This window comes from Xenopus laevis, chromosome 1S (genome assembly GCF_017654675.1).
Source record: "Xenopus laevis strain J_2021 chromosome 1S, Xenopus_laevis_v10.1, whole genome shotgun sequence".
Taxonomy (NCBI): Eukaryota; Metazoa; Chordata; class Amphibia; order Anura; family Pipidae; genus Xenopus; species Xenopus laevis.
The window spans coordinates 109,279,392-109,518,064 of NC_054372.1; the positions used below are offsets into that span (position 1 = coordinate 109,279,392).

Genomic DNA, 238,673 nt, shown 5'->3' on the forward strand with positions numbered 1-238,673 from the left:
ACTATAGCATGTATTCTAGCTTAGACTAAGCTATTGTACAGTATGACTGGAAAAACAGGTCAAATCAATGGGCAGAGCTACTAAATCAATGGGGAGATTGACTCAATATATAACAGCCATATAACAGCCTTTATGATTAGTGATATACAAACAATAAAACCTACCTTAAATAAAAAAAGCAACAAGGACAAGACTAGAAAAAACCTGGGGAGCTCTTGCCCATGTTGGCCCGACCAACATAGGTACATTCCCTGCTCTTTGGGTAATTCTTACCCCCGTGCACAGGGGGGATCGACGATGAGGGTTGAAGGCTGGTAGCGGGTAGGAGGAGTGGAGGGAAAAGTTTGCAACTGGGGTGGGGGCTAGTGATGTGTGGTCCAGCCCGATACCCGCGGGAACCCCGGGTTTACCCGTGGGTTCAGCCGACCTTGCACGTTCCTTTCCGGGTCGCAGGTCTCTTCTTACTGCTCTTCCTGCCCGCAACTTTCCAAATGCCGGCTTCTGGGTTGAGCTTATAGACGCCTATCGCCCAGGTGCCAGTGGTTGGAGGGTGTTTGGTGGGTGCGGGTTGGGAAAAGCCCAACCCTCTCATCACTAGTGGGGGCCCCTGAGGTGGCAGCCCTGGTGAGCCCTGGACACTCCAGTCCAACACTGACCAGGCAGCAGCTGTTGGAAGGACCCACAATGTTATCAGGAAAGAGGCACAGAATCAGAAATGGCTGTGATACTTTAGCAATTTTAAACACCATTATGCGACTCTTGATACTTGCATCAAAACTATTTTTCAGGTCATGTATAAAAGGGGTAATTCAGATAAAAAGATATTTAGGAAAATAAAAACATTCAAGGGATATACAGTAATATTCTAATTATGGTGGATTGATTCTACAGAACACAACAGAGATACTCAACAGGATTCCCTCTACAGCAATTGATAAATTCCAGATACACAATTTTACAGTGGGTTTCACTTGTTGTACGACTCTGATCAAAAAGGAAAAAAAAAACATGCTTAGGCACCCTGGTGTGGAAAACTTGTAAGGCGGTTGGCCTTTGGCATCCTTTTTTAATCCCTTTTCTTATTTGTTTTTATTCTTAAATGCTAAATAAAAAAAAATACCTTTCCTTCTACGTATCAGAATATAACATATGTAATCACGCACAACTATATAGAACAAATAGTACCTATTCTGATAGCAGATCAGTGGATTAGGAACAAATGTATTACCATTGAGAAAATATTGGCAAAAAAAAGGCACATAGGACATATTTGTGTTTCAAATTTTAACTTTTAGGATGTAAAACCGAGAAAGGCCATTGCTGCATCTTTACATCCGTCAGCAAGGCAAATATTAGCATATAATATGCTTTGTCTGTAATTATTTGCCAATATCACATCGTGGTGAGGAAAAGCTCATTACTTATTGGGTGCTTATTGGCTTGGCAGTTTTCTTATGATTTCCTGACCAGCTTTTAACAAAACCGTTAGCCCGTTAAACCAGTGGGGTTTGGTATATTAGACTGAGCTGAAAATGTACTTATGTTGGACACTTGCCAAAGTCATTACAAAGGTAGTAATTCTTAAGGCTGTAATTTTGTGGAATTGTGATGAGAAGAGTTTATGGAGTTCAGATTATCAAAAGGCCGCAGGAAAAATAAGAGCCACGGTCTCTAGACTGAAAATTTGTAATAAAGAAAAAGCTGCCAAGAGATTTGATTGAAGCCTCCCAGCTTTGGATATGACATGTTTTGTGAATGGCTTTTGTGAACTGTAAATAGCAAAAGTGCAGCCTGTTGTGGTTACAACTATCTATGGGGTTTATAAAGATTTTTAACTGGAAGCTAGTATCTGCCTTCAGAAGCTTTTAACCATGTGCATTTGACCCTTTGTCTACAAAAACACATTTAGCCAAAATAATTGTTTGCAATTCCATGCACAGGAACACAACCAATGTTGGCAAATACATGTCAATAGACAGTTATTCTGTATAGAGATGTATGCAATTAATACAGTGGATATTTCATGTAGTTTTGCCTGTGTCACTTGGCAATGCCCATCAGTATACATTTAGTAAATATTATACAAGCCAGAGCCTTATAAAGCTTGAATTATTGGTAATGAAGAAAAGCAGACAACACAACTTTTTTAAAAAGGGGACCCAGTACCCTATAAAACAATTTCTAATCTGATTTAAAATCAAAGCTTGTTTCCTTCATTATTTTGGAACCCACAATAACAGCAAGCAGGCAGGCATCATTATGTGGAAGTCCTCATCAAGGCAAGCTTTGCATTATCCATACATTTTGTGTATGCAAGTGGTACACATGACCAAACACTGTGAGTAGGGAGGAGGAATGAAAGGAATGAAAGGGAAGTGGGCAATGCCAGTCGGCTTCAACTGCACAAGTCGTCGATAAGACCCAAAGACAATACGAAGTGATGAAAGATGGTGACTGGGAGCTGCGTTTCTCTACATTAAGGGGCAGATTTTTGTAAACGCTTTTTTTTTTTACTAATGCACAGTACTTGGAGGGAGAGGGGAAGGGGGGGACAATGCCAGGAAGTTTATGGGGGCTTTTTGTACAGGGGGGTTTAGTTCTCCTTTAAGAAGAGATACATTTGCCCAGGCTATGTCTATTTAAAAATAAAGTGTTGTTTATAATTCTGCTCATGCTTATAATCTTAAAATGTGTGCCTAACAATTGTTTTTACATAATTTATGCTTATATTATACAACTTAAATGAGCCATGCACACTGGCTTGTGGGGTGGTGGTGACAGGCCTGGGTTAATTTTTCATATATATATATAGTAAATAAAAAGTAATCTTATTTATTAATAAGTCCTGAGAGTGTGGATCCTTTTGGAGGTATATATATATATATATATATATCTGTGTTCGTCTGGGTGGCACACCGTATCACATCGATTACCTGGGTGCACGGTAAAAAATCCATACAATGTTCAAATGACCAGCAACTCCAGGGATTTCTGAGAAAAATTCTTTATGTGGTTATATATGTGCAGTACAGCCAACGTGACGTTTCGGTCCCCTCTGGGACCTTTCTCAAGGCAACTCCACCCTATACCCATAGGGGTATAAGTAGCCAATAGTGATGAATCAATTAAGGAAGTTACATCATCAAAAAGTGACATGTGCTAAAAGGTAATAATATTATCATTTAAATATCTAAAAATGGATAAAAAATTACATTAATATGCCAAGGTGCTCACTGTGATAAATAGAACAGTGTTAAAATACAATAACAGATACTTTAAAAAAGTTAAAATTCATGATGGTGCTCGAAATTGATAATAATATCGTGCTATATAATATGCAGTATCATGAGAGATATATATAGAAAACCCAAAAGTATCCATCCCACTGTAAATCTATATGTTTATCGGAGGCCATGTTATTAATCATTACACATTATTTAAATTAAATTAAATATTCCCAAACAGCAATAATATTCTAAGACCAAGCAAAACAGAATCTAATACAATATGAGAGTAGATATATGAAGCTTAGCAAAAAAGATCCAAAGATACCCAAGGGTCCTCAAAAAGTTCCAATGTCGCCTTCAAGCCAGATAAAGGAACTTCATATATGCAAGAGTACAACAGTCATCTTTCGTTTAAAAAACAGTTTAGTTGCAACGCCTTGTTCAGGCCCCTAGGGGCCACACAGTCCAACTCGAAAGTCCAGAATGCCTCCCTCTGGAGAAGCCTCTTGTCAGTATTGCCCCCTCTAACTGAATCCACAATGCAGTCTATTGGCATACATTTAAATGCTGATGCTGGATGTTTTGCATGTAGCCAATGTTGTGCTACTGGTTGTTTCGAAATATCCTGTTTAACATTCTGTTTCGGCTTGGGGTCTAAGGCAGCTCGTATTGTGGATCGATGCATACTTATGCATTCCCTCAATTGTCTATTTGTCTTCCCACAATACAAGAGCCCGCAAGGGCATTTAATAATATAAATTACATTACGAGACGTACAAGTAAGTCTATGCCTGATTTGGTAGGGTTTGCCTGTATGTGGATGAAAAAATTTATCTCCAGTTATGAGAGTGTTACACATAATGCAATTGCCACACTTAAAAGATCCCAGTTTTTGAAACCCACATTGTACAGTCATGTATTTGCCTACCGGATCTGTGGATGATAGCAGTTCCTTCAAATTCTTGTTTCTCTTATATCCAAAACACACCCGATCATCATGTATTGCAGTAAGTTCCCTGTCCGTTTTAACAATAGGCCAATGCTGTAAGACATAATCTTTCATTAGTGGGGCACGGGCATCATAAGTAGTAGTGTAATATAATGCATTTTGTTTCGATCGGGTCACTTGTCCCTGGTTAGTGTTACCCTTTAACACTTCCATCCAGTCAAGATTCAAGGCCCATTTTTTGGTTTCATGTATCAATCTTTCCGGGTAACCGCGCTCCAAGAATTGCAGTGCCATATTATTTAGAGCCACCTCCCTCTCTTGTTGATCACTGGTTATCCTTATTGCCCTTAGCATCTGTGATCTCGGGAGAGAATTAAGAAGATGTCTTGGATGACTACTGTTATAGTGAAGTAGTGTGTTTCTGTCTGTGGGTTTCTGATAAATTTTTGTGTGCAGTTTGCGAAGTTTATGATCTTTATATATCATCACATCCAGAAATTGTATGGAATGAGAGTCATAATGTAGAGTAAATCTAACCGGTGTGGTTAGTTTGTTAAGATCATCCACAAAGCACAATAGCTCCTGTTCAGGCCCAAACCACAAAAAAAACAGGTCATCGATATATCGTCTGTAGTATCCCCCATACTTACGAAACGATTGATCAAGATATTATGTGTCTCATATTTATGCATGAACGCATTGGCGTAAGAGGGGACTACATTTGAACCCATGGCCGTTCCAGAGAGTTGCAGAAAATATTGGGTTTCAAATTTAAAATAATTCTTTCTTAATATAAACTCCAAAAGTGTGAGTACAAACTCCACCGGTGGTCCCTTATACAAAGCATTATCGGACATTAAGTCTCTAACAGCCTCTAAGCCCTCTTCATGGGGTATGCATGTATAGAGGCTACTGACATCCATAGTAACCATAATGAATGACAAATCCTTAGACACAATGCTATCAATCACATGAAGGAAATCTGTGGTGTCCTGTACATATGATCCAATGCCCCTCACTAGAGGCTGTATTAAGGAGTTACATATTTGGCTATTTTTTCTGTTAAAGAACCCACTGCCGCTATTATCGGTCTCCCTGGCGGGTGTGTAAGGTGTTTATGGATCTTAGGCAAGGAATATAATACGGGTCATACCGGGTGTTCCACATACAGTGCATATAGTTTCTCAGAAATCCAGCCGCTTTTACTGGCATCCTCCAAAATTCTTAGCAATTGTGCCTGAAATTTAAGAGTGGGGTCAAAAGTTAGAGGCTGATAACAATTCGTATCTGATAGCTGACACATTAATTCATTCCTGTAATACTGATAGTCCAGGACCACCACCGCTCCACCTTTATCAGCCGGCTTAATGATGATGTCTGTCCTGTCTCTTAGCGTTTTTAATACAGCCCTTTCCTTTTTGGATAGATTCCCCCGATGTCCCAATGTTCCGGGCATATGCTTGGTAGATTCATCAAGCATCCTAGAAAATGTTCTTAGAGATATATTGGCAGTACCCGGGTCAAAGTCACTCTTAACTCCCAGCATCATGAGAGTACTCTCATCTCCTGTGGGGCTTTGTTTAGTGTGCTTGTAATATTCCTTCAAATTAAGACCGCGAGTAAATTTATAATTATTCACAATATTGTTGAATTTATGTGTAGTCACTGAGGGCACAAAGGATAACCCCCGTGCGAGAATGCTCACCTCGTCCGACGTGAGTTGGTGGCTGGAAAGATTTATTACTTTCCCTGCATCAGTCGCGTTCCCCTTCTCGGCGGTCTCCCCCGCACTTTGCCCCTTGTGGTGCTTCCGGCCTCCACGTCTGCACCCTGCACGCCTCCTCCTTCCGGTGTTGCATCGGCGTCTGGAAAATCCCGTTGTGGTACGCGGGTATGCGCACTTGCGTCCTCCTCTGAGTCACCGCTGCTGGAGACGTATCCAAAGGGACGCTGGACCTTGCGCGTCATCACTCTGCGCCTCGGTCCACCTACTCTTCCGCCATGACGCCACCGGTATACCATATATATATATGTAGTCTGAAGGTGCACACCGTTTACAAATGAAAGTACCTGGGTGCCTGCCAATTTGGAGTAAATGCAAAAGTAGAAAGTAGCGACACTCACAGGTTTTTTAAAGTTGCAAAAACAAAAAAGATGTTTATTGTGGCTCAACGTTTCGATCCCCCACAGGGATCTTCGTCAGGAGTGTACAAACAAACATTCAGACAACCCATAATTCCCCCTGAATTTAAACCCACATCCCAGGAAATGGCGCCAAGAGCTGTTGCTAGGCAACCGTGGTAGCTGTCAGTCAGCTATTGTGTGTAATACACAAACTCGTGAGGTGCATAGAAAGGAGAGGGAGGGAGGACAGCCAGTGCGCAAAGGTGCGTAAGAAGAATAAAATGCATAATAGCAGGTGAGTATTTGGTCAGAGCAAACTACCGCTGTGCCAGAAAAAAACACACTCCTGTGCCTATACGTCCTTAGCCAATCAGAAGCACTTTGAGGCCCTTCCCGGCCAATCGGGACCGGTCCAATCAAAAGCCATTGTCTGGCCTCCTATCGCATCGTCTAGTGGAGGTGGGTGTGCGCGCTAGAGCAGTGAACCTCAGTATAGCCGCCCGTTGCCTAGGACCTGTCATCTGGCAACCCGAGTTAAAGTATTAACGGCGGCCACAGGCGACACAGCTCCCTGTGTCTCCTGATCCACCGTCGCAAGTTGGAGCAAGGTGCCCTGTAGCGACAGCAGCGCACAGTAGGAACTAACCGCCTGCAGCTGGTAGCGACCAATGCAGGGCACAAAACGCACCAAGATAGACTGGGTCACATCTGGGGGGATACGAGAGCGCCCAAATCATGGGATTAGCTCATGGCAGGCGGGTATATTTCGGTCCGTGCCCACATACTAGACATTCTAAAATAAAGACATCCATGTCAGCGGGTATCGGATTGAGCGGGCACGGTGGTAAGTGGCATGTTCAGCAGATAGTGCAAAAGTTAGATAAAAACAACGAAGGAAGAGCAGAGGGGAGTAGGAGGAGGAATACAAGAAAACACAGTAGTAAGAAGATCATCATGTAGCAACTAAAAAGGCTGATTCTCGTGGGATAAACAATAATGAAACAGTATAGTCACAGTGATGTATCGAAAAACAATACACAAAAATAAGGCAATTATGTAATAAATGTTCACATAAAACATTCTAGTGGAAGTGTCTCATTAAGCCCTCGCGGGGTAACAGAATCCAAACGGTATATCCATTTCGATTCTTTCCTCAGGAGGGCCAGGTCACGGTCTCCCCCTCTCGAGAGAGAGGGGGTTGATGGTCAATAGCCATACAGCGGAATGTGGGAAGTCCATGGCCCATTTGTAGAAAGTGTCTGGCTACTGGTTGTTTGGCTGTTTTCTCTTTTAGCGCTTTGCTAATTGCAGATCTATGGTTGGCAATCCTTTCTTTTAGTTGGGTTGTCGTTTTTCCCACATAATACAGTCCACATGGGCATGTGACAATATAAACAATAAAGGTTGAAGTGCAGGTAAGTCTGTGTTGGATCTTAAATCGTTTACCCGTATGTGGGTGGGGAAAGTCCTTACCAGTCAACATGGAACGACATGTGGTACAGTCTGGACAACGATAGCAACCTAGTTTCCTTTGTTTACTAAGCCAATTCGTTTCTTTCAGGGTTTTACTACTAAAGTCAGTTTGTACCAGAATGTCCCTGAGATTCTGATTGCCAACCATAGATCTGCAATTAGCAAAGCGCTAAAAGAGAAAACAGCCAAACAACCAGTAGCCAGACACTTTCTACAAATGGGCCATGGACTTCCCACATTCCGCTGTATGGCTATTGACCATCAACCCCCTCTCTCGAGAGGGGGAGACCGTGACCTGGCCCTCCTGAGGAAAGAATCGAAATGGATATACCGTTTGGATTCTGTTACCCCGCGAGGGCTTAATGAGACACTTCCACTAGGATGTTTTATGTGAACATTTATTACATAATTGCCTTATTTTTGTGTATTGTTTTTCGATACATCACTGTGACTATACTGTTTCATTATTGTTTATCCCACGAGAATCAGCCTTTTTAGTTGCTACATGATGATCTTCTTACTACTGTGTTTTCTTGTATTCCTCCTCCTACTCCCCTCTGCTCTTCCTTCGTTGTTTTTATCTAACTTTTGCACTATCTGCTGAACATGCCACTTACCACCGTGCCCGCTCAATCCGATACCCGCTGACATGGATGTCTTTATTTTAGAATGTCTAGTATGTGGGCACGGACCGAAATATACCCGCCTGCCATGAGCTAATCCCATGATTTGGGCGCTCTCGTATCCCCCAGATGTGACCCAGTCTATCTTGGTGCGTTTTGTGCCCTGCATTGGTCGCTACCAGCTGCAGGCGGTTAATTCCTACTGTGCGCTGCTGTCGCTACAGGGCACCTTGCTCCAACTTGCGACGGTGGATCAGGAGACACAGGGAGCTGTGTTGCCTGTGGCCGCCGTTAATACTTTAACTCGGGTTGCCAGATGACGGGTCCTAGGCAACGGGCGGCTATACTGAGGTTCACTGCTCTAGCGCGCACACCCACCTCCACTAGACGATGCGATAGGAGGCCAGACAATGGCTTTTGATTGGACCGGTCCCGATTGGCCGGGAAGGGCCTCAAAGTGCCTCTGATTGGCTAAGGACGTATAGGCACAGGAGTGTGATTTTTTCTGGCACAGCGGTAGTTTGCTCTGACCAAATACTCACCTGCTATTATGCATTTTATTCTTTTTACGCACCTTTGCGCACTGGCTGTCCTTCCTCCCTCTCCTTTCTATGCACCTCACGAGTTTGTGTATTACACACAATAGCTGACTGACAGCTACCACGGTTGCCTAGCAACAGCTCTTGGCGCCATTTCCTGGGATGTGGGTTTAAATTCAGAGGAATTATGGGTTGTCTGAATGTTTGTTTGTACACTCCTGACGAAGATCCCTGTGGGGGATCGAAACGTTGAGCCACAATAAACATCTTTTTTGTTTTTGCAACTTTAAAAAACCTGTGAGTGTCGCTACTTTCTACTTTTAGGGTTTACCTTGACGTGGTATGGTGGCTTATCAATTTTATGATCATAACTTTGTAACAAAATAACCCGTTTTGGGTACATATGCAATAGCATTTATTATACTTATATATATATACTTTAAAGCCTTTAGAGTGCTCCCACAACCCCCCTGTTTTGATATTATATATATATATATATATATATATATATATATATATATATATATATATATATATATACAATCCAAACGGTTCAGCACACCACTGGAGCAATTGACCCAGGTGCTACCAATTGCGGCTGCATACAAAATCCAAAAAGGTAAGGTGCACACTGGGATCCTTTGTAGCTTTTTTTAAAAAAGATACATTTTATTCAATACATGTTAAAAGGAGGTCAACGTTTCGGTCTGTTCCTAAGACCTTTATCAAGACCAATGATCTTGGCTGTGAATGGTCAGCTGAAAGTGAGGCAGGTGTAACATTATCAATTTGTATGATGGACTGTATACGCAGCACTTGGTAGAATAGATTCGTAACATGTTGTATAATCCAAATGCTAAAACAAATAACACAACAGAGCTGGTCCCACTACCCAGGTAGAATACAAAGTTGTACTGCAAGAAATGCAAGCAGCAAAACCATATTTCAACTGCAGTGATTTTACTTTTTTTTTTTTTTTTTTTTTTTTTAAGTAGCATGCCCCAAAATTGGGTACTGAAATGGCTCATACACCTATAAGTATTCAGCATTTTCTAAAGCAGGAGTGCCCATACTTTACTAATGTGAGGTCTACTTTTAGTGATGTTGTCCCATTATGATCCACATCCATAAAAGCATTGTTAGCATTCTGTTCCATGTAAAATATTTCTTAAATATATTGATTTATGAGAGAATTTATACTGCTATATTTTAACAAACAACTATTTCATATGTAACCGCAACATAATAAATATCTAAATGAAAAGCATAAAATAGGAGGGTGATTTAGACAAGCTGTTTGTTGACAATGTCTTGAGATCTACTGATCACCAGCTAAAGGTCTACTGCTAGATCCCGATATACTTTTTGGGCACCCCTGTTATAAAAAATGAATCTGCCATACTGTCTATTTGGTTTATCCTGATGTTCCACTACACACAGAACTGCACCATTGGTTTATTATGTCCAACCGTCAGCCCTCAGACTGAACCATAGACATTAGTGCAATGTCACAATAGATGCAGATCATAAACAAATAAACTCTCAAAAATAGAAATATTTAATTTAGAATAAAAGAGAGCCTTTCATGTTCCTTCTAACTCATTCGACGACAAAATGTATCCTGGACACCCAGTCTCGCCCAGAACAAATCTGCAGCTAAAGTAATTAGTCATTGGTTTCTTCAAAATATTAGCCATGCAAGTCTCCTGACATACCCACCAAATGAAGCTATCAAATATATAATCAGGCATTTCTTCTCTCCGAGGCCACCCACTGAGCCATATATAAAACACATGTTTTTGAAGAATGCCCAGGCTGCTCTGAAAAACTGGCTCAGCATTACACCCTGTGTAATAGTCCTTTTGTGGACTTAGCATCTTGTTATTGTTTTTCCATTTCAACTTTCCTAATCAGAAAGACAGGGGAAATGATTTGTTGAAAGCATCTGAGAACTGATGTTTATCTTAAAAGTAAGTAATGTTACTGGTGCTGACTAAAAGAACATTTTCATAATAACAACCCTCTGCTTTATAAGAATTTGTAAACACAAAAACCAAAAGGATTCCAAAATGTTTGTAAATGTACACTTTCTTGTAGTCTGCATTAGGTTTTGGTCCAGAAAATCACATAAATGGTTGATTATATATAGATTCATATGTGTTAAACTGACACACTTTTAAATTAATGAAATATACATTTGAACACTATCAATAGAAATTTTAAAATTTAAAGAATTTTAATTTTAAAGAATAAAGCAGAGGCTAGCAGTATGGAAGTCCTTGCACATGGGTCTAACCACACATGTTCCATATGCACAGTAGACAAATAAGCAATACTCAACGGAACAGCAGACATCGGTGTGATTAAAACATCTTTAACGTGTTAAGAGGATTGTCCAGTGAATAAAAATGTTTTAACCACACCGCTGTCTGCTGTTCCGTTGAGTGTGCGCTGCAAGGGAATTGTGTTCACTGTGAAGTTTCCCCAAGCTGTGGGTTTGGGGCACGGCACCCGGACCAGAGACATGGAGCGGTGGGTGACCTGTTAACATCAAATACTTACTGAACAGTGAAGTTGAATTTTAAGTGATAGGTCCGGGGCAGCTGCACCTGGACCCACTCACTCACATAGGTGAGCGTCACATCATTTATGGCTGTTTATCTTAAAGGGCTTGGAATGTATTAGGGATGGAGCGTTTAAGAATTGGTATATTGGATATTTTAGTTGTAAAAAGGCAATTCTAACAATTTTGCCTGACTTCCTCCCTCCCAGGGTATATTTGTTTACTGAAAAAAAAAAAAAAAGGATAGAATGAATGCCTTCAACTTATTTTATTCAAGTATTCAATGTTGTCTCCTCCTGGATGTCACAGCACCACCTGAAACTTTCAAAAACTGATTATATTTCTGCCAAGATCTTCCCCTGTCCCTCAGATCTCACTGACAGTAAACACCAACTTTCATTCCACCACACAGGCACGCTACCTAGGAGTTATCCTAGACTTGCATCTGTCTTTTTCACCACACATCCAAACACATCCAAATCTTGTCTTATTCAGCTGCGCAACATTGCCCAAATATGACCATATCTCAGTTCTGACTCAACCAAAACACTTTTTCAGTCTCTTATCATCTCCCATCTTGATTACTGCAACCTAGTCCTCGCAGGTTTTCCAACAAGTCACCTTTCTGTTCTAAATGCTGCTGCTAGACTCATTCATCTATTTCACCACTCAACTGCAGCTGCTCCCATATGCATGTCCCTTCACTGGTTTCCAATCTCCTCTAGAATCAAATTCAAACTACTCACACTTACATTCAAGGCCATTAACTGTGAAGCCCATCCCTATATTTCATATCTGATCTCCAAAAACACTACTTTACGCAACCTTCACTCTGCTTCTGACCTTCGCCTCACCTCTCCTCTCATCACTTCTGCCCATTATTGTCTACAAACTTTTCTGCTTTTCTCTGGAACCCTCTGCCTCGAGCTGTCAGACTTTCTCCTTCTTTCCGAACTTTCAAATGCTCACCCACCTGTTTAAAGAAGCTTATTTAGACTTCCGGGGGGCGGTCCCAAGTGATGGCCGCGTTTTAATGCAGAGCTCCTGTAAACTGCAGACAAAAAAGCAGCATCGCACCCTATTCCACCGAACCCACAGTGGGTGCCTCAGGATAAACAGAGGGGAGAAGTCCTCCTAGGAGTTGCAGCTCCCCCTCACCTCTTTTGCGTCCCCGAAGTCCGCCCGTTGGGGTGTCAGCCTCGTGGACCCGGACCGGCCGCAACGCAGCGCTGGTGTGTAGGAGGAAGGCGGCTTACCTTTCTGAAGTTGGCTGCAGTCACCGAACGCTTCACATTCATCACACAGTGAGTCCGGTCGAGGGAAGGCGAGCACAGCGGGAGGGGCACGTGATTCCCCTATAGGCCTCCAAGTGTGACAGGGCCTCAGGCGCGCACACTACCTCTTGCGCAGTTACAAATAAGGAGCACGGATTCTCTTTCCTGCGCTCTCTCCCTACTTTCAGTGGTTGAGCACCGAATCTCCCCCTATAAATAAAACAGTGATTGAGTGGGGCTGCGCCGCTGTGGTGGACTGGAATCCCCTGATATGCGACTTAAGCGGGTTTGGCCATATGTTCCTAGCAGGTAGCCACTTTCCACATTCAAGTGCTGGGCCTTTCTCATGGAACTACCGCGCCACAGGCCTTCTCAGGCAGGTATCACTGCCCTGTAGTGTGGTGTTAAAGGCCAAGTTGAACCCCCTGCTATAGCCTATTACTTTGCTGGAGATTGCAGAGGAAGCTAAGCCGGCCGCAACAGGAGTAAATACATTATTGTTTTGATGATGGTCTTTGGTACACTGGCTTGGAATTTGGGATTCCGCCATACTATGCACTCTCACTCTCTAACTGATCAGCTTTTGGTTGCGTAAGAGAAATTATGTGGTAAAACGACACTCACGCCCAGGCTCTCACTCCAGGCAATGTCTTGGGCCACACTTTAGAACCCTACCAGGTGCTCCAAATTCTACTCAGTATTAATACGGCGACACGTTTTGGTACCTGTGTCATAGTTATGGATAAATATCTGGACAGTAATGCAAACATGCCACCAAAACCAACTAAATCCACTAGACCAAAAGATGCGAAAAAATCGACAGGAAACTTTCAACAGGAGTCTGAATCTGATTTACAACATCCATCCTCTGGACTACAAATATCATCAGCAGAAGACCTGGTACAGATCCTTGGTCCTTTATTGGATAAAAAATTGGCTTCCATAAAAGATTCCATTTCCGAGGTTCTTCAGGAAGTTACCAGCCATTCCCAAAGATTATCGGAAGCAGAAGACCGTATATCGACTTTGGAAGATGAGGTGGGCAAAGCGCAAAGTGTCATTGATACACAACAGAAAGAAATCACCATCTTGGCGGAGAAACTTGAAGACCTTGAAAACCGTAGCAGACGGAATAATTTGAGAATTGTTGGAATTCCAGAATCGGTTAAAGGTAAAGATCTGGAGAATCTACTATTGATTTGGCTCCCTGGAGCTCTCCACCTACCAGCATCACCTCCGCCTTTTCAGATTGAACGTTTCCATCGGATTGGCCCCCCTCAAAAAGACAATACAACCCGACCAAGACAAGTGATCTTCAGAATACTAAACTTCGCTGACAAAATTGGACTCTTGGACGCATATCGGAAAACAAAAGACTTGCTATATGATGGTCACCGCCTCGCTATTTTTCAGGACTACTCTGCTTCTGTTTCCGCAAAACGACGGGAATTTTCACCTATCTGTAAAGTTCTCTACACAGCGGGTTATAAATTCTCTCTATTGTACCCGGCAAAGTTGAAAATTCTTAGCAAAACTAACGATAAACCGCAATTCTTTGAGAATCCAACTGAAGCACGTGTATATGTTGACACCTTACAAAATGCACAGGAGGGTTGACTATGTTTCCTCTGAAGACCTTTTACTGAGTATCGACGCCGCTGGCGACTTTAGTTTCCTGCTGAGTTGCATTTTTGTTCTTGGTGTTTGTTTCGGAGAGGAGCTGTACTACTCGGTGAACTTTGTTTCCGGTCCGGCATCATTTTACATCACAGTTTTGTTTATACTACACTTTCTAGGAATAGAACTATAATCTTGATATCCTTGGACAATGATGCTACTTGGGATGATAGAGGGCTATATATTGGGCCTTATGGCCTGGACGGAAAACGCCTTTTTGAGACTGTTCTACGAACTTTAATCCCGATCCGGTATCATTTTACATCGTAGCTTTATTCATTCTACCCTTTTTTGGAATAGGACTATGGTCTTAGTATCCTTTGGAAAACGACGCCACTATTCTCTATTTGTTCTTGGGACGATAGCTGGCTATATATTGGGCCTTATGGACTGGACGGACAACGTTTTGTAGGACGTTTTCTCCTTTTCTCCATCAGCAGGACCGAACCTCTTCTGGTGTTCCGAGGATTTTTTCTTCTGATTTGGCCAATTTTTCTTTTTCGGTTGGATTTTTCTGATCCGGATATTTCCTTCTCGAAATACTGTTTGTATAAACAAAAAAATTTTCCTTACTATATAACCTTATGCTTGCATGTTGGTCCTCCCTGTTTTATATCTGCTTTAATATCTATCTGGAGTGACCTAGGGCGTGTTGTGACCGCACGGCCATGAGGCCGCCATATTATTTCAGGTTAAATATTTTGTTTAATTGTTATTGTTATGTTTTTTGTGTTTGCTTTTGGAATTTGGAGACCATTGTGTTTTTCGGAGCAGGATACTTTCCAACACCTCTGCCTTACCCCGGATCCTGGTCTGCTCGCTGGGACAGCCAGACCGGACCTCTTTCTATCTATAGGATTCATGTTTTCCAAAAACAAGGCATAGGTTAAGTTAATATGCCCTTTAATCAAGAAGCTACTAACTCTAGGCGAGATGATGTCCTTGAGACTATTAAGGTAATTTTATGGAATGCTGGGGGTTTAAATACCCCTATAAAAAGACGTAAAGTATTAGACCATCTTAGACGTGACAAAGTCCATATAGCTTTTTTACAGGAAACACACTGGCGCAGACGTGACACAATCTCTTTAAAAGATAGATGGATTGGCTCTGTCACTACTGCCTCATACACTTCCAAATCTAGGGGTGTGGCGATTGTCCTACATTCTGCTCTGAATGGCACAGTGGGAAAAATCTTCAAAGACAAACTGGGCAGATATCTCATTATGGATGTGAATATATATGGGAATAATTATACTCTGGTTAATGTGTATGCTCCTAACACTGAAAATCGATCCTTTTTCGCAGATCTACTTCAACGGTTAGACTCCTGGGGGGCCTCAAATTTGATCATTGGTGGTGACATGAATACAGTGTGTGATCCCTACTTGGATAAGTCAGGTACCTCATCCGCACATCCTTTAAATAGAATCAAACCACTGAGTTCCCTATGCGAACATCTCCAAATACAAGATGTTTATAGATATCTATATCCAGACACTAGAGATTATACTTTCTTTTCTGCAGTTCATAATTCACACTCAAGGATAGATTACATTTTTGTGTCTGCCCATCTTTTAGCCTCTATTGAAGATGTTGGTATTGGTAACATTGATACCTCAGATCATGCCCCCGTGCGACTTACCTTACGTCTGTCGGTACCCCAACCTTACTCGCACAATTGGAGATTCCCGACTTACTTGTACCATAATGAAGACTTTAGGAATTATTTAAAGCAACATTGGGCCAATTATATTGATGACAATTTAGCTCATTGGGATGATAAAAACTTGTTGTGGGCGACAGCCAAACCAGTGTTGCGAGGTCACGTTATATCTTATTTGATTAAGCGGAAGAGGTCCTTTAATGAAAGGTATCGGTTGCTACAGCGGGAACTTACACAGGCTTATAAAACCTTTAAGTCTACAAATTCGACGACGGCAAAGAAAAAATACATTGAGTCGAAAACTTTATTTAATACTTTATTGGCTGAACAGTTACAATACAAATTAAGTCACACGGCTAATAGATACTATCGATGGGGAAACAAATCGGTGAAATTGTTAGCGAATTTGGTCAAACGGCAACAGTCCAATACCTTTATTCAGAAACTCCGTACCCCTACGGGTTGGGCTCGCACTACGCAAGACATTACCAAGATGATGACGTCCCATTTTAGAGAGCTTTATCAGCGGACTCTTGATTCCCCGGAGATTGGCCTTAAGTTTCTCCAAGACGCTCATTTGCATAAGCTTTCAGTTCAGGATAGGGAAATTCTAGATGCACCTGTAACGGAATCAGAGGTCGCAATGACTATTACTAAATTTAAAAACGGCAAATCTCCGGGTCCAGATGGCTTGGGTGTGGAATTCTATAAATTGCTCTTACCAGAAACGTCCCCTTTACTAACATCTCTATATAATGAAGTCTTACAAGGAAATAAGTTGTGGGATAGAGCAGCGGAGGCTAGAATTATCTTATTACATAAGGAAGGAAAAGACCGTACAGAACCATCCTCTTATAGACCGATTTCCCTCCTTAATCAGGATCTAAAGATTCTGACGAAAATAATGGCTAATAGACTACAGCGCATTCTTCCCACTTTACTTACCTAACCAATTGGGCTTTCTCCAACATAGATGTCCAGTCCAAGCCATTAGGAAAGCAATCGCTGCTATCTTCCACTGTAATCTAGAAAAAAGACATCAAGGACTGCTAATTAATCTGGATGCGGATAAGGCATTTGATAGGATCGCTCACATGCATATTAGGAGACTTTTAAAGTTTCAACATTTCGGACTACATATGTTAAATTTATTCAAAGCATTATATGACTCCCCCCAAACTTTTCTCACAGTTAATGGCTATAATTCGGAATCATTTGAAATTCAACAGGGTACTAGACAAGGCTGTCCTTTATCCCCTCTGCTGTTTAATATCGCCTTAGATCCCCTGATAAAACATCTGCTGCGAAATGAGACATTCACGGGGATTCCACTAGGCCACACTAGATGTAAAATAGCAGCTTTTGCTGACGACATCTTACTATTTGTTAATGACCCCCGTGTGGAATTGCCTACAATTTTGGAAACAATTGAAACTTTCAGCACTTTTGCAGGGTTTAAGATTAATCTAAACAAATCGGAGGCGCTAGATCTTGGGAACCGTGGTATGGCAACTAGGACTCATAACTTCCCTTTTAAAATAGCGGACTCTCACATAACATATTTGGGAATTCGGCTACCAAAGAAGCATACTGAATTATATCCGATCAATATTCGATACACTATAGATTGCATTCAGCAAGAGTTAAAATCTTGGGATAACTTAAACATTAGCTTTCTAGGAAGAATTCACTTGATAAAAATGATTCTATTCCCAAAAATTCTCTATAAGATACAGATGTTGCCCTATAGTATAAAACCGTCAGATCATAAAAGGTTGCTTAAAATGTTTCGCTCCTTTATTTGGCGGAAAAAGAGGCCCAGGATAAGTATGTTTAAACTACAACAAACCAAAGACAAGGGTGGAGTTAATTTTCCGAACATAAAAGAATATAATGAGGCATCATTACTTAGGTTTGCAGGTGATTGGATACATAACAGGAATATTTATACTTCAACGGAAGTGGATCAACTTTTGTCAGGCGGAGTGTCTCTTAATGTGCTTCTTCACTCTCCTCTAAAGGCTGTTCCCCAGGATATGATTGAACACCCCCTCTTTTTTGATACTTATAAAACCTGGACTGCAGTAAGACGCAGACATAACCTAGCTCCTCATCACTCCGTATACCTGACATGGCTTGGTAATCCGACTTTCCCAGCAGGGGAACATAATAGAACTATTTTTGACTGGCAAAATCAAAATTTAAGATTGGTAAAGGATGTCATTGGTGAGACCTTTACTATCCTGCCACGTGACATACTTATTCGAAAATTCCCCTTTCTCTCCGACGATTATTTGCTTTCCATTCAAATTATCCATTTCGCTACTACAGTTCTTAAACATCTATCTCAGGCGGATAGAGAGAACCCATTAAATTCCTTATGGCCAAAGACTGACTCACTCAAAACTACATCCCAGATATATCGGATGATTCGCACCTCTATACCTGTGGAATCGACTGATACCTTTTTATCTAAATGGGCCTCAGCGCTTCCGCAACTACATACAGCTCAAATACTCCAATATCATGCTAAAACTATGCGGGTATTGTCCGCGAGTAAATACCAAGAAATGTCATTACAGCTTTTACATCATTCCTATCTTACTCCGCTAAGACGCTTTCGCATGGGTGTTCTAGACAATGACAAATGCCTCAGATGCCGTCAGTCTCGAGCTGATCTAATCCACTGCATTTGGCTCTGTCCTGTCATACAGGAATTTTGGAAGAATGTACAGGGGTACTGGAGGTCTCTGACGCATCACTTAACTCCCTTTAATTTGTTATGGGTACTTTTTGGGATTCCCCCTCCACAGTTAAAGCTGTCACGGTCAGAGAGACGTTTAGCAGAAAGGCTAATGGCAGCTTCTAGGAAAACTATCCTTCACCATTGGCTTTCCCCTTCAGTACCTCCACTTTCGCTAGTTAAACAAAATTTTCACTACATCTTCCACATGGACTGGTTAGAGGCCACCACAAATAAAGAGAAATACACAGAAGCCTTTTTTTCCACTTGGATGACATACATATCCTCCCTCCCCACCCATATTAAACATTTGACGATCTACACGTTTCGGAGTACCACGTGGTTTGATACTGAACTGTTATGCAGCAATACTGTGGTACAAGAAACGGATCAATATATACGGAATCTCCATAGCTCACAGACACAGAACCACCAATCACCCCCCAGGAGTCACCACATCAACAGACTGCTATCTATAAATAATGTGTAAGCGATATGGAAGGCATTTTGGGTATGGGCTTGCATATCTTATGTCTGTTGTTTGCTGATTATGATAGAGATGTGTGAATGTCTTGCTCACAGTCTATATCCTGTAATTTTCTGTGCTTCTCCAAATTCCTCTCAGATTATTTTCTTGCTCTATTTGATTTTGTTTTGTTCTCTGAAAAATAAATAAAAACAGTTGTTAAAAAAAAAAAGAATCTTATTTAATGTTCCTTAATTAATCAATCATTGCTGTATCATAAATCACAAAGTTGTTTCTATAATCCTAATGTCTCAATTGTCTTAATTTATTCCCCGTTTCTTATAAACCAAGGTAAAGCACTGCGTTACTTGTCGGCGATATATAAATGATGATGATGATTTATGTGAAAAAATTATCTTTATGATTAACAAATAGAGATGAAATGGTTTCATGCATGTCTTAATCTCCATGAAATCTCAATCTAAATCTATTGCAACTCTTATCTCTATGCACTTGTAATCTCTCCTATTCATTCACTATTTATTTTTATGGTAAACTGACAACATCTCCTACATCTTACATAGCAGCATTATGGTGGGTTCATTTATTGCACTGCAATGGTCAGTTTCATTTATAATACACCCTCGAACACATAGAGGGATAAATACCAAATGCCATATATATTAAGTCCAAAAAGTGCATGGCAGTATAAATGCAGTGCCAATTTACATGTTTAATACCACTGTTTTTATTGGAAATATGTATGGGTTGGTTTGGGGAGACTTAGCCTCTCCATGTATTAATTAAAATCCACCTATGACCACAATCTTGCTATTTCACTGCCTTCTTTTGTTTTTTTCAAAATTTAACCCACATCTTTCTCAGACTTTGAACAATATACAACAGCCAAACACTTGATTTGTAATATGCTTATACTGTAGGTACAGTAGATAATATTGTCCTCTTGACTAATAAGTAAATCAATAATATAAGGACATTTTCTCACCCTTTTAGGGGCAACCTGAAAAAAACTTTCTCCATTTCTTTCCACCCTGTAGACCAGCCAGTTTTTGTATCTGAGCCTGCTGGTGGAGACCTTACTGCTTATCTATAAACACAGGGTAATGGCAAAGGGATTGCTGTAGCTGTGACCTATTATGTTTACCATCCATGTTTCTATAATTGAGCCATGTCAGGTGTACAAAGCTTTTCAACCAACTGGCATGCTTTACCTAGAGAGTCCCTCAGATGTTGCCAAGCTGCAGATAGGCTGGTATACTGCAGTCCCTGATGTTACTGTTCCTCCAGGTTGCACAAATTCATTGGGACTGATTGTTCCATAAGAATCAAAAGGGCATTACTGGAAGGAATGCCTCTCTCATTAGTGAAATATAGTTCCTTTTCTCTAGAGTGGTCTAAAATTCCAATAATAATTTTTTTTGTCCCAGTTGCTTTCTAGTCCTCTCTCTGCTAACCACCCCCTCTTAGAACAGATGCCCTAACTTATTCAATGTATTTCCACATTCCTCCCTTAAATGTATCCTGTCATCGGAAAACATGTTTTTTTTCAAAACACATCAGTTAATAGTGCTACTCCAGCAGAATTATGCACTGAAATCCATTTCTCAAAAGAGCAAAGAGATTTTTTTATATTCAATTTTGAAATCTGACATGGGGCTAGACATTTTTTCCATTTCCCAGCTGCCCCTGGTCATGTGACTTGTGCCTGCACTTTAGGAGAGAAATGCTTTCTGGCAGGCTGCTGTTTTTCCTTCTCAATGTAACTGAATGTGTCTCAGTGAGACATGGGTTTTTACTATTGAGTGTTGTTCTTAGATCTACCAGGCAGCTGTTTTCTTGTGTTAGGGAGCTGTTATCTGGTTACCTTCCCATTGTTCTTTTGTTTGGCTGCTGGGGGGAAAAAGGGAGGGGGTGATATCACTCCAACTTGCAGTACAGCAGTAAAGAGTGATTGAAGTTTATCAGAGCACAAGTCATATGACTGGGGGCATCTGGGAAATTGGCAATATGTCTAGCCCCATGTCAGATTTCAAAATTGAATATAAAAAATCTGTTTGCTCTTTTGAAAAATGGATTTCAGTGCAGAATTCTGCTGGAGCAGCACTATTAACTGATTCATTTTGAAAAAAACTTTTTTTTCCCATGACAGTATCCATTTAATAGAATACTGTTCTAAATCCTATTCTGGGTTCTATGAGTGAAGCGACAGACAAGGTATGGGGTAGGAAATACTCGTAGTAGGGAATGGAGCTCCCAAATTAAAAGGTGTACGTTTCAGCAGACTGAATGGCATCTAAGGGTTGTAGAAAACTTACCATCCAAACCGCATAGCTTTGAATAAAAGATATTCATTAGTATACAAGCCCATGACACTCCTAAAAGAATTACATTTATTATAAATTCATAATGTCATATTTATATTTAAACGTAGAGTTTTCTTTTGCCATGGCTAATGTTAGTTTCTGGGATTGAATGAGCAGAAACGGCTTGTTTCACTGACATATGAATTGTGGTTTATTATATCCATGACATCAGTTGTGAAAGTTCAAGAGAGTCTTGATGTGGCAAGGTGTTGATTATAGAACAACAGCTCCATTGTCTAGTAGAGGTTGCTGAGGGGACTGAGTACTGAATATCATGCACAATGGCAGAAGTAATACTATTTTAATATTATTATATTATTTTAATATTAAGTATTTATATTATTTAATATTGTAGTGTTGGCAGGAGTCTGTTGTATGCCCTCCGCCTGTGCTGGAGATGGGAAATGGTTCCTGTGCTTAGAAGCTGTTTTATGACGTTTTTGTAACTTTGGCCCTCACTTTGCTGTGTTTGTCTGGCATATCTCGTCATCAGGGGGAGCCGTGTGTGTGTAAGCATACATTATACCTAGTATTAACATATGAGCAGGTAACACTGGGGACAGGAAAAGCCTGTGTGGTCGTGTAGCTGATGCACATCTTCTTTAAACCTGCCTTCAGAGAGGGATACTGTATTTAATGGGATACTGTCATGGGGAAAAAATTTTTTTTTCAAAATGAATCCGTTAATAGCGCTGCTCCAGCAGAATTCTGCACTGTAATCCATTTCTCAAAAGAGCAAACAGATTTTTTTATATTCAATTTTGAAATCTGACATGGGGCTAGACATTTTGTCAATTTCCCAGCTGCCCCTGGTCATGTGACTTGTGCCTGCACTTTAGGAGAGAAATGCTTTCTGGCAGGCTGCTGTTTTTCCTTTTCAATGTAACTGAATGTGTCTCAGTGGGACATGGGATTTTACTATTGAGTGTTGTTCTTAGATCTACCAGGCAGCTGTTATCTTGTGTTAGGGAGCTGCTATCTGGTTACCTTCCCATTGTTCTGTTGTTTGGCTGCTGGGGGGGGAAAAGGGAGGGGGGGTGATATCACTCCAACTTGCAGTACAGCAGTAAAGAGTGATTTAAATATACCAGAGCACAAATCACATGACTTGGGGCAGCTGGGAAATTGACAATATGTCTAGCCCCATGTCAGATTTCAAAATTGAATATAAAACAATCTGTTTGCTCTTTTGAGAAATGGATTTCAGCGCAGAATTCTGCTGGAGCAGCACTATTAACTGATTCATTTTGAAAAAAATGTTTTTTCCCATGACAGTATCCCTTTAAACCTAGCCATCCTGTATAATGATATGATGGCATTGAACGAAATACTACATGCATCCATTTTGGTACTAATTTTGAATAGACCATTGGTATTGTCCTGTACTTAATATGGATATACCTGGCACTAGATTGAGCTGGTACTTCTAGCCACCTGATCAGGTGGGGTGATGGGTAAAAAGAGCTTATAAACACTTTTTTGTATACTTCCCTAAAGGAAGGATCCAAGTTATTCCGAAACATGTAGTGCATTGCAACCCTTAGGCCAAGTTGTATCCATTATTATAAACAGTGTTATCATGTATCCAATTTTTTTTAATATATTTCATTTTTGTACTGCTTCTATAGATTTATTGAAGTAAGGGAATAATAATTTTGTACTGCTTCTATAGATTTATTGAAGTAAGGGAATAATAAAATCAGGGCCTGGACAGGGTGGTTGGGCACAACAGGTAACGTGGTCAGCTTCGTCGCTCCAAACCCTCACGCAGGTCCACACGCAATTAAGCACATACAGATGCATTCTTGTGCAAAAGCAAACAGGCGCAGGTGCACTTGCTGGACTAACTTGTATCTAGCATGTATGTGACATCATTATTAATAATATACATCCCTGATGATATGAGACAGCAGCTTTCAGATTCTCCAAACAATATGTTATTGATAACCCCCAGCTGTGCCCAAGTACTTGGTACACTGCTGAATTGCTACAAATGAATACGTCAGTATAGGTTATTGGTTTCGATTTTCATCAGACTGATTGCATCTGTTATATCTAGCACAACTCCTCAGACACCAAATATAGAGTGGCAACTTTAGGTAGAAGAGATCTGCATAATCTGTGTACATCATTATGTATAATTAGCAGAACTGTGTAAGAGATATACATGCCTTCATCATGTGTCAGCGTAATGTAAGCATAACCAAGCATTTTATATCATATACAACGTACAGGGCATCTAAAGTCTAGCAAAAATGATTTACCATCCTGTCTCTGTTATATAACGTGTTAACATAGTAAGTTAGGTTGAAAAAAGACACACGTCCATCAAGTTCAACCTTTTATAACTATATATAACCTGCCTTACTGCTAGTTGATCCAGAGGATGGCAATTGGACCAGTCCCTGGATCGACTTGTACTATGTTCTATCTTCCATAACCCTGTATTCCCTCACTTGCTAAAAAGCCATCCAACCCCTACTTAAGGGTAAGGCCACACTGGGCATTTTAGGGAGATTTGGTTGCCTGGTGAGTAATCGCCTCATCTTTGCGGCAAACAATCTCCCCAAACGCCTTCCCTCACTCTGCGCCGGCTAAAATGAAAAAACGTCGGCGCTAATCACACATGGCAAATTAATTTTCCGAAGTCGCTCGAAGTTTCCTCGTGAAGCTACTTCGGAAAACAAACCGCTGTGTGTAATTAATGCCAGCGTTTTATCATTTTAGCCAGCGCAGAGTGAGGGAAGGCGTTTGGGGAGATTGGTCGCCGCAAAGATGAGGCGATTAGTCGCCAGGCGACCAAATCTCCCTAAAATGCCCAGTGCGGCCTTACCCTAAAGCTATCTAACGTATCAGCCTGTACAACTGATTCTGGGAGAGAATTTCACATCTTCACAGCTCTCACTGTAAAAAAAAACCTTCCAAACATTCAGGCAGAACCTCCTTTCTTCTAAATGGAATGGGTGACCTCGCATCAGCTGGAAAGAGCTACTGGTAAATAAAGCATTAGAGAGATTTTTATATGATCCCCTTATATATTTATACATATTTATCATTTCACCCCTTAAGCACCTCTTCTCCAGCAAAAACATCCCCAATTTGGCCAGTCTTTCCTCATAGCTAAGATTTTCCATACCATTTATCATGCCCTTCTCTGTACCCTCTCTAATTAAATAATATTGTATTTGAGCACTGGAGACCAAAACTGTACGGCATATTCTAGATGGGGCCTTCCTTACAAGTACAGTGGAAGAATAATCCCCTCCACCCGTGAATCCCTTTAATACAGCTCAATTAGAATGTTCAAGGAAAATGAATTTAATTTCCAAGTAGAAAAAAAAGTTTACATTAGTGAACCATAAACAAATATATAACATACAGAGAAAAAAAAATACTAACTTTGAATGCCACTTAAATGTCCATAGTAACAATAATTAACAACCGCCATCAACAGACAGCGGAAACTTGTAATAAATAGTTCCAAATAAAGAAATTTCTACACCATTTCTTTAGACAAGAATGACAGGGGGGAGGGGCCAGGGTGCTTTTCAACAAAGAAACTGTTGGCTGCTGTTACTCTTTATATATATATATATATATATATATATATATATATATATATATATATATATATATATATATATATATATATATATAAAGACACAAACATACTGATTAGACAAACAATGTTGGATCCAGATCAGCTCAACACTTTTTGCCAAGACATCCTACTTACAGTATTTTTCTAGTAAGGCTACGAGTCACATAATGCTATTTGGTGCATTTGTTTGTTGCTGTTTTTGAAAGACTGTTCATTTGATGATTTAATTGAGACAAATACCCTGAATTAGGCTAACAGTAAAACTGAGCTTGGTCCGCTTTTTTTTTTTCCTGTGTCTATATTTCCTAAAAACAAACCAGTGAAAACAGTAAGTAAGTGTTTGCTGCTTGGCTGGAAAAACTTTCCTGCAAATACAGTCACTTGAATTCTGGCGATGGGTTGCGCTCAAAAAATGGAGCATATAGTGGCTTGAAGCATATGGTAGTGTCATTCCACAATGACTTTTGGAATACATGTATGCAGTAATAAATAAAGCAGTCACGTAGTAAGGCAGTGCGTGAATAACATGCATACGTCTTGTGGAAGCCACGAAACGTCACATGATACCGAACACATTAATTTAGGAAATAACATTGTATGTCTTTTTTAATTTCAAGGTTTTCCAGGTTTAATCTCAAAAACATAGTGAGGAAGGATAACTTTCCGTGTGTCATGTTTTATTCTTTCTTCATCTGTGATCTCAGGAAACAACAAAAAAAGGAAAAAAAGTAGGCAGAGGTTTTCTTTATCCATTTTTTCTTGAGAACCTGGATCTATTTATGTTATCCTGAACAGTTCAGTATTTCTTCCTGTCCTTAAATTGTCCACACAAGGCAGGCTCAAGAAGCCCCGGTTGTTTCCAGGTAGCTCTGTAGTTTACGGACTGTGGTTTTGTCAAGGGAACAAAGGTCAAAGTCAAATGTTGTATTTGTAATATGGAAGTGTCCTGTTTCTTCTATTAGATTCACTATCTGAAATGAAGTAAAAAAAACAAAAAAACAAAGAACTTAGATTGACCTTCAAAACAGAAAATGCAAAAATAAGATTCAAGAAACTTTATTTTCAATACAGCTATACACCTGTTACAGCATATTGAAATCACATTTCACTTAGATACTAACCCTTAACTGTAATGAATGCTGAATACTAATTAACATTTGTTAGATCTAATTTTCTTTGATCATATGCAAACAAATATGTTATGAGATGATGATTAGTACTGTGAAGCAGCCAAATACATTAAACGCTTATATAAAAAAGTATATGATCTTAAGGACAGATATTGACATTTATATACTGTACAAGCCATGTATGTAAATACTGTTACTGTTAATAATTGAAAGAAATCAGTTTGCACAGTTCAAATACTGCTAACACAACAAAGATGTGAGCTCTAGACTCTCCTTTCACTGGACTTGTTTAAATTACAATGGAAAACTTTTATGGGCAAAAGCTATTTTTAACCAAGGTAACATGAAGTGAAGATGAAAGGGAAAGAGCAGGATAATTATCTGGCAGCATACATTGCTTTTATACTATACTTTGTTTACTTAAACAGCAATAAAATCAACATTCGAACAGCAGATTTCTAACAGATGGGAAGTGACGCTATCAGTTTGATGAAGTTCCTTCTAGATTTCAGAAGAGGGTATTTTTGAGTTATCTGTATTGCTGTCATCGCTTGTCATTATTGTGATGTAGCAATAATGAATTATGTGCCATAATAAATCAGTCATTTTCTATGAAATTTTAGTGCAACTGACAGTTGTGGTCCAGAAACTGCAACAATGCTTTCACAAAAGTAAAATAATTGTTTACTGTTGGTATTATATCTGTTGGTCACATGTTCTATGCTGCACTCATGAAGCCAAATAAAAGTTAACGAGTAATAATAAAAATATTGTATTCACATTTGGAGCACAATCTAAACATACTTAAGTCCACCTAAAAGCTATAAAGTGCATTGTGCAAATGTGGGTTCTATACAGGGTTGCCACCTGGCCGGTATTTTACCAGCCTGGCCGGTAAAAATTACGGTTCATCCCAATGTTATTAATAGGGAAAAATGATAAATATATAGGAAGGCCAGTATTTTTTTCCACAAAAGGTGGTTACCCTAGCTGTATACTGAACTTATAATGGCACCAGAAACAGGACTGTATCGATGAGCTGATGTGGCCCTCACCCGTCAGGAAAATTAAACCTGTCCAACTGATTTCTGGCCGAATTTTGTGTATGGCCACCTTTACTATTGTAGTTGTTTGTATAAAGAGATAAAGAGAAGGAGGTAGATAGATGTAGAATGACACAAGTAATGCTGCCCATACACAGGCCAAAATAAGCTGCCGATTCTCCCCCTCCAGACCAAATTAGCATCTTACTGGCCGATGAATGGGGCTTCCCGATTGAAATCAGTCAGGTAGGTTAGACAATTCAGTCAGGCAAGGATTGCAAGGGCTGAAACATTGCATAACTATGCCCAGAATATTCTACAAATAAATCCCCTAGACAAGGGAAGTTTTTTGCTGTGATCAATTTCAGTATGTATTTTGCTCCTGAAGTGGTTAGTATCACTAACACTATCACAGGGTTTGAAAAGGAGTACAGTGCTGCATGTTAAAAAAAAAAATCCACTTTTCTCCAATTTACTTTTTGAGTAACACAGAAAATTATTTATAGGGAAATATAAGACTATATTAACTTGCTTTGTATTATTTTTGCTCAAAATTTGACTTTACTTTGTTTCTACATGAAATACTTTACACTGTATAAAATATTATACACAGTATCTGTGCTTGCGCTCATGTCTGTGCTTCTTAATACTGCCTAGGGTAGTAGTGTGTTATGAAAAGACTGCGGGTTAATAGAGGTTAAGTGTAGTCTAAAGGTGGCCATACACGGGCAGATAAAAGCTGCCGACAGACCGTGTCGGCAGCTTATTGGCCCGTGTATGGGGGCCCCCGACGGGCTTCCCCGATCGAGATCTGGCCGAAAGTCGGCCAGATCTCGATCGGATGGGATTAAAAATCCCGTCGGATCGCGGCCGCATCTGTTCGTTGATGCGGTCCCGCGATCCGACCGCCCGTTTGGCGAACGCTAGGATCCGATCGTTGGGCCCTAGGGCCCATGATCGGATCAGCCCGATATTGCCCACCTCAAGGTGGGCATATCGGAGGGAGATCCGCTCGTTTGGCGACATCGCCAAACGAGCGGATCTATCTGTGTATGGCCACCTTTAATCGCAGACTTTTCACTGTTATGTCTTTGGCGTATGCAATACAGAAACAAAACAAAAAAGAATTTTTGCACAATTTGGACTATTATTGTTCTAAAATAATCAAATACCTCAAAACACTTAATTACATTTCCATTGTGAATGTCCACAGTTCTACAAATATATCACTGATTCCAGTGACGTTTTGATATTGTGTAAAAAAAACCCATAGTCTAGTTCTCTGTGACATGATATTGCATAAGTTTCCATAATGCTAAAGTGTGCTATTCATCTGAGACGAAGTGTGACCTTGTTTTACACTACACTGCTTGGTTTCATACACGTGAGACTCATTCAAGCAGAAAAATTGGAACCGTTCATAAATATAGGGTATAGTGACTAACAGTGAATTCTTGTTTACAGCTTTATTACCTGACATTCAACACGGAGTACTGAGGATTTAATGGTGATCCCCAGGGATCTCATTATTGTATTACATAGACAGTTTTAAATTACAGCAGAGAATTAACATTCAAGCATGGCTGTCACTTAAAGAAAAAGAGCAGAATGCCCATAGAAGTATTTCCTGCTGGGAGTGGAAATGTTTATGGTGTGTGTGTATATAGAAAGTGAGTCAGGCATAAAGCTGTTATCATTATGATCTTTATTCATTGTGTGTCCTTTTCTAAATACAATTTGGGTTTGGTATCTGTATTTCAGAATGATCACATTTGTTCGCTTTGAGAATCTGGTGAAGCTGTATAGTTCAAACCAAAAATAGCTAACTGCATTGGCTAAATGAATTTGTTCAGTATAGTCCTTCGAGATAAGACTGCATAATGATCTACAAATATTATTTAGACACTCCCTTTTCCTTTCCTTGGAACATTTAAAGACAGTAAACTGGCACTGAAATTGGTGTAGTTGGTTGAATTGTGTTAGAAACCTGAGTATAATGACTTCACTGCCTACACAGCTTTATAAAAATGTTGCTTTTTACTGAAAAATTGTAAGTCTTTCCTGCTTTTCACACTGCCTTTATAAAGATATATCCCTATAAGCCAGTTATTCAATGTGTGATTTAATGAAAACAATTCTTTGTGAAAATCACTGCTGCCACTCAGTTGGTTTAAGGGTAGCCTCCAAAAGAAACTAATGAACCCCTGAGAAGATAGATATACGAGTAGCACTTACTAACAGACAATAATTAACTTCCACGCACCTCTCCAAACAAATATTGGAAAACAGACTTCTGTAGTCAGAAAGTACACATTCTATATCTCAACATAATGTTAGGTTGCTTGGGGATTATGCCTTAAAGTATGAAATACATGTATGCTCCCCTACAGTCTCACCCCTATTTGTCCTGATGTGTGCAATACAGCTTTCTGGGTAATAAATCCCATACCTGAACTACAGGGAAGTTTTATGGTCAATATAAAAGGGTCTCAAAAGATTTTTAATGCAGTATGACATCATTATCTTATTATAGTCTGGCCCACAATCATGTGTTATATTGGATAATAAGTCCTATTTATGGAAAAAGTAAGGTACGGGTCTATTTGGCAAATTACTTTTTTTATTCTGGAAAATGTGGTATTTATTTCATCAACCCTATTAGGAGTATTTTATGGTGTTAAATCTGAGCCTGTGTGCGAGTTCAAATGTAAATGACTAAAACTGAGGATATGATGAAAGCACAAAGCAACATTTGAAAATGTGGTTATTAGTAGATCTGCCTTAATGGGGAAAATATGTTAAATTAAAGATACACAAAATGTTCCTGAGAGCGGTGGGTCTGGTGAACGGAACTGAAGCTGATACTGCAGCTGTAATGAAAGGCACTGAATGTTTCTGTTTGAGGCTAAGCACAGATGTACTGTGTAAACTCTGACAGCATGACAGCTGAGAAAAAAAATATTATCAGTACAAAAGCAGCTAGTTTTGTCTTAGGTGCCCTTTCCTCATAGTGTTCAGTGAGGACCCCATTAACCATTCCACAGTGGCCAGTGCATTGATCTCAGTTATTCCTAGTAGTTAGCACCATTGTTAATACCTGCTGAAGTACATGTCTTTCTCTTAGAGTCATTAATCTTCGGTGAAGCTCAACTAATTCATCTAGGTATGCCTGAAAAAGAAACAAGTATTTTATTATCCTAAGGCTGAGAGCACACAGGTGTAAAGACCCTAAAGAGACTAAAATTAAAGGAACAGTAATGAACCCAACCATAGTTTGTACTTCATTTTACAATAGTAATATAAACTAACTAGAAAATGAGTCATACAAAATAAAATTGCTTCCCCCTGCCAGCTGTGGATGAGAACAAGCAATAAAAATAATAACAATTAATGGGATAATAAAACTGATGGAATGTTACACGTGTATGCATGCTGAAACATACTGTTTTATAGGAGAGCTATATGTATCTTTCCTTTTACATCTGTTAAACTAGGGATGCCTCCATCTGTTTTTGTTTGTGGATTGTGTGAATTGTAAAGTTGGTTCTACAGCTGAGCATATTCACATACAACCACTTGGTTATTAAGGTTATTGGACCCCAGGGCCAACCATCAACCCATAATAGTTGCCTATGGAAGCCCATTAGATTTCAGCATACACTGGCCTAACCTGGCAAATCCCTGGTCAGATTAAGGAAGGCAAGTGAAACACCCCCATACATAAGTAAGCAGATAACAGTGTGGCCATGATCAGAATGTATTACTCTAATCAATCCAGATAAATAATATTATTATTCAGTGTGTACTCTTTAACATTTCCAGTCAATGCATTTTAATTTATGTTGTATATCTTGTGTTTCTCACTTTCCCAGACAGAAAAAAATAATATGTATTATAAACACATCAAAGTAATGACCTACAAACACTTGTTTCTGTCATCCTTAGCAGGCCACAACATTCATTGATATTTTAATATCATTAATATATTTTTGCAAATCAAATTACAATACAGTTACATGTCTAAAATGGCTACATGGAAAGTATCTATTACAGATCAATGCAACATAACACAAAATAGTACTGAATGTTTCTCCTAATGCACCTTAAAATTTGCTCATACTGGTCCAGTCCTGTTAGTCATAACCCTGTGAATACCCAGGTGGTATAGAAACTAGTAGCCACAATCAGAAGAGCTCTGAGCCCATTTCCCACTTTCATTCTTATGGCCTCCCCTGTAGCCAGTATACAGTGAATAGTGGAAGAGAGGCCAGAAGGGCCTTAAAGTATTTGGGACGACTATGATCACTGTTTTCTTTCCAATACCTTTTCACCTGAAGGCCAATATATTGTGTTTTCAGAAAAGAAACACGTAAAGTACAGCATTACAGTCTCCTGTAATCACAATAGGCATTTCTTGGAATCCATAAAGTTAGAACTGCATGAGAAATGTTAACCCACCTAACAAATGATAAATAACAATAAATGACCAAATGTTGGTAACTAAATGGAATAGATACAGAATGATTGGAATTTTGTGTAATTTATACTCTAAATTCCTGCAAAATGTGGTTGGACTTAAAGGGATACTGTCATGGAAAAACATGTTTTTTCCAAAATACATATGTTAATAGTGCTGCTCCAGCAGAATTCTGCACTGAAATCCATTTCTCAAAAAAGATTTTTTTATATTCAATTTTGAAATCTGACATGGGGCTAGACATTTTATCAGTTTCTCAGCTGCCCCAGTCATGTGACTTGTGCCTGCACTTTAGGATGGAATTACTTTCTGGCAGGCTGTTATTTCTCCTACTTAATGTAACTGAATGTGTCTCAGTGGGACATCGGTTTTTACTATTGAGTGTTGTTCTTAGATCTACCAGGCAGCTGTTATCTTGTGTTAGGGAACTGTTATCTGGTTACCTTCCCATTGTTCTGTTGTTTGGCTGCTGGGGGGGAAAGGGAGGGGGTGATATCACTCCAACTTGCAGTACAGCAGTAAAGAGTGATTGAAGTTTATCAGAGCACAAGTCACATGACTTGGGGCAGCTGGGAAATTGACAATATGTCTAGCCCCATGTCAGATTTCAAAATTGAATATAAAAAAATCTGTTTGCTCTTTTGAGAAAGGATTTCAGTGCAGAATTCTGCTGGACAAGCACTATTAACTGATTAATTTTGATATAAAAATTTTTTCCCATGACAGTATCCCTTTAAGGACGGTCATTCCTAAGAGCTAACAAATGTAATGTAATGGTATATGAATATTTATGCAAAATCCGAACATTTTAATACACACAATAAGCTAGACCCGCACACAATATCACTCTGCTTATTTATTACAATTTAATAACCCTGTGATTATTCCAAAATAGTAATAATTCATAAAAACAACATGTTATAACTATACATTTCTGTAATCATGTTGCTCCAAAACAATTTACCTTGTCACAGTCCCCATTTTTGATCTGTTTTTCAGACTTGCTCTGCTTGATGGGGCTTTTCACTTCTAGGATCTGCAGCCCAGGCAATCATATGAAACAAAAAAGAAGAAAAACAGGTTTAGAACAAACAAATGATCTAACCTACACACTTTTATGTTGGAAAAAGAACACCATGTAGCGTCAAACACTTTTTTGGCTGACTGCATTTGGATTTAATGCAAGGCATCGCAAATGTAACCTTTTAATGAAAGTACTGTATGTAGAACTGACCCTATGGCTAATGCCAGACTGCTTTTGCTACGAAGCGAGATACATTTGTGCCAATTATGTCACTGCTAATGAACATGTCTGCAAATATAGTACTGATGCTGACTGCTGATAGGATTGTGCGTTTTAATTAACAAAAGTACACGAGACTCCACTGCAGATTCAGTTTAACAGTTGGTGAAATAATAGATAAATTAGTACAAACAGGCAGTACCTAAAATATACCTTAACCGTTGCCACATGTATATTGTGGTTATTATTATATCCCAGAAATAGTGAGTTTAGATAAAGGGACACGTTGAACGTATAAATGAGATGGCTCACTAGCTATAACATATGGAAGAAGGAAAGTTGTTAAAATGACAATAATAATAATAATAATAATAATAATAATAATAAAATGTCAAAGGATGGTAAGAGGGATAATTTCTACTACCCCTGCCAGGCCTAAGAATCAGTCAGTGAATGAATGAATGAGTTTTCATTCCTTTGAATTTAGTTAGAGGGACTACAGCTAGATATTCAAAACTACCATAACTGTGTGTTGCACATTTCCAGTCTAGCCTCTGGTGGGACTGATAAAGGCTCTTGACCTCTGGTCTCTTACTTTATGGTTTCTGCCAACTAAGCTGGAATTTATAGCCACATTATAAAGTTACAACTGACATCTTGACAAATCAGGTCACCAGTCCTAGGGGAAGCAGCCATTATTCATATTTGGGGCAGCACACACGCACACTAATTATCCTGATGTGTCGATGGGGTTCCAGTTCCAGTTAAAGATAATATAAAATTCAATAAACTCTATGTAAACAATACATATAAAAATCTATATGCCATCTGGGAGTCACACTATACAATGAAATCAAGACCTCACACAGTCTGCACAAGATTTCATTATTGGCATTTATGTAAATGTCATTAATGCTTTAATGGTTGTATTTCTAATATTTTTTTAGATGTATAGATAGATATGTTTGGTAAATTATTTGCAACCGTCGCTTCTTTATTTATTACAAATACCTTTTTTTAATATTATTTCTATTACTGCAAGACATCAGATTATTTAACAACAATTTCCAAATGATAACAAACCCCCAGAATAGACCCTACCAGGCTCACATGCCACAAGGTACAGAGTAGGACAGGCAGAGTATGGCACACACAGGGAGCATAGGGAAGTCAGACTATGGCACACACAGGGGGCACAGGGCATGCAGAGTATGGCACACACAGGGAGCATAGGACAGGCAGAGTATGGCACATACAGGGAGCATAGGGCAGGCAGAGTATGGCACCCATAGGGAGCATAGGGCAGGCAGAGTATGGCACACACAGGCGACATAGGGCAGGTGGAATATGGCACACACAGGGAGCATAGGGAAGGCAGAGTATGGCGCACACAGGGAGCATAGGGCGGGCAGAATAGAGCAGGAGAAAGGGAAACCTGTCTTCATACAGCAGTTTGTCTGAAGTGTGAACAGGTGAACAATATGGGCATTTTCAGTCTGGGTCTGAAGTGTGAACAATATAGGACTTTAGGGGTGTAAACAATAGAGGTTTTACATGTGTGAACAGTGCAGGGGGGATTACAGGTATGAACAATGCAGGAGTTTACTGTCTGTATTTGAGGTATAAACAATGAAGGGGACAGTTAATCTCAGGATTGATACCTTTTAAATCTTACACAAGGTAAGGAATCACAGCTGGCAAATTTACATGTGGGGGCCACACAAGGGGGGTCGTAGGCCAGATGTGGCCTGCGGGCTGCCACTTGGACAGCCCTGCCCTAGAACATAATGAAACCACAGCCATACTTCACTGTAGGCAAAGAGCTCTGCACAACACAGGGCCCCTATGGAGGGTGGCACAAAAGACGCCTATGTTAAAAAAAGAAGCACAGCGTGGAAACACATTTAGGCTTGTGTAGAAAAAAGATGAAGCATTTTAACCAAAGTTCAAAGCACTTAAACTGCCCATACCTTAAAATATTATAAACAAACAAGGGGTTATTTATTAAAGACCATTTTTTGTGGTCAGACTTTTAGAGAAAAAAAAACAACTCTTTTTTTTGTGATTTATTAAAATCTCAATAAAAAAGTACCTGCCAAGATAATGTTGAAGTCAATGGTAGATGTCCCGTTGACATTTTGAAGATATCCTGATATGTGTTGGGTTTTGTATAATAAAAGATTTCATAGTTTTCAGGCGTCAAACCCGAAAATCTTGTATGATACGGATTTTATTGAGTCTTTTCCCACAAGAAAGTATCGTAACCATTTATTGATAAAAAGGGGGGGGGAGTCTGTGCAGATTTGGTCGGAGTGGTTTTCAGAAAATAGTGAGAACATTTTGGATTTTGATAAATAACCCCCACAATGTCTGGGATGGATGTAGTCCAAAGACCAAAAAAAGGTGCATCATTTTGAATTGCGCATTATGGCGGGTACAGAGTTACTATGTAAAATGTGAACAATTAACTTATTTCACTGCTGAGCTATTTCACTTGGGCCTTTAAAGGGGCTCATTCAGTTGGTCTTATGTAAAATGTTGTACAAACACTTCAGTAAAACTGAACTTCAGTAAAAACATCTCGGATTCTACAAACTGAAAGTAAACCATGATAGTCTGTCTGGGGGAGGGGAAGATATGGACTCCTGAAGTATTTGCAAAGGCCAATTAAATAACTGCACTTTGATAAAAATTTCAAGGGAAGATGCGTTAAGAAGTGATGAAACCATTGCACTGCTCTACAAATATGCTCCATAGCATTTTCTGTTGTTTAACCAAAAAATAAATATATTTCTATAAGATGGCTTGCTGACCCTTGCTAAGACCTTTAGACCAAGGTTTAAAAATAAGACCAAAAAAATAGATGTAGAAAATGACCTAAATAAACCATTGACAGTAAGAATAGAAGCTTTTTTAATGTATATTGCATAGATGTTGCTGTCTTGGTTTTAGCTTGTCAAACACTCTCTCACATGGACGTTACATGTTATAGTCATCAAGAACGATGGAAGACCCAGCTTACTGTACAGTTATGTAATTAATTTATATGCTCTTCGTGTTTGGCATGACTTGTCAGAGCATCAAATCAACCAAAGCAGAGCTGGTGAAGTTCTTTATGAACAAAGGAAGGATCTGAACAATATGCACAAATAGTTCAAAAGATCTTAAATGGAGCTCACATAAGCTTATTTTAAAGCAAACAAAAAAAAACCCAACATATAAGTATAATAGCTTTAATGAAATAATAACCTACAGAGATCATGGCATTATTTCCCTTCCATTGTAGAATTGTTTCTCATAGCATGCCAACTATTAACTGATAACATATAAATGTATTTTGCTTTTGTTATGAGTCTGTGGATTAATACAATGTACTTCAGTAAATTAGACCTCTATGTAGAAACATAATAATGTTACAGTATATACCAGAGCACTTTGCTTTAATTCAGCTGGAAGAAGAACCCTTCGGAAACTACTGACCTTTTTGTGAGAGACCATAATAAAGGAAATGCAGGGTTCTATTCATTTATACAGCAAGATAATTTGCCATTTAAGTGCCCACCAGCATACGGGTGGAGAACACATACGGGTGAAGCCCAGTAATGTTGTTTTAGTATATATTAAGTCCTGTTCTGAGCTGCCTCTACTAACAACTACCATTTTGTATATTCCCATGACTAGATAATCTTAGAATCATCAGACTGCAGCTGCTCAAAGTTTCAGTCATGGTACTTGCTGAAAACAGACAGGCTGCGTCTAAAATGCCATCTCTGAACTTTGGCTGCTACCCGTTACATCACAAAGTTAAGAGCATCATTTAAAAAGTTGCTATATTGTTTCACAGAGAGATTATGATAAATTAGGTGATCTAAAAGACACCAGGTTTAATACAGTATTCGGTATTTGCTTAAGTTATGTCAAATATTTTTTAAAAAAAAGCAAATTGCAGATCTTAATAGGAAGCTGTCATAAGGGTGTGACATTAAGGCTACAGTACAACATAGCAGATCATTGCATTGGAAGATTAGGTTGAGGGTACATGTCGTTTGCTACACTTCTCGCCACATAATGAATTGTAATGAGGTGGAGGATGCTCTGAAATCAGCGCTACATTTAAAACAATGGCTTCCGCTTGTGTGCGGACACACAGAGCCTAGTGGAGCGGAGATCAGGTCGATCTCCGCTCGGCCTATCCACACACAGGTGGATAATGTTATTTTAAATGCAGGAAGCGCTGATTTCAGAGCAAGCTCTCCTCTTAGATAGAAAATAATTCTTAATAAAATGTTGTACAGTGTACATGCATTTTCTTTTTCACTTCTTTTAAATGCCTTACTATTCTGAATCCCTCAAACCTGCACTATGAAATTTTAGCTGGTTTCTGAGGTCAGAAATCCTGTCAAAAAAAAAAAAACTCAAAAGGTTTAGACTTTTGGCACACTGGCCACGTTCTTCTCTAAGGAAAACCTACGGTGGTCAAAATGCACTGACTTGGTCTCCTTTACATACAGAGTAAAAGACAAAATATTGTCTTCAGAAGGGGTTTTTACAGTGAGAGCTGTGAAGATGTGGAATTCTCTCCCTGAATCAGTTGTACAGGCTGATACATTAGATAGCTTTCAGAAGGGGTTGGGTGACTTTTTAGCAAGTGACGGATCACAGGGTTATGGAAGATAGCTCATAGTACAAGTTGATCCAGGGACTAGTCCGATTGCCATCTTGGAGTAAGTAAGGAGTTTTTTTCCCCTCTGAGGCAATTGGATCAGCTTCAGGTGGGGTTTTTTGTCTTCCTCTGGATCAATTAGCAGTTAGGCAGGTTAAAATAGAGTAAAAAAGGTTAAGAGATGTGTCTTTTTTTCAACCTAACTTAATATGTTACATCATATTAAAATTGATTTTAATGTAGAATCCTCTAGATTCTGCAAAGACATACAATATAACCATCTTACTAATAACAATCATATACACTTAGTTACAAAATAGATTTAACCAAGCATTCTGAGTGCTATACTATGAAAAAAAAACTTGTGTGGGCAGCCAACTTGTTTCCATTTCTATTGTACAGTTAATAGATTTGTGGCTGTATCAAGACCTTGATGTGGAAAAAATGAGGCAAATGGTTGGTACTGTGACATTGTGTAATAGAAAACACATGGTTTACTGTATGTAGAGTGGTAATGGTTTGTTCATGTGGAAGAATGCATCTTAACACAGAACAGAGCAAAGATCTACATAATTCACAAGTAACTTTTGGTTTTGTAAGCACAATGCCTGTAAAACACATTTAACACAAAAACAACTTACCTGATTATTTGTTTTTAACAAAGTGGGAGGCTCATTTCGCAAAGGAGAAGAAACAGAACTACTTTCGCTGTTGCTCCCATCGCTGAGGCTAATCCTGAAAACACAAGTACATATTAGATGTTCTATTATTCCTATCATCAGCTCACATCTTGTATGACTTGCACTACCACCACTGACATAATTCCAGCTGGGTACTATATAGGTCGCTATAAAAATATATTGCATAAAACAGCTCATATGTAAAACTCTGCTTCATGTAAATAAACAACATACTTTTTAGTAGTATGTGCCATTGTGTAATCATAAATAGAAAAGCCATTTTAAAAAATAAGGGCCGCCCCCCTGGGATCCTACGATTCACACTGCACACAAACAAACTATACATATTTGGTTACATGAGCCAATTAATGGACAAAGTTATGTCTTTTGCTTCCACACTTCTTCCTGTTACAGTTAGAGCTGTAGTATTTCTGGTCAGGTGATCTCTGAGGCGGCACAGTGGCTATAACAAAATGGTGGTTTAAGGCAAGAGATGTAAATGGGCAATATTTACTTATATATACCAGTAAGATTCTTTTAATATGCCACTTAATTTGATATATACTATCTGTTGCTTAAGTATTCATTTTGGGGGTATAGTTTTCTTTAAGGAATTATGGACAGAGACAGGCATTTTTCTCGTGTCCCTATGGCCAACTATGCACCCATAACTGCTAGTTTAATAGCACAGATACAGCCTTACGGACAAAATAACAACAAAAGAATTAACTAAAATATAATGTATTGTTGCCCTGCACATGTAAAATTGATCTAGAGTCTACTACTAGAGTCTATATAAACAAGATGTTGTGTAGCAAGGAAGACAATTAAAATAGGGCTTAAAGGAGCAGTAATACCAAAAATATAAGTGTTTTAAAGAAATGAGCATGTAGTGTAATGTTGTTCAGCACTGGTATAACTGGCGTATTTGCTTTTGAGACTGTACTATAGTTTATATAAAGCTGCTGTGTAGCAATGAGGCAGCCATTCAACCTGAAAAAATAGAAAAAGCACAGCAGATAACAGATAAGCTCTGTAGTACACAATGGGATTCTTCAGAACGTATCTGTGTATCCTGTGCTTGAATGGCTGCCCCCATGGCTACACAGCAACTTGTTATACAAACTATATTAGTGTTTCTGAAGCAAACACACCAGTTTTACCAGTGCAGCAGGGTAACAGTAAATTATATTGTCATTGCTTTAAAATGACTTTAATTTTTTGGTGTTACTGTTCCTTTAATGGCACACATTACACAGAGGGTTAACAGATAAGCCCCGTAGAACACCTTTATATTCTACAGAGCTTATCTGCTAATTAAACTAAGCTTTTGCTCCTTTGAATGGCTGCCCCCTTGGCTACACAACAGATTATTTATAGAACTATAGTTGTGTTTCTGAAGCAAATATACCAGTTCTACCAGTGAAAGGCAACAGTGCATAAGTTTAATTACAGTATAACACTTTCATTTTTTGGTTTTAATGTCCCTTTAAGATTAAGAACGCTTCGCACTTACAGAAAGCCTGGTTTAATTTCATTAAGTCCAAAATTTATGAACATGGCATCCGAGGAGGTGCTTTATTACCCATTTCATTTGTTGGAATTGTCACACATATTACACGCAGTATCTACCAGTGGATAATCTTAAACAGAAAGCTGAATCATTAAATTCACTTTGCTCACACACACACATATGCTAGGCCCATGCTCGGCAGACACTTCTTCCTGCTACAGCTAGATCTGCATTATTTCCTGTCAGGTGATCTATTAAGGAGCATAAAAACCATCCCTTATAGGAAACAAACCTTCAATCCTCTTCAAATTATTATTTTGAAAGTAAAGACATTTTATAATTTCTAGCATGAGAGACCCATTATGTTTTCTGTTTCTACATTACTCTCTTGCCATGTAACATCTGTTAAAGACAGAAAATAATTTTTCTATCATTTTCTATATACCTGCGAATTCGGCTCCCTCCATGCATGCGGATCGGCCTCTCGTTCTCTGAGTCATTGTCCTCAGCATCATCCGATTCATCTTCATTGTCATCTGAATGTAAGTCTTTCACAATTGACCGCAGGGATCCTGGGCAGGACACAAAGAAACCTAGGCAAATTAACACACTGGACAGCAAAAATATGGCTGCCCTACTGCTCTTTTTATTAGTAATTAGGAAACTACTCTATATATTGTCTTTCTATCTAGGTCTCTGGGAATTACCTTTTTTAGCAGCAATCAGCGCACCCTATCCCATAATACTCACATTGAACAAAGTGGACAGGTGGATCCACACAAAAACCAGTGTCTGCGCAAACCTCAACCCTACTTAGCACTATTAATTAGGAAACATTGTCTTCCTTTTAAATGGAAGTGGTTAGTTAAAATTAGTGGTTATGATGGACTTTTCTCATCTGGCAAATCAAACAAAGCGGCATTATTATTTCCTCGTTTATCTTACCAACTTGGTCAATTATGGCTCCTGAAGAGTTCTGGATATTTATTTCCTGTAAATTTAAGCACTGTGCCTAAAACTGAAGTACCAGTGGAAAGCCTTACATGCATGGTAATAATATGAAAAACTCCTTGCAAAGAGTAACCCAACTGGACCTGAACTCAGGACTCAAGTGCTGCAAGGAAGACAAGCTACCCAACAAGTCTTTCCCACCTCTTCCCTACTACTTCTACACAGACATTAGAGGCAGATGTAAAACGCACAATGCTGCAGTCACAACCAATAAAGAAACAAGTGGTGTGTAAGAATATTTCTGTACAGGCACAAAGATCCTTGAAGATGTAAGGGAAAAAAATTAACAGTGACATACAGCAAAGCAGCACAGCACACTTTGTTATGGTTAAGTCTGATGCTGCAGATAAAAAAAAGGCTCCAGACAACAAATCAAATTGATTGCAGGCTTTTCTGTAGCAGGGAGCTTTTGTTTGCCTGTTTTTGATCTATTTAGGTTTTAAAGTTCCCCCTTGAGTTTAAGGTCAAATTTTGGTCAAACGTGAAATGTACAGCAACGTCATATCACAACCAATAGCCTCTACTCTCTAATACTAAAACTAATGATGGCAATGACAAAAACACCATGACTTCTTTGCATAACAAAGATCATTCAGCCATGGTGTATTTTTAAAGTGGAACTGTACAAAATTAATTGTTTGCCCACATAAATATATCATCATGCGCGTACTGGGTTTATTCCATTTTATTCTGTGTTTAATGGAAAATTTCAGTATATTTACAAAATGAAATATCCGCATATTGGGTTTATTCCATTTTATTCTGTGTTTAATGGAAAATTTCAGTATATTTACAAAATGAAATATGCGCATATTGGGTTTATTCCATTTTATTCTGTGTTTAATGGAAAATTTCAGTATATTTCCAAAATGAAATAAACAATTACAATATATTATCCGAAATTCTTGAAACTTGTGGGTTTTTTTGTGTTATGAACGAATCTTTCTATAATATGGAGCGCAACGTACAATATATATACAATAAATAAGTAAAACAAGATCATTACTGCAAGCCACATTAAGAAATCAGCGTTTTATTCAGTGCTATAATGGTGACCAATAAAATGTGAAAAGCTTAAATAATGGCTTGAAGTGCCTGGGCTTTAGTTATAATACAACTTTGTGGTCTATAGCCAGAGAATGAACAATGTACCGCAGTAGTTCTAGAACCTTGTGTTGAGGTTTTTAGGGCAGCAGTTTGGCTCAATGCAAAATAATTGATAGAATTCCAGCTTCCAACATAGGACATATTTAAAACAGCATTCTTTAAAAAAGAAAAAAAAATCTGGGCTGCTCTAGGATGTTCAGGTGACAAGCAAAACAGCATTATACAAGCAATGATATTGTTTGATTGTTTGTGTTCTATTGTAGCCCAGGCCCTCCCCACTGCACAAAACCAGAGGTGACCAGCGACGTGTGCAAAATTTGCACCTACGATTTTGTGCATGTGACAGGTCACCTGCACTACAAATTCAAACTGGCACCACTAAAAAGGTACGGTAGCTTTTTTTGTCAATTTGACCAGGAGCAACTGGCAAATTGACAAAATGTCTAGCCCCATGTCAGATTTCAAAATTGAATATAAAAAAATCTGTTTGCTCTTTAGAGAAATTGATTTCAGTGCAGAATTCTGCTGGAGTAGCACTATTTACTGATGCATTTTGGAAAAAAACATGTTTTCCGATGACAGGATCCCTTTAATGTTCTGTATAAAATACAGCATTTCTAGCCATATTCTGTTTTAGGCCTTAGTTCTACTTTAAGGAACAGCCTTGCTTGATTGTCTTCACCAAATATGTCTACACAGGTATGGGACCTGTTATCTTCATACTTAAAGTTTACTAGAAAATACACACAATACACTAGTACAAGGTACTGTTTATTACTATAGAGAAAAAGGAAATGGAAATCATTATTAAAATTTTGGATTATTTGAATAAAATGGAGTCTATGGGGCAAATTTACTAAAGGGAGAAGTGACTAACGCAGGCGAAAATTCACCAGCGTGACATCATTTCGGTACTTTGCCGATTTACGGTCGCTGGCATAACTTCGCTAGCGAATGAGATAGACTCTAGCGGTACTTCGCTCCTTAACGCCTGGGGAGTTTGCGCTCTGGCGAATGGACATAACTACGCAATCCACTAAGATGCAGATTTTACTGAACATTACCTCTTGCTCCAGACTTGCCTTCGCCACCTCAAACTAGGCAAAGTGCAACAGAGTAGATAGGATTTCCTCAAAAAATCCCCAAAATTTTTTTTATCAAGGTTCCCTGGGCTTGTGTAGTGTAATGTATTTTTTGCAACTTTAACTTCCTGCCATATGCAAATTAGCCAACGCTAGCGCTTCGATTGGCGCAGTAACGCTAGCGCAACTTTGCCAGAGTTTAGCGCCCTGGACGCAACTTTGGATTTTAGTGAATTAGCGTTGTCCTGGCGAATCTACGCCTGGCGAAATGTTGTGCTGTGAGCGAAGCCGTCGCTGGCGAATTTTCAGGGTTTAGTAAATTTGCCCCTATGGGAGATGGCCTTTCAGTAATTCAGAGCTATCTGGATAAAGGGCTTCTGGATAATGGATCCCGTACCTGTAGTAATATATTGAACTGCACTCAAGGCTTGTAACAAAAGAAAAAGTAGAAAAATTAAAGATCTTTTATTTTGCAAACATTGAAGTGCTTTGTGCAACCTAATCTGGCCTCATCTAGCTCAGCCCACATTAATAATGTATTTATAAAAGCAGCAGCAATTTTTCATCGTCAGCAAAGGCTTGGGATAGGGCATGGAAGAGCTAATGGTTGTAAAATGGCCCATGCACCACTAGTATGTTCCTACTTGATAGCCTGATCTCAACTTTTTACATTGGCCAGTTAAGTAATATGGGCTATGCTGTGGAGCTGCTTTGCCTAATTTACTAACAGAAGGCATATTTGCACCTGGGCACTAACCCACTGCAAATAATCAAATTTTTGCTTTCGTTAATCTTCTTGCAACTGCTTGAACGAAGCTGAGAACCAACTGGCTGCAATTGTTAATTTAAATCAAAGACAATAGAGGGGACTCTCTGCTAAGAAAAACTTGCCCATATACAGTTGTTAATTTAGAATCAGGTGCTTAAATCTGTTAATCCTCCCAAATAAAAAATTTAGTGGTGTGACCATAGAAGAATCATACCCTGCAGTTGGGGGGGGGGGCTGTGGAAGAGAGGGGCCGTGGAGAAAGCTTCCTCTATAGCTGCTTTTTGCGCAGGAAGCTGACACTGAACTGGTTACTGTGCGTCTCTCCTCTATCCTGCTACATTTGCATTGTAGCAGGAGAGGGGAGGCGCGCAAAGTAACCATTTCAGTGTCAGCTTCCTGGAAAAGGAAGCATGCGCAAAGCCAATTCAGTTTTTGTTTGGCTGCCTTTCAAGTCCTGGTCTGGGAAATCCCCTACAGAGAGCTGAGAGCACAGAAGAGAGAACTTTAGCAGGGTCAGTGGCTTTTCAGGTATGTATCTTCAAAACAAGCAAAGATGATTTGCAGAAATGTTTTTTCTCACGGGGGCTATTCTAATATAGAGTATGGTCTGAGGTGAACATCCCCTTTAAATTTGCATCTCCCCTTTAACTTTGTATCTAGTGATTTTTTTCAGTGTGCAAGATTGCTACTGTTTATTGCCAAGGTGAAATGTGCTCCCTGCTATTAAATAAGGCTAGAAGTCTTGGTGTGTTGGTAAGCAGTATAACAACCAAATATGGGCAGACAACTTGAATATGCCCAAAGTAAACAGTTTGCAGCAAGCAATTTGTATACACAAACATATTAAAAAATATACTATTTTACCTTTTATGCGAGACAAGAATGAGGTGTAAATGCAATCTGTGAGTTGTACACCCTTCAGCAATTAGAAAACCTGAATGCATCATTTATAAATATCTTGCCTTTCAATATACACCCAGAGGCTGGGATTAAACAATATCCAGTTTAATGTAAGTGGTGTGTCTATATTGAGTCAAAATTGTCCAGTGCCCCTTCATTCAGAAATACAAAATGCAATAGGCTTTTGACAGCCTCATCTCTCTCTCTTTGGTTAAATACCTTGTCTGTGGTTATGAGGTGGAGCCACACTGGAACTGGAGCTGGAACTGGAACTTGCGGGGCTCGGTTGACCTGACTATAAAGAGAAAAAAAAAGTTAGTGTGCAAATACAGTATGTCTTTATTAAAGCATTCGACATTTCAAGAATGTTGTGCCTAAGAGTCAGTAAGAGTCATGGGCCGGAACTAGGGGAAGGCAGAAGAGGCAGCTGACTAGAGTGCAACGATTGGGGGGTGATAGGCAGCTACCTCTTCTGCCTACTCCTAGACAAGACCTGGCAATAAATGTGCGCCTGCATGCGCACTTGAGCCCTGCTGACATGCATGTGCACATGAAACAGTCCCGCCTCTGGAGACACTGTAAAACTAATATTCATAGCATTCAGTGGAGATGTGCCCAAGTCTTCCCAAGGGGCTTATAAGATGTAATGAGAACAATGACAAGCCCCCCTTTCAGGTTTGAGGTTTTCATTGCCAGCTGAATAATAGCAAATAAAGAAAATGGTGGTGTGCGGCTCTGATCCTAAAATTAAGCAAAAAAGTCTTAATAATAATATGGTCTCATCAAAAAGACCTCCATTCCAAGGGTGAACAAAAATTACAATATGAATTTGAAGAGACCCAATAATAATGCAGTAGCAAAAATAAGTAAAAAAATCTTTATTAGGACATGTATAACGTGTTTTGTGCCAAATGGGCGCTTACTCATAGGAATACTAGCACTCAAGATAATGTTGTAATGGGTTTCAAAAATATTAATGTGTTTCCCTGATCTACATTTCTGGTGTACAGTGCAAAGCAGCGATTTGCAAACAATAATGTGCCGCCTATGCACTGCATCTCCTCCGAGACACATCTGGGAAACTGAACACTGAGGCAGGCACCAGTAACAAGGTTATGTAAGCATATGAGTAACTGTAAGAACCTGGGATAAAATAGGACTATTGGGAGGGAAATTATACAGCTTATAAATAAGGCGTTTGGAAGAATAACAGCTGAATCGTTTAACAAAGTCCTTGTTTTCTCTTAAACTCAGTTCTTTCTTTAACAGATAATGACTGTTCAAAGGACCACTATCCTGGCTTATGTGAGCCATTTACCTAAAGGGTATTTGACCCTGTATTGTCCCATGGGACACAGACTCTGATCTTGAAAATATTTTTAAAATTCCTGTCATAAAGTAAGACGGGCTTCTGTTGTTTGTCAGAAAGGAAAGTAATAAAGTAAATCTGGCAACAGCATCCATATGTCTCTTCTTAGAGGGGCTGCATGTACTTATAGACACCTTTGTTCAACATCAGCACAATAGGAATAAATGTTATCCTTGGTTTTTGTATTGTAGAGCAGTTACAGGTAATCGTCTTTGCCCTTACTTTTACCCCTTGTATTAAGAATACTTTGCTTAAATGGAGATGAGATCTGTATAAACCAACGCATACCTTTTACCCTCTGCAGCCTTTGTGATAACAGCTATTTGATGAACTACCTTATCCTCCACCCCCAGCTGTTCTCAAAAACCAAAGGAAGCTGAAAGTGAAAACAGTGTTAGCCATCACTCTGTTCAGTGCAAAAAATATGTTGCCCAGCGCTGACGAGTCCCAATGATTTTTGAAAGAAATAAGCCTCTCCCTTGCCTCAGTTACGGTCTGTGTCTCAGTTTTATAGATAATTGAGAGCAAAGTGATTGACTACCTCTTGCCCCTTCCTAAAATACTCTCAAGGCCAAGGACTGAGAAGACATCTTGTGTGTATACATTGATCTGTGCATGCTTTTAAGATAAATATAACCGGTATACCTTGGAAACATCTCCATCTTATACATTTTGAGAACGAAATACAACTGGCCAAATACAAATCTGGAATATCAGCATGTGTGTGTTTGTGTGTGTGTGTGTGTGGGGGGGGGGGGTCATTAGCTGACCTGAAACTGGATTGGGCTGCATTTCTGTGTATATAGACTGTCTTGTTGGATCAGTGCAATAGAGCCATTGTCAGATGGACCAGATTTACCAGTGCCAAATAAGGCAGCTCTCACTTGACCAATTAAAAACAGCAGCTGGGTTTCACATATCTCAAGTCGTGCAAAGGCATGAAAACATTCATGCAAGATACTCTTTCACACAAGACAGGTGGCATCCCTAGAATAAAAAAAACTTCCTCAATGAATGACTAAATGGACAGGTTTTCAGTCATGGAGACTGCATTTCAATGCACCTCACTGGTGATTGTTACCCACCATTAACATTGTGAAAGGTTCTTTCAGTTATTGTGCAAAGTCCCAAACTTGAACAGACTAGGTAGATCGATATATTACGTTAACATCAGGCAAGTGCAGAAACAGTACAGTTGTTGCATGCATTAGAATACGAGAATTATAAGTATGTCTCATCATTGCAAGTTCAAGCACAGTCTTGGCAAAGGCAGTAAAAACATCGCCAAGGATAAATAAAATCCACAAATGACTATAATTTATTTACAAAGTGCCAGCAAACTTGTGCCATGACAAATGTAAACACAAGATTACAATAGACTGTGCACATCTAGAAGCGGCTGCTGGTCTCTGCTTTATTAGCCCGTCTCGGGGATATTTTCATCAGGATTACTGTGCCAGTAAATCAGGCAGGAAAGAGAAAGAGAGAGAAAGGCTGCAAGCAATGTGGAAGCAGTGCAAATCTTTGTGCTTAGCTGCATCTTTCTGCAGATAGCTTCCATAAGCCTAACAGTTGCTTCTCCCTGTAAATCAATCTATCGTTGGTGTTCATAATGAGCAGGCAGATTTATAGCCTTCCACCAACTTTTCTCACAATCAGCATACTTTCTCTTTATTTCACGAGGGCATTAATAAAATGTCACAAGCATTTTTATTCTACACAAAAAATGGGCTAATATGAGAAATGATACTTAATATTAAAGGAAACCGAGAAACCTATATTTAAAATGCTATACTGTAACCACTGTGAAATCTCAGGTTTCCCACAGCAAATACTTTTTATGGTTTCACCAATATCCCATCCATTTAAACATTGTTTTGATAATCTGTTTTCCTTTTTTTTTATCTCTACCAAGTCCATATGATTTCCTTTTCAAACTGATGTTTGTAACGGCAATTTCATAAATTGGTTTACTCTGAACCACTTTTTATCTGATGCCCCCTTGGCATCTATCATTAACCATTTCTGATTGGCCATCCAGTAAAATGCAGCCAGTACCAGATGTAGTTCCTCCCACCAGTTGTGTTAATGTTGGCAGTGTGACTAAACAACCGTGTGTGGCCATCTGGTTCAGGAACAAGTGTCTTTCTCTGGAAGATTAAAATGCTTGCAATTTAAGAACAGCTCATTGCAGTTGTTTCTTACCATAGTACCATATTGACCTTACTATGAGGTAAAATGACAAAACTTGTCAAGCAGACAAAGTTAGAAGAAAGGATAGCTGATTTATTAATGTAGAGATTTACAATATGATTCAACAGTTGCTATGCCCAACCTTCAGCCCTACAGCACTTACTAAACTGCAACTCACAGACAGCTGAAGGCTGTCATAGGCTGCTAAAAGATGCAGTTAAATAAAACAACCTGAACATCCCAGATTTATGTAATTTTCTCCCTTCAAGTGGTTGTCCCACACTTCTAGTATTTCCATGGGGCTCCCTCTTCTCTTACATTTGCTAAGTCGCCTAAATAATATGGTAAGTATTAAGAGACAGTGGGGACATAGCATTAACAAACCACTTTAAATAAATAGCACCTGTTTTCAATTAAGAGTATAAGAAAAAAAAATATTCGCCATATTTATTTTCTCAGTATTTACTTGAGGCTCTGCAGAACTTAATGTACTTGAGGAAAACCTCCAACCTTTTTTTCCTAAAAACAGGCTATTACCAGCCGAGCCATGTTATTTGAGGATAACCAATGCTGCCGAGAGAAAAATTATTTAATTGTGAACGTATATTTAAGGTAGCCAGCGTTGGTTACTCTCTGGCACAAAACCATAACCACAGGTAGTTAATAAAATAAATAATCTTGTAACGTTACATTGCTCTTATTGGCATTTTAAATCATCTCAGTTTGAAGAGACCTTCCTTTAGTTAACATAGGCAAATATGAACAATACATCAACATTTAAGAAGAGTGCATAAGCTGCCAAATTTATCGGGAATAACCTACGCACTGCAATAAAGTCTTAAAACTAGCTATGAGATATAGTTGAATTGCATACCTTCCATACCTGCGAACATTTGAAACCTAAAAATTTAAAAACCTTCAATTCATGCCCAGGTCAATTTCCGACCATTTTGGCGCATGCGCAGTTTTCACAGACTGGTAAATTGCTCCAAATGCGCATGCACAGCTTCGCCAGTCTCCCACTCAGATTACCGAAGACCTGAAAGATGGCTGCGGTGAACTCCAATGTGTCAGGGTCCAAATTAACCTAACAACCATGCATTGATTGGAATAAGAGACTGGAATATGAATAGGAGAGGGCCTGAATAGAAAGAGTAATAAAAAAGTAATAATGGAGTAATAAAAAGCAGCAATATCAATAAATATAGTCTTACAGGGCATTTGTTTTTGAGATGGGGTCAGTGACCCCCATTTGAAAGTGGGAAAGAGTCGGCAGAAGATGGCAAAGAATTCAAAAACTATAAAAATTAAATAATGAAGACCAAATGAAAATTTGCTTAGAATTGGCCATTCTATAAGATACTAAACATTAGCCTAAAAGTGAACTACCCCTTTAACTTAAAGGTGACCCCCCTTAACCACGAGAAACAAATAAAATTAATTAAGGGTAAGCATCACACTAGCATCACTTTCTCATGAATACATTTCAATCTACACATGTACAACATAATGCACTGACAACGCTACACAAACATAAATGTGAGTGTAAACATAGTGGCACATCAGTGAAAAGAGAGACAAAACAACATGAGACAAGGAAGCAATATATAAAGGCCAGCAGATGGTAGTGGAGTGTGAGCCTTAATAGACAGAAGAAGCATGCCATAGCACAGGAGGTGGGCAGCGTTTTAAACAGAAAGGGCTTTGAAGTAGAAACTGATTATGGCAGGAGCCTCAGACTCCTTATTTTTGCCATGGTGTCTCCTGTGGAATTAGCTATACTAATGGTTGTGCCGGGAATGTAGACATTTGGGAAATAATCCATGAATTTACATGGTGTCTCTTTCTGCAGCAAATAAGCAGTTAAGTGAAGCAGACAAGCTCTAAATGAGAGCACTTACAGGAAGCCCAGGATTCAAAACACAAATTCTCCAAATGATTAAATAAGCTCACTGGGATCACGGGTATAGGTCATATTGTATTTCCCAGGTTTTTCTTTTTCCACTTATAATTTTTATTGAGCAATTTCATTTGAAGAACACAGAAAAAGCAAAACAACACATCCTTTATATCTTAATGGTTACAGAGCACATTATAAGTATATTGAAAATATGAAAGTGAAATGTAGATTGTGACTTTGCATATATAAAATAGAGCCTAGATTTGGGAATTAGGGGGAGTAAAGGTAGGGGCAGGGGAGGTGGGGCTTTCCAGTATTTCTTTTACGGTTCTAATCCATATCTATTAGAATTAAGTCAAAGACAACTGGACATTTAGCATTTGTCACCACTCAGCCGAATGGCTTCTTCAGTTCAACTGAACTGGTAGGGAATTCCCCGGCATTTAAACCCTTGGGGGTAGTAAATTCACAGACATCCGATCACAATGGTTCCATTGAACTTCAGTAAGGTGTTGGCTGAAACTCACAGATGTGTGATCCAGTCGCAATAGTACCATTATTCTTATTGAAGCAGGTGTGTGAAAATCATGGTAATTGGGGGGTGTGGCCAAAACAGGCATAGTCAAAAATTTAGTTTCAAGGCAGATCTTTTTGTCCCTCTTTCTATTTTTCAAATGTTGGGAGGTATGACATGCCTATTAATATACAATAATAATAAATCAACATATAAAGTGCATTTAACAAGCACGTAAAAATAGAATGCCAGTGCTTGGTGGCATTCTGGACCAGAGAAAGCTCTCTGGACTACACATTGTGAACATTGGCTACAATGGCTGCAATCTAAGGACACACACCATGTTATGCTATAGCAGGGCTTGGCACAAGTAAGCATTCTCTATTTTACAAAACCAGCGTATGTCAAATGCAATGTATTTTCCATTCAAATGAATGGGAAACAGCTGCAGGCCGGCAAGGACATTTAGACAGCTGTGGTTCTACATGAGAGGAGCGTGGGTCTCACAACAGTGTGTTTTAAGAACATCTATGGATCAAATCTGCTCCAAGTTATTGTATTTAGAGTGAAACGTGCACTGAGAGCCAGAACCAGATTGGCTACTAATGTACATGCTCCTTCTTGGTGATGGCAGAGATGCAGCAGGAAGGAATAGGTAAATAACACTTCAAAATAGAGGGAGTTTAATTCTCCTTATGGCAAAAGCACACAGGACATTCTGTCACCGGCGCTTAACCGACGTTGATCCAACGCGACACGACTGTCGGATGCAGACGCTTCACCATGTTGCGTTGGATCAACGATGTGACTTCATCTGACATTTCTATCTCGTACCTTATTTCCGTCGCATGTGATTTGTTGCATGCGTTTTGTCGTAGCGTGTTGGATCGCGCCAAAATGGTCCATGTAGTCCTACCCTCAAGCTTGCTGACACTGGCATTTTGCACTTAAATAAATTAAGATCTTATACAAAAAAGTTATTATAAAAAAAAAATTATTTGCTTTAAATGGAGTAGAATACCAGTTGCAAATGGCACTGCCATATTTTAGAGCTATATTTTGCAGTATTTTATGGATAATGGGTCCAATAGCTGTATTCTTTGCCCCCAAATAGCAGGTGATCTTTTCTAAAGGGTTTCTTTTATATATTATGTAAAGGTTATCATGACTTGGGTAATGCTGCCATTTCTAGCCGTGCTGTCAGCAAAAGCATTAATCTTACATGCAGCCATTGTCTAAAACATCCAGGAAACTTTGCTTTGTAGCTGCATTTCTAAAGAGGCTTTGTTTGAATTTCACCATTTAGACAAGAATGTCTCCTCTTTAAACACATGCTTTAACTCAGCATTTTTTTTTATCACAGAGCAAAGGTTTATATGAACATAGTAACGCCCGGCTTGGGCTGTGATGGATTTTGTTTTGCTTCTGAAGGATTTTGAAGGAGACTTATAGTCAAATAGATAACTACCATATGGCCACTTGGAATTCCTGGCTGCTTCATTATTCACCAAACACGTAAGCCTAGCTTATCCCAAGCAAACAAAATGATAGGCCTGTAGGAACATGGGCAATTCTTTGCTGTACAAGTTCTCAATAGGTGTGACAAACTGGATGGTTGATTCAACAAGGCATAGGTCAGACTGTTTATATAAGTGTCAAGTGCCTTGACCTTTTTTGTTACTCAGGGCCGTCTGCTGAAGATGAACTTAATCCACCTCCCTCCAAGGGTCTTGCTGCTACCCTAGTGGCCAGCATTTCTCATTTCCATTTAGTACTGTACAGGAGTGTAAAATATTTCAGTAGTGCTGTCATTTCAGTGACAATTTAAAGGGACACTATACTGTCCGATTACTAGCAAGAGTCATCAATGAAATTTGTGCAATGCATACTTGTAATTTATATAGAAAGAAGTAATTTTCTGTCCCTTTCTATTCTCTAAACTGCTGGTTTTGACTTTAAAAAAATGAAGCAGGAGGGATATAAGAGTCTTGGCTTTAAATTTCATTTCAATCAAATACTGTATGGCTTTCAATTGCAATTACATATACACATAACTTTAAAACCAATTACATTTTTTTAATGATGTACAGTTTTTACCACCACAAGTGATGTGGACTAAGGGCAATTTCCTGGACAATCAGTATATTTTGATTTGGTTTTTTTACACACAATACAGCATTTTTCCCCATAACAGTGCCATTGTTATTGCCAGGGGGACTAAAAAATAGCACAATTGTATCAAAATTGATGTACTTGCTGCATATTGGGTGCTGAAAAGCATGGTTGGCACATGCTACTGTAGGAAACATGAAGCTACCCCTGATTAGGAGATAACTTAATAGCTCCTATCAGTAGGCATGCACAAAGGACCAAACAGAAGGCAGGAAGGACCAAGCAGTGTTCAGTGCAATTTTACATTAGTACGAGGTAAACATGTTTTACACAAGTACATTAAAGAATGGAATTTTTTGTGAAACTGACCACTGCCAATTTTGCGTCCCCCTGCTTCTCTTGCAGTCATAAATGAACCCTCAATTTCAGCAGCAAAAGTTTAACCTTCCAGTTCTCAATTTCAGGCCCTTACAGACATCTGACTCAACACTAAAGGTGGCCATAGACTAAACTATTACGACCTGTGACCATTGGTTGCAGGAAAGATTGTTTGCTTTCAATACAGACGTGCTTGAGCTGAATCATCAGATATACAGGTAGAAGCAATATGCTTATATAATAAATAACTACCTGTATCTGAAGTAACAGAAGTAACAGTGGCTATGGTTCACAAGCTTTTTTTGGGCTCCCCAATCTACCGATATCCAGTCTTCTGTTGATGTTGGTCGGCTCGTCTTGTATGATATTATCGCTACGTCTATCGCACATGTAGTGGATTTCGGTGTGGAAACACTTAAATATGCATGTTCAATTCGAAAATCCATTCCATGTGTCTGTACCCAGGCGTACCATTGCCTGAGTGCAAACGCAGGAGCCAGCAGAAGCCAGTGAATAAAAGCAGCCCAAGAATCAGCCATGTGTGGCAGTAGCCTCAAGCTGTTCATTCGGTATAATCATCTGGGCAAGAGAGATTAAGCATTTATTTGCCAGGAAAAATCTATGCAGTGCACACTGTGCAATAGAAAGTGGCACTTTTACAAATATATTCTGACCTAACAAACCCAACTACAAATCACAGATTAAGTAATAAAATGCGTTCAGAATCGGGTTTATAGTTTCATGGAAAGTGCAGTGATATGTCTTTATTATCTAAAAGGTTTATTTAAATTTGCAAAACTGCTGGATGGAGAGGCTTCATATACTTAAAAACAAACTGGGAACTTTTGTAAGGGTTTTCCATGTTATAGCCACTTGGGAATGAGAACTGTCACATTGCTAAGTGACAATTGGCTGAAGAGCATTAGCATAAGGGATTTCAGCATATTGGTATACCAAGCAATAAGGGGATATTTCAGGTGGTTTGTTCCCCTATCTCCTGAAAAATGTAGGCCCCAAAGCAACTCTGTGTGCCATAGTCCTACACTGTAAGTCTGAAACCTGTCTTTTTTTCTAGTGTCTGGAGCTGAAAAGTCTCCATAACATTTTACTGGCACCAAATTCGATCTGTTGTCTAGCCACTGAAACACTTGTTTTTGTGCACACGAGGGAGGAATAAAAACAGATGCCAAAAGAAATGGCTTTCCAAGCTGTGCTTTTATCAACTCTTCCACATAGCTGTTTTTTCAATTTGTCAAGTAACCTGAAGAGGAAGACCTGCTGTGTACCTTCAGGAAAAAAGGAGGCTAATTCACATCACACAAGCATAAATGCACCAAACTGAAATGCATATCTTTCCCACAGCTAATGTAAAGCAGCCCAATGCACAACATGTACATGAAATATTGCTTTCTGTCATGTAACTAAACCAGGCTTTCCTTTAAATTTTCTTTTGACTTGATCCATATATGCTTCATTGCCTCATCATAGGGTTGCCACCTGGCTGGTATTTTACCTGTAAGGCTGCTAAAATGATGATGGACACCAATGTTATTAATAGAGAAACATATAAAAATATATGCTTCCTACAGAAAAGGTGGCAAGCATAAGTATGAGACTCAAAGCATTTGTATCGGACTCATATAGTAAAGAGATGAAAAAGAAATGATCCTCAAATTTAACCTATTCCAGACTGAGCAATTCTAAAACAACTTACACATGCACGCATGCCTGCATATAAGGGACATAACGAATGCCTCTTCAGTTGCAAAGAGGTCTAGGAAGCATATCTATGGACCAATATACATAAAAAATATTTATTTTATATTTTACATGGTTTGTACTGCCTAGGCCCCAGGGTAACCGAGACTCCACAAATTGGGGTATAACTACTCTGAGCACCTCTATCAATATTTCTTACTGCAACAGTGAGACAGCGTAGTGCATTACTAGGTCAGTCTGGATAAAATATATGTTTTTAGATCTGCAATATAGGCTGCCAGTGAACAAATAGCTGGATGAATCAGGCTAAACTGACCTGGGCCTGAGTGTTATCAAAAGCTGCACCAGGTAGTACCTTCTGGGGGCAAAGAACCCACTCATGCAGTCTGAAATGTCTTTTCTTCTCTCTGTCCCCAGAGCTGCCAATATCTGAAAATAATTTTAACAGACCCTTTGACTATTCAGTAAGCCACACCTATAATCTATGTATAGCTGACATGGGTTTAGCAATTCAATTCAGTTTTCATGGACCTTTTTCAATAAACAATAGGCCCACATTAAATGCAAGTATGGTAATTTACACAATCATTGAAATTTGTTTGCCTGTTTGTTGTTTTAAAGTAATTTGTAGTTTTAAAGCCTAGGCCTTGTGATTTTTTTTTTACTCAAAATTTTTTATTGAGTTTTAAAATGAAATAAATAAAAATAAAATAAGGCACAATCACAAAGATTACATTGCTCCATACAAAGCCTCATATATACTGTATGAAATACAATATAATTGGCATAGGCAATCTTACCGTATATACTCGAGTATAAGCCGAGTTTTTCAGCCCCCAAAATATGCTGAAAAACTCTACCTCGGCTTATACTCGGGTCAAGAGAAAACCGGTCGCTGGCGTCTAAGAATAGTTGCCGGTGCCTAAGAATAGTCGCCAGCATCCAAGAATAGTCGCCGGCGTCCAAGAATAGTCTCCAAGAATATTCGCCGGTGTCCAAGAATGGTCGCGGTGTCCAAGAATGGTCGCCGGCATCCAAAAACGAGATGCCGGCACCTCCAATGGGAGCAGAAACCCTCAATTTTTTGATTGAAACTTACCAGAAGCTGCTGCATTTCTCACCCTCGGCTTATAGATTATACTCGTGTATATACGGTATATTGGACATAAATTTAAGCAATGTAGCAATAATCTCCAATTAGAAGGGAAATGCAGAAATAGAACAGGTAAGAAAAGGAAAAATAAGAAGGAGAGAAAAGGATCAGAAAGTAGGGTCCCCCACATATGCTGTCGGATAATACTACTATACCCATTGAACACCCAACACAAACCAATTTAGCATACAATTCTATAAAACAAGCTGCTTGTTTGCCAAATAACTGATCCACGGAGCCCAAGTTTCAGTAAATTTGTCCAAAGTTCCCTGGACTCAAGCTGATAACTGCTCCATTGTATAGATAACCTGTATTTTGTTCAAAGTCCGTTGCCATGTTGTGTCTGGTGACAACCAACTAATGGCCAGACTCCATAGAATGACACAGAAAATATCTCTTGCAGCAACGAATGTACTTTAGTCCAGTGAGCTTGTGCAGTAGGGCAATCCCACCAAACGTGTACTAAAGTACCTATTTCTTGGCAACCCCTGAAACACAGAGGTGAATGCACAGCAGAAATTTTATGTTTCCTTTGTGGGGTCATATACCATCTAGTAAGAGGTTTGTAAGATAGTTCCTTAGTTGCCACATTTTCAGAGACTCCTTTAGTGGATGCCCAAATCTTACCCCAGCCATTTCCCTGTAATGGAATCGACAAATCCCGTTCCCATGCTGCGCAATATGCAGGTTGTGAATGAAGCGTAACCTCCAGCAATTGGGTATAAAGTAAAGAGATGATCCCTTTGGCTAGCTGCCAATTATTACAAATGGTTTCGAATACTGTTAAATCTTTAGAAGCCATATTCTGTATTATTGACTGCACAAAATAGGCCTTGTGATTTTACATATCATGACTTTTTCAGTGTTTTTAAGATAGCTGGACAATGGGTAGTGCTGTGAAAATTTTTTGATAGTGCCAATTATATGGCCAGTCCCCCTAATTACAATGTCAATTTTGGCGTAAGAGTCTGAACACATTTCTGGAAGTTTTAGGGCCATATTTTATGTGTTATAACAGTTTTGCTAATGAAGGTGAAATTGTCCTTTAAGCTGCAAGTTTTCCCAATAGACTTGCTTAGCTTAAATAGTTACAAATGTATCTAAGTGCATGTGCTCAGTATTCTGGGCTCGGCATCAGTGCAGGAGATCAAAACGAAGTTTGGGACTTTTTAATGCGGGACTGTGGATTGAGCTATGGCTGTCGTTTTCTGTGGCTGTCCCACAGAAAATGGGACAGTTGGAAGGTATGAAGTATGGTACTAACGGGGGAATGTAATAAAAGTCGCAAAGAGCAAAACAGTTTGCACAAATAAGAATTTCACAATGTAATACTCTCCCTTAAGCTGTTTTTGCATTGTGAATTTTCATTGCGCATTGCGAATTTTTATTGCACATTGCCCACTTTTAAGAAGTCAAATACTGGCCAGGTGGCAGCACTACATGCAGACAAGGAAAATTAATGTGTTTCCAAAAAATACACTGGTTTGAGCCATTATACAGCTCAATACACACTTTACTCTTACCATGAACTTTATATAAAGTGTATTTTTAATGCTAAAGATGATGTGCCCATTTATATAATATATTAACAGCCCGTCAATCTAACATTTTGCTAAAATTCAGCATAGGTATTGCTTATGGTAACATTTTTCCAAAAGGAACTATGTCCTTGCAAAAGAACAACTGAGAGGGAGGAAAACAGTATGTCCCAGAGACAAGGATTGTAATGCTTCTGAAGAAGCAATTTCCCACCCAGGGACACTTAATAAGACAGCCAAGTGCATCAGGGAAGGGGGTTACGGAAGAAAAGACAGGATGATGTATGGAAAAGAAATATCATCCACATTGTATTTAATTATTGAGCACTTGCATAAAATGAAAAAAAAAATCAGATGGCAAGCTTCTTACAGTACTATTGGCTACATGGCATAATGATGACAGGACTGCTGAATAGTTCCAGATATTTCACCTATTTGCAACACTGCTGTCCTCACACATAAAAATCACAATGCAAATGCACTGCACTTCCAAGTTTCCTGTCATGTATTCCCCAGCCTGGTGTCATTACTTTGCAGAAGGAGCAGCAGAAAAGTCTAGGAATCACTCTGCCTATGACAAGGGCCTTACTGTCTCATTCACTGGGACATTAATGAGAGCACTGGATGAAAAAAAAACCACTTATTATTCAAGTTATGGTCTCTACATATTTTTTTAAACTTTAATTTGGCTTCAAGAAATATGCATAAACACTTTATAAATGGGGGGAAGAGATACAGGACACTTGTGCTGATAGTAACTCCAACTATTGTTTATTATTAGAGGGGTCTCCTTTGTATGTTTTTTAAAACATTTTCACCATCTATCATCAGGGGAAAAGCCTTGGGTTTGACAGCTATAAATCAAGTCCTGCCATCCCTTATACGACTGTTCTCATTGGCTGTGAACGTTCTGTTTTACTTGCAGAGCCAGCATCTACTCTAAGAGACCACTGCCAAATTTAGCTCACTAAGACAAATGAAAATATAGGCTTCCTTTTCAACTCCCAAGAACCATGCAAATGTAAAAAAAAAAATTAAACAAAGTTATTAGCTTAAACTGTAGTCACACAAAAAGAACATAATAATATTTGTATTTACTGAAAGGCATTTATAATATACTACTAACACAATGACATGCATGGGGTTGTTTTAGTTTAGAGGGAAGAAATGTTGCCACCTTAAAGATTATCTGAACTCACATTATACAAACAAAATGTATGTTTCTGATGTTTTCCATTCAACCCATGTCAGAGAGCTTATTGCATTAATCTATAGCATATTGAGAGATGTCACATCGATTAAGAGTCACACTGTGTTCTGATTATAGTTTTAAACACACAATGTTATCTGATAGCATCTTATCTTGGCTTGCTGCCCTGGCAAAGCAGTGGGATTTTAGGCTTAAATGTTCCTGGAAGTTTTACAGGACCACTGAGAGTTTCAGAAGGTTTCTGCACATTCATCCTAAGCCAAATTTATAGGTCTTGTTTGCCAGATGTAAAGTGGCATTTTATAGGTAACTTTAAAAAGGTACTAATAGGCCACCTTAAAAAGTGACTTTAATGCTTGTGCCTATTAATTCATTGGAACAATCCCATTCCATAGACACTATAATGCTGTTTCTCTATAACACACTGTTTGTGGTGTAGATCAACTTAAGACCAAAGCAGTGGTGAAAGATTTAATAGGCTAAACCTTGGTCATATACACATAATCAGACAAATATGTTACACGTGTTCCGAGACATTCAATGAGAAATGTATGGGATGCAGAAAAAGTATAAGAAATCAACTTGTATATAACATCAAAACAGTGATAAAATTAAATCATGTATACAAATAAGAACAATATAAAGAAATACCAGTTACACACAATTTGTTTTAATGTTATATGTTTAAAGGAAAACTATACCTCTCAAAAAATGTAGGTCTCTTTAAAAATATATTGCATAAAAAGGTCATATGCAAAACCCTGGTTCATGTAAATAAACCACTTTCATAATAATACAGTGTTTTAGTATTATGTGTCATTGGGTAATCCTAACTCAAAAACTGCCATTTTAAAAAAATAAGGGCCACCCCCTGGGATCCTAGGATTCATGGTGCACACAAACAAACCAAACACACCATACATGTTAGGTCATATGAGCCAATTAACAGACAAAGTTCTGGCTTCTGCTTCCACACTTGTTCCTGTTACAGTTGTTCCTGGAACAGCTGTAGTATTTCTGGTCAGGTGATCTCTGAGGTAGCACAGAGACCATCACAAAATGGTGGTTCAAGAGGTGCAATATTTACTTAAAATATATATACCAGTTTGCTAAGATTCTTCAATATGGCACTTCATTTGATATAAACTATCTGTTGCTTAAGTATTCATTTTAGGAGTATAGTTTTCCTTTAAGCTTATGCCGATTCAGTCTAACATGTCTGGTGAGTAGTCCTACAATGAGGACTACGAGGCCCAGAGAGCAAATCTGGCTATACTGTCAAATGCTGTAAGCGTTTCCATGGGGACTATTTAAAATGAAAGACTCCTGTCCCATACACATTTGAGAGATGAAATATATAATATATATATATATATATATATAATATAATATATATATAATATAATATATATAATATATATATATCTTATGAATGTATTCAGTGAAAAAATTGGTTTTGGGGTATATGTTATCTTAATAGCAAGAACTGTGCATGGGTCCACTACCACGTGTTATATATAAATTAGAAACACGTACAGTTTCTTACTTAAAGGAGAAGGAAAGGTTAAAACTAAGTAAGCCTTATCAGAAAGGTCCATCTAAATATACCAGTAATCCCCCAAAGTAGTGCTGCTCTGAGTCCCCTGTCAAAAGAAACAGCACATTTCTTTCCTTCTATTGTGTACACATGGGCTTCTGCATCAGACTTCCTGCCTTCAGCTTAAACCTCATTGCCCTGGGCAAGAGCATGCTCAGTTTGCACCTCTTCCCCCTCCCATCCCTTCTCTGCTGTAATCTGAGCCCAGAGCAGGGAGAGACTCAGGCAGGAAGTGATGTCACACCATGTTAATACTGCAGCTCCTATCCTAAACAAACAGAGAGTTTCTAGAGCTTTTTACTCAGGTATGGTAAAACATTCTACAGAATAAATATAGCATTCTAGCTTGCACTATTGCAGCTAATCTATTGGCAATAAAATGCCTCCGTAGCTTTCCTTCTCCTTTAAAACATTTATTTGTGCATTTCATCAACAGTAAAAAATCATATTAATACATCCAAACAAAGCTTTTAGCATAACACACCACAATGCAGTGTCTCCCCCCCCCCGGTCTGCCTACCTCATGCCAACCACTCCCTCCTGACGCTTCACATGCTACTGGTGCGCATGCACGTGCTAATGAAGCGCCCAATATCACGAAACGCGTCAGAAGGGAGTGGCTGACATGATGTAGGTAGACCGGGGGGGGGGGGGAGACACAACATTGTGGTGTGTTATGCTAAAAGTTCTGTTTGGATGTATTAATATGAATTTTTACTGTTAATAATATGCACAAATAAATGTTTTAAGTAAGAAACTGTGCATGTTTCTAATTTGAATGCATTCATTTGCTGGATTTTGTCCAAGCTTCTACAGTTGGTAACACAGCTCAAGAAAGCTAATATTTTCATTTGGGTGCAAAAAAAACTCTACGTTCATAGACAATTAGTGACTGCCTCCCTTAGGGTTCGTACTGAGGAGTGGTTTTGCCTGTGCTCCCCTGCATTCAGTTTTAAAGTGTTTAGCCGCAGGGGAGTGCAGGATGGAATGCAACATATGCTTTAATGGGACCCGCACTCACACAGGTGCATGTAAGTGCTGAACGCAGATGGAACGCAACTGCTGCACTTCACCTGTGTTTGGTGCTTATATCTGTATGAGTACAGCCGGTTTAATATAATTGACTGCGCAGACAAAACTGCTCATTTGTACGAGCCCTTAGAATCTTAGCCAGAGAAAATACTCATGTCAGACAGCTGGCAACAACACTAGTAAGCGTAATGTGATTAAACAGAAGAATTAGGGAGGCACCAAATTCACTATTTTAGGATTCGGACAAATCATTTCTGAAAGATTCAGCCGAATCCTAAATCATATGTAAATTAGGGAAATAAGGGGGGGATTTTCTTTTACTCATGATTTTTTTGGATTCATATTCGGCGAGGCACTTGGATTCAACAAATCCTGCTAAAAAGACTGAATCTTGGCCAAATCCTGGATTTGGTGAATTTGGTGCAAAGGATTAAAATTTACCCACATCTAGCAACTTGATTCCAGTCTTCAGTTGCTGCTTTGCAATAAATACTGTAGGGTTATAGCCCAACAAAAATTCTATGTGCCTTCTTCCCTGTGTTTGAAGTGGACATTGGCCTGGAACAGCCTGGGGTAAAGGAGCATGGGTGCAAATGAAGTGTGTATGAATGTTTTTATTATTATTTATAAAGAGCCAATCTTTTCTGCAGCACTAAACAATAGACGGATGTTAAATAAATTGCCTGAAAACAACAGCACTCACTTTTCAGCCAGAATTAATTCTTTGGTAGGCAACCAGGGGCAATTCTTGCCACTTTAATGCAGCACATAGAAAATAAATCTTATTTGACTAACCCTAAGGCAATAACACATAGGATGTTATGCCCCCAATAATAAATTGTGGATGTCAAGAAATGCGAGGTACCTTGCAATTGCCTCTAACGTAAATTGCCATGGGTAAATTACCTGTGAAAATTTATATTGCAGGCTTGTGAGTAAAGTGTTGAATGAAGTTTTGGCAGCATAAATAAATGCAAATCTCTTTTGTTTTTCTAAACAGTCAACAATGTTTTGAGTCAGGCAGCAAATTGCCCCCTGTATTGAAGTAATATAAGCACCATAATTTGAGTACAGTTTTCCATTAATCTTTGGTCTAACTCATTTTCCAAATTAAAGCTCTAAGACAGGGATACTTTACCTCGGCTTATCTGTTTAATTATGTGAAGTTAGTTCCTGCAGTAGAAAATAATACTTTAAATGAGACAAGTAATTGGTTCTAAAAAATTTTTGGGTCATAAAGCTAATTCATTGATTTCATTTGGATCCATTGATTAAAAGGTGTAAAAACACTGCACTAGATGCTGCAGGTTTACATTCATATTTCTATTCTTGAGTATAATTACAGAGTATAAATGTTTCTTTAAAAGTGTTAAAAAATTAAACATTCTCATCATATGGACTGCTTGGCATTTTGAATATAGTTATTTTTATGTTTTTGAGGGCTGTACATCTAATTATAAAGTAAATGATCTGTTCACAAAAACTGCACTGCCCTGGGATAGTTATGTAGGAGCAATACTTTGTGATCTTCTTCTGCATCTTCATTCTTCTCTTTGGCCCTGGGGCTGGGTGAGCATTTGGAGTAGATTTAAAAGTCTAGAAATCTTCTAGCACGAAGAAGGAGCACTGGCCTGGGGTCTCTGGGGTGTTACTCACCAGTAATTAATTATATATTTCCTTTAAACTACGTTAACTTTCAGTGGTTTACTGTTTTCTCCTATACAAGGTATTACAATATGCAGTACTATATCACTAGCAGACACAATTGAATGTTACCTGGTTCATTTAATAGCCTCCCATGCATTCTAATAAGAAGAGAAAGTGCTTTTCAGAAGCCACTTGAGTTAAAATCTTGTTATGAACCTGAATGGAAATCATCATACAAAACATAGAATACCAGTAATTAGTAAGTGGGAATGTGATGCAATTACCTTGCCCTTAGTGGCCCATGATTTACACAACATGGTTATCTCCAATTACTTACTGGGTTACAAGCACATCACTAGGGAACATCATGGAATAGTTTTTGTAACCACGTTCATTATATGCTTTAAACAGGCACCATATGCCATAGGAAACAATATTTAAATCACTTAAAGAATGGATTTTAACCTTACATAGTCATAACTTAAATAGGACTTGAATTGGTAGTTAAAATATTCTGTTTTTATACAGTAAGTATTAGCTTTATTGTTCTAATTTTATCATAGTGGAATAACACTTTGGGCAAAGTAGTGTCACATTATTTATAAGAATATTTGTCTAGGCCTTTTAAGCATTTTTAAGATGTTAGTGGAGAACTAATAATAATATGCCCCGTAATTGTTTGTTTTTAACCATACAGTAAGACGAAATTAAAAAAAAAAAAAACAACAAATGTAAGCATACATTACAACAGAATAAATTTAAGCAAAAAAAGCCTAAAAGCTGCCAAAGTTTTTCTTCATTCCAAGAGCCTGTTTTGGGTAAAATTACAAAAATTGCTAAGATTTTTTTGGCTCAAAATTCAGCATAAAATAGGAAACTCATACTGGGTTTCATCAAAGATTGTTCGTGCTTTTTGTCAATCTTAAATGGGCCTCTTTGTGCTTTCAAACAATTCACTTATTTATATATATATATATATATATATATATATATATATATATATATATATATTTATATTTTTTTTTCTATAGAAAAAATACACGCATAGCTTACTAAAATGCCTTTAATGTAAATAAATCCTAATATAAACAATACCCAGCACTTTGACACACTTGCCTATGTATTTCAAATATGTCTCATTGGATATCAGCCATGATACAAGTTCATAATACATGCAGCGATTTGTCACCCCATCGATTTGTTTCCCATGACACTAGACGACCTAAATGATATGGCCCAAAAAGAACGTTTAATTAATGTTCACTGAACATAACAATGGTGCTGTATACAAAGACAATATGCCACTGGATATCAAGTATAGCAGTTTGTTAAAGGAAAAGTTATAGATTTCACAAAAAATTCACTGAATTGACCTAATGTGGCAATTTAATTACTATAAAAATAACTGATTTCTAGAAATCAGATTCACTGCCAATACATTAGAAACCTTGAGTGAATCCAATCACTAAAGTTTCTCGCCCAAGCCAGAGCTCCTTTTTGGACATCCCTACTGCTTACTTACACAATTTTACTCTACTTTGACATGCAAGCCAAAGTCCAAGATAGTGATGACATTCATTTTGTCACTGGGCTGGCGCAATTTTTTTCTGAAAGTAGCAGCAGCCCAGGAAAAAAACTTTGGCACCCACTATTTTAGCACACTCCAGTGACTTTATCTTTAATAGCTCCAAAATTAACTGATTGCAACAGTAATTGCCTGGACATGCAGGTGCATTCACTGGTCAGGCAATTGTCTTTCAGAATTGTGGTATTGCACCACGTGCTTTAGCCCTCAAGTGTACAAAAAATAATGCTATAGAAGCCATGAACGCTATGAAACCTGTCATTTGCTAACAGAAGAAAAATGGCCATTTACGCAGTTGGCAAACTTTATACAATCTATAATTATAGGGTTATGTTTAGGCTTAGTAGGATATCGAAGTCTGGCTCGATAGAATGGAAAAGCATTATGAGCAATGGCACTAGCTGTTTAACAACACCAAATAACGATTGAGTCAGTAGGTAAACCTATAACCACGGCTTCCGTCCAGTGAAACAATATAATCAAACAATAAAGGTGGTGGTCCAATACGCAGAACTTTACTGCAAAACTCAAGTGCTTTAATATGTCACGACATGTTTCGAGCTGGGCTCTTTTCTCAAGCTATTTAACAACATACTATATATCTGAATTCTTTATAACAAGCTACAACACAGAACAGATATTTTAAAGCACAAATACACAAACTTTATTATAATCTTCTAACAAAAAGAAAAGTACCTCTGATTTGGATGACATGTTATCCTCCATGTCTGTGTCATTTGGATCTACAATGTCTTCAAATGGGGGTAGTGACAGCTTCTTCCTGTCCATTACTTCACTTTCAATCTTTACCTTCCCGATTTTATGCACAGATTTGTCCCTAAATGGCTTTTTGTCAGAGGATGACAATATAAGGAGTGAGGAATTAGAAAAACTTTTAATTGATGACTCAGAGTTGCTTTTTTTTCGTTTCCTGGCAAATAAATCCTCAGAGTCCAAATGTGGAGGCCTCTTGCTAGAAAGTTTCTTTTCTTGTTGATGTCCAGTGGATACAGTAAGGATATTATTGTTCTCACACCTTGGCTCTTTTGACATGGGTTTAGGTTCCTTAAAGGCCATTTTAGGGACTATTTTTTCTTCTTTCAGTGGTTTGTTTTCTTTGGGTTTTTTCGAGGATTCTTTGGAAGATTTATTATGTTCCCTGGACGGTTCTTTGAAGGCACTTCTATGCTCTTTTGAGTCCTTTGATGATTTTTCTTTGTGCTCCTTTGACGACTTGTGGGGTTTTGACAAGCTAATGCTGTTGTTTATACTAACAAGTTTATTTGGGTCCTGTTTAAGAGAGAAAAAAAACTGTCACTCTCTTATACCCAATAAAGCAATTTTCCCACTACGTGTTTGTGTTTTGTTTTTGTTGTTCTGTGATGTTAAGGTAATAATAAATGCTTTACTTAACCACAAACACTGCAAAAGTACAGTAGAAAATATTCCCACAGCAATAGTTGGCAAGGTAGAAAATAGCTTCCAATCAGGCTTTCATGATACAGTGTACAACTAGTTTGTCACAGTGGCATTGCGGTGTCCTGCTCTGATCACAGGCATGCAATTGGCTTTAGAACTGTAGTATTCGATTAACCACAAAAGACATATGTCATTTAGTGAAAGGCTTCTGCAGTGTTCCCCAACAAATATTTATTTTGCATTCAGTCTTCAGGCTGCAAACACTGTTAAAACCCCTCCCCTGGCCCAAGGAGTAACACAGACTTTAGCCCCTAGTCATCTAAAGGTGTTTTGTATGTGTTGGAGGCTATAGAGGAGCAAGGAGGATCTTATGTAGTTGCATAGACACTTGAAGAGGGGCATGTCCTACCTTACAATTTAACAGACAGTTAAGGTGGCCATAGCGGATCTTTCCCCGATATGCCATTAACGAGCATGGCTATATCGGGGGTAATCTGATTGTTCGGCCATATGGCCGAACAATCCAATTATGATGCGCAATGGGCTCCGCTGGATGAAAGCTGTCGGCACACTCCACACACAATCCAAAAATCAGACGAATCCTCGATTCGTACGATAGGATCTGTGTGTCTATGGCCAGCTTAAGTAATAAGTGGTAAACCAAAGGGTGTAGAGACCAATAAATAAAAAATGGCTTGGTTCATTGCTTACAATAAAAAAAAAAATCCCTCAAGTCCAATTACATTTATCAGGCCTCCTTTACAGATAAACCATTATTTCCCCACACTAAAAATATTAACACACATATTTATTTGGCACTTTATAGAGAAGTATGATTCACTGGACATTTTACATTTGGATATGAGCCCTCTTTATAAATAAGATATACTTTGTGAACACTTGCCTTGGATCCATGAGATGATTTGCTCTTTTTTACATCTGAAAATGACAATGAGTTACAAGGAAAGCTGGGAAGATGGAGGCTGGTTCCTGAAGAGAAAGAAGTTCCCTCTGACATGACCATGATCTGCAAGAAAGGAAAAGTTTAAAAATCCTTGGTCAGGATTAAAAGATTACTGACATTTATATTAAAAATAAAAAGCATCACTGTGTCATCCCAAAACCTGGTTTTCCAGGTTCAACTCACTCAAGCTGAAAGGGGAGATGTTGAACATATTCTACTATATAAACTCTCGGACTTCACATATTGAACTGTTCAGGTGGCTATATAAACAAATATATAGAAAAGCATAAGGACAAAACTAACATAATGCTTTACATGTCTGCATCATATTCCTAGCGTTCTGGACCTGCTGCATTGCTTTTGCTATTGCTCAGCCTGCCTCACCCACATCCAGTGTCGGACTGAGATGCCAGGGGCCGACCAGAAAACCTTAGACCATGGGCCCACTTTCCAAACTATTATTCCTCCTCTCCTCACTAAACATCTACTAGTCTTTTATATATACATACTATACTCTATTCTTCCATTATTAAGACCCTTAAGAAATAGGGAATGACCATGAAATAGGTTAAATGGTTAGAAGCAAGAGGGCCCACTGAACCCTGGGCCCACCGGTAGTTTTCCTGGTATCCGGGTAGGCCAGACTAACACTGCCCACATCTCAACACAGACTAATGGTGTAGCTCTAGAAGTCCCCATGTACATGTCTGAAAAATACAAAATTATTATAATGTGCAGACTTAACATAGCTCTTATACTGCTAATTAAAAGATAATTTACAATCACAGCTGCAAATCCAGTCACGCACAACTGATGTGTATATTGGTGGTGCTGTTCAATAAAGGTACTTGCATCTGTACAGTAAGTAATTTCTACAGAAATTGTGGCTGGCAAAGAACAATGTGTAGCTGCAGTAATGCTTGAACAGTGGGTGAAAATGATAGCAAACAATGTGAAATTGCACTATAGTCATGTGATGCTCGAGATGGGTCTGTTAAAATGAATTTATTTCACTGACCTGGTTCTTTCACAGATAATAATGTAGCATGTTTGCAGTGCTCCAAATGATTCCTTTTTTAACTCCTACATTATATGTAGCAGGAATTGCTCGGCATACTTTATGGCAGATAATCTTTACTCTTTTAGAGTGTTCAAGAGCCAATAAAATACATACTGGCTTCTTAATACGCAGCTGTGTTTTTATAATTTTTGGTGATATTTTAAAAAATAATAGCTTTCTAAAAAATGTTGCCTGTGCTGTTAAGATAATTTCAAAAAGAGAGTCGCACAAACACCAAATGTATTGCAGGTGGAGAGCTTACCCCTTTTATTGTGACCACCTGATGCACAGGTGGTCACAATAAAAGGGGTAAGCTCCACACCTGCAATACATTTGGTGTTTGTGCGACTCTCTTTTTGAAATCATCTACATTGTATCGACGTCTGCCGACTGTCTAGGGAGATCTGCACCACCTAAGCATGAACAGCATAGGAAAGGTGAGACGTGCGGTTCATCTACATACAGAGCCTGTGCTGTTAAGCCACATAATAACAATTTTAGAGGATACGTATAGAATGCACTGTATACTGGACTTTTCATGCAGACAATATTGTAAATTACCATATATCACATAGGATAATGTCAAGAGAATGCCCAAAACACCCATTTCTGCCTACAGTCAATACAAATGCCCTCTGTCTGTCACCTCTCACATGGGCAAAAATATGCTCTCAAGTTTTTTTATAAATATGCACATAGAGCTATTGTCTATATTAGAGGCATATTATACAGTGTTTCTGCAATAAGGTGAAAACCCAAACAAGCAACACAAGCCATACATGTCTATATTTGTTCAGACAGTTTGGTAGATTTCGCCCACACTGCCTGTTAATGTATGCTAGGCTGGGGGTCATTTCTGAAGGACCATCGTGTTGGCACCTTAAACAACAGTTGACGCAGATCTTAAACCTATGGTAGCAGAGGTCAATGGCTTGATGGCCACAGCAGTAGATTTTACACTTCAGAGATCTATGTAATGCCAAGTATTGTCTAACAACATATGGCAAAATCAATGCACCTGGTGGGGGAAATGGTTAAGGGCAAGCCAGAATACCAACACTCTTAATTTCTTCTATCTTTATTTGTTTAGACTATTTTCAAATTAGATCCTGGGTTGCAGGAAGAAATCCCACAAAGTATGCAGTTTTTATTGGGTTTACTGACTCATCCTTAATTAAAAAAATATTGATTCTCCAATTGCTAGCCGGTAATCACCACGACAATGCTATTAAATCCTTTGGAAAATATGACTCCGTGAGTTAGATGGTTTTTTGAATGTCAGCCACACAAAATTATTACTTTGATTACTTTGTAACCTTAAGAAAATAAACAGGGAATGAGAGCATTAACATTATTAAGATGTCTCTGCAGAAATGAAACCACAATGGAAATATTTTAGTGTATAAGAATACACTTTGTAAGGGAAATTACTTCTGCAAAGTTTGTTGTAAGTAAAAATAAAATTCAAATAGAAGTGAATGCAGTATGCGCTGGCATAACACATTATATGTGAAAGTGGTCACTAAACAGTTTCCGGGTTCGCAAAAGCAATATTAAATTTGCGCAAAGGCATAACTTTTCACATTGCAAATAGTTTTTCCGTTACCGACTTTTATTACACTCCCACACAAGTGTCAATGAGAATCCCCCAACTGGCTAGTGCATGTCAGAGAATCTGTCTCGAATCCAGACACCTATCCAATACAGGTCTTTGATGTGCTCCGGCTAGTGTGGGTGTTGGGAGCGCTGGTCGGGCTCAAAGAAAAGACATGTATGCTGGTCATCTGTGTTCAGATTAGAGCTGAATGTTGTGTCCGTGTGAGAGTAACCTCGCCACAGACTTGGTCTGGGGCTGTAGAGTGGGTGTTTGCTAGACATGAACGTCCTGTGCTGGACTGGAAGTGCACACTGAAGCGTTCTGACACAAAAATGTAGTTGTGAGAGACCTGGTAACACTAAGGCATACCTTTACTTGTGGTAGTCGGCAGCACTACAGCATGCCTTCACCTACAGAGGATACGAGACAGCACTGAAGCATGTCTGAAATTGACCCCTGCTTGTTTGTATGGTGGCCTTCGGTAGACTAAGTAGTGCTGTGGCATGCGGTTGTCTAACCAGGAAAAGACAGCGCCCTCTCATGTCATATAAACCGTCCTCTGAATCCAATACTGGTAAATAAAATATAACTAAGATCCTACCTCCTGGCAGCAGGATGACAAAGAACTGATAGGAGAGGGGTTAATGCAGGGATGGGGAGGATTAGTGGGACGGAAATTAACTGGTTAATTTCTTTGAAGCCATCCTGCCTTCTGAAGTGTGCATTAACCCATCTCTGCCTGTGGACTGTATATGTGGACAGAAACTGTATATTGTTATATTTAAACATCTATTTTTATGTCACTTTCACATTAAAAAATCTGAATGAAAAGCATGAAACAGAAGGATGATTTAGACAAGCTTGTGTCTTGAGATCTACTGATCACCAGCTAAAGGTATAATGATAGATCCTGATCTACCTTTTGGACACCCCTGGTTTACAATTATAATAACATATCAAGACAGTATCTACCCCTTGTTGATTTATTTGCAATTAATAATGTTACTCACTCCTCCAGCCTTCAGCAGTTTTCTACGGAACTCCTCAGTGGGGTTATTGAAGGTGAGTTTTTCACAGCGAAGATGGTTCACAGGTGGGTGTCCTTCAAGGTGCAGGAATAAGTCATAGTCAAAACGGACTTTCTTAGGCTCCTCCTACGATAAGAATAGGCAAGTAATCAACTTTCAGTTTCTTACAAGAGTAAATAAATACAGTCATATGAAAAAGTTTGGGAACCCCTCGTAATTCTTTGGAGTTTTGTTTATCATTGGCTGAGCTTTCAAAGTAGCAACTTCCTTTTAATCAGGGCCGGAACTAAGGGTAGGCAGAGTAGGCACGTGCCCGCCAGGCACCCTAGGCAACCTGGCGGGCCGGCGTCGGCTCAGTGTGCGCGAAACTGCGCATGCGCGAAACTACGCTGCAGCGTGCCGGAGCGTAGTTTCGCGCATGCATAGTTTTGCGCACACTGAGCCGGCGCCATGCCCGCCAGGTTGCCTAGGGTGCCTGGCGGGGTTGGCCCGGCTCTGCTTTTAATATATAACAACGAAACGGTGTTCGCGCATGTGCGAAATGGTGCTCGCGCATGCGCAGAGGCACATTTTCATGAAAGTTGCACTCGGCAGTCTGAGAGAGACCGGACACGGGGTAGGCGACAGAGCAGGTACGTGCCTGGCGCCCCCCCCCAGCTTTGCGCCCTAGGCAAGTGCCTACTCTGCCTACCCCTAGTTAATATATAACATGCCTTATGGAAACAGTAGTATTTCAGCAGTGACAAAGTTTATTGCATTAACAGAAAATATGCAATATGCATCATAACAAAATTAGACAGGTGCATAAATTTGGGCACCCCAAAAGAGATATTACATCAATAGTTAGTTCCTTTTGCAAATGTAACAGCCTCTGGACTCCTCCTATAGCCTTTGATGAGTGTCAGGATTCTGGATGGCAGTATTTTTGACCATTCATCCATCTCTCCAGTTTACTTAAATTTGATGGCTGCCGAGCATGGACAGCCTGCTTCAAATCATCCCATAGATTTTCGATGATATTCAAGTCGGGGGACTGTGACGGCCATTCCAGAATATCGTACTTCTCCCTCTGCATAAATGCCTTTGTAGATTTTGAAGTGTATCTAGGGTCATTGTCTTGTTGGAATATCCAACCCCTGCGTAACTTCAACTTTGTGACTGATGACTGAATGTTATCCTGAAGAATTTGTTGATATTAGGTTGAATTCATCCGACCCTCGACTTTAAAAAGGGCCCCAGTCCCTGAACTGGTCACACAGCCCCACAGCATGATGGAACCTCCACCAAATTTGACAGTAGGTAGCAGGTGTTTTTCTTGGAATGTGGTGTTCTTCTTCCACCATGCAAAATGCTTTTTGTTATGACCAAATAAATAAATTTGTCTCATCAGTCCAAAGCACTTTTTTACAAAATGACTGTGGCTTGTATAAATGAGCTTTTGCATACAAGCAACTCTTTTTTTGGCGGGTTCAGATGTTCTTTGTGCAAATTGCGCTAAATTGTAGAACGGTGTACAGTTACGACATATGCAGCAAGATGTTCTTGCAGGTCTTTGGAGGTGATCTTTGGGTCTGTAACCATTCTCACAATCCTCCGCATATGCCGCTCCTGTATTTTTCTTGGCCTGCCAGACCTGGGTATTACAGTAAATGTGCCTGTGGCCTTCCATTTCCTAAAATGTCCGTGTGGTATGGGCTATGTAGGCCAGACAAAAAGGGAGGTAAAAAAAGGGTTCAGGAAAAAAGAGGATATATACGAAATTTTAAAGAGAACACACCAACAAACACAGGTTTCCAGACACTTTAATGAATTCAAACATAATCCGATGCAATTGAGGTGTTGTGTACAGAAAGAACTCGTAACAGATAGAAGAGGTGGGGATAGACATAAGAAATTATTACAAGATGAAGTAAACGGATTAAACGACTTAATACACTAGTTCTGGAGGGACTGAACGACTTTTTTTATAAGCAACCTTATCTAATGATGTATAACATTTTTTTCTTTCTTTAACTTGCAGGACCTGAATACAGAATTCACCAGCGACATAGCCAAATATATGTATATGTTAAAATTGGCAAATAAACAATAGCCTGTTTCGGCCCATAGTAGGCACTCTTTCTATGTGCAGTACTAGATAAACCCTTTTGCTTGGGATTTAACTTGTGGTAATAAACTTTTGTTGTCTTGATACAAAAATAAAATAATTTCATTATCATGGATACATTGTTGCTTTGTTTTAAATGTATCTATAACTATGGGGATATGTCTCTAAGGCACTTATTGTTTCTATATACGTCTATGTAATTCTAAAATGTTTTTTAAATGTTTTTTCTAGTGAATGGACTTTTTGTATAACACAATGGGGGGAATTCACAAAAGTGTCGGTAAAAAAAGAAACCCAGAAGTGTCGGTCGACAAATTTGTAAAATGTCGTACGAACGGCAAATTCACAAAGGCAGATGTTACCATCTCTGAATGTCTCGTAAATCTGTCAATTTTCTAAAATGTTGTATATCTTTTCATCGTACAAATGGCATTTACCAAGACTTTTTAAAAGACAATTTAACTGACATTTTCATTTTGGAGAGCCTAAAATGTCTGAAAAATTGTCGGTAAAAAAAATGAGTTTACGAGCAATTCATAAAAATGTCGGGAAAAGTGGTGCCGGAAAAAACACGCCCACTTTTAACGACACTAATTCAAAAGTGTCGCACATGTCGGAAAATTGGAGGAGAAATGCTCTGTGAATTTGTCGGCTGTTGCCACGACACTTTCTACGACATTTTAAAGACATTTTTTCATTCCCGACACTTTTGTGAATTCCCCCCAATGACTTTGGAAAGGAATGGATCTTTGCCTAATGCAAAGACCTTGATACACCTGAGGACATTAATTACCCACCTGGTGGGGGGATGGGAAGGGTGTGTTTAAAAAGCTTTCACGTTCTGTCTGGGGTTACACTTGAGAAAGGGCATGCAAGGCTCGAAACATGTTGTGTAATATGTAGTCTTGGAATAAAGCTTGATCACAGCAGACCTGCTTCTGAGTGCTCTCCTCAAACAATTGCTTTATGCTTTCCATTTCCTGATTACATTCCTTACAGTTGAAACTGACAGTTTAAACCTCTGAGATAGCTTTCTGTCGCCTTCCCCTAAACCATGATACTGAACGATCTTTGTTTTCAGATCTTTTGAGAGTAGCTTTGAGGATCCCAAGCTGTCACTCTTCAGAGGAGAGTCAAATAGAAGCACAACTTGCAATTGGCCACCTTAAATACCTTTTCTCATGATTGGACACACCTGCCTATAAAGTTCAAGGCTTAATGAGCTAATCCAACCAATTTGGTATTGCCAGTAATCAGTATTGAGCAGTTACATGCATTCAAATTAGCAAAATTACAAGGGTACCCAAATTTTTGCACAGCCAGTTTTTCACATTTGATTTAATTTCATACAAGCGAATAATGCTTTACTAAAAATATTTATTCAGAAAACACCCCGGTACTCAGATATTCCTGGGAATAGAAAGACATACCACTGCTATCTTTTTTTTCCAAAGTGGAGTAAATGAATATGCAGGCTGAGAGGGGTTCCCAAACTTTTTCATATGACTGTATATTATGGTATCTGTAACTTCAAAGTGTACTTTATTATCAAGTGCATCCATTAAGTGAATTAACAAGCCAAGTATTTGAATATATTGATAAATAAGTTCACAAGTGACATCATCACATAATTGGCATACGCTTATGAAATGGCACACTCTGAGAGTTAAAGATTTGTGTAAAACTTTCCATATCATTCAGCATTTTTAAACTTGCATGATGGCCTTAACATGCAGGACCACATTTGCTTTTAATTTGGATGCACTAAAAATTAATTTTAGATGATGACTTGCCTCTACATATAAGCGGTTCATTTGCAAACTGAAACTAATTGCAATATCAACCTTACTGAAAAGGTGTTGAAGGTGCTACTGCACCAGGTTACTTAAGTGCAAAGTACACAGCCACATATCCCTGCCTGTTCCCAGGTATCCCCTGAGGAAATTCAATATGGACAGGTGCAGTACAGCAGGGATGCACTGTGCACGTTCCTGCCTATGGCTACATACCTGGGAATAAACAAGAAGATGCCAGCTGCACACTGTACCCTGGGGGAACACCAACCCAAAATTGGTTAGCAATTATAGTCACTGGTTAGTGATTAATAAAATGAATCTTCAAATAAATAAAAAAAAAAATCATTTTAAAAACAAAGATTGTGCACATCTACTGTACAGACCAGAATTAAATATATTCAGACAGTGAAAAGTACCTGAAGAATACCCCCTTTCACTTTCAAACTTTTGGTAGGGCCCCTCTTAGCTCATAACGAGCTATATAAATACTGTATAGTTATAATAGTTTATGTCGTATTCAAGACCATAAATAATGATTCAAATTCAAATTTGCCTAACTGGAATTAGAGCAGGTCCCCTTCTACTGCTCTGGGCCTACATTTGTTTTAACCATAAGAAAAGTAAATGTATATACTTGTTAGTTAGAATTGGGTCAAATAGGGTAAAACTACGTTACAAAATAAACCGAACTCGATATCAATTTGTGGTCCCTAAACCAGAACATCTTCTATTCTGTCTTGCTGAATCAAGTCTGAGTCAAAAGTGGCTGCCTCACAAAGCTAACTCTAGTATAGAGCCAATTTAGATTATTATTATGCCCATGCTTTCCCTGAATCCTTTCTCCAATCCAGAGAAAAGCTGTTTTGTAGTTTTTCTGGAAAGTGCTTGGGCAACAGAATGTAGAATAATTATATTACAGAAATGTATGCAAATTTAAAATGAGGTGTAAGGAAAGTTGGGTGACTAGTCACTGTTTATTACATGTAAATAAATTCTAAATGGCTTACCTTATTTTTAAAATAGACCTCTATTGGCAAAATAAAACCAGCATATCCAGATTCTTCTACTTTGTACGGTGGGTCTTTGCACACTGAAACCAAGATGCAAAATAACATTATAAAGAGGTCAACAGCAACAATACTCTAGCAGTGTCAATTTGTTTTTAATTTCCAACAATTTTTATTGATAAAGGACAAGTGTCATTTTCATATAACGTACATAGTGAGAGGTGGTACATTGTCCAAAATCAGTTATTATATGTATCCATTAACAACAGATTCATAACACATACCAGTTAAATATAATAAAGAAGAAAAGAAAAAAAAGGGAGAAAAAAAAAAGAAGAATTTTGAGTTTTAGAGATGGAGCTTTAAACGCCCGAGACCTAGTACCAGATATCAAGTATTAGATACCAAATATCAAATACCGACCTTAGATTTGCCAAAACAAACATACATAAAACACCAATTATTTAGCAAATATCTTTCCAACATTAAATAGCCTACAGATGAACCTCTGAAATAGCCTTTTGTAGCTTCTAAGTATGAGAATCAGAGCCATCTGAGTAAGTACTATTGTTCCAAGGTAGCCATTTATCGTAATACTTGGATATAGCTTGATTGTTCTTTGCGATATAATATTCCATCTTACTAGTATCATTTATTATATTGAGAAACTCCTTGGTATCCGGAGTTTGTGGTGATTTCCAGTTTCTCGCTATCACTAACCTGGCTACTGATAATATATGCGTAGTCAAAAGTTTATGTTTCCATGGGATAAGATCCATATCCATATTCAAAAGAGCTAGTTTAGGCGAAGGAGTTATCGAAACACTCAATACAAAGTACAGTATTTATGCATATATGAAATATGAATTGCCAAAATTGTACTATTTTCGAACATTCCCACCATATATGAGAGAAATAACCCACACAACCACATTGTCGCCAACATAAATTCATTGATGTAGAGGGATAAATTGTAAATATCTTAGTCGGAACCATATGCCATCTGTACATCAATTTAATACTGGTTTCCAGAATTCGGAGAGATTGTGTTGAGGAAGTGAGTAAGAGAAAGGCATTGTTCCAATCTATGGAATCAATTGGAGATTTCAGTTCTATCTCCCATTTTAATTGATGTGAATCTGAGGGTAGAGAATTAAAGTCTAACAGCGTCAAATAATATTGTGAGATCCTAGACTGTTGAATAATCAATTTGGTGAGTGTAGATTGAACTGGAGACATCTGTGTAATTTTATCAATCGCAAAAGATTTCAAGTAGCTATAAAACTGTAGATACATAAAAAACTAATGTTTAGGGATGTTATATTTTGTTTGCAGTTGGTTAAATGACAGAAAAGTTGTTTGCTGAAAAAAGTCTTCAAATTTCGTGAGACCTGCTCTAAGCCAGGGGTTAAAGTTGGAGTGCGGAAGGGCATACTGTAATGTTATTAAGAATGCAACGGAAACCTAGTTTTAAGTTATCTATAAATTGAAATGTATCCCATACTCTCAAAGTAGTATTGGTCGTTGGGAAAGATTTCAATTTTTTTGGCCTCAGTCTAGGATGGGACCAAAGTAGATCTCCTATTTGGCCAAAGGAACAATTAGAAATTTCTATCTCCTGTTTACCCCATTGAGGAGGGTTATTGGAGTCTAAAAATCTTTGCAGAAAGTTCAGATGCGTAGCTTGATAATATGCTTTAAGTTGTGGGAAACCGAGACCTCCTTTTGATTTATGTTTTGACAAAACCTTGACTGATGTCCGTGGTTTCGATTTTTTCCAAATAAATTTCAGTAACAGAGTTTGCATAGCAGAAAAAAAAGATACTAGGTGAGTGAATGGGAATTGTTCTAAATAGATAAAGGATTTTTGGGAATAAGTGATTCTTAATTGCTGCAATTCTGCCCAGCCAGGAAATATCCTTATACATCCAGTCTTCTATGATTTTGTGAAAGTTAGCAATTAGGGGTGCAAAATTCAGTTTATACAGATCGTTGACTGACATTGCCAACTTAATACCAAGATATTTTATTGAAGTTTGTTGCCAATCGAACGAATAACGTTGTTTTAGGTTAAAGGGATACTGCCATGGGAAAAAAAATTTTTTTCAAAATAAATAATAGTGCTGCTCCAGCAGAATTCTGCATTGAAATCCATTTCTCAAAAGAGCAAACAGATTTTTTTATATTCAATTTTGAAATCTGACATGGGGCAAGACATATTGTCAATTTCCCAGCTGTCCCAAGTCATGTGACTTGTGCTCAGATAAACTTCAATCACTCTTTTCTACTGTACTGCAAGTTGGACTGATATCACCGCCTCCCTTTTCCCCCCCAGCAGCAAAACAAAAAACAATGGGAAGGTAACCAGATAGCAGCTCCCTAACACAAGATAACAGCTGCCTGTTAGATCTAAGAACAGCACTCAATAGTAAAAACCCATGTCCCACTGAGACACATTCAGTTACATTGAGAAGGAAAAACAGCAGCCTGCCAGAAAGCATTTCTCTCCTAAAGTACAGGCACAAGTCACATGACTGGGGGCAGCTGGGAAATTGACAAAATGTCTAGCCCCATGTCACATTTCAAAATTGAATATAAAAAAATCTATTTGCTCTTTTGAGAAATGGATTTCAGTGCAGAGTTCTGCTGGAGTAGCACTATTAACTGTTGCGTTTTGAAAAAAACATGTTTTCCGATGACAGGATCACTTTAAAGATACATGATCTATCTATCCAGATAGGGAGGGCCTCCATTTTATTAGTATTGATTTTGTAATATGAAACTTGTGAGAACTTAGAGAGAGACTCAAATAGTGCTGGTAGTGAGTTATTAGGGTCTGAGAGAGATAAGATAACATCATCTGCAAACAAGGATAATTTATAATCCTGCTGACCTATTTTATATCCTGTAATTAGAGGGTTGGATCTAATCATTTCCGCCAAGGGTTCCATTAGAAGGGCAAAAATTGTCGGCGATAAGGGGCATCCCTGTCTGGTCCCATTAGTGAGTTAGGGAATAATATCCACTTGCACAGATCCTAGCTGTTGGGTTCCTATATAATGCTAAGATATTGTTTAGAGAATGGCCTGAAAATCCAAATTTCAAGAGGACATCTTTTAGAAAAGGCCAGGCAACCCTATCAAAAGCCTTTTCTGCGTCTAATGATAGTAACAGGCAAGGGCGTTTATACAAATTGACATGAAGGGCAATATTAATTAATTTTCTGGTGTTATCCGGATCTTCTCTACCGGCTATAAAGCCCACTTGATCATTCGTGACTAATTCTTTGATAATAGGATTGAGTCTAATTGCGAGAATCTTTGCATAGATGTTAATATCTGAATTCAATAACGATATGGGGCGGTAATTTGTCACTATACTCGGGTTCTTTCCTGGTTTTGGTATGGTGGTAATAGTGGCTTGAAACAATTCTTCTCTTTGGATATCATGGTTATTAAAGTTATTAAAAAGGGAACCTAAAATTGGAGTGATACTCTGGGCCATGGCTTTATAAAAATGATTGGAGAATCCATTCCGGACCCGGCGCTTTATTGAGTTTTAGGGTTTTTATTGTATCTAAGATCTCCTTGTCTGAAATAGGTTGGTTTAATAAGTTGAGGTGACCCTCAGATAATTTTGGTAGGGTGTCAATTTGTTTTTGCCAAAAATAAATCATATCAACAAAACCTTACCATATCAATAGCACTGTCTGGTTTAATTCAAGTTTAATTTAACGAAAATTCTAAAAATCTATTAGATTAGATTTACAAAATATGTTGTTAGGAAGAAAATAACCCAGAGAGAGAGAAAAATAAAATTAATCCTTTACCCAAACTTTAAGTGAAAGTTTAATTCTACTTCTATTCTACTTGCCTTCTGACAAGTAATGTTAAAAACAAAAAAAAAATGTACTAAATTTTACAATGTGGTAGAAAAAATTATTTGGAAATCTAATTTGTAACTTCCAGGGTTATTTAAACTTAAACCAGGATTTAGAGTTCAATTTATTTGTATTCGTACACAGACTGCACCAAAAAATTTAGTTATTTTGAATTCACAGGATAAAAATGCCAAGTGAAATCAATATAAATGGGATACAGTTCACATAAAATTTGAAAATCATATTTATTATATGAACGGTGTGTTGAGGTTTGTAATGCTAATACTTTCAAGTACTCCCAACAGATGTACTAATGGAAATAAACAGGCTTCTACAAGTGCAAGTCTGGTATACTCAAAGTTAATCAATGCTACACAACTGTGCATCAACCTAGGTAACATCAACATTAGAATTAACAAATATAAGGATTATAACATGTGCCTGATACTGCAGCATTGTGCCATCTCCCGCTCTATTGCCAGCATGAAATGTACAGTGGTTTGCATAGGGTTGCCAGTTATTCTTTCACATGTGCAAATAAGTACCAGGGAAAAGCTGGGTTGGGTTGAGTGCAACCACAGAATAATCTAAATGGAGCAGAAGGCTGCTAGCATGTCTATGCTAGAATAGGATAACACATTGATATTTTACTTCTTTAAACATTTTTGTATAGAAGGGAGGGAAAAAAGAGCATTCAGTATAGTATGCTCACTTGTATATATACACAATATTTTACTGCAAAACAGGAAATTGAAGATCTTCCTCTCCTTGCCAGGAGCCCCAATCTTTTGGCTTTTTGTGTGGGCAGGCTTAAATATGATCTCTCTCTGTAATAATAAAACACTACCTTGATTTTGATGGCATCTAAGCAGTTTGAATCTATATTGGGGCAAAAAAACTAATTTTTTAAAAAAGTTTTATTTAGTAGACTTAAGGTATCGTGGATCCAAATAATGGAAATACACTCATCCATAAAATGGCAGTGGTCAAGTATTCTGGATAAGGGCCGAATATTACACATTTAAGTTTTGATTTTGTAAATATTCCTGTGCCTCATATCTTAAAGACATTAACAGGTATGATTACACAGGACAGGCTATTGTCGTATTTTTATAGTATTTTATATACAAAAGGCTTATCTCACTAAGCCTTTGGTTTATTTAACAGACCTAAAGCTTGGCAAAATTCCCAAAATATAAAAATAATAATAATAATAAAATTGGCTTAAACAAAACCATATTCATGGGCTTTGTCAAGATTTTCTGTCATCTGTCAAGAGAGACTGTCAAGCGAGACTGTTTGGGGCAGGAATACAGAACTTAACTACCTAATGGCAATGGCACACTTTGCACTTTGTCACCTGTAAGAGATCATTTACAATTAGCAAACCCAATTATTTTTGATTAAAAGTTACTTTTGTATGCTCTCTCGCCAGCAGGAGAGTCAATCACCTACAAGTGACCAAGCACTATGAGTGCTGATGTCCTAACACAATCACAGGTCAGACAGTGCTTATCAAATAAATTGTAAGTCCCCGCAGCAACATGCATAACTTCCTTACATGAACATCTGACAATTACATTAAGCCAGGATCTCTGTAAAAGAAACCTTCTAGGTTTAAAACTCTATAAATACAAATCTAAAGATCTTCTAATGCATTAGAGAAGAAAACTTCAATGACAAAATAAATCAATGACCTAACCATGTAGAAGAACATAATCAAGGATATGGGTGTTTTTTACTATGCAGCCTTAAAACCTACTATGAGTTTCATTTTTATAATCACAGTAATGAAAAAGGTTTTTTTTAAAAGAAAATAAGTGCTACCAGGTTCATAAAAACTGCGGATTTTCTATTTGTTTCCATTGAATTAGCAAAGGGCAGAAGCCAACTTCAATCTTGTAAATTATTTTAGAATTATATTCCCAAAAACATCAAGGGATTTGTTAAATTAAACAGAGCTAAAACAATATAAAGATATATGGTCACTCAGTTTAACATGCCACATATTAGAGAAATCTGAAAGTACTGTGGTAAAACAACCAGGTCCTGTGTAATTTGAGATTATCTTGAATAACCAAATTACACACAATAGATCAATAAAAAGGTAGGCACCAATTCTTTCATCTTTTTATTCTTCTCTAATGGCTAGACAAAAAGTAGACAAAAGCTAAATATTTTTATTTATATGACATTATGTAACAGTAAAAATGAACATACAATCGGGCACAGAGTCATAAATAACACGGTTTTAATTAATTTTGCATACCAACTAATGGTATACTGAATCTTATAGTTGGCTGAATCTCAATTATTTTTCATGCTTTAGCTGAATCTTAGTGCCTTGCCAATCTCAACCCTTGACTTTGGATCACTGGACAAATGAAGGTGACAACTTTTTTCTTATGCAGCAATTTTTTAAAAATGCTAATTTGCAGCAATTTGGGATTACTTTGCCTTGGATTCATTATTTGTCCTAATACTAAAGCTCTTTACAGCATCATTAATAGTAAGAATCTTCCTATTTAAACCTCACCCATAGTCTGCAAATGAACAACAACCTCTGTGTTCTAAATTATTAAATTTTTGTGTGGGGGTGTTTAATAGATTTAAGAGTTCTTTTTGAAAGCAATTTTCAACAGCACACAACTCACATACTTTTGTATTACACAGCAAGCCAATCGGTACACAATGTTTTTTTATTGGTTTCATATTCTTTTATTGCCCTTACCTATATTACTGATTACCATCATATTTTAAACAAGGCATTTTTGCAGTAGTTAAACAGAAAGCCAATCCAAAAATGCTTTTAGTGAGGAAAATCCTACAGCCTCCAAATCCACTTTGACCTGGCGGAAGCAGCTCTAAACCGGCTTTATATGATGATAAAACTGCTTTATATAATGATGATCTGGACACTGTTGAGTGCTGGTACTATGTGGCTTCTTTTATAACCTCTTTTTTTTTTACTATTACTTTTATGGGCCTTTGGACTCACAAAGCATTTAGTATGGCTTCCTTTTTTAACTTCATTTAAAATGTACTTTCACTACAATTTTTTTTCAAATAAGGGAACTATGGTACAATAATTTTACAGGCACAAAAATAAGTTGAAACCAGGATAGTTTGGTCCTTGTTGAGATTGTGAAATATTAAATTATCACTAACAGCACCTTCTTTTTTTTTAGAAAGATTCCTTGAAGTGAGGATCAAGCAGCTGTACAGACCCTTCAATTCAGACACACACACGCCAGTTACAGATATTATATTAGTCTTTAAAAAACACCGCAAATGCTCTTTCCAGACACTGCAGAGTGTTTCTTTTAATTTTGCAGAGCCCCATATACATCACTGTACAAGAAGCTTCAAAATGTTTTGTCGCTGAATTAATGTTCTAAAGCACAAAGCCTTCTAAAAGGCTTGCATCCAACAAGGAATGGTCATATGTACTAAACTATAAATAACTCAAGTAAACACATTACAAGTACAATATGCAATACCTGTGGTGAAATCGCATACACTGTTTAATGAATGAGGTATTCTGCAAATTCGGAAGACTATTTAAACCATACACATGTGAGTAGTGTGTGCAATCTCTAGACGCCTAGGCTGCTGCAAATGCAATGCAGACACACATGGTAGATATTAAATCTCCTCTGGGAAAATAGAAGCTTATTGATATGAGGGGTGAGTGAAGGGGGTATAACTTAAAACAATATAATTCAAAAATGGCAAAGCTGTAAGTGGTTTATTAAAAGGTCTTTGACTGCAGTAACAGATGCGATCAAAATATCAAATTCTACCATGAGGGTCATGCTGGAACACACAATTACAAGCCAAGAATTTGTGCAGTGTTGAAGGAGGCCAGTCAGACATTTCTGTTTTCAGATATATCTTGTTATATCTTTTTTTTCCTGCTAAGCATTGTATGACAAGTTAAGCATATAAGGTCTATAAAAAAATTTCATTATTTCTACCTGAAATGGTTTTGATATTTGAAGCTGAATTCAAAAATTCTGTTTGTATGTAAGGGTAAGAGTATAAAACATTTTTAGATATAGATAGTAGCTAAATACTATAACTAAATAAAATACACTGTTATATATATATACATAAACCTAGTGCATATTTATTATTTGGCTGAAAACTCTAATATTATAGAAAATAAGGAAAATGGTATACGATATAAAAGTATATTGTACATCACTAATACAGGAATAAAGGTTAATAGTGATTTTACCTCTCTTTAGGTCATAAAATATTTTCACAAAAACAAGCTAAGAAAACACTACGAAAATATGTAATTGCATGAAAAACTATAGCATGTAGTAAAACATACAAAAGATTTACATTTAAAAAAACTGGGGAAAATACACTAGATTTTAATTTTTATCAAATAATTCAAATTTTTGAAAATAATTTACCAAAACTGTATAATACAATATAATTGTCAAAACAGTCCTTTTGGGTTTATTTAATGTTTAAAGACATTTTTAGTAGACAAAGTATGGAGATCCAAATTATGGAAACCCCCAGGTTGGTGCATTCTGGATAACAGGTCCCATACCTGTATATGGTTAAAAATATCAGGACTTGAACATTGTGGAATTTTTTACACACATGACTTTTCATATCTTCAAAAATATGGCTCTTAAAGGGCATCTATCACCTAAAAATACATTAGTAGTCTATCTAGTAGTCTAAAGGGCATCTATCACTTTACATACATTAGTAGTAGTCAGAGCTGTGGTTTCATGGGTCTATTAGGAGAGTGTGGACTAGGATCTAAATGGCTCCCATGAAGGGCGTTCATTTTTTTTAGTAGAGTAGTTGACTAAGCACACATGGTCGGTGTAATACAGTCCCCTATTACATTGTTAAAAGGATGGCCATGTTGGTGGTAACTGGTAGGTAAGGGGCAGGATTGAGGGTTCTATCTTATGTGGCATATGGCTGCCGCAGAAGCACAGCTTTCCTAAGCAATAATAAGAATTACTCACATGTCATTATTACACGTTAAAACTAGACACACGTGCATATTTACTGAGGGCACTAGTTTCTTTAGTTGGTTAAAGCATATATGATTCTTGATGTATTCCTGAATCCTCAATTTATTTTAATGTCAATGAACATTGTTTATTTTTAACTAGTCAAATTGGGCTATGATATTGTAACTGATGCCTATCTACTCTTTCATGCAAAAATATTCATTATATTCTCAAGCTAAAGTCACATGAAACTCTCTCTGCTGATGGAAAAAAGAGGTAGAAAGGGGAAGGTTTAAACTGTAATCACATTTTACAAAATAATATGGATTCGGTGCATCCCTATTAAAATTCCATTTTCTTCCTTGATGCAAAAACAACATTTTTTTGTAGGACATTCCCTTCAATATTAGATTTGCTTAGACAGACAGAGACAATGACATATGATCATATTATTACTAAATATTTGCATATTTAGCAAAGGCTGAAAAATTGTGTTCCAATTTTTAAAGGGATCATATATGCCACTGACTTCTACCTAATTTCGACAGGTTTAAGCTGGAGTATTTTCAGACAGTTTTTAGGAGCATAATAAAGCCCTTTAAAGCTCGATCAGAAAAATTTGAGGCTTGATAATTAGGCCCTATATTTTTAGGTCTATTTATTATGGTTTTTAGTTTAATGGAGTTTGCTACCAAGGACAAAAAATAACTTTGCTTGATGATGCTTGGCATATGGTAGACATATGGAGGAAGGAAGTATTGCTAGAAGCTGTATGAACGGAATACATTGCAATCAGCATCCACTAACTAGGAAGTTACCATGATTAATTTGAGATTTAATTACAAGCCTAAGTAATTTTTTTCAAGGTAAAATAATTAAAACTAATAGAAAACCACAATAAATAATTTATGTGAACTGATGAATGGCTTAATTTTTTATGTGTTTGAAGCATTTTGGTGCTACCTGAGTTTTATTTCAGTAGGCACAAGACAAAAATGTATTATTGGTTCTTGCTATGCAGCCAATTTGTAATCTGTTATGTCACATTTTTACAACCATGCCTGTCAACAAGCAACAATAAATAGAAAAATGTATAATATGCATTACATACATTTAAAATATTTGAAATAATATTTTAACTGATAATATCAAAATATCCGTTCAATGTGTTACTTAGAGGTGTCACTAATTAAAAGCGGTATTTATGTCACCTGACTTACCAAAAGTTTAATTCCATTTCAAAATGCTCTTTGAGCATTTATATGCATTATTTTAAATGCAACTATGTGAGTTTATAAACTCAGCATGTGCTTGTAAATGCATAAAAACACCCATGTGTAAGATCCCTTAGCATTACTTGTCTGTAACGATCAGGAACTTTGCACACTGTAAAATGACAAAAACTACACCGAATAATGGACGTTACAGTAGAAAGATGAAAAGCAAGAACAAATATGCTTAATTTAAGAATGACATGGGACTGAATGGAGACTGATTTTCCACTAAATTAGCACATATTAAAGAGGCAGCTGGAAAAATAAGAGCTATGCCAAATAGTTCTGAATTTATATTTAACCAAACTGTATCTTGTAAATCTAAACTGCTGTAAAATGTTATTAAATTTTCCAATAAACTGATCACAGGCATGAAACTGGGTCAACAATGAAGATATCTCTGCTAAATTCAGGCAACAGGAGATGCAGCTGCATTGACTGCAATTACGTGTTCAGTTGATATGCATCTCATTCTGTGGGTGACCATGTGAGCATTGCCGAGTATTTATATAAAAATGGGTACAAATTATGGTTTCAGTCCATTTAATTCACCATAAATTTTGTAATGCCTTCCCAAAGTAGGCAAAACAAGGGAATGCATCAGACAGGAAGGCACATTTTACAGATCCACAAATGGGGGCAATTTTATTCACACAAATGCAAAAATCTATTTAAAAAATGTTTGTCTGCAAGCAAAGCTTACAGAAAAATAGTCAGAACTACAAAATACTGGCAATTCATTCAAGAAGATTCACTTTCTCCAATACCAATACAATATGTTCTCCACAGACTCTTTCTGGGGACAAAAAAAACGTTAGGACAATAGCACAATCAGTGTTTCTTTGGGGGCTGGCATCAGGTCTGTTGGAGAGTCCTGCAATCTTGTGTGAGTAACAGCATTTAGATCACAACAAGTAACAATAAGCAAAATGTCACATGTGGAATGTTGGTCAATATCTTCGGAAAAGATGCACTGATGTACCCATATGTGATATTAGACTATAAAACTTCTTTGTAGTTTTGTACGGCATAAGCTAAAATAACAAATAAAAACTAAAAGGAAGAACAAAAAAGTGATACAGAAAAATAAGATATACATTGTGCTCGAAGTTGTGATGCCTATAGTAGCATTTGAAGAGCTAGGACTTTCACCTCAGGGAACATACAGGTATGTAGTGTCATCACAATACTGAAAGTTAGGAGGTGGGAAATTTTGAGTTATTTTTGTATGAATCCCAAGCTGACCATACATCATTGTAGGTGTTTAGATTCTTCTGGTGGTCATATACTTAATAGATTGTATGTGACTAATCCTGTGATGGATTTGGAGCAGTGACAGCTTTGGGCTAAACCAGTTGACAGCTATCATCCATCAGTAGGCATCCATCAGGTGTAGGCAGAATGGTGATATCAAGAATGTAAGCGGGTTTTTGATAGGCAAGTGTCCAAAAGCTATTGACTATTGCCACTGGCATTAAATCAGCCCACAGCTATTATCAGCCACTTATAAATATGCCTTTTGCTACAGTGGTCTGGGAGTAAACATAAATTAACAGTCTTGGGATAGGTGAGAACTATCATATGGAAACATGCAAAAGATCCAGTTATTTTTCTAGCACTTTGCAAGCTTGTAGGTATCAAATCCCACCCACCAAAGGGTTATTAAAAGAATAAAACAGTGTATTTTCATTGAAGTTTTACTAGTATCCACGCAAAAGGGTATTCAAGTCATTCTGGAAAAATGCTCACATGAATGAGCTGAATACACAATGATAAATAAATCAAACTACTGCCTCCTAACATGTATCAGAAATCAAAATATTATAGAGTTCTGCCAGCAAATTCAGTAGAATTACATTCTACTGAAAATTAACATTTATAGCTTTTTCACTAGCATTTTCCATAGGTTTTAATGAAACAGTGCCACAGACACAGCTCAAGCCTCTTATGTTTCCCTTGTTGTGACTGTTTTGTTAGTAGGAGTCCATGGAAAAGCAAGGACCACATTAAAGGAGAAGGAAAGTCTGTTAGCACTTGGGGTGCCAAATGTTAGGCACCCCCAAGTGATTGTATTGACTTACCTGAAACCCCGGGCGGGTGCTCCTATCGGCAGAAAACTGCACTGGCTCGGGGTTATACCAGTGAGCACCACGGAGAGATCGCCTTGCTTCCTCTTTTTTTGCGCGGTTGCGCATGCGCAGTAGAGCGAAAAGCTGAACTTTAACTAAAAAGTCGGCTATTTCGTTCTACTGCGCATACGTTTGCCCGGGAAAATTTGAAGAAAGAAGAAGATGGAAGAAGATCTCTCCAAGGTGCTCGCTAGAAAAACCCTGGGCCGGTGCAGCTTTCTGCCGAAAAAAGCCCCGGCCCGGGGTTTCAGGTAAGTCAATACAATCACTTGGGGTGCCTAACATTTGGCATCCCCAAGTGCAAACAGACTTTCCTTCTCCTTTAATAAGGAACATGCAGTAACTTCAGTTTCCCTTTAGCTCAAGAAATAACAAAACTCTTTTTCAATCATTAAAACAATAGGCAAAATAGATTCAGCAAAAGTCAGATTAACTGAATTTATCTTGACCAAGGGGGTTTATTGTGCCCTTCCAGTAAAGGTCCTGTTGAGACGGAACATAGTCTTACTGGCCTCACTGTGTTATCCTGCTGCTCACTGCTGATTAAGCATTGCAATTTATTACATGTTAAATCACCATAATCTTGACATTAGTTATTACATGCTTGCTAGGAAATGTCATTAATTGCCAATACATTAGCACATTTGTCCAAAAAAAACAAAACAAATGAAAGCAGGTTAGCATACCATTAATTATACAGTATATTATATATTATCATCCTTCTAATAATTTAAAAACCATAATCCTTAAGGAAAGGAAAAAAATGTTTGGGTGGTAGACGAAACCCCAGCTAAAATGATTCTGCAATGTGTTTTCCATTTCATTCTTCCCCAGGCAACCTTTTCCTACTCAGAGATTAAACAGTTGTCAAATGAAGAGAGAAAAAAAAAAGAATGGAAAAATGCCACAGCTCAACATAATAAAATCTTTACACAGAAAATGCTCTCTCTCAAGTTTAAAACTTCAACGAAGCTCATGTTTTCACTGTGAAACGATGATCTGCATTTTCAATGCACTACTTAGTATTCCTATGATAGAACGCCAACACTGACAAAATACTTTGTTGCTTCCAAAGAGGTCATACATGTGGGTAGGAAATTGGTTTTAGTAGATGCTTTTACAAAAAAAACCTTTATAAAATGCATTTAGAGATGTACCAAATCCCAAACCCCTACTGTGCCGTATATATGTGGTCAAGATTGTCTTGTATGCACAGTTCTCTGTTTGCAGTCTGATTTTCCTGCAGCCTGGCAACATCCATGTGCAAAGCACTACATGAGCATTTTGGATATTCAGAACAAACGTGCTCTCATTTTAATGGAACTTTGGGTTCTGTCAAATCCCTTTTAAAGGAATTAGTATGCAGCTGAATTGAAAAACCTTTTACTTTGGTTAGCCCCCTAAATACTTACATTTTCCCTGGTTCAGGAACCCAAGGCAACCAATAACAAGTTTGCTTGTAACTAAGCAAATTTGTTTGTTCGTTGTTTGTTCTTATTTACAGTATATGAGTGAAACATTTAAAAAATTTTGTTGTACCCTCATAAACTGAAGCTCCGCCTGGACAGTATTTTACTGGGTTATCCAGTAAATGACTGCTTAATGCCAGGTAATTATTAAATTGTAAGGAAAGAAAAGCACACCCAGTTATGACACTGGCTCACCCATTTATGTCCCCCTACCCACCTTCTTAAGGTGGCAACCCTAACAACATTTTTAATTACTCATAGATGCTTCATCAACGTGAATAAAGTAACACAAGAGGATTTACAAAATGACACTCTGAACGCAAATGTCAAAGACTGCATTTGGAACATAATGCAGTTTTGGATCAAATGACAATGATGCCATAGCATGTATTACTTTATCTAATGGCTAGATGGCAGTGTTTAGTGTATTTGTTAAATAAATTAATGCACTGCATATTTCAGATCCACAAACTCTTCCTCAGGTATCAGTACATTTCTCTAGGGATGGTAAAATATTTGCATCATGTACAGATCTTGTTAAAAGTGATTTCTGTTTGGTTTGTGTTTTTAAATACAATTCCTCCATTATCTAACAGTGGTAGTGGAATGTGGCAAACTCAGAACTTAAAGTGGTTGTTGACCTTTAAATGCTTTTTTCAGTTGAGTTGTTTTAACATTGTTTACCAGAAATAAAAACTTTTTTCAATTGTTTTCCATTTTTTATAGGTTTTCCAAAATTGAAATGTAAAGTTTAATGTCCCTGTCTCTGGTGTTTCAGACTGGCAGCCCAGTAAATCAGGTGCAGATTGTGAACTGTTGCAATTTAATATATTTAGTTGCTACATTAGTTGATAGAATACTCACCAGTATATTTGTATCAATTCTAACATCTGCCTTTAATGAAGCTCATGGATTTAGCAGGGACAAAGATGAAATGCTTCAATTTAAGAGTAGGAAACTTCCATTCTGCATTAGCAGGTGAAAAATGCAACTCTACACTTCAATATTAGCAGATATAGAAGGCAGTGAACAACATAGTGTGCCACTAGATGATATTTTGAGAAAAAAGACCTTTCCAGTCCCCCTTCTCCCAGTAAATTAATTGTTGAGTACTCCCTTAGCACATAATTAGATTCAATGTATATGAAAACATAGCCATAACATTCACTGAACTGCTATAATAAATAATAACAACCCGATAACACGTCTAAGTGATATTTTCCTTCTAAAGATTTTATTTTACTTAATTACATTACTTCTATTGGTTTCCCTCTGATCACAAAACAGACTCTCTCTATCTGACTTGTTCCCACAGAGCTAACTGTTCTTTGAAGTCAATGAATAGTGGGAGTGAGATAATAACAATGAACCAAATCAAAGAAGCAATAATAAAGTACAACAGTGAAAAAGTGCATAATTCCAGCACTTAATTTACTAACACCCGATAATATATAATTACATTTAAGCTCTATATATAGTTACATTAAAGATTTTTTACAGTACTAGAATTTAAGGTCAAGAAAAATCAAAAGCTGTAGCTAGATCATAATCATAGTGGTATAACTGTTTGCTACTGATCCAGTTCCTGCGGCTAATGCAGGGCCACTTTAGCGGAAGACCCCACAGTCACTTATGCAGAAACAACTTGCCAAACCTTCCGTTCTTATTTACTGTAGTGAGGCTATCCCTCCACAATGCAGACCCATAGAATAAAACCAATCTGATCACCATTACTGTAATATTAACATCTTTCCAATACTTTTCCTGCTACACTAGGATAGTATGAATATGCATGTAAAAGCTCAATATATATATATATATATACATATATAAATATATATATATATATATATATATATATATATATATATATATATATATATATATATATATATATATATTTCATAGCATATGGATTTCGGCTGGAAAGTGCAGTTTCATGTTTTCACTAAATATACACACTAGAAAATAAAACCATTTATTTAATGTGTAAGTGCTACACTCTTATTGTTTTAACAATCTTTTAACATTATTTCATCTTTCAATTACCACAAGTTATTATCAAAATACTAGTGAAGGAAAACCTGCTTTCAATAGTTAAAATAATTTTTAATTGTATCTTAATTTTACTAGACAAAATTAAATTGTAATTTGCAAACAGCGTACAAGAGAGACAGAAGAATCTACTTGTGTTTTTGAGAAATAATTCTTATACGACTTACTAAGATTTTGTTCAAATATCAAATTGTACGATGTTTCACATCAAACAGCCCTTTGGATGTAACAGTATCTGCATTACACATGCTTCCTATTTTAATGGGCTGCAAATCATTTGTGTGAAATACACACATAATAAAGCGTCCTTAGTCCCAATGTCATTGAGAACAAATACTTCTCTCTTTCTTCCCTAATTAGCTTGGGTTTATGAAATAATTTTTGCAAGACTGCAATATTTTCATTGACATGACTTCCTGTACTCCTTTTTTAACACAATAACATGTAAACACCATAAATAAATATATATATATATATATATACATATACATATATATATACATATATATATATACATATATATACATATATATATATATATATACATATATATATATATATATATACATATATATACATATATATACATATATACATATATATATATATATATATATATATATATATATATATATATAGATCTTGCAGACTAAAAATCATGATGAATATAGTTCCTAACTGTGATCTAATAGAATGTTTATTTCAAGTTTCTGAAATAGAATTCTGACCCATATATGCATGCATGTAATTTTAGAAACAAAAAAAAATACAGACTAATACACAGCAGTCTCATGCTGAATAATCACAGTGTTTATTGACACTAAAATGGACATTTTGACCCCTATTATAGCAATTATTTGACAGGATGATTGATAAATTACATGCACGTTCTACAGCAAGATGAAAAGATATTCAGTTAGGACTGGTGCATAAAGCAAACGCATACTTGCCCTTGCAGAAAACCTATCTTTATGGAATGTTTAACCACAACGGCTGCCAAGAGAATGCTGTGAATTTTAGTTAAGGAACAGCTGGAGAGCCACAGGTCAGGCATGGCTGACCTGAAATAACTTTATATTAAGGACCACATATGGAGAAAGAAAGGTTCATATAAATACATATTTTGTATTTACATAACAGGGTCGGCAGAGGTGGCTTACCTATATTAATATTTGAGGTAGTAAAGACAGTAGCAATCTAGGTAATGCTACAGCCACATGTAATTTTTATTTTTAGTCCTCTTAATCTCCAGCCTGGAATTTAAACTACTACCTGGATTTTAGGAATACACTAAGGGGCACATTTACAAAGCTCGAGTGAAGGATTCGAATGAAAAAAACTTCGAATTTCGAAGTGTTTTTTTGGCTACTTCGACCTTCGACTACGACTTCGAATCGAACGATTCGAACTAAAAATCGTTCGACTATTCGACCATTCGATAATCGAAGTACTGTCTCTTTAAGAAAAACTTCGACCCCCTAGTTCGGCAGCTAAAAGCTACGAACTCAATGTTAGCCTATGGGGAAGGTCCCCATAGGCTTGCCTGTGTTTTTTTGATCGAAGGATATTCCTTCAATCGTTGGATTAAAATCCTTCGAATCGTTCGATTCGAAGGATTTTATCGTTCGATCGAACGAATAATCCTTCGATCGTTCGATCGTAGGATTAGCGCTAAATCGTTCGACTTCGATATTCGAAGTCGAACGATTTTAGTTCCTAGTCGAATATCGAGGGTTAATTAACCCTCGATATTCGACCCTTAGTAAATCTGCCCCTAAATCTAAGCAAACGCTGGAGTAGGGTTAGCCAGTACAATGCCAGCCCCATTCTAGGGACAGTAATACAAATTTACTGGAATGTAGCTGTCTGTAAATTGGTAAGATTTCTTTTAATCCCCTTGCTTCCCTCCCCTGTGTATGCTCCCAAATCCAGCCAGCTCAAAAACGGGATCAGTTTGAAAAAAACTGTCTACTTCTATACCTTTGGTTAGTTAGAATGTCTCCTGTGCAGCCCTGTATGCACAAATAGCACTATAAAGTTTAAAATATACATATTGGGAACCACTCTTAATTCTTTGGATTTTTTTTTATCATTGGCTGAGCTTTCAAAGTAGCAACAAGTCAGGGGACTGTGACGGCCATATATTGTACTTCTCACTCTGCATAAATGCCTTTGTAGATTTCGAAGTGTGTTTAGGGTCATTGTGTTGTTGGGGTTGTCCTTTTTCAAGAAAGGTCCCAAGTGGGACCAAAACGTCAGTTATACATACCATGGAAACAATTTAATGTATATAATGCTTAAGCTCAGAGTGCAAACGTTTGATCATATATATATATATATATATATATATATATATATATATATATATATATATATATATATATATATGTACACATTAAATATATATATATTGCTTCTGCAGTCATTTATAAATGTAAATAAATCAATGTAGTAGAAAAGCAATTTCTCCTCTAGCCAAGATTCCATTTTGTACAATGCCTCCTACACCCCTTTAAAAGCCTTATAATCATCTGGCTTTTGCTACATGGTTTTAATAGTCAAAAACAGCAGTGCATATAATAACAGCTTTTCTTTAAAAATGATATTTTTTTTTGTTAGTCAACATTTAATTTTTGGGTTAACAAACCCTTTAATGAGCAGCAATAACTTTTTATTTCTATATTACTATTACAGAAACTGTAAGGGTATCTCTGTTTCACTGTTTTCACAATGAGCTGTGGCACAGCTATATGGGCCACAGTGGGTGTGAATGTACTGGGACCCACCCCAGATAGAGTCCATCGGGAGACATGTGGCACTGTGGAGGAAAGTCCACAGTGGCCCAAGTCCCTGTTGTAGGTTCATTGTTTTCTGGAAGAATTGTAACCAATAAAGATAAGGCTTATATAACATACAGCATTCTGGAAATCTGTACTGTACCATAGTTATATGCTCCATTCTGTAGTGTAATGCAGTTTGTGAGGCAGGATCATTAAGGTAGACATACACAGGCCAATCTGGTATACTCTTAGTCTGAATGGTCCACTGATGAAAAGCGTAGGAGAGGTCACACATAGCATGGCTGTTTTTCTATAGTTTTGAGGTGATATTGTGCAGGCACTCATTGTAACAATGGTCATCTTCATGATCTATTTATATAGAGCCAGCATGTTACGTGGCACTTCACATTCATTTATAACAAATAACGTCTTACTATATTCAATAACGTCAATAATTTAACAAACAGGGATAACAGAATATAAAATAAGATCAGAGTCCAGCCCACAAAAGCTTTCAAACTACAATTGTAAAAACAATAGCATAAAAAGTCTAAAGGCAGCTGAAGAGTTCTAATTAATACAGTTATACCAAGATTCTGTAAATGACATTCTGCCTAGACAGCTTATATAAGCTACTATTTCCTTGTTTTTCTCTAGTTTTTAATTATATTTCACATAAACCACTTGATAGCATAATTTTAATGCTCCGGGCAAAATAATATATATTTTGACAAGCAGACTGGGATTAAACCTATAATTGGAGGAAACCGCAGCTGTGAAAAATAATTGTGCTATTGGTTAAACTGTTAGTGCGAGGCTAGCCATGTTTGTGGCTCTTACTTGCCACAACTGTTGGACCATTATATTAATACAAATTCCTGGAGAGGTGTGCATTCTAGATATTATGGGATAAAAAAAACATTTTTTTCTCCACTATCAAAACAACTTTCAACTCAGCCTGCAAGTGACTTGATGAATGATATAAAAGTAGTAATTAGATTGTGATTTTATAAAAGTGCCTCTGTCTACTCAACTTCCTCATTTCTGCATGGCAGACAGAGAGACGTGGAATTTGAGTAAACATTTGACTGTGGTACATTAGGAATCCTGAGAGACGTGGTTATAAATTGGAAACCTGTAGTTCACCCATATCATATCTGTCCAATCTCAAAAGCGAGTTGTCATACCGGATGTTTAATATTCATATGAATAATAATATTAATAGATTTAGCCGTTACGTTTTTTTTCTTTTGGCACCTGCTGCACTAATATTTTTGCCAAATCCATATATATTTTTATTTATTGCTAAAATACCTAAATATTCTGCTGCAGTTCTAAAGTTTTGTGGTATTGTACATTTGTTATTGTAAGAAGCAGTTAAAAGAAATGTGGCCCATCTTGGCACGAATAGGCCGATGCTGTGTCTCAAATAAGCGAATATGCATTTTATTCCCCTGCGTAGATATACTGGTGGAGAAAATGTTTGGTTTGACATGGACCAAAGAGAATTTTATTTAGTTTTAAAGGAAAATGTATTTTAACCGTTTAATGTAAAGTGCTGTAAAATATTTCGCCACTATGTGTTAATAATAGTAATGAACTGTTAAATGCTATTGATAAAGAAATATGTGCTAAGTTTAGGACTAGGCATTGAACTCCTAAATACGGTTACTCAGAGCATATTTATATGGTTTGCTTTGCCAATAAACATACAAAAACACCTAATAAACACAAAATTCCATCAAGTTTCCCTAGTAATATGGCACTCCACAAGAGAACACATTTAGAGTGAAGACACACAGAGCAACTAGTAGCAGCTATAAAATAGACAACAGTGATAATTCTTTTGTGAAGACACTATGAGGGAAATTTACCATACCTCCCAACATTTTGGAAGTAAAAAGAGGGACAAAAAAATTTTTTCCGCATGTAGTGCAGCAATTTTTTGACCACACCCCTTTCTGTGGCCACACCCCCTAATTACCATGTTTGTTTTACAAAATTTGGCAGGTTATGAAAGTTTGAAAATATTTCTCCTTATCTAAACTGTGTTTTTGTGTCTCAAAATTGTTACAAAGTATCTTATTTGCACCTGTTAGCTGTTCTGGGCTCTCTGCTAAAAGCCAAATAAGTGAGAAACTTTTCTTTTTCTGGCTGTTCAGTGCAGAGAAAAGAGGGACTTTCCAGTACAAATGAGGGACTGCGGTTTGAGCTGTCAAAAGAGGGACTGTCCCTCCGAAAAAGGGACAGTTGGGAGGTATGAATTTACTAAAGGGCGAAGTGGCTAACGCCATTGTGACGTCATTTCAGCACTTTGCCAATTTACTGGGGTAATTTCACTGGCGTAATTTCACCACGGAGATAGAAAAAAGTTGAAAAATTTTCTGAATCCCTAAAAAAGCTGGCGTCTTTTCCTTTTCACAGGGTGATAGGCTGAAAAAGATCGAAATTTTTTTTGGGGTACCCTCCTTCCCATTTGATAACATATGGCACCTAAACTAAACTGTGGGCACATGTGTAGGGCATTATAACACCTCTATTTAATTTTATTAAGGTTAAGGTGAATTTACGCCTTCCGAAGTGTTGCGATGTGCACGAAGCCAGCGCTGGCGAATTTTCACCGGTTAGTGAATTTGCCCATATGTATATTTTAGTAGAGGCAATTCTCAGTATTACCTATGGCAGGGTAATTTTTGCCATTTTGTAGCCACAACAAATTAGCTGCTACTAGTAGCTATGTCTGCCTTTACTTTTAAACCAGTTTAACTTTCTGATAATCAAGATGCTTAGCTTTAGAAAATTCAAATTAGAAATGTTTTTGTTTCTTACAAAAGACATTATTGCACATACCCAGAACCTGAAGAACAGATGATGCATTTGCAGGTCCAAACCAAACCTGGAACCAAGTGTAGACCCTGAGGGTGCAGTATATTACTCAGGTCCTGATTTACCCAGGCAGCTATTGCCCTTTATCCTGGGTCCTATTGTAATCTGATCTGGTTCTTAGTTTGACCACTAGGCGGCAGTCTAATTTTGTATAAAAGGGAAAACACACATGCTCAGGAATCTCTTCCTGGATGCCACCTTGTTAGTAGGTGGGTACAGGATTGGGTCGGAGCAGGTGACAGGCCCTGCTTAGATACAGTTTTAGTTAGTGTCAGAAGTGTTTTGTTATAGTCGCTCTAGGAGCGAAAGTGAGTGACAGGTCAGCTAGTGAGCAGCTTTCTTGCTGGTACAAGGAGAGTAGTTGGGGTTAGCACCTTTGCGGTGATTAAGTTGCCAGACAGGGACACTAGGTGAGCTCAGGAGCAGTGAAAGTGCCAAGGAGCAGGTAGAGTTCCAAGGAAAAGACATCTCCCATGGGATCCCAAGTGCTGGAGAAAATCACCAAGACAGGCTGCACTAGCACTACCCCTATTCTATTTCATACCATCATCTCATCCCCATCCCTATGGTCAAAGTAAATTACAACTCACGCTCTCTTTCTGTAAATATTATTTAGCCCATCTCTTGAGATCAACCATTAATCTTTACTGATCATACAAGTTGGAACTATTCCTCTCTCAGCATCTGATTCTCTTCATGCTCTCTTCGTGCAGCAGTTGGGTGTCAGATGAATGATCCAATATATCTTATAGGGGGCTTCCTTTCCTAGCAGATGAATTACAGCTTATTGAAATAAATGATTCCAGCACAAACAAAATCTAACAAAATAACTGCCTTTTGTACATATTATGAATGTAGAGAGACAGGATTTCTGGTGACTTTAATAGAATGAGCTTTAATATACCTTCTAGGCAAAAGGAGTCCCCCTATAAGATATATTGGATCTAACTGTTAATGAATATCTGACACCCAACCGCTGCATGAAGACAGATGCTGAGAGAGGGATAGTGAAGATAAACTTGATTATTTCAGAAACAATGCAGAATATTTAATTGATTGTATTTAGAAAGTTTCTTATTTCAGTTTGCTGGAGTTTATATAAAATTTTCATTTTCAGGATAGTTCCCCTTTAACCATCACAGTGCTTAATCCAAGCAGGACTTTTCATCAAAATAAGTTGTGCCTATACCTGCATTCTCGATTGCTCTTTGCAGATGTAAATGGCACTGATGTGGTGTCAGAAGGAAAATGGCCTGATGAGTGAAAGGTTGTTTGTTTTAAAAAAAAATGTGATGGCGTTGGAAAACTGAGGGGATATATGCACTACAAATAATGCCATTTGGGTGGGGGAGAAGTGTCTAACATATATACATGGTAGGAGAATGTAGGGGTTGCATGTCCTTTAAGAAAGCGTTGGACACCTAAGCTGGACCAGTATAGTTACTGTACAAACTTGTCTCAAAAAAGGAATGTAGAATTTAAAAGTTAGTGCAATCACATAATTATCCCTGTTATTATACAATAATGCCATTGAAACTTGCTTTTTTATATTATGTTAACAGATAAAGTGGAAACTGATCCTGCTTTGTTTTGTGGGGGAGGCACCCTCTTACGAAATGTTTATCTAGAATCCCTGCCATAAAACAAGATAGTACTTATATTGTTTGAAGGAAATTAAGTAGTCAAATTATTTTCTATGTCGATGTACAGATATGGGGCCTGTTATCCAGAATGCTTGGGACCTGGGGTTTTCCGGATAACGGATCTTTCCATAATTTGGGTCTTCATACCTAATCTGCTAGAAAATCATGTAAACATTAAATAAACCCAATAGGCTGGGTTTGCTTCCAATAAGGATCCATTATAACTCAGTTTGGATCAAGTACAAGGTACTGTTTTATTATTACAGAGAAAAAGGAAATAATTTTTAAAAATTTGGATTATTTTATCATAATAGAGTCTATGGGAGACAGCCTTTCCATAATACAGCGCTTTCTGGATAATGGGTTTCCGGATAGCGGATCCTATACCTGTATAAAGCTAATGTCCCAAGTGGCACTTTACACAGCATTTTAAAAAACTTCCATGGCTGTGTAATTATGCCAATAATGCATTCACACTGAAATTCACTGGATCAGCCTAATGGTAAACACATGCATTCCCGGTGGGTGTAAAATTGACAATCAATGCAGGACAGTGCATTTTTTGGCACTGGCTAAGAATGACTGCAATGCAAATGCAATGGTAACTGCCGCAAGTGGCTGAAATATGCTGTGTTTTCAAGATGGCACCAGCAATTCTCCAAAGAGTGTGTCACTGCATGATTAAGTGGAACATGCTACCTCAACATGTGGTGCCCTGTGTCATTATGTTTACATAATTGCCCAACTTAATAATGCAATGCATCATGGGGAATAAGTTACTGATAATGTAGTATGGAAAAGTTAGAAAAACACATGTCTGTGATCAGCTTGAGTCTACTAGTATTTGTGTAATTACATCACTAGGACCAATGGTACACAGGTATTTTCTCTGCCAGTAAAAAGCAAATATACTGCCTTACACACACACACACAGTAAATTCTGGTACAAGAAAAATGCAGTATTCCATTAGCCTCAAATTTGGCTAAGGACAAAGTCAACACTTTTTTTTCTAAGAACAGTATGGGGGAGATTTATCAAAGTGTGAAATTAGAACTCACCACAATACAACTCATTTTCTATTCATTCCTATAAAACCATATTTATCAAACGGTGAACTGTAAATAATACGATTCTAAAAATCCCATGGAGTTGAATAGAACATGGTTGAGTTTATGTGCAGTGATCTCTCATCTCACATTTTAATATATCTGTCCATATGTGTCATCAGAATAAGAATTGTGGACATCAGTACTACAAGTCAGCAGTGCTAACTGAAACACGGGGGGGGGGGTGCATATTAATACTGTTAAGTCTGTTTTTCACTTACTGTAATTTAATTATAAAGGCTATAGGAAGCATTGACAATGGATATCTGCATTTTAGCAGTCCAAACACACAGGGTCACAATGGGCAAAATATCCTTCTACTGCCTTTTATGATAATCACTTAAAGCTTGATCAAGTACTTGTCAGGAAATTCTAAAATGCAACGGAAAACACACAGTAGATCTACTTGCAAGCCTTTGTTCGAAGACCAGAAAGCCCAAGAACTGCCACAGCATCAGAAATATAGCATGTAAAAATGGAGCCTAAAACACTTTGATGGAAGCTAAATCAAATGAACGCTTTTACACCATGTATTATCTAATTTTTAACAAATGTTATATTATGTTAGTGAACTGAAACTAATTAAATCAAATATTTCATTTTTTTTCTAACTCTAGAATCATTTCCCAAGTCGTCTGAATAGCAATATTCCACTTTTCTGGACACCCAAGACTTGCTCACAGCTGGTAGTGTTTATTTAGGCCCCTTTTGCCACACACACATTAAATCTGCTTGATGATCTTCTCAGCGCACTTTTCATTCCTATTAAGTTCATAAAGTCCTACTTCCTTTACAACACAGGGCTTTGTATTGCCTGGAAAAGAGAGGGTTACAGGGTTGCATGCACTAAGTAGACAGCAACCTTTAAGTGTGTCACAACAAAGCATGAGCAAGAAGATTATTTATGGAAGTATCTCTTTGTTAGGCCAAACTACAACTGCAATACTTTATTTTCCCAGCCAAATGTTACTTATGTTTTATTAGGATTTCAAAAGCATTGCAAAATGTTTTATTAGGATTTCAAAAGCAATACAAAATGTAATTATCATACAGAAAAAGAAATTACCAAATATAATGTATACAATATATGCTAAATGCACACTTCACAAATCACTTGACTAATAGAACAGATGGCAGGTCTACATGGAAGTAGTGCTAATACTAATACTAAATATGACAGTGGCAGCAACAGTTGTGAGGTCAAGTTTGGGAACAGTGGCAAAAAAAATGGTACATCCCTTCTGTTCACAGAGAACTATACATTTTAACCTCTATATGAATACATAGAATGTGGTTTTGACTGTGTGTTTGAATGTTTGAAAGCCAGCATATGTGAATATTGCTTGAAAGTTACACAGGAAAAAGAAATGCATGCTTTAATAAACACCCTCAACCCCATGCAGCATAGTAATAGTCTACCAGGTGTGCTAATCCTAACAGTTCTTGTATATATGTGCACAAAAGAAACAACAATCCTAATAGCACACTCTTAAGGTGAATAGCCTAGAGCACAAATATTCTGAAGAACCTTTGTGGAATGGATTCATGTCAAATGAAAGTAATTAAGGGGCACATTTACAAAGCTCGAGTGAAGGATTCGAATAAAAAAAACTTCGAATTTCGAAGTGTTTTTTGGGCTACTTCGACCATCGAATGGGCTACTTCGACCTTCGACTACTACTTCGACTTCGAATCGAACAATTCGAACTAAAAATCGTTCGACTATTCGACCATTCGATAGTCGAAGTACTGTCTCTTTAAGAAAAACTTCGACCCCCTACTTCGGCAGCTAAAAGCTACCGAAGTCAATGTTAGCCTATGGGGAAGGTCCCCATATGCTTGCCTGTGATTTTTTGATCTAAGGATATTCGTTCGATCGTTGGATTAAAATCCTTCGAATCGTTCGATTCGAAGGATTTAATCGTTCGATCGAACGAATAATCCTTCGATCGTTCGATCGCAGGATTTGCGCTAAATCGTTCGACTTCGATATTCGAAGTCAAACGATTTTAGTTCCGAGTCGAATATCGAGGGTTAATTAACCCTCGATATTCGACCCTTCATACATCTGCCCCTAAGTGTTGTCAATTTGTCTGGATTTGTTAATACAGTTTATAGTTCCATAGAGGACTGACAGATGGGTTATGATAAGTGCTGGTCAGTGCTAAATATATGTATTTAAGAGCAAGAAGCATTATCAATTGCCCATGTCATTTATTGGGAGACAGCCACAAGCAGAAAATTATTCTACCTTTAGCCAGTGTACATAGCGGCTTGCAGAAAACAGAGAAATATTAATATGCCAGGAGAAACCTAATAAATGCCAATGTGCTTGCTCACTACTATTTTCTTTCCCTTATGGACAAAAATAGTCAAAATAGGCACAAAAATATGAATGCCACTAGTATAAGGTCAATACCCAGGAGAGTGCATGGTCAGGGTTATACTCTACAGTCACAGATTCAGTCCAAGCTAATAAGGATGACTATTTTATACCCTGTAATAATTGCATTGATGTTTAGATAGAGCTGTTTATGAACACACTCTTACGCAGTAATAAACACCATTGGTCTCCTTTTCTGTACCTTTTCCACCTAACTGCAGAAATTCTTTCATTTTACAATTCATAAAACAGCAAAGTGTGGCTGGAGTTTTGTTTTAAACCTGGAATTACATTGGCATATTGCTAATGGTATTCTGGGGAAATATGAATAATATATGCTTGTTTATGAATGAAAGGCAAATTATGCTGATATCCACAAAGAATCTTTTGAGAACCCACAATCACTCACAACCGACACATTGATCTCAGAAATAAACCTGCAGCTTGCTTGTATATATAAAAAATATTTGCTACTTCAGGTCAATGCATCTCAAACACGCAAGCTCTTTAGTTAATGTATGGCCAGAACAGATTATTAGCTTTCACCATTAGCAAGGAAACATTTTCATAATGACAGACATAAAACAAATAAATTCCTTGTATTATACAGGTTCCAGTAAATAAAGCTTGGACTGCTGATTTATTGGTGTGCCAAGTTGGAGTGAATGTTTTAAATATAAAGTGCTGCAGTGCATATTAAAAGAGTAAGTGTGCATGCATACACATCTGTAAGCCAGTGTTCTGACTTACATTGTGAAAATGGAGTAAATGCACATGTGTGATCTGCAATGTCATTGGAAAGTTCCACTGAGTCCACTTATACAATAAAACAATTAAATACAGTCCAATGTTGATGGCAACAGGGCTGCCAAAAGTAATCATGGGGTCCCAATACTATTATGTTAGTAGGGCCTTGACTCCAGTGGGCACCAGTTATTAGCTCACTAATCACCTGGGATCTCTGGGTGTTAGGTCCTGTCAACAAGTTAAAAAGCCACTTGCATACATGTTGCTCCCCCTGATGTGTTTCAGCCCACTACACTGCAAGTTCATCCTCTTTTGAAACCAATCAACGTTTTCCATCTTGTATACCATCTCTGGCATAGGACCCTGACTGCAGTACCCCTCTGATGGTAACTGTTGGGTTGAATGTAAAGGGGAACTCCACAAAAATATAACTTAAGCTTTTTGAAAAGTAAACATAATTTCAAGCAACTTTGCAATATACATAATTTAACAAATATGCAGACGTTTCATGATTTTTAATGGTTTCTGACAATTCCCTAAGCCATGCAGGGGCACTTGTAGGTCCGGTGCCTAGGGCAGCATTGAACCTGAACACTCTATTGGGGCCAAATGATGGTGCTGATGTACATAGAATGTGCCCTGTGTGACAAGACACACATATAATATACTTTTTACTAAACACAGGGTTTATTGACTCTCTTGATTTTTTTTTTGTTTTTCACAATTAGATACAAATATAGTCAGTTTTAGAAGTGTACACAAATGCATGTACAAACACACAATTATATTTTCTTTTCCTCCCTCTATTTAACCATTATGTCTATTGTTTTCCTCAAAAAACTGTTTACATTGCAGCATGGCTATTGGATCAGGTATGTTGACCAATAGCCATGCCTTTTAATCAATTCTTCTTTTTCCCATAGATTTGCATAATTTGATTTTATTGCCTTTCTATCTCTTCATTATTGTTAGTAACTTGTGCTTTAACATTGCCTTATGGTAGAAAAACAAATTTGAATTATTAGAACGTGCATTTTATTCTATGGTCTTCAAACATTATATGCAAACAGTAAACTGTTCAGAAGACTGCCATTCATATTTAGGGTGTTTTCTCATTAGCAAAGCTTTGCAGTTATATAGCAGTTACATAGCAGATATACAGTTTATACCCATTTTGGATTCAGGAGAATGAGTATGTTCCAAAAATGACCTATACATCACCTATACATAAAAAAATAATAAAAGTTTTTTGCAAATTAAATATGGAACCCAAATTCTTTATTTCTTTATTAAAACATCCATACCTGTTAAAAAGGTGTTTAAATATCTGAGCTGTCAATCAAATATTATATTCCCTGCCGCTATGCATGAGGCATAGAGGTGGAGCAGTCAATTACTTTCACTTTCTATTCGGCACTTCCTAGTTGTCACTGCACTCACATTCCCCACTCCCTTGTGTAGGGCACTGTGTATAGGCATTAAGTCCCCCATTCTGGTGCATACACAAGATTTACACAACTTGTCTTACAAAATGTCCACAAAATGGCTCCTGTCTGCAACAATGTTGCCTTGTACGCCTATATCATGGACATTCTTCAGTCATGTATGAGAGAAGGGGGGCAGGCCCAGATTTGTGGGAAGACCGCAAAAGCCTGGGCCTAGGGCAGCATGAATTGAAGGGTAGCCTGCCACCTTACTGCAGAAGAATTGGTTCCAAAGCACTGAGGATATGCAGGAGATAGCTCTTTAAACCTCCTTTGCACTAATCCCAAGAGCTCTGGACCCCGAGTACATATCCTGTAGAGCTCACATTCTAATTGTATGTATCCTGAATAAAGAAGGCGAGTGTAGCGTGGATAATTAATTGTTTTCACAGTGGCCCTCCGGTCCAAATCTTCCTGGTGCGCCTGAAGTTTGAAATTATTTAGGAAGAAAAAGATTAAAGCTACGGTTAGTGAGAGAATTGAAAGATTGATTTCAATAAGTACTTTAGCCAGTTCTAGCTGAATAGTAAACGTAAGGGACAGTACTGAGGCTCTCTCTCAAACACAACACACACCAAGGAGAGACACTGCTTGTCAACTTTAAAGGAACAGTTCACTGGGTAAACAGGTAGGCTGTGTGACATAGTAAAATGTTAAATGTAGCTCAATATTAAGTAGCACTTACCTAATCAGTTTTACCTACATAATAAAATGTTCAATGTATCTCAATAATAAGAAGCACTTACCTAAACAGGGTTATATAAGTTTTACCAAAATTGGCTTTAAAAATGTACAGTAACCTACACCCGCAGTTAGTTTTAAGTGTTTTGTTCAAGGTGGTTCATTGTGCAGAATAATAAAAACACATTTTTGCCTTCAAAAGCAAAACCAAAGACATTAAAAAAAGAATAGAACCTTACCTTCTCTTTCATTTTTTCATTAGAATCATTAAAATAGAGGGAAATCACACTGTGTAATGTGTATCTTTCTTTCACTACAAGTAATTATTAGTCTCTGATTTTCAATACTATCACTACAAAGCAAATGAAAAGTTAGATGTAGTTTTTTTTCTTTTCTACTTTGATATATTCTTTGAAGTAATCTAACACCACATAAAATTTGATGAAAAGGAAAACGCTACACAATTAAAACTATAAATGTAATGACTGCCACATATTTTTGTGTAGTTTTTGTCTTAGTTTTTAAACAATACATCCATCACAAACCCATTTATTACACCACTGAGATTATGGTCTTTATATACCAGCGTGAAGTCGTTCACATTTACATACCAATGCTGCTTTAAGATGGCCATAGGCATTCAGTATCTGATGAACAATCTGGCGTTACAATCTTCCTGCTACTAATCATTCAGATTAAATAAAGCAGTAAAAGAACAAATCATACAATGTTCTTCCCATGACAGTAATTGTACAAAGTTATTTCCGACAAACAGCAGTGAAGTCACCCGCGTATATCGTCAGATAGGCAATACATGAGAAATTACCGTTAGCCAACAGAAATCTTCTAATCTGTCCAATCAACTAAACGACTGACCACCACGGTATAAAAAATATTGGGACAATCCATACACAGTTCAAAAATCGTACAAACCTTCCATTCATATGTCTTTATATTTGAGTCTATGGCCAGTTTTAGGGTGGTCACAGTAATAACTAATTAAAATTACATTTTGTTTATGTTTAATCCTGTTATGGGCACATAAATTCCATTCAGATGCTGTTCACTTCAGACCTTACAGCTTTTGCTGAATAGGGCAAAACACCTTTTTTTACAGCAACTCAAAAAATATCAAATGTTTTTATAACATCTGCATGACCATATCAAAATATATTTTACTGTACGGAAGAAGAATCTTGTAAACAGTGTAGGATAAACCTTTCATTCAGAACATGGGTCCAGGTGCCTATGATAAAATGCCAAAAGGTGGCCAGAGACATTAAGATTTTTTAAAGATCTTTCAGTTATTGTAAGATCAAGCTTATCCTGAAACGATCATTTAAATGTAAGATTTGACCATTTCAGACAATATTTTCTAGTTGAAGCCTGTTGCCCTGCTTGGCTCTTCAAACAATTGGACAATTGGATAAATTTCACTGTGAAGGATGAAAATTTTCTAACTGGACCGTTCAATGTTCTGACTGATGTCAGACAAAAAATTGTTATATGCACGATTGTTCGTGCCCACTAACCTGGTGATAATTTAAAGGATTTGTTGGATCGCACTAAAATTGGTCATTAGGGAGTGAAAAATCTATGGTCACATTTAGGCTTGTAACTTGGGGGTTTTTTTTCTTTAAATAAAGCAAAATTTTAACAACAGCATTTATATTGTGACAAAAGAATATAGAATATAAAAATAAAGTTGCCAGTCCAGTTTACAAACAAACCCTTCTGCAATTGAACAAATTCAGTACATAATTCTTTGACGTGGATAACAAAAAGTAAACTTGTTTCTGCAAATAATCTGTACATGGAGTATTGCCATTCCCTACTTTCTTTGTGCTAAAACGGTGGTTCAATGCTTAGCACTGGGGTCCCAGGTTCGCTTACAGCCAGGGCACTCATTGCAAGGAGATTTTTCTTTCTCCCCATGCTTACATTTCCTGGAGGTACTCCAGTTTCTAGTCTTTCTGAGCGATGCTGGAAAAGTGTTAAGGGCAACAACTGTGGGTCATTCATTCGTTTCTTTTAGATGATGCAATGGGAAGCACCAAGTGTTGTCAGAGCTGGGCCAAGTAGGACTGGCATCCAATGTGCAAGCCAGTCCTCCTGCTAAATTCGCTCAACCCCCCCCCACACACGCACACAAGACTGACTCAGGAGTCTGCTAGCTATACACACTGCTAAGTAGACTACCTAATGATGCTCTGTTCTCATGCAATCCTTGCCGACCGTGACCTCCTGCCATTGCACCCAAAGAAGGTGCCTGTGTCCTTGTGTTTTTGCTGGCAAATCATTTTATATCTAATTCCCTTATAGCAGGGGTGCCCAAAAGGTAGATCGGGATCTACCGGTAGACCTTAAGGGTGGTAGCACACGCGTAGATTCAGGGGAGATTAGTTGCCCAGCGACAAATCTCGTCTTCTTTGGGCGACTAATATCCCCCGAAACGCCTTCCTGTCAGCAAGAATGTGAATAGCCGGCGGGGTGGCATACGCATCACTTCGGTTTTCCGATGTTTCCTCGTGAGGCAACTTTGGGCAACTTCCATCCATATGTCATCCCGCTGGCAATTCACATTCTTCCCGGCAGGAAAGCATTTCGGGGAGATAAGTCGCCCGAAGAAGAGAAGATTTGTCGCTTGGCGACTAATCTCCCCGGAATCTGCACGTTTACCACCACCCTTAGTTGGTGATCAATAGATCTCAACACACTGTCAACAAACAGCTTGTATAAATTACCCATCTGTTCCATGCTTTTCATTCAGATATTTATTACGTTAAAGTTACAGAGGAAAAAGATGTTTGTTTAATATAACAATATACAATTTCCCATAAATCATGCTTTCATGGATGTAGATCATAATGTGACAACATCACTAGACTTTGTATTAGTAAAGTATGGGCACTCCTGCCTTATAGAGTATCTCATAATTATTAATGTCTATTGCTATTCAACTGGATAACAGCGTTTTCATCCGACAGTTGTGTCGCGTCTGATCAAAGCTGCTACACCATCCAACTTTCTATTACTTTACCTTGTTCCTGACGCATCAGCGTCGGATCGGCAGAAAACGCAGGTAAATCTGCCGTGTAGTTCTGCCCTTATCCTCCTCAGCAGCATCTCATAATTAAACATAGATTGTACTGAAGCTCTCACTATCTATAGAGAATGCTCTTGTAGGGGCTCCTACAGACAAGCGTTTTCTCCTGTGGTCAGTTTTAAAGGGGTGGTTCACCTTTAAGTTAACTTTTAGTATGTTGTAGAATAGACAGTTATACTCAACTTTTCTATTGGTGTTTGTTATCTATTTTTTATAGTTTTTTAATTATTTGCCCTTCTCTTTTAACTCTTTCCAGCTTTCAAATAGGGGTGACTGACCCCATGTAAATACACAAATGCTCTGTAAGGCTACACATCTATTGTTATTGCTACTTTTTATTACTCATCTTTCTATGTAGGTTTTTCCTATTTATAATACAGTCTCTTATTCAATTCAATGCATGGTTGCAAGGGTCATTTGTCCCTAGCAACCAAATTGCTGACATTGCAAAGTGGAGAACTGCTGAATAAAAAAAGCTAAATAACTCACTTGCAAAATATCTCTGAATATAACTTTTGCATCATATTAAAAATTAACTCAACGGTGAAACCTATTGTATTCATTAAAATGAGTCCATACTCACACAAGCACCAAACGAAGGTGGAACACAGCATGTTACATTCCACCTTCTTTTGTCATCATGAAGACGGCACCGTAGAGCAGAATTGCCTGCTCTGAAATCCCCTGCAGCTGAAGGGACTAAAACAGAACGCAGTGGAAGCACAGCACAGAGGTTCATGTGTAAGAGTCCTAAAGCTAAAAAAAATGTCAGCTATTAATAGAAATATGCATTCTAAGTACATGATCAGCAATACCTACCTAGCTTACAGGCAATTCAAGAAGAATAAAAAAAAAGTTTATATTTAAATCAGAAACATTCTAGACAGTTTAAGTTAGAAGACACCTTAATATAAAAGCCTCCATTTGTAAAGTATATTACAAGTAGTAATGCAGAATTTACTACAGTTGTGAAAAAGATTAACACAATTTAAACTCAGTTACAAAGCAGAAAAGGGGAGGGGAAAGTCTATAGCCAGGTCTATAGGTTTTATTACCCACATTAGACAACTGGGGCATAATAAAAGAGAATGACAAGATGAAAAAGGGTCCAATAATCCTAATGCAAATTCTGCTTTAAACTTTAGGGGGAAATGCAGGCATCCTTTTTTAACCTAAAATATCAACAAGAGGTTTTCAAAGCTGCCATTTACTGCTGTCTAACCCCCATCGTTTTTATCTCAGCATTAACTGGAGAGAAGTGAATGGGTTAAAGACTAGAAGGGCAATTTGCATTTATGGCCTAGTTCCTGTTTCCAAAATACAATTTAACTTTTTTTTTTCCTTCTGCCTTTTTCCTCACTCACTCTTTTATGGCAGCACATAAATATCACCAAATTGTCAAACCCTAGTTATTTTGTGTTCTACCTCTACAAATAGGTCTGATTTCTGGCAAGTAATAAAACACTTACAGCTGAATTCCTGCAGCCCTTTGATATCCAGAGCTGGCTCTTGGGAGCTTCAAAGGCCAACATCTATGCAATATCCTAGTGACATAGAATGAGAGCAAACAGCGCAAAACAAAAACAAAGCACCGTTTATTATGAAAGCACCAAACATACAAACATACACTGTATAAATAGCTGATGAACATGACAGAACCACAATCTCATCATATTGTGTGGCTTATTATAGGTTTTTCCGTATTCTAAATACAGTGTGCTTCAACAATCTTATGGGCTGTGCATACTTGGCTGCAACAAGTCAAATTGATTCTTGGAGCCGTGGATTTCACTAGTAGTGCTGCTGAGATGGGACATGCAAAACAAGGTAAACAGGAAGTACAAGAATGGGATCTGATTATCCATAATCTGGATCACCATAATTTAAAAGGGGTAGTTCACCCCTTATATGGTATATCAATTATTAATTTGATGCAGACAGTGGTTTTCTCAGACAAACTGCAATTGGTCTTCATTTTTATTTTTTTTGTAATTATTTAGCAATTTAGGGATTTCAGATGTTATGTGGTGGCTAAGCTCTAATTTTACCCTACCAGGTAGTTGTATGAAAGAGAGCCGAATATTAAAGTGACTGAACAGAAAGATAAACAATGTAAAGTAACAACAACAAAATTGTAGCTTTATAACTATAAAAAATTAAAAAATGTTGACTCAAAAGTTGCTAAGAAAAGAACATTGCATTCTATAACATACTATAGGTTACCCAAAAGGTGAACTTCCCCTTTAAGTCCACTTTAAAAAATATAAAAATTAAATGGCACCAAGATGAATTCACTTTACAAAAGTGTAAACATTAAATGCCACCTATTTGAATTCATGCAGTTCAAGCAAAAGGTAGTTTTATTATTACAGAGAAAAATGTACCGTAATAAAACATTTGCTTAAAATAGACTCTGTAGGAGATGCCCTTCCAGTAATTTCTGGATTTCATGTTTTGGTGCATAGGTTTCTAAGAGGCACAATTTGACCTTAGTGTTTCTCTCCTTGCATCTCTTTCTTTCTAAATGAGGCCTAAGATTTTAAATGGAAATAAGTCATCTTGCAACTTCATTAACTAAATCCTAAAAACTGGCGTTTTCCCCCATACCTGCTGGTCCATTGCTTGCACAATGGGGTTAGATTAGCTATTAATGCATACATAACTGTTGCCTCCAGGGCGCCGAACGCTGGTGAAGTTGCGCTAGCATTACTGCGCCAAGCGAAGGGAAGCTGCGCTAGCGTTGCCTAATTTTCATACGGCAGGAAGTTAAATTTCAATGGACATATATGTTGCAAATACATTACACAAGCCCAATAAACCTTAATAAAATAAAATAAAGTTGTTATATTGCCCTACACATGAGCCCAGTGTATAGTTTATGTGCCATATGTTAGGAAATGTAGGGGGGGAAGGCGGTTACCCAAAAAAATGTAGACTCTTTTTCATCCTATCACCCTGAAAAAAGTAAAGACGCTAGTGTTTTTTGGGAAAATTTCAACTACTTTTTTAGGAACTCCTATCTACTCTATTGCACTTCGCCTGGTCTGAGGTGGCGAAGGCAAGTTTGGCGCAAGAGGTAACGCTCAGTAAAATCTGCATCTTAGTGAATTTGCGTCGTTACGTCCATTCGCCAGAGTGCAAATTCGCCTGGCGTAAGGGAGCAAAGTACCGATATAGTCTATCTTGTTCACTAGCGAAGTTACGCCCGCGACCGTCAGTAATCGGTGAAGTTCCGAAATGACATCACACTGGCGAATTTTCACCAGCGTTAGTCACTTCGCCCTTAGTAAATTTTCCCCAAGGAGTCTTCCGCAGGGGTGATTTCGTGAGCTGCTGCTGCCTGAGCCAGCAGCCCAGAGGCCACCCTCTCCTCTCCCGCAACACGCTTAAAAAGCAGCGTCAGAGCGGGTCAAAGGGGGGCAGCATCGATAGTGCATTGAGCGCAATATCGCTATCTGCACTAGCAGAGCCGAATTTCTGGGCAGCCTCTTGTAACCAGCCGCTAGCTGCTGCCTGAGGCAAGGTTCTCATCTTGCCTCATGGCAGGAGCGGCCCTGGGCTTCCTGTATTTGGATCTCCATGACTTAAAGGGATGCTGTCATGATTTTTATGTAGTTTTTATTTCTAAATTATACTGTTTACACTGCAAATAATTCTCTCTGCAATATAAAATTTAATTCCTGAACCAGCAAGTGTATTTTCTTTAGTTGTAATATTGGTGTTCAGGCAGCCATCTTAGGTCATTTTGCCTGGTTATGTGCATTCAGAAAGAGCCAGCACTTGGATGTAACTGCTTTCTGGCAGGCTATTGTTTCTCCTACTTAAAGTAACTGAATGTGTTGCAGTGGGAACTGGATTTTACTATTGAGTGCTGTTCTTAAAACTACCTGGGAGCTGTTATCTTGTGTTAGGGAGCTGCTATCTGGTTACCTTCCCTTTCTTCTGTTATTAGGCTGCTGGGGGGGGGGGGAGGCGGTGAGATCACTCCAACTTGCAGTACAGCAGTAAAGAGTGACTGAAGTTTATCAGAGCACAAGTCACATGACTGGGGGCAGCTTGTAAACTGACAATATGTCTAGCCCCATGTCAGATTTCAAAATTAAATATAACAAAATCTGTTTGCTCTTTTGAGAAATGGATTTCAGTGTAGATGTCTGCTGGAGTAGTACTATTAACTGATACATTTTGAAAAAAACATGTTTTCCCATGACAGTATCCTTTTAAATCTACTATAAAATCATTTAATCATGAAATTAACCCAACAGGCTGGTTTTGCCTCCAATAAGGATTCATTATATTTGAGTTGGGATTTAGTACAAGGTACTATTTTATTATTACAGAGAAAAAATAAATAATTTGCATTATTTGGATAAAATGGAGGCTATGGGAGATGGCATACCCGTAATTTAGAGCATTCTGGATAATGGGTTCTGGATAACAGATCCCTATCTATACATATACTATACTACCTCAAATTTCCAAAAAAAAAATAAAGACTTTTTTCTGTGCAAACAAAAATATGTGTAACAGCATGCAGCTTGTATGGTTGGGTCAGTGAAAGTGCTACTTTTTACAATGAAATTTCTTCCATTCTAGACGATTTTTAGTATAACTGCTGTCATAAAAACACTTTACTATATTCAAATAGGCAACAGCAGATTGTTTTTGTCAAATGCAACTAGTTAAAACAATCTTTCCTCCAAAGAAGTTATTTTCCCCAAAAGCACTGAATACACAGACAGACTAATCTTTATCAGTGCTCATAAATGATTTAAATCTATTGAAGAGCATTTGAAGTCACTGTTCTATGGATTAGCCAAGGCTTTCAGATTCTTTTTTTATGAGGGCTTTTTGCTTTCTTGATTTGGTTTTGAAGAGAAAAGCTGTAATAAACTCACAGCTGCAAAGGGTTGAGCTGTTCCTGTTGGTGGCTTTACAGTGCAATAGCCTTTTTGTGTTCTTCCTTTCCTTGTACATGCTGAGTAATCAACCCTCTGATAACGGCATTACTAAACTCACTTCTGATTAATTGAAAAAAGGAAATACCACACACAATGGTTTTCTTTTTTGTATTGCTTTTACTTTATCTTTCTTAAGAATAAATTGGGTTTCTGTAGAAAGGAGTCAACATCAAAGTAGACAGAAGAGCTCAACTACACTAAACAAATCAGTCTTAACCTGGTCATACACACAGAGACCTGGGATAATATTGCAGGTCTTTTATCATCTGGTAGTTTGATGATCAGGAAGGTTTAATCATATTGAGTATGGCTCTTATACATGGTGCAGGTACAGTGTAAGTATGTGTAGTTTAAATCAGATACTTGCAGTTACACTAGCATCTTTTAGATTTTATTAAAAACAGAAATTCAGCTCTAAAAGTTACCAAAAGTGGCTTTCTGGTGCTCTTGTCAAGTGGTCACTCGCTGGGTGATCTGTATACGATAAGCTACCTGCTGAAGTTATATGCCATTTTTGCCTTTCTTGAGCTGAGCAAAAAAGGATATGCTAGAAAACCAAGAGAACAATAACAACACCACATACTAAAAATAAGACAACTGAGCCTAGAATACATTGTGATGATACTTGAAATAAGAAGTCCATCAATAATCTTAAAACTGTCTGGCCATACTGCAAAGATGAGGGAATGTTCCTGCAGGAATATGCACTGTAATTATTGTGTTTGAAGCCAACAAGAAATATTGCCACTTTATAGCATAATTTACACATTCTGAAGGCAATCTATTAAAGCAATTATAATACATTTTCAGATGTAAATTGTAAAATTATGAACTCAGGTGGAGTTCTAAGGTAACAAGCAGAAAAAAAGAAAAGACCATGCAATAAGAAACCTAAAACTGTTACAGAGCCATTTGTTGGTGAATTAATGAAATGCTGTAAAACTACTTTTCCTAGGAGAGCTAATATATTCTTTGATCAGAAATGTAATAATTTGTGACATCAAAAGAAAACCCATAAAAAGAGATTACTCTATAATGCAAAGTTAATGTTAGTGAGGTTAGATTTTCCTGATAGAGAAGATAATGCCTTATTGGTTGCTTTTTTGTATGTAATTGTAAATGTATAGCTTTGTTAGCACTTTATAAATGTGTTAATACGGTAATAACATTATCAATGCTTTGAGTAGAAAATTATCAATTTACTCATCCTGAATATGCTAAATGTTCAGAATGGAAGAAAAACAGCAACTTATTGTTGAATAGATCTTACATACACCTTTCTTCCTATTTTTTTTTTTTTTTTGTCTGCCACAGTTCCTTACTGTTAAATTTAAGCATATCTGCATAGACAGAACATAGTACTCAGAACCCAAAGCATATTAAAACTGGAGATGTAATTTTTCACTTTAAATAACTTTTCATTACTATTAAATCAGAATATATATGTCTACTAGATAGAATAGCAGATGAAATTAATGAAGGTCCTATAAAGGAATTTAGGAATTAGCTACTTGTTTCTCACCTTAACCTCAAAAGCCTCAAATAACCTCAGATCAATAATACTGTAGATATCTGCTAAACCTCAAATGACATGAAGAAGACAAGCAAGACCAAGAAATTATGAATCAAAAAATTTATTACAAATAAATTATTGCATTTTATCAATAAATCTACAATGCAATTAAAAATGGAACAAAGAAATCAAACCTCATATCTTTATACATACATCTGTGGTAATGATTGGAGTTGCAAGGTTAAATTTTAACATTTAACAGGGCAAAAATCCTGACCTGACTGAAATTAATAAAACAATGATTTATTATATTTATTAAAAAGCCCCATATACATCCATTGCCCACATAATATAAGGATCATTACCCAATTCATTACCCCATAGAGTAATCTGTTATATGTCTTGTGGGCCAACTGTTAGTACATAATACATGACAAATATGTTGCATAGGTGGGTAAGAAATGTAATTCAAGTGATAAATTAGGTAAAGTTGTTGTACCATACTTAAATGTTCTGAAAGCTTGCTATGATTATCTTAGTTAGCCAATAAAGGTAATATCTAGTTGACATTAAGCACGTGGCCTCTTTCACAATGGTCAGGTAATTTAGTAATTTCATTTAGTAATATCTTCACAAATATTTGCCAGTGGACACTAATATCCCACACAAAATCTGCACAAAATAGCGACAAGGATACATTTCTTAGTAAGTAAGAGCATCTATTTCATGAACAATTGTTTGTATTTTCGACTGTTCAAATACATACAAAATGTCCTACCAGTTCCAAATAATGTGGATGTATGTACAAAATGCCTGTGCGCTCCAGTTTTTATACACTGCTGTCAAACAATAGCTCAGTTTAAAAGGAACACTGAGTTCAACTTACATTTCAGTAAAAATCACCCACACATGCTGTACATGCCATGATACATGCCAGCTAACTTCACCACTATGCACTAGACTGTTATAAAATTTTACCCATAGTAGGCTGGGAATCAGTAGACAGGTAATCATATAGCAAAGGAACAAGTAACCAGGAAATATTTTTCATTGAAACACAGTTCCCATTTAACATTTGTCCATTAAGAAACCATCCATAAAAAGAAGAAAAAAAGAGAGAGCATTTACTTAAGTGAATTTTTTTCACAACTTTCCCTTTATGTGCCAAAACAAGTACAGCATTAAAGGACAGACTGTTACAGTTAATAATGCCAGTATAAAAGACATTGATCCTTCATCTACAAAATTAAAATGGCTCTTTCCTTGCCACATTTGGAACCATAACTTCCCCCCAGGAGATACAAAGAGAAATAAAAAATTATGAGGAAGGGAAAGAATCTTACAGTATCATGAACATAGAATAGAAAACCACACACCTCTGTGTAGCAGCTGTAAAATATTGCCTTTAACTCAAATTTTAAAAGCTAGAGGAAGTGATCTCATTGCAGCTCTGTGTTTCAGAAAACAGACTGTTCTCATTACAAATTAAAACTATGGCTAATGAAAAAAGTTTTATGACAGCTCTGTTCTTTATATTTATTATATGTATTTCTATACAGATACGGGATCAGTTATCTGGAAACCAGTTAACCAGAAGGCTCTGAATTACAGAAAGGCTGTCTCCCATAGACTCCATTATAATCAAATAATCCAAATGTTTAAAAATAATTTCCTTTTTCTCTTTAATAATAAAACAGTACCTTGTACTTGATCCAAACTGAGATAAAATTATCCTTACTGGAAGCAAAACCAGTTTATTGGGATTATGTAATGTTGAAATTGTTTTCTAATAGATTTAAGGTATGAAGATCCAAATTAGGGAATAATCCGTTATCTGGAAAACCCCAGGTCCCAAGCAGAATGGATAACAGTTTCCATACCTATATGCATTCTGGATAACAGTTTCCATACCTGTATGTGTTTCCGGATAATGGATCCCATACCTGTACCTGGAATACTTGGAACTTTCCAGATTAGTGATCATTTCCATAATCTGGAATAAAATTCCTTAAAGATACCACAAAACATTTTTTAAAAAAAAAAAATAAGATTATTTTTCTAGCAACAAAGATATGTGCCATATTTTTTTTGCTTAAATAGCCATTTGTGTATTTTAATCTTTATGGATAATGGATTGTACAGATATTCCTTTAATCTATGATGAATATTAAAATCAGGTAAAGGCTGCTACTGCACTCATGCAAAAAAATCAATGTTTCTTACTCAATATACACTATATTATATACAAACAACTACATTGACACACAATTGCAATTTATATGCAGGCATGGGATATATTACATGGAATGAGATATATTATCTCCACACACATATATATATGTTTTTTGTTACCCCTTGATTACAAAGAACTGCAGATCCTGATAATAACCACGATTGTTGAAAACAAAAGAAACTGAAACAAAACAGTGAGTAAAATGCAGTTTGCTTTCACCAGTGATTTCCATTTCAATGTATGCAGACTCCCACTGAGTAGGAAATGTTTACTTATCAGCATGAGTAGACCATTACTCCATGGGGAAAAGAGGGAATTCTGGTCAGAGCACATTTGAACAGGCATTACTGAGTGTGGTTGTAACAGTTACTTTATTAGAAGTTTACAATTTTGTAAAGCTAACCATTACATTTCCTAGGCTGCACCTGGCTGCAAGGTTAGATAATATTCATTGTATAGTTTTATGTAGTGATGTACTTTTTCCAGATGCACGAAAGCTGTATTTTCATGTGTTGTATTACACTGTATTGCCGAAACTTCAGAGATTAACACACACACACAAATCTAAATATTTGAGGTAATTCTACATGTTTGGGCTTTTTTGTCAGGTAAGTATATTCTTTTGTGAAATGACCGCAAGTATCCCCTACCCACACAGAGACAAAATTTCTCTGGAATAAATACAAACAGCAGATTTTGACAGCAGTTCAACCACCAGGCACAGTTTTTGTGTGCATTTCTAGCAAAATGACTGATGGCCTCTTACATATTTATTTAAAAACATGTATTAGCAAAAAATTCAAAACAAGCATTTAAAGACATGAATGCATATTGTAACTGGTGGGCAACATCTTTAAACACATTAGCATTACAAAAATGTCATCCCTGAAACATTCTGTGACAAAGACAATCAATATTCAGCTTAATAATGACAACTTAAATACAGTACCTCACAAATGGATTTATCTTGTGTCTCAAAAGGGCTCAAGTATCAGTATGTTTGCAACAAGCAATGTTATGTCCAGACTGACCTCTCTAAAAGACAGTTGTCGAAGGAACAAGACACAGATAACTGGCTGGACAAAAGTGACAAAAACTGCTTGTGAATCATGTGTTCTCCCTCCCTCCAGCACTGTTGCATTTGTGCTCTTTGATGTACTGTATGACAAGACAGATCAGGAGCACATTAATAATGCTCAATTTAAAAATCATTTCCAACTGCACTCAGAGGAATATAGAAGCTTTTACAGATAGACTGGGTTGACAGTTTGTGTGCTTACATCATCACCTTAAAGGATTGTTATGCTTTTGGAAATTAATTATGTTAATAAAAAGCTGTTAATTTAGCTAACCAATCTGCTAAAAGATATGAAATGCTAGAGTCAATGGTCATTTATCATTTGTAGCTGAGCGTGACAATGATGAAGTTAAAGATTTAGAACACACACAGTAAATAAAGTCTACATCTTTGGGATGGTCTGTTTTTGCTGACACAAAGACTATGTTAACATTGCCGTTTAAAATATGCAGAATTGAGCAGGGTTGCACCGCCTGTACATCTCCAGATTTTGCTATATAATATACATCTCCAGATTTTGCTATGATATATATATATATCATTTGCTCTATATTTACTATAATGCCCAGCAGCCTACATTCTGTACATTCTGAAAGATACAGTCTAATGCTAGCCATAGATGAAAAGATATAGGGGGGAATGTAATAAGTCGGTAACGGAAAAAATATTCGCAATGCAAAAAGTTATGCCTCTGTGCGAACAAATTTGCCATTGTGTGAATTTAATATAGCTTTTGCGAATCCGGAAACTGTTTAGCGACCACTTTCGCCAGTGGAAGAGGGTTTGCGAATTTTAAAGTTAGCACCAGTGCGCAGTGAATGTAATAAAACTTCTTACTGAAAAAGTGGTTACGTTTGCTCCAAAAGATTACGACACCTTCAAACACTTCTTAAAAGTGGGCAATGCGCAATTAAAATTCGCAATGCGCAATTAAAATTCACAATGTAATAACAGTTTAAGGAAGACTACATTGTGAAATTAGACTTTTTATTATTTGTGCTAATTGTTTCGCTCTTTGCGACTTTTATTACATTTCTCCAATAGTTGTAAGAATAGAAGTTTTGTAGAATTTTCAGACCGTGTGTGGATCGCCCAGTCATTTTTTTCGTACTATGGAGATCAGTCGTTTGGACAGTTTAAAAGATTTCTGGTGGCTAACAATAATTTCTCTGCATGTATTGCCTACAGTCATTAGTGGGCGACTTGTCACTAGAATTTGTCAGACACAACTTTAGTACGATTGCTGTCATGGGCAAAATATTGGCTGATTTGTTATTTAAATACTTTATTTAATCTGAACGGGTTAGTGGCAGGTCGGAATATTGTGACGTCCGAATTTGTAAAATTATATAAACACAACAATGAAAAGAGCAATTAATCTTGGATATTTAATGTGTTCTATTAAACAGTAGCATAGTAAGAAAATTGAAAGGTAAATCAATCAATTTTAAAGGGGTTGTTCACCTTTGTGGTAACTTTAAGTATGATATAGAGAGTGATATTCTGAGATAATTTGCAATTGGTTTTACTTTTTTATTATTTGTGTTTTTTTAGTTGTTTTTTTTTTTATTCAGCAGCTCTTTAGTTTGCAATTTCAGCAATCTGGTTGCTAGGGTCCAAATTATCCTGATTTGAATAAGAGTTATAAGAATATGAATAGGAGAGGGCCTGAATAGAAAGATGAGCAAGAAAAAGTAGCAATAACAATACAGTTTTAGCCTTACAGAGATTTGTTTTTTTAGAAGGGGTCAGTGACCCCATTTGAAAGCTGGAAAGAGTCAGCAGAAGGTAAATAATTCAAAAACAATAAAAATAAATGACTACCAATGGAAGAGTTGCTTAGAAGGTGAACCTAAAGGTAACCACCTCTTTAAACTATTTTACTTTTTAAGGTTTAAGGTTAAGGTAATTATTTAATTTTTCTCCGTAATATTAAAACAATACCTTGTACTTGATCCAAACGAAGATTAATAACTAATATTAATTAATCCTTATTGGAAATAAAACCAGCTTTTTGGGTTTATTTAATGTTTACATGATTTTCTAGTAGACTTGGTATAAAGGTATGAAGATCCAAATTACGGAAAGATTCGTTATCAGGAAAACCCCAGGTCCCAAGCAATCTGAATAACACGCCCCATATGTAATTACCAGGAAGAAAAAAAAAATTAAATATAAATCTATTGTATCAATATACAGCTGCTTACACAAGAAGTGTGTCACTCCATTTGCTTCTCTCACTCTGGACACATACCCAGGAATTTCTATAGGCAAAAAGATTGGTATAATTTTACAAAGAGTCATGTCGCACTGGCACTATAGATCACTTTGACACCTTATCAACTACTTGAGCTGACCACATATACCTGAATTTCTACAGACAAGATGGTGGTTTAATTGTTAGCAAAACGATTGTATAATTGTTGTACTGTTACTGTGCTTTGTAATGTCATACCTGTACAGCAAAAACACTGCATAGTATTTCCAAATATTAGCCTAACTGGAAGCTGGGCTTCCAGGAGGATCTACAAAAGCAAATGGCCATTTTTCCAAATACTCACCTAATGGCATTTAGTCTGAGCACCCCCCTTCCACTGCTCTGGAAGGCCAGACTTAAGAGTTGTGTGATTACCACAACCACTAAGAGGAAGTGGTCAAAGGGGACGGCGAAACGCATCGGATTTTGAAACGGTGTGATTAATTTACCAATCACAGACTCAACTGGAGAAGCCTTCCTGGTCCCAGAGAAGTCCGGACTTTTATTTTGCTGTGGGTACTACTTGCTTTACGATATGGATATCCTTGTGGATGACTGGAGGGAAATCATAAGGCAAAGGACTGACATTTTATGCACCAAAAGTCATAAGAAATCTTGTGAGTATATACCCAAAAGGGGAATCTTGAAGAGTATCACAGTGGTTGAACTTCTGCAATATAGCTCTCCAGGCACCATTTTTAAACACTTTGTGGTACTATGGGCTTTATTACTTATATCTATTAATTAAGACAATATTACTCTATTGGGCAGATTTATCAAAGGTCGAATTTCAAATTAATGTGAATTTTTTTACTCTAATAAATGCTAATGTACTAACAATTAGACTGGAAGGTTATTTATGAAAAAATTTGATTGTCTAAAATTCGATCGTATGGGAACGACCTGGAGATTCGATTCGTATTCGAATACTAACGAAATTCTAAACTAATTTTCCTCTGAAAAAAACTTGAATGTCAGGAAGCCTATTAACATCTTCAAATGGGTCAACTGACTTTTTCCATTGAATTCGGCAGGTTTTGGGTGGTGAATATTCAAATTAGAACGGTTTCCATGGTTAAGGTGTGATAAATCTCACATTTAAATTTACATTCAAATAGGGGGATTAAAATTCGAATGTGTGAATTTTGACACCAAAACAAAAATTCTAAAATTTTAATTCGAATTTACTATTCAACCCTTAATAAATCTGCCGCTATGTGTGAAATTCCTTTTGCATTCGATTTTAGAGGCCATCCTTACAGTTTGGGAACCACTACCTAAATGTATCTTAAAAGCCAAGCAGAAAACTGATTCTACACTTTATTTTGCCACAGTCTACAAAGCAGGTCAGTTTCTTTATGGCAATTAATTTACATAGTTACATAAATAAATTGGGTTGAAAAAAGACAAAGTCCATCAAGTTCAACCCCTCCAAATGAAACCCAGCATCCACACACACCCCTCCCTCCATACCTTCACATAAATTATATATACCCATATCTACAGTATACTAACTATAGAGTTTAATAACAAAATAGCCTTTGATATTATGTCTGTCTAAGAAATCATTCACGCCACCCTTAAAGGAATTAACTAAATCAGCCATCACAACATCACCTGGCAGTGCATTCCACAACCTCACTGTCCTCACTGTGAAAAACCACCTACATTGCTTCAAATGAAAGTCGGAACCTTCAGATTTGTAAAATTGTCTTAAGGGAATGGGTAAAGGTATACAAGATTATGTATGACATCTCTAGCATTCACTAAGCACACATAGGGGGAAATTTACTAAAGGGCGAAGTGGCTATCGCTGGCGTAATTTCGCCAAGGAGACAGACTCTGGAGCAACTTCACACTCTAATGCTAGGCGAATTTTCGCTCTGGCAAAAGAGCGTTACTACGCAAATTCACTAAGTTTTTGATTTTACCAAACGTTACCTCTATCGCCAGACTTGCCTTCGCCCCCTCAGATCAGGCAAAGTGCAATAGAGTAGATAGGAGTTCCTCAAAAAAAAGTTCCAAAAAATTGCGTCTTTTCCTTTTTACAGGGTGAAAAAGATCTAATTTTTTTTGGGGTACCCTCCTTCCCCCCTACATTTGATAGCATATGGCACCTAAACTAAACTGTGGGCACATGTGTAGGGCATTATAACACCTTAATATAATTTTATTAAGGTTCCCTTGCCTTGTGTAGTGTAATGTATTTGCTGCAGCATATACGGCCATTGTAATTTAACTGCACGCCGTATGCAAATTAGCCAACTGTACTTTGTAACTTTGAACTGCTGAGCGTATTTTCCCTAGCGCAACTTCGCCAGCGTTCGGTACCCTGTGTGCAACTTCAGATCTTCGCGAATTAGCGTTGTCCAGGCGAATTTATGCCTGGCGAAGTGTTGCAATGTGCGCAAAGCCAGCGCTGGCGAATTTTCGCGGTTAGTGTATTTGCCCCATAGTCTTTTTAACTCTGGAAGATCAGACAAAGGCATAGTGTCAGGAGAAGGAAATCTGAGCAGAAAATTATGATACCCCCATAATGTAGAATGACACATTGTGTGATCAGCAGTGCTTTATAGTTCTTGAAACAAATATGCCAGCACAAAAGCCTGGTTCCCAAATTTTGCATGGGTCTCGATTTATTTTAGTATTTTAAATTTGGGCTTACACAATTATGCTTCAAAACTGAGTACTGTGTATAAGCTTTGCATGCAATAAGCATAATTATATAGTTGAGTAATGACTTGAGTCATTATTTTGCCAAATAAGGCACTCCTAATTATATATCTGTTTTACCTCCAATGAAAGGAAGTCATTGCTATGAACAGTTAAAACAGTAAAGAGAAACATTTGAAAGTAGAACATAGTATCATAAACCTGTCACAGCATAGAAAAAGTTTGCTTGTCTTATGACCTATAAGCGCTGCACCCCATTAAATATGTATTCATTGCTAAATATATATATTTCCTATGGGATTCTGACTTAACAACCTCAAAATAAGTAGACTACGGGTCAGTTCTTGTGAGCAAAAAAACAATGTGTAATAGTCAATGCTGAGTAGCATTTTGATGCTCCAAAACATATGCTTTGGGGTTAAAATGAAAGTGGTTACTGCATACTGAACATAAACACAACAGCTCCAAAGACTTTTTAGTGCAAAATAAATTGCTTTGAAGATAACAATGACTTGAAGTGCTGAGGAAATAAAGTTCTCTTTGGTTAAAAATGCAATTGCACATTCAAAAAAAAACTGACATTACAAAAAAGACATTATGTGACATTAAGGCACTCTAACCCCCAAATACAAACATTAGGATATAAATGTAAAACAATATTATTGTAATAAGATTTTTCCTATCTTCTCTAAATATACTATTACTGCTGTGTGCAGATACTACCTTGTCCACAAGAGCTATTGTACTTTCTCTCTTCCAAACCCACCCCTAAAACCTACCAAACCAGTCTGTCTCTCTTTATTATGGTTGATAATGCTCTCAAAGTTAACCGTTGTAAAGACACAGTCTGACTAAATCCTGGTCGGATGTTATGTTGGTGATATTGCCAGGACCAAATGAGACAGTTAAAGGAAAAACTATACCCCAAAATGAATTAATTGGTATATTAAAGAATCTTACCAAACAGGAATATATTTATAAGTAAATATTGCCATTTTACATATATTTTAGGATATTTTCTGTGCCCCCTTCAGCAATCATCTGGCCAGAAATACTGCAACTCTAACAGGAAGAAGTGTGAAAGCAAAAGGCAGAAGTCCATTAATTGGCTCATGTGACTAACATGTATGGTTTGTGTGGTTTGCTAGTGTGCACTATGAATTGTTGGATCCAAGGGGGCTGGCCCTTAGTTCTCAAAATGGCAATTTTCTATTTAGGACTATCCAATGGCTACTAAAAAGTATATTATTATGAAAAAGGTTTATTTACACGAAAGGGTTTTACATAATCTGTTTTATGCAATATATTTTTAGACACCAACATTGGGAGTAGTTTTCTATTAAAGGAAAATGACAGTCAGACCAAAACTCCTATTAATAATCACAGACTATAAAGAAAGTGCTTATTATCTAGTACTACCCTGCTTTTTTAATAGTGGGTATTTCATTATAGATTAGATTAGTTGGCTGACAACCCCTATAGAAATAACAATTAGCTAGAATACTTTACAAGTAAACCTGTGTCAGTAAAAATTGTAATGTAACCACACTGCTCAATTAAAGTCAATCAAATTCTGAACACCTGTGACTTTATTTAAACCCTTGTTATATCTCACCAAAATTGATGAGCCAAAAGAAAGAAAGACAACAAAAATTACTCCATTCGGTGAACATGAGTGATCATCAGTCAGTTTTCTGCCAAGTGGTATGTCCTGATGGACATCCTGCCCTACGTGTAATCAGTTAGCAACTGAGCTAATCTAACATGTGCAAAGACCTTAAAGGAATTGTTCAGTATAAAAATAAAAACTGGTTAAATTGATAGGCTGTGCAAAATAAAAAATGTTGGAAAATAATGGAGAAGAACCTCCTACCGAGGTTGTATATAAGTCAATGGGTGAGGTCCCCATCCTATTTGGAAGTTTCTGTGGTCTGCGCTGGAATTAGTCTGAAGATTGCTTGATTCGGATTGTCGCTTGATTTTTCCATGTTTGTCCCAAATCCAATTAAATTGTGCTCTTTTAATAATAAATAAGGTCCAATCATGGATTCGACTTTTTTTTATTAAAATACGGATTCTGATAAATATGTCCTCCATTTTTACCTATTGGTGGGGGTAAAGGTGCAATTTTTAGTGTAGGTATTCCACATAAAAATAAGTGACACTGCACAAAACACGTATTTATATTTAATAGGTATCCTGTACAGGTATTGGGCCTTGGGTTTCAGGATAACTGGATCTTCATACATAAGTATACCAGAAAATCATGTAAACATTAAATAAGAATTCATTAAATCTTAGATTGGATCAAGTACAAGGTACTGTCTTATTATTACAGAGAGAAAAAATTATTTCCTTTAAAAATTTGGATTATTTCATTAAATGGAATCTATGGGAGACAGCCTTTCCATAATTCAGAGCTTTCTGTGTAATGGGTTTCCGGATAATGGATCCCATACCTGTAATTGCAAATAAATTTCACATGAAAGTGAAAGCCAGTGGTCTAAGGCTAATGGCATACATGCTTTGTGTCAAAACTGTGTTTTTAGACTGAAATTCTCTTTGTGTGCATAGTAGCAGGCAAATACAATTCATGGCAATAGCTGCAAACAGGGACAGAATAAGGTGATTTTGGAGCCAAATCTGAAGTTAGCTGTGCAAAATAAAAAATGTTTCTAATATTGTTAGTTAGCCAAAAATTTCATGTATAAAGACTAGAGTGACTGGATGTTTAAAATAATAGCCAGAACACAACTTCCTGCTTTTCAGCTCTCTAAAGCTGGCCATAGATGTTGAGATTTTTAAAAGATCAGATCCTGATCATGAGACCACGATCTTCTCAAAATGATCGTACGATCGTACGAATTTACCATCAACTAAAAAGACCAATTTGCCAGGAAAACAAAGGGGAGCTGCCTGGTTGGTCCTGCAAACATAGATAGATTGCACTGGGGCCGACAAAGATTTTTTGACCTGGCCGATCAATTTCCTGACAGATGTCGGCCGAAAAATCTTAAGATGTACGATCGTTCGAATCCCACTAACCGCACGATAATTTCGAAGGATTGGTTGGGCTTCCCTAAAATCGGTCGTTCGGCAAGAAGAATCGTCGCGTCTATGGGGAGCTTAACTCTGAGCTAGTCAGCGACTTGAAGTAAGGGGGGTCACATGGTACATATCTGTTTAGTGAGTTAGCAATTGATCCTCAGCATTCAGCTCAGATTCAAAAGCAACAGATATGACCCATGTGGCCCCCCTTCATGTCTCTGATTGGTTACTGCCTGGTAGCAGTAACCAGTCAGTGGAAACCAAGAGAGTTGAAAAGCAGGAAGTTGGCCTATGTTCTGTTATGTTACACACCCAGTCACTCCAGCCTTTATACATTACATTTTTGCCTAACTAACTATACAAGAAACATTTTTTATTTTGCCCAGCCTATCTATTTACCCAGTTTTTATTTTTACACTGAACAATTCCTTTAAAAAGCCTGTCAGAATTTGCCACCTTAAAATGATAGACTGACGCTATTTCAGGAGCAATTATTTGCTAAAATTGCTTGCTTATTCATAGAGCCTGCTTCTCTTAGAAGACTTAGAACAACTTAGCAATTAAAAAAAAAACTATCTTCAAGGCATCAATTAGCCACATGACATGAATCTGCTAAACTTTGACCTCTAAAGGTCTGAAATGATTAGAAGAATTCGGAGGTGTCTATCTTGTGCTCATTACTGTAATTTCACAAAGCTCTAGGAAGAGAAATGAATCAGAAGTGTGAGTGGCATGTTTAGTGTAGTCTGAAATGCAGTATGCAACAGCTCCCAGTGATTACAGAATGTTCTGAGTCATGTGTAATTATAATATGACAAGGTCTCTGCAGAGCCATGTAAGCTGGCAAGCTTCCCAGCACTTGTCACGTCGAAGAAACACACACAGACCAGGGAAAAAACTGCTCACAAAAACTGAGAATGATGAGAAATAGGCAGATCAATAATGCAGTTTCAAAAAAAGACAATTCCTCATGGAACTTTGTAAAAACTGCTTGTATAAAAAAAAACTAGCTTCACCCCACCTAGCAACAATTTCTAAGTCTGAATAGAAGCTTATTCCCAGAAGGCAGGAAAATATAAACACTTGGGAGAATGTAAGCAAGCTTACTGTGGCTGGTAGGTAATAAATCGTTTGTTTGCTATGATCTGAAAGTGGCATAACACACCTACAGTGTTTTTAGAAAAAAAGCTTTAAATGTAGCACTGTACAAACCTGAAAGGGAACAAAAAAAAAACAGGGATACAAATATTTTCATGGAAAAACTGTGAAGGAACTTAGTATTCCCCCTAAATCAATGCTCCCCTGTCTCACACAAGAGATTATAAGTGCTGTTATGTGCTGACATGCAACTCACTCCTTTATACCTTTTGATGCCGACAACCCTCAATTAAGAATATATATATCTTGTCCAGCCTTTGCTTTGTCCTACTGCTAGCTACCCAAATATACTCCTTTCCTGCTAAATTCTGCCATGGAATTTATTCATAGATGTAAATATCAGTAAAATCTTCACTTAAAGGGGACACGTCACCCAAAAAAAATATTCGGAATTTTATTTTATCATGTTAGTCAAGCAAAATGAACTTAACTTACACTGTAAAGTTATTTGAAACTTGTTTCCATCAGTGGGAACTCATAATTATAGAAAGCAGGCAGGATCCATTTTGTGGCCACTGTTATTAAGGCAAGCTTTGCCTCATCTCAAAATCTTGTTTGTGCACCTGAACGGGGGACCTGATGTCCATTCCCATGCCCTGGCTACACAATTAAATTGTTAAGAGAACTGGGGGAATGTGGGGACAGAAGTGACATCTAGGAAGTGTTGAATGGAAAGTGAAAGTAATTGTGTGCCCTGCCTCTATGCCTTAGAGGAGGGGCAGGCAATATTTGATTGACAGCTGAGATTTTGAAATGAGTTTACAGCTCTGAACACTCAAATAAAAATAATAATTTGGATTTCATGTTTAATTTGAAAAGGACTTTTGTTATACAGCTTTTTATGTCTGGTCCACTTTAAGCACCTACAAACATCCTGTAACTATGTGTACAATGAAACTTTCCTCGGGCTTACGTACTGTAATCAGGCTAGCAAGGAACCATTTTCACAGACCTCTAAAAACAGGTTTTGGCCTATATTTTACAATCAAAGTAAGAACACCAGTAATTTGAGTTCCAGGCACTTTGTCCCAGACAAGCTTGTGCCATTTTTTGAACACAGAAACACATCACAACACAGGGAGTGATTTATTAAGCCTCAAATTTTTCTGGTTGAGTTTTTAAGGGAAAAATTGTAAATCTTAGAGATCTTGGGCAACAAATCTAAAAAGTTGCACAATTTAAATTGTCGCATGGTTTTGTTGCAACTTTTCCCGCACATACAAGTTTGTTCAGATGTTTTTAATACGCCAAATCGTGGCTGTGGGTTAGGTAGATGATAAATGATAAACATTTGTGTTAAATACCACCCATCGGGCTATATATATATCATATAGTGAAGTTAGAGATCGCCACAGTCCGCTAATGTGAAATACCACCTCTCACTATTTATTTCTATGGAATTTTTAAAGGCATATTTATCAAATGGTGAACTTTCACCCTTTGATAAATATGCCTTTAAAAATCCCATAAAAATGAATGGAGAGAGACGGTATTTCACTCTATGGGACTGTGATGATCTCTAAATCTGGCCATAGACGCAAAGATCCGATCGTACGAATCAACGTACGATCGGACTTTCCCATCTTTCGACCCTCCACTAATCATAAAGATCAAAGTCTTACCATTCCGATCAAAAAAGTAGTAAAAGAACAGATCAGCCAATGTACTACCTGATAGCAATAGTACGATAGTTATGTCTGACAAAGCTAGTGACAGTCTCCCACTGAAAATCGTACGATCGGCAATACACGCAGAGATATTATTGTCAGGCGACAGAAATTTTCTAACCTAATCGGATCGTTGGGTCTATGGCCAGCTTAACTCTTTCATAAACATACCCCAGAGTGTGTGAACTATTAAATCACAGATGAACTGCAAATTTTCAAAGCAATGGTGCAATTCTACTCTGACATACTTTTCCAAACCGTGAACCGTCCTAAACAATTCAGATTAAATTGCATTAAAGTACATGCAAAAAATGTAAATTACTATTTTGCCAACTGGTAGAAAAGTTAAAAAAACACAGCAATTTGCCTTTTATATATCCAACGGGGCATTTTGCTCAATGCTATAAAAATAATATTAAAAAAATATTATGTAAGGCTACTTAGGGGGTGTTACGGCAATCATGGGAAGTTTTTTTATAGCTTATCTTCTGTAAGACTTAAAATATGCATACATTTTTACTGTCTATTTAAAAAGAAACAGATTCCACTTTTTTTATCTTTTTTTCTTTTGTATATTTTTTTATTTTACAGTGAGTTAAGTACAAGGGGACATACGAATACTGTGCATATATGAAGTGAAGATGTTATGTTACTTGCCTTAGTTGAAGAAGTCACTATAAGGTCTTATTTTAAAAATGGATATATCATACTATAAAAAAGTAATTAAAGTACATTATCAGAAAATCCTTAATAATAAAACACATTCCCTGAAAACAGTCACAATATATACAATAAAGCAACCCAAATTAAATGATTACTTTAATATAACAGTTTATTAAACTATTTGGTTTGTGGAAAAGCTGGTAAATACCCTGTTTGATTCTGACAGAATTGGTAAGAACCAAATGAGGACAACGCATCTCGTCTGCAGCATCTGTGGCCCAGGCAATTCTCTTTTTTATTCATCAGCAGATCACCAACATTCCCACAAAGCTCTGAACGGAATGGATTTATTACAATGTTTTTCTGGGAAACTGCAGGAGTTCAAGATGCCAATAAAGATTACCGATCAAAAGGGAGATAGCTACAACTCCATTGTATGTCTAACCAAGACAAATAAAGCATCTCTTCAACAACAGAATGTTTTGTATGAGCATGATTACCTGATCTAAAGCAGCCAAAAACATATCTTTTGCCATATCCAGTTAGGAATAAGTGCAGTACAAACAAGTGCTTAGATATATTGTATTTATACTACAACACAGGCAAACATTTGTTTCAATTATTAAACATTGCATCTGGGTTTGCAGAATCTGGGGAAAAGAGTCAAGGGAACATTATAGGTGCACCAAGCAGCACCTTTTTGAGTCCATGCCTTGTCTTGGTCTACCAATCCTCGTCTAATCAAAGCCTTACCTCACCTATTTAATCTTTTGCTCTTAACTGGACTGTTTCCTTCTCAACTAAAACATGCTCTTGTCAACCCCATTCTGAAAAACCCTCTCTTGATCCCTCCAATCTTCACAACCTCCGACCTATCTCTCTGCTACCTTTCATCCCTAAACTTGAGCGCCTAGTTTACAACAGACTAACCTCATTCCTCTCTGACAATAACCTTCTGGACCCCCTACAATCTGGTTTTAAGCCACAACACTCCACTGAAACTGCCCTGACTCGACTAACTAATGACCTTTTAACCTCCAAAGCCAAAAATCATTTCTCATTACTAATACTGCTTGATCTCTCAGCTGCATTTGACACTGTAGATCACCCTCTCCTCCTCCAGTCCCTCCAGTCGCTTGGCCTCCTTGACACAGCCCTGTCCTGGTTATCTTCTTACATCACCAATCATTCCTTCACTGTCTCCTACAACGGAGTAGCATATTCTCCCCTACCTCTTTCTGTTGGGGTTCCTCAAGGCTCTGGGACCATTACTATTCTCCCTCTATACTTCCTCCCTCTGCAAATTAATCAACTTGTATGGTTTCCACTACCACCTCTATGGGGTTCCTCAAGGCTCTGGGACCATTACTATTCTCCCTCTATACTTCCTCCCTCGGCAAATTAATCAACTCGTATGGTTTCCACTACCACCTCTATGCGGACTATACTCAGATCTATCTCTCATCTCCTGATCTCAACCCAGAACTCCTAACTCGCGTCTCCTCATGCCTGTCCGCTATCTCTAGCTGGATGTCGCAACGCTACCTTAAATTAAACCTCTCTAAAACTGAAATGGTTCTCTTTCCTCCAACTAACACCAGTAACATCCCGGAAGTACCCATCATAGCTAATAATTCCACTATCACCCCCTCTCCCCAGGCCTGGTGCCTGGGGGTTATCCTATTTTCTGTCCTGTCATTCACTCCTCATATCCAGTCACTTATTAAATCATGTCACTTCCAAGTAAGGAACATATCCAAAATACGATCATTTATCACCCAAGATGCTGCCAAAATTCTTATTCACTCTCTCGTCATATCACGTCTAGACTACTGTAACTCTCTTTTAATTGGCCTTCCCCTCCAGAGACTGTCACCTCTCCAGTCCATAATAAACACTGCTGCGAGGCTCATATACCTCAGCAACCGCTCCTCCTCTGCCATGCCATTCTGTCAATCCCTGCACTGGCTTCCGCTACCTTTCAGAATCAAATTCAAATTAATGACCCTGACATTCAAAGCACTTCATAACTCTGCCCCACCCTACATCTCTGAACTCATCTCATACTCACCCAACCGCTTACTACGCTCCTCTACTGACCTGCTACTCAACTCTTCTCTCATTACCTCCACACATGCTTGCATTCAAGACTTTGCAAGGGCTTTACCCCTCCTCTGGATCTCTCCCACGGTCTGTCATACTTTCTCCAACCTTTCTGCTTTCAAGAAATCTCTTAAAACGCACTTCTTTCGAGAAGCCTACCCTCACTCTGCTTAACTACCAAATACTACTACCATATTCGATCTTGCCCACTCCCACACCTTGTGTATTACTCCCTTCCCTTTAGAGTGTATGCCTATGCATAGGGCCTTCCTCACCTTTTGTACCTGTATTGATTGTGATGTATGTAACTCCATATGTTCTATGTATACAATTCATATGATTTAGTTGTATAATCACATTTACTTTACAGTGCTACACAATATGTTGGCGCTATATAAATACATGTTAATAATAATAATAATAATAATAACTGGTCTCTCCAAACATGCTCCTCTAGTTATGGTGTACCCTTCTGTGGGCCTATCTGATGCTGCTTATTTCAGGTAAAAAATTTTCCTGTTTTGTGCAAAAGCATTAGGCCTTTCCCCTGCAACTGGAAATATGTAAGTGCATTCCAAAATGTTTTGTGATAAAACTGTATCCTATGTCTTGGATTAACATTCCAGGACAGGTGTGCTGCTGATACAAATTCCATGATTAGAAATGTTTGGCTGCTAATATCATAAAAGCTAAGGAAATGATAATGTAAACTGCAACAAGCCATTTTATGAACTTGGAAAAAGTAATATATGTTCACTTTAAAAATTTATATAAATTATTTTAACACTAATTTACTAACATTTTACATCGCTTTCATTAAATTTTCTTTTATTCTGAGATATCAATATCCACGCTTTATCTTGTATGTAATAAAAGTTATAAAATTTGTCCAGGTGCATTAATCCATAGCAACAAATAGGAAGTCTGCATTTAAATTGATGACCTGTAAAATAATACCTGCTTATTTGTAGCTACAGGTGATTGGAAGACATACAGGTGATTTTGTTACATAAATCCATTTATGTTTGCACAATACATTGCACTTCCTTTATACAAGCTAATTATTTCCAGTCATGAACATTAACTCAATCTAAACTTAATGGACAGCCTACACCAAAGGCTCTACCACATTCCAATAAATGTGCTAACTAATCATTGTATTGTTTATACACTTTTACGTACTCTCTCTCTCCCCCACCTTAAATACTCTGCAGTCTATGTCACAGTGTATTAAAATAAATACTATATTTTTTTCATTAAAACAATGCATATAAGTAGTACATACAGTAAAAAGATGCAGAACAAGCCCTGTTCATGAAACTCATACTGCATAAGGGGGTATGTTGCCCCTCAAATGAACAATAGAAATTTACCTAAGAAATTAGTTTAGTAACTGCTAAGGGATCCGTTATCCAGAACACCATTATCCAAAAAGATCCGAATTACGGAAAGGTCATCTCCCATAGACTCCATTATATCTAAAGAATCCAAATTTTTAAAAATGATTTTTTTTTTCTCTGTAATAATAAAACAGTACCTTGTACTTTATAACAAATCTCTGTTAGAAGCAAAACCAGCCCATTGGGTTTATTTAATATTTACATGATATTCTAGTAAACTAGGTATGAATATCCAAATTATGGAAAGATCCATTATCTGGAAAGCCCCAGGTCCAAACATTCTGGATAACAAGCCCCATACATGTATTAGAAAATAATAACTGCTCAGAACTGGTATTCTTAACCCAGTGTTACAATAATTTTTTTCTACAGAAACAACAATATAATTTCAAAGCAGTGCGTATCTTGTCGGCGCTATATAAATAAATGACGATGATGATGATGATATAATTTGAGAGCTGTTTGAAGATGCTTGGGGGCATAAACACCAAAAAAAAAAATTTTTATTTTTAGTAATTAAAATATAATGTACTGTTGCCACGCACTGGTAAAACTGATCTGTTTGTTTCAGATACACTGCTATAGTATATAGAACAAGTTTCTGTGTAGCAATGGAGGCAAGTGAAAACAGGCTGTATAGTACAGGTTAAATATTATATTCTACAGAGCTTATCTGCTATGTAACCTGAACTTTTTATCCTTTATCCCATGACAAACAGCTTATTTATATACAGATATGGGATCAATTATCAGGAAACACGTTATCCAGCAAACTCCGCACACAATATTTTTGGAAAATACATACTCTGACGGATCAAACAAAGTAAAATATATCTTTATATACCAAACACCAAACAGCAAAACTATACTAAATATACATAGGCAAAACAGAACAGAATATTCAATAAAAAAATGACAGAAAATTACGCAGGTGTATACAAAGGTGTGTGTGTATATATGTGAGTATATGTGTGGGTATATGGGTGTAGAAATATACAAATATAGTGGTGGAAAGAAGTGAGAAATTGAAAAAAGCAAAAAAATTTTGTACCTGGGGATAGGCAAAGTCTCCCCCTCTCGAACACAACTGGAGGTCCCCAGCAGGAGGGCTCCCAGGCAGATCAGCACCAGCAGAGAGGAAGGGGGCGGTGCTGGGAGGCAGAACCCCAGAAGCAGCCACGTGTCAGCTGACGTTGGGGCTGCTTGGGGTCATGTGGGGGAGTGATCGGGACGACTAAGGACCTGGAGCTCGTTGCCTAGGGGGTTGCCAAGTGATCTGCGGCTTTTCCCGGCAGCGCAAGATCACAGAAGATATGAAAATTATCCTGAAACCCGAAACGGTAAGTGTGTGGGTAGTCGGCGCATCTTGGGGTCGGGGGACGATCGGTAGGGCCAGCAGGGGATCGAGGACCCGCTGCTCGTTGCCTAGGGGGTTGCCAAGTGATCTGCGGCTGTTTCCCTGCTTTGCGAGCCACAGATCACAGAAGAATCCAGGAAATGCCAAACAATGTACAAGGTACGTGTTTGGCTGTCTGAGACCGTGCCTGCCAGAACATACAGCGTACATGCTTGGCAGGCAAAGGGTTAAATGTTATTAGAGACAGTATTTCCATTATGCCAAGCCATTCTAATGGAATGCATAATATAAAATGGAAGGTCAAGGAAAGGATACAAAGCTGAATAGCAATAAGGACGTAGCAGAAGCTGTCACAAAAGTATATAAACCATCACAATATAAAGTTAGCTAGACAAGGGCTACAACTTAAGCAAAAGAGAAAGCATATCAATCAACAGTACAGATCACTAGCTATGAGGTTAGAATGGAGTATGAGAAACATATACAAACTATTGAGAGACTAATATACTTCCTGGAGAATCACACAAATGTGGACTGGGTGATAGCTATTTACACAAAAGCTCAAATCAAAGGGTGAAATATGTGCTGTATACATTGAATCAAGACGGGAGGTCTGTCCTTCTAAACTGTTTAAGGTAAACATTATACTACTCAAATATTCCATATGTGAACTGCAAATGCCTTCATCAGGCTCAATCTAGAAACCCAGCCATGCAATCTGCCATCTCATGCTAATGGTAACAATCAACAAGCAAGTAACAAGACAAGGATTGGGAAGATGCCAGTAAGTTTCCATGACGCTTTTAATTACTCATAAAAACCTAAAAACTTCCAACAGAGTAACCATTCTCCTAATTCCTTGTTAATTATTTTATTCCTGCTTTATAATTGTTTCTATTTCTAGAGCTAACCCCCTCTAGAAAACTTTTAATATTTAGCCAAATTTACTTAACTGCTAATGCAATGCTATTTCCTTTATTTACATAGTGCAAATATATTCAGCAGATTCGAATGTGGAGTTTACAATCCCATCCACACTATAGTTTATTTTTTGTCAGCAGCCAATTAACCTGTCTGTATGGTTTTGAAGTGTGGGAGCAAAGCAGAATACCCACACAAAAGGAGAAAATACAAACTCCTTGCAGCTTGTACCTTGCCTGGAACTGAACCTGCTGTCCCAGCACTGCAAAGCAGCAGTACAAAATATCAAGCTGCTGTAATGTCTTTCAAAACAAATTGAAATCTTTAGCTTTAAAATAAATAAATGTAATCTAAAATTTAAAATGCACTTAAAGGAGGGCAGAGACACACGGCCAGATTCGGGGAAATTTAATCTTCCGGTGATAAATCACCTCTTCTTTGAGGCGACTATTTTCCCAGAACTGCCGGCGGGATGGCACTTGGAGCACTTAGTTTTCCAAAGTCGTCCGAAGTTTCCTCGCAAGGCAACTGCGAACGACTTCGGAAAACGAATTGCACCGATTGCCACCATGCCGGTGATTTACATTCTAGCCGGCGGGAGGCAGTTTGGGTAGATAAATCGCCCCGCTGCGCGACTAATCTCCCCCAATCTGACCGTGTGTCTCTGCCCAAAAAATTAATATGGCTAAAAACACCATATTTTAGATACTGAACTTATTGCACCAGCCTAAAGTTTCAGCTTTTCAATAGCAGCAATGCTTCAAACTTTTCACAGGGGGTCACCATCTTAGAAATTTTTTGTGACACTCACTTACTCATGGTGATTTGAGCAGCTGTCGAGAAGCTAAGCTTACGGGTCGTCACAAAATATCAAGCAGAAAATAAGTTTGAACTGTAATATAAGATGATGCTACAGGGCTGATTATTAAACTCTGATGCTAATGGCACTGGTTTCTGTGCGGTCATGTAGTAATTATCTGTATTAATAACTAATCAGCCTTATATTGTGACATTTCTATGTGTACTGTATATTTGGAGTCAGTTTCTAAGCTCAGTAAGTGACATCAGCACAGAGCATGTGCAGTGAATCAGCAGAAAAGAAGATAGGGGTTACTGGGGCATGTTTGGAGGCATTGATCTTCCCTGCTAAAGGGTTGTAGTTGCCTTAGGCTGGTACAGAAGCCCAAAACAAAATGTACAATATTTCTAGTAACTTATTTACTTAAGATTTAGTTCTCCTTTAACTTCACTATGGACATGTTTTGAATGCTCTATTGGCATTACCAGCAAAAAGAAAACATACAAGCCTAGTCTATATAAGAGATTATGAAGCAATTTAACTAAGTGGTGTGATAAAATACATTGACATAAAATAAGTATAAGGATAAAAACATCTACAGTATGAAATTTAGATTACAAAGGAAGGGATCAGCTTATTAATAGAGCTTTCCCCACAAAGAAATACAAAGTTTATCTGGCCATCCAGTAGAATAAAACAATAAATATATGTATTACTACTTATTGTACAAAAAAAAGACAATTTTATGTAAAAGTTTATCAAAATAAAAATCCACTTGATAAGCAAAAACTGGGCGACTTAGAACAGCTTTCACTGCAAAGTGCACATAGTTCAAGCACGTGTTTTCTAAGAAACCGTCTAGGTCAGTAATGATAGGTGGAACAAGAAAAAGGTAGCCAGTATGGTTAAGTTGCCACTGGTACCCTCTTAGACCACCCCCTTAGACCACCCCCTCTCAGACACCTCCTTGCATAAGTCTGTCAATTCATTTGAATTGCTACTATGTTGATTACAGGGGTTATCTGAAGTAATGTAAGGAGGGCAAACACAGTTAAGCACTGCTCCCTATGAGAGTCCCACAGTCAAAATCAGCCCACATTCAGGCACAATAGGCAGTTCAAGTCTGAAAATCAGTAACTTATAGTACTTCAAGTTTGAGATCATTGACCAACAGGAAAATATCAGAATCCTGAGCCCCCTTCTATGGAATCAGTGGAGTATATTCATCCATAATGCCAACCGATTGGTAATATGTAAAACACACTGCGTAAGAGGGAAGTCCTCTTACAGTTTTGGTTATTTAAACATTTTAAAAGTTCAGCTTTTCAATCTACAGTGCATGCATGCACACCTGATGCAGACAAGGAAGAAGCTAATATTTGGACACTGCTCTAAAGAAGAACCCCACCAGTTCTGGATTCAGCTAACAGGAGCACTGGTTCAGGGTACCAGGCAAGTGATTATAACCACTGGGGGGGGGGGCTCTAACATTTGGCACCCCCAGTGATTTATTTGCAGAAAGGTTAATATATAGAAATCTTTCGAATATATACCAGTTTATGAATTCATACACTACTATCTGGTGATGATGATGATGATGTTCTTACCTCTTTTAGGTCTGTGAAAGCTCTCGTGTAAATGAAAGACAACTTTCTCCACAAAGTGCTGAATGTTGCTGTGGTCTGGTCCCCGGACAAATACCATCCAATCGTGAGTGAATCCTTCTAGTGTAGGTTTTTTCCTGACCTGGGCTCGATGGCCCAGCTCCAACTTCACTTGTACAGCACACTGCATGGCCAAAAAAAAAATTGTAATTAATCAGTACTTGTTATGCAGCTCTATTATTTGCACATTAGCTCACAACAGCATACTATTGTTTATTAGAAAGAATAATTTAAAATTCACTTTTGTAGCACCTGATGTACTGAATAATCAATCTATACATGAAACTTTTGGGTAAGTGTTCCCTGTTTGTGCTCTCTTGTTTGAGAGCAATCCTGACAACTACCAACGTATTAGTACACATATATGCAGCAGATTTCAGCACCAAAATGCGGGATTTTGCATTTTGCACCGAAATCTGCCGCGTCTGCCTGCACCCGAACAGAGGTAATGTTTCCGCAATCAGGCAGCACAGAAGAAGAGGAGCAGATTCTCTGCCTGCATTTCTCCCCAATTCATCCCATGTGGTTCAAGCATATCTAATCATTCTGCACATAAACAATTAAATGCTAAATAACATCCAAAGAATGCATTTGGTAAAGTCTTTTGAATGAAGTATGAAACATTGTGCACATAAGGTATATAAGCGGCTAATCAAAGGAATTACTACTTTAAGGTGCAAGCCAATCAGATGGCCTCATACAACTGCAAAATCAGGCAATTCTTTTTTTCAGACACAGTTTGGTTAGCCACCTTGCTACGCTGTGTTGCCTTCACATAAATAGTCAATCATACAATTTCAGCAGAAAATTATTGACCAGCACGTGATATTTGTATGCAGACACAAACGAAAGCAGATTGGAGTGAAGTGGCCTTTCTGCAGTGTGAATTTATCACTGATAACAGAAAGTGCCAAAAGGTACACTCAGCGTGAAGGCAGACATTTTTTTTTAGTTTTAATATTGGTGTGCAGACGGCCATCTCAGGTAATTTTGTTCATGTTTTAGTCATGTGCTTTCAGAAAGAGCCAGCACTTGAATGGAACTGCTTTCAGGCAGGCTATTGTTTCTCCTACTCAATGTAACTGAAGGTGTCGCAGTGGGACATGGATTCGCAGTGGGACATAGATTTTACTATTGAGTGTTGTTCTTATATCTACCAGGGAGCTGTTATCTGGTTACCTTCCCCTTGTTCTGCTGATGAGCTGCTGAACTTGCAGTGCAGCAGTAAAGAGTGACTGAAGTTTATCAGAGCACAAGTCACATGACTAGGGGCACCCTAGGAAATTGACAATATGTCTAGCTCCATGTCAAATTTCAAAATTTTCTTTAGAAAAATGGATTTTAATGCAGAAGTCTGCTGGAGCAGCACTATTAACGGATGCATTAAAAAAAAAACAACAACATGTTTTCAGATGACATTATTCCTTTAAGGATGCACTGAATCCACTATTTTGGAATCTGGTCAAATCCCAAATCTTTCATGCAGGATTCCTACTTTCATGAAGAATTTGGCCAAATCAAAATATACATATGCAAATTAGCAAGTGAGTGCATGAAAAAAGAATCACAATTTCCTTGTTAGTATGATGAAAAGTTATGATATGAAGTTATGTGATTATAAGGATTTCGATTTAGCCAGGCACTTTGATTTCCTGCTGAAAAAGGCAGAATACCAATTCATTGCATGCCTAGGAACAACTGTAACTAAAAGCAATTCAACTAAAAACAAAGGCCACAATGATGCAAAACATGAAGAATTCATTCCATTTCCATTCAATGCAAGCAAATATTTGCATGGGAAGATCCTGTAATATCCTAGACCTAGACAGCCAGAAACAATTAATGATCATTTAATTATCATTCTGTCATTAGTTTTATGAGACCATAAGCATATAATCCAGACTGAATGAGCGGATTAATCACTGAGAAAAGTCATCCTGAAGCTTTCATAGATCACTGCTGCATGGCAGGTATTTTGCCACAATACAGGCAACAATTCTTTCAATGCAACACATTATATTAATATAACTTACAAATAGTTACATGTTGTGTGGTTTTAGTACTTGATCAGAAAGATCTTTTCGCCATTAGAAAGATATATTTAGCTTTGTGATTTACTAATAATTATGGCTGAATAATTGCTTTGGGGTGCAAAGCTATTGCGTATTCAGTCTATTATCACCACGTTCTAGGATTTAGGACTTTGTACTTAAGACCTAACAAAACAAAGAAGGTATCAGTTACACCTTTAGAATGCAATCTAAACAGTGCTTGATAAGCAATAGAAAGGTTAAAGCAAACAATACATCAATAGGCAAACAAATAGTGAACATTGCTGGAAGGTACATAAGATCAGACTCTGGAATTTTACTAAAGGCCTTTTCAGTTCTTGTCTGAACACAGTCCAGTCAAATTGAAACAATGTAGTGAAGGTGATCACTGGTGCACCATGCAGGAGAAGTATAATACTCTCTTGTAACATATATAAAATCTGTATTTTACAGCAATATTACGATGACAATAATGCTGTACAAGAATATACAGATATACTTAGATTATGGGAGGGGGGATTTGATAGGTCCATCACATGGATGTGCAAAATATAAGGTTGTTGAATGAGTGTGCCACAAATTTGAGGTGCTAATAAGGTGAATGAATGTCTTAAAGTGGGGCTAAAGTGCAAGTCTTGATTTTACTAGGAGAGTTGCATGATTCATGATTGAGTCATTGATGTTAATCTGTTGTATATTTAAATTTGGGAAAGCATAGATTGCACAAAGAAAGAACATATAGTAACACAGCAGACTATATATTAGCTCAATAAATCAGAAAAAATGCAGTAGAACGCTCATTTTACGTTTTTCAGGAGACCAGAACAAAATAGTGTAAAATCCAGGAAAATGTAAAACCAGGGAAATATATTATGCATAATATATAGGTCGGACCACAAAACAACAATGTAAAATGAGGGTTCATCAGGGGATGTAAAATGGGGGTTCTACTGTATTACAATTAGTGGAAACTATTTGCTGGTTAGATGGCCCTGTAATTTTATTTCCAGGACTGAGGAATAGTTCTAAGGATTTCAAATGGATTTTTGAACAGAATACTTCATGATTCTAAACCTCAGGAATGAGTTCAGAAGACAATACCCAATTACAGCTTTGCAAAAACACACGTATACCTTTTAGTTTTAACATGCCGAACATGCATTCGCTGAGTGAAAAAGGTTCAAAATGAAGGCCAGTGTTTTAATCTATAAAAATGAAATGACATACTGCAAAAGTGTTCTTGAACTTAATTCGATTTTTACTTTAACACCATAAAATATGTGTTTCGTTCTGCCCTCATATATTAATGTATTAAAAGTGAATGTTAGGTAATGTTACTTTTATGCTTTGACCTAATTGTGCTTGGCTTGATATGTAGTAGACAAATACAAAAAAAAGTGCAGCCAGCCAGCAGAATAAAACCACTGCAGCTCTAATGTAAACCAAGCTCAAACCAAGAACAAATTGCTTTTGTTTCTTAAGGTGGCCATAGAGGTAGAGATCCGCTTGTTTGGCGACAAAGAGCGGATCTCTCCCCAATATGCCCACATCGAAGTGGGCGATATTGGGCTGATCCAATTGTGGGCCCTAGGGATCATCGGGCAGATATCAATTGGAGAAGCCTGTCGGATGGCCCCACACACGGGCCAATAAGCTGCCAACTTATTGGTCTGTTGGCAGCTTTTATCGGCTCGTGTATAGGGGCCTTTATGGTGCATAGTCTAGCCCATTACATACGGTAGTTACATAGTTAAATCGGGTTGAAAAAAGACAAAGTCCATCAAGTTCAACCCCTCCAAATGAAAACCAGTATCCACAAGCACCCCTTCATACTTTCACATAAATTCTATATACCCATACCTATACTAACTTTAGAGTTTAGTATCACAATAGCCTTTGATATTCTGTCTGTCCAACAAAATCATCCAAGCCATTCTTAAAGGCATTAACTGAATCAGCCATCACAACATCACCCGGCAGTGCATTCCACAAATCACTGTCCTGACTGTGAAGAACCCCCTACGTTGCTTTAAATGAAAGTTCTTTTCTTCTAGTCTAAAGGGGTGGCCTCTGGTACGGTGATCCACTTTATGGGTAAAAAGGTCCCCTGCTATTTGTCTATAATGTCCTCTAATGTACTTGTAAAGTGTAATCATGTCCCCTCGCAAGCGCCTTTTTTCCAGAGAAAACAAACCCCAACCTTGACAGTCTACCCTCATAATTTAAGTCTTCCATCCCTCTAACCAGTTTAGTTGCACTTCTCTGCACTCTCTCCAGCTCATTTATATCCCTCTTAAGACTCTTAATATATTAAAAAAAGATACAGGTTGAGTAGAATGCAGCCATGGTTCCTAAGGGTGATCTAGTACATACACAAAGCCATTGCAGCAAAATCATCAGATCCAAGCCACTGGAGGGATATCCTTTTATAGAAAGCAGTATTCTTCATTCAGCATTAACACAACTTCTTTAAAAACATTACAAACACAGTCTTTAAAAGCAAAACACCATATCCCTAAATGTGACACTTCCCTTTCTCCCTTGAGGAGCTCCTAACCCTGAACAGCCTCTCTGTCACCTTTTAGTTTAACCTTATGGGACTCAATGCTCAGTCTGCAGCACTTCAAATGTTGTTCCTTAAAAAAAGCGGTGTAAACCCAAACATGAAAATAACTTTCCAATGTTCATTCCGTAAAAATGCCCAATGATTTTTTTTCAGCAGAAGGTTAAAAAGGGGCAGCTGTATTTCGTGGACAAATAACTTTAACAACCACTGATATTTTTGAATGACTTTACATTGGAATGTTGCTGAGAATTTTTTAGTTATTATGCAAACAGTTATTTTTGGGGTTTGCATTGCTTTTATGAGGAAAACTGCTGACAGGCTTCAGAGCAGGCACCCTTTTGGTGATCTAAGTCCCAGCATACATTCCTAAGCTGTCTACCATGTCCTCTGTGGGAATCCCTGCTCATTGACAATGGGGTTTGCAAGTGGGAGACGAGAGGCTGTGACGGCAGGGTGCTGTGTGTGCATAGAACAGGTAGGTGCACACGGGAAGGGGAGGGGTGACAGAAATGAACACACCATGCTAGCGGCGCCTTCTGTAGCTACTGCAAAGTGCAGCTGCCGCCTGGGGGATTCAGGGGCTTCTTCGCCGGATCCACCTTTCCCTGCTTTTTATTCCTTAATGATCCAGATCTCGGTGCAGCCTGCCGCAGGTGCGTAATTGCGTGCAAGCTCCCCCGTCCTCTCGCCGCTTTCTAGATCCAGCTGTCGCTTTCGCCACCACGCAATCGCGTGAAATATCGTTCGATTTGACACAAACCAAATCCAGGTGAAGTGCTGCAGATCCACTTATTTGCTCGGTGTCACGTTAATCCAAATCCATGCTGTGACCCCCACCCACCTCCAGCCACGACGGTGTCCCCGGTTCTCACTCCTAATTCTCACACCATGTCAAATCCGCACACGTAAGGGTTCTGCACCAGAAAGGCCGACCAGCTGCTTTATTCCAGAGACCCTCTCATCCAGTTCCCGTTGCACCAACTGCTGCCCATCTACTTTCCCATGGCACCGCACTGCGCCTCCTCTCCCCAACAGCAGCAGCAGCGTAAAAAGGACGCGTCCCGGACGCCTGCACAGCCAGATCCGTGTCAGTAGCGCATAGATGGCAGTGCTGCTGCTGGGGCTGAGCCGGTGTGTACAGACAGAGCTCCTCACTGTGTGCGCTGGAGAGAAGGGTTTGTTCCACCCCCTGTACTCGCCGAGCTGACCATGCCTACGGGATCATGGGGCAGCCTCTTATTCCTTCTTCTTATGCGTTGCCCTCAGCGAGAGAAAGATAGGGTGGATCAAGAGGAGGTGGAGGATATTGCCTGTGAGATGGCAGCAATAGGCATTTCTCTTAGCTCACTCGCTAGTTCTTCTCCTATGTGCCTGCTTTGCACTCTCCCCTTGTCTCACACGAAACTGCAAGCAGAGAGGCGCATGCGCACTGAGCCTACACACCGACGCGCACACACACAACATTACCCGGTGCTAAGTGAAGGAAGGAGGGGTGAAAGTGAAAGAGAGAGAAAGAAACGAGAGGAGGGGAGAATTAAAAAAGGGAGAAGGGGAGGGGACACAGGGTGGTAGGGATAACTGGATTAGGAACATGTTGTGAGATGGAGTCAAATACAGGCATAAGGGGAAGACTACAGGAATGGAAAGATGTCTGAAAGTGAAAGTTACAAGGAATGGGAATATAAACTAAAGAATACCGATACAAGAAACGAAGGGCAAGTTATACATCTAATGGGATAATTAGCCGTGAGGTTGGTGAGTGAGAATGAAGGAGGAAACAGAACAAAGGACACTTACCTCCTACCTGGAAAATTGTATAAAAAAACTGTAGATGGTGAGTTATCACCTTGTGTTTTTTATGCTGTCAGAATGCTGGAATTGACGCTTATTTTACACCACTCTAGACCTCGAGTAATCCAGACATCATAAAATTCCAGTCAATGGGAAAATTCAATTATTAATGCGGAGTGCTCACCTCACAGATACACACTTTTTGTAGTGTCAGGTGCTGAACTGGAAGACCCACTCCTGTCGCTGGGTTATAACAATATGCAAAAAGGAAACCAGCAGCACACTGTGTTGAATTGCAAAAGTGCACCAACAATTTATTATGCCCACATCATACAAATAGGCAACGTTTCGGGCCTACCAGGCCCTTTATCAGCCCTTGATAAAGGGCCTGGTAGGCCCAAAATGTTGCCTATTTGTATGATGTGGGCTTAATAAATTGTTGGGGTACTTTTGCAATTCAACACAGTGTGCTGCTGGTTTCCTTTTTGCAATGGGAAAATTCAAGTGGCAAGTACATGTTGTTGGGGGAAAAACACACAGAAAATACCACAATGGATGAATGCTGTATTTTCCCATATCATTTTCAAATGACTGCTTCCACTTACACCGGATTTTTACACAGAAGTACACAATCGCTGAAAATCAATACACCACTTGATAACTTCACTATTTTACACTGAGATGTCAGATGATGTGTGGTGTATTTTGTCACCTTTCTTTTACACAACATGATAAATCAGCCCCCATCTGTGAGACCAAAACTATTAGCTATGTGAATTTCTACCAGAGAGAAGAATTGGGTTGAATTGAATTCCAAGCAGAAGATCCAGTACTTGTGGGTGTGATTCTTTATGCTGAGGCATGGCTTCATTGGCAGGGTTGTGGTTTCATAGGCAAACATACAGAGGGGTATCGGGCACTCCAATTCCACAAGGGCATCCAAAATCAAAGTTAAAATTGTAATATTCATTAAAAAAGGAACAATATCTCCATTGGCCCTACACATTTCATGCCCTTCAAGGCACTTAATCATGAGCTATCTTTACCTTCCAGGCAGTAGGCATTTATAGGAGAAAAAATCAATTGAAAACAAGATAGAAAACATATTCAAATCCAAAGCAAAAGAAGGGGGAATGTTCTGCTAGTGTCTCTTAAAGAGATAAAATCTTAAAAACATATATATACATACAAATGCAAAAACTGAATATAAAAACAATGCAAATACAGTAGAACCCCACGTTTTTACGTTTTTTAGGGGACCAGAAAAAATTGGTGTAAAATCCAGGAAAATGTAAAATCAGGGAAATATTATGTATAATATATAGGTGGGACCACAAAACAATAATGTAAAATGAGTGAAAACTTGAAATCAGGGGATGTAAAATTGAGGTTTCACTGTATCTATATACATCAAATATACAACCCAAAGGGGGAGTAATGAGGGAGAGTATTAGTTGAACAGATACTCCAAACTTGAAAAAAGAACCCTAGAAATGCAAATACATTCAGATAGATATGAAACCATTCTAGATTTGCACCTCATATATACTATATCTGTAGACATACTGTAATCACAGTTTAAGGGATTGAGTATTGAATTGAGTAAAACATTTATAAATCTCAGTGCAGAGAAATAGATCTATCATAAAGAGGCAGAACTATTAGTTCACATCATGTTTATGGTTTATACACATCAAATGAATATGTGTGTATAAACATATATATGTTGGGGGCCCCCGAGGTAACAGTCCCAGTGGGCCCAGGACCCCCAGTCCGACACTGTATAGTAGCATGAAACATCGAATTCTGAGTTCATCCTCTGTGGTAATCTTGTATCTAATGTCTAAATCCAGAAAACGTCATGTTTCCGTATTGTTTTAAATATATCCCCACCAAAACTATTCAAACTTAAGGTGGCCATACACGGATAGATCCGCTCGTTTGGCGATGTCGCCAAACGAGCGGATCTCCCTCCGATATGCCCACCTTGAGGTGGGCAATATCGGGCTGATCTGATCGTGGGCCCTAGGGCCCAACGATCGGATCCTTCACGTTCGCAAACGGGCGGTCGGATCGCGGGACCGCATCAACGAACAGATGCGGCCGATCCGACGGGATTTTTAACCCCATCCGATCGAGATCTGGCCGACTTTCGGCCAGATCTCGATCGGGGAAGCCCGTCGGGGGCCCCCATACACGGGCCAATAAGCTGCCGACTCGGTCTGTCGGCAGCTTTTATCGGCCCGTGTATGGCCACCTTTACTCTCTCAGTACCTTGTACCTTAAAGTAATCAGTATTTCCCATAGTGCACAACTGAAAATGTCTAGATTTGTCTCCTTACCAACATGAATATCCGATAAATGCTCCAGAATTTCTTTCTTTCAATTCAAAGTCTGGCCAACATATTGTGCTTTGTATTTGGAACAGGTAATTAGATACACAACATATTTGGTATTACAATTAATGTATTGTCTAATTCTATAGGGCTTAGCTGAGGTGGGTGTTGTAAAGCTGTCTCCCACGTGTACATAAGGGCAAATCACCCACCGTTTGTCATCGCATTTATGCATCCCCCTATAAGAAAGCCATGTGGGTTTAGTGACAGGATGACACATAATCATACTTGGGGATAACTTGTTCTTAAGAGTACACCCCTTCCGGTGTTACAAATTTGCAACCCTGGTACAAAATATAATTAAGCTTCTCATCAAGTGTTTCTTAATAATACGTTTGATGTGGGGAAACTGCGGACTATATAAGGGGATTTATACTTACGATAAATACTTTTCTAGTAGGCCCGAACTGTCAGTGCAGACGCTTGGGTTTATGTCTATCTTCACCTCTGGAGGCAGGACAGAAGATTAACCCCTGACCCCTCCCCTAGTATATAACGTCTGGCTCCACCTACCATCCCCAGTTCGGTTATAAAGCTAAATTAGGTGGAGTACCCCAAACAATAGGAGAAGTTTTGGTCAAGAGTATTAAAATTGTAGTGCTAGAAGCAAGTGTCCACTGACCCATACTAAAATCAGCCTGGGTGGGACTTACTGCACTGACAGTTCGGGCCTACTAGAAAAGTATTTATCGTAAGTATAAATCCCCTTTTCTCTAGTCGGCCCTCCTGTCAGTGCAGACGCTTGGGGACGTCCAAAAGCAGTCCCGTAATTTCAGGGTGGGCAAGACAAACTCAAAGTAAGGTAGAATGTTTTACTAAGAATCATCAACATGAACAGTAGTAGTAAAAATACGGATAGTGCGCTATCATAAAAGCATGAACACAGTTGCATACTATAGAAACAAAAACACAGGACTGTTAGTGAATCACAATGAACCTGCAGGAAGAAAAAAAACCCAGTGAAAACAATTTGCTGTCACATCCTTAAAGGAGAAGGAAAGGTTAAAACTAAGTAAACCTTATCAGAAAGGTCCATCTAAATATACCAGTAAACCCCCAAAGTAGTGCTGCTCTGACTACCCTGTCAAAAGAAACACTGCATTTCGTTCCTTCTATTGTGTACACATGGGCTTCTGTATCAGACTTCCTGCCTTCAGCTTAAACCTCATTGCCCTGGGCAAGAGCATGCTCAGTTTGCTCCTCTTCCCCGCCCCCTCCCTTCTCTGCTGTAATCTGAGCCCAGAGCAGGGAGAGACTCAGGCAGGAAGTGATGTCACACCACCTTAATACTGCAGCTCCTATCCTAAACAAACAGAGAGTTTCTAGAGCTTTTTACTCAGGTATGGTAAAACATTCTACAGAATAAATATAGCATTCTAGCTTGCACTATTGCAGCTAATCTATTGGCAATAAAATGCCTCCGTAGCTTTCCTTCTCCTTTAACGTATCAATAACGTGAACTGTACGAGTCTCAGAGACTGAAAAAGTTACATTGGGAAACATCACGTTACTGTGCTACCACGGCTTGTAAAACTTTTCGGCCAAACACAGCTGAATTTGAAGCAAAAACATGTAGCTTGTAGAACTTAATGAAAGTGTTGGGGGAAGCCCAAGTGGCTGCTCTACATATCTGTTCAGGTGTAGCCAAATTGTGAAGAGCCCAGGAGGTACTCTGTGCTCTAGTAGAGTGAGCTTTGACTTTGAAGGGTGTAGACTGCTGTTTCAAGTCGTAAGCCTTGTTAATTGTCTCTACTAGCCATCTGGCAATGGTTCGTTTGGATACCCCAAAACCCTTTCGAGCTGTGGAGTACGAAACCAACAGTGAATCCGCTCTGCGAAACGCAGCTGTTCTGTGCAAATAGGTTCGAACAGCCCTCACAACATCCAGTTTGTGTAGTTGTGCCTCCGTATCATGAGTTGGGTCAGGACAAAAAGATAGCAAAACAAGTTCTTGATTTATATGGAAACCTGAAACCACCTTGGGTAGGAACCCTGGCACAGTCCTGAGTACAACCTTGTCGGGGTGGAGAACCAGCCATGGTTCTTTGGAAGATAAAGCTGCCAATTCTGAGACCCGCTTTGCAGAAGTTATCGCTATAAGGAAAGTCACTTTCAAAGACAACCACTTAAGATCGCAACCACTTAAGCACCAACGGTAAATCCCAAGTGGGGGTAGGGTCCTTGAATGGTGGCCTAGCATGTAGTACTCCTTTTAGGAATTGTTGTATAGTGGCGTTCTCCGCCCACCTAGTATTTGACAGTGCAGAAATAGCAGAAACCTGCGACTTCAGCGTATTGAGTGCCAGTCCTTTAGTGAAACCATCCGTAAGGAATTCTGTGATGACTTGTGCGGTGCTGTCTCTCCAATTTATCTGTCTGGCTGAACACCAGCTTAGAAAAATATGCCATACCCTGTGATATGCCTTCTTTGTTGAAGATTTTCGTGCCTGAAGTAGAATCTCTATGGCCGGTGCAGAAAATCCTTCTTGGGACCACAACTGGGCCTCAAGTGCCAAGCCGTCAAACGTAGCATGGCTAGATTGTGGTGCCGGGCTGGCCCTTGAGTGAGCAGATCCGGCCGAAGAGGTAGTCGCCACGGCCTGGAATCTGACATATTGATGAGGTCTGTGTACCACAGTCTGTTCGGCCAATCCGGCGCAATTAGTATAGTCGGAACTCGTTCCTGCTTGATCTTGGCAATTTCTCTGGGAAGAATTGCTAGAGGGGGGAATGCATACACTTTGTTGAAGTGCCATGGAATCACTAGTGCATCCGTGAATGCAGCTCTCGGATCTCTGGTTCTGGAGCAGTAGCATGGAAGTTTGAAATTTTGTCTGGATGCTAAAATGTCTATGTCTGGTATTCCCCACATCTGCACCAACTGGGCAAACACCTCGTCGTGCAAGGCCCATTCCCCTTGGTCTATAGTCTGTCTGCTGAGGAAGTCGGCTTCCCAGTTCAGGACCACAGGTATGAAAACTGCTGATATCATGGGTACTGTCTTCTCTGCCCATGCCATCACCTTTGCTGCTTCCTGCATCGCCAGGGTGCTTCTCGTTCCCCCTTGCTTGTTGACATAAGCAACTGCAGTGGCGTTGTCCGACTGTATACGTACTGGTCGCGATCGTAGCTGGTCTGTCCAGCCGTAAAGAGCTAGGACGATCGCCCGCAGTTCCAGGATGTTGATTGGCAGTCGTGATTCCTGCTTTGTCCAACGACCCTGCAGAGTGAGAGTGTTGTAGACTGCCCCCCAGCCAAACTTGCTGGCGTCGGTTGTCACCACTTCCCAGTGTGGCCGAGCCCAGCTTCTGCCTGCAGTCAAATGTATGTGGACTGTCCACCAAGACAGACTGTCCCTGGTTGTTGTGGACAGAGGAATTACTTGTTGAAGGTTCTGATGGTCTTTGTTCCAGTGATGGAGAAAATTGCGTTGCAAAGGTCTCATGTGGAACCTGGCATACGGAATCGCTTCTAATGCCGCTACCATGTATCCCAGTAGCTGGAGACAATCCGCTGCTGACACCACTCCCTTCCGTAGGAACACTCGAGTGTTGACAATTATTGCCTGGATTTTGTCCGTTGTGAGTTGAACAGTCTGGTGTCTGGAGTCAAATATGAGACCCAGGAACTGCATACGCTGCGATGGAATTAGAGAACTTTTGCGGTGGTTGATCAACCAGCCGTGTTGACTGAGGACTTGTAGACAAACTCTTGTGTCTGTTGTTGCCTGCTCGGATGACTGAGCTCTCAAAAGTAGGTCGTCTAGGTAAGGCAGAATGTGTATCCCCATGCACCTTAAATAGGCCATGAGCGGTGCCAGAAGCTTTGTAAAGACCCTTGGGGCCGTGCAGAGACCGAATGGTAAAGCTGTGAATTGGTAATGCTGTTCTCTGAGTGCAAATCGTAGGAACGGTTGTGACTTTGGATGGATTGGCACATGTAAGTAGGCATCCTTTAAATCGATTGAAGTCATGTAGCTGTTGGGTTCCATAAAGGCTATGGCGGAGCGTATTGACTCCATTTTGAATTTGTGGTTGTAAATGAATTCGTTCAACTTTTTCAAATTGAGGACTGGTCTGAAAGAGCCTTCTTTTTTTGCTACCAAAAATAGGTTGGAGTAGAAACCCTTGAATTTCTGGGGTTCTGACACTGGAACAATTACTCTCGTCTGTAACAGGGTGGATATGGCCTGATTTAAAGCCTCTCGCTTGGTTGGAGGAACTATTGATGGTACAAATCGTCGTGGTGGCATGTTGATGAAAGGGATCTTGTATCCGTTTTTTACAATCTGCAGGACCCATTGATCTTCGACATGTGATTCCCAATGGTATTGAAAGAGACTCAGTCTGCCCCCTACCCGAGCCTCTGAGTCCTGCGGAGACCAGTCATGATGACGTAGGCTTCTGGGAAACAGGCTTTCTGGATTGCCTAGTTGGGTGCTGCCATTGTGGTCTGCCCTTGTTTGCCCCCTGGTGTGAGTTTGTGTGTGTTCCCCTGAACGAGGGGGACCGAAAGGAACGGTAGCTCCTATTTGTGGTTGACCAGGGCCTTTTGTTATGGAACTTGTTAGTTTGGTCGAATCTGCCTTTTTTACCTGTCGGCAGAAAGGTACTCTTGCCTCCTGTCACATCAGTGATTATCTGCTTCAGTTCTGGACCAAACAGGGACTCTCCCGAGTATTTTAAGTTAAGCAGTTTGTTCTTTGAAGCTGTGTCGCCTGACCAGTGACGTAGCCATAATGCTCTCCTGGCCACTACCATGTTAGCGGTAGATCTCGCTGCTAATTGTGCCACCTCTATGGCTGTGTCTGCAAGGAATGCCAGGGTGGTATGAAGTTTATTCACCTCTGAGGCTAGTTGTTGTGCTGACTCTGGTGGTTGGGACATCAGCTCTTGAGCCCAGTGCTTTGCTGTGCGTGCTAACCCTGCTGCCGCCGTCGCAGGGCGCAATATTGCTGCGGATTGTGTATAAGCTCTTTTGAGGGCAGACTCCAGCTTTTTGTCCATGGGATCTTTAAAAGCTGCCTCTTCCGTTGGAAGTGTAGTTTGTCTAGACAAGCGTGCAATTGCTGAGTCAATCCTTGGGGCTTTATCCCATATTTTACGCTGTTCCTCAGGAACAGGATAAGTATTATAGAAGCGTTTGTTCAACGTAACTCGACGATCGGGCTGAGACCATTCATGATCTATAGTCTGTGATATTGCTTTGAACACTGGAAAGGAACGTGCTTTCCTTTGGTGCACTCCCAGTACTCTATCTGCCTTAGAGACAGTCACCGTCTCATCTTTTATCTCCAAGGTCTCCATCATTGCTTTCAATAGCTTGCTAGAGATTTCTGGTCTGGCAAACTTAGTTGTGTGCTCTGCATCTGAATCACTGCTAGAGTTGGACTCTTGATCATCTGAGGCCTGTAAGTCAGAAACACCCCCTAGATCAGTTTCCTCCTCCGGTATTGATTCCTCTGTATCTGAGAAATCTGGAGACTTGTCATGAGCCCTGCGCTTTCTATTAGCAGTGATACCCTGTGGAGTGGGTTGAAAGGTGGATTTGATCCATTCTAGAAAATCCCCAAATTGTGGATGCAACTGGGAAGTTGAGGGTTGTTGCTGTAATATCGGAGCTGGACTGTCTCTTGATGCCACAGGGGAGCTGGTGTGGCTCTGGTGCTGTTCCTCTTCACTATGGGCCTTCTCTCTGAGAGTAAGGTTGCTCTCTATAGTGGTGGGAGGTTGTGGTGTTAAAATAGGGGCCTCTGAAGGCTTGCAATCAGAACAATAACCTTGCTCTGACTTCCTCAATGTGTGCCTGCATTTTTTGCATTTAATAATTTTCTCAGTCTTTTTAGCGGGCTTTTTAGCTGACTTTGCGACTTGAATATCCTCCCTTAACTCCCTGAGTGAATCTGACCTGTCCATGGCGAGATTCCTCCTCTATAGAGTATGCGTTGTATGAATAATACTGCTTATTCGTTGGGGTCGCCGTGCAGCTATCACACTGCCGCGACTCTCGTGGGACTGATGACGTGTGACGCCGTAGAGAAGCGTTACTACGCTCTTACTGCGGCTGTGACGTCAGCCGTCCAACGCTCCGGCTTCGCGCCACTATTTCGACTGCGTGCCGAAAGCGGCACCATGTTTGTATAGAGGCATGCGGAGAGGGGAAGGGAGTGTAAGTAGCACTCTCTTTTACCACTTTTCCGACGGTACTTGTCAGGAGGGGACGCTTATATTAGGGCCGTTCTGAACTCCATAGTCCCTGCTTCCGGGGAGCAAGCTCACCCTCCTATAACGCCTGAGGCAGTAATGACCCTCTAATGGCGGTGCACACAGGGATTGCTGACACGTTGTCCAGCCTTACCCTACATCTCTGTTAGGCCAATTCCACTTGCTGCGAGTTGCCAGTAAGGAGGGAAAGTGGCTCAGTTGGCATATAATACAGTATCACTGCATTCCCCTCACTGTGATCTTGGTAACTCCTTTTGCTGCAAATGCCAGCAAAGAGGGAGAATGTCATACAGTGGTTCTGGAAATCCCCTTTTGCTGCAGATGCCAGCAAAGAGGGGGATCTCTTTACGTTGGGGGGCAGCTCTGCATGCCCCCAATGTAGTTCTCTGAAGAAAAATAAATTAAATAAAAGAATAATAATAGAAAAAAATAAAGAAATTAATAATAACATTTTCTGTCCTACACCTCCGAGGCAGGACAAAGAACTGGGGATGGTAGGTGGAGCCAGACGTTATATACTAGGGGAGGGGTCAGGGGTTAATCTTCTGTCCTGCCTCCAGAGGTGAAGATAGACATAAACCCAAGCGTCTGCACAGGAGGGCCGACTAGAGAAATATTCATTCCAGCCATATTCAAGAAAAAAAAACATTATTTAAATAGCACTACATGTGCATGGCTTCCAGTATCAAAGCAGCACAGATAAAGCACACAATATTGAGCAGTATACATTCAAGTTATGTCACTGGTCACAGCACTAAAATGTAATTGTCATTTATTCTTTCCTTGTTCCTCTCTATAATCTTTAATTCGTTTACATCTCTGAGAATACTTCTCCTAAAGCAGACACTGGCACAAACAGATGAACAGTAGGCAACACTTAGGTTGGCATTTGTGAGTAGTGTTTGGCTATCACTGCATGTGTCTACCATAAGTAGAGCATATACCATACTTTGTTTTTGTTAAGGGGTGACAGGTAGTAGTATTTTGACTTCTGCTCCCATAAGAGTATATTGAAGATCAAAATACTCTATTTAGATAGCCCTAACACCTTTCTAATGTGTCCCAATCTTCTCTTTTCCATTCTCCACTTTTCTTTGCTACCTCCAATACTCTCTCTTTTTTTACTTTTCCTTGCTGCTTCCCTCATTCTTTTCTTTTCACTTAACTGTGCTACCCTGCTCATATATAATCCTTTTCCACTTTTATTTTCTCACTACTATATGCTTTTTCCTTGTTCTTTGATTCCCCCAACTTATGTTCTTCCATACCAAACAGTGAAGGGGAGAGTATAAGTTGGCATTTTTTAGTTATGTATCCACATTGAAATACAATATTGCATCAGGTCTCCAAAATAGAAAGTGGTCAATAATGAAGTAAGGGCCAATTAGGATCAGAGCTAAATATTTGAATTTAAAAAGAAAAAGCACATACAGAGAAATCCTTATTCTGGGGAATAAGTTACAGGCTTTACTTACTGCATGTAACATTTTACTTTTTTAGACTTTTGAAAGCCCCTTTAACATGGCTGGTATGCTCACGTAATGCTTTCTTGTAGCATGAAGAATGCAGTGTTTAAAGTGCAATCATCCATTTTTGCACTTTACATATTGCCTTTTTCCTTCCTGTGATTTGGAGCTTTCTGAACAATGGGTTGTCAGATACAAGATACCATACCAGTAATTCTATACTTTATTTATTCATAGTTAGCAATGGCTGTACAATTCCACCAGGTAATACAGAGTGGAAAAGGTAAAGTTGGAGTCAACATATCAGTACAGGTATGGGATACGTTATTTGAAAACCCATTATACAAGAAGCTCCAAATTACAGGAAGGCCATCCCCTATAGACGTCATTATAATCAAACAATTCAAAATGATTTAATTTTTTTCTGTAATTATAAAATAGCACCTTGTAAGTGATCCCAAATAAGATACAATTCATCCACATTGGGGGCAAAACAATTCTGTTAGCTTTAATATTTAAATTCTTTTTAAGTACACTTAGGGGCAGATTTATCAAGGGTTGAAGTGAATTCGAGGGAATTTTCGAAGAAAAAAAATTCGAAATTCGAAGTAATTTTTCGGATTCTTCGACCATCGAATAGGATACTACGGGGCAAATTTACTTAAGGTCGAATATCGAGGGTTAATTAACCCTCGATATTCGACTGCCGAATTGAAATCCTTCGTCTTCGAATATCGAAGTCGAAGGATTTACCGCAATTCGTTTGATGGTCGAAGTAGCCAAAAAAAACATTCGAAATTCAAAGTTTTTTTTTCCTCTATTCCTTCACTCAAGCTAAGTAAATGGGCCCCTACGACTTCGAATTTACTTAGACTTCGATTCAAAGTAAAAATCATTTGACTATTCGACCATTCGATAATCGAAGTACTGTCTCTTTAAAAAAACTTTGGCTTCAATACTTCGCCAACTTAAACCTGCCAAAGTGCTATGTTAGGCTATGGGGACCTGCCAGAGCATATTTCTAAGTTTTTGGGTTTCGAAGCAAAATTGTATGATCGCACGATAAAATCGATCGAATCGTATGATTCAAAGTACGATCGTACGATGAATAAAATCCTCCGACTTCGAATGTCGGAGGATTCTATTCGATGGTCGAATTATTTTCCACTTCGAAATTCGACCCTTGATAAATCTGCCCCTTAAGGTATGGAGATCCAAATTACAGGAAGATACCATATCTTGAGCATTCTGGATAACAGGTCCCATACCTGTATAACCTTCTCAATGGTAACAATATAGAAAATAGGGGTCTCCCAATTCAGCAGTGATTGCATTTATAAACAATTTAATTTGCAAACATCAATATTTTATCTGTATCATAAACCAATGATTCTGGTCATACTGTTTCTTTTTTGTTAGCTATGGAAAAAAATGTCATTCTATAAAAGTAACCAAAAGCAGATACCCAATGTGACAAAGGCAAAGAATCTGAACAATTTTTCAGTTTCATCGGTGTCAGGTTGCCATACCCAGTACCCGCCTATGTGACTAAACCTGTTTCAATAAGAGGCAATATAACTTTAATCTTATTTGATAAGAAAATTTTTTTGATTTTTTTTTTGATGATGTTGTATCTGAAAACTGTATAAATGTAAGACTGTTACAGAAGTATAGAAGTGAGTCAGGTTTATCTAGTTGGGGATGTCCAACTATATGTGTGAGTGGGTAGATTGTGTGTAGGTGCAAGAAAAACAGAGAACTCCAGTCATATCAAGAAAAAGCTGACATTTTGGGCAAGAAAGAACTGACAAGTCTAAAAAATTGCCATGGATGAATGTATGTCTATGATGCAGCGCCATTCATCATATATGCTTGTGTCTTAGATGTACACTGATAGAGCTTGTTTAAAGTGTCCGGTAAAATGATGATAAGTGCTGACGGATAGTGAAAATGCTGTATGTAGTTGCTTTCTTCAGCTCCCTACTCTTAATTTGCATGTTTCTTTTCATAATGAATTTATTTTTACCTACTCACATTTTCCAGTGTAATATATGTCTGTGGTAAAGTTAAATCAGCATTGCTTATAAACATATTTTATTTTATAAAAAGGCATACCATTGTCACCTAATTGACCTTTTATTATGCAAATGTTTGGGACACATTGACACATCCTAGCAAACCACCTGCCCTGTCTGTGATTTTTGCAGGGTACAGAGACAGATCTTGACTGTATTGAGAATGCGGTGACAGGCAGTAGCAAATAAAGGCAATGGCCAGTGGTACTGGGGGATTTTGTGTGTTTCTCCTCATGCAAAAATATGCCAGTGGGAAAATTTCCCTGGACAGCCTTGGGTTTCATGAGTTAGTTTGACCAGTGGGTGGGTTTATTTAATCAAGGTTATGCAAGCTGATGCTGTGGGAGGTTGGGCTGCCATCCATCTGGTCACATACCTCCCAACTATCCTGTTTTTCGCGGGACAGTCCAGATTTTGACAGCTCAACCTGCAGTCCCGACTTTTTCTTTGATCTCCTGCACTGATTGCCCAAATTGCCCAGGACTTCAGACTTTTGAAAGCCTGATAGCACAAAGCAACATTTGAAAGTAACATCCTGGCCTTGCTGATAAGTGAGTTTTTTAAGCTAAACGTGTGTGAGTACCCACCTTTAAGCACCAATATGGTGATCTTTAAAGAGGAACATAACACCGTACGGTAAAAGTGGGCAAATATGGAACTGTAACAACTGAAAATCCACTACATTTCAGTATTACAGCTTTTTATTTTAATAGGTGCACATTATTCATTCTCGTGAATAGAACTACAGCCCTTGGAAATTATAAAAATAACATGACAAGCTATACTAGAATATGATCTGACAGTACGTTTTGGTTTCAAATTGCTTCCATCATATATACATAGCAAGGTACCTAGACAACAATTTGTGTGATGTCACAAAGCTAAAAATAAAATAAAGACATATGATTTCTACTTGACACTTAAAAGGGCAGGTCAACATAGCTCAGATAATGCCCCTGAATAACAGTCACTACAATTTCCCTACTAAAAGTCACAACAGGAAGGGGTTGTATACTGGCAATCTACTGATCTACTTTTCAAGAAGTAAATATAGAGCAAATTCAGTCTCTGTGTTTAGCTCAAGAAATAACAAAAACCATAGTTTTTTTTGTGATTTACTCTGACTTACATTTAAATGGATCCTTGATATGACCAACAGTTTCCATATACTGGATGCTGTTCTCCAGTTCACTAAAATATATTTATATCTTGATTAAAAACTATTATTAGAAAACTCTTCCATGCAAGGAAGATTTTGGGGGCTCCTAAAAGTTTATAACCTTGTGTATATTTTCCAAGGTTTAGGAATAAAAAACACAGTACAATGGCACCATTATTTTACTTACACGGATAGGGCCTTCTGCCTGTGTTTTCAGTGTATCTGGTTTCACACAGTCATATATATTTTTTAGCCTGATGGTCAGCAGCAATCCGGGCCCCACTGCCCAAAACTTCTCCCGCATGCAACCTCCCTCCCCCCTGCATGCTCGTTAAACAATTTTAATGATGAAGCCAGCCCCATGGTCGGGCCCCCCCTTCACAACTGTGGAGTCTGCTTCCTCTATAGTTACACCACTGTTCAGAGTTGTGGAACTTCATGCATTGTGCTATGCTAGCTTGAAACACATGAGAAAGGTATACACAGTTCATGCATTGACAGGAGTCTTGTATATTGTTACAACTCCATACAATATGAAAATGTTGATATGTGAACAATATTAAACAAGGTATTAATCACATAATATAATACATTTGAAAACATTTTGTGTTGTTTTCCATAATTGTCCATAGACATTTTTTTGCCTGAAAAATCAATGTAGCTTAAGTATTATTACATTATTACAAGGGTAATACATTACATTATTAATACAATTCTTGTTGGGTCACCAGATCTCACTTTTGGTGAGGAAAGAATTAATGCAACCCTTGGCAATAATCATATAGGATTTTCCTACCACTAGAGGGTACATTAAGCCTCTTACAGATGTCCTTAATTGACCTGGCAAAGAATAAAAGGATTGAAACATAGATTGTGCCACCCAGTGGTCCTAGTGGCCATTAGTTATATGTATTTATACATTTATTTTTGAAAACTTTAATCTAAATAGAGGCCAAGAAGTAGATGGCATTAAGTTTTCCATATGGGTTAACTTGAATGACTCCATTCAAGCTAACGCATATTATACGCATTATTGCATATAGTCTACTGTTACTACTTCAGCACAGCAACATGTGTTGGTGTTCATGTAAAATAATAAATAATTGATAATAGTAATAAGATTTTTGATTCAATACATTAGAGTCTAGTTTGAGCATCCTTTTTGGCAAATATATGATTTTTTTTCACCATAATTGATGCAGAATTAACACCATTCATTAAAGGTACTTACATCCTAAGCTGCTAATTAACTGGCTGCATGTTTGCACTTGGTAAGCACACTTGCGTTCAATTAATAACAAAGTGCAATTGCAATAATAAACATTTTGATGTATTTGACAGAAATGTCACATTTCCCACCTCTTGTAGCTGCAATTATGGGGAAAGCACAAAACTGTCGGTATAAAACATAGTTACTTGCATCTGAACTTGTGGTCACAAATGACGCTTTATCAGACCGCTAAGAATACTCATACTAGACAGTATTGATTTGGCTCAAAAACTATTATAGTTATATTGTCACAAAATGTATATTTCAAACATTAAATAGAAAAATTTAATGCACATTGGTGCTTGTCCTGCGTTTGATTCTGATCAGAACACTATATGGGATACTGGTGTATATATATATATGTATATTTACTGTATATAGACATGTAAAACACCCTTTATTTTACGTGTGGCTTATTTGTATAGGTGGCTTCCTAAAAATAAGATGGTCTGTTACAGTTGCAGAACTACTCATGCCGGAACTTCGATACATAGGCAAGTGATAAGAACAGGACTTTTATGTGGACTTGGAACTCCTAATATCCTTATATTCTATAACAGGGGGCACATTATTTACTTTATAAATTGTGCATAGTGATGTCACATGACACATGGTAAGTTCACTTTGCCTGATTCCTCATAAACTTATATGGTCATGGTATGATTCTGAGATTTTTGTGGCCTGTGCATAAAATAACTCCATGAGCCCAGAACTGCATCTCATTGATTTCAGGTGATTGTCCCTTGGAAAGCACAGTCATTAAAATTGACGATGAGAGGCTTATTCCATGTACCTTTATTAATCATTGCTGTATCAAAAATGACAAAGTGTTTATATAATCCTAATTGTACCCTAACCTTTAGTTTGTAAACTCTAATCTCTAGGTCCTTCTAACCCTATTGTACTCTGTAATCCTTGTTTGTTATCCACCATGTATTCCCTGTTTGCTATAACTGCAGTAAAGCACTGCGTATCTTGACAGCGCTATACAAATAAATGATGATGATTAAAATGAGGTGCAATATGGGGTGTCCCAGTGTAGCTGTTAATCACACTGCTGACAAAATGTCCAAATTCTTAGTCTAACAAAGATTTCTAATGAAGTCTAATCAGCTGCCGCTGAAATGCAGCTTTCTTCTAACATGGTCACCAGATATGGGCATTGTAGTTCAGTAGCAGCTGTGTGGCATTGGGCTAAAGACAGGACTGCCATCAGTCGGACACAGGGGCTATTGCAGTCAGGGATCCTGCAGCATTGAGGCTGCGTTCTTAGAGTGAGGGCATAATTTGTGGGTTACAAACTGGGTGGGGCTTAATATGGAGTTGGCAGAGTTTAGGTGAATTGTGGACAGAAAGTAGGGTTGCCACCCGGCCGGTATTTCACTGGCCTAGCCGGTAAAATACCATATTGGAGTCAAATACAAGATAAAATTAACAAAATATTTCCAACTCATCTTACACCCCATACCTCAGAAGTTATAGTATGCTACTATATAATAAAAATAAAATAATTATGACTCCTTCACTTAAATATATCTTACCTCAGCAAAAGAAATTATCCCACGTAAATGGAAATCAGTTAATCCTCCAACAGAATCTGAATGGATGAAATTATTAGAAGAGATTAGCTCTATAGAAGAATCAATTGTCTACAAACTGTTTTACAAATTGTTTTCATAAAGGCATAATATGTAATTTACTCACTCTGACTCCAGTATCTGATTTTTGCATGATATGAAGATTTGCAGTTCAACGTATTAATCTTGTATCTGTACTTCATAAACAAATTGCAAACGAATGCCATGATATAGTGTGTATACCTGTTACCATATAGTTAACAATAGAAACTATTGTGCCAATTTTTTTATGTCTTTTCTCTGTATTCATAGTCGTGTATACTGCCCCACATCCTCCTTCTTTCTGTACTGCCTACTTAATTCTCTTTATAAAAATAAATAAAAATTGTATTGAAAAAATAAGAATGAACACACTGAAAATAATAAATTTATGTTGCATTGTTACCACAATAATCTCAACAGAATATATGTTTTTATGAAATATATCTTGTGGCAGTATATTCTGACATTTCCACATGTTTTTGCCTTGCAGTCTTAATTAGGCTTATTTTAGGTACACTGCTTATACTGCTCCTATATATAATGTACTATGATCTATACAACTCACCATCACAAATCACCATCAAACTATACTGCTAGCTGTACTGCTACTACTGTTATATATAGTAAATACTGTATTTGGTTTTGGTGTATTTAGGGGTATGGGGCTTTCAAAATCAGTCATGTGTTCATAAATATAAAATACTATGGGGCACATTTACTATTGGTCGAATATCGAGGGTTAACTAACCCTCGATATTCGACCATCGAAGTTAAATCCTTCGACTTCGAATATCGAAGTCGAAGGATTTACCACAATTCGTTTGATCGAATGATCGAAGGAAAAATCATTCGATCGAACGATTCGAAGGATTTTAATCCATTGATCGAACGATTTTCCTTCGATCACAAATTGCGTAGAAAGCCTGTGGGGACCTTCCCCATAGGCTAACATTGGTGCTCGGTAGGTTTTAGGTGGCGAAGTAGGTGGTCAAAGTTTTTTTTAAAGAGACAGTACTTCGACTATTGAATGGTCGAATAGTCGAACGATTTTTAGTTCGAATCATTCGTTTCGTAGTCGAAGGTTGAAGTAGCCAAAAAAATACTTCGAAGTATTTTTCCTTCTAATCCTTCACTCAAACTAAGTAAATGTGCCCCTATGTGTACATTATATATCACTCATATTTTTGTATGCTATTAATATAAATAATTTATAGCCATATATCTTGTAACAGAAGTGGAATTACAAATAAATTCAGTCGTCTAGTTCTTGCAAACTACTATATTCATGCATAACTAAATTCCAGGAAGAATATTTTTTAAGTATAAGTCAACCTACGGTACTAATAAATGAATACCTTTTGGCATTTATGTATATCTGTTTCTGTTTTGACACCACTTCTACTGCTGCCAAAAGATGCTCACATGAATATCTAGAAGCACACTCAACAACATGAAAAAAAATAACTCACATTTGATGTAGTTCTTGTGATTTTGTGTTGTATCTAAAAAGTTCGGCAGCTGTTTCTTTTCCCAAGTTGCACGCATAATTGACATGAGTGTCATAGACATCACCTCATTATGGGTGCATCGCCTCATGAAGGCAAAGGACTGAGTCGAAGATACATGATACCTTTTCCTTCTGATGTTTGATTAACCCTTTTGGTTGCAACTGAAATAGCTGTCAGCTGATATCTGAAACTGGAAAGACCCTTGCTGTTCCTTTGAGATAAACTAAAGCATGTGCACCCAGTTGACTCTGTCATGCTTTGAAAATGTAAATAGATTTTTGAATGAATAAGTAGAAAGTTGGCTCTAAGGAATTCTTGAAGAATTTAAAAGGCATATAAACCTTTATAATAGGGTTTATGGATATCATCCCCCCCAACATGTACACTTGTATTATAACATGGAGCTAGAGTTAATTAGAAATCTGCCTGCTCTGTATACACCAAGCTGTTATTTTGTACGTGCAATTGAAATTATTGGTATTTATTATTCTCACTGTTGAATCCTTTTGCATTAGTTATTAGGACTAGGCTGTCTACTGTAGAAACCTGGAGTGTGCTGCTGACAGTTTAATGAATGGCTCATATCCCTTTAAAGTATTAAGTATTTAAATAACACTGGGTATATCCATTAGTAAAAACCATGCACCTGTGTCCAGGTACAAATGCTAATTTGTTTATCTTTGGGTTTTTTGTCCTAATTCTGCAGCCACCAGCTGTCCTATGTTGGTGCTTGGAGGGACAGCCAGTGCTAAAGCAGAATGTACATCTGTATTCAGCAATGTTTCCCTTAGTCTGTTGTGGCTCAGTGCTTGCAGTGCTGTAGTCTTGAGTTTGATTATAGTCAGGGATGATCTGTAAGAAGAATGGACATAGCTTGCCAGGCTTACTAAACTGCTGCAGCTACATGCTATTGCAAAAAGTAATCCAAACACTTGTCTCTCCAACATTTCATTTTCAAACCAAATATTAAGTTTGTCCTCTCTTTGCTCCTATATGGGCTTCTTCTCTCACTGCAATGGTTTCCATTACAGTGGAACAATATTTTGGTGGGATTTGCTTTCATTCCACTAGAAGAGCATTGGGCACTGATATGGGGATTCAGGTCTGGTTGACATTTGGCATTCCAATTCCTACAGGTGCGAAGCTGAGTTGAGGTCAGGGACAGTCTAGTTTCTCCCATCTCAGAAAACCCATTGAGTACAGACCTCCCTTTGTGTATAGGGGCATTACTGTAAAAAAGAAAAAAGCTTTGATAAAACTATTGCCAAAAAGTAGGCTACACAAAATAGTCAAAATATCACTGAACATAATAGCTTGAGAAACACATAAAATACAGATTGTGCTCGCAGTGGCCAAAAAGTCAGCCTTGAAAATGTGCGCCTACTATTAATATTTAGGGGTCTCAACATTCCATGTAGATGGTTAATTATATTTGGTATCACGCTATTCAGAAGACCAGTTGCATATTTTTAGGATGATTTTTATTCTATCCTTGTTAGGACCTGGTAACCTTCTGTTAATGGGATGTGGATCCTCCTGGTTGAGCCACAGAAGGCAGTGTGAGTTGGTAGTTAAAGGGCATGTAAAGGCAAAAAAATCAAATCCCATTTTTACTTTAATGAAAAAGAAACCCATCTCCAATATACTTTAATTAAAAAATGTGTACCGTTTTGATAAGAAAGCTGACTGTCTGTAGTGAAATTCACCCTTTGTTTTACTCGCTGCGACAGCTGCAGTTAGGAAACTTAAGACGGTCCCTAACTGTTGTGCAGGGAAACAATCATACTTTCAAAGACATGGGGGAGCCCCCCACCCACCTTACTTCCCAGAACTCGAGCAGCTTTGTTTGTTTCCCTGTAACAACTGTGTAGATTTGTATCTACAGACCCAGTGCAGTCTGTATATTCTGATTAATAATCAGTCTTGCTGTATCAGCTTCTGGCAGATATTATTTGACCTGTGCTGTTTTGATCATTTATGACGACCCCTAAGCTTAACCTCCCAACTGAAGCCCAGACCGCACTGAGCATGTGCGTAGTCTTGGTATTCCAAACTTGTTTAACAAAGTTACAAGATGTCAGCCCCCTGCGCCAACTTTAAAAGCGTAAATCGTTTGTTTAATTGGGCTTCTCGTGCAGTAAGTTCATGTTTATATTTAGTATACAAAATACATTATTCTATTTTAGACTTTAGTTGCCCTTTAATGTAATGGTAACTGGCAGGATGGTAACTAACGTGATGACAGTTCATGTCTTTGACATCTTTGGCTCACACCTGTTAGTGACTTGATTCAGCTGCAGGTCATTTACTATTTTAAAGCATTTTAAGCATTTTCCTTCCAGCTCTCTTGGCTGGATCATTAAACTATTTGTGGTGGCCAGGTCAACACTATCTTGAGAATCCAGTGTTCTGCTTCTATTTTATTATTATTATGTAATATATTAAGTGAGTATATTCTTGTCCTGTCCTATTATTGTCACTGATAATCTCCTAGTATGACCTCTGGACTGTTTCACAGACTTTGTTTTTCTGCCATTTGCCTTGATTTTATTCCTGCATATGGACTTGTCTTTCAGCCTGTGTCTTTGGTTTTCCTTTGTTAATTTTTCCTTTGAATTGCTTATGAATGCATTTATTGCACTGCAGTTCATTTCTTTTTTGTGTAAAGCACTTTCATCTGGTTACCTAGCACATAGGCTCCTCACAGCCAATACTACAGCTGTCATTAATCCTGATAGCAATCATGACAATCCTTTGCATAAATCGCTAAGATTAGCAGTATCATTAGTTAAAGTGTAAACTGCACGTTTTCATAAATGCGTAGTATGTTTTAGGTTCTTGTAGACAAATCTTTTATTTCCTAGGTTGTTTAGAACGGATGTCCCCAACCTTTTTTTTTTACCCGTGAGCCACATTCAAATGTAAAATGAATTGGAGGGCAACACAAGCATATAAATAGTTCCAGGGGGTGCCAAATAAGGGCTGTGGTTGGCTATTAGGTAGCCTCTATGAGGACTAGCAGACTACAGGAGACTCTGGCAGTGAACCTTGTGTTTATGGAGGCAAAACTTGCTTTGAGGCCATTGGGAGCAACTTCAGGGGTCGGTGAGCAATATCTTGCTCATGAGCCACTGGTTGGGGACCACTGGTTTAGAGTATTACTGGTGCCTTTGACAAATAGCCTTTTCCCTCTTGACCATTCCAAATTCCTCCAGTAGTTAGAGAAGTCCCATACTTCTCTAGGAAGTTTTAGATATTGCTGCAGGTTCCAAACAGGCTCCTGTCAGTAGTGTATCCAGCTTTATAACTTGGACCACCAATTTCCACCTTACATAATGGTTTTATCAATTCAGTTTATTTCTTAGTTTGAATTTCTATTTGCCAATAATGCATTTTTCTTTCTAGTTTTTCTTATAGCTTAGATTTTTAAAAGCAACCAAGTACATCCTCTGCTGTCTGTTATTTTTGTTCTCCTGTTTCTAAAGTTGTTATTAAACCAAGTTTAAAATATCTATATGTAAGTTTTTGTCAAGGGAAAATACACTTGTCATGAATAGTTCTTTATTTCTTACATTAGCTTTTCTTCATTTGATCAGAAGCATGATTTATGTCATGTTGTAGTTGATGCAAGGACTAATCTCTGTATTTCTTTCAGGGGGTAACTTTTGCTATAATTATATGGTTCTGTGAATCTCTAAAGTGTGTTATTCAGTTGGGATTGTTATCGGCGACAGAGTGTTGACTGTAATATATATATATATATATATATATATATATATATATATATATATATATATATTTATAGAAAGGTCTGGGACCGAAACGTTACGTTGGCTGAAACATGCTTCACTAAATACACTTTTCTACTTTTGAAAAATATTCCTGTGTTACTGGTTCATTTGAGAGTGTATATATATATATATATATATATATATATGTATATACTATAACAAACAAGGGAAAGTTGTTCTCACCACTATTTTTTAAAAACATTAGGCGGGGGTGCAATGAGGCTGTGACCACAAAATACATATAGTCAAATACAAGAGTCCTCTGCACTCAATCCATTATCAATATATTTAAGACAGCGACATTTTGTGCATACTGCTACTAAAAAATACCTTACCCTTTAAACAAAACAGAGAGTAAGTTGCAGGTAAAACCTAGTCCCTTTGTAAAATGTATAATGAAGCAATAGAATTCTTAATGAATCAGATAAAATTGAGCATAGGACTGGCCAGTCCTATGGCCAGCTTAAATATATTGCAATATATTGACAAACATTCCCTGTTTTGTTTAAAGGGTAAGGCATTTTTTAGTAGCAGTATGCACAAAATGTCTCTGTCTTAAATATATTGATAATGGATTGAGTGCAGAGGACTCTTGTATTTGACTATATATATATGGGAGTAAAATAATCTGAAAATAGTCACGATTCACTGACTTAAAAAGTCCACCATTTTTAACTTTAAACAAAACAAAACTGGAAGCTAGCTCAAATGAATATACTTTCTTCAACTCAGCATAGTGTTGGACTGGGGGGGGTCCAGGCCACATCAGGGACCTGCACGCAACCGCTTTGGGCAGCCCCGCCAATTTAAGGGCACTGCACTGACAACATCAGGGCCCCCATAGGCAGTTGCCCACAACCATGAGGTACAGGGGGCCCCATGAGGCCCTAGTTAAAGGAGAAGGAAAGGCTTGCAGCCCCAAATGTTTGTATTGACTTACCTGGGCCAGTGCTCCTATCAGCAGAAAACTGCACCGGCCCAGGGTTATATCAGTGAGCACCACAGATCGATCCACTTCTGTCTTTCGGCTTTTCTTTGTACTGCACATGCGCAGAAGGATGTAGACAGAAGAAGATCTCTCTGTGGTGCTCACTGGTATAACCCCAGGCCGGTGCAGTTTTCTGCAGATAGGAGCACTGGCCCAGGGTTTCAGGTAAGTCAATACAATCACTTGGGGGTGCCTAACATTTGCAACCCCCAAGTGCTGCAAGCCTTTCCTTCTTCTTTAAACGAACATGGAGAGCTCAACCTAATCCCAACACACTTGTTGTAAGTGTAGGGTGCTTATCCGAAGACCCTTCCCTCACATAAGGGTCAATGGGTTAATGACAAAAGAAATTCGGATGCACACCTGTTAGTTGCAATTGTGTCCAAACGGTGATTTATTTGAAGCCCAAAGTATACATCACAAAGGGGCAACGTTTCGGACCCCTCCGGGTCCTTTATCAAGCCTTTCCTGCTTCTTTAATGAGTAATTTCAATATATATCGATAGAACAGGTCAACCTCTGGATATGTTGGGGGCCCTAAAATTAATTTGCTGTGGGGCCCATTATCATCTAGTTACACCACTGCTCACAACCCTCCTCCATCAGGGAGAGATCAGGGAGCGTGGGAGTCTGATCGTGACTCAGCATTCTTGTGTTTTCAAGCCAGGAAGTAACCCTAAGATGTCTGTGGTCAGTTTCATATTAATTTGTCTTTCTTTTGTCACTAACAAAAAGAAAAGAAAAGCACAATCAACCAGAAATCAAGTAGTTAGTCATAATTACACATTGCCTGAAACAAAGTGGTTAGATGTCCATAAAGGAATTGGGTGAATTTTTATTACAACCAAGTGTTGTTCCTAGGGAAGCAAATACATTATGAGCAGACAAATCATCACTTGAGCAGATCAAGTTCTGCTATGGCAAACACATATTATTTTATAAAATACCAGGTTGTTGCTGTTTATTATAAGAATTCACATTTTAATGGTAAGATACATCTTCTTTTTTTGGTCACTTCATTAATTGTTGCAAAAGATAGCTTTTATACCACTGTAGAAGTTTAAAACTACACAATCATTATTTTTGTAGTTTAATTAATGCAAACTTGGTTACTGAGAATACAATTGGACCCCAATTTGATATCCCTCAAATTTATGATTTCCAGATTTTACGTTTTCTCGCATTTTATAGGTTTTTATGTGGAACCAACAATTTAAAATGCATTTCAGTGGGTGGTTTCCCCTGATTTTACATGATGTTTTCCTGGATTTTACACAAAACATGTTGTTCTAATTGCTGTTTGTTTTTTATGAATGTTATTATTAGTGAAATAAAGAGGTTTCATCCAGATTAATATTTAGCCTTAGTTCTGTCCATTGGCATCCGCAAATAGAGGTGGTACACTTGCCCCTCTTGCCGCCTTCACAGACCCCTGTCCTAGATTGCTGTGTAAATGTCCCATGTTGCCCTGCTTCTTCTCAATTCAAGATGGCTGTGTGTTCCACTGTGGAATGCACGTCCATCTTGGATTGAGAGAGAGACAAGCAGTGTGGGAGCACTGGGAAAGAAGAACTTTGGTGTTGGTATTCTGCCAGTGCAAGTGTAGGTGAGAAAATGCTTTCAATCTGGCCATTTCTCCGTTTAGCTTATTGTCATGTCTGGTGTTAATGGAGTGCTCATTGGCCATTTTTGCAATGATTATAATGGCAGTAATTATGCAGGCATGTCTAGAGTTGTAATGCAGACTGTCCATTTTCTGTAGCAATTATACCGCACATCTTGGATAATAAATATGCAGATTTCCAAAATGTCCATTTTCACCATTTTGTTATTATACTGACTCCTTAGCTTATATATTTTGAGTTCTGAAGAATGAGTTGTTATACGTTTTCGTTTTCCCAGATCGTTGTTATACGTTTTCCCAGATTTTACATAAATGTTTTCCTGGTCCTTTCAAAAATGTAAAATGGGGGTTCTACTGTATCTGCCAAGAAAACCCTGAAACGTTCCATCTTCATTACAACTGAATAACTGTCATATATTTAGGATAAGGGTGCAGGCAAGCACATGTTATGTCAGTCTTGCACTATAAAAAAAAGCAATTTATTGAAAACATTATCCTAAGCAACTATCAATAAACATTAGTTTAAAACGAATGAGTGATTTTAATGTTGTTTGCAAATGTAATAGCTATTGAAAAAATAACGACTTGGCATATAAAATTGTTTTCAGAACAGTAACAGCTAATGATCTGAGAATACAGAAGACTAAATACAGTGCTTGACAAATACAGCTAGAATTGTGTTACTTTTTGCTTCTGAAAAGACATTACCGGTAGGTGTTTATCACAGCCGGAAATCAAAATCAATTCCCGCAGTTATTGTCAATAGCATTGTAAAGAAGAAAATGGAAATAAATTCCACAGCATCAGTGTGTCCCACAGCCTTGTGAATTCATGCATGACAGTGCGCAAACATTTGGTCCAATTTACAGCATACAGCTATAAGGCCTGCTATTAACGTCTTCTAAGTCCGTACAACATCCTGTTTCCTGAAGCTTTATAGGAGAGTTTTTTTTCTCTCCCCTTGCACGGAACAGTCCTATTCGCTGATGATACTTTATTTGCTCGACAATGACTGTAGCTAGTCTGCTAAATTATTCCCAGTACTATGCAGTTAAATGCTCACTTTATTCTATCCAAGTGAATACAGACTGCTTGTGGCTTATACTAGGCTGTCATTTTTTGTGACCATCTTTGAATTTTATCTGTATTTGTTACAGTGCAGAGTAATAATTTTTTTAAAAGAGAAAATTACATAAAGGTCACATTAAAATTGGCTTTCAGGAATATATTTACTAAAGGTGGCTCAAGTGTGAGATTTAAACTTACACACAAGGTGGTTTTCTGAGCATTTTTAAAAATTACATTGATTTTTGTTTTATATATTTGCATTTTTACACAGCAACCCTAGGGTTAACTGAGTATAGAAAGTTCATAGACAGGATATGTCCACATATGTTTAAAAGAAAGAACTTACTGACACTTACTCATGACTAAGTTCTAACATACTGTATATGTCAGAGTCTGCACAGCAAGTGTGCAAGCTGTGAAGTGAGTGATATAGGGGCAGATTCACTAAGGGTCGAATTTCGAAGTTAAAAATACTTCGAAATTCGACCCTCGAATTGAAATCCTTCGACTTCGAATATCGAAGTCGAAGGATTTAGCGCTAATCCTGCGATCGATCGATCGAAGGATTTTTCGTTCGATCGAACGATTAAATCCTTCGAATCGAACGATTCGAAGGATTTTAATACAACGATCGAAGGAAAATCCTTCGATCAAAAAATCACAGGCAAGCCTATGGGGACCTTCCCCATAGGCTAACATTGACTTCGGTAGGTTTTACCTGCCGAAGTAGAGGGTCGAAGTTTTTTTTAAAGGGGAAGTACTTCGACTATCGAATGGTCGAATAGTCGAACGATTTTTCGTTCGATTTTGTTCGAATTCGAACGAATTTAACCAATTCGATGGTCGAAGTACCAAAAAAATACTTCGAAATTCGAATTTTTTTCATTCGAATCCTTCACTCGAGCTTCATGAATCGGCCCCTAAGTGTTAAGAAGGTATTAAAACCAAAAACCCCAAAAGGCATTAAATCTAAAAATGCATTTAACCCAAAAAGGCATTATACGAAATAGTAACAGCAACTGAAATACAATAATAAGTATCTGGCTACAAGGCAAGATTTAGTGGAATTCTTGGTGTGGCTCGTTGTGTGAATTGTCAAATGTATATGCAATCATGTATCCAGTTATCGCAGAGAGTGTTTTCTTTTGACAGATGCAGAGCAATCAAAATGTTCTCAAGTGTCACCATTTCTTATCTATATGGTTGGTCTTATCCTTGGTTCACTGCCACAGCTATTTAAAGCTCTTACTGATCAAGCCGTATATACTCGTGTATAAGCCGACCCGTGTATAAGCCGAGGTACCTAATTTTACCTACAAAAACTGGGAAAACGTATTGACTCGCGTATAAGCCTAGGGTGAGAAATAAAGCTAAAGACTCTCTGTGTCTCACTTCTGTGTGCTGTGCTCACTGAAACAACACTTCAGTGACAGCTCTCAGAGTCACGTGACTCCCCTCCCCCTCCTCACCTGCAGGTCCTGTACAGAGATCTCCATGTTGGTGAGGTACAGGTAAGGGACTCCACTGCCGGCTCCCTTAAGTATGCTTAAGTATGCTTAAAGCGATTCTGACACGTTCCTATAAAAATCATAGGAACGTGTCAGTATGAAGAAAATGCTGCACATAAAATATTTCTGCAATATTATGCTGCACATACCGGTAAAATATTTCCTGCAAAGGCCCCCCCCCCCGCAAATCCGCCCCCAGCCCTGCGCACCTTTCTCAGCCGAATCGGTTCCTGCACTGACTGTTCTTCCGGGTTGCTTCACTGACGCAGGGCTGGGGGCGGAGCGATCCTTCCATAGGCTGAGCACATACCGGTAAAATATTTCCTGCAAAGCCCCCCCGCAAAACCGCCCCCAGCCCTGCGCACCTTTCTCAGCCGAATCGTTCCTGCACTGACTGATCTTCCCGGTTGCTTCACTGACGCAGGGCTGGGGGCGGAGCGATCCTTATATGGAAGGGGCCTTTGCAGGAAATATTTTACCGGTATATGCAGCATAATATTGCAGAAATATTTTATGTGCAGCATTTTCTTCATACTGACACGTTCCTATGATTTTTATAGGAACGTGTCAGAATCGCTTTAAGCATACTTCCGTGGTTCTGCAGGTCAGAAGCTGCCGGTCGGAAGCGCATCAGTAACTGACCCGCGTATAAGCCGAGGCAGCGTTTTTCAGCTTGTTTTGGGTGCTGAAAAACTCGGCTTATACGCGAGTATATACGGTAAGTATGTTAGAACATAAAAGCATGTTGAGGTAGTGGTTTGAGCATAAGAACAGGGGGAAGTTAATAAAGGTCTGGAAGTAAAAAGAAGGTAGAAGTGGAACAGGAGGATACAAAGGCAACTGGTGCAGAGAATGTACAAGATATAAGGAAGAGATGGAGAGAAGAGGGTTGCCGTTTAGCGAATATAAGGAAATCGGAAAGAGAATATTAGAAGAGAAGAGAAAAGGGTAATCGTTGAAGGATGAGATTAAAATGATTAGACACATAGAGAAAAAGAGAAAGGCGAATGGGTTAAAAGTGGAAAAGGAAGTGCGGTTAAAGAGGGTAAGAGCATAGATAAGGCTATCGGCACACAGGCTGAAGGCTCTGGCTGTTGTCATCTTGCATATTTTTGCAGGCTGAGAGAAGCAGATCTGCCTCTTGTTTATCTGGACAGTCACATCACCTTCTGGACTGAGTCATAGCCCCTTCATTGATTTGAATCCAAACAGCCTGTGCACCCTCACATAGCGGAGCTCAGCCCAAAGATGCCTCGTTTAGAATATTTGGGCTGACCTCAGCTTCAGCTCTGCTGTGTGTGAGCAGACACAGGTTATGGGAAGTTTGAACACATTGCTGGGGGTTTTAGGGTTCAGGTTGTATGTGTTATTACAGTTTTGCTAATGAAGGTGAATTTCCCTTTGAGCAGCAAGTTACAGTTTCTCCAAAAGACCTGTTTCTCTTGAATAGTTACAATTGTTTCTTTGCTTATCTTAAATTGTTACAAATGTAAGTGCACCAGCTATTCTGGGCTCTCTGCCACTTTGTATATTCTACTGGCTGTTCAGTGCAGGAGATCAAAGACAAAGTCGGGACATTTCAGTAACAATCTGGGACTGCGGGTTGAGCTGTCAAAATCAGGACTGTCCCGCTAAAAACGGGAGGTATGCACTTACACTTACACTGTGGTTTAAAAAAAGGTTTTGCTGTAGCAGGGTCAACAGCTACTTGCCCTAATCCCCCACTGAAATGATGTCCAGCAGCCCCTCTTTCTTTCTGTCTTTTTTCCATTCCAAACTTTATATGTGGTTCATATGCTCCCCTGCTTGAAGATTCAAGTGTAGAGAGGGTGAAGCAGACACATAAGAGCAGTGCAGTATTTAGGTGCCACTGGTGCCACCCTAGGCACTGGACCCCCAACTGATGCATACTGGATTGTAATGTCTGCACATGATATCCCTTCCATAAACTGGGGATTTATGGAAGGGATATCATGTGCAAACATTACAATCCAGTATGCATCACTCCCAGTTTTTGGAGCAGTGGGCCTGGTACCCCTCAAACCCCTAGCTTTGTTACCAGCTTTATGCAGAAACTTTACTGTGGCAGTTGGGGGTATTTTTATTTCTCTTTAAAAATGTAATCAATACAGGCATTATATAGGCTTTACTCATGTTTGTGCAGAGCAGTACAGCCAATAACAATGATGCTTCTGGTAGATAATAAGAGTGAAGTAAGAGTAAAGATCCATCCCCTGGCAAAAGTCCTGCAATGCATCCAAGTAGATTGATAATATTTAGGAATGTTTAAAAGGCACCTTTCACCCCCAAATTGTTTCCGCACCGGAGATGTGGGTAATAGAGCCCGCACTTCAATTGGGGGAACAATAGTTTTTTTTTTTTTTCAATAAAACGGCCCCTCAAGTGCTAGGCCTGCCCAAACCGGGTGGGAGTTTATGGCATTTATGGCACAGGGAAAGGATTGCATGCACAAATAGCGATTGTTCCGGGAGAAGCATTCATTGCCATACAGCATGGCCGCCTGCACCAGGAGTTCCCTCCTGTTGAGGGTGGCCTAGCACATGTGCAACTGTTTTTATGGAAAAAAAAATTGCTTTCCCCAACCGGAGTGTGTGCTCTATTAGCCCACACCTCTGATAGGAATGTTGCAGTCACTTTTAAAAATTATTACACAATTCTGATACATTTTGTAAGAAAGAGCATTACACTAGTACCTACATTTAGGTAAAAGAAGCATGGTCTGGCTGCAACTGTGCATCTCCTGTAATCAATTTTGGGGGACAGGATGTCCATATTTAATGTTTTCATGATTTTCTAGTAGACGTAAAGTATGCTGATCCAAATTACGGAAAGGTCCAAAAACCTGGGACCCGAGCATTCTGGATAACAAGTCCCATACCTGTACTAACGTTTTGTTTTAAAAAAGCACAGCTCAAATTAAAAGCTGATATTAATCTTAAAAGTGGGCATGCTTATCTGAAAGCGAGCTGGTATAAGAAAGTCTAGTTTTGGACACCTGGGTAATAGTTATACAACTCGAAAAGCAGGGAAAATGTAATGAAATGTACCTGCTGATGCATTTACTCAAGGAATTGAGAGCTGCTGTATAAAAGGCTAAATAAGTTGTAGGGATGTGTAAAATAGCCATCCCCAGTATTATTTAGCAGGCAGTTTCCCTAGTGTTATAGACAACTAACTGGGTCATAAAATACAGTTGGGAGGGGTAACTGTTTCCTATTCCTGCTTTAAGCTATGCCCCTTGTTGTTTCTCACAGTGACCAGTAGATGGCATTGTGCTAGAGTATAAAAGCTTCTGAGGCCATGCTTTCAAGTTCCATCTTGTGCTGGCTCTAGCCTGTGCAGGAGGCAGAGCTCGAGTGGAACATAGACAGGTCAGGTCTAGAAAGAATAGGCTACTCACCTTTATAGGTCACTCTAGGAGTGACAGACAGTCAGGATATTTTGCTGAGCAGCTTGAGGCTCCTCCAAGGATTGTGAGTGGGATCAAGCTCCCAAGGTACTAATTGCCCAGAAGTAGGGACTAAGTGTACAGACCTAAGGTAGAGAGTAATCCCCTCAGGTTCCACTTAGGGAAAAGGCTGAAAGCTGGGTGTACCTCCTCAAAGCTGCATGTATTGTTCCTATCTCTGAGGAGAATCATCCTGACCAAAGGTGCTATGAGTACTGCCTATTCAATGTAATGTATGATCCTGCAAATGTTCTCTTTATGTACACTCCACTGAGGAGTGTATGCTCAATAAATCTGTTCTAAGGTTAAGTTATAAGAACCACTGGCGCCCAATTATTTGCGCCCTGAATACAGTTACAGTTGCCCTACACCCTGCTTCCACATCGCTGCAAAGGCTCACTTCCTAAGGTTTTAAGGTCTCATCTGGAGCATATTTACTGGGAGTGAAGCTTATAGTAGAGTAAGGTGCACTCAATTTACTATAGCGCTACAAAGTCAAAAGCCACAAATACCGTATATACTCGAGTATAAGCCTAGTTTTTCAGCATCCAAAATGTGCTGAAAAAGTCTACCTCGGCTTATACTGGAGTCAGTGGGCAGTAGCTGAGATTGCAGTCACTTTTAATCATTCCTATACCAGCAGTTCGCTTGGGGAGAGACTGCAATATTACACAGCGCCCTCTTGGTTATATGAAAGAATAACAGTGCGCCCTCTGTTTGTTATATGAAAGAATAACAGTGACTGCAATATTACACAGCACCATCTGTTGGTTATATGAAAGAATAACTGTGTCCTTTGTTGATTATATGAAAGAATAACAGTGACTGCAATATCACACAGCACCATCTGTTGGTTATATGAAAGAATAACAGTGTGCCCTCTGTTGGTTATATGAAAGAATAACAGTGCGCCCTCTGTTGGTTATATGAAAGAATAACAGTGACTGCAATATCAGACAGCGCCATCTGTTGGTTATATGAAAGAATAACAGTGACTGCAATATCACACAGCACCCTCTGTTGGTTATATGAAAGAATAACAGTGCGCCCTCTGTTGGTTATATGAAAGAATAACAGTGACTGCAAAACCACACAGTGCCATCTGTTGGTTATATGAAAGAATAACAGTGACTGCAATATCACACAGCACCCTCTGTTGGTTATATGAAAGAATAACAGTGCGCCCTCTGTTGGTTATATGAAAGAATAACAGTGACTGCAATATCACACAGCGCCATCTGTTGGTTATATGAAAGAATAACAGTGCGCCCTCTGTTGGTTATATGAAAGATTAACAGTGACTGCAATATCACACAGCACCCTCTGTTGGTTATATGAAAGAATAACAGTGACTGCAATATCACACAGCACCCTCTGTTGGTTATATGAAAGAATAACAGTGCGCCCTCTGTTGGTTATATGAAAGAATAACAGTGACTGCAATATCACACAGTGCCCTCTGTTGGTTATATGAAAGATTAACAGTGACTGCAATATCACACAGCGCCCTCTGTTGGTTATATGAAAGAATAACAGTGACTGCAATATCACACAGTGCCCTCTGTTGGTTATATGAAAGATTAACAGTGACTGCAATATCACACAGTGCCCTCTGTCGGTTATATGAAGGATTAACAGTGATGGCAATATCAAACAGCACCCTCTGCACATGGTATTGGGACAGTGGGACAATGCACACAGTAATCTGTTTGGCAATTCTCTGTCACCATCAACTTTGCAAAGAAGTCCGGTTGATCGCTTAGGGGGTTGCTTTGGCAGAATGTGCGCTGCTGGGAGACAGGGCTGTAGTTGTGTCTAGGCTTATACTCGAGTCAATACGTTTTCCCAGTTTTCGTAGGTAAAATTAGGTACCTCGGCTTATACTCGGTCGGCTTATTCTCGAGTATATACGGGTAATAAAAAATCAAAACCAATTGCAAATAGTCTCAGAAAATCACTCTCTCCATCATACTAACAGTTCATTAAAAGGTGAACAACCCCTTTCACCGAAACCCAAATATTTGAAATGTTTCCAATTATGAAACATAACCGGTTTAAACTCATAAATAAATTTTTTAATCCCATTCCTGTACAATGGTTATTGTCTATATACACTTCGATAATACCTCAGTTCATGGGAATTAAGGCAATGCAGAATTTCTAATAAAAGGATTCACAGTTCTGTTATCAGTATCCAGGCATAACTCATTATGCCTAGTACAGAAGTCAGAATGGGAAGAGACAATACACGGCAATGAACACACAGGCGAGTTATAGATGTGTATATATAAATATTTGTTGAAAGAAATAAAGTGGAACTGTTTTTATATTCTTTTCACTTCTGAAAGGCATGTTTATCGCAGCCTGAAATCACAATTAGTCTACCTTAGGTATTAATACCAGTAGCATTGTAAAGAAGAAAACTGAAAGAAATTCCGCACAGACCCACAACCTTGTGAATTCACGCATGACAGTGCCCAAACATTTGGTCCAATTTACAGCATGCAGCTATTAACTTCTAAGTCAGTAATCAAGTGCAACATCCTGTTTCCAGCAGCTTTATAGAAGAGCTTTTTTTCCTCTTTCCCTTTGCACAAAACAGTCCCCTTTTATTCTATGTAAAATCCTTTATTTGCTGGACAAAGTCACTAGCTAGTCTGCTAAATTATTCCCAGTGCTATGCAGTTAAATGCTCACTCCTTTTCTGTTCCATCCCAGTGAATTTAGACTGCTCGTGGCTTATTATACTAGGCTGCCATTTACAGTGACCATGTTTTCATTTTATCTGCAAATGCTGGCACATTGGTAGTCCAGATTAATTTCAGTTTGAGTTTCTGTTGGTGAAAATGTGCTGTGCTTTTGCCTTCATGCAATCGGCTCCTAGGGCTAATGCCACGTCATCATCTTTGTCTATATTATGTTTACTCTGTGTTTTCTGGGAAAGACAGTAGTGATCAAATACATAAAACTGTCCCATTTTGGGGCCTATGCATGGCATTTGCAACTTCCTTAAATATTTCACATCTGCAAAATGTCTTCTGAATCTAGTCAGATCAGGTGTGCCATACTTATGGAAAAGTAATTTGAAAGGGAGCATATATAGACATATATAGATAGCCTTTCTGCAGTTTGCTCCCATTTTCTGCTCTGTGCATGCATAACTTTTGCTAGTAAATGAGACACATGGTAACAAACCTTATTCTGTTTATTACTGATTATTAATACTGCTGTCCACCTATTAGTTATTATTTAGATGCAGTCTAAAGTAGCTACTTGAGATGGCATATGCCCAATAATGCCCAAAAATGGAAGTCTGGAAGTTTTATAAAATTATGAAAGTTAGAGTTGCTGAGTTGTTGAGAACTACATGTTTTACAGAAATCATTATTCCATTGCAAATATTATTATGGGATACTACTTATTGCTAATGTCTGTATTATGCATGTGGACAAATATTAGTTAAAGGGGAACTAAAGCCTAAAACAATATGGACTGCACCAGCTCATGGGATTTAGTAGCCTCATAACAGTAATGATTCATTTTCAAGTTAGTCAAGTCCAGTTTAGATTTATTACATGTATGGGACCTGTTTTCCAGAATGCTTGGGACCTGGGGTTTTCCAGATAAGGGATTTTTATGTAATTTGGATCTCCATAATTTGTCTACTAAAAAAATAATTTAAGCATTTAAAATCATGAGATACTAGAATTGGTTTTAATTTACTTTGATCCTGATCAGACAATCTGTTTAATCCATTCAGGGATGACTGTGTTTTGGGTCTGTGTTTGGCCAATTTGGATACCAGTGTGTGTAGCCATATATCTGCCTGATAAGTTATCAGTTTGAAAGGGCAAAGCAGTCCAGCTATTAATGAGCAATTCATGTTCATAAAAATGTTACCAAAATTGGATATAGCAAGCTAAAATAAGTAAAATGGCCCTTATATAAATTCTTTGACACACAGAACCCAGACCACTAGAAATTAGAGAACCGTGTAAATGCAGTGTGCTTGTTTATAACTGAAATATCATGTCACCTTCTACAGGAAGCCCCCCACATCCATTCATCAGCATCAGCATCGCTGGCCTGCACTTTTGCAATAGATGTCTACTTTGCCTCAGCTGTGTCCCGAAAGGTAATGGCTAAACATTTACTTTATTTCCCAAAATGTGTGAAAAATGAGTTGTAGAAATGCCAAAACTTGACAGTAATTTAAGAAATAATAGTTCACTCCAAGACTATTTTACTTTAAGCAGCATGCATTCGTTACCATTCTGTTGATTTTGGCAGTTATGTGTTTTCTTTTAGGACTAGATACATATAAAAAGTAAATGAATAAAAAAAAAAAAAACATGAGCGCATGTGTGTGTAACTTTTAAGTAAGATCATTCCCTATAACAATTTAATGGTTGTAACCAGTTTGGAATGTTTGCTATGGCTATACATTTGCCATTAAAGACAGGTTTGCTTTGTAAAGAAATATGGCCTTTTTTTCCTGTAATAATGAAACAGTAAAAAACCCTTATTGGGGGCAAAACAATCTTATTGGTTTAATTTACTGTTATTATTATGTATCTATCCATATGGCCTTTCCATCAGTTCATATGTTAATTTATTAAACCATTGTTGCCTGTTAATCAAATGCATTTTGTCTTATTCTAACCTAGTTTCAATTACCCAATTACTATTGTAAAAGTCTGCTATATTAACTAACAACTCAATCTAAGCACACAACTCAAACTAAAACTTAACCTTTATTCCATTGTCTCAAAAAATGCAAAACAAATCACCTTACTAACAGTAAACATCATATATAATGTGAAGTACATTAGTGGGTTAACATAGATACGTTAAAGTATATAGTCTTTGGTTTTCCCCACACCATTGTAAATCAACAAATAACCCGGGTGCTACCCACATAAACCTCTTTTAACAAATGTCCAAAATAAGAAGGTGCACACCGGGGACCTTTAAAGAAGTTAAAAAATCATTGCTTTAATTGAATCACATTAAAAACAGTCCAACATTTCTGTCTCCAACTAAGACCTTTATCAAGACCCTGTTCACAATAAAATCACAGACTTAAATAGGTAAAAACATAGGCACTCACCCAATCATGTGCACTTAACCAAGTCATGTGAAGAAAAACTACTCAAGGGAATATATTTCACTGCCTCAATACCAGCATCATGCGGTATTATAGTGTATAAACTTACTATATCCATGCTTACCAAAAGGCATGGTTCTCATCTGTCAGTCTTAGTTGTTTAACACAGTGTGGTGTATTCTTTAAAAAAGTGGCCATACTACAAACTGCTGGCTGTAAAATTGTACCTTAACATATATACACATTTGAGATGCGTCCGAAGCAAGGGTGAAATTCACTGCATAAAATACTGAACCTGCTTGTGTAGCCTTTCAGTTATGTCCAATTGACCCTAGTTGCCTCAATGATGTAGGAAAAAAAATAGATTATTTGCTACTGATTAAAACCAAAATTAGGTCAGAACATAGTCCCAGTGTGTTTCATTCCTGTATGTGGCTTTGTCAATGGTTTCATGGTTTATCTTATGATTGATGTTGCAGCCATAAGTGGATCATTACTTTCTATGGTTCAGTTATTTCTTTCTTCTGTATCTATTTGAGTAATTGACTTTTAAGGAAAAAAAGAGTTGACTTTTTCCTAACCTAAATTCTGAACTTGGGTTTTGGATTCAGATGATAAGTATGGAGACCACCCTGAACGGCCAGGCTTGATTTAACTGTGGGGAGATTTCCCATATGCAGCTGGTAGTGACAGCAGGCCTAAAGCACGCAGCCGAGAGATGTCAACGAGGGGCTCCAAAAGCCTGCTTTAGTGCTATTGCTTGAAGCTGCCAAAATAAACTCTACAAATAGCATTTAAATTGGCACAGATTATAAATTATGTTGAATGCTGTTTTGGGATTATACCTCCTTGCAGTATGAAAAATGGGACTTATGGAAATGTTTTACCATAGTAAAATGCTTTATAATCTCTTGATACAAAAAAAGTCACCTTTTAAACTTGAATATTAACTTTTCATAGAACAAAACAAAATGGCAGGTTGTCATTTTTTGAGAATAGAGTAACACCAGCTGTACTACCAGCTGTGTATTATCCTTTGTATTTTATCAAGTCAATGTGCTTATAGATTGAACATGAAGCACTGAGCATTTTCAATCTGTTTCAAATGGAGCTCCAAATGCCCAGGCCATTAAATGCTTGATATTGCATTGTTTACCAACATTCTATTGAATATATCTATTAAAATTAATGTTGAGGCACACTGCTTTAAAAGGCCAGTTAGACTATTGTATTAGTTGCTTTTGCTTCCTTAATTAGTTTAGGTTTCCATATAAGGGTCTTTCCGTAATTTGGATCTCCATGCCTTAAGTCTAATATGAAATCTTTTAAACATTAATTGAACCCAATAGGATTGTTTTGCTTCCAACAAGAATTAATAAGATATTACTGTAGTTGGGTTCAAGTACAAAACACTGTTTTATTATTACAGAGGAAAATTAAATCATTTCTAAAAATGTAAATTATTTGTTTAATATGGAGTCTATTTGAGATGGCCTTCCCATAATGCTGAGCTTTCTTGATAATAGGTTTGGATAATGTACCTTTTACCTGTTTTATATTGTACAATTATTGGTTTGTTACAGTACATTTGTATGTTCTTAGATTTTTCCTGCTAAATTGTGGCTGTAAATTAATGTATGTTATTAATTTGGGCTCCAATATAATTATGGTAATAAGTACAGACTACAGACAGTCTGCAGTATAATTTGACTACATACTGACACTTTCTTAGTCTCACTTACAAATAGGGAGCACTCCTTAGTCTGTCTGTGCTCACACACTTTACTTCTACATGTTGTACAGCCCCCTGGAAAGAGCAATCCAATAGAGAAAAATCCTTTGACACGGAACACCAGCAGGCACTAAAAACATCCCTTTATTAGAAAAATATTAAAATTATGAAGCTCACATACATACATAGACTTCTTACTTGACGCATTTCACGTGTATGGCCACTTCCTCAAAAAGCTTTCTTAGTCTTAGTATATTTATATTGGGTTAACGCTCCTCTACACAGTTGGGTGTAAATAGAAGCAAAAAATAGCATTGACTCCAAATTTTGATCAAAGCAGCTGGTCCATCGAGAGCTGTTCAATTTGGAAAGCAGAAGAGATTTGCCATTCAGCATATTAGGATAATGATTACTCTAGCCAAGCCTCACTCTATCAGTCCTGTTTTACTGCCAGCTGCATGAGACAGATAATCAGCCTGACTGCTTCACAATGAATGACATCTGTGCAGGACGAAGAAAAGCATGACATCTAAACAATAAACTGACCGAGCTGAAAAACTATTTCTGGTAAAGTTTTTTTTTACATAAATACTGACTTTTACCTTTATATCTTTGGTCTATAAACCAGAAATAGTATGCTTACTTATTCTCACCTTAAAGTGCAGATACAGCCACAAATAGTTACTTCTCACTTGGCCAGTCTTCATTTAATAGGCAGCTTAATGTTTACATCTAAAACAATGCCGTTATAAGGCAGAAAAATCCCATTGGCTGACACACAAATAAAGGCAGGTATGTAGTCTGTGGTTGATGGGCTTACACAGGTTTACTATATGATGTGGTCATTGACCCAAAGGCTAAATTATTGCATACACTCAATCTGGCCCTCAACTTTGTTGGCTATTTATAATCTGCTTTAAACAATAAATTGACCAATGCTACAAAAGTTGGACTGGTGTTCTTTTGCTTTCGCTGATTATTATTGTGCACAGTGTGAATCAACCTAAATAACTGAATGATTCTGCATTTAGCCAAATATAAAAATGATGGATTCAATGCATCCAAACATTTCTATGTTAGCCATTTAGCCATATGGAGTGTTGCAAAAGTAAACTTTGTTTTAACTGTTTACTGGTACACTCAAAAGTTAGCCATTCAGTCATAGTTCCAGGAATTTCCCAGTCAGTACTTGCCCAATCTAGGAGTTAATCTCTCCAAATATTCTCCTAACTAGCCTTTATGCTGGGCTCCTATCAGATGCTGATTTGTATTCCTCTAAATAATAAAATCCTTCTCAGAACCCAGATTAGCAGTTAACTACAGTAAGTATATGTCTACCTGTTTCTTCCATAAAGCTCTAAGATCTACCAAAAGCAGTGGAAATTTTGTACAGTATAAAAAGAACCCCTGTAGAGATTGAGCTTTTACAGGAAATATTTGACTAGTTAAATAAACCCTCACTTCTGTCTCACTATTTCGTTTAAAATGTCCTTTTGTTAGTGGGAAGGATGTAGACTAATAATGAGCATGTAATGTGCTGGTCTTTGTGCAAGACTGAATGTAACAGAAAAATCTACATATTTTCTTGTGCTTTACAGTGTAAGATACTGTAATTTGTTTCATATGTCCCCTGCAGTCCAAAATATTGTATATTGATATTCTTGGCATCACTTTATGCTTTCATTCACTTCAGAATATGTTTGGAGCATACATTTTTGGCATTGCTTCCTTTTAAGTGGGAAGTTGTTTCCCTTGTTTGTAGAAAGTTAGGAAATGAAACAGATGGTGAACCCTGAAAAGCAGTGAGTCTATGTTACAAATTAAAACAGACATAAATCATTATAGCCTGATGTCTGTCTAATGATATTAATACAATTGATCTGTGATTTTGTTTGCAACAAATATTTCACATAAAGAACAGTTTTATTGTTTACATTTATTTGAATTAATGACCATACCGTATCAAGTTGGTACAGATTGCGATTCCCTTTTGATCAGGGGCCTTTCTTTAACCGATAGCAAGGTTAAACACATATGAGAAAATTAGAAATGCACCAAATCCAATATGTAGAGATTTAGTTGAATCCCAAATCCATTGTGATAGATCCAGGATTCCAAAATTAAAATACTGTTTTATCAGCCATTTAGCCATTGTTCCAAGAATATATAGGCAAGCAAGTATTTACCCTAAGTGACTCTAAAGCTGTGCTAATAGGAGTATTTAGGAGAATTTTGGCAAAAGAAAAGGACATTGTGAAATGCTGATGTGAATTTGCATTTGTCTGTGGACTTTCAGTTCTAGGTCTTCCTTCTCTTAACAAAATTGAGTTGAAAAAGTTATCAATGAAAACCACAGCCAACTGGGTATAGAATCAATTCTCTTTCAGTGTTAGCAACTAGTGGATCAGCTTAAATATTGGTTTGATGTTGTGAGACACCTGGGCACTACTAGTTTAAAATGATATAACCCTACTTAAGTCCTTTGTAGCTAACTTGTACATTTTAGCCAATTACAGTAATGTCTGAAAGCTTCAGTAGTGGTACTTATCATCCCCATATATAGATTCCACTGCATTTTCAGTCTGGGCTTTTCCAGCTGAAACTTCTACAAATGTAGTGCATTTAGTGTGTATCCTATCCCTTGTTCCAACATGCCTTATATACCAGAATCAGCAAATACTATGACAAAATGAGTACAGTAAGAAGATCACTACATGCAAATTATGTCTGTGTAAAGGTGGCCATACACGGGCCGATAAAAGCTGCCGACAGACCGAGTCGGCAGCTTATTGGCCCGTGTAAGGGGGCCCCAGACGGGCTTCCCCGATCGAGATCTGGCCGAAAGTCGGCCAGATCTCGATCGGATGGGGTTAAAAATCCCGTCGGATCGCGGCCGCATCTGTTGGTTGATGCGGTCCCGCGATCCGACCGCCCGTTTGCGAACGTGAAGGATCCGATCATTGGGCCCTAGGGCCCACGATCGGATCAGCCCGATATTGCCCACCTCAAGGTGGGCATATCGGAGGGAGATCCGCTCGTTTGGCGACATCGCCAAACGAGCGGATCTATCCGTGTATGGCCACCTTAAAGGCTATGGAAAACGCTAGGCAGCTATCTGATTTTGAGTGTTATTTGTGCAGCTCTATATAGCCACATACCCTAATGATTTCCTTCCACATCCCTGGGATACTACAGATCACACCTCTTTATGTCTCACTGTTATCGGATTATAACATAATAGAAGGGATATGAGTGGCTGCAATAGAGCTTGTGACCTATTAGTATTAGTATTAGTATGACAGGCAATAGTAGCTTAGACTTGACTAAATAAAAATATGTAGATATAGCAGCCTTTTAATTGTTGGGATACACCAAACTAGGAAAAACTTGTTTATTACCCTGTTGATATAAGTAATGCTTAGATCTTTATACTGGCTTAAAGAAGACAGAAATATCTATCTATCTATCTATCTATCTATCTATATATATATATTTGTGTATCAAATCAAAGTGTATTCATTTTGTGCATGAATATGCTATTCATGCACAAAAGTATTGAAGTATTTGAATTATTTACCGTGCACCTAGGGAACACGATATCAGCAGGGTGCTGCCCTTGTGAAGATATATATATATATATATATATATATATAAGCAATTTACCTAGAAAGGCAGTATTTATTATATAAATTATAAGGATTGAGGCAGATTGTTTGCGGTTATTAGTCTATTTTCCTGAGGGATTTAGAACCCTTCTTTTTCTGCTTGTTATTTTGACAACCTTTGTGGCATTCAGCCAAGATGTTGTATATTATGAAATAAATAGCTGCAGGGTATAGTGAAACCCAGCGCACATCAAAAAATCATTGGGGCTTCTCCCATTGACTTATATACAACCTCGACTAGTCTGCGATGCCGGATTTTCAGATTCTGAATTTTATAGCCTCAGGGTTTAATTAATTTGGAAAAAAACGTGATTTTTTAAAATTCTGATTTTACGTTAAAAAAAATCACACATTTTTTGCGATTTTTGCATTTGGAGTTTAATAAATAACCCCCTTAACTTCCTTAATTTATGGTTGACTTTGACTGTTTGTAGTGGTATAACCATTTTTACCTAAGGCACACTTAATTAAGGCAAAAATAAGTTTTAGTATTTGCCAATTCTTTGGACTATTGAGAACAGTTTCCTGCCATTTGAAAAATGTTATACTGTAAATATGACAGAACCCAATTAGGATTTTTCAGTCTAAAGCTGAATAATTCTGTTCCTGGGTGTTATGCTGATCAGTTGACAAATAGAGACAAATAAATCGATTACATAGCATTTCTTGCTGCTAAAATCTGAGTACTCCTTTTATTCAAGCAATGATTTTTTAACAAATTGGCCACTAGAGGTCAGGTTTTATTCAGTTAGTAGATCTATCTTCTGATGCAACTGATATGGCCGCTGCCATTCCTATGAGTAAACAAAAATTTAAATAAATGAGGCAGAATAACCTAAACAAATATATTTTGCCTTTTTGTTTTTGGAAAAAGTGATTGTGAACACAGCTTAAAAAAATGTATTTGAGTTATTTCCTGTAGCGAGAGCAGTAATGAAGATGTGCTTTATTCTCTGCCTTTTTATCTGCATTTAAAGTTTAAGTGCAATCTAGGGAATAAGCTTGAGGCATATTGTTTTCCCAGAACAATTTGGATGGCTTTGCTGAAGTACGTTTGCATAGCAGCAGTGTTAAGCACTGTAGAGCTGATTTCTCTGGGGCCTCATAAGGCGTCCATTCTTGCTACTAGGAACAGACAGCTTGCCAAGACTAACTAAACAATTCTGTATAGAGTTCTCTCTTACTGATCTGCCTATTCTATACTTCATTACAATGTTTATTATTATTTAGTTTGAAAGATTGTAAAGCAACAAAAGCTTGCATTCTTTACTATGAAGAACACACAAGCTAAATGACTGGATGTATCATATTTTTCACTGATTGCTGCTACTAGGGTTCAGAGTAGAAACTTTTTCCAATTTATTGGTAAATTATTTTTAATTATTTATTATTATTTTTATTGCTTTCATTTGTTGCACAGTTGTGGATGCCATAGACCCAAATATATATGAGCTTCATCCTAAGAAAATCATTTTTATTTGAGTATATTTAGAAAGTTTTTTTTATTTCAATGAAATTAAATTTATATTAAAGGGCACCTTGTTGCCTAAAATATTTCCTCCATCAAAGGTGCAGGCTAATAGAGCGTGCACTCTGCTTGGGGGTAAAAGTGTTTTTTTTATATTTGGCCCCACCAGTGCAAGGACACTGATGTGCGTGTGCATAATGAGCAAGCTGTGGCATTCACTCATTATGTGCATGCGTGTGCCCCAACATGGTCTCAGTGCAGGTGGGGGTCATTACAAAAAAAATTAAACCTCTACTGTTACCCCCAACTGGAAGATATGTATTATTAAAAACATGTTTTTGCCTCCAAGGTGCCCTTGTTATACACAAAAGTGATTAATTACCTGTAAATCTTATATCCTTGTAAATCGTGTTTGGTGGCCAGTTCTGTTGAATATTGACCATAGTGGTGTAGATTTGCTGAAATGTATTCGAAGATGCAAGTTGTGTATTTTACAAAGTAATGTACCCTATGTTGTACATGACAAGGTTATAAAGCATGTTCCATATTCTTTATGAAAGATCATATTGACTTCTTGTATCCAAATTTTTTACAATAGAGAGCACATTATTCTTTATATTACCTTCTCTAATTGTGTAGAGTTGCAATACACCTTTTCAGTAGTGCAGCCATTTAATCAAATATCCTGGATTTTGCAGTACACAGGCACAGGGGTCCTTAACATGTATGTGCCAAAATTGTACAAAAGTTTGAATCGTACAAATTTTTTTGATTTTCCACCTAAAAAATTATTTCTTTCAGATTTTTCCTGAAAACTTTGGATTATTTTACAAAACCCAGCACAGATCAGGATTTCTTTGGGACTTCACCCATTGACTTATATGCAACCGTGGCAGGTCTGAGATGCGGTTTTTCAGATTCAAACTTTTTCCATCCTCAGGCTATAATAAATCCCCAATTTTTTTTACTAAAAATTTGGATTTTATAGTTAAAAGGTTGAGTTTTTGGGACTTTAATAAATATGCACAAGCCTGTGTATATAAGCTTTGTGCTTTTCCTTTAGACTATAGCACAACATGGCTTGGTTAATGCTATTTTTTTCCCAAAACACGATAAGCTAAATTGAGCTAAATGGAAAGCTCTGCAAGGCTTTATGTGCTTTAATCAGTCAAAAAAGATGCAAACATGGTCGCTAATGTTTGTAAGCATCTTTGTGCAGGTTTTCTCTTTCTTTCTTGCTGTCTACTCCTGAACTCCTTGGAGCACTGGTCCATTCTGTTTGCAATTTTCTGATAAGCTACCCCCGGAAGAGAACGGGTTTCTTCTTTGACAAAACCAAAGGACAGGACTACAGGGTTCCTATAAACCATTGTGAGCTCCCATTGGCCAGTAACTGATGCAAATGTATCCACCCAGATCATGAATAAATACACAGATCATATTTTTTAATAAAAATATTATTTATTTGTATTATTATGTACAAAAAGTGAATAAAACAAGCACGTTATGTATGAAATATTATCCATGATATTCATCTCTAAATAAGATTCCCTTTGACTGTCGCTGCTCCGTCTCACATCTGAAAAACAAAATCACACAAGGAATTACATCTAAAAGGCAATTTATGAGCTGATTATAAATTACCGTAATAAGAAGGATGAAGGGTTTTTCCACTTTGCAGGTGATTTTATGATATACTTATTTCATACTTGATCAAATCTATTAGTAAAACTTGCTGCTCCGTATTTAGTACCATAAATACATTACAAATCTTGCTGGGTTAATTGTGCCATAAAGAGTTAATGACACCAGAAATTAAACCATTTTTACATCTATCATAACAGTGTTTTTGCATGCTTTTTATCATTTTGCCATAAAAGTATTTACTGATGTCTTTACATATCTATTCCCCATGTTCCTCTACAAGAAGAAGAATATTCTAACATGATCCTTCTGTTTTAGAACTTGTTGAGTTGGGACATCTGACATTAACTTTATATGACTTGGACTTTTGTCCATATAGAAATGGATTGGCGCTTACCCCGTCCATAGCAACCATTATTTGATGTTCAGTCAGGTGTATAATCAAATTCTCTAAATGCCTCTTGCAGCTCTGATGGGATCTTTACAGCAGGTGTCGTCAATGCTGGAGCTTGGCATTCAGGGTTATTGAAGCTTTCCAGATGGTCTTGGTTGTTGAACACATATGGAGCCTTTGTTTTTCTATGTGATAGTTGTTCCCAGTCAATATCCTAAAAGACAGGAGATATTTCACAATGAGTATCTGTTCCAAAAACTAAAATTGCTGGAACCAGAAATTATAAAGCACAAGGAGCCTACAGAAAAAATTATGTTGAATAAAACATTAAAGTGTTATCAGTATTGAATAATGCATTTCTATCAGTAAATTAAAATGAGTAGAATAGAAACCTACTCTGAAGAAGGGCTGCGCTTTGATCACTTCAGCACCAGCCTCACCAGATCCGAGTCGATAATCTGGATCTTTTTCCAAGAGCTACAAAAAACAAAACAACAGAGATTAAGTTACATATTTAAGTGACACTCAATTATGATTAATATCCCCCTATATTTGTGGGTAATCGCTGCTTCTGATGTTCACTGATGTGCTAGGGCCAACTTACTTCATATATTAATTTAGAGACATCCTCTGATAGTTCTTCTGGCAGCTCGATTTCATCATAAAGGATGCTGTTCACTAGCTCATTCTGATCTTCATTGTTGAATGGCAACTGAAAAAGAAAATCATGACTTCTTTAGTAAAACAACATTTCTGAAACATCGGTCACAATATCCATTTAGCAGCCTCTGTATCTGAGCTATACATCTGTCATGGTATCTCTTATATCTAACAAAGGGAAGCAAAATGCTATAATATTCACACTATATATTATTACTAATAGTATGGGAAGTTATGCTTGTAAACATGGAGAGTACAATATATATTACACTTATATAGGACAAATTATTACACTATGTTTAGTCTAGCTATGAAATGACAGTGGCAAGGATTTACCAATGTAGGCTGAAAATAAAGAAATTGTCTTTACCTCATACATGAGCATAGCGTATATACTGATTCCAAGGGCCCACCAGTCAGCTGCCATGCCATATCCAATATCCATAAACATTTCCGGGGCCATGTAAGTTCTTGTGCCGCAAATGGCGTTTGTGCGGTCTGTGTATCCAAATCCTTAAACACAAGAAACACTGTAAGGAAACTGCAGATCGGGGAACCCGAACGTAATATAATTTAATAAGAATGCAATGTAATGTCATTTTACAAAAAGAGAAATATGAGAAGAGTTACAATGCGTCGCACCATCCATATACCATGATAAAGAAATAATAAAAGAAAGCATATTAAGTATATTGTGCATATACACAGTTGATTGGTGATTATCACACAGTTCATAGTGTCTCAATTGCAATAAATTAGTTGAATTTCATCATGTGTGTCTTATTGATATTAAAGGTGAATATAAATAAGACACACATGATGAAATTCAACTAATTAATTGCAATGCAAACACTATGAACTGTGTGATAATCACCAATCAACTTTGTATATGCACAATATACTTGATATACTTTCTCTAATTATTTCTTTATCACGGTATATGGATGGGCGATGCATTGCAACTCTTCTCAGAATTTCTATTTTTGTAAAATTTCTCTAATGGAGTTGTCTGCACATCCATTTTCATGTGATATATATATAAATCCTTTATAATCTGGCAGTAATGGTCTGTTAGGAGGTGCGGATAAATAGCATTGTATAATTTTGTAATGTAATGTAAGCTTCTTGCTTACAAACTACACACTCACATATGTTTATGCCAGTTACATATAATATTTAAAAAAATAGCACTATTGTTTGATCCTGATAACAATATCTTAAACCTGGTCAGTGTACATACCCATAGACTCCCACACACCTTTTCCCATAGTAACGAGTTATATCCTGTATATCCCAGGCTGAAACATATCCCCAGAAAATCTCCAAGTTGCGAGTAATGACACATAAAAATGCTATACCTGGGCAGTAATGCCCAACCAGTAGCCTTCTATATGCTGCCAGTCCACATAAGAATCACAGCCCTTATTTGGCACCCCAAGGAAGTAGGCCAGTTGAAAGCAAATTTTAGACCAATAAAACCTGAACTTATGCTATGTATGGTCCAGAACAACACTTACTGTCTTTGCTGAGGCCGAAATCAATGATTTTAAGATATCCGTCTTGATCCAACATCAAATTCTCAAGTTTAAGATCTCTGAATTAAAACAAAGTAAATAGTTTAGTAGAAATACAAACTTAGGGGCAGATTCACTAACTTCGAGTGAAGGATGCGAATGAAAAAAATTCGAATTTCGAAGTATTTTTTGGGTACTTCGACCATCGAATTGGTTAAATTCGTTCGAATTCGAACGAAATCGAACGATTCGAAGTAAAAATCGTTCGACTATTCGACCATTCGATAGTCTAAGTACTTTCCCTTTAAAAAAAACTTCGACCCCCTACTTCGGCAGATAAAACCTACCGAAGTCAATGTTAGCCTATGGGGAAGGTCCCCATAGGCTTGCTAAACATTTTTTGATCGAAGGATTTTCCTTCGATCGTTGGATTAAAATCCTTCGAATCGTTCGATTGGAAGGATTTAATCGTTCGATCGAACGAAAAATCCTTCGATCGATCGAACGAACGTTTAGCGCTAAATCCTTCGACTTCGATATTCGAAGTCGAAGGATTTCAATTCGAGGGTCGAATTTCGAAGTATTTTTTACTTCGAAATTCGACCCTTAGTGAATCTGCCCCTTAGTCTTAGTTAGCAGCAAGTGTGGTGGTGTTCTTAGTAGTGTTCCCAGCTCTTTCTGGAATAATCAGATTTACTGATATTAGTACTTACCTATGGATAATGCCCATCTTGTGTAATGCCTCCAGGCCAAGCACTATGCATGCGGTGTAAAACCTGAATAGAGAAAAAATAAAAATCAGTATGTAATTTTTTTCTTGATATAGAAACTATGTGTGAGAAACTAGCCATATCTTTGGTTGTGATACATTACATTTTAATGATATATGCAGTGGTAATGCTACCCTGAAACCCTTGAAACCTCCCCCCATCTCCATTCTACTTACATGACATCAGATTCTTGTAATTCGACACTTGTGATGAAATCAAACATGTCACCTCCAGGTAGATATTCCATCGCAAAAAATAAGTGAGAATCCGTTTGGAAGGTTCCATGTAATGACACCAGGAACGGGTGTTCAGCTTCACTTATTCTCTGAAGGATTTTCTTCTCTTTGAAAACACTGTGGGGTAAATCATCACATTATCACCATGTGAGACCCATACAAGCTATCAGTACACAGTCACACAGCCCTGAAACATGTTATGTATCTCTACTCCCCAATAAAGAGTTTTTTGCAGACAAGTTGCTGCTTTGGATTTGTCCCACAACTCTATACTTCTACAGAATTACTCAATTGGGATATCAGACACAGTATAACCCGTGGGGAAAGCCGACAAGCATTTTTGGTGAGTTTCACTTGTTTTCTAATTTGCAAGCTATCAGTACACTTATCCTTATGAATAGACACAGGGCAATGTAATAGAAAATAAATAGAAGATAACCAAATGCAAATCATTCAAAAGAATGTGAGCTAAAACATACAAAAAAAATAAGAAAACTGTCCTACATATTAAGTCAAAAAAATAGAGATGGGCAAAAATAAAATATCCCCACTGACCTGTCCATATTTCCCTTTTCTAAAATGTTATCTTTCTTCAAGGCCTTGATGGCACATAGTTCTTTGGTGTTCTTGTGCTTGGCCAGGACCACCTGGAGGAAGACAGCAAGTTGAATTACTCTGCATACATTAAGGGGCTGATTCACTAAGGGTCGAATATCGAGTTAATTAACCCTCGATATTCGACTAGGAATTGAAATACTTCGACTTCGAATATCGAAGTCGAAGGATTTAGCGCAAATCCTGCGATCGTACGATCGAAGGATTATTCCTTCGATCGAATGATTAAATCCTTCAAATCGAACGATTCCAAGGATTTAAATCCAACGATTGAAGGAATATCCTTCGATCAAAAAAACTTAGGAAAGCCTATGGGGACCTTCCCCATAGGCTAACATTGACTTTGGTAGCTTTTAGCTGCCGAAGTAGGGGGTCGAAGTTTTCGACTATCGAATGGTCGAACGATTTTTAGTTTGAATCCTTCGATTCGAAGTCGTAGTCGAAGGTCGAAGTAGCCCATTCGATGGTCAAAGTAACTCAAAAAATACTTCAAAATTCGAAGTTTTTTTACTTCGAATCCTTCACTTGAATTTAGTGAATCGGCCCCTAATAGTAACTTAAATCTAATTATCTAAAGACTCTTACCGTTCCAAATCCACCTTCTCCCAACACTTGTCCCAGGTCGAAATGTTCAAGTGTGATGGGGCATCTGGGCTCAACAGGGCTAAAAAATAATAGAATGAAAAGGTTACATTTTGTTCATGTTCATATAGTCCTGACTTTTCTGTGGCATACAATTAGCAGAGGGTATTGGCCAGTTATGAATAATATCCTCTAATGAAAAGGGAAATGAGGAGAATAGCCTTTACATAAGGTGTAAATCAGGCAATACTAATATTTTTCTATAAATAAGCAACTGAGCCAAAACAAGAGAATATAGTACAAATCAGATACCTGTTAGATGGTCTTTCTATGCCCTGTATTGACATCGCTGGTGGTTCATATGCATTTGCTTTTACACAAATGCTCACCAGTGGCTCCGAAATTTCCATTATACCAGGGACCTCCACCTTGGCATCCTGAAGAAATAAAACACAGTCTGTGAGATGAGAGCAGCTCATTATACAGAAAGACATACCATCTAAATATAAACTAATGAAAAGTTTTAATTAAATAATTCTGCTCAAAACTTTTTAATGGCTTTAAGGCCTACCTGGCTGTTTACTTGCTCCTCATAGATGTTGGATATTTCAGGCTGGCGGGCGTTTACTTGCTCCTCATAGATGTTTGATATTTCAGGCTTGCAGGTGTTATTGCCTGATTCCTCTGTTATCTCCTATTTAGGATAAAGAAAATGTATTTTTAGATTAACTGAAGCCTTGATTTTAAAGAAGAACTGCAACACTCAAACTTCTATGTTTGTGTCCATAAGTAAGGGAAGAAAGTGGAGTTGTGGTGCAGGTTGAATGATTGTTATGTTTGGCTGTGTCCTTTTTTTTAAAAAAACGTAATTTCTCTGATTTAAGGAGTATGTACAGTGAAACCTGTCTGGATCTTTCACTGGTTATTGTGTGTAGGGCTTACAGTCTAAGTGAGATAATGTCAATGCATTGTGTATGTAATGCATTCCCTGTGTTTTTATTTTGAATGTGGGATTTTTATCCTACAAGTCTAGTTTGGTGTGAAAATATTGCACCTGATTCATAAGGCACAAGTCCACTGCAAGTATTTATATGCATTTCAGGAAATAATAAATTAATATAAAGGTTTAATTAGATCTTTCTGTTCATACCTCATTGAAGGCTTCAAGGTTCTCATAGTTGATTTGCGCATTCACTTGCTCATTTTCTGCGTGTTCGGGCTGGCAGGTGTTATCACCAGATTCCTGCGCTGTTTCCTTTTAGAGGAGAGAAAATGTATAATGAACCCACTTGATTAAAGAAGAACTGCAACATCCAAACTCCTCTGCTTGAGGCCATAAGCAAATTGCACTTGCAGGCAATTCAGAATGGGAGGTGGGACAGGCTCAACAGTGCCAAACAGGGGCGCGCCGCCAATGAGGCGAGCTGAGGCGAGCTGAGCCGAGCGCCTGAAAGTATTCCAGGGGCGGCTAAAAGCCGCTCCTGCACCTTTAAGAGCCGAATTTCCGGTTTTTTAACCGGAAATTCGGCTGTACTATTGCGAGAGAGTGCAATTGCGCTCTCCGCAATAGTGTTTCTGCCTCCCCTCCCGACACGTAAGTTGGTGAGGGGGGGCGGCATTGCAAGAGCCGCCTCAGGCGGCTCCTTAGTCAGAATCTGCGCTGGTGCCAAAGTTGGTGGTGCCTAACAAATTTTCTCCCCAGGGTGAATCTGGGTTTAATATTCCCTTAATATATTTTTTTATATTACAATCATATAATTTCTTCTTACCTGACAGATGTCAATATCAGGGGTTTCTGGAGTCTCCTGGTTAAGAAAAGGAAATAAAAACATTTCTATTACTATCAATTTTATGTTTCTGTGCAACCTTCCTGACAAGTGGCATTGCCAACAGGTTGAGAGGAAAATAGAACATATCTCTGGTATGTATTGGGGGGGAGCAAGGGGATAACTATTATAGATCCAAATGTGGTTGCAAATCTTATTTATATCACATATTTGGGGTTCATTGGTTATAGTTAGCTGTTCTTTAAACAGCATATTAAATGGTAAATTCTTCTGTTTCCATTAATAGTAATCATTTTGCCCAATCAACTATACCGAGGTCAGCCCCATGGCTTTATACCACTTTTTTTCTGCTTTCTTGCAGAGTATAACCAGGTTATCCTGGTTAATAGCAATGATATAAGAGACTGTTAGATCAGTGCTTATCTCTAGGAATATTGTGATGTTCCAATGGGGAGCACTGAGCTAACAGCTCTCATGTCAAAATGTGGTTACAAACTTTTGGAGCTTTTTGGAACTTGGCTGGGGGGGGGCAGACCCAGGAATCTAATCATTAAAACGGAACTCTGATAATGATACTAATAATATTAAGTAAGCACAACATTTAAAGAAAGTTGACATATAAGGTCTGTTTCATAGCAACTCTTTTATTGCTTACCAGGCAGATGGTAATCTCGTCGGGTTCCTCAATGGGTTTCTCCTGGTTGAGTGAAAAAATGATGGTGTTACTTCATGCCATTAAAGGCCTATCAATTATTCTTAGTTATCACTAAAGGAGTGCGGCTTGTTTTGGAAAAATATGCTTTTGATATAATAATATATTAGTAATATATTAATATAATATATTAATATATTAGTAGTAATAGTAATTATGATATAATAATAATAATGACTAAATAAATTCATGGTCAGTATAGTGATTTATTCTGATAATGCAAAACAAGGTATTTTTCTTTTGGCCAGAGAGAGTTTTCATCAACAAAGAAAACAGTTTTAACAATAAAGTCATGACATTAAGGGGCAGATTTTTCAAAATGGGAGTTAGAGTTTATTATAAAAAAACTCACATTCTATTCATTCCTGTGGGGTTTTTAGAACCGTATTTATCAAATGGTGAGGTTTAACTTTTTAACTATTGATGAATACAATTCTAAAAATCCCATAGGACTGAATAGAATGAGGATGAGTTTGAATTTATTAAACTCTAAACTCACATTTAGAGAAATTTGAACTTTATGGGGTTATTTACTAAATAAGTGATTTTTTTTTTTTTTATAAAATTGGACTTTTAAAAAATCACAAATTCTTCAGAATTTATTAAACCCCGAGGATGGAAATATCTGCATTTGAAAATCTGGCATCTCAGACCTCGAGGTTGAATATAAGTCAATGGGAGAAGTCTTTTCTGATGAAAAATCAGAAAAATGTGTGAAAATCAGATTTTTTCCCGCAAAACACATTTTCGGTAAAATGTAATAATAAATAAGAAGAAAAAAACTGAGTGGGTTTGATTGGAGTTTGTAGCAGAAAATATTGAGATAAATTCAGACTTTGATAAATAACCCCCTTTAAAAGTTAGGAAGGTGCCCATGCTTATAAAGTCATGGAAATTGGTTATTATTCAGATGAGAAATAAGTGGAAAGTGTTGCCAATTATGAATAAACTGGCTAAATCCAGTTTACCCAGTGCTTTTCTTTTGGACCAGTAAGAATTGACTATGTATTTGGTGCAGATTCATCAAGGTATAAATATATAGGCAAGGCATTATCTGGTTTTGATAGCACAAATAGGAAAATTGTGTCACTTCTTTTGATGATGTTCAATTCTTTATCACTTACCACAAAAGATTCTTTAGTTGATTGATGATCTATTTTTTTCTAATGAAGACAAAAAAAAGTTTAATCACAAAAAAGAATTGAGCAAATAGGAAAACTATTATTATATAAATGATATAAATCCAACTTCCCTTAGTTAATAGAAAACACATATATGTAGATAGCAGTATGCTTTTGATTGTAAAAATCACATAATAGATGAAATTTAAGTTTAATTTTTGGATTTGGTGAAGCTGAATATTATTGGGCGTTATCGGCAATCTAAATATGGTAATAAGGATTTGATTATTGGGTCAGTAATCTGTAGTGACTGCTTTGGTATTAAATGACACAGTTGGTGCAAACACAAGTATAACATAGTGTATCACCTATACCAGTGCTGTCCAACTTCTGTGGTACCTAGGGCTGAATTTTTTTCCGCCCTGCATAGTAGAGGGCTGATAATGGAATCCAGTGTTGAACACTCCCCACTTTAAACCACCCCCATATTAACACAAGATTATGTCCACATTAATAGCACATCAAAAAACCAAATGGTTGATGCTCACTGCAGGGATATCACTTATCACTCATATGTGAAAAAAGTTGTCATAGTAAGACATACCCTTAAATCCATATGCCTCCTCTTCCCCTTTGGATAACTTAGCACCCCCAGCACATGATTAAACTTCTTAGGGGCCCCCTAACAATAATTTATTTTCAAATACTAACAAACCCCCAGAACAAATACCAGGCCTATGTTCTACAAGTAGAGCAGGACACATACAGGCAGAGCAGGGCACACGCAGGCAGAGCAGGGCACACGCAGGCAGAGCAGGGCACACACAGACAGAGCATGGTACAAACAGGCAGAGCATGGCACACACACAGAGAGCAGGGCACAGGCAGAGCAGGGCACAGGCAGGCAGAGCACAGCAAACACAGTCAGAGCAGGACACACACAGGAAGAGCACATCTCCCCCCATGAAGTCAAATCATATATGTCATGTTATAGTAGAAAAACCAATGTCCTTACCTTGCGAAAGCAAAAGCATTTGCAAATTGCTTTCCACATTTTGTTTTTGTTTGTTTTTTATCTCAAAAAAAATTCTTTCTGTGGAGAGAAAAGAAGAAAACCATTAATAATCCAAATACTTTGTTATAGGTGATATCCCTGTATGTATCCCTGTACGTAATATCCCTGTATATATATATATATATATATATATATATATATATATATATATATATATATATATATATATATATATATATATACATACACACATATACGTCAAGTTAGATCCGCACTCTCAGGTTCTAAGTAAAATTATAAAGAGTTTTATTGTTACATACGAGACTGGCATGTCTTGGAGGAGGCCGAAATGTCATGTATAATTGTACTTAAGACCTGAGAGTGCGGCTCTTACTTGCCGAATATGATTTATAATTATTGATACTGCACCCAGGCAATTTTTACTATTTTTTGAGAGTGCTGGCTACCTTGTGGACTATATATAAATATATATATATATATATATATATATATATATATATATATATATATATATATGTGAGCGTGTGAGTGTGTGCTTATATATACAGCTACGGGATCCATTAACCGAAAACCTGTTATCGAGAAAGCTCCACATTACAGGCTATCTCCCACAGAATCAATTTTAGTCAATTAATTCAAATTCTAACATATTCAGGATACCACTAGCAGTCTGAAAGCGCACACTGTACCAGTATAAAATGATTATTTTTAATAACATTTTCTCCCAAATAAATGGAGATCTACTCACCTCAGTCTCCTGATCAAGAATGAGAAATCTCAGGGCTGCAGCTGGACACCTTGACTTTGTCCATTATGACATCACACTGACAAATGTTTTTTCCAACAGCTGTGAGATTCAGAGCATTATGACATCATACATGCAGCCCAAGGCAGGACAGTTATAATAGCAAGTTAGATCATGGTTGCTGAGTTCAGTTAAATTCAAATAAGTTGAAGGAAAAGGTGCAGTGGGTTTTATTACCATGATAAGAGTGTGTTTATTCATAAATAAATAAATAAATGCACGCATAAAAATTGTTGTGCATCAAAATTATTCAGACGCCCATTGTCCTCAATAAATTTGGACCAAATAGTTGCACGTATAAAAATTGTCGCTTGTGTCAAAATTGACACGTGTCAGAATTATTTTGACACCCATTGACTTAATTTTTCCCTGTTTCGTGAATTTTGCAGTAAATTTGTGAATTTTTCTGCGAAGCGAAATGGCACAGTTTTGCCAATCCCTATTAAGTAGCCATTCTCAATATAGGGAATGATGCCATCATAACATATATTTTTGTATATTATTTGTATAATATATAAGAAATGGTACAATTAATATATGACAAAGAGTGCCCCATTATTATATATAATGTATATGAGTATAGGGAACGCAGTGTTGGCTTGCACCTGCCATTCACTGAGTTAGCAGCAATCTTTGCTCATTGCAAAACAGTCCTGTGGTTTTTTAGTATTTAAATGTATTTTATTCAACTGGGGCAGCATAGCGCATCTTGACACAACTGGATATCAGTGCAAAAGGCTTTTTGGCCTTAGATTTAATCATGTTAATATATTCATGTTATGTATTTAGCAAATAAAAGTCTGGGAAAATTTGCAAGCAGTAAATTGTAACTGGATTAAGATTTTGAAAGTGGACAGCTGGTACATCATCACATACAATAGTTATTTATTAGAAACTAGTCAGTTGATCTTTGTTAAGTACATTAATGCACCAGTGGGTCAGTTTAGGGGGCCCATTTATTAATCCTGGTCAAGTTTTTTAGGGGGAAAACTTGAATTTTTTTATGGAAAAAATAAAAACTCAAATTTTTAGAGATGTATTATACCCCAAATCTGCTAAAAATGCAAATATACTTTAATTTAAACCTGTCGAGGTACGTAGAAGTCAATGGCAGATGTTACTGAAGTTATTTCTTGACATCTTTATCTATGATGGATAATCTGATAAAGTCAGGATTTTCATCTGATAATAGTTTTGTGTTAACTGAAGACATCCCAGTTACAACAAGGCAATCAGATGGCATTCACTCAGCAAACTGTGCTTACAATTTGTGCTTTATTCAGATCTCCCCACAACATTTCGGAGGCTCTACCCCTTTTCTCAAGTGCATTTCAAGTGAAAGGGGGTAGAGCCTCCGAAACGTTGTGTGGAGATTTGAATAAAGCACAAATTGTAAGCACAGTTTGCTGAGTGAGTGCCATCTCATTGCCTTGTTGTTAATGTGATGTATAAGGAATTGAGGAGCAGCGTAGTTCCCAGATAGAGCACCACTAAAGGATATCCACGAAATTTGGATTTGTATTAACAGAGATTCACTGAAGACATGCTGCTGTTGTCTGTACTTCCTAAACTCCCCAATACCGCTTCCCCCTGCCATTTGGAGTATAGCCACCCTCCATGCAATTCAGCTTCCCTTCAGTGTCTCCTGCCAGCCTACAGACCCCAGGTAAGTCTTACAGACCTTAACACACACTTATTCACACACATACACAATTTAACAAGTGTCCGCATCAATATACACTCACACATATTTTTTTTTGTAATTTATATTTTATTGATGTTTTACAAATTACGCAGAAATAGGTAGGCAAAACATAAGGAGACAAAGTAATATTAACTCATTTGGGAGACGCAGGTTTTCCAAATCAGTTGTATTTTCATAAAATAGCATAAAATGTATTTATACGAAAATAAATAGGTAATGATTTCATTTTTTATATATATTGGGACAAAAAGAAGACAAAATGTTAAAGAATCTTCTAGAAGTAAGAGCAAATTAAACACCAATTTTGCTATTGTCTATTGTAGAAGAACATTTCACTTTTTAAAGGGGGTTATGTAGACACTCCAAAAAACGAAATGCAGCTGCACACCTGGTCCCTCTCATCAACGTTCACGGTGCTTGGAACATCAGAGGACGGCACCTCCGTTTGGCTTGACATTAAACTTGGGTGATAACCCTTGAGCAAACTACGTGTGCTGGATTCACTTTATATTCTGGTTATATAGACACACCTTAAAGGAGAATGAAAAATGCACTCACAAAAAAATTTTCCAAAAGATTTTTCTCAGCATGGTTTATTTAACGGCTATAACAATTTTAACTAAAATGTAACAGGAAAGCAGTACAGTGTCATTGAAATTCTGAATCCCAGCAATATCATGGCTGCCATTCATTAGGTTGCATCTTCCTAAAGTCCACAAGCAGGTTGTGCATGGTTAGCCTATGATTAAGGGATACATTCCCGAAACGCGTTAGGTGTTTAACAGCATTAACTCCAATAAACCACATTCCAGAAGTACTGTCTGCCTGTCTGAGTTATTTGTGCATGCTCATCGCCCAGGACAAGTCAAAATAACAAGTCAAAAGAAGTGCACTAATGTCACCCAAGCAAAAAGGAGATGGATGAAAGAAGTGCATTGTACCTGATCCTGAGCTTTGAGAAGGAGCCAGCACTTCAGGATGGAACCGCTTTGAGATGGCTATTGTTACTCCCCTTTCCATTGTATTACATCACAACATGGGTCGTGTTTGCAGTGCTAACCAGACAGTTGCTATCCAACACCTCTATTGAAGGATATGTTTGCATTGCTAAAATGAGAATAGCAGCCAAGCAGGAAAAAAGAGGAGCAATGAGCAGGAGATTCCCATCTGAGCATCCAAAGGGGCTGGAGTCACACTGCGTGCAGAGCCGGGCCAACCCAGCCAGGCGCCCTAGGCAACCTGGCTGGGCACGGCGCCGGCTGAGTGTGTGCTCGAGCGTGCATGCGCCAAAAAGTGCGCTCGAGCACGCATGCACCAAAGTGCGCTCGAGCGTGCATGCACCAAAGTGCGCTCGAGCGCAAAAAATATGGGGAGTGACGGGACCGGATAATGGGGTAGGCGTCAGAGCAGGTATGTGCCTGGCGCCCCCCCAGCTTTGCGCCCTAGGCACGTGCCTACTCTGCCTACCCCTAGTTCCGACCCTGACTGCGCATTAAAGTGCTTGACTCGCCTGAAGACTGATTGTACAGTATTCTAGAGCCTGGCACGTGAGTATTGTCATTATCCATCGCAAAGAGAAGATTACATAGACTGTATATCTGGGACTGAGTAAAGATACTTTATTTATTTAGTTAGAGAGATAGTTTGCGCTGGTCCTAGTTAGTTAGTGAGGCCCCATGGCCACTTGTCAGGAGTGTTGTATGTATTAGTTTCCCCTTTACTTACTTTTACTTTCAATAAACAGTTCTTCAGTTTACCAAATACCGTGTGTGCAGTATTACTGTGTTCTAGTGGGGCCACCTGTTGGTGCATTCCCGGATCCCACTATGTGGAGGCACTGCACTAATAAGTACCAGGTACCCAGTCTCTCCCAGTACCACTGCTGAGTGGCTCAGGTTTGTCCCATGCCATCAGGTAAGCGCCACACGTGGAGTGTAACTCCGACACCAAGGGATGTTGAAAGGGTTACATGTGGAATTGATTAAATGTTCCATAAAAGTTATGGGCACACAGAGGAATGAATCAGATATAATGGGATGTATAACAAAAACACAGCATTGATTTTTTTTGTTTGGGTAGGCTAATGTTACATCAACAGTTTCTTCACCTGTGATTTCCCAATGGCGGATTAACAGCTGGTTCAGTCCCATACTATAAGCATTGGCAAAAGTTGCAATTCACCTGTCTGAGCACACAGGGTGGATTTTTGTCTACAGTCTGAGATCTGCCCCATACATGGTCTGACGTAAGCGCTACTTACCGATGGGCCCACAAGCTGCATGGTTAAGTACTAAGTCATTTTTCACTTGACGTGGACAAAGCCATTGTCAATGGATATTGGTGACTGTCTCCTTAAAGGGTTTGTTCATCTTCCAAACACTTTTTTCAGTTGAGTTATTTTCAGATTGTTCGCCATAAACAAAAGACTTTTTCAATTGCTAAAAATGCTAAATATTTATTTGTTGTTATTATTAGTAATCATTTATCAAGTTGATCAAACATGCCTATTGAATTCAATGCCTTTGGATTGATATCTTAAAGGGATTGTTCACCTTTTAAACACATTTTCAGTTGAGTTGTTTTCAGATTGTTCTCCAGACTTTTTTCAATTGCTTTCCATTTTTTATTTTCTTAATCTAAGTTTAAAGTTGAATGTGTTTCAGTATGGCAGCTCAGCAATTCAGGAGCAGACTCTAAACTGTTACAGTTTTGCAACATTTAGTTGATACATTTCTCAGCAGCATCTCTGGAGTATTAGTAACTATTGTATCAATTGTAACAGCTGCCTGTAATGAAACCCAGAGATTCTGCTCAGCAGGGACAAAGATAAGAAATGTATCAACTAAATGTATCAATTTAGAACAGTTTACAGGGTCGGCAAGTCCCCTCCCAGAGCTGCTTTATAAGGTGAAAATTTGATTTACGCTTCAATATTAGAAGAATGGTCACACATAGAAAATAGAAAGTAATTGGAAAAAGTCTTTATTTCTGGTGAACTGTCTGAAACCAGCTGAAATAAAAATAGCGTTAAAAGGTGAACAACCCCTTTAACTTATCTGGGAATCCCTAGGGGTACAGATATGGGACCTGTTATCCCGAATGCTCGGGACCTGGGGTTTTCCAGATAAAGGCTCTTTGCATAATTTAGATCTTCCTACTTTAATTCTACTAGAAAATGATTTAAACATTCAATAAAACCAATAACCTGGTTTTGCTTCCAATAAGGATTAATTGTATCTTAGTTTGGATCAAGTACAAGGTGCTATTTTATTACTACAGAGAAAAAGGAAATAATTTTTTAAGATTTTGATTAACTGATTATAATGGTATCTATGGGAGACGGCCTTTCCGTAATTCTGGGTAGTGGGTTTCCGGATAACAGATCCCATACCTGTGTTGATAAACTGGTTGAGTTATGAAAAACATGGAAATAGAGACTTGTAAAATAAAATCAGGATTTTAAGGGAAAGAAAATTTAGCTAACTAAGTGTTTATTATGGGTTTCATATACCAGTAGGTTTTGTCATCCATTTTAACTGGAGCTTAGTGATGTTGTCACATGACTTACTGAGTTTTACAATGTATTAGTTACTGTCGGGCCAAAAGCTAACCGAGCCCAAGCTCCCCAACACACTTCCATCCTCCACCCCACTCCTTTCTACCATGCTCCCTAGAGATGCTTGCTGATGTGATGTGGTGACATTGGGCACTACAGAAGGGTCTGTACATAGAGGAAGCAGACAGAAGAGGTACATGCCCTGCGCCTCCCACCATTGCACCCTGAGCTTGTTTCTCTTCAGCCTGCCCATAGTTCCGACCCTGTTTACTGTAAAATATAGGTTCTATAACTTGTATGAAAGCTCTTCAGTGGCTCCTAAAATCCAAATATTTTACAATAGGCAGTACAATATCCTCTATCAACATGCCAGTAAATCTCCGATAAATACTGGGAAACTGATTAGGCAAACAAAAACTCAAGTCAACAAAAACTTGCTTGCCTATAAATCGGTATTTGAATGGATTTACAAGAATTTCTCAAATGTTTCTTAGGTTCTTATCTGTATCATGCATTAGATCTTTCATTATTATGAACAGGGCTGAACTTGTGGCTCTTATCTGCATCATGCATTCGATCTTTCATTATCATCAACAGGGCTGAACTTGCTTTAATTATGCCTTTGTTGCTTCTTATCCTATAAGGGAAGCTACAACATATTGTTATATTATTAATTGATACTTTCCATGGTATATTCCAGTTTTCCTTATTCACTTTTTTTGTGTGGGGAAATGGTTTGCCTGAGGCACACTTTCCGGGTCTCTTGTTAATCTGAGGAATCATATATGTCTGTCTAAAATAATATACAGTATATTTATATTTTGGCAGTTAAGAGAGTGATTATGCACTCTTTTTTTCAGAATTATGTCTCATTTTCTCTTCCTGTAACAACCTGGCACTGTTCAACGGCTGATACACTGAACATACTTAACCAGGGCCGAATTGCTTGCGCGAACGTGAGCATTGGGAGTTCCCAATGTAGTTAAAGGAGAAGGAAACCCCCAGGGCGCTAAACCCCTCCCCCCCTCCCCTGTGCTGCCCCCCTCCCTCCTCCCCCCTGGCCTACCTGTCCCCCTGGGCAAATGCCCCTAACTTTTTACTCACCCCTCTGCGCAGGTCCTGTCCACGGAGTGCGCAGTCGCCATCTTCTCCCACGCGCGTCTTCTTCCTGCTCTGATCGGCGTTTTCTGGCGCATGCGCAGTAGGAACAGGTACCGGTACGGCTCTACTGCGCATGCGCCGAATGTCACGAAGTGAAATCGGAAAACTTCGTGACATTCGGCGCATGCGCAGTAGAGCCGTACCGGTACCTGTTCCTACTGCGCATGCGCCAGAAAACGCCGATCAGAGCAGGAAGAAGACGCGCGTGGGAGAAGATGGCGACTGCGTACTCCGTGGACAGGACCTGCGCAGAGGGGTGAGTAAAAAGTTAGGGGCATTTGCCCAGGGGGACAGGTAGGCCAGGGGGGAGGAGGGAGGGGGGGCAGCACAGGGGAGGGGGGGAGGGGTTTAGCGCCCTGGGGGTTTCCTTCTCCTTTAAGGATGCGGCCTAGCCACAAATCCGGGCCTGTACTTAACAAGTTTCAAGATGACAGTACTACAGCGTGCGATTGACTCTCTTCTATATCTTCGATGCTGGCCCTCAATGGGCAAGTTCCTGTCAATGTCTCACTTTCCTAAGTTTTCTTCTGATTTAAAAATCTGAACATGGCTTGTGTAATGTTCATCACTGTCATCACTGAAGTCTCCAAGGCTGATTAATCTCAGGTACTACAGGGACCTTTTGTATTTTTCTGTTTAAGGCCCACAAATTTGTATAAGTAAATTATTATCTTTCATACGACCTAACTTCTAAAGTAAATGTTGTGATAGAAACAAATTTTTTTATTCTTAGGGGCAGATTTATCAAAATGTGAGCTTAGAGTTTACCCCAGAAAAATTCACTCACTTTCTGTTCATTCCTATGGGATTTTTAGAACTGTATTTATCAGTCGGTGAAAGTTAGACTTCGTCATTTGATTATACACTTCTAAAAATACCATAGGAATGAATAGAAAGTGTGTGAGTTTTTCTGTGGTAAACTCTAATCTCACTCTAATTTCTACCCCTTACGGTCAGTCATACATTTTAAAGTTGCAGTATTACTTTTATATGGAAATACTCATAAGTTTACATTGTAATGTTTTGTCTTCATGCAGGTCCACACTGGCAATCTAAAGATCCTAGGAAATACCAGAGGCATTGCTGTAAGACATACCTTCCAATATTTAAGAAAAGAGCAACAAAAAGATCTGCTGCACGTAGCGTGTCAAATCTTTTGACCTAGCCCATTTTATGGCCACTCCCCTTAATTACCATGTCCATTTGACAAAATTTGGCAGGTTGTGAAAGTTGGACCACATTTCTGGTAGTTTTAGGGCAATGTTTATGTTATCGCAGTTTTGCTAATGAAGGAAAATTGCCCTTTAAGCTGCGCGTCTCAGTTTCCCCAAGAAACTTGTTTATCTTAAATAGTTACATTTATATCTTTGCTTATCTTAAATTATTACAAATGTATCTAAGTGCAGGTGCTGAGTATTTTGGGCTCTGCCGAAAAACGGCTTATTTTAATTAAGTATCAAAAACTTTGTATCTTTTTCTGGCATCATTGAAGGAGATCAAAGAGAAACTCTAGACTTTTTTAATAAAAATCCAGGACTGCAAGCTGAGCTGTCAAATATTTTTACTACAGGTGAACATTTTTTTATGTATCTTCATATTGCATTTACTTGCATGTATGATGAACTCCATCTTTACTTTGAACTGTCTTCATTTTGTAGGGGGGAACTAATTGCCAGCTTTTTGTCTGCTCATCATCAAATGTTTTATATTCCCGCAGTTAGAATTTTAAAGCAGATTGGCTTTTAATAGAGTAATAGACACTTATGTTTAATTGCTTGATTACTGCCCTGATTTATTTAGTAGAGGCTCACTTAGTATTTGCCACAAGAGAAAAATTGGCATGAAAGTTTATTTGAGGTTTCTGGTATTCTAATGGAGGATGTGGATGAAATTCTGGCTTGCAATCCTGGTTCAATAATGATCATATTTCCACAAGGGGCTTTCTCAACTTCTGTTCCTTTTGTTTACTCCATGGCAGACATAAAGCAAATTACTGTGCATTAAGGATGCTTTATATGTGTGTGTTTGTAATTTATATTCTTTTATACTAACAGTTTATGCATGAGGCTTTGAATTGCAGCAAAGAAAAAAATCAACTGTGTATTATTTTTCATTAAGTACAATGTGAATTTACATGAGCATCCCCCAATGGACAGTTATTTCTGGGACCCCCCACCCCCTCCCACAAGCCCCATTTACAAATCCCCACAGTATCCTGTCCCCCGGCTGAAAATCCATCTCTGTCCTCCTTAAAGTACCCCCTCCAGCGTGTAGCTTCTTTTTGTGAAACATGTCTTCATGGGATCGGGTGGAGGCAGGAAGGTCAGAAAGATGTGCTGGAGCTGCCGGCTGTGGGGAGTGGGTCTGGGTTTTTTTCCTGGTGTCCTGCCAGCTCAGTCAGATCCTGAGTGTGGTTACTGAAAAGTTATCTATATTTCCAGTACATCATTTTAACAGGGTAATTTGGAGCTTTTCAAATTTGCTTCCCATGCTCCTGCAAATGCATAAAGACAGCAGATCTTCAATGCAAACATGTTATAATCATGAATAAGTGAATACAAATCAAAATGTGTTAACGTTTGAGTATCCAGTATGGCCTTTAACATATATATATATATATATATTATATGTATATATATATATATATATACAGTATATATATATATATACACACACACTAACTGGTATTGATATTTTTTAGCTGCTCTGGGGGTCATTTTACTTGTTGTTCTTCTCAAAATGCCAATTTTACTATAGTTTATCTTGCACCAATACATTTGTACTTTATGTGTGGTTTATTCTTCATAGTTACAGCTTTACAGATCAGCAAAAGGTATTTCATGCAATAAGAAAACATTTGTATTTATTGAAATTCCATATTTTTAGCTACATGAAGTTCCTGCTCTGTATGGTGCAGTGTCGGACTGGGATGCCAGGGGCCCACCAGAAAAACTTAGAGCGTGGGCCAATTTAGAAAACCTAAGACTGAGGGCCCACTTTCAAAATTATTATTCTTACTCTCCTAACTAAACCTCTTTATTTTCCTAGTCTTTTATATCTACTTACTATAATCTATTCTTCCATTATAAAGTAATTTTTCCCATGAAGAAATAAGGAATGACCATGAAATATGCCAAATGTTTAAAAGCAAGGGGGCCCACTGACACCTGGGCCCACCTGGAGTTTTCCTGGTATCCCGGTGGGCCAGTCCGACACTGGTATGGTGTGTGTGTGCCTTATTTCTGTTTGACCTGACTTTAGAACTTGCTCATTATACTGTTATTTGCAAATTATTTTATCCTCTGTCGACTTGTTTTCCATTTTACAGGGCAGTGCAGTTTCATACCCGTAAAATGAGTCAATGGCCAGTGGAAAATTGCATGCAATTAAAAGACAGAAAATAAAAAAATGCGAGAACAACAGTTGCATGATATTAATTAGACAGATGACCTAGCTGCTGATTATTAAGGGATGATATGGGATACAAATGTCCATAGTTGCTTAGCAACGTACCTCCCCATCTCTAAAGCAGTCCTCTTATGTGTGAAAGTAATGATTCGTTCCTCTGCACTTATGCAGCTGTTTGATGATTCTGGGCCTTCGAGTGTCTCTTCTTAACTCTTTGCATACCTAGGCTAGGCGGGTTTAAGTGTAGAGCAGAGAAGATTTGACCTGGACCACGAGTCTAAGAGGATTTCTTCCCCAGAATCGCTTGCTAAAAACATTTTAGAAATTAAAAAAATATTAATGCTTTTGGTAGTAATGGATAATTGCAAACTGCTTTTATTACATGGAGGTTCTAGTCGTTCTGCTTTGTTCTCAACTGCTTTTCTCTTACCATGTGTCCAGTTATAAGTTGAGCTTATGGCGATACATCATTGGAACACTGGAACTAAGCTATTTAGGAAATGCTTTGAAGTGACACTCCTCATTGCAAAGGAAAACAACCTGTTTTTATCTACTAGCTCTAATTAAAACATCTGCTGCTAATATTCTAAAACATCTAAGTCGTAGAGTTATGAAAAGGCAAATTGGACAAGTTAAATAGGAGAAATCTGCATTTAAATCTGCATTTCCTACTATTAGAAAATTGGTATACCTTGTCTGTTTATAAAGCTGCAGAATGTAGTTAACAAGATACAAGATATAAGATATAATGCCAAGAAATTATATCTCTCTAAACTGAGTACAATCCATTAACGTTAAAGGAAAACTATACCCCTCAAACAATATAGGTCTCTATAAAAAATATAGTGAATAAAACAGTTCATATGTAAAACCCTGCTTCATGTAAATAAACCATTTTCATAATAATATACTTTTCTAGTAGTATGTGCCATTGGGTAATCATAAATAGAAAGCTGTCATTTTAAAAAATATGGGCAGCCCCCTGGGATTGTATGATTTACGGTGCACAAGTATTCTTGCTTAAGTATTCATTTTGGGGGGTATAGTTTTCCTTTAAGAGAGACTATTAGTCAGTAGTATTATATCAAGTGTGTGTCATTACTGTACTGTACTGTAGCATATAACATACCAGACTGATATGAAACCTTTACAGAAAAGGTTTAATTTTGAATAAATCTATCAAATCAGTCTGCTTTTATTGTTGCTGGTGTGCATGCAATGTCTTTAGAGTTACCCACCAATGAACAAAATAGGCTTCCTTCTTGTAAAGTTTTGGGAGTGCTTTTTTTTTATTAGTACAAAATATGTTTTTGGATGTATGTAATATTTGTTATAGGAGCAATATATTTGGCAGCTGAAAAACAACCAGAAATAAACAGTATATTAGCAACATTTTATGCTGGAACTTAACCATGGCAAACCATATGTGCTGTTCTTTGTTTATCATTGCTAACCATATAAAAGGCAGCTCAGTGTGAATCAATTTATAAACTAACCACTAGTTGGCATTACACTCCCGTTTAATTAAAAAAAATATACCCTAATAGCTCAAAGAAATGTTGGAGATGTAACCAAGGTGAAGGAACCAATACCCACATATGGCTTACATGCTCCATCATGGATGCATTCTGGAGAGATGTATTAGAGGCTATAAATAAAGTTACACAATTTAACATAAAGATACAAGATCACCCTGTTATTATGCTGAATGCCTTGTCAGGTTCTAATGAAATTACTACTGACCCTCTTACTCTCCATCTCCTTCAAGCAGCAAAAGCACTAATTTCTAAGAAATGGAAAAAGGTCACTCCACCCGCATATAACGAATGGTTAAACAACACTGAGGAAATAAGACAACTGGAAGAAATTTCATATATGATAAACAACCAAAGTGCTAAATACTGGAAAATGTGGTCTCCCTGGATAAATTTCCTTAGGAATATCAGATATCATTGTTTTCTGTATAGAAATATTTCGCATTATAACTGAGCTACGACTTGTTGTCAGACTTGCTTGCTTGAATATTATGACTCTGATATTGTTTATTTCGGGTATACCTTATCCTTTCCCAACTCCCCACTTTTTTCTTCTGTACCCCTTCCCTCCTCCCTTGTTAAAATCATAAATAAAGAATTATAAAAAAAAAAAAAGGTAGCTCGGTGGATTTTAGGGATAAAAGATAATAGGAATTATATTGAGAAGAAAAGACAGAAGAAAAACTTGACGTACCTGATTTAACTGGCTGTGGAAACACATTATTAATTGCTCTATCCTTGTAATGTAAAAATAGTGATTGTGCAATTTGGAAATCTTTTATTTTGGCAATGTTAGCATAAATTGAAAATATCCGTTTACAACAAACAGCTCTGTTTTATTTTGATGCCAAGCAAGCATAGACATGCACTTTGGAAACATGAAACATCTGATAACCTTTTTATGTTAGTGTTAAAATGTTTAATCAGCACTACACAGTGTCATTCAAGTCCTCATATAGGTATAATTAATGAGTGATATGGTACACTGAAGGAAGTCACTAACACAGAACACACAGATTTAAAACATGGCTATGGCTTTGTAACTTAAGTTGCTGTATGACTACATATTTGAGCTAATAAATATCACTGAATGCTCTCAAGGAGCGATGCAGTAAGTAGTCTTCACTGTATTCCTTATTGTAGACTTTGTTTGTTTGTTTGTTATATGTCACCTCCTAGTGATGGATGAAAGGAAAAGGGTATATTTCTGATGTTGCACAGTGTGTTTTTGAGTATTCCTATGTTTTGTTATCACATCCATGGAGAACATATTGTAGTCTATAATAGGCTTTGCTAAGAAGAAGAGCAGGTGGTGTTTTTCTGTTATAGTCGAGCCTCGTGCATTTCCAGCAAGGCCCAAGATGACACCTAAAGATGAATCTGACTGGCTAGTGAAGAAGAGGAGAAAGACGCTGACCTTTCTGTTCCAGGCTAATCATATGTTAAGTTAATGGTGCTGACACCGGCAGTGTTGGACTGGCCCACAGGGATACCAGGAAAACTCCCGGTGGGCCCAGGTGTCAGTGGGCCCTCCTGCTTCAAAACATTTGGCATATTTCATGGCCATTACCTATTTCTATGAGAACAAAGAGACTAAATAGATTGAATAATAGATTATAGCATTTAAAGAAAAGATACTAGCAGAATAGAGGTTGCGTGAGGAGAGGAATTATAATAGTACTGAGAGTAGGCCCCTGATCGAAGGTCTTTTGGGTGGGCCCCTGCTGTCCCAGTCTGACACTGGACACCGCCATCTTTTTTATCAGGTTTGTTTTTTGCTTTTTGCAATCTCAGCTTCCGTTAGGTAAACATGAGTTAAACCTACAGAAGCAGATCATAAAAGATACAGTGGTGCATGAAGGTTTGTGAACTCTTTAAAATATTCTATTCCATCTGAATGTCACCTAAAATATCATCTGATTTTCAAAAAAAGTCCTAAGTAGATGAAGAAAACCTAGTTAGACAAATGAAACAAAAATTATTATATTTGGTCATGTATTTATTGAAAATGAAATGATCCAATAAAATATCTGTGTGTGGCAAAAGTAAGTGAATCAGTATTCACTTACTTTCTCTCAGTATTTGGTATGTCCCCTTGCGGCTAAACGTTAGCTGTTGATCAGTCCTGCACATCGACTCGGAGAAATTTTAGCCCATTCCTCCATTCAGAACAGCTTCAGCTCTTGGATGTTGGTGGGTTTCCTCACTTGAACCACTTGCTTTAGGCCTTTCCACAACATGTCAATTGGATTAAGGTCAGGACTTGGCCATTCATTTTATTATTCTTTAACCATTCTTTAGTGGAACAACTTGTATGTTTAGGATTGTTGTCTTGCTGCATGGCCCACTGTCTTATGATATTTAGATGAACTATACCAAAATTCTCTTGTATAGTTCATAATTCATTGTTCCTTCAATGATAGCAAGCCGTCCAGGCCCAGATGCGGCAAAACAGTAACACTCCCACTACTGTGTTTCACCAAGTTCTATTTTGGCTTCATCCATCCACAAACCATTCTTCCAGTATCCTTCTGGTTTGTCCACATGATCTTTAGCAAACTGCAGAGGGTCAGCAATATTTTTGGCGGAGAGCATTGACTTTCTCCTTGCTACCCTGCCATACGCACCATTGCTGTTCAGTGTTCTTCTGATGGACTCATGAACATCAACATTCACCAAGACAGGCCTTCAGTTGTTAAGAAGTTACCATGGGTTCCTTTGTAACCTCTCGGACTATTAGAGGACTATTAGAGTACACAAACTTTCTGACAGCACACAAAATGTCCATATTTTTTAATATTGAGATTATATAGCCCTGTGCACAGCTTCTCTCTCTCTCTCTCTCTCTCTCTCTCTCTCTCTCTCTCTCTCTCTCTCTCTCTCTCTATATATATACATACATACATTCACAAATGGGTCTGAGGGACTTGACAATTATCCCATTGGAGAGTGCTGGTGAAATATGTCTGTGGCTGCTCAGAGACTGCTAGTATAATCTGGTGTATACCCTGGTGCTATTTAATTAACGTATGTTTATTCAACAAATTATACTTTCATTCTACTCTGAGAAAATTGGTATTAGAAATACAAATACATCTTGCTTTTTCAGTGATGATAAAAAACTGAAACAAAAGTCATTTGCTATAGCTATTGTTTTTGTCTTGGTGATCAGGGTAATTCTTGAAACCAAATGAGATAGCTATTGAACTTTTGAACCGTCCATGCCTAACCAGTTTACCACACGCAAGATCGCTATGTAGACTATAAAGACTGTTCCTCTGCCAGATGTCTATCTATAAAGTAAATACGTTACTGCAAGAATTCATAATGGATTGCAGCTTTATTTACACTAAATAGTCTTAAGTATCTGCTTAATAGAGCTTTATGTCTATTATATTTATCCAGTAGTACAGAACAAGCTTGCAGAAAACATAGAAGAACAGCTGTAAAGAACACAAAAATTAGACCAAAATAGCCTTAATAATTAGCACTATATACGTAAATTGGAATATTTATTTTATGATTTTTACAAGTTTAACTTTTTCATGTTTGCATATGAACAATATGACTTTATTAAGAATGAGTTCTATATTTAGTTTTGTTTAAAGAATAAATGTCTAGATATTCACATATAAGAAAATGTACTACAGGTATGGGATCCCTTATCTGGAAACACTTTATTCGGAATGCTGCAAATAACAAGAATTTAAGAGTTTATTAATCCTAATAAAGTTGCATGAATCCATAAAAGTGGCAAAACTATTTCATTCCCTTTATGTAATGTTTAATAGATTTTTAGCAGATTAAAGATATGGTCATCCAAATTACAGTATAATCCCTTATCTGAAAACCCCAAGGTCCCAAGTATTCTTAAAGGGGAACTATCGCGAAAATGAAAATGTAATATAAGATTCATCATACTGAAATAAGAAACTTTCTAAATACAATCAATTAAATATTCTGTACTGATTCTGAAATAATCAAGTACATCTTTACAATTCCTCTCTCACCATCCTGTTTCTCTTTATTCTGTCTTCATGCAGCAGTTGGGTGTCAGATGAATGATCCAATATATCTTATAGGGGGGGCTTCCTTTCCTAGCAGATGAATTAGAACTCATTCACATGACTGATTCCAGTACAAACAAAATAACTGCCTTTTGCACAAATCCTGCATGTAGAGAGACAGGTAATTCTAATAGAGTGAGCTCTAATACATCTTCTAGGAAAAAGGAGCCCCCTCCCCTATAAGATATATTGGATCTAACTGTCAATGAATATCTGAAATTCAACTGCTGCCTGAAGAGAGAATTTAGAGAAACAGATGCTGAGAGAGTGATAGTGAAAATAAACTTGATTATTTCAGAAATGGTAAAGAATTTTTAATTGATAGTATTTAGAAAGTTTTTTATTTCAGTATGCTGAAGCATTTATTACCCTGCATAATCATCACTAATTCTAATGGTTTATAGTGGTAACTGCTTTCTATTTGAGAAAGGTCCTGGAGGGGGCCAAAACATTAGTCCGCCTTTTAAGAATAAAATTTTTAAGACCTGTGAGTGTGGATCTTACTTGATGGTAGATATATATATATATATATATATATATATATATATATATATATATATATATATATATATATATATATAGATAGATAGATAGATACATATATATATATATATATAGAGTCAAGTATCCAGAAACAACTGAAAACTTGTATCTACATGTATCATGCAAAACTACATTCTAGTCCCTTGTTATTAATAACCATGGTGATAAAATACAGTGTTCAATCCAAATCCATAATTATATAAAATCATATGGAGGCACATTTATCAAGGGTCAAATTCCCAATTCATGTGATTTTTTTTTTTAAAACTCCCATAAACTCCCATAAATTCAAAATTCGACTTGCCCAAATTTATTAATAAAATCAAATTTTTTAAACTCGGTTTTGAACTCGGAATTGAATTCGATAAAACTCGATTTGAGTTTTTTCTCTGTCAGGAAGGCTGCCAACATCTCCAAATTGATCCCTGCACCTCTCCCATTGACTTAAACAGTAATTCAGCAGGTTTTAAGTGGCGAATAGTCAACTATGAATTCTTAAATTGATCAACTAACTAAACAGCTAGCTAAATATATGCGTGGTAAACTGAGAAAATCATTAAGGGCCCTGCCACCCAGACCCAGATCCTTCCTTCTTTCAGAAGATTAAGAGTTAAACATAATTTGGCTTTAGGAAGAAGATAAGGTGAAGAAATGTGGGTTGTGTTCCTGTTGATGCTTGCATTAATATTTGTTCAATCTCTGTTATAGGGCAAAGGATGCCTGACTATAATCAAGTGTGTTGTGAAGTAAGTAAGCTTGTTAAAGTATGTGAAATAAGTAAAACTCCTCAACTCTGTTTCCCTAGAGCGGCTTGTGACAGTCACACAGCTAACATTTGCCTTGCTTGACAAGTCCTTACTAAAATAAATTTTCCTGCAGACTTCATGCTGTTGGCACACTGCATTTTCTATCACAGTATGATGGCTATTGATATTAATTACAAAAGGAAGGATTTCTGTCCACCAATTTGAGACTTTTATTTTTTTATGGATGTCTTTGCCTATATTGCTGATAAATTGCACCAAGTTATTGTCACGTCGGCAACCTCAGCATGATTTGACGTTTTGTTGTTAACAAGAGGCCATGTCTTGAGTCAAAGAACAGGACAAAGAAGCAACCATTTGAGTAGACTATACATTGAAAAAATAAAACAAAACGGTTGCTTTTGCATTCATTCTTGATGTTATTAAAATAACAAAGATACTGTTTAGGCAAGTCTTACAGTTTGACAACCACTGGAGTTATGGAAAAGGGGAGCACAATCCAACACAATATAAAAAGAGTAGGTCCCTGTACCCTATTGTCACGGCCGGCACCCAATACCAGAACAGATGCCAAGTACCCTGGTCTCGGCTTCACCAGTAGTGTGACCTCCGTTGGGCTTCGGGAGGAGCCCTCGGCTTACTTGGGTGCCACCTGGACTTAACGAGGGGTACAAGGCAAGATGTTCTGGCTAGCAGAGGGGCACGGCAGGTAGATAGTCTTTTGGGCCAAAGGTCACGGTACAAATGGAGCAGGCAAGAGAATCGTCAGACAGGCTGGGTCGAGGCAGGCCTGAATTGTCAGGCAGGCAAGTGTCAAACCGGGTTGTCAATCAAAGGGTTAATCAAAAGAGGTAGTTGGTAATCAGGCACGGGTCAGGATCCAGAAGTCAGAATAGTCAAAAGCCAGGCAGGGGTCACAACAGGAATCACAAACAGGTTCAGACAAAAATAGCTTAAGCTCAGAAGCACCAGGAACAAATCCTATCATGGGCAAGGTGCTGTGGACAAAAATGGCCTTAAATACTTTTGAATTTCGCGCCTTTGCGCTCTGACGTCATAAGTCAGCGCACCTGCGCCTTTAAATATGAGGCAATGTGCATACACGCTGGCGCGGCTAGAGGACAGGATGGTGCGGCGGGCGTCCCCGCCGCAGGTATTATTATACCTATATTTTTTATTATTTCGAATACAATGCAATATAAAGAATACCTAATGCACATCCTTTTAAACTAAAGTCACAATTGGACTAATTTTGAATTCAGTTTCATGTGATCATAGCATATAGATGTTTGTATTCCTCAAAAATGGAAAGAGTACATGTGTTTTTTTTGTAAATGGGATTTGACAACACTGAGCCTTTCTAAACAGGTGCTATTCGGGCAGGTTATACCAAGGTCATGCATTTACTAACATCAGGTTTTAAAAAAATAGCAAAGCATGTGGTGTATCATAGAGAATGTATTCTGGCACCACATTGATTGCTTGACAGCTGTGCTCTCTTGCTGGCCTGTGTGAACTGCTTTTCTCCATACTATTCACATTTTATTAGATTTTCCACCTCATCAGCACCATTACGGAGATTCTATCATTAAAACAGAGTATCTGAAATGTGAAACCATAGTTATCATCCACCCCTACAGATATATATGCTTTCCTAGCATAGCATACAAGATTACATTTCCATTACCAGGGCAATCAACTAGTGCTTCCTATGATATGTAAGATTAGGTCTTATTTTATGGCACTGCCCAACAGTAGACACCATTAAACATTAATACTACTATATGTTATTCAAAGACTGCAGGTTTAAAAAAATAAGTAACAGGCTGGTAGATGAACTAGTCTGCAGCAATATTTCTTCACATCTTTTGCTCACTTGTAAAGAGGATGGAACTTAAAAGGAGAACTAAAGCTTAACTAAAGACGTAGGCTAGAAATTTTGTACATTGTTTTGGTCTTCTTTACCAGCCCAAAGCAACCACAGTCCTTTAGCAATAAAGATCTATGTCTCCAGAGATGCCCCAGTAGCTCCCCATCTTCTTTTCTGCTGATTCACTGTACATGATCTGTGCTGCTATCACTTACTGAGCTTAGGGACCCACTCACAATATACAGAACACTATGGGGGTTATTTATCAAAGTCTAAATTTGTCTCAACACGTTGTGCCAAAAACTCTGATTACATCTACACGGGTTTTTTCCGTTTATTTATTATTATATTTTCCCGAAAATGTGGTGGGGGGGGGGTAAAAAAATAAATTTTTGGATTTTCCACCCGATTTTGTATGCTTTTTCCCCGAAAACTTCGGGGTATTGTACGAAACACATCGCACATCAAAAAATCATATTGACTTATATGCAACCTAGACAGGTCTGAGTTGCCGGATTTTCTGATTCTGACTTTTTCCATCCTTGGGGTATAATGAATTCTGAAAAATTTGTGATTTTAGCTTCTCAACTGCTGCTCAGAGCCCACTGAGTATGTGAGTGTTGCAGACATTGTCCAAGATGGTGACCCCCTGTGACAAGTTTGAAGTCCTGGATCATTGCTGCTATTGAGAAACTGAAACTATAAACTGGTACAGTAAGGTCAGTATAAAAAGTTGGCATTTTTAGCTATATTCATTTTTAGGGTTTAGTTCATAGACATTTTTATAACTGGTAAACATATTTATCAAGTGTTCTATTTATTAATGCTACTGACGGGCCAAGTAAGGATTTATTCGTCCCTGCTGGCACTATAAAATGCAAATAAAGAAAACACATCCTTGGTATGTTGAGGGCATTTTCTTGACATACTGATTCTGTTCATTTGTTTGCATTGTAGGGACCATTGGGTTAATGTCTCCCTATTGCTTTAATTCCCTACACTTCCTGATCTCCCTAGTTGCTGGGCAGATGCCCATGTAGCTAGATATAATTTGCATAGTTGTATTATTGGCCAGGAGGTGCTGTGACATGTCCTTTCACACTCTGGTATATTGAGTGTGAAGGGATGGATCCTCCCCTTTGGTTGTTGGATGCTGATCCATCTGGGAGTACACAGGGGGGTCTGGGTACAGCAAGACCCAGTAAAGCCATGTGCTCTAGAGGCACCAGTATCTTCAGAGAGATAAATCGGGGAGCAGGGATCCCATTAATGAGTCTAGTGAGTGGCAGGAATATAATGTTTTAGATTCTCTAGGAGAGTAAGGCAGAGAGGGAAGCTGTAAAGAGCAGCTTTGTGCTCCAACAAGGATTGTAACAGGGAGTAGCTTCCCAGGCTGTAAGATTTGCCTACAGTGAAGGGACACAGTGGATAGGGTGTCAGGCTTTAGGGTCTCCTTCATGACCACTCCACTGGGTGGGATCCAGACCACGTGTGAGGTATATCTGGCTGGAGGTATGCTGTACTGCCTTGACTACAGCCGCAGGAAAATGTACCTGCCTCTACCTCTGAAGCTCTATGTGGGTTGTGTGCTTTTATATATTGTGCATCTACCTCTGTAGCACTATGTGAGTCACATGTAACCCATGCTCTAAGCACCAGCTGGACATTAACCCCATTGGCCTGTATAGCCCAAGATAGCGTTACAACATAATAGGAAGTGCTTTCTGCATAATATGCTTCATAATCAGCTCTGTAGAAAACGACATATACCATAGAACTACAAAATGCATTTTTCAGATGTTCCATTTAGTCATTAACAAAAAAGATATTCTAATGGCAGAATGTACCTTATTTATCATTGGTTTATGTTTCAAAAAGAAGCATAAAGAGAATTCGTAGTTTGTTTTGTACAGAGAGCGTATGATGCAGAATTAATTTATTTCTAAAATTTCTGATGACGATATGGCAGCTCTATGAATAAAATGCTTGCAGAAATGTCTTCAGTCAGCCATGTGTGTACCTAAATCCCAGGGACATTATTTCTTTTTTTATAAATGGCAACCAATCTCTCTATAAAGGAAAACTGACCTAGCTTTATTTCTGTCCAGAACAAATGAAAGTGTTTGCTTTGGTACAGAGGTCCGACATTATATCACAGTGTTTTGCTGTCAGATGTGGTGTGTGCAGACAATTTGTTTCACAGTCCCACCAGTAATTTTATGTTCTGTGACTTTCACAAAAAGCCCTACAAATTGAGAGGAAAAACATGCTTTTTACAAATGATGCAAAATACAAACAAGTATTTTTTTTATATAAATAAATGGATGGCATCATTATTATCAGGTGTTACTGGCCTTATTCAACTTACATCCTTTTGTTTCAGACTGTAGTTGTGTACAGGATGATGACAGTTTAGTGTTTTGCTTTGCCACAAAGCCATGCAGATGATCCTAATTTCCCCTGTACCTTTAATGCCTGGCTTGAGGTGTTGCCAGAAAGCTCTGATGTTTAGTTTGCTGAAAATGAGCTGGCATAGTTCCATCAAGCACCGGTGGGAGAATTACAGCAGATGGCTCATTTCCTGTAGGGGGTTAATTCATTTTAATGAACAATACCAAGACATAAATAACTAGAAGGATAAATCCCAAGATACTCTGCTTCAAATATGTCAAAGAACACAACTCCAAAAGATTTATCCGATGAAAAATAGAATGACAGTGTTCTGCTTCACTGCATTGCTTTGCAGTTCTATGAACAACAATTGGCAATCTCCTTATTTCTTTTTATATTTTTCTCTGTATATTTGTTTTCAGTTTTTGGAAGTACATTTCATCTTTTTTATATTACACTCGAAGAAACCAGAAGAACTATTGGAGATTGTCTTAGAGGCTGCAATGCTGAATAAGTGGACTCATTTTATGTACTTTATGGTTATAAAATAGAAACATCTTCTCCACATTTTTCTCTACTCTTAAAGATAATTATATATGCTATTGGGGTTTCCCAAGTTAAAGAATATTAACAATGAGAGTTTTCCTACTAGGTCACTTTTTTTTTCTTGAAGAGGAGTGTGGCAACTCCCATGTAAATGGATACATTTTTTAGCAAGCTATGACATTACTTGGGCAGAATAACCTATGCCTGCAGGAATTACAGTTCATTTAATGGTAACTACTCTCTCTAAATTGAATTCAGTATCATTCAGTGAAAATTCATTCTAGCAGTCACTGCTTGTCTTCAGCCTGTCCGCACACACATGGGGTAGATTTTAGTGCCAAAATGCTTTTTTGCACTGAAAATTTGGCCTGTACGTGCACTAACCATCTAATGCCATGTCTGTCAATGCATTTGCAAACATGGGGCAAAAGAGAGAGCGGGTTGCCCTGTGTGCTTTAGTTCATTAAGAATGAAGACTCAATGAAAGTCACAGACACGTGGAAAATGAGCACATAGAGGACATGAGGGGGTTTTCTTGAGCATACAAAGTGTATGGAACTCCACCTGTGGATTTCCTCACCCCCCCCCCCCACAGCTGTTTTGCCAGACTTTAGCAATAAGTCTCCCCTGCGGATGGAGAGAATACTTTGAATTTTATTATACATTTTTTTCAAATAGATAGGAACCTGAGGGCCACCCTCCAAAAGCGGCCACCATAGGCATAGGCCCTCAGATATCTATATAAAATATACAAATATGGCCCTGCTTTTATCTGTATGCGGAAACATGGTGATCAGCCTGAAAAACACAAAACCAGCACATTATTTAGTAGACTTAAGGTATGGTGATCCAAAAAAAAAGACCAATTTTCCTGAAATCCCCAGGACACAAGCCTTCTGGTCCCATACCATACTACTTTGCTTATTTATTATTCTGCTAAACATTAAGGGGGTTATTTTTCAAAGTCCGAATTTATGTCAATATTTTCTGGAAAAAAATTAATACACTTTCCCGCAAATTTTGTTTGCGGGAAAAAAACTTGAAAAACACGATTTTTTTGGATTTTTCACCTGAAACTCCAAAAACTCAGCGCACATCAAAAAATTATTGGGACTTCTCTCATTGACTTATATGCAACCTTGACAGGTCTGAAATGCCGGATTTTCAGATTCAGACTTTTCCATTCTCTGGGTTTAATAAATTCTGAAAAATTTGTGATTTTTTAAAGTATGATTTTATAAAAGAAATCACGAATTTTTCGTGATTTTTGCATTCAGAGTTTAGTAAATAACCCCCTAACATTCATAGGGTTACTGCAACACTGAAAGTAAAATTAGCCCTGCTGAACTGCATTATTTTATGATTGTGTTAGGCAAGAGGTTATCATTTGAGTCATGATTATCCTAAATCCTCACTTCATTTTCCTCTTCATAAAATAGATTACTACTCCAGATTATTTCATCCCTGTGGAAAGAATCCATCTGCCCAAAAGCCTGCCCTCTATAATAATGCAGATGATATGCCAGATGACATCCCTGTACAATAGGAGTGTTTATGAAATTCTTACCTTGCTGCATTCATTAAACTATTGAATTCCTTTCAGTTTGAAGCCTTTAACTTGTTTTATAGTTTACTGCTTATATGTTCTTGAGAGGCATGGGCGCAAAGCAGTCTTTTTGTGGAATCATGGGGCAAGGATTAATTTGAAAAAACAGTTTCTGTGATTGGCTGTGGAAATGTGTAGGTTCTATATAATGATAACAAAATGGCACTACTATATCAATTAAAATTTTCAAAGGCTGGCAGGTATCACTATAAAGTTTATGTAATTTGGAAAGTCTCACAAAACTGGTGCCTGCCTCAGTTCAATTTATAATCATCATTCATCTATATAGTCCCAGCAAGTTACACAGTGCTTTACACGCATTATTTCTAGTGTCCTATGTGCAGTCTGGGTGGAATGCTTTGTTTGCTGTGTATTTTTTTAAGGGCTTTATTAACTAATAACAAAAGAAATGAACAGTAGCATGTGTTTGACATTAATAAAGGCATTTTAACATACATGGTGTTGATTTGGTTGTACACTATTAAGCGACATGTAATGGTGATTGCTGTAAAATAATTGGCTTGCTGACAGTACATAGGGCGTGCCCATACTGTCTGTCCAGTGAGCCCAGACTTGTCTAAAAGTAAGTATCTGTCCTTTTTTGTCATGTTATTCCAAGCTTTCTTCCACTCTGAAGGTTAGGAGGGGTGCGATCTGGCACGGTGCTGAGAGACTGCCGAATTCCTAATGTGGTGCCACAATTCAAAAAGGGATCCAGTTCTCAGTCTCAAAACTATAGGCCGGTTAGTCTGACATCAGTGGTAGGAAAGCTATTCGAAAGGGTATTAAAGGATAAGATACTGGACTTCATAGCAAATCATAATACTATGAGTTTGTTCAAGCACGGTTTTACGTGTAATTGATCTTGCCAGACTAATTGAATTTCTTTTTATGAGAAGGTAAGTAGAGACCTCGATTCTGGGATTGCAGTGGATGTGATTTACTTAGACTTTGCTAAAGCATTTGTTACAGTACCACGCAGAAGGTTACTGGTTAAGGAATGTTCGCCTGGAACATAGTATTTGTACCTGGATAGAAAACTGTCTAAAAGATAGACTACAAAGAATAGTGGTAAATGGAACAGTTTCTAATTGGACCAGTGTTAGTGGAGTACCACAGAGGTCTGTATTTGGTCCTTTGCTTTTCAACTTGTTTATTAATGACCTGGAGGTTGGCATTGAAAGTACTGTTTTTAATTTTTTCTGATGATACAAAATTGTGCAGAACTATAAGTTCCATGCAGGATGCTGCCATTTTGCAGAGTGATTTGACTAAATGAGCTGGAGAGAGTGCAGAGACATGCAACTAAACTGGTTAGAGGGATGGAAGACTTACATTTTGTGGGTAGATTGTCAAGTTTGGGGTTGTTTTCTCTGGACCTTTTTACCCATAAAGAGGATCACTGCACCAGAGGACACCCCTTCAGACTAGAAGAAAAGAACTTTCATTTGAAGCAACGTAGGTGGTTCTTCACTGTGAGGACAGTGAGGATGTGGAATGCACTGGCCGGTGATGTTGTGATGGTCAGGGCCGGATTTACTGTACATAGTAGGCGCCCCTAGGCTCCGCTGCAGATCATGGCCCCCTTTCCCTCCCCTTCATGTGTGCACATGCACAAATTTTCAGCATTGGGTCTGGGGATTGGTGCACAGGAAATTTTACAAACTATAGTATCTCCTGTGAATTCCCAGTGCTTCTGAACCAATCTGGGTGTGGTTGAGTGGCATGCTGTCCCCCTAAAATTCTGCCGCCCTAGGCCTTTGTGGCCTTTCCACAAATCTGGGCCTGGTGATGGACAATTCTGTTAATGCCCTTTAGAGTGGTTTTGATGATTTCTTTGACACACATAACATCCAATGCTATTGTTATACTAAAATCTATAGTTAGTGTATGAGTATATATACCGTAGTTGTAAGTGTGAGTGTATGGAGGATCTGTGTGTGTATGTAAGGATGCTGGATTTCATTTGGTTGAACTTAATGGACTTTGTCCTTTTTTCAACCCAATCTAACTATGCAACTGTGTTCAGAATAACAGCAGTGTGTGACTAAAGCTCAAAATCCTTATTGACAGCTTTTATTTCCATTGTCTTGCTGAAAAGTGCACCCTCATATCATCTTCAGCATCCTGGTAGATGGCAGAAGATTCTTATCAAGAATGTCCCAGCACATCTCTCCATTAATCCTTCCCCTCAATCACTTGAAGTCTGCCAGTACCATATGTTGAAAAACAGCCCCGCACATGATGTTCCCACCTCCAAACTTCACCGTTCACTGAAGTGCCATTTCTCCTCCAATCATGGTGTGTGCAATGACATCCAAAGAGTTAAATTTTGGTCTCATCTGACCAGACTATATTGTCCCAGAATTTCATTGGCTTTCAAACTTTAAACAAGCTTCAACATGCTTTTTCTTCAGCAGTGGAGTCCTGTGTAGTGATGGGCGAATTTGGGGCGTTTCGCGAGAAATTGTCAAAATGGCACCAGCGTCTTGTTTTTGACGCTGGCGACCGTTTTTTTTTTGGCCGCTGGTGTCCAATGTTTTTTTTTTATTCACAAGTGGCGAATCGCGGGAATTCGCCGCGAATTCATGCCTGGTGAATAAATTTGCCCATCACTAGTCTTGTGCGGTGAGCATGTTGGTTGAATGCATTACTTATTGTTTTCTTTGAAACAACTTTACCTGCTAAATCATGGGGGATTATTTGGGAGGGTTGGACTAGATGGACTTTTGTCTTTTTCAATCCAAATATTACATTACATTAAAGGGCTTGTTCACTTTCCAACACTGTTTTCAATTCAGTTGGTTTCAGATAATTCACCAGAAATAAAAACTTTTTCCAATTACTTTATATTTTCTCTGTGCGACTGTTTTCCTAATATTGAAGTTAAATTTTTCACCTTCTAAACCAGCTCTGGAAGGGGGGGGGCGCCGACCCTGTAAACTGTACTAAATTGATACATTTAGTTGTACATTTCTTATCTTTGTCCCCGTTGTGCAGAATCCCTGAGTTTCTTTAAATCAACTATTTTAGTTAATAGTTGCTAATAGTCCAGAGATGCTGCTGACAAATGTTGCAAAATTGTAACAGTTCAGAATCTGTGGCAGGAATCAAGATTAAACCATTTTCTGTTCAGTGGTGTAAGCACTTTATAAATAATAAAAAACAGAAAAAGAAAATGTGCTTACCAATGTGTGCTTGGGGTTTATTATACTGACTGTTAAGTGTATATTTGCCTCCTTAAAGTCAGAGGCATATACTTTCCAACTGCTGGTAAGCAATCAAGGGAATGATAGGATACAAGTCCTCTGCACATGGAGAGTCTGAATACTCCCTTTGTCTGAACAACAGAAGCAGAATTGCCTATTCTTTTGTTTACAGTGAAGACATTATACTAGTGTATACATTTTGGCTCAGGATTAACCCAATGTTTCCTTCCGACTCACCTATACTGGTGTGCAGAATATATGTGTGACTGATGATCCTAACTCTCTCTATCTCATGGCGTCTTATTTCAGACCAAATTGGCATGGTATCAATTTTATCATCAAGCCAAGAATACCCCCACTGCAACCAATCCAGTGCATGTTACATTGATATAAAGGTTAGATGTGCCGTTTGCCTTTTTATGCACCTCATTGTTCAAGTGTAGTAATCACCTACAGGTGCTGTTTTAGTAAATCGTTCAGTCAGAGCTCTATGATTTTAGTAATTGTCATTCTTCAAAATCAAATATTTACAGTGAATACTTATCGCTGCACAGATGGAGTCAATGTTCCAAACAATACATGCACAATTTGTTTTTTTTTATATTAGGAAGGAAAAAGCTATGAATAGTCCCAAGTCAGCTGTTTTGTACGCGCCAGTAGTTAGGATTCCAGATTGTACATTTATTTATTTTTCTGGGATTATTACTAGATACATAATAAAATACCAAGGAGAACAAACCTATGATTAATGCAGGAAGGATCTGGGCACACACAATGGCGCAGTGTGTCAAAACTAATTTTCATGAGAATTGCTGTGTAACTGCCATTATCCAGGATGTATAGCTCTATTGTTCTGAAAGATGCTGGTAAAGAGCTGCTACATTGATTTTATTTTATGTGCTTGTACCAAACCTGTGGCACTCTGCTGCCATCTTGTGGGTCTTCAGTACTGCAAGTACAATCCCTTTTACAAAGCTACACAGCAACATGTTTTCAAATTTATTCTGTACTTTTTACTTGTATCCGTCCTACTCTTTTTGTTTTGCATCTCCAAAGGGATGAAATCCCTTATCAAAAATGTAATCTCTTTCTAAAATGGCATGATATTTGTAGGATTCAGTTGCTTCAATTGAGAGGATCAGTCATTACTGAGAGATTTTTGCTTAAAGTTGTTGTTTAGCATCATAATTTACTTATTTATACGGTTTAGGATCTGCTTCCTGGAATGCTTGGGATCTGGGATTTTCCTGTAATTTAGATTAACTTGGGGCAGATTCACTAACCGGCAAATTTTCGCCAGTGTCCATTAGACAACATCGCAACACTTCACCAGGCGCAAATGCGCTCAGACTACACCAATTCACTAATATGCGTAGTTTCGTCCTGTGCGCTAAATGCAGGAGAATTTTCACTAGCGTTACTTTGGCAGTGTGAGCATTTCAAAGCGAAGATGCACTAGCATTCATTTCTGCCTAGTGAAAATTTGCTAGTGATTTTTCGATCAGGTCAATTTGCATACGGCGGGTAATATAAAAGTTCTATGGAGGTCTTTATAGCACTTTGCCTCATCTGAGGTGGTGAAGGCAACTTTGACGAAAGCGGTAACGTTCAGTAAAATCGTAATTTTAGTGAATTTGCGTAATGTCTGTTCGCCAGAGCGAAAAGTCACCTGGCGATAGAGTGCAAATGACCGCTAGCGACGGTCTGTCTGGCTAGTGAATTGTGGCCTGCACTTGTTAGTAAATTGGTGATGTCCCTGCTGGTGGCAATGCTGGCGAAAAGTAGCTAGCGTTAGCAACTTCGCTCTTTAGTAAATCTACCCACATATCTTGGTCTGGCTCCGTCTTTGGCACCAACCCAAACAAATACGGTCACCAAATTTTGTCTGTCTATGGTAGCAAATAACTGTCCCCTTAATACCTCTCCTTCTGTCTGTGGTACCAACCCAAACAACTCATCACCCCTTCTGTCTGTCTATGGTACAAGCCAAACAACTACTCCTTTGATCCCCTCCTCCTGTCTCTCTGTGGTTCCAACCCAAACAGCTACACCATTAACCCCCCTCCTCCTGGCTGACTACTGGGCTGCCATCAGAAATCATGGGCCGCAAACAAAAAATGATCAAAACCCCACCCCAAAAGTGCTGTAACTCCCTCATCTCTCAGGGGGTCCCGCAGTATGCAATTTCAATTTGTTGTTGTTAGGCTCTTCATTAACAATCTCACTAAATGTTTTCTTTACAGAAATCGTGTTCCACTGATTCTTCTGAGGACAAACCTGCCGACCCAGTCCTCCTCAGCCCACACAGGCCTGTCTCCCCCAAACAGATGCAAGCACAGAAATATGCAGTGTCTGGCACAAGTGGGGGAGGGGAGAGTATTAGGAGCAGTGCAAGGTTGGGTGCCGGGAGAAGGGCGCTTGAGTCTCAGTCCCAGTGGGCCCTAACACGCCAGTTGAGATAACCCACCAGCACATCCTGGACATTGAAGTTGTGAATCAAGGTGACACAGGTAAGTTAAATCACAAGAAAAATCATCATTCTTGATTTCAAATGTAATCCAAATGAAATATATCACTCATTAGATGTGAAAGAAAAGTGTCTGAATTGTAACCCCAATACACAGCACATTAACTGACTAAATCTAACGCTCGTCAGTGTTGCCCAAACGCTCACTTAGTAAATCTATCATTTCCTTGGGATTCATGGGATCATTTTGCTTTGCAGATGAGTCGCAGAGAGGGTTCTGGTCAAAGTCTGAAACAACGACTCAGCCCCCAACAACCACTACTATTACGACATCAACAGCCGCAGCCACTGTCTCTTTTCAAGACGCCGTCCTCCAATATATGAAATCAAGTGTTAGAAAGAAGACTATAAATATTATAAAACTTGGAGTCCTCCTTGTTATAGGCATAGTAGGCTTAGTAATAGTCCAACAATAGTAAGTGACATTTATTTTTGCTTTTTTGGTGGGCATGAAAGGGGGAAACATATCTTGCACTAGAATATAAATCAGGGACAACAAAAGTGTAAAGACAATAAGGGGGAATGTAATATTAGTCAATAATGCAAATATTGTCCATAATTCATTCGCAATGCAAAAAAATGTTCGCAAAGTGAAACATTTTTCCTTTGTGAACACTTTGCCCCTGATGTGAGAGTAGGATAGCGATTGCAAACTTTAGAGTTTGTGCACAGCTTATGTAATAAAATTTCTCAATCGCAAACCTTTTTTTGCGACAAAGTCCCAGAGCAGGTGTTAAAGGATCTCAAAGTGCAATTAAAATTCGCAAAGCAATAAAAGCCTAACGAAGAATATTACATTGAGACATGAGAATTTTTATTCGCAAAGTTTTGCTGTTTGGAAATTTTATTACATTTTTTTCCCTAAATATTTTAGCAAGAGCCAATTTAGTGAGATTTGAGTCTGCTCAGCCATAAATAACCAGTAATATATCCTTATACAGTATATGGGGGTTAGTGATGTCATCAGTTGTCCTTCCGTGGAATCAGTGTCTTGCCTTGTGCCTTTATATGGTCACACACTAAAGTTATAGTTTTTCATACATACATATATTTATACATACACGTCGACTGCAGCAAACATATTGTATATAATAAAAAATCCTGTAGACATTTCACAATTTTTTCCTGTTTTTTTTTTTTGCAGTATTAACAGAAGGCAAAAAAACCCTGCTGGTGATGAAGAAAACCCACCAGATAAGACTTCAAATAAAGGGTAAATAAACATTTATAATTTTTTTTTATAACAACTAAATATTCTGAACCCAGGGCCTTGCATACATTTCCATCTAACCTACCAGATACATATCAGTAAGTAGTTGCATTTTTAAGAATCTCCTGAATGATTTTGTATGTGCAGGAAAAATAAAAAGGAGAAGAAAAGAGAAAAAAGCGAGTCAGAAAAGTCTTCCGAAGAGAGTGAGGAAAGCGCATCTAGTGAATCAGAAGAGAGTGAAAGTGACTAGAACAGGAGTGACTGGGCATCATTACAAGAATATGATGAGAACAAAGAGAATTTAGAAGCTTTGTTGGATAAGAATGAATTCTTGATAGAAGAATAAAACCTAAAATTGAAAGATGCTGCTTTAATTAAAGGCAGGAAGGACTTTACTCTCTTTTCAGCCTCATCTCCAATGTCACTATGGAATGAAAAACATTTTTTATTCTAATCTGTAAATTCTGTGTCATTTTCAAATCATATATTTTCAATAAAACCTAAATAATATTATATTTTCTTCTTTGTATCCTTCTCTTTGATATACTATGTGTAAGGTTTTTTTCATTTCTTTTAATGTCATTTAACATGACGTTGCAAGTAGCAGAATCATAATTTCTATCCTTACAGAGTGCACTTATTGTAGCAAACTTGTACAGGTATGGGACTTGTTATCCAGAATTCTCAGGACCTGGGGCTTTCAGGATAAGGGATCTTTCTGTAATTTGGATTTCCATACCTAAAGTCTACTAGAAAAACAACTGAACATTTAATAAATCTGATAGGCTGGTTTTGCTTCCCATAAGGATTAATTATATCTTAGTTGGGATCAAGTACAAGCTACTGTTTTATTATTACAGAGAAAAAGGAATGGATTGTTTGGATTATATGGAGTCTATGGGAGATGGCCTTTCCGTAATTCTGAGCTGGGTAATGGGTTTCAGGATAATGGATCCCATACCAGTTCACACATTTCTTTATGTGTTTAAGGCAGAGATGGCAGTTAGTACAAGCCCCAGCAAGACCACCCAATAGTTTTCCAGTTTTAGCTTTGGAATCAGAGTTTATTATCATATCCAGAAGCAGGAATTTACCATTGCTAAGGGTGCAAATGCTAAGGTGCCGATGAGTGAGAAACTGGACCGGTGTTAATGACACACCTAGACCAAATCTGTTCCTATTCAATACACTTGAGTTCAGTATTTATTATGGTGGCTCTTATAATATATGTACCATTTTTCAGTCACATAACAAACCATTGTAGGGGCCCCAAAACTTTGGAAACAGGATATTTTACCTAAAAATACACTATACTGCAGCAATACATAAATTTAAGATGTTTGCAGGTACCTCCTGGCCTACACTCAGCAAATTCACCTCCGATATAAGCAGTAGAGGTAAATAGGAGCACCATGGAAGGGGTGACATGGGTGTTGTTTATTCCAGTACTCCAGACCCGATACTGAAAAATTGCCCATGTGCACAACGCTCATGTCTGGTTTTGTGTAGTAAATTATGTAAGACTTTACAACAATGTGGTTTATATATAGTATTGAACAATAGGTGAAAAACAAGGCATACAAATACAGTAAGGAGAAAATTGCACCCACACATTTGGTTTGGATGGCTCACCCATTTATTCATGAAGTCATTCTTAGGACCCTTTTGATAATGTTGGATAGGAAGAGTTGCAAAATAGTGAGGAAGAGACATCAGGGACTGTAAGTAAAGGGTGATAGAGCACATTTGCCATTATATATAGACATTTTTTATAGAGTAAAGTGAATGGAAAAGTCTGAGACAAAAGTAATTATTAGGGTAATTGACTGCCAGTATTAATCTTGTTGGTGTCATCAAGTACCATCAAGAGAAAACCTTACAGTAAGTAACTGTATGTATGGATTCTAGGGCATAATACCTTTATTTACTTTTTAGAGTAAAGTGGCACAAAAATGCAGCCTATTACAGTATTTACCAAGGATGTAGTCAAAGGACTCATCCATTATCCTGGTTACCATCCATTACCTTTTAGTTACAGATCCTGTTTCATGGCTAAAATTCCTGTAAAACATGTCTGTTGCATACACTGTAGTTCATATTTATCGGCCCCTGTATCGCCAAGGGACAGCAATTCACTGTAATGAAATGCTTTTATTAAAGCATCTAGGCACACATGCAACGTTTTTGAAACCTCATGGGATCTTTGTCAAGCTTGACAAATGGCCTGTGAGGCTTGAAACATTTCGAGTGAGCCCAGAAATTTTAACGAAGGCAATTATCACAACCGAATGCTGTCCCTTGGAGATACATTGCAGAAAGCCAGTGATAGGGAGCATGGTAGGATGTGCATTAGTATGTGAAAAGTTAGGAGGGTAAAAAAAGGTGCTTTTCTAAAAACTTAGGGACCTGCCATTATAATTCTAATGTTGAGTTAATTGCCATGCATCTGCTCCAGCCCTCAGTCTGTCATACTGTAGATGGAAGTGTTTCCTATAGCAAATATCAGTAAATGATACACAAGTAATTTCAGTTGTTATTACCGCAGGAAATTACCTGCACCTGCAATAACTTTGCCATGCTATTAATGCCATGCAGTTTCAACTGGCAGTTATCCGCACCTTTTTTTCTGTTTTCTGTACAGTTCTTCAGCTGTTTTTTTTAAACCACAAATGTAGATTAAACAGCTGCAAATTGGTGCTATTGTCAAAGAAAGTGTAAAATGGCATTTTTACTTTCTCTTATTAATACATTGGATTTTCAAACAAAGCTGTTGTTGTTTAGATGTGCCTGTATTCTTGAAGGTATGCTTATCTATATGTTTTGATTTACTCAATACAGAAAGTGATAAATTCTCTTTAATTAGATTGAATATATATACTGCAGATGGTAGCAAACGGTGAATACCTCCATAATAGTTAGTACTTTGCATCATTGACATTAGAATTTTTTTTTTATCAGTGTGAGTTCAAGCCAAAATTTGATATTTGGCTTTGGTTTAGGTTCTGTCATACCCTATTGGTTGTTTGACTGTGTCAGCATTCAGTGCGGGAATCCTTGGTGCTGAGGAACTGAAGAGCATATGAACAAGCTGTGTATGTGTCACGATCGCCGCCTGGAGCAGTCCCAGGAGCTCCAGGCGGCGCACCCGTTCCTTCCGGCGTTGCTTCCAAAATGGCGGCGCCCATGGCCGCCACGTGGGTAGCGGCCTAAACATGCCAGCACAGTGACGCCAGCGTAAACACGCTGGCGCAACGTCACCTGCGTGCCACATTGGTTTGGCGCCAAATTCAAATATAAAAGGGCGTCCAGGACGCCAGAATGGCGCCCAAGAATAGGATTTGCTGCCATAGATCCTGGGTTCCTGTTTGTGTTTCCTGATTCCTGCCTGTTTCCAGCCTGTATCCCTGCTCCAGCCTTGATCCCTGCTCCAGCCTTGTTTCCTGCTCCCTGGCTGTGTTTCCTGTTACCTGCCTGTGTTATTGACCTTTGCCTGGACTCTTGCTTATCGATCCTGATCTGCCTGCCACTGAACTCTTCCCTGGACTCTGACCATCCGCTTGCTTACCCTTTGGATACTGCGACCTTGCTCCCTCAAGAGGGCTTCCTCCTAGAATCTGACTACCTCCCTGGAGGGAGCTCCCGGCTCCCTGACAGTATGATGACTGAGCAAAAATCAACAGGTTACTTTTGCATGATTTCTTTTTTAAAAAGGTAGTAAATGCCAAAAGGAAAACATAAAATTTCAAATTTTCTGTAAACTTTTAAGTCCCAGCATTCTCAACTTCCACCAAAAGTAGCTGTAGTTCAGACTTGCATTAGGTTAGGAGGAATTTTAGATGATTACTGCTTCTAAACTGCTTTAGTTAATTGATATGAGATTCCGTGTATGTACAGTCTGCTTGTATGTACTGGTCATTCCATATAATCTCAGTAGGGTTGAAGAGGTTGCCCCCACTCCTAGGGAGAGTAGCAACAAAACTGATTTTCTTCCATTTATTGTTACGGTGTTATTCAGCCCTTGGCTTTTGTAGCCAAGCTTTATATACCACTACCATTTGTTTTTTAATTGCCTCTGATCTTTAATCGTGTATTGCTTGTATGTAAAACTGTTTCCTGAGAACAGCAGACACAGGGGCAAATTTACTAAAGGGCGAAGTGACTAACGCTGGTAAAAATTCACCAGTGTGAAGTCATTTCAGAACTTCTCCGATTTACTAATGATCGCTGGCGTAACTTCGCTAGTGAAGGAGATAGACTCCAGCGGTACTTCGCTCCCTAACACCTGGCGAATTTGCACTCTGGCGAATGGACATAACTACGCAAATTCACTAAGATGCGGATTTTACTGAACGTTACCTCTTGCGCCAGACTTGCCTTCGCCACCTCAGTCCAGGTGAAGTGCAATAGAGTATATAGGAGTTCCTCAAAAAATAGTTGAAAATATTCCTAAGTCCCAAAAAACGCTACCGTCTTTTCCTTTTTTCAGGGTGATAGGCTGCAAAAGAGCGTACATTTTTTTTGGGTAACCGGGTTCCCCCATACATTTCCTAACATACAGTATGGCACATAAACTATACACTGGGCTCATGTGTAGGGCATTATAACAACTTTATTTTATTCCCTTAAGTGTAATGTAGTGTAATAAAATTCTGCTGACAAAATTCTCCAGTCCAGCTGAAATTTTAAAAGGCTTCACAAACCTTTAAGTAACACTATATGCAGCATGTAGTGTAATGTATTTGCTGCAACATATACATCCTTTGAACTTTAACTTCCCGCCATATGCAAATTAGGCAACGCTAACGAAACTTCGATTCACTTGGCACAGTAACGCTAGCGAAACTTTTCCAGCATTCGGCGCCCTGGACGCAACTTCGGATTTTAGTGAATTATCGTTGTCCTGGTGATTCTACGCCTGGCGAAGTGTTGCGCTGTGAGCGAAGCTGTTGCTGGTGAATTTTCGGAGGTCAGTGAATTTGCCCCACAGTGTCAGTAACCAGAGTTTGCACAGGTCACATACAACCCACACATCCAACTTCTCATTGATTGGGACTCCAATTTGACCTGTATATAATAGAAAGTAAAACATGTCGCCAAGTGTGTTATACTAAGCAGGTTTTGAAGGAGTTGTTTCTCTAGCAGCTGTGAAAGTGCATGTAATGAAGGAAATCGGTGCTGTGATTTCAATTTGGATCTATTCTCCTTGTTATGCAGAAGAACTCATAAATAAGTAATTTGCCTTCCGTTGTTTCATAGCATTATGGGTTTTGTAAGTATGCATCTCAATATCTGTGTTTAATATCCTCCAGAGCTTAAAATTTGTAAGTAAACCCTGAAATGCAAATTAAGGAAAGAAAAATTAAACTGGAGCACTATAAAATGTGCCTCGTTTAGCTGCCAGCTTGTCCATATACATAAAATACTGATAAAATGAATGAATGTTTTTTTCTTTTTTTTTTACAGACTCCTGGATAAGCTCTGGCATTAGGAAGCATATTCCATGGTTTGTCTGTTTGTGGACATGGGATGGCAGAAGATCTTAATAGCAGGTTGCTGCCTGCCTGGATAAAGATTCTTCTTGCAGCAGTGAATACTACTGTTATCACTTTAGATTTTCAACCAGACTAGAAATGCTGTTTTTTTCTTCTGTTTTTCAATCATGTAATATTGAAAAATGTACAAGTCATGTCAGGTTCTGCATTTTCTTTTAGGGTTGTCCCACAATGCAAAGTCTGGCAGCTATTAATAGACTTGTGGCATTAGTAGGATCAGAATCTTTGCTGAAACAAGTAAGTAAATGTAATTGTCATGCATACAGTGTTGCTTAAAGGTTTGTGAAGCCTTTTAAAATTTCAGTTGGACTGGAGAATTTTGTCAGCAGAATTTCATTCAGACTGTAGTGGAAAGACAGATTAGCGTGTGGAGGGGAAAAAAAACATCAACCTGGTTTCTCAGTTCATTTGAAGGGTCCATTGTTTCGGTCAGCGGGATCATTGTGGGAGGCCCTGACTTATTTAAAAAACAGAAGTTTGGGTCTTCACTATCTGAGTCTGAATAACACAGTTTTGTGGATATGCGTCTTGGTTTAAACTAAGAACATTTCTGAGGCCCTCCGAAAGCACACTTAGTCCACTGTCAGGCAGATTGTGTACAAGTAGAGACAGATCAACAACATTAACAAACCATAACCACACCTGTCCACAGGTCTCTACTAGTCACTGATTTACCTATAGTAAGGTTGCACAGCCTTCAGTATTCAATATGGGAGCTTTGCAGGGAAGTTCCATGCACTGTACTGATTCATGTGGGACATTGCTTCTGCATTAAAAGAGAAGGTAGGCTCAAAGACAGTTCATTGCCAACATATTAGCCACAATAGTGCAAGCTAGAATGCTATATTTATTATGTAGAATGCTTTACCATACCTGAGTAAACAGCTCTAGACACTGTCTGTTTGTTTAGGATAGCAGCTGCCATATAACCTCGGTGTGACATCACTTCCTGCCTGAGTCTCTCCCTGCTCACTTACAGCTCTGAGCTCAGATTACATCAGGGATGGTGGGAGGGAGGGGAGAGGAGCAAACGGAGCATGCTCAAGCCCTGCCCTGGAGGTTTCAGCTGAAAACAGGAAGTCTGATACAGAAGCCCATGTGTACACAATAGAAGGAAAAAAATGTAGTGTTTCTTTTGACAGAGGACTCAGAGCAGCATTACTCTGAGGGTTTACTGGTGTATTTATATAGACATTTCTGATAAAGCTTACTTCATTTTAGCCTTTCCTTCTTTAAGTTGTATGACCAGTCATGAGATCATTATGAATACTTCTGGGCCATTAGCTGAAATGTAAATGCACAGTAGTAGTTTATCTTGGTAGGAATCTATTTGTCCTTAGAACAATGGATTTGTGGAACATACAGAAAATGAATAAAAAGCCAGTCTCTCAAAACACAAAGTTCAAAATAGTTACAAAATACAAATGCCCAAAAACTTTACTGAATTTGCACAAGATATACATGTTTAAACAATTGCAATTATTTTTTTTAAAACCCTGAACTAGAGAAAGACTAGCAGGACTTATAGTACATTGTTACTGATACCATTCTATTGTAGAGGGAGATATGGGATGAGCATCATCTGGATAAGTGCTGCTTTCTGCTAATAAATGTTACCTTAAACATATGAGTGTTCTAGACAGAAAATAAAAGAACATAGTTGTATTGTGTGCATTTTTATTTAAATATTCCTCATATGGATAGAAATATTATAATTTTACCAGCTGGTATGTTGTTCTTGCAGCCATTGTGTTCGATTAGAATGTATTATGTATCTCGCCCTAGCACACTTTTAATTTTCTTAGTCTGAGGGGGTTATTTATCACAGTCTGAATGCCAAAAACTCTAAACATTTGAGTTTTTTTACTATAAAATCCCAATTTTTAGTTGAAACAAACTCCAAACTGATTCTTAGCAAAAAGACAGACCAAGTCTTTGTGTCTTTGATGGTTGAGTTGTTCTTTAAACTCTGAAAATGCAGAAATAAAAGTGAAAAAGTCACAGCATACTGTATGTATACTATGTATATTATTTTGCCCAATTTGTTACCTTTCTACCTGTAAATTCAAACTCATTTCCCTAGCTCATTTTAACTTACTGCAGTGGCAATGTGCCAGACATGATATTTAGATTTCTTAGTACTATGCTTATGACTTTCAGTTGAAGCAATAGGTGATATCATTTGGAAAGAAAGGCTCCATCCATTATGCCACAGTCCTGTTTGTCACAGGGGCCCAGGATTAACACTCAGGTCCTTGGGAACTCATCTGATTTAGCTTATTATCCTATGCTTACAATCGTTTGGTGGCTGGATAGTGAAGTAAAGATGCTGTACATAATTTTAAGCATGTCATTTGAAATATACATATACTGTATCTCAAGTCATGACGCATTAAACACACAAATCCAAGTGGCTTCATCTTTACATCTGTATTAGCCTGAAAGCTGTTCCAACGCTCTCCTTTTGCAAGTATCCTGTCCTGGAGTCTCTAGTATCTCACTCAGGAGCTGCCAGCACCTTCTGCCTAAGTAACCCTCTAATGAGGGAGTATTGGGCGTGGCAAGATGGGCAGCCCTGTTTGTTCTTCCCTGCATTCATTCAGTAGATTGATCACCCTTACTGCTTGTTTTCCCTCCCCTTCACTGACTTAAGGTGGCCATACACGGGCAGATAAAGCTGCCGATATCGGCCGCTTGGACCGATTTGACAGCTTATCTGCCCGTGTATGGGGGCTTCCGACGGGTCTTCCCGATCGATATCTGGCCACGATATCGATCGGGAAGGTTTGATTTTTAACCGACCGACCCGTCGGAGCCCCATGGCGCATCGTAATTCGATCGTTCGGCCATAAGGCCGAACGTTCAAATTACCCCCATTATAGCCATGCCGTTAGTGGCATATCAGGGAAAGATCCGCTCGTTTGGCGATGTCACCAAACGAGCGGATCTTTGAGTCTATGGCCACCTCTAGTCATAACTTTCCCTCTGTGCTATTTGTTTCTCCCCTCCTCCACTGTTGGTTTCAACTGCAGGCTGATGCTAGGCAAACCTCCTCAGGCTACATTAACGAGAGACAGATACTTACATTAAAGGTCCCCATAGACGCAAAGATTTTTCTTGCCAAACAACCGATTTTAGCGAAGTCCGACCAATCCTTTGAAATTATCGTGAAGTTAGTGGGATTCGAACGATCGTACATCTTACGATTTTTCGTCCGTCATCTGTCCGAAAATTGATCGGCCAGGTTAAAAAATCTTTATCAGTCCCAGTGCAATCTATCTATGTTTGCAGGGACAAGCAGGCAGCTACCCTTTGTTTTCCTGGCAAACGGTCTTTTTAGTTGATGGATAATACGTAAGATCGTTCAATCGTTTCGAGATAATTGTGGTCTCACAATGACGATCGGATCTTTTAAAAATCTTTACATCTATGGCCAGCTTAACTCTACAGCTGCATTTTCCTCAGGCTACATTACAGAGTAACTGACCTTTGCTAATCAGATTCTCAAATCAAAATTTTTTTAAAGCTTGGTACAGAACACTGTCCCCAAAAAGGGTTCTGTATGGAGAAAAAGACTCAAGTTGATGTAAAGGCAAGGTAAGGGCAAGTTATGGGCAAGGTAAGGGTAAGGTAAGGGCAAAGTATTGGAATGGTATGGGCAAAGTAAGGGCAAGGTGCTAGATGGGGAACCCCTGGCCTGAAGTAGATACCTGGGTACCTGGGCATCCTCTGTAAGAAAAAGGGGCAGCCAAAATGGGGCCCATTTTAGCAAAAATAACTTAGAGGCTGATAGCTTGACCTTCCATCACTGAGGCATTGTGCTTTGTCCTCTCCTCTTGACAGGCAGCTTGCCCTCCCATCTCTCTCCAGTGACTTTCATTGGTCCATCCAGTATTCTTGAAGCACAACCAACCGGAGCTGCTTTGGCACTGAGTTTTTAGCACAACAATACCAATGAGTTTTTAATCCAACAATACCTCTTGAAAAGCGGGGCACACCATTCCGAGAGAAAGTAAATCCGTTCACTATAAAATACTCAAGTGAAGCGGAAAGTGAGGAAGAAGAAACTTCTAAAGCCTCACAAGGAACATTTTGAAAGGTTGTCCTATCTAAATGACCGGCACAACAGGATATTTCTAGCAGGGAAACCCTTGCTCGTTTATTTGCGGATGCAACGTTTCGGGGCGTAACCCCTTTGTCAAGGGGTTACGCCCCTCCTAATGAGACTTTGGATATTATCATCTGGTCTTATTAAGGTTGGACCTTCCCAGTGGAACCAGCAAAAAAAATTGTGAAAAACCAGTTGAGATAAGAGAGCCCCCTTATGAGACATCAAAGGAATTTTACATGAACCACAATGTGACACAATGTTGAAAGCACCCTGCTGTTATTAGGGGACCCAGAATGTTTAATAATCAAGTTAATCATTTTCATAACGTCTATATGAGGCATACAGACCCACAGTACATTCCACAGCATTTGTGAACCAGCATTTAGTATCCGTGTGCAGAAAGATATTGTCACCAGGCACTGTGACCACTTACCAAGGAACTGCCCCACTAAAGGGTGAAAAGTGTGGCAGAATTTCACCCCCTCTTGCTGCCCCCAGCAGCCTAACAACAGAATAATGGGAAGGTATC

General features: G+C 38.1%; 1 protein-coding gene across 4 annotated transcripts; it reads right to left on the reverse strand.

Annotated features, from left to right (window-relative positions):
• Positions 1-25,010: 25,010 nt before the first annotated feature.
• On the reverse strand, positions 25,011-144,058 carry mllt3.S (myeloid/lymphoid or mixed-lineage leukemia; translocated to, 3 S homeolog). 4 transcript variants are annotated; one of them, XM_018243755.2, is made up of 13 exons: positions 143,096-144,058; positions 137,903-138,083; positions 75,853-75,935; positions 75,059-75,097; positions 70,925-71,068; positions 67,198-67,320; positions 65,571-66,164; positions 45,147-45,222; positions 40,504-40,630; positions 38,507-38,600; positions 32,924-32,995; positions 30,580-30,651; positions 25,011-26,280 (listed from the first exon to the last, which is right to left on the reverse strand). In XM_018243755.2, the coding sequence occupies exons 1-13, from the start codon at positions 143,096-143,098 to the stop codon at positions 26,149-26,151; spliced, it is 1,740 nt and encodes a 579-aa protein (XP_018099244.1). In that variant the 5' UTR covers positions 143,099-144,058; the 3' UTR covers positions 25,011-26,148. The 4 variants fall into 4 exon arrangements, with proteins under 4 accessions (XP_018099244.1, XP_018099243.1, XP_018099246.1 ...); XM_018243754.2 differs by having other exon boundaries at positions 40,504-40,651; XM_018243757.2 differs by lacking the exon at positions 75,059-75,097 and having other exon boundaries at positions 143,096-144,057.
• Positions 144,059-238,673: the final 94,615 nt, after the last annotated feature.

Bases quoted from the DNA above. Each gene is read 5' to 3' on its own strand.
- mllt3.S (XM_018243754.2), bottom strand. The intron at 71,069-75,058 runs GTATGTAGCCAT...TTCTTATCGTAG, and splicing joins ATCTTCTTGTTTATTCCCAG to GAGGAGCCTAAGAAAGTCCG. The intron at 38,601-40,503 runs GTATATAGAAAA...TTGTGTTTTCAG, and splicing joins GGAGGGAGCCGAATTCGCAG to GATTAGCCTCAGCGATGGGA.